The sequence below is a fragment of the Chionomys nivalis genome, chromosome 13 (genome assembly GCF_950005125.1).
Source record: "Chionomys nivalis chromosome 13, mChiNiv1.1, whole genome shotgun sequence".
Lineage (NCBI taxonomy): Eukaryota > Metazoa > Chordata > Mammalia > Rodentia > Cricetidae > Chionomys > Chionomys nivalis.
The window spans coordinates 52,205,641-52,493,998 of NC_080098.1; the positions used below are offsets into that span (position 1 = coordinate 52,205,641).

The 288,358-nt window shown below is 44.2% G+C and overlaps 5 protein-coding genes and 1 pseudogene across 7 annotated transcripts in view; 4 read left to right on the plus strand and 2 right to left on the minus strand.

Annotated features, from left to right (window-relative positions):
* The first annotated feature begins 29,743 nt into the window (after window positions 1–29,743).
* Window positions 29,744–30,174, plus strand: LOC130885890 (60S ribosomal protein L22-like 1). The gene has a single exon (XM_057787726.1). It carries the CDS (start codon window positions 29,755–29,757, stop codon window positions 30,121–30,123), a length of 369 nt encoding a protein of 122 aa, XP_057643709.1. The 5' UTR covers window positions 29,744–29,754; the 3' UTR covers window positions 30,124–30,174.
* An 18,098-nt stretch (window positions 30,175–48,272) lies between these two features.
* On the plus strand, window positions 48,273–178,892 carry Cdyl (chromodomain Y like). 3 transcript variants are annotated; one of them, XM_057787723.1, is made up of 7 exons: window positions 48,273–48,781; window positions 120,686–121,352; window positions 160,273–160,529; window positions 161,712–161,884; window positions 166,847–167,057; window positions 176,138–176,281; window positions 177,368–178,892. In XM_057787723.1, the coding sequence occupies exons 1-7, from the start codon at window positions 48,758–48,760 to the stop codon at window positions 177,524–177,526; spliced, it is 1,635 nt and encodes a 544-aa protein (XP_057643706.1). In that variant the 5' UTR covers window positions 48,273–48,757; the 3' UTR covers window positions 177,527–178,892. The 3 variants fall into 3 exon arrangements, with proteins under 3 accessions (XP_057643706.1, XP_057643708.1, XP_057643707.1); XM_057787725.1 differs by lacking the exon at window positions 120,686–121,352 and having other exon boundaries at window positions 48,278–48,781; XM_057787724.1 differs by lacking the exons at window positions 48,273–48,781; window positions 120,686–121,352 and adding an exon at window positions 135,467–135,587.
* On the plus strand, window positions 66,454–68,659 carry LOC130886070 (pre-mRNA-splicing factor CWC22 homolog; annotated as a pseudogene).
* A 12,079-nt stretch (window positions 178,893–190,971) lies between the features above and the next one.
* On the minus strand, window positions 190,972–201,222 carry Rpp40 (ribonuclease P/MRP subunit p40). Its single transcript, XM_057788087.1, has 8 exons — window positions 201,087–201,222; window positions 199,396–199,540; window positions 198,677–198,745; window positions 196,965–197,060; window positions 196,239–196,364; window positions 193,941–194,139; window positions 193,702–193,836; window positions 190,972–192,391 (listed from the first exon to the last, which is right to left on the minus strand). Exons 1-8 carry the CDS (start codon window positions 201,207–201,209, stop codon window positions 192,193–192,195), a joined length of 1,092 nt encoding a protein of 363 aa, XP_057644070.1. The 5' UTR covers window positions 201,210–201,222; the 3' UTR covers window positions 190,972–192,192.
* A 49,876-nt stretch (window positions 201,223–251,098) lies between these two features.
* Ppp1r3g (protein phosphatase 1 regulatory subunit 3G) lies at window positions 251,099–255,297 on the plus strand. Its single transcript, XM_057787584.1, has one exon. It carries the CDS (start codon window positions 251,796–251,798, stop codon window positions 252,840–252,842), a length of 1,047 nt encoding a protein of 348 aa, XP_057643567.1. The 5' UTR covers window positions 251,099–251,795; the 3' UTR covers window positions 252,843–255,297.
* Window positions 255,298–267,581: 12,284 nt separating this feature from the next.
* Lyrm4 (LYR motif containing 4) overlaps window positions 267,582–288,358 on the minus strand; it is a 91,893-nt gene continuing 71,116 nt past the window's right edge. Inside the window, exon 3 of the mRNA XM_057788171.1 lies at window positions 267,582–268,058. Within this exon, the coding sequence (XP_057644154.1) occupies window positions 267,990–268,058 (69 nt within the window). The 3' untranslated portion in view covers window positions 267,582–267,989. The remainder of the gene's footprint in view (window positions 268,059–288,358) is intronic.

Consider the following 288,358-nt stretch of genomic DNA (forward strand, 5'->3'; position numbering starts at 1 on the left):
AGTAGGTGGTCATTACATTACACGCAGGGGAAAAACCTCCAGATAGATCCAAGCATGGTGACTCACTCCTGCAATTCTGGGACTAGAAAAGTGGGGCAATTGTGATTTCCAGGCAAGCCTGAAAGAAAGAATAAGAGCCCACTAAGAAAAACAAGAAAGGGGACTTCTGTAGGATTAAAAACAAATATTCCAGTAAAATATCAAAGCTTATAAACATGCAGGGTACTGTGTTTACGTCCTTAGTGTAGGAGATGCTTTCTTAAAGAATGCCCCAAAAGGATTAAATATGCATACACATAAATTGTACTGTACCAAAGTTAAACATTTCCACACAAGGAAAGACATAGAAAGAAGTAAGGCAGAGTGGGGCTATTGGTAACATAATGTCCTAATTTCATCTCTCTTGCTCTGATAAAAGCACTCTGACAAAGAATAACTTAAGGGAGAAAGGGTTTAGTTAGTACATAATTGTATGATTTCAGGGGAGCCAGGGTGGCAGGAACTTCCAGCAGCTGGACACCTCATATCTGTAGCCAAGAGCAGAGAGAAAAGAGCACATATACTTGCTAGTTGGCTTGCTTGCTTGCCTCCTTACACTCAGCTAATTTCTTCTGCTCTTATACAATTCAGGGCCAGCCCATAAAATGGTGTCACCCACATTCAGGTTCAATTAACTCAGGCCAGTCCCAAGTAGAAAGTCCCTCATACAGACTCTCTTCCCAAGTGACTCTAGGCTGTGTCAATTTGACAAAGTCATACACATCTACAAAAATGCACATATATATACATGAACATATGCACAGGCTGCACATATACACAAAGAGCATCATATTTGCATAGAACATACACACATCTTCCCATATACATCCAATCTCTAGATTGCTTATAAGGCCTAATATATTGGAAATGCTATATAAATAGTTTCTATGCTAGACTGTTAAGAGAATAATGACACAGACATGTTTGGTTCAGATGTAGGTTCTCTAGCATCATTTGTCTACATTGGTTGAAGCTGCAAATATAGATGGCCAAATAACAGTGGTTTAAACTTAGAACAAGGCGCTAACACAGAGATGTGACCTATCAGATGTGCAATCTTATTGCAGCAGTATTATCAGAAATACATTTTGTTGGCCAGCTTACCATTACTATAACAAATACCTGAGATGATCAACTATGCTAAACATAGCTTGTGCATTGATTTTAACAGTTTCTTAATTTGAGACTTTGTTACTTGGACTGAATGCCCCATGTAATAACAAGCTTCTCTTCCTATTGCTTAAGGAGTGTTCCATAGATATCATGACAGTGTCCACTAATTCTTCACCAAGAAGTTTAGCAGAGTTGGGCTGGTGACAGAGGGATTGGGGACTTAATCACCAGTGAGCAGAACAAAGGCCCAATGAAACCAGGAAGAAGGATGTGGAGGCCTGTCAACCCAAAATCTGACTATAAAATTGCTGAGTTAAGAGAAACAGTGAGAGAGCTGTCTCTAGAAATCAACGAGAAACCCAGAGTGTTCTGCACTCACTACCATAGCCAACACTGTTAGCACCCTGTGCCAAGCAGTGGCCTAGGTTCTTTGTACACACTAACAAGCTTCCAAAGTCCTTATGAGACATGAACTACTCTCATCACTGCTTTGCAAATAAAGAAACTAAGCCTTAGCGCCCAGGACATGATTCATTGGTTAAGTGTTTGCCTTGAAAACAGTAAGGACCTGAGTCCTTAAAAATTTCATGTGTGAGCTGAGCACGGTAGCATAAACCTTTAGTCCCATCCAGCACTTGGGATGGGAGGCAAGCAGATCACTGTGGGCTCAAGACCAGTCTGGCAGGAACTCATACAGCTGATATGCACCTTCAGTAATGCAGCAGGATACAAGATTAACTCAAAAAAGTCAGTATGTGTGTGAGTGTGTGTGTGTGTATAGATGATAAACGGACTGAAAAAGAAATCAGAAAAACATCACCCTTTACAATAGCTACAAACAACATAAAATTCTTGGGATAACTCTAACCAAACAAGTGAAAGACCTGTATGACAAGAAATTGAAGTCTTTAAAGAACAAAACTGAAGAGCATATCAGAAGATGGAAAGATCTCCCATGCTCATGGAGAGGTAGAATTAACATAGTAAAAATGTCAGTCTTACCAAAAGCAATCTACAGATTCAATGCAATACCCATTAAAATCCCAGCACAATTCTTCAGACCTCAAAAGAACAATACTAAATTTCATATGGAGAAACTAAAAACCCAGAATGACCAAAACAACACTGTACAATAAGGAAACATCTGGAGGCATCACCATCCCTGACTTTAAGCTCTATTATAGAACCACAGTGATGAAAACAGCATGACATTGGCATAAAAACAAGTGGACCATCTGAACAAATGGTGCTGGTATAACCGGATGTTGACATGTAGAAGAATGCAAAGAATAAAAACAGACCGGAGGACCAATGGAATCAAAACAAAGACCCTGATATTAATCCACACACCTTTGAACACCTGATTTTTGACAAAGAAGCAAAAAAAATATATAAAATGGAAAAAAAGAAAGCATATTTAAGAAATGGTGATGGCATAACTGGATATCAACATGTAGAAGGATAAAAATAGACCCATATCTATCACCATGCACAAAACTCAAGTCCAAATGGATCGAAAACCACAACATGAAGCCAACAACACTGAGCCTCAGAGAAGAGAAAGTGGGAAGTACACTTGAACGCATTGGCACAGGAGACCACGTCCTAAATATAACCCCAGCAGCACAGACACTGAGAGAAACAATTAACACATGGTACCTCCTGAAACTGAGAAGCTTCTGTAAAGCAAAGGACATGGTCAACAAGACAAAATGGCAGCGTACAGAATGGGAAAAGATCTTTACCAACCCCACATCAGACAGAGGACTGATCTCCAAAATATACAAAGAACTCAAGAAATTGGTTAGCAAAAAAATAAATAAATAAAACCCAAATAATCCAATAAAAAATGGAGTAGAGACCTAAACAAAGAACTCTCAACAGAGGAATCTAAAATGACTGAAAGACACTTAAGGAAATGCTCAACATCCTTAGCATCAGAGAAATGCAAATCAAAACAACTCAGAGATTCCATCTTACACCTGTGAGAATGACCAAGTTTAAAACCACTCATGAAAACTTATGCTGGAGAGGTTGTGAGGAAAAGGGAACACTTCTGTATTGCTGGTGAGAGTGAAAATTAGTACAGCTGCTTTGGATATTGGTATGGTGATTTTTCAGAAAATTAGGAAACAACCCTCCTCAAGACCCAGCAATACCACTTTTGGGTATATACCTAAAGAATACTCAATCATACTACAAGGACATATGCTCAACTATGTTCATAGCAGCATTGTTTGTCATACTCAGAACCTGGAAACAACCTAAAAGCCCCTCAACCAAAGAATGGACAAGGAAAATGTGGTACATTTAAACAATGGAGTACTACACAGCAGAAAAAAATGATGACATCTTGAAATTTGCAGGTAAATGGATGGATCTAAAAAACATCATACTGAGTGAGGTAACCCAGTTCCAGAAAGACAAATATCATATTACTCACTCATAAGTGGCTTTTGGACATAAAGCAAATAAAATCAGCCTACAATTCACAATCCCAGAGAACCTAGATAACAATGAGGACCATAAGAGAGATATACATGGATCTGATCTACATAGAAAGTAGAAAAAGACAAGATCTCCTGAGTAAATTGGGAGCATGGGGACCATGGGAGAAGGTTGAAGGGGAGGGAAGAGGCAAGTAGGGGAGCAGAGAAAATCGTATAGCTCAATAAAATCAATAAAAAAATATATCCCCCCAAAAAGATCAGCATGGTTTACATTATCAAATTCCAGTCTAGTCGAGGTTACACAGTAAAACACTGTGTTAAAAAATATACACTATATTAAATATTATATTAAAACTCTATTAAACACTATATTAAAAATTCAGGTTCTGGAAAAATGGCTTAGTGGTTAAAAGCACTGGTTGCCCATTCAGGGGACCCAGGTTCAATTCCCAGCACCCACATGGTGGTTGATGACCACTTGTAACTCCAGTTCCAGGAAATCCTCTACCTTCTCTGGCCTTCACAGGCATTGCGTATGTGTAGTATGCAGACATACATGCAGGCAAAACACTCATACACATAAAAAGTTGTTAATTTAAAATGAAAAGTCCTGGGTGTTATGGAAAGTGTTTATAATCCCAGTGTTGGGGCAATGGAGCAGGAGGATTCCTGGGACTTATTGGTTAGCCAGTCTAGCCAAGTGGTGAGCTTCCCAGGCCAGTCTCAAAGGAGGTTGCTCGTGTTCCTGAGGATGCCACCAGAGGTTGTCCTCTGGCCTCCACATGCACAGATGTGTGTGCAAACTATTGCATGGAGGAACCTAAGGTTTAAGGAGGTTAAACAGTTTACCAGAGGTCAAAACAAGTGGTAGGTAGCATCAAGACAGGAACTCGGGTCTCCCAGAAACTCAAGCTAACATCAGTCGTTTGGAGTTTTTGTTTCTTCCTCTGAGAAATGTCTCTTGTGATAATCATTCAGGGCCACACAATCACTAATCATCTGCATAATCAGCCTCATTTCTTCAGGAGGAAAGTCACTCTAGCTGCACATTCATAATTGGTGTTTTTAAGCATGTATTATGGTCTCCATGCAGAGAGAGGAAGGGAAAGGAGAAGCTATTGTTTAGAGAAATGGGAAAAAATAGATCAAGTTTGATGGGTAGCATTTTCATCCTTCTCTTGAAAACCCCTTTCCTTGCCATCTTCCTTTCTTCTTTAGCCAAACATAGTGCCCCCTCATGCTTAGCCTCTCTGATCTTAAACACCAAGAAACCCAGCCCTACCCAACTCTGTATTCACAGAACAGGGTGGCGGGTACTAGCACCAGGGAGCTTGAGTACCATGCGTGCACACCATGCTGTGCTCCAGTCTGTGAAGAAATGGAGATAGAACATGTTTCTATAGACGATGCCGAAGCTCAGACCTACAAGGATAACAGAAGCAAGCCAAGTGTATTGGAGGTTGTAGGGGCAGAGGATAGCAGACCCAGCACATGGGGTGACGTGTGCAAATGTCTGAAGTGAGAAATTGCAAGGTACAGCTAGACCTTAGACACCATGACAAGGGTCAGCGTGAAGGATGAATCCCAAAGGTCTTTATATGCCACGTGAGTCAAATTAGACTTGGTCTTAAGGAGACTGGAATGCTAAATGCAGGGGGGGGGAAACTTGGTGTTCATTCCAGCAGCAAGATGGGATGATTGCAAAACAATTTAAGGAACAGTACCACTGAGAAATCTGTCAAGGACAGAAGTAGGGCAGACACAGAGAGGAGAGACGGCGATGCTAGAGTGAGGTGAGCAGAGACTGCTGCACGGGTAGGTGTGGCACATGGGGGGAACACGGATGGCCTGGAGACACAGTTCAGTGGTTAAGAATATGCACTGCTCTGTAGAATACCTGAGTTCAGGTCTCAGTACCCATATGTGTGGTTCACACCTACTTACATAAGTAAGCTTGTAAGTATAGCTCTGGGGGACCTGGTGCTCTCTTGGACTTTGAGGGCACTTCCATTCGTGCGTGTGTGTGTGTGTGTGTACCCAGGCTCCCTCCCTCCTGCTCTCTCTCTCTCTCTCTCTCTCTCTCTCTCTCACACACACACACACACACACACACACAATTTAAAAATTAAAAATAGAGCATTGTTTTGAAGGAGAGACGAGTCAAGTCCAACACTCAGACTTCTCACTTCTAAGTTTACATGGGTGAGTGGAATCATAAACCAGGAAAAGAGCAGATCTGGGAACTGGTTCATGTCAAACAGTGGTGTGAGAGTCCAGGGTTCACAGATGAAATGCTGCTGCCTGGAGGTTTTCACACAAAGTAACTACAGCAAGGGATGGAAGAGCTTGGGCCTGAAAGAGCTAGGCTGCTCTCCTTCCCGCCTTCACCCACACCTGGGCAGCTTCCTGTTCTACTGGCCCCTCACCCAGCCTTCTCTTTAAGCCTTGCCTCAAGCTTCGGAAGTTGCACTGATCCCCATCCAAAACTGTTTGTTATCTGTTTCTCTCTGGCTGTCTCTTCTAACCATCCTGATACATGATCTAACGCTAAAAGTTTGTGGTTATAAATAGGCTATTATCTCAATCAGGTCTGATTATTTTGAGATAGGATCTCATATAGAGCAGGCTAGCCTTAGGCTTGCTATGTTGATTGAGAATGTGGCTCAGTTGGTAGAATGTCTCATAGTGTACATGAGACCCATTGGGTTCAATGCCCAGCACTGTATAAACTGTGCATGATGACAAGCCCTGCATTTGGGAAGAGATGGCAGGACAATCAGAAGTTCAAGGCACACATAGGGAGTTTGAAGTCAGTCTAGGATATATGAGATCTTGTCTCGAAGATGAAAAAGAAAAAATACTTGCTACGTAATTGAGGCTGGTCTTGAGCTGCAATTCTCCTGACTCTACCTCCTGAGTGCTAGGATTACAGTTGTGTACCAGAGCTGGTTTTTATGAGGTACTGGGGAATGAACCAAGAGCTTTATACATACTAAGTAAGCAGTCTATGGACCGAGTTACATCCCAGCCCCATATCAGAATATTAATAGACGATAACCAATAGGATTTTAATCCATTACAAAAGGAGTTCCCTTTTTTTTCTTTTTTGTTTTGTTGGTCTGTTAGTTTTTTTGACATACGACCTCACTCTGTAGTCCTGACTGGCCCCTACCTCATAGAAATCCACCTGTCTCCATGCCCCAAGTGCTGGATTACAGGCATGAATCACCACACCTGGCAAACGTTTTACTTTCTTCTACCTGTTTATTTTTGAATAAGTGTTTTTTTTCTGCGAGTTGTCCCCAAGGCCCCACCCTTACCATCATAAGCCCTATCGCTGCTACCACGTGCTTTCTCCTAAAACCAGGCAGCTGTGGCTTTGCCTTAAAAGCACGGATACACAATGGTCTTTCCACCCTGACCCTGTTGCTCTAGAAACCCTGGTAATCACTGTGTGCCTTCATTCCTCTGTAGTAATGAGAAGTTCAGATTTGGGGCCGCTTTGGTGCCAGCCATAGACAAAACAGAACTAGACCGTGTGCCTGCTTCTCACCAAGGAAAGATCTCTGACTTCGAGCTGCCTGGCAGTGGGTGTCAGGAAGGAACAACTGTGCTGTGGAAGTCAAATGCCAGTACCTCAGGGAAGCTTCCCCATAGGAATCGCCAGCGGTTCCTTCACCTTGTTTCCATGGCAGTGTGGTGTTTGTCTTACTGTGTTGTAGTTCTTTTGTTTATAGATCTGTCTTTACTTCAAAACCCTAAGTTCCAAGAAGAGAAATACCATATTTTACCCATTCTTCTAGGCTTTATCCCTGTGCTTAACACAATACTGTGTACAGCAGGAGATTTAAAAACTGGTGATGAGCAGGTGAATGAATGGATGTGCAGGGATAGATGTCATCCACAGTATATGTGCATAGTAACTCTTCAACAAGTATCAGTTGTATGAATGAATGATTGAATGAATGAATGCATGACTCTAGATAATGCCATTCACAGAGTAAGTCACAGAGATTTTAGGTATTTTGCCTGTGTGTATGTCTGTGTACCACCTCTGCTCAGTTCCCACAGAGGTCAGAGGATGGTGTTGGATCCCCTGGAACTAGGAATGTTTTTTAGCCACCATGTGGGTCCTAGGAATTAAACTTGAATCCTCTGGAAGAACAGATGATGCTCTTAACCACCGAGATCTCTCTACAGCCCCAACGCAGGGTTATAAAGACATGCAACCATCCTGCTGATCACCTAAGAAAGACATAAGTAGTATGTGGCAATTGTGCAATTGGCTTCTGGAGAGAGACACAGCAGAAATAAACATGGAAACTGATACTGAGAACTGGGGCATATATGAGTCCAGTGAACTTGAGGGGTTTCAGTGAGGTCCCAGCAGCCGTGAGGGTGAATGGGGATGAGGATCAGAAAGGAAGGCATGTGTGCTTAGTGAGAAAGATGTACACTTTAATAAAAAGTAAAGGGCAGCCAGACAGATGTCTCAGTAGCTAAAAGTAGTTACTGTTCTTGCTCAGTTTAGCTCCCAGCCCACATAGAATGGCTCACAACCACCTGTAACTCTAGCCCCAGGATAATCCTATGCCTCTGACCTCCATGCACAAATACACACAAACACACACCTTTTTTCCTATTAGAGCATCACTTTCTTTTTTTAATATTGATTTTTATTGGGCTCTACATTTTTCTCTGCTCCCCTCCCCTTCAACCCTCCCCCAAAATCCCCATGCTCCCAATTTACTCAGGAGATCTTGTCTTTTTCTACTTCCCATGTAGATTAGATCTATATATTTCTCTTTTAGGGTCCCCATTGTTGTCTAGGTTCTTTGGAATTGTGATTTGTGGGCTGGTTTTCTATGCTTTATGTTTAAAAAACCATTTATGAGTGAGTACATGTGATAATTGTCTTTCTGCACACACTTCCTTTTAATTTTAAAGAAAAAGTAAAGATGGAATACCATGACTGAAAACTGAAAATAAAAGAGATCTGAAAGCAAAATATGCCAGGCATGGTGGCACATTCCTTTAAGCCCAGCACTTTGGGGCTCAGAAATAGGCAGACATTTATGAGTTCGTGGCCAGTTCGAAGCCAACCAAAGTTACATGATGAGACTCTACATTTAAAAGAAGAAGCTGAGCATGGTGGTATATGCCTTTAATACCAGCACTCAGGATGCAGAGGTAGGTAGATCTCTGTGAGTCCAGGGTCAACCTGGTCTACAGAGCGAGTTCCAAGTAAGCCAAGGCTACACAGAAAAAATCTGTCTGAAAAAAAAAATCAAAAACACAAAAGAAAGAAATAGAAGTAAATGTACAAAAGGTAAAGAAGCCTATTTTACAACTAAGTACGCCAAATGCTTCTGTAATATTAATCCCTTTGCAAGTCAAAGATTTTCTAAAATTCTTCTCTTCTAGAAGCTTTTAGCCCCAGAAAGGGAGGTGCCACTCCTCCCTACTCCCTCTTCTGATTTTTAGCCCTGAGAATAGAGTCCAGGTTCTCCACATGTTAGACAAGTACTGTATCGCTGCAAGTGCCTTATTACTGAGCCACCTCCCCAGGCCAGAAGAAAACACCTTAATTTCTACAGCAGATCTAAAGCACTACAAAGAACCATAGCTATCGCAAGTGCCTGTGTTTCACACACAGAGAATCTGAAGGCCAGAAGACAGGGTCACTTTCCAGAGCCCAAATCAGTCTCCTTTCCTGTCCCCATCTCTCCAATAGATTACTACCAACACTGAAATAAAAGATCAATGATAGATGATAGACAGACAAACAGACAGATGATAGGTAAATAGATGACAGGTGGATAGATGATAGGTAGATAAGTAGATAGGTAGGTAGATAGGTAGATAGATAGATAGATAGATAGATAGATAGATAGATAGATAGATAGAATGATAAGTAGATGATATATTAATGATAGGTAGATAGAGGGTAGGAAGATAGATAGACTGACTGACAGATAGATAATAAGTAGGTAGATAGATACATGATAGGTAAGTAGATAGATAAACTTTTCTATAAGATTAGGCCTAGGGGCAGGGGCTGTCGTTTGACAGTTTGTCCTAGGAACCAGCTCGGGCCTGGCACAAAGTGGTCTTCAGTAGAGTTTTATTTGATGGCTGGATGAATGGATGGGTAGATAAATGGACAGATGAACTGTATTAGGAATGTGAGCACTATCAGGTTTTATAATGTTTTCTGACATTGAGTTATCTCCATCCAACTTGCATCTGAATGTGGGCAATGATCCCAGGTTTTTATAAAGAACACTCAGGAAATATTGATCTAGTGAATAGATGAGGCTGGTGATGTTCTCAAGTAAGTTGTAATCCCATCATATAGGTGAGACATAGGCTTGAGTTAGGAGAGATTAATGATACGGGAAAATTATGTGCTGAATGATATATAACTTAAACTCTGCGTTGCTATGATTAGTGTGTTCTAGTTTATTTTCTAGACTGAGTCCCCTTTGATGGTAAGAAGTACCCTACTGGCAAGAGAGCATGAGAGTCAGCGGGGTCACATGGTCACAGTAAGGAATGAACCCAAATGAAAGAGCAAATGTTTATATGCTCTGGTAGCTGCTGGATCCTTGCGCATGCTGTTCCCATAACCTGAACACTATTCTTAATTACTATTTAGTCTTCTTAAGATTAATTAATATGCTGGGTGGTGGTGATACTTGCCTTAATCCCAGCACTCAGGAGACAGAGGCAGGCGGACCTCTGCGAGTTCAAGGCTAACCCAGTCTACAGAGCAAATGCCAGGACAGACTCCAAAGCTACACAGAGAAAGCTTGTCTTGAAAAAAATTAATTAATATGATATGTTAAAAGGATGGAAGCATATATGAAAAATAATAAAGGCCAATAAAATAATAAAAAGAGGTTCTGTAGATGTAGTTTGTACACATGAGTTTATCTCGTGCAAAAAAAAAAGTCAAACATATCTTTGCAGAATTCTTAATCCCAGATGTTCAGTTTTAAGAAAATGCCTTTGTGAGGGCTAGAGAGATGGCTCCATAGTTAAGAACACTTATTTTTCTAACAGAGGACCAGGTTCAGTTCCCAGCACTCACATGGCATCTCAAAACCATCTGTAACTTCAGTTCTAGGTGATCAGATATTGTCATCTGGCTTTTGAAGGTATCAGGCACTCAGATGGCACACACACATGCATGCAGGGAAAATATACTCATATACATAAAATAAAATAGTTTTAAAAGGGTATTCTTGCCGGGCGATGGTGGCGCATGCCTTTAATCCCAGCACTCGGGAGGCAGAGGCAGGCGGATCTCTGTGAGTTCGAGACCAGCCTGGTCTACAGAGCTAGTTCCAGGACAGGCTCCAAAGCTACAGAGAAACTCTGTCTCGAAAAACCAAAAAAAAAAAAAAAAAAAAAAAAGGGTATTCTTTTTTATGATTAATCACGATTATTTCAGAATTCTTTTGGTGATGGAAATGTTGCTAGGAAATATATGTCTCTATGCATCTAGTGTATGAATGAGCAGTGACGGCATTGTCTGGATTCTGTCAAATATGCAAATTATCAGCCCCCTTTACCCTAACATTCTTTAAATGAGAGTGAATTGTAGACACATTGACATTTGAAAAGCAACATTATATACCATATTAATTCTTCCCCCAAAGTACATTTTACTTTAACATTTGAATATGTCCTCCTGACTTTTGTCCTGATCTCCTTTTTAATGGATTCCAAGTACAATCCTTTGTGCTTCAAAGTGTCCAGAGCTTTAGTGATGATAATGATGATGACTTTCGTCTACACAGAACAGTCAAGAAGGCAGGAGTACCCTGTATTTTCCAAATGGACTCTATAGTCAGGAATAAACTCATGGAAATAAATAAATAAATAAATAAATAAATAAATAAAGTCATGGAAAATAAACTCAAACCCAGGTGACAATGACTCCATTCTGGACCTGGCCAGCTTTTCACTTTATCTGACTTCATTCTATTTTGAAAACTTTTAGGGGACAGGGGTTAGTTACCCAACCACTTAAAAATGCAAAACATTGCAAGAAATCTTCATTTTTGCTCTTTGCTGAGCAAGAATTGAGTTGAAGGGATACCGGCTAGCTCTGGAGAGCCCTGTTCGTCTTTCCTATGCCTGTTCAGCTGGCTCTGAGGCTTCCAGGAACTTGGTAAAAACCAGGCAATGCCATAGCTGCATGCCAGCATGAGTTGCCACTTGATTTTTTTTCAGCCATTAAATAGCTTCTTCAAGTCTCCAACATGTGTTGCTGCACATGTGACCCAATGAATCAATCCCCTGAAGAAAGCGGCAACGACAATGACTTTGGGCAATTAGCAGAGAGACAGTGGAGTTTCCCAGCGGGCTTTTGCCTGTGTTAATATGCACAGTGTATCCTGGGCGGGGGCTCCTGAGGATTCCACTGTTAACCATCACTGGAGCTGGGGGGAGAAAGGAGGAGTTACAGCTTCCAGCAACACTCAACAAGATGAGCGTTGTGGATGGCAAAAAGGAGCAGTTAGCACCTCCAAATAAAGGTTGTATGTGATTACTTAAAGCTGCAAGTCATCCAGTGGCAAGGCAGCCTTTTGAAATTTACATTCTGACCTTAGCACTTTTATCACTTTAGGGAAGATTTTACCACGTAATCTGGGCCAAAATCTAGCACTCTCTCTGGGATGCTCTAACGTAGCCGATTTCCCTGTCTCCTAGAAGTTCATATTCATCAAAGGATTGGTAAGGGCATGCTAAAACAACCGCAGCTGTCATCCTGAAAGGCCAGAGGCAAGGTAGTTATGTCAGGGCAAAAGTTGTACAATATTAGTCCCAGATATGGGTTAGAGCCCACTCTGCTTGTCTTGGCTTCTGTGTATTGAATGAGGACTTTACCTGCCCTGCCTGATCACAATGAAATAGACAAAATAGGAGCCTATTATATAACTGTTTGGAACTGGGCAGGGAGTGGAGATCAGTGGGCACTTACTTAGCCAGCATGCCTGCTGCCTTGAGTTCTCTAAACACATCAAAATGCCTTTTCACATCTGCAAACCAAAATAATGCATGTGTTATTAATGATTTTTATTAGCATCTTAAGCTGAGAAAAATAATTCAGACAAGTCCAGGAGTGATGAGACAGGTTTGCCAAAGAGGTGTTCACCTACCTAGGTGAGAAACTGGAAGATTGTCTCTGGCTTTCTTCACTGTGACAAATGTGTCACATTGCCAACTTGAAAAGAGTCAAGGTTTGTTTGAGCTCAGGATTTTGGAGGTTTCAGTCCGTGTTTGATTGTCTTCCTTGCCTTTGGACCTGTGATAAGATGATACATCATGGTGGGATTACTTTATGCATGAAGTTGTTCGCGTCTTAGTTGCCAGAAGACAAATAAAGGAAGGAAAGGGTCAACGGTCCCTATGTCACCTTCGAGGGTACCCAACGATCATATCACTAGGTCCCACTTCTTACAAGTTTTGCCAACTCCCAGTAGCGTCAAGGCTAGCAACTAAATCTTTAGCACATGGGTCTTTGGGGGATGCTTACCCAAACCACAAAAGTCATTTTGAGAACACTTTGTCCTTTTTCCCACAAGCCATCAGTGGTCAAGACACAACACCCGCACCCCAGCTCTTACCAGACAATCCAATCTTGAACTCCTTGCTCTCTAATTCTTTAGCAAAATGTTATTTTTTTTTTTTGAGAAATAGTGTTGATGGAAGGGATTACAAATTCTCCCTTCTGCTGGTTATCCTAAAATTTACCTTTGGATCAAACTGGATCAGCAGAGTTGTGTGTATTTAGACTGCAGGTGTTTGCTTCACGTTGACCTGATTTGGCTAAATTGTGCTTATGAGAAGGGGCTTTAATCATACTCCACTCAAAGGGATGCCTTCCTGTTCTAAACACTGCTAAGGTGTCAGCTTCCTCCCCGTGAGGACACCCTAGAGCTATACCCTCGGGGTTGCAGCTTCAGGAGAACATGGGCTTCTTTACATAACTTTTTCTCTTACAAGCAGCGTTAATCTCTGTTACTTCCACAGAATACACAAGGCAATCAATTTAAAGAGTTAAGGTTCATTTGGACTTCTGTTTCATTTCTTGGACAGCTGGCCCCTTTGTTTTTGAGTTTGAGATGAGGCTGTCCAACGTGGCAAAGAGCATATGCTCGGAAAGCTGTTCCCCCCCATCATAGCCAGGAAATGAAAGAGAATGAGGAACTGCGGACCCAACTCTGGGTCCCACCTCTTAAAGTTTCCACCCCATTGCTCTAACAGTAAGCTGGAGAGCCGTAAGTGTGTAGCACATCAGCCTTTGGAGACACAGAGGGTACTTTCTCATTTGCTGCAGCCAGTAGGAAACACAGAAGCAATTTTATCTGAATTCTACCAGCCTATGAGAATCTTATCCTTAGCTTTAACTTATGTCTTAGTCACTCTTCTCCTTGCTGTGACAAAATACATGGCAAAAGCAACTTAAAGAAGGAACGATTCTCTCCGAGTTCAAGGTCAACCTGCTCTACAAAGTGAGTGCCTGGACAGTCAGGGCTACACAGAGAAGCCCTGTCTCAGAAAACAAAAGAGAGTATTTTGTTTCACAGTTTGAGGGTGGTGGGGTAAGTAGTTCGGCAGCAGGAATGTGAAGCAGCTGGTCACATTGTATCCACAGTCAGGAAGCAGGAAGAGAAATGTTACTGTTTAAATAGTGTTCTCCTTGCCGCCAGTATCCCAGCTGGGGACATTAAGGTGGTTCTTCCCACCTCAGTTAACGTGATCCAGACAATCCAGGGGCTTGTCTCCGAGGTGACACCAGATCCTGTCAAGTCGACAATATTAATAACCGCAACGACACACAGTAGTAATCCCAGAGCTTTGGAGATTAAAGTAAGGAATCACAAGTTCAAGACCAGCCTGAGCTACACAATGAAATTCTGTTTAAAGAATATATAGGTATAGATATAGACATAGAGATAGAAATAAGGATATACATTTATGAATTTCAACCTTTACGCAAAATCCTTAAGCCAGTCAGACCTGATGGCACAGGGATACAATGATCCCAGCTACTCAGGAAACTGACATGGGAAGATGGCAAGTTCAAGTCAGCCTGCACTACAAAGTAAGTTCAAGGATAGCCTGCATAACTTAGAAGACTCAAAATTAAAGGACTGATGTTGTATCTCAGTGGTGGAGTGCTGGGCCAAAAGTGCAAGGCCCTAGGTTTAATCCCCAGCACCAGAAAAAGAGAAACCTTCAAGCTGAGTACTTCTGGTGCTAGGCCTAATGATGCTCAGTTATGCCTATTAGGTCATGATTTTAAAGCAATCATATAGCTGCTCCATAAAGGAAATTTTTCATTTCAGAAGATCTACCTAGTTCCCTAGGTATGCTTTCCTTCCTTCCTTTCCTCCCTCCCTTCTTTCTTTTTCTTTCTTTCTTTACTTCCTTCCTTTTTTCTTTTTTCTCTATTTTTTAACAGAACTTGCCTCAAGTTTATTTGTAAAAACAGCATAAGGTCCTGAACATCTGCAAATACAGTGTAGGTGTTCACACCAGTCCATCTGTCTTCACATTGGCAGACTGAGACCTTTTTTATGGGACCTTCACAGGGGCCTGGGCACCTTTGGGAGCCTGAGCTGCAGCTGAGGCCTCTGCCTTGGCTTGAACCTTGGGCTTTGTTTTTTGGAGCCTACGACCCCTGGCCATGTAGCTTCTAATCCGCTTCCCAAGCTTGGGGTGAGCAATTAAAGCCAGGCGGGTGAGTTTGCGGCTGGGGCCCTTTGGCACCTTGGGCTTCACCACCTGGGGCTTTACCAGGGCCTTGATGGCCTCGGCACGTGCGCTCATGGCCTTTGCATTATTTGCCTGCATCTTCTTCAGGCCTCTTGTGCTTCTTGGCAAAGCGCATGTTCCTCAGGAACTTGGGGTCAACCCCCTTGAGAGATTCGTATCTTTGTGACCAGGGTTTCTTGGTGCCGTTTCTGTGCCATTTCCGGGACTGATTGTGTGTCGTGTGGTTCTTGGACTTGGCCATGGCTGGACTGTAATCGGCGGCTCCCGAAGCGCCTGTGACCGGAAGAGAAAAAGAAAGGCCGCGGTACAACACAGGAAATAGGGCCATCACCAGACCGACGGAAAAACTTCCCTTAGAGTTGGTGGGGTAGAAAGGTCTCTCTCTCTCTTTTTTTTTTTTTATTGAGGGGTATGTCTTACTTATTCCAATGACCTGAAGCATTTCCCCTGATGCATTTTACTGTTTTCATAGACCGGGGTTGAAATGATTCTTTATCGTTAATGTTATCAAATAAAGAGCCTGAAATTGATTAGATGTCATGTATACATGAGCAATTATAAACACTGCAAATTATTACTTTTGGTCTTGAAGCAAATACATGGGTAGATTTAATTTCTATTTTCTTTTCTGACTTACAGTTTCTGGTTTATACTACTCAAATATCACACAGGAATAGATACAAAAATACAATTTAAAAAGAAACAGGGAGCCAGGCAGTGGTGGCTCATGCCTTTATCCCAGCAATTGGGAGGCATTGTCAGGCAGATCTCTATGAGTTTAAGGCCAGCCTGGTCTACAGAGTGAGTTCCAGGACAGCCAGGACTATATAGCAAAAACTCTGTCTTGAAAACCCAAAAAGAGAAACAAAGAATTTCCTAATTTTCTTAAACTCACAGTCAGACATTAGCATTTGACCTTTTGGGTTTTATTTTTTGGTGCCATCACAATGCAAAACAGTAACATTCAGGCAGGAGACTTACATCATTTAGAGTTTTGTGACATTTTGGACACAATGTTGAAACTTACTCTTTCACTCTGAGCATAATAAACAGCTTAGATTGTAAGAAAAAAATAGTTGGTTACTAAAATCCAACTTCCCAAAACCTCTTTATATTGCACAATGTCTTCTTTTTCTTTTGCTATGAGAAAGACGATGACCAAAATCAACCTGGGAAGAAAAGGATTCACTGTACAGCTTGCAGTCCCTCATGAAGGGACCTCGGCAGAATTCTAGGCAAGGAACCTTGAGGCAGGAATTGAAACAGAAACCAAGGAGGAGTACTGCTTTCTGGCTTGCTCAACTAGCTTTCTTATACCGCCTACGACCTCCTGCCCAGGGAAGACACTACCTGCAGCAGACTGAGTTATAAGTGGAGAGTTCTCTATCCCACCCTGGCCCACAACTACTTCTAAATAACCATTCAGAGGCTTAATATTAATTACAAAACGTTTGGCCTACAGTTCAGGTGTATTACTAACTAGGTCTTACATTTAAATTAACCCATTTCTATTAATCTAAGTATTGGCTTTTACCAGTTTGCTGGCATCTTGTTTCTTGGGCAGCTGGTTTAAGTCTCTCTGGACTCTGCCCTTCTTTTATTTGTTTGTTTGTTTGTTTTAAAAATTTACTTTTTGCCGGGCAGTGGTGGCACAGCCTTTAATCCCAGCACTCAGGAGGCAGAGGCAGGCAGATCTCTGTAAGTTCGAGGCCAGCCTGGTCTACAAGAGCTAGTTCCAGGACAGGCTCCAAAAGCTATAGAGAAACCCTGTCTTGAAAAAAAAATTATTTTACATATCAACCCCAGTTCCCTCCTCTTCCCTTCTTCCACTCTCCCGCCTCCCCCTACTTCTTAGGGAGTCAACAGGTCAGGCTTACCAACTTGAGGCAGGACCAAGCCCCTTCCCTGTATCAAGACTGAGCAAGTTATCCCAACTTAGGGAAGGGGTTCCAGAAAGCCAGTTCACATACCTGGGATAGGCCCTGGTAGCACAACCAGGGACTACCCACTATATCAAGTCACAGAACTGTCACTCATATTCAGAGGGTTAATTCAATCTCATGCAGGTTCCCCAGCTATCAGCCCACTAGCTCAGGTCAACTGTCTCTGTGGTTTCTCTCCCATCATGCTTTTGACCCCCTCCTTTGTTCATATGATCCCTGCTCCCTCTCTCCAACTAAACTCCAGGAGCTCAGCCCAGTGTTTGGCAGTGGATCCCTGCGTCTGCTTCCATCTTTTTGTATTTAAGACTTTGTGGGGATAAAGATGGCTCAGAGGTTAGGAGCACTGGCTACTCTTCCAGAGGTCCTGAGTTCAATTCACAGCACCCACATGGTGGCTCACAAACGTCTACAATGAGATCTGGTGCTCAGTTCTGGCCTGTATGCAAAATGTTGTATACATAATAAATAAATCAGTCTTTAAAAAAAAAGACTTTGTGACCTAGAATGTAGTCTATTTTAGAAAAGGCTCCATGGAATATTCTATAGATATCTACTAAATCCATCTAATCTTTGAAGCAGTTTCAAGAGTTTTACTTTGGACAACCTGTCTAAAGATGTGAGTAGGGTATTGAAGTCAACACCATTACTGTGTCAGGAGCTATGTGAACTGTTGTGCCTGCTGCTGTGTCTTATAAAACCTGGTACCCAAACACTCAATACATATATATCTACAACTGCTGAGTCTTTCTTGATGAATTACTTATTGGTGTGTAGTACCTTCTTTATCTCCTCAGACTACTTTATCAGATGGATACCTGGATGTGTTGACTGCAAACTACATTTTTTCACATTTGATTACTCTGATTTGTTTCTAAGGAGGTCAGTCTTTGATGGTGAAAAATATGTACACCTGGAAAATATCCTATTAATTAAATCATTTACTCACATGTCTTGAAAATCATTCCAAATTCTTTAAACTTCTCTGAAATTTAAGCAATTCCTGATGTGTCTTTTCTGCAACATTCTAAAATACTGTCTACTTACTTCCTACCTGAAATCATCTCTCTCTTGAATTCTGTACTGTTGCACTTTTTCTTTCATATTTTTTTTGCCTACCTCAAACACACAAAATAAACAAATGTTGCAAGCCATTGAGTTGACTCAGTAGGCAGAAGAACTTGCTACCAAGTCTAAGCACTTGGTCTTCTTAAATGTCTTCTTTCCTCTCCCTCTCCCTTTCCCTAACTTGGGGACTGTGACAAATTCAGCACCAGGCCTAGCCACTTCTCCCTTCATCCTTTCTGTATTGTTTCTTTTCATCAATGATAGCTTTTGACATCTGACTCTACTGTCCTGAATATTCATCTGAATTCCAACCTTCAGTCTCAGATCACCAGATAATTCCAACTGACACCTCAAATGTGTCCTGTTAGGTATTAACATAAGACTTAGCACTAACAAGAAAGATGCCTCATTTGTGATATTTGTGATGGTTTGTGTGTGTGGTGTGTGTTTGCATGTGTGTTACACCAGATGCCTTTATGGTAGCACATGCCGTTTGATCCCAGAACTTGAGAGGCAGAGACAAACAGATCTCTATGAATTAGAGGTCAGGCTGGTCTACATAATGAGTTCCAGGTCAGCCAGAACTGCACAGCACAGAGCTGTCCCAAACAAACAAACAACCCCCCCCCAATTAGCTTTCCAACTAGTGGGACAGTTTAGCAGATAACAGTGCTTGCCACCAACGTTATTACTGACCTGTCTTAGCTTCCCAGACCCCACATGACAGAAGGAGAAAATGAACTCCTGAAAGCTGTCCTCTGACCTTAACATGTGCTCAACGACATGCATGCACCACCCATACAAAAAAAGTAAATATTAAAAGCCAATGAGCAGACTCAGCAGATAAAGGCACTTGCTACCAAGTCCCAGCACTTGAGTTCAATCTCTAGGACCCACATGATAGAAGAGCATGGACTCTTACAAGTAGTCCTATGACCACCACACATGCACCATAACATGTGCCCATGAGTATGCACATGTGTCCACACACACGCTGAACAAAATGTAGCAAAAATGGTTTAAGTGTTCCTTAAAAGTATGGAAAACAAATCTCAAGACAGTCATGGTGGTGCATTTGTAATCTTGGCACTTGGAAGACTGAGGCACAGGGATCACGAGTCAAGAGTAGCCTAGATTAGAGTGAGACACTGTCTTAAGAAAACAAAAATCTCATTTAATCCTCTAATAGATGGGCTCCACCACTTTGAGTTTACTTATTAGGAAAGTGAGAATAAGAGAGTAAGGAAAACGTTGTCCTAATCCCCCAGTGAATAGATCACAAAAGCAAAATATGAATGTATATATTATCTGCCTTCAAGACACAGGTAAAATTAAACTCGTTTTATTTTCTCTATAACAAATGTTTTCATCTTACTTCCCTACTTTTTGCCTATGGTACTTCAACTAAGTATAGGAGCTTGAAACAGTGAATATTTCTCTTCTAAAAAGACAAAAAGGTAGAACTAGCTGGGAAGAGGATTAGCAGGAGTGGGAGGGACAGAAGGAGAGGGTGATGGGCAGATAGGACCAAGATGCACTATATACATGTATGCAAGTGTCAGACAAAACCCATATGAATAGTTATTATATGCTAATTAAAAACTGACACAGTTCTTTGGCTTTTCCCTCCTCCCTACTTCCCTTCATATCAGATCCATCACTAAATCCTGTAATGTTGCTCCTTCTTAATTTTTCTTTTGCACACAAGGCACCTGATGAGCCTCTGTTGTCTTTCTGCCTCAACTCCTGTGCACAGCCTCCTTCCCAGAGGACCAGAGGGTAGCACTTGCCCTCAGAGTGAAGACATCAGATGCCTCTCCTCACCAGTCTCAGGTTCTTCGCCTGTATTGGCTTCCAACCTCCCGTATAAGTATGATCAGCTACTGTAGCCCATGTGCCTCGCTCACTTTTATTTCCTGACTTCTAAATTTCTGTTCATACCGTCTTACCTTTCCCCCCACACTTAAAATGTCCAACTAAAGCCTTTGAGTTGATTCTTTGCTCTCTACTTTCTTCCGAAGTTCATCTCTTGTGTTCTCTGTTGGCATTATTCACTCAAAACAATCACACTTTGCTCTGTGTTGTAATTAAAACTCTAGGGTGGGAGACCATAGCTCAGGGGCAGAGCGCTTGCACAGTTTGTAGCTTGTGCACAGTCCTTGGTTACACACCCAGTACTTACTCCCAACTTTGTGTGTGTGTGTGTTGTGCATATGTACATGTGTGTATAACTCTGCCCTTGTAGAAGCTAGAGGACGAGGCAGGTGTCCTGTTTTGTCACTGTCCATTTGTATTCCTTTGAGACAGGGCCTTTTTATTTTTAACAAGACCTAGCGATCCTCTTGACTCTGTCCCCAGCAGCACTGGGGTCACATGGGGCAGCCACCCCTGACTATTGACATGAGTGCTGGGATCCAAATCCACATCCTCATGCTTGTATAGAAAGGACTCATACCATGGAACCTCCTTTCCTGCCCTTGATCAGATTTTAAATTCCTACAGAGCAAGAACAGATTTCCAACACCTCCTATAGCCCTCCAATTTCTTTCTTTTCGTCCCCTCCTCACCTCCTCCTCCTCCTCACCTCTCTTTCAGATAGACTCTCCTGTATCTCATGCTGGCTTCAAGCTCACTATGTAGCCCAGGCTGGCCTTAAATTTCTGTTTCATGCTTCCACCACCCCTAGATTTATGAACGGAACCCAGGCCTAGAACAACTAAAGTCAAGTCCCCTCACTGTGTGAATTCAGAGACCTTTACATAATACGTGGATATTTTTGTCATTTCATGGTTTATTGTGAGGTTCACGAGTTGTTAAGAAAACATTTGGCCCCTCCCTGGCTCCCATGACTACTGAAAACTGCAACTATTAGCAGTGCTATGATTATTTCAAAGCAGAAGGGTGTTATTCTCTTTTTAGACTCAGTACAAGTACAAATGATGGCCTGTGCCAACATTATATCTGCAACTGATAGATATAAAAAAATGTGTAGATTATAAATTCATATATATGGGATTGCAACTGGGCATGGGGGCACCAGCCTATAATTCTAGCCCTCAGTAGGCTGAAGCAGGAATATCACAAATTTGAGGCCAGCGTAGGCCATATAGTGAGACCTTATCTCAAGAAGATACCTAGATATATATTTATATATATATATATATATATTTAATATTGAAGTGATATCATCTAAACTAATGATTCCCAAACACATATCTACACAAAAATAAAATCTCTAGTTGGGTGGTAGAGTCACACACCTTTTATCCCAGCACTCAGAGTCCTGGAACTCGCTCTCCGCCTCCGCCTCCGCCTCCGCCTCCGCCTCCGCCTCCGCCTCCGCCTCCGCCTCCGCCTCCGCCTCTGCCTCCCAAGTGCTGGGATTAAAGGTGTGTGCCACCATCACATGGTAATAATTTTTTAAAAAATAGAACTAAATAGTAAAATTTAAAGGATTGGCCTGTATTTTGGGATCATTCTCCTACTTTTTCTCATGGGTTGGAACCTCCTTGCTTGTGAAACAGTAGTGAAGACAATAGGTAGCTGTGTTATTTTGTTGTAACTGAAGAGTTTCTTTAATAAAGCAGAAAATCTTTTAGGGTGTTGATTGCCATGATAGCTTTGAAAATGTCATAAGTCCACGTCACTAGAGATGCTTGGAAACCTAGCTCAAGCTCTCTGCTTTGGAGTTGAGAATGATTTGATATTTAGAAGTTAAATGACTTTCCAAGACCACATAACTCATTCCCAATTGGCTCTCTTAGTTTTCTATACCTGTTTTAAAGAGAATCTATCCTTACTATGAAAAGGAGAAAGAGTTTATTCTCCATGTGACCTTTGAAGAAAGATTTTATAAATTTTATTTATTAATAACATTAAAATCCTCCCGAAGGATGGCTTTATCACTGAATGAGAGAAATTGTAACACAAGTTTTGATGGTCAGTGTTCTGAATTTGACAGAATCTAGCATGGCCTGGAAGGGCTCTGAGCATTCCTCGGGGGGATTATCTTGATTGCGTTTATTGAGGTGGGGAAGCCAGGTCACTGGGAGTGGCTCCATTTCCCTGGGCTGGGATCCTGGACTGCACAGACAGAGAAGATATACTGAGCAGCAGACCGACAAGCTGCTGTCTTGTCCATTGCTCTCTCCCGACGGTCTGAGGTCGTGTAACCAGATGCTTCAAGTTCTGGCTTTGACTTGCCCACCATGGTGGACTTTTCCTGAAGTGGAAGCTGGAACAGGCCCTTCCTTCAGCTGCTTTTGTCAATGTAGTTTGCCACAGCAACGGGAACAGAAAGTAAGAGACAAACTATGTATCTGTAAAGGTTTCTAAAATTATGCCTTCTAAATTCTTCACCACTTTCATTTTCTACTCGTTTTTCAATGTATTTTATTACAAATAACGTTGGGGTCCAGGGATGTGGCTCAGTTGGTAGAGTGTGTGTCTAGCACCCACAAGGTCCAAGACTGACCCTCAGCACCATACAAACTGAGTGTGTTAGTACAAGAGACTCGTGAGCTCAAGGTCACCCTCAACTACACAGGAAGTTGGAAGCCTGTCTGAGCTAAAGACCTTGGACCCAGTTTTTAACAATGAGGAAATGGGGAGAAGCTTTGAATATATAAAACCTTTGGAAAATACAGCAATTCCAAAAGGAATAAAGACCCAGTATCTCCAGAGAAAACAGCTACTGATACTTTAAGTTCATTCTTGCTGGGTATATGTTTGCATAGTTGAAATTATATGAATATGCCTTTGTATTTCCTTATTTTTCCTTATGTACCTGAGCACTAAATAAGAAGTTAAATTTAAGTATGTGAAAGCTCAGAAAGGATTAACAGGTACAGCAGGACAGCCACTTCTGACCTTTGCCTCCAGGCGTCAACATTCATCCATAATGAGACCGATCGTTTCCAATTTAAAGTGTTTTGTCATATTATATGCTTCTATAGATATTTTACACATTGTGTCAGGCTTTGTGGCTTATTATGCAAAACACATGCATTTCTCTATCTTTTAAAAAAACTCTTAAAACCACCTATCTAAGGGTTCCCCTGTATTTTATCATATAGGCACACCATTGTTCAGTCATATATCATATAGGCACACCATTGTTCAGTCACATATATCATATAGGCACACCATTGTTCAGTCATATATCATATAGGCACACCATTGTTCAGTCATATATATCATATAGGCACACCATTGTTTAGTCATATATATAATATAGGCACACCATTGTTCAGTCACATATCATGTAGGCACACCATTGTTCAGTCATATATATCATATAGGCACACCATTGTTCGGTCACATATGTCAATCAGATCTTTAAACTATTTATGTATGTTTTCTTTTATCTTTGGTAACATCACATATTCTGTGCTCTGACTAAAAGAGCACCTTCATTTTTTTTTTATTTGGGGACATTCTCAATAACTGTCTTTGAACAGATTGCATTGCTTCATTTTATGCCTGTTCCCAAAGCAAGTCCATTGTTCTGCTGATGCTAGGCAGCCAACCTAGGGTTGAAACAATCTTTCCTCCCATGAACTGACCTCAATTGGATACAATCACATTCTCTTATCCACAAGAAAGAACATCCCTGCTCCGTGTTCCATAAGCACTTATTGTGGGAATGTGGGGCAGGGAAGCTGGCTTTTGGCCTTCTAATCGTTGAGGACTCTCCAGTGTCCTGGGAGCTGGTGGCTTCAAAGTATTATGGTATAAGACTCGCCAGGAAGCCACTCTCTGTAGCTTTCAAACACATACAAGGACAGAAAAGGAATGACAATCAAAGTGAAAAACGTGCCCCAGAATAAATAAATGTATATGTTGCTGAGGGCTGTGCAGTGCTGGCTGAGTGTAGAGTGCCGAAGGCTTCAGTTCTCTGCAGATTGCTGGGGGAAAGTTTGCCTCGCTGACAAGAATATTCACGGGGTTGGCAGGAAACGGAGAGTAGCAAAAACTTCAACAAAGTAGGAGAGAGCCTATTTCTGACTCAGAAGAAGGTAGATGTGAAACTGAGCTATTCCAAGGGAGAACTCTGGGCCGAAGCTCTGAGAAAGTCAGCATAAAGGGACAAAGAAGAATCCCAATGCGAAAGGACGCTACTTGGTTGAAAGATCTGTGGGAAAAAGAGTGAGAAATACTGTAGATGGAACTGTGGGGAGACAGAAGAGCCTTAACTTTCAGAAATCAGATGAGTGAGACATAGCCGAACCCAACTCCCAGCCCCATCCTGCCCCTTAGGACCTCTGCTGACTTTCCTTCATTCCTGGCTATGGAAATTCAGCATGTTCTCTGTTTGAGAGCCATTGTTACTGTTACATAACCCAGCGCAGCCTCTCACTGTCTTTCCAGCTACATTATCATCTTAAGTGAAGACTCTTTCATAGAAATGTTCAAAGTAACTGTGAGAAAATTAGTGTTTGCTCCCAGCTATTTCATGCATGTCCTTAAACTGTTTCTATGACTTCACAGCTAATTTGAGATGTGCTCTTAAGGGCAGATAACAACCCAGACTGAGCACTACTCAGTTACACTTACTAGATAGGCTTTTTTTTTCCAAAGTTGTAACTCAAGAAATAATCCGATGCATGAGCTTGAAAGTTCCCTGAGTGGCTCTGCTGCAGCCCTGGCTCTGAAGCAAATGCACTTCCCTTGTGGTTTTAAAGAGGACGGCTTATATAGCAGCATCTGAGACTCTCCAGGCTACCTACTCCGTATACACAGTAAGCAGTATTTTTATAGTATCTATGGCTAGCCTCATTCTCCAGTCACCTGTTACCTGTTTCCTCTCTGTAATATGGGAATAATAATCCCTATTCTACAGAGGGGTGGTCACGGTTAGATATGGCTTCTGGGAATGGCAGATAAAACAAGCCAGGCTAGCTTTCCTCCTGAGGATGAATAGAAAAGCTTGTGGGGAAACATTTATAAGAATCTGGTTCACAGGAAAACCAACCAAATAATGAAAAGAGCTTAACTAGAAGGGGAAAGGTGTGGGGGCCCTAGGAGGTGAGCCTTGGATTTTGATATGCTTTTCCTTCATAAGAAACCCAAAGAGCCAGAAATCAAAAAGCCAAGTGTGGTTCTGAAGACCATAAAGGACTAAGGTGTCAGAGATTAGTGTCCAAGACCCATCCCAGGGTGAGAGTCCTGGCAAATAAACTTCTCTCACACAGCTTAAAATCAGAAGGAAGTATTTCTAGAGCCTGCAGTGAGCTCTGAATAGTTCAACCCATTGATGGAGGAAGGTCATTGGTTAAATAATAAAGAAACTGCCTAGGCCCATTTATAGGCCAGCCCTTAGGTGGGTGGAGTAAACAGACAGGATGCTTGGAAAAAGAAGCCGAGTAAGGAGTCGCCATGATTCTCCCATTCCAGACAGACGCAGGTTAAGATCTTTCCTGGTAAGCCAGCTCGTGGTACTACACAGAATATTAGAAATGGGTTAATCTATATATGAGAGCTAGCCAGTAAGAGGCTGGAGCTAATGGGCCAAGCAGTGTTTAAAAGAATACAGTTTCCGTGTAATTATTTCTGGGGCATAAGCCATGCGGGCGGCCGGGTCCCGGGGACGCAGCCCCGCCGCTCTTGTATTACAACAAACCCATGACCTTAGTCTTAGATGACCTTTGAATATATGAGCACCTCACAAGCTAACAGAAGGAAATGTAATCCTCTGTAGAGAAAGATATCATCTCAGAACCCAAATATTTCTATAATGTCACAAATACAGTGCCAGGTACATAATATAAAATAATCGGATACATAGGAATAAGAGGATATAATACACAAGTTTAAATAATTTGAATGAAATTAAAGCAAATAGCAGACATTAGAAACAGATCCACAAAACTCCAGATGCTTGAGCTTGAAAGACCAACTTCAAAATCACCAAGAAGAGTAATCAGAAAACAAGTGATAAATAGAATAATCTTAGAACAAGAGAAGGCAAACTGGGCTGGTGAGACTGCTCAGTGGGTAAAGGAGCCTTCCACCAAACTTAATGACTTTAGGCCAGTTGGTGGGCCCCATGTGGTGGAGAGAAGAGACTCCCACAGTTGTTCTCTGGTCTGCGCATGCACACACACATACACACACACACACACACCATCACCACCACCACCACCACCACCACCATGAGAGACAGGGATAGAGAGAAGACAAACCTTCAAAGGAGCCAAAGTTTAATATTACTCAGAAGAAACAACGAAAAGAATTTAGAATGCAATAAACTTTGCTGAATGTATCTAAAGAAAATTGCTAACTTGGAATTCTATACCGAGTGGCATAACCATATATAAAAAGGTAAAACAAAGACCTTTGCACACAAACATTATCATCAATCTACGCTAAAGGAAATGCTAGTTGTCCAACAAGCAGATGGAAAATGATTTCAGAGAGAGGTATGTCGAAAAATTGCAAGTCAATATAAGCCAATAAATGACGTTAGGTATACAGGGAATTAATATACAAAACAGCAGGGCTAACAAGATGGCTCAGCTTGGCTCATACCTTAGTTTCTGTTGCTGGGATAAAATATCCTGACAAAAACAGTTTATGGGGAAAAGCTCACAGTTCCAGGTCACAGTTCATCATGGGAAGGAAGTCACAGTAGCAGAACAGCTGATCACACATGCACAGTCAGAAGAAGGGAAGCTGCATAATGACTGCATATTGGATTCATCCACTCTTACGCAGTCCAGGAACCCGTGCCTAGGGAATGGTGCCATCCAACCAGTGGACGGGTTTTCCAACCCCAATTCACTTAAAGAAGATAATCTCTCCCATGGGCATGCCCATGATTTTAACTTCTGTCAAACTGGCAACACTAACCAGTATAACTAGCAAGCCTAAGGCCCCAAGTTTGATCCCTGGAACCTATACAAAGATAGAAGAAGAGAATCAACTCTACAGAGTTGGCCTCTGGCCTCCAAACACATGCCATGGTATATGATGTACACACACACACACGCACAAACACACACAATAATTTAATTAATTAAAAAAGAAATAGAAATAAGGATGAGTCATAAAATAAATGACATCAAGTAGTGTGTCTCATGTTGCTCAGGAAAAAGATAAAAGCACTAATGTACTTAGTAAAAACAAAAGATTATCACCATATATTGAATAGAAACATGGCTTTTAATGTAATAAGGTAGAAAAACAATTTTTAAACTTCTTAATCAACCTGAAACTAATCAATGATGAAAAGAAATAAAAATACAGAAGGGGTAGATAAATATAAAACCACAAAATAGCATAGCATGGTGGAATCAGGGCTAGTGAGATGACTTAATGAATAAAGGTCCTTGCCTTGTAATCCTGATGCCGAGTGTAATTCCAGAACCCACATGGTCAAAGGACTTTCACAAGTTGTCTTCTGACCTCCACATGCTTGTGCAATGAAAAAATAAAGGGGGAAAAAAGATGGTGTCCTGGCTTGTTTTATGTCATCTTGACACAAGCTAGAGAGAACCTCAATTGTGGAAATGCCTCCATAAGATCCAACTGTAAGGCATTTTCTTCATGATTGATGGGGGAAGGCGGGCCCAACCCATAATGGGTGGTGCTATCCCTGGGCTGGTAGTCCTGGGCTCTACAAGATAACAGGCTGAGCAGGCCATGAGAAACAAACCAGTAAACAGCACTCATGCATGGCTTCTGTTATCACCCTGGCACCAGGTCCCTGCACTGCTTGAGTTATTGTTTTGCCTTCATTTGATGATGAACTGCCATGTAGAAACACAAGCTTAAAACATAAACCCTTTCCTTCCCAGGTATCTTTGGTCATGATGTCTCATTATAACTATAATGACCCGAACTAAGACAGATGGAAACAAAACTGCATAGATCAGTAATTCCCTTAGTGTAAATAAACCAATAAACGAGCAAAGTTTGTCAAGGTGAATTAAAAAATGAAATGCTCAGTGGTAAAGAACATATATAAAATATCAGAATCCAGAAAACTAAGAATGCAAAGATGGAGACATTTTCACCATATTAACACAAATCAAAAGAAATTTAGTTGATGATATTTTTCACAATTTTAATTTTATTCTATTATTTATTGATTTTTAGTTTTGTTTGGTTTGGGGTTTTTGTTTTTGTTTTGTTTTTTGAGAGAAGGTCTGATTATGTATCCCTGATGGGTCTGGAACTTGCTAGATTGGGTTGGCATTGAATTCACAGAGATCCACCATTGCTACCACCGTATCTAACACCTTTATATTTTCAAGGTACTTTATTTGTGTGTATGTATTGTATGCATGTGACATGGGACATATGTGGTGGTCAGAGAATAGTTTGCAGGAGCTGGTTTTCTTTTTACAGCACACTGATCCTGGGAATTAAATTCAGATTGTTAGGCTTGGAGGCATGTGCTTTTACTCACTAAGTCATCTTGCTGGCTCTGGTTGTATCTTGATTTCAAAATTTAGACTTAAAGTCAAAAGCTTTACTGGTGTTGTTACAAAAAAAAAAAACAAAAAACAAAAAAAAAAAACTTCCTTTTCCAGTCAAATATGACAATTGTAAATGAGTGTGCCAAACAACATAGCTTAAATATATAAAGCAAAACCTGAACCAAAGACAGACAAATTCACAAACATAATGGCAAGTTTTAATATAATTGTCCCAGTATTGAAAGACTTGAACAACATAAATAGTGAAGCTGTATACATATCTACCTAGACAGACAGACAGATAGGGAACAACCATCTATAATGTCAGTTCTAAAGGATCTAATCTCTACTTCTGGCCAGCTTGGGCATCAAGAATACATGTGGTGCACACACAGACATTCAGGTTTGACACTAATGCACATTAAAAGAAAATACTGAATTAGAATAAGACATTACAACAGATCCTACAGTACTAGATTTTGGTGAGAATTCTTGTTACTGAACTTGAAATTTTACAGAAAATGGATTCCACACAGGAATAAACAGGAAATTTGAGTCTTAAATAATTTGAGGATTAGGGGTCTGGAGAGCAGTAGTTCAGAGCACTGGCTATTCTTTTAAAGGACCCAAATTCAATTCCAAGCACACACATAATGACTCACAATTGTAATTCCAGTTTCAGTGGATCTGATGCCCTTCTCTGGTCTCTTCAGGCACTGCATGCAGATGGTATACAAACATACTTTCAGCCAAAATGGAATATATTAGTATAAATTAAAATTACATAAATAATAAAACAATTTTATATAAATAAATAATTTTATATAAAAATATAAAAAATAAATTTATTTTTAAATAAAATCTTTTAAAAAAAGAAAATCTTTTAATTTAAAAAAATTTTAATTTGCTTTCCCACGGCCGCGGGACAATATGGCGCCGCAGAAAGACAAGAAGCCTAAGAAGTCGACCTGGAGGTTCCATTTGGACCTCACTCATCCGGTGGAAGATGGAATTTTTGATTCTGGAAACTTCGAACAGTTTCTCCGGGAGAAGGTTAAAGTCAATGGGAAAACTGGAAATCTTGGAAATGTTGTTCACATTGAACGCTTGAAGAATAAAATCACAGTTGTTTCTGAGAAACAGTTCTCTAAAAGGTATTTGAAGTATCTTACCAAGAAATACCTTAAGAAGAATAATCTCCGTAACTGGCTTCGTGTGGTTGCATCTGACAAGGAGACCTATGAACTTCGCTATTTCCAGATTAGTCAGGATGAAGATGGCTCAGAGTCTGAAGATTAGATGGCCTTTGTATGCTTTAAAGAAAAATTAAAATTGGACTTTTTCAGCAAATAAAAAAAAAAATTTTAATTTTACAAATGGGTCCCAGTCCCCCTCCCTTCTCCTCCAGTCCCCATATTTCCCTCCATCCCTCCCCCATCCACTCTTCAGAGGAGGTAAGGCCTCCCTTGGGGAATCAATGAAATCTGGTCTACTAAGCTGAGGCAGGACCAACCCCCTCACTCCTATATCAAGGCTGAGCAAGGTATCCCACCATAAGGAATGCAGCCAGGATGAGTCCCTGGTCTTATTGCCAGGCCCTTCCCCAACAGATCAAAGCACATAACTGTAATCCTTCTTCAGAGGGCTTAGATCAGTAACATACAGGAGCCCCAGCTGTCAGTCCAGAGTCTATCAGCTCCCACTAGCTCAGGTCGGCTGTCTTTGTGGTTTTCTGAATCATGATTTTGACCCACCTTGCTCATATGATTCCTTCTTCCTTTCTTAAACTAAGCTACAGGAGTTCAGTTCAGTGTTTGGCTGTGGATCACTACATTTGCTTTTATCAGCTACTAGGTGGAGGTTCTGTGATGACAATTAGGGTAGTTACTAATCTGATTATAGGGGGTGCCTAGATTAGGCACTCTCTCCACTATTGCTAGGAGTCTAAGATGGGGTCATTGTGGATTCCTGGGAATTTTCCTAGCACCTGGTTTCTCCCTAACCCCATAATGGCTCCCTCTATCAAAATATCTCATTCATTGCTCAACTCAGCCATCCCCTCCCTTCAATTACCCTCCCTAGTTTACCCAGGAAATCTTAACTATTTCCCTTTCCTGGAACCCTCCCTATGTGTCTCTCTTAGAGTCCTCCTTTTTACCTAGCTTCTCTGGGTTTAGATTATAACTTGTGTTTGTCTTTCTGGATCTGAGTTACTTCACTCAGGATGGATTTTTCTAGTTCCATTTATTTGCCTACAAATTTCATGATGTCATTTTTTTTTTACCATTGAGTAATACTCCATTGTGTAAGTATACCACATTCTCTTTATCTATTCTTCAGTTGATAGACATCTAGGTTGTTCCAGGTTCTGAACAAATAATACTGCTATGAACATAGTTGAGCAAATGTCTTTGTGGTATCATTATGCATCCTATGGGTATTGCTGGATCTTGAGGTAGATTGACACCCAGTTTTCTGCAAAATCATCATACTGATTTCCAAAGTGACGGTACAAGTTTATAATCCCACCAGCAGTGAAGCAGTGTTCCCTTTACTCCATATCCTCTCCAGCATAAAGTTGTCACCAGTATTTTGATATTAGCCATTCTAACAGGTGTAAGATAGTGTCTCAGAGTCATTTTGACCTGCATTTCCCTGATGACTAAGGATATTTAGGAATTCTTTGCATGCCTCTTGGCTATTTGAGATTCTTTTGTTGAGAAGTCTCTGTTTAGATCTGTACCCCATTTTAAAATTGAATTATTTGGTATTTTGATGTCTAGTTTATTGAGTTCTTTATAAATATTGGAGGTCATCCCTCTATCAGATGTGAGTTGGTGAAGATCTTTTCCCATCCTATAAGCTGCCATTTTGTCTTGTTGACATTGTCCTTTGCCTTACAGAAGCGTCTCAGTTTTAGGAGATCCCATTTATTAATTGTTACTCTCCATGTCAGTGCTACTAGTGTTTTTATTAGAATGTAGTCTACTGTTTCCATGTATTTAAGGCTACTTCCCATTTTCTCTTCTATCAGGTTCACAGTAACTGGATTTGTGTTGATGTCTTTGGTTCATTTGGAATTAAGTTTTGTGCATGGGAAAAGATATGAATCTATTTCCATTCTTCATGTTGACATCCAGTTATGCCAGCACCATTTGTTGAAGAGGCTTTCTTTTTCCCATTGTACAATTCTGGCTTCTTTGTGAAAAATCAGTTGTTTATAGGTGTGTGGATTAATATCAGGGCCTCAATTCAATTCCAATGGTCCACATGTCTGTTTTCATGCCAATATCTGTTTTATTACTATAAAAACATGTAAGTTGTTTTTAATTACTATAGCTCTATAGTAGAACTTGAAGTCAGGCATGGTGATGACTCCAGAAGTTCCTTTATTGTACAGGATTGTTTTATCTATCCTGGATTTTTTTGTTTTTCCATGTGAAGCCGAGTATTGTTCTTTTGAGGACTCTGAAGAATTGTACTGGGAATTTGATGGGGATTGCTTTGAATCTGTAGATTTCTTTTCATAAAACTGACATTTTTACTATGTTAGTTCTACCTATCCATGAGTGTGGGAGAACTCTCCATTTTCTGATATCCTCTTCAATTTTGTTCTTTAAAGACTTAAATTTCTTGTCATATAGGTCTTTTGCTTGTTTGGCTAGACTTACTACAAGATATTTTTTGTTATTTGTGGCTATTATAAAGGGTGATGTTTTCTGATTTCTATCTCAGCCTATGTATAATTTTTATATAGGAGGGCTACTAATTTTTTTGAGTTAATTTTGCATCCTGCCACATTACTGAAGGTGTTTATCAGCTGTAGGAGTTCTCTGGTAAAGTTTTCGGTTCACTTATGTATACTATCATATCATCTGCAAATACTGAAAGTTTGACTTCTTCCTTTCCAATTTGTGTCCCCTTAATTTCCTTTTGTTGTCGTATTGCTGTAGTTAGAACTTCCAGTATTATATTGAATAGATATGGAAAGAATGGACAGCCTTGTCTTGTTCTTGATTTTAGTGGAATCACTTTCTCTCCATGTAGTTTGATGTTGGCTGTTGGCTATTGGCTTGCTGTTTATTGCCTTTATTATGTTTAGGTATGTTCCTTGTACCCCTGACCCCTCCAAGACCTTTATCATGAAGGGATTTTGGATTTTGTTGAAGACTTTTTCAGCATGTAATGAGATGATCATTTGTTTTTTTCTTTCAGTTTATTTATATGGTGGATTACGTTGACTGATTTTCATATGTTAAATCAACCCTGCATCTGTAGGATAAAGTCTTCTTGATCATGGTGAATGATTTTTCTGATGTGTTTTTTTAATTCACTTTGCCAATATTTTATGGAGTATCTCTGAGATATTCATGAGGGAGAATGGTATGTAATTCTCTTTCTTGGTTGCGTCTTTGTGAGTTTGGGTATCAGGGTAATTGTAGCCTTATAAAAAGAATTCAGTAATGTTCCTTCTGTTTCTATTGTGTGGAACAATTTGAGGAGTATTAGTATTAGATCTTCCTTGAAATTCTGGTAGAATTGTGTGATGAAAGCATATAGGCTATTTTCTGGTTGGGAGACTTTTGATGACTGCTTCTATTTCCTTAGGGACTGTAGGTATATTTAAATTCTTTATCTGGTCTTGATTTAATTTTTAGGTATGTGATACCTATCCAGAAAATTGTCCATTTCTTTTACATTTTCTAATTTTGTGAGTACTGGTTTTTGAAATATGACCTAATGATTCTCTGAATTTCCTCAGTGTTTGTGTTATATCCCCCTTTCATTTCTGATTTTATTAATTTGTATATCCTATCTCTGCTTTTTAGTTAGCTTGGATAAGGGTTTGTATGTCTTGTTGATTTTCTTGAAGAACCAACTCTTTGTTTCATTGATTCTTCGTGTTGTTCTCTTTGTTTCTATTTTATTGATTTCAGCCCTCAATTTGATATTTTCCTGGCATTACCCTTCCTGGGTGAGGTTACTTCTTTTTATTCTAGAGCTTTCAGATGTGCTAATAAGTCACTAGTGTGGATTTTCTCCACACTCTTTATGCAGGCGCTTAGTGTTATGAACTTTCCTCTTAGCTCTGCTTTCAAAGTGTCTCATAAGTTTGGTATGTTGTGCTTTCATTTTCATTGTATTCTTAGAAGTCTTTCTTTCTTTTCTTTCTTTCTTCCTTCCTTCCTTCCTTCCTTCCTTCCTTTCTTTCTTTCTTTCTTTCTTTCTTTCTTTCTTTCTTTCTTTTTTCCTTGACCCAATGATGATTCAGTTGAGCACTGTTAAATTTCCATGGGTTTGTAGGTTTTCTGCAATTAGTGTTGTTGAATTCTAACTTTAAGCCATGATGATCTGATAAGATAAAGGGGGTTACTCCAATTTTTTCGATTTCTTCTACTGTATCTTCAATGCTTGAGATTCTTTCTTCCATCTCTTGCATTCTGTTGGTTATGCTTGCATCTGTTTGGTTCCTCAGATTTTCCATTTCCATAATTCTCTTGATTTATGTTTTCTTTGTTGTTTTTACTTCTGTTTTCTAGTCTTGAACCATTTCCTTCACATGTTTATTTTTTTTCTTGGCTTTCTTTAAGGATTTTGATTTCTTCCAATTTTTTGTCTTTCCTCAACTTCAAGGGAATTTTTTATTTTCTCTGTAAGAGTCTCTATCATCTTCATAAGATAATTTTTAAGTTCATTTTCTAGTGTTTCAGCTGCATTGGAATGTTCAGGTTTTGCTGTTCTAGGATCACTGGGTTCTGATGGTGCCATATGCCTCTTTCTGTTGTTGCATGTATTCTTACACCGGCATTTACTCATCTTTTCTTCCAAATGGTGTGGCTTGTTCTTGTACCTGTTCTCCCAACTGTTGTGGTTCGCACCTGTGTCTATGTAGTATGCTGGGGATGCTGATGAGGACTAACCATGGGGGAGGATGTTCAGGTGTGTGGGTTGGGAGGCAGCATGGGTCTTGGTGGGACAGAGTCCAGTGGGGGGAAGGGGAAGGGAGTGCAGCCTGGAAGCAGCTCTCTTGCCTGCCTGCTGGTTGGTGGGTACCACAACGGAGCAGTGGAATTCCACCAGGTGTGGGGGCAGGATTCCGGTGCTTTGCTGGTGCTGGGATGAGAGGGGGAGGGGTACAGTCTGTGCCCTGGGAGTCAGTTAGGGTCTGAACTTTCAGGCAGTCACCTGAGTGGCCTGTCACCTGATTTTCCAACTGCTATGATTTAAAAAAAGGAGTTTGAATTTGTTTTGTTTATTTGTTTGTTTTTCAAGACAGGGTTTCTCTGTAGCTCTGGAGCCTAGCCTGTCCTGGAACTCGCTAGACCAGGCTGGCTTTGAACTCAAAGAGATCTGCCTGTCTCTGCTGGGATTAAGGGTGTCCATCATCATCACCTGGCATATTTTTTTTTTAATCTTGGAAATTTACAACAAAAATGCTCTAACACCTGAGAATTTGAAAAAGCAAATGCATACAACCACTGAAGAAAGAAATAGCGGCAATCATACAAGGCTAAAAATTGGAAAAGGAAGCATCCATCACCTTCTATGAGATCTGTACAGTCACGGTGACCAGCAGCCTAATGGATAAGACCAGCCACTGAGGACCTATGCAACTGTGGGTTTAGAGCCTGTCAAGGGCATAAGAAAGAAAAGTTTCAGGGCAACTTTCCTCAGAAACATAGATTCGAAATCCTAGACACATTATTAACACACAAAATAAAGTAACTAATAAAAATGGTAAATATGCCAAATCCTTATTTAACAAATCCCAGAAAAGTAAAATTTGTTTAAAGAAAAAAGAAAGAGAAGAAAGAAAGAAGAAAAAGCAAGCAAGCCCTGGTGATGTTCTCATTACCCCACACCAAATATTGACATTTGTTGTATGTTAATACAATTTAAAAAATGAAAATAAGATGATCAGTGGTTGTGCACGCCTTTAATCCCAGCACTCAAGAGGCAGCGGCTGGTAGATCTTTGTGAGCTCAAGGCCATCCTGGTCTACAGAGTGAGTTCTAGGACAGTCAGAGCTGTTACACAGAGAAACCCTGTCCCGAACAAAACAAAACAGAACAAAAAACAAACAAATAAATAAAAAATAAAATATCATGATCCTAATAGAAGATGCCAAAATTTGATATACATTCATGATTTGGTTTCTAAAATTTCTGTATTTGTTTTGTTTGTTTTTGAGACAGGGTCTCACTCTGTAGCCCTGGCTGACCTTTAAATCACTACAGACTAGCCTTGACCTCAGAGATCTGCTGGCTTCAGCCTCCCTCGTGCTGGTACTAAAGTTGTGGAGCGCTATTTCCTGCAAAATTTTCTTCAAACTAGGTTTAGAAAGCAACTGTGGGGCTGGAGCGATGGCTCAGTGGTTGCTGAGCTCACTGGTTGCTCTTCCAGAGGACCTGAGTTCAATTCCCAGTACCCACATGGTGGCTTACAACCATCTATAGTAGGATCTGATGCCCTCTTCTGCCATGCAAGCATATGTGCAAGTGGAACACTATTACACATAAAACAAATAAATCTGAAAAAGAAAGAAGGAAAAAGAAGCAAGCAAGCCACTACGTTGCAAGGACTGAAGATGACTACAAAATCTCCTCAGCAGCTGCCATTCCTAGTGATGAAAGTTTTCCCTTTGTAATAAAAAATTGAAGCTGGATGTCCAGTGTTGCCAATTTTATTTAGTGTCTCATGGGATGACCTCAGTGTGATGCTTGGTTACTGTCAGCATCAGCAAATGAGAGGCATCAAAAATATATGTTGAAATAATTAGATATTTTAAATAGACAATCACAATCTCTTACAACCACCCCCCCACTAAAACACATATAACACATTAAATTTAGTGGAATAATCATAATGAACTATTTTGTCCCAATTGCCTACTCTTCATAGGGCCATTTTTGATTTTTTTCATTTTTTACTTACTTGAATTTTTTAATATTAGCATACAGAACGGGTTTTATTACATCATCTTCACATATGCATATTCATCCCGTTACCCTCTCTTGTTGTCCACCTCCCCACCAGTCCCTCCCTCCCTTCCAGCAGTCCCTCTTTCTCTTCCATGTCACGTATTAGCTAGAGTCTGTATCGGAGACAACTTGTGTGGTCCTTGTCTTTCTTAGTCTGTCTTGGTTCACTTAACATGATGATCTTCAGTTCCATCCATTTTCCTGCAAATGACATAACTCTTTTGGTTTTTAAAAGGATCATTTTATTTTTAATTAGGCATATATGAATGTGTGGAGGGATGTATCCATGTGAGCGCAGGTCCAGAAGACAGTGTCAGACCCCTGGAACTGGACCTACAGAGTTAGGAGCTGAGTTGGTGCTAGGGCTTGGATCCTCTGCAAGAGCAGTGTGCACGCTGTGGGCCAGGATGGCCTTGAGTTCACAGCAGTCTTCCTGCCTTAACCTCCTACATGCTGGGATTAAAGGCTCATGCCATCATGTCCAGACAATTTTGTTCTTTATCAATAAAGTTCCATGATGTATATATGTCACAGTTTTTTATCCATTAAGTTATTTATTGATCTAAACACTGATTCTATATCTTAGAGTCAAGCTTTCATTTGTTTGGGTGGTGGTTTACTTGTTTGAGACTGGGTCTCACTGGTTGGTCTGGAACGCCTTGTGTAGACCAAGCTGACCTTGAACTCACAGATAACAGTCTACTTGTCTTATCCCAGCCTGTTTTGTGCAGACCAAGCTGGCCTTGAACTCACAGATAACAGTCTTCTTGTCTTCTTGCCTGTTTGTTGACACAGGGTGTCACGTAGGCTAACCTCAAACTCAATACATCGCCGAGGATAACTAAATTGCATTTTTTTTTTCTCATCTCCCCCCTCCTATTTGCTGGCATTACAAACATGAGTCCCCATACCCTGTAAGAGTCAAACTTTTTAAGAATGTGGATTAGTGGGTTAGAACAATGGCTCTACAGTTAAAAGCACTCGCTGCTCTTTAAGAGGACCATAGTTAAGTTCCCTGCACTCACATAGGGCAGCTCACAACTCTCTATAACTCCAGCTTTAAGGGATCCAACACCCTCTTCTGTTCTCCATGGGAACCCACATATGAATGGCATATACACACAAATATATATGCACACATAAAGACTAACAAATCTTTTTTAAAAAGTAATACTTAGCAAATTATTGTTTAAGAGACCAGGGCATTGCTATGACCACTAGGTTAATCTGCCTTTCATTCCATCTTAGGTCTCTATTCCTGATCTCTGTATTCCAGCTTCTTTAGATCTTCAGAGGAGTCACGTCTCACATCTAAGCCTTTACACTGGGTCGTCTCTGAACCTCGAACCATCTCTAGTGCCCTCTGAATTTGTTGTTCTTCTAGTTTTTAAGCTTGCCAGTTTAGCAGGTATGACCTAATGGAAGCCCTCAAAAGCCCCACTAGCAGTTGTGCGCACTCAGCACTCAGATTGTGCCTCCTAGAATGCTTCTCTAGTGGAAAGGGCCAGAGCGCCTTGTGGAAATGCTTGACTCTAGGAAAATATTCAAGACGATCTTGGAACATCTTACAGTTCCAGAAAGAATGGAAATGTTCAGAACTCACACTCCCTGTGCTGATGAGTGAGTCAAAAGAGCCACCAGAAAACCCCTCTGCCCTCCAAAGATAAAGCAGTGTGGACTACTGTCCAAAGTAAACAACCAACATCCCGGAGGCCGGACTGTTGGAAATTAATGATTAATGTATTAATAAGTGGAGGAGGAGAGGCAAATTCTTATTCGCATGAATTCCAAACACTTTCTTAAATACCCTGCTCCCCATAAAGGGCCGCATTTATTGGTTCCCTTTCAAAGAGAACAGCATAGAACAGAGAAAGGAGGGCAAGACAGGGTAAGTAACCTAACAAGCACTGTGGTCAAGTGAGGATCAACATCAACGAGCAATGTTGGCTGTACATGCCCCAAGTAGGAGGAGATGTGATAAGAATGGCACTTGACCCCCATGGTCACACTCCCCAAACACAAACCCTAGTCTAAGGAAGCCACCATCAGACACATTCTAGCTTAGGGCATTCTGCAAATGGTCTCCTGAAGCAACCGAGCAATGAGCTTCAAAACTGTCAAGGTCATTAAATAGAAGGGAAGTAAAAGAAATTGTCACAGGCAAGATCAGCCAAAGAAGGCAGGTAGTACCTACCTGGCATGCTGGCACAGGAAAAAGAAGTAGGTAAAAACTTAAGGGTTGGGCTGGAGAGATGGCTCAGTGGTTAAGAGCATTGCCTGCTCCTCCAAAGGTCCTGAGTTCAATTACCAGCAACCACATGGTGGCTCACAACCATCTGTAATGAGATCTGATGGCCTCTTCAGGCATACATATAGATAGAATATTGTATACATAATAAATAAATTAAAAAAAAAAAACTTAAGGGTTTCAGTCGGGTGGTGGTGGCGCACACTTTTAATCCCAGCACTTGGGAGGTAGAGGCAGGCAGATCTCTGTGAGTTCAAGGCTAGCATGGTCTACACAGCAAGTTCTAGGACAGCCAGGCCTGTTACACAGAGGAAATCCCCCAAGGAACCAAACCAAAACAAAAAACAAAACAAACAACCACCCAAGCCCCAAAAGAAACAAAGAAACCATAACCACCACCCCCCAAAAGAAGTCCAAACAAAAAATCAAAAAACAAAGCAAACACTAAGGGTTTCTGAATAAAACACAGATATTTTATTAATGTGATGGGCCAGAGTGTGCATCTTGCAGGTGAGTGGCATTCGGCTGAATCCCTATCACCACACACACAAAAAAGTGTCAGTCTTTCTTCATTAATTGTGATAAATCCACAGACTAGCAGAAGACAGTAATCATGGAGGAGCTTGGGTACAGAGCATGTGGGGACTCTGTGTTAAATGCACAAGTTTTCTAAATCTGTTAAATAAGAAAAGGTTTGCCGGGCAGTGGTGGCACATGCATGCCTTTAATCCCAGCACTAGGGAGGCAGAGGCAGGCAGACCTATGAGTCTGAGGCCAGCCTGGTCTTCATAGTGAGTTCCAGGTCAGTCAGATCTATGGAGAGATTCTATCTCACAAAACAAAACAAACAAAAAAAAAGTTTATGAAAAACATAAACTAACTATTCCCTAAATACTGAACACAATAGGGGCTGTTTGTTACTTTCCACGAGTTATTTAAAAGTCTTCCATGTTCTGGCTTGAGTGTAGAATATTATTCCTCTTAAGCTAGGAAGCTGGTCACAGACCTTGTGCTCTTTATATCTTTTTGAAGGTCCAGTATTTCATTTCCTTTTCATTTTATTTTATGTATTGTGTGTGTATGTGTGCCCATGTGTATGTATGTCCTATGAGTGCAAGTGTGCACACACTACAGCGCGCACGTGAAGGGCAAAAAACAGCTTGCACTCCATCTTCCACCATGGGTTTTAGGGACTGAACTCACATCAGGCTTGAGCATCAAATTCTTATCCACTCAGCCATATTTTACCAGCCCCAGTATTTAAAGCTTGAAGAACACTATCAAACAAGTGTACAGAAGTAAATGTGTTTCTTTCTCCAGGGATGTCGGGTTGAGGTGACAAATGACTTATGGATGCAGTTGTCCTTCTCCGCTGGTTCCCAAGTAGAGCTGCGTGCTCAAGGGCGATGAGCTCTTTTCTCTAGGAAAGTGACAGAACTCAGTCATCTTAGGTGGCTCAGGCTTCCAGCTTCCGGCTATTTTTCCTGATTGGTACCCGACAGTGTTCTTGTTTTAACAGCTTAGTGTCTGTTTATCCCAATAAATTATTAGCTGCCAGGGAGCAGGAAGAATTGTGTGTGTGTGTGTGTGTGTGTGTGTTGCTCATCATGCACATGTATGTCTAATTAATTTTGATTAGCAAAAGGCCTGCTCAGGAAGGGTCAATAAACATCCATTGAATGAGTGAATGACTTAGTGATTCAGCTTTCAGGCCTTCAGGCTGCCTGGACCTGAGCATGGATTGACTTTGTTCACTAACTGACATATAAGCAATAGCAGTATGGGTCCCTAAAGGTGTTTGGTGGATGAATGTGCTTGCTAAGAGATCTCTGTAAATGTTAGCTATAATTTTATTAGGTGTTTGTTGAATTAAATATTTGTAAGGATTTTAGAACTGTTCCTGATACAGGGCAAGGGCTTTTGCTTGTGTTCGTCTTCTTCTTCTTCTTCTTCTTCTTCTTCTTCTTCTTCTTCTTCTTCTTCTTCTTCTTCTTCTTCTTCTTCTTCTTCTTCTTCTTCTTCTTCTTCCTTCTCTTCCTCCCCTCCCCCTCTTCTTCTTCCTCTTGCTCTTGCTCTTCCTCTTCCTCTTCCTCTTCCTCTTCCTCTTCCTCTTCCTCTTCTTCTTCTTCTTCTTCTTCTTCTTCTTCTTCTTCTTCTTCTTCTTCTTCTCTCTCTCTCTAAAAGTATTTCTATTGACCAAATCATATTTCATCCATTTGGTTTAATTTGCTAGATTCTAGAAATTTTGGGCTAGGGAAATGGCTCAGTTAGTAAAACGCTTGCAAGCAAACACAAGGGTCTGAGTTTAGATCCCCAGGACCAATATAAAGAGTCAGGTGTGGCAGTGCACATCTGTAAACCCAGTGCTTGGGAGGGTGGTGAGGGGAGATAGGAGGAGGATACCCTGAAAGCTCACTGGATAGCCAGCCTAGCTAAATGAATGAACTCCAGGTTTGGGAGGAGAGCATGCCTTGAATAAATAAACAAACAAACAAATAAGGTGGAACCTGATTGAAGATACTGATGTCCGCTTCCAGCATATGTGCACACATGTTCATACTCACCCATATGGATGTACTTGTTATGTTCTACATGTAATACATGCTCATTAGTTCAATGAGGTATGATGGGGTATGGGATAATTCAGAAGGGAAACTAATCTGATCATTAAAAAAAAAGTTAAAAAAAAAATCCCTTAAGACTACTGAATCTGATGGCCTGGGTTTGGTTCCCGGATCCCGTGTGGTAGAAGGAGAGAACCAATTCCCACATATTTCCTCTGACCTCCATGCATGCCCTGTGATATGAGTGGATGCATACACACAATAAGTAAATACATGTTACGAGCAAAAAGAAGAAAGAATTTAACTTAATAAACGCAGGGCAGGAAGGTGGTAGTGAGATGGTACAATGGGTAAAGGCACTTGCCACTCGAGTCTAATGGCCTGAATTTTGCTTTTGGAATCTATGTAAAGGTAGAAGGAGGAACTGACTTCACAAAGTTGTTCTCTGATCTCCACATATGTGCTCTGGCATGTATGCCCACACATATACCCCATGCTCACCTGCATAACAAATAAATAAATGTATTGAGACAGGGTTTCACTATATATTCCTGGTTGGCCTGGAGCTTTCTGTGTAGGCTAGGCTGGCCTTGAACTCACAGAGATCTACCTGCTTTGGTGGTGTCTGAGTGCTAGAGCTAAACGCATGTTCCACCACGCAGACAAAACACCTTACTCATTCCATCATTTACGAAAATGATTTTTGCTCTCTCTGCACACCAATTCCCCAGGCCTGTACATGCCCCCTCTAATAAACTCCTAAGGTGGGGGGTGGAGAAAATAATTTTAAAAGCACTTCAACAATACAATTTATACATAATTGATCACCTAATTTTGAAAGTGTTACTGATCTTTTCGAATATCATTTTTCAAAACTTTTGACATAGCTCAAAATGTAAAAATATATTTTTGTAGCTAGGTGTTGTGGTTCATCCCAGCACTCAGAAAGCAGAGACAGGCAGATCTCTATTAATTTGAAGGCAGACAGGTCTACATAGTGAGTTCCTGTCTCAAAACCAAAAATAAAACCAAACCAAACAAAACACACACACACACACACACACAATGATTTAGTACATGTGAATACATATGTACATTGGTATGTGTATATATATATATGTATGTATATATATATATACACACACACATATATATAGCATGATTAAATATATATGTGTATTATAGAAACAGAATTTTATTACATAGTAGCAGCTCTTGGGAAAGTGAAAGATGCTCTTGGTCCATTTTTCAGGTGTATTCCAGTCTGTGCATTCCATTTTGCCATTTAGAAGATGCTACTCAAGATCTGAAATGCTTTAATGATCCACTAATGACTTGAAGACTGTAATATGATTTTAAATATACACATATATTTTACATTGGCCTAAACCATTGCTTCTCACACATTATTTCCTCTGAGCTTTCTGAGCTGAACAGATTGCTGGGTAAATGCATTTATACTTTTCTCTCAGTAAGAGGATCAAGGAATTGAACCCATGGCCCTGCATTTACTAGGCAAGTGTTTTATTATAGAACTGAAGCTCCAGTTCAGAGAATGTATACTTCTAACAAGTTCAATGGTGCTTCTGTTGCTGCTGGTGCTGGTGGTCTTCGGGACACACTTTGAGAACAAAAGTGATATGAAACAAAGTACCCCTTGTGTCTTCACACTCCTGTCTGGCCCCAGCTTCACTCCCAACTCACTTGCTCTTTTCATTAGATTCATTCTCACTTGATTCTTGCCCAGGTCCTGGGCTAAGTCTGGGTTCTGGTTGCTTTTGGCCACCTTGATGTTCTTAATCTCCTTATTAGCTAAAATGTCCTCTGGCATCTCTGCTCTGAGGGTTAAAGATTGCTGGGTGGTATCAGTTGAGTGATGAATGTAATTAATTATCCCAGTTATTCACGGGAAAGTTACTTGCTGCTTTTTCAAGGATCTAAAATGAGTCAGCTCTGGCCGAAAGTCAACCAAAGATGCACAGAGCTACCTGTCGCTGTCTGCTTGCTCTAATTTTTGGTCTTTTTTAATTTTTATTTTATTTTATTACTTTAAAAAATACCAATCCAAATTCCCACTCCCTCCCCTTCTCCCACTCCCCTCCCATTCCTTCCACACATCCTCCCACCACACCCTAATTTTTGGTCTTTTCTCAGAAGGTGGGATACTAAATACTGCTATTAACTAAACAAAAACAAAACAAACAAAAAAAACCCCAAAACTTCCCTTGCTCCTGTTGGATTAGAATAATTTAATAAAATATAAAGGTTATTACAGTGAATCACCATAAGCTAAATAAAAAGGGGAGAAAGCAGTAAACTGGTGGTTCACACCTTTAATCCCAGCACTTGGGAGGCAGAGGCAGGAGGATCTCTGTAAATTTGAGCTCAACTTGGTCTACAGAGTGAGTTCCAGGACAAGGCTACAAAGAGAAACCCTGTCTCGAAATACCACCCCCCCCCAAAAAAAAAACAGGGAAAAGCAGTGTCAAAAGCACCGTATTAGTTGAAAAAGAAAATGACCTTTGATGGGGCTGTAACTTAGTTGTCCAACGTTTCCCTAGTGTTTCAATCCCTAGTACCACAACAAAAAAGGAAAGAAAGTGAGGAAGGAAGGAAGGGAGGGAGGGAGGGAGGGAGGGAAGGAGGGAGGGAGGGAAGGAAGGAAGGAAGGGAGGAAGGGAGGGAAAGGAAGGAAGGAAGGGAGGGAGGGAGGGAAAGGAAACCCTTAATTGCAAATTCCCCAGCTGAGCAGTGGTGGTTCCTCGGTTTGAGAGGGAAATTGGTGAAGTCAAATACAAAGAAAACTCAGAGCTGACCTCTCTAGAGCTTAAAAAAATAAACGATGGTACTTGGACAGGAAGCAGTAGCATGGCGGCTTGGGAGAGAAGTCAACCAGAGATGATGTCCTGGCTAGAGAGGCAAGGGAGGCTGAAGTGGAAAAGGGAGACTGACTGTTCAGCCAGGGAAGGAACTGGGGGTGAAACCAGAAATCAGAGACTGGTTGGCTTGAAAGAGGCATTAGTATATACAATGTAAACTTTCAGGAAGGAATGGTTGGTTCCAAGGGCAGAGAATCCAGCACCTGACTTCCGTTTCTCCTGCCCTGGCTTTCTTCTTAGTTTTGAGCTTTCCCTCTTTGCCTGCAGGTGATAGAGATGGGATTTCCACTTAGTTTTGTGGAATGGATAACTTATAGCAAGAATGGTATTTCATTTCCTTTTAGCCTCATTATGTTTAAACAAACCAACTCTAGGTCCCTTCTTCATAAAATCCATAATTAAATTCTGAGCTTTAGAGGCAGTAGCCAAGATGGAGTATGCTTTTGGGGTACAGAATTGCTATAGGCAATCTTGATCTGCAGACTTTCTCAGCTACCCGTCCCGAAAATGCCTTTGGCTCAGAAAACCTTTGGTGCTTGATTTTGGCTTCTTTTGTCTTTAAAGTCCCATCCCCCCCCCCCATCTCCTCCAGAATGCCTTGGGATTCAAATGTAGATGGCATGCAGATTATTGGGAGAATAGGGCCAGCAGTTGGCTGCGTTGGCTGTTGAGGGCGAAAGAAGGGAGAAAGAGGAGACGTCGAATTTTGTCTTCAGCCATTGTTCTCCAGAGGTGGAAAGTTGCCACGGTACCTGATCTGAAGAGTTGTTCTTGAGTAGTATTGGCTTGTATGTTTTTGGAGAAGGGGTAAAATGGACGGTGGGAATCTCCTCCACTGCTCCAAGTCAGGTAAGAGCTGAAGCTTATTGTTTCAGATGTGTGTTGTAATCATGTGTGTCCATTGTCTCGTGTTGATCGCTTCCATAGCCTTTTAAGATTTGTGCTGTGTGCACACGTATACTGTGCACCTTGGAAGACACCACTGTGTGGTATGTATTTTTGGTACAGTCTTCCTGAGGCGTTTCAGAAATTGATTTCTTAATTGAAAAAGTACTTCCACACCCACACACGTGGTCTTGGTAACTGGTTAGAAACTGCATTATTTCATAAAGATGGTATAAATTCAAAGCCACAAAGTGATCTTGAGCATATTTACCTTTGTTATAAGCACTGATAAATGTTTATATTAAAAAGTGAAGGTGGAAAGAAGCATTTGAAAGGTAAATGTTCATTTGATGATGTAAAAAATATATATGCAAAGTAACACTTAATAATCCAGTGGTTGTTTTAAATGAAGGGAAGCAAGGAGGTCAGGGAAGAGGGGGTAAATGGACAGCTGAAAATGTGGTCCGATTTTCGGTCACTAGTTGAGAACCTGAGTACAGGTCTCCTGCTGTGGAAGCCAGCTCATTGGAGGAGAAGTAATTGGCGCTGAGTTTCAGAGGATGGCTTGCTCCTGCTTTGGCAGAGTCTACCAGGGGTTACACCTTCAACATAGGGGGTTAATTGTGGCAAGTCGTAATTTAGATCTTCGATGTTGTAAAACGTGAACTTTTCTATTAAGGCTCTTATCCCTCACCCCACCCCACCCCTCTCAATCTCCAGCCTTTTCCACCACGTGGAAGGATTATTTTCTATGTACTAGCACAGCGTCTGATTATGGTTGCTGTGTCTATCTCCATTCTCTTCTCTCCTTTTGGGGCAACAGGGGTAGGGCTGAAAGCTCTTTAGAGATAATATACCTTAAAATCAATACATTCTGTCCCGAAGTAGCAGTGATTAGTGTGAGCGAAGCGGGAGTAGAAATGCTTATTCCGATTTTGGTGTCCACTCTTGTACATGGGTTTGAATGTGAGATGTTAATCTGATCACTGTCTACCTAGGATCCCTTTTTTGGTTGTTTTTTGTTTTTCTCAATTTGTTTGTATGGCGTTTGGTCATCACTAGAGCACTTGACATGGTGTTAGGGAGCCAACGGCTTTGAGACGCCCTTGTAGAAAGTCCTAATTCTTTGCTTCGAGGAGCTGATGAATTAGTAGGACTTGAAGTGACTCCAGGGTAGCAAACAAAGAAACCGTGAAGTGAGGAGGCCTTTTTGGAGGTGGGACAGCATTGGCTGAGCCACCTGGGAAAGGCGGGGCTTGGGGCGGTTTAAATAGTTGACGAGTAGGACTCCTTAACGTGTGGTTCTGTTTAGGAATTTGTTCGTGCTTTCTTTGGCCACCGGAATTCCTGCTCATTGAGTATCAGCTTATTTCATATGTACAGGGTAGTGTCTTGGGCAGAAAATTCAAATTTGAAGATGAGTGGATAAACACTAAACCATACTGAGATAGCGCTGCCATGGAGCAGGCACTGAGTGCTTTTGGAGTCCCCGGAGAGAAGTCCGGAAGACCAGGCTTTCGATGTGATGGCGCTAGCAGTCTAAGATGGCTTTGCAGGCACGGCGGTCACAAGCACGGGCACCGTCTCGAAGACCCCGGGATTGTAATGCTAGGTATTCAAGGAGCTGGCGTACTGTTTTTTTTTTTTTTTAAACCTGGGTATGGGGAAGGCAGGGAACTTCTCGACGTCTGTGGCTGTTCGAAGGCTGTTGTAGTACACAAACAAGTTGGGTTTCAGGAAGAAAACTGGTATGATGAGCCCAATGTCTGGGAGATCTGTTAAGATGGAGCTTTGAGGGCTGGGGTAGCACGGGAGAAGGAAGTATTGGGAGCATAGAAAAGTGACACTAACGTCCAGTAGACTCGGAGGGAGAAAGTATCGGTAGTGCCCCGAGGGGACGTTCCATTGTGTTGCTAGCTGTTTTGGGAAGCTGGTCCCGTAGCCTTTTCCCAACGACGGAGAAACGTCCAGTTTCCCGGGAGATGAGCCGTGCGGGCTGGGCTCACTCTACCCATCTCACCTATAACGTGTGGAAAGGCCAGCTCAATGCAGCAGATTCAGAGGGAGTGTTGTCTAGCCGGTCCCCACAAGACGCGTCACCATTGACAGCTTCGGTCCTTTAAAACGCAGACCTCCCGGAGTCTACAATCGGAACACTCCCCTTCGCTCCCCTTAAGGGGAGGTGGACATTTCAGGAGGAACCCGAGGCCTGGTGTGGGGAAGCTGCGGGCAAAGCTAGACGGCCGCGCCCTCGCGCCGCCCTCCCCCGCGCCCAGATCCCACCCCGGCAGGAGGCCCAGCTGGCGACACGCGGCGGGGCGTGTAGTCCCGGCTCCGGGTCTTGGCTGCGGCCGCGGGGGCGGCGGGCACGTGGCAGGGCGGGAGATTCCACCTGGCCACACCGCTGGCCCCTAGCTTGCTGCCGCTGTCCCGGCCGGCGCCCGCTGCGGGCACACGGAGGCAGCCACTGCGCTCTCCCGGTCACAGGCGCTAACAGCACGGCCACCGCCGTCGGGTCGCGACTCTAGACGCGAGCCCACCGGCCCGTCATGTCCTTTCTGGCTTAACTTTGGGTTTGGTTACCTGCCCCAGTCGGCACAGTAACCCTCCTCCACGACCCTCATGCGCCGCCCGGTCCCGCCCTCTGCCGGGCTACTAGCGCCCACGTCCAGGCAGGGCCGGTGGGCGGTGCCGTGGCCAAGCCGACCCCTGGGAGCGGGACTTGGGCAACTCGGAGCCCCGCCCACAACCACTGGCCCCGCCTACTACCCTCAACGGCCCCGCCCACCCCACTCGACTCCTCCCCTTCCTGCCGGCTTGCTCCCTGCAGCCCGCCGCCCGCGCCCAGGCCCGGAACGGAGTCCGTGCTCCCCTCGGCTGCCCCGCCCCGCCGCCTCCCGCCCCTCCCGCGAGGGCGGCCCGAAAACCCGGAGCGCGGGAGTACTGTTCCGCCGGGCCGGGCGGCAGCACTGGGCATGCTCAGTAGCCAGGGCAGGTTTTTCGGTCGCAAGTAGGAAGCTTTTTGCACTACACCGGAGACCGGGAGCCGCGGATCCCGCCGCACCTCCCGCACCGCCGCCGCGCCCTCCCCATCCCGTCTGGCCCCTTGCGGGCGCGATGAGCCCGCGCCTGAGCCTCAGCCAGCCCGCCGGGCACTGAGCGCGGGCGCCCAGGGCGCGTTGCGCAGCTGCTCCTGCGCACAACCCCGCTGCTGCCGGCCCGCACCGGCCGCCCGGAGAGCGAAGCTGGTCCGTGCACTGCGCCCGGCGCCGGCCGCGGAGCAGGAAGCGCAGGCCACGCAGGGACCCAACTGGAACAAAGTGTCTGCCGCCGGGTGCCGCGCCCCGACCCCGCCGCGCCCCTGCGCCGCCCACCATGGCCTCCGAGGAGCTGTACGAGGTACTCCCCTCCCCCCGGCGGCGCCCCCGACCCACGGGCCTCGGTGCCCCGCTTGCTGGACGGGAAGCGTGCGCCAGCCCCCCGAGCGAGCGGCGGGCGGGGGCGCCGGAGTTGCCGGGCCGGGGGGAAGTGGCGCTGACACGAGCGACTTGCTCAGACTCAGCCCAAAGTGCTGCTGGCGAGGGGAGCCCGTGCCCGCGCGCGGTAGGGTCCGTGGGCGGCGCGGGGGTGCTTTTCCTGCCCGTTTGCTAGAGCCTGGTGGACAGGGTGTCGCCTCGCGGGGGGCCCGTGTGGCTGTCTCCACTCGGGTACTAGCCAGAAGGATGCAAAATATCGCACCGAAAATGCTGAACGTTGACCACATGCTTTAATTAGGTTAACATTGTGGCCGGAGCCAGGAAATTGAACTTAAACGCCGATGCGCTGTCGTCGCAGCCTTGGGAGTAGGAGAGGGTACTTAAGAGTCGAGACGATGAGTTATGGGTGATGGGTCTGCCAGCTTTAACTTCAAGTTTGAGAGTTATCGGTCTGGATCTTGGACGAATTCTGAATGTCTCCACGTAACTTCTTGACGTATTTCAAAGTAGACTTCCTGGGAGTACAGAATGGTAAAGGCTGGCTGTGCCTTTGGACTAAGTGGTTCTCTGATTTCACATATTTATAAATACATCTTTTTAAGAGACTTAAAACTTTCCGGATTCTATCCAGACTCAACCTTTATGATGCCTTTGGGACTTGGGTGTTTAGAGATTGAAATAAGCATCTGTAACTGCAGCCTTATGTGAGCCTTCCAAGGTGTGCCTCCTGTGTGTATTACTGCTTTTGGCATGGACTGAAGCTTTGTTGACAACAATGAGAGCCTTGTAGCAAGTTTTTTTGTTTGTTTTGTTGCTTTTAAAAAACAAATGTTTACAAAAGTCCTTAGAAGGAGGCTACCTTCTGTAGACCTAAGGGGAAGATTGTTGCCTACCCTTGGTTTGTGCTTCTTCAGTATGTACCTGTCTGTACCTATCATTGAATATCGCCTCCCCCTTTCAACCATTTTACACATTAGCAGTGCCCTAGTGTATTCAAGATGCTCTTAGGTCACTGGGGGATATAAAGAGAGAACTCCCCGTTCCCAAGAAGCTTTATTTCCAGGAATGGACATGTCTTAGTGGGAACCCGCACAGTAGAGGTGAGAAGGGGTAGGCAAGATGTCTTACGGGCCGAGTCGTGGAAAGTACTGAGTGTGCGCGAGGTGGGGGTTTCCTTTCCACATTAAATCATTGCTTTGGTGTCTTAGTCTGTGTGCTCACTGTTGAGTGTTTGGGGGGTTCTAAATATCAGCCACGTTGGTATTTGGGCAAGAGGTTCACATTATACATAAGTTGCATCCTTCTCGAGTAAAGGAGATGACACGCTGGTCACTGTTGCCTTATGAGTAAAGTTACTTTCTGTGTTTCTCCTATAGCTTCCTGTTTTGTACTCACCATTTTTCTGTCACACATCATTTATAAATAGCATTTTATAGTAAGGCTTGTGGTCATTCAGGGTGTTTTTGATGTCTGGTAGAGCTGGAGGTATGTGATGGGCGGTGCTCTCAGAGAGCACTTCTTGGGCTTGGGGAACGGATGGGTTCACTGTGCAACCGAAGTTTTGAGTCTGGGTTTTTTTGTTAGTTTGTTGTTAGGGAAAAGGTAACATCGAGATATGATTTGAATTGGTGAAAGTCAATGTAGGTGTGTCCCGTTTAGTATCATTTAGCTTTCCTTCTAACTTCTTTAGTTGGTGGAAACATTGTGGCTGTATTACAATGAGAAGTTGATGTTGAAGCAGTGCACCTCTAATCTCAGGACTCAGGAGACTGAGGCGGGAGGATCAGGACAATCTGACCTGCATAGTCAGTCCGTGAGGGAGGTCAGCAGGTGAAGGCTCATGCTACCAAACCTCACTACCAGAGTGTGGTCAGTGTTGTGTGTGAGAGATTGTCACTTGGTGCTCACACATAAAATAAGTACATTTAAAGAAAAAAAAGGGGGAAAGAAAATTGATATTTGAAAGTTTTGCATAGTGGCTGAGAGTCTGGATGTGGAGTCAAATAGCTTGTTACTGAGTTCCAGCTGTCATGTTGAGTAAATTAACCTTGAAAACTGTTTCCTCATCTGTGACGTTGGGATCAATGCTTCCCTTGTACAGCTGTGAGGGTTTATGTGAGAAGACCGAGCACACCCCTACAGCAGGCATGTACAGAGGGGTACTCAGAACTGTCCTGTAACTGATCTAAAACGCCCAAGTCCCGTTTTTGCTTAAAAAGATGCAGAGTTTGCTCACGGAGGGAGGCATTATTGTGTGGTGGCTGGAGTGATGTCCAGCTGTAGAGGAGCGCTACGGTATGACTGACTGGACAGAACACCATGTGCTTCAGAGGCCAGGTCAAGGGATAATAGTTTTGTCCTGTTTTTTCTGGTTGTCCCTAATTTGAAATGTTCTGCTTTTGGCCTGAGGCTCTACAGATACAGAGCGCGCTGAAAAGTCTTGCCCTTAAGTACCTGCCTTGATAGGAGGGAGGGAGGCTCTTAGAGTTTCATGGCTGTTGTGAGTTGTCTAACCGCTCACTAAGCTTGAGTTTTTTTTCATTTATATCTCTAACACTTAACATGCAACCTTGTATGCAGCAGTAGGTCCTTAGTATGACTAAGTGACTCTTGGATTTATGTTTTGTGAATGAAAAACGAGAATAATCTGCAAAAGGATAGCACATTAGTCTGCCAGAATCCAAAGAGCTTCTGTTAGTTGAAGGATAGAATAGACTTTCTCTCTGAATCTCGTGCTGCTAGGGCTGAGTGAAAGCATGTTTGTGTGTGCACGGCATGCGTGCACCCCTTATGGTGCATGTGCAGAAGTTAGAAAACAACTTTGGAGTCTCCAGGTTCCTGACATCAAACTCAGACGGGTCTTTTCCCACCGAGCCATCTTGCTGGCTCAAAGCATGTTTTTGACTAAGCATAAAAAAGAGCAGAGGTTTCACAAAGGCCAAACAACTTTTGTTTTAAAGACTTTAAAAATTCATTTTACAAATCGTTACACAGTTGCATATATTTATCACACACAGCCTATTGTGTTAAAGTTTGTGTGTTGTACAATCCCTTAAGTGTGGCTAGTTGACACAGTGTCTCACATCACTGTCTTTGTGATGGAAACACTACATCTTGAGCATTTTCAGTAACACAGTCAACATTGCTATACAGAAGACTTGAGTGTGTTCCTTCTCTTGCAGTGTACAGAAGACTCTGGAAGATCTCATTCTCATTTTGAGGACCCTGTATAGGTTTATTACAGTGCTTGTACTAATTCACATTCCCACCATCAGTAGGAAGAATTTGCTTTTTCTCTGCCCTTACTAGTGGTTATCGTTTGTGTTTTTTATAGTCGTTCTAACAGAAGGTACTTGGGTGTAGAAGACTTTATTATTTTGTGCATGATATATATGTGTGTGTAGAGGTCAGAGAACAACTTTGCAACATTGACCCTCTTCCTTCCAGGGATTGAATTCATATCACCATGTTTTTGTGGTAGCGTATTTGCCCACTGAGTCATTTTTCTGGTCCTGATTGATTTCACTTCACATTTTTTTTTTATTGATGTGGAATATTTTTAATGTACCCATTGGCCATTTGTTTGTCTTTTGGGTTTTATTCAAGATAATGTATCTGTGTAATCCTGGCTGTCTTGAAACTCCCTCTGCAGACCAGACTGACTTGGAACTCAGGTCTGCCTGCCTGTCACTCCAAGTGCTGGGATTAAAGATGTGTGCCATCACTACCCGTCGTCTCTTATGCTAGACTGTGCACTTCTATTTATGATAACTTGTGGTATATTTTGAAGTCAGTATGATGCCTCTAGATTTTTTGCTGTTTCTCAGAGTTGCTTTATCCGTTCAGGAACCTTTTATTTTTGTGTATGGATTTTGGACTTTATTCTGATTTTGTAAGGATGAATATCATTGATATTTTGATGGCAATCACATTGATCTTCAGATCACTCTTTGTATTATGGACATTTTAACTGTATTGTTGATTCTAATCCATGAACATAGTATAGCTTTATATTTGTTTGAAGTCAACTATTTGTGAGTGTGCGTGTGTGTGTGTGTGTGTGTGTGTGGCTCTAGGAACCAGTGGAGGATCTTGTGCGTGATAGACAGGTGTAACAGTGAGCTATCCCTCCTACCCTGATATTGCGAAGTTCATTCCTTATCTTTCACTTTCTTTTGCTACAGCTGTGAGTTATGAATGTGATGACTTACTTGATTTTTTTTTTTTCCAGATACTTTGACTTTGCTCTTAGTGTAGAAACAATGCTGACTTTTATATGTTGGTTTTGTATTTCACAAAAGGTTTTTGGTGTAATCATTGGGGTTTTCTGTATATGAAATGTTATTGTATGCAAACAGGGATAGCTGAATTTCCTTTCAACGGTCTCTGCTCTGCCTAGGACATTCAGTATGTTGAATAGAAGGGATGAGAATATCTTGTCTTGCTCCAGGTCTTAGAGGAAAACTGTGTGACTTTTACCTGTCCAATACAATGCTACCCTATCCATAGTGTTGTCATCAGTACCCTTTTATTGGGATCACTGCCTCGTTTGTGAGGGTCTTTTTCCTGAAGGAATGCTGAGTTTTATCAAATGCTTTTTAGCATCTGTTGAAATGATCATATGGTTTCTGTTCTCTATTCTGTTAATGTGAGGTATTTGTGTTGTTCAACCACCCTTGCATTGTAGCGTGAATCACAGTTTATTCTGGTAGGTTAGTTTTTCTTCTTTTTTTTGATTTTTTTGAGACAGGGTTTCTTTGTTTAACAGTCCTAGCTGGCAACTAGCTCTTGTAGACCACGCTGGCCTTGAATTCACAGAGATCTGCCTGCTTCTGCCTTGGGTCCCAAGTGCTGGGATTAAAAGCTTGTGCCACCATCCCCCCCCACTAGTTTTTCTTTTTTATGTGCTGTTGAATTTTGTTGAGGATTGTATTCATTCACTTGTATTCATTCATCCGGTGTATGAGCTGATAGCATTCTTTAGTAGTGATTTTGATTGTTTTCTTTTTGTTTCTGGAGACAGGGCCAACTTTGGAGCCTGTCCTGAAATTTGTTCTCTGTACCAGGCTGGCCTTGAACTCACAGAGATCTGCCTGCCTCTGCCTCCTGAATGCTGGGATTAAAGGTGTGTACCACCACTGCCCAGCATGCTTTTCAGTAGTGAAGCTGTCGGATTTTGCTTTCATGGAAGACATTTTATTACGCTCCTTGGTCATTACTGGTTTGTTCAGATTTTCTGTTTCTTTATATCATTCAGTCTTGATTGCGTAGGAGCCTTCAAATTTGATTTCTTTTGTGTTATCAACTTGATTAGCAAACATTTGTTCATAAGTCTCATGAGCCTTGTATTTTTGCTGTTTTTATTTTTTATTATTATTTTTTTTTTTTGGTTTTTCGAGACAGAATTTCTCTGTGATTTTGGAGCCTGTCCTGGAACTAGCTCTTGTAGACCAGGCTGGTCTTGAACTCCCAGAGATCTGCCTGCCTCTGCCTCCCAAGTGCTGGGATTAAAGGCGTGCGCCACCACCGCCCAGCAGTATTATTAATTCTTTTAAGAATTTCATGCAATGTATTTTGAATACATTTACTCCCTTTCTCCCCCTAACTCCTTCTAGATTCACTCCCTACTTTCTTACCCATTCCTCTGTTTTATTTTAAATAACCCACTAAGTCCAGTTTTGCTGCCTGCCTGCCTGCCTATCTATCTATCTATCTATCTATCTATCTATCTATCTATCTATCTATCTATCTATACATCTATCTATCTATCTATACATCTATACATCTATACATCTATACATCTATATATGTGGGTATACACAAACACACACACACAGACACACACTCATGAGTGTAGGGCCACTTGTGGGAGCATAGTTGACCTTTCAGGGACCATACCCTAAAAAAAAAACACAGCCATCCCATCTGCAGAAGTGATCACCTGTCCATAACTTCAGCTGTGGGTGGGGCCTCTTGACCCTCTGGACACTCCCTGCTAGAAGGTTGGTAGGCATGTTCTTGCGCAGGTCCTGTGTAGGCACAGCTCTGTGGGTTGAGTACATCCGTCCTGTCATGGCCAGAGGATGCTGTTTGAGTCTGATTCTCCTGATAGTTTTCAGCATCTCTTTGGCCATGTTATGGTCCCTGGACCCTGGGTGAGGTGAGAGGTGGTGATTTAAAAGAAAACCAGCTCATTGGCTCCTTTTCTCCTTATTTTAAAATTGGTTGTTTCTTGCAGCATTTCTAAGCTGTGATTCCATCATCTGCTTTCTCAGCATTCTTGAGGAGCTGGTTTGTGACTGGCTCCATTATAGGAAACCGGTCTCTTTATGGTTGCCTTGGAGATCATTCCTTTGACTTTGCTGTTTTGGAGTTCTACTCCCGCGTATGCTGTATGACCTTTTATGTGTTATACTGCTTTTGTGAGTTTGTGCCTTATCAGGCTATTCTGTCTGCAAATATTGTTTCTTCTCTAGATCCACATCCACTCTTCCTCTTCCTTTGTTTCTCTTTGGACTGGTATCCCTTTGCCCTCAGCTTCCAGTGCTGGGGCGCACCAGCACTCTCTTCCACTCTCCTGGGATTCCACATAGTTACCTATTTTGTCACCTTAGTGTCTCTTTATTATTAGTCTCTCTTTTCCATCTCCTTGATTTTGTTTTCTTTTTAACTTCCTTTTTCTATTTACATATGAAAGTTGTTGTTTGTTTTCTCTTTATGTGAGATAACCTTGTATCTCCTTGATTTGAACTGAGTTTTATTTGATAATTCCAGTTCAGTGGGTCACCTAACTGAAGGCGGCGTGTCATGAAACATTGGGCAACAGTAAAAGACTTCTGAATGCAGAAATCAAAAGCAAATACGTAAGGCACCCAAGGTGTTGCTGGCAGTGCACCCCGTGTTGCTCTGGTGAATTCACTGTACGTCACAGCAGTTCGCTTCGCCACCACCCGCCACTGCCTATTGCTGCCTGAAACACTGGTTCCCATCTAAGACCTGTCTGTCATGGAGTGCAGTGACATTAGCCTTGCAGTCTTAGAAGTCTACATACAAGTTTCCTGCTCTTTTAGAAGCACAATGGTTTAATTATGGAAAAAGAAGACTTAATAGTTGTCTATCCCCATTCTTTATCATGTGAATACCAAATTAGTATGTCTTTGGATTGTATGTGTTAGAATATTTGATTTTGAAATTGTTTTAAGTTGACTCGAGTTTCATAAAAATGCTAAATTTTGCTTGGGTTTAGGACAGAATTTCCAGTACTTTGCTAAATAGCTGTAAACACTCTTCTTTCGTCATGTACTGTATGCATTTAGGTGAAGTGGTGTACTCAGCATTGATAGTTAAACCATCAAAATGATCGCTTAACTCTGGCAAACATCGAGGATTCTGTGTTATTCTTTATGTAAAAAAGAGTGCTAAATTTGCTCTCATCTTTAATAAACGATTAAATTATATGTATACCAAATAATTGTTTTACATTAAGATTTATATCAACAAATGTCTGAGTTTTATACTCATTTTCTATACTTGTGTGCTTGGAGTTAAGAATTTTTTTGCATGGAAAGGTTTTGAATGGAAAAGTTTGAATTCGCCCGTTTCGTATTTTGACTGTTTCTGCTTCGGAATATTCTGAATGACCATGTTATTGTTGCCCTTGTGCCCCTCCCTTCATCCCTCCTTGCCTTTTGTCTTCGGTGTCACACTAGTTATTTAGTCCTTGCTGTCACAAATGCCTGGCAGAGGTAATTTATAGAAGGCATTACTTTGGCTCGCAGTCTATCTATTAAGGGATTTGGTTTATCATAGTGTGGTGGCATGGTAGACGTGGCAGCAGGAGTCACTCAGGAGTGAGACAACTGTCACATGGTGTCTGTAAACAGGACTAGAGAGGAATGAGCACTGGTGCCCAGTTGGCTTTCTCCTTTTCGTTCATCCAGACTTTCAGCCCAAGGAATAGTGCCGCCAACAGCTAGGGTCCTCTTCTAGAGCTAACCTAGTTTATAAACTCCCTCGCTCAGAGGTGTCTTCTTGTGGATTTCTGTCAGTTTGGATCACTATTAGCTGCCACGTGTTGATCTATTTTTACGATTTACTCATTCTCCGGAATTGGAATTGGAGGTGTGCCTGAGGTTTTTCTTGCTTCCTGCAAGCCCAGTAAAGCCTGAAGAATTACATCTTATTAAAGGTCTGGTTATTTGTGGTTGGGGGCGGGAAGTCCTCAGAACTTTAGTTTGCTGTGGCTCCTGCATCTGAAGAAGCCCCGCTCCCCATATTTGGAACTTGTAGTTACCATGACTAAGTGAAGGGTTTGGAGGGTTTGAGCCAAGGCTGTATTTGTCTGATGATATTGAAATGCAGATAAGGGGTGAACTGGATTTCATATGACTGTTTATGGAATTGGGGTTAGTTGTTGCTCTGCCTAATTTGTCTTATGAGCATATCTTCTCAAACTTTTCTTTGGCTAAGACTGACTTGTTCTTAGCATGCCAGCCGCAATGTCTGTATTCGTTCAGCCTGCCTAGTAGGTAAGGTTCTTATTCCACAGGACCTTGAAACAAAGAACAAAGAAGCCACACGTCATTAGCACCCCTCTCTTGAAAGTGTGGGGCCATTTTGCTCCTCACTGTAGTTACCCCTTTTCACCTCCTTGTCCATTGTTTTGTTCTGGTGTATTGTGCAGTTTCTTCTGGAATGGTTGAATACATATGTTGTTGGGGATACCGTGGTGTGATTTCTGGGGACATGAATGTGGCAGACAATCAACGGTTGCTGATACTACTAGTGATTGGAGTTTGAAATCGTAGCTTATGTGATAATGGGACATGAGGTGTCTGGTTTGGGACAAATCTTGCCAGGCATTTTGGAGGTAAACTAGAAAGAACCTGAAGTTTGCACAAATTATTTGAGGAGAGGAAGATTTTTTCCTAGAAAGATAGATTGCATTGTTGTTATTAAAATGAATATGGGATGGGAAAGATGGCTCAAAAGGTTGTTACTGCTTTTGCAGAGGGTCCAAGTTTGGTTGTCGGTACCCACAGCAGGTGGCTCACAACTGCCTGAAATTGTATTTCCAGGTAATCCCATGCCCTCTTGTGGCTTTCATAGGTTCCTGCACACATGTAGTACACATACATACATTCAGGCACATACAATTGAAAAAAAAACTTTTAAAATGGATTTTATGTTTTTATTTGTGAAAGTGGCATGTGTGGGAGGGGAGGCTTTTATCTACCCCTGATGTCAAATAGCTGGTGAGCTCCAGTGTCTGCAGAGTGTCTTTGGTGTATGCTTTCTGTCCATAAGCTTGTGATTTTCTAGAAGGTGGTGCTGCTGTCCCACTGTTTGGTAGAACCCAGCACTGTTGATTGCAGGTTACAGATATTCTTTTTTTTTATAATTATGGTGGCATTTTATTTTATTTTTTTTTAAATTTTTTTATTGAAAAAAAATTTTCCGCCTCCTCCCTGCCTCCCATTTCCCTCCCTCTCCTCCCGCCCCTCTCCCCCTCCCCCCACAGATATTCTTTAGTTAAAGTTTACCTTTCTTTTTGTCATTCATTTGCGGTTAGAATTTCAGGACATCAGGTAGATGCACACAGGCATTTCCTGATTTACCATGTAACTAATCTCCAGTTCAGCTATTTAGCACCCGAGAGAATTTGGGTATAGCCCTTCCCGTTTTTTGTTTATGAAAGTAGCGACATACGTGCATCAGTCAGCTCTGGGGCTCCATGGTACTGCTTACGTTGATATTAGACATGGTGTACTTAGATTTCACTGGTGTCCATAGCATGACACACAAGTGCAGCCGGGAAGGAACGCAGATCTGCTAAGGCAGGTCAATGACGTGACAGCTCATGAAATGAGTTGAACATGGGGAAGTTCTTGGTCTTGGGATGATAGTTTTGGAGATCGTGAGCCCTGGAGAGAAAATAAAGTATGAGTTGTGTTTATGCAAATGTGTGTGTTAGAAAGAACTATCTAGAAGCCCCTTTAAAAAAAACTATGGTACATAAGTGGTAAAGTCAAGGTCATTTTTATGGTATGTGTTTTACAGTTTTCACCTATGCTGTTCATTCTAACCACGGCAAAATAAGCATTCTCCTAGGAAGTTGAGATGGAGGGGGGTTGAGTGGCTTTAGAAGGTGTGACCTGTTCATGTCTGATGTTACTCTAGAACTCGGAAGAGATAAGTACTGTGTACTCCACAGGACAAGGGAGTGAGTATTGTTGCGAGATGCTTTAAAAAGTTTCAGGGATATGAGCCATGATAGTGACTTCCTGTAGCCTATGGGCTCCTGGTGTGTGTATGTGTCTCCAAGCTTGTTTTAAGAAGCAGGAATTTGTATGTTATCTTCTAGAAGAATCATTAAGTGAAGTATAGGTTGATTTGGTGATGGGTTAATGAGATTTGTGATGGTTAAGGCGTCATCTTTTTTCAGCTTGTTTTTTAGTGAAGTTTAGAGGTCCTGCTTTCAGCTGGGTCATTTTCCTGCTGGCCACTCAGAAGGTGCACGGCTTGTCTCAGCCAAGCCTCCTGTTTAAAGAGTGGCGGTGTTGCTCTGCCGTCCAGAGTGCTGTAGCTTGAGTGAGGAGTGTCCTTCAGAGACCTGCTGTTAAAGGCTTGATAGATCATGAACCTGTGGGTTATTTGAAAGTGTCAGACCCTTTAGGGTCCGGGATTGGGGAGGGGCAGGCGTTGTTGGAGGAAACTCTTATCGCTGGGGAGCTGCCTTTGAAGGAACTACTGGGGTCTGGCCACCCTCTTCTCTCTGCTTTCTAGCCACCATGAAATGAGCAGCTAGTTGAACTTGAGTCTCATTGCCATGACATGCTTTCTCGCCACAGGCCCCAGATGCAGCCCCAAACATTGCCGTTCACCTTAGTTGTCTGCCTTGGGTATTGACAGGCGTGTTCTCCCTAGTTTTCTTGATCCCATGTCCAGTCTTGAACTTGTCTTTATTCCCCACCAGGCTTTCTGCTCTAACTCTTGGCTTTGGCCATGTGCTTGTTGCCTTGCAGAGCTCTGGACCAGGGCACAGGAGCCTGAGTGCCTATTTAATTTAGCTAATAAGTTTTCATCTGTACACTCTAGGAGACTGCTTTTCTTATCTTATACTTCAGGCACCTAGAGTAGAGTGTAAGCAACTCTAGTTCAAACCGCCTTAGTCTTTCAACTGTCTGGTATATACTCATCTCTGATATGCAGATATACAGATGATCTTTTGAGCTTCGAGAAGAGGTGGGTGTGTGTACGCACTACACACGAGCCTGTGCTGAGCTTGTGCGAATGCCCAGAAGATGTTCATTAGCATATGGTTTGTTGTGTTCTTCCTCAGATTGTAATAGAATGAAATTTGAATTGAAGTTTATGCCCTGGCAATGCTGAAGCATACATAGGCAGTCTGTATATGACGGTTCTGTTGAATTTGTCCATATTGGGTTTCATAGTCTGAGGATGGCTGGCACCAGATCTCATTACAGATGGTTGTGAGCCACCCTGTCGTTGCTGGGAATTGAACTCAGGACCTTTGGAAGAGAAGGCAATGCTCTTAACCGCTGAGCCATCTCTCCAGCCCAATAGTAGGAAATATGTACCAGTAACATCTGCAGTTTGATACCTAAAATGGTGGATAATTTTGATCCCTCTCTCTGCTATGGTTTTTCCTATCCATGCTCTTTGGCTCTTCAGTGACTCCTGTGTTAAATGTCCTTGGTGCTGTTCGGAGGTGTTAAAACCTCTAAGAAGTGGGGCCTAATGGGAAGTCTTCAGGTCACTGGGGGCATGTCCTTCACAGAATAGTGAGAACCTGTGTTCTCTTGCTTCCCTAACCATGAGGTGAGCAGTTGGCTTCCAGCACACGCTCCCTGACACGGCCTGAAGCAAGTGAGCTGTGAGCTGAAATAACCTTCTGTGTGCGATTATCTCAGGCATTTGTTGCAGGAATGGAAAGCTGACTAACACACACACACACACACACACACACACCTGTGGTACCGTAGTTTATAAATTAGGCATTGTGGGAGATTATTCTCTAACCAGTTTCCTCACTGTACTCACTTGCTTATACACCTTCTCAGAGTTTCTATCTGTAGTTGCCTGTCTCACTTGAAGTACTTTATATCTCCTGTTTGGCATGTTCTAATTCTTAACCTCTGGGGCCATTAGGTAAAATAAGAGATTAACTGTGAGCGCCAAGATAGCCGGTACTTTTGTAGCCCAGAATGGCTATCAGGTGGCTATTGTAGGTAGTGTATACAGTCCGGATATGCTCCGCAGGGCCTGATGCGCACACACAGGGTTTCATCATGCAGCTAACAGCATGCCTGGTTTACTTTTTCTTTGTTGTCTTGAGACAGGGTCACATGTAGCCCATACTGACCTCAGACTTGCTGTGCATTGAACTGCCAAAGCCTGTCTGCACCTCCCAAGTGCTGACATTGCAGGCATACACCACCATACCCAGTTGTGATGCCAATTTAAAAAAATAAAAATCTGTGAATTGCTTTTTGAATTTTCTGTGTGATAATTTCAGAACATAGTTGACTGTGAGTAACTGAGGTCATAGACAGTCTACAGTCTGTCCACTCACCTATCAGGCTGAATAAGCTCTCCTTCAGAATGACTATCCTGTCACTAAGTGCTACTCATAAATATCTTCTGAGTGTGTCTTGATTAAATAGATGGACACACGTCTGCCAATTCCTCAGGAGACGTTCCTTCCTAAATAGCTTCAATTTGTAGTGGTTATGCAGAATAAATTTTAAAATACCATGGAATGTATTTTTTTTTCTTTTAAATTGCATGTGCGCTTGATATGTGTGCTTGGTTGCATGTGCATGGTGTTGGTTCAGAGGTTAGAGAACAGCGTGGAGTAGTCTGTTCTCTCCTTCAGCAATAGAGTTGATGGGAGTTTCTTCTCCATCACTTCCAGTTTGACATGGGTTCCAGACCTCAAGCCCAGGCCCACCAGGCTTGTGTCGCAAGCCCCTTTACCTACTGTGTGTGCTCATGTTGGTAGGAGGAAATCAAGTATTATGACCAGAAACCTTCAGAGCTGGGTAGCTGTAGGACCTAATAGGTACTCTTCCCTTTGTGAGAAAGATGGCCCTAGGGGGAAAAGAACACGTGCCAAGGTGGAGATAGGAAGGGGTTGTTCTAAAATTCTAATTTTTCAGTCTCAGTTCTACTAAAGAGGAAACTGAAACCTTGGGAGCTTCATCTTGGGGTTCCTGTGGCTAGTTCTACAGCAGTAAAGGGATGTGGGTGAACTGGGGAGCTGCTTCAGTAGTGGGGCAGGGCTCTCCCTTTGAGAGAAGAACCTGCTTTTAAGGAAATATTAGGACAAGCAAGGATATTGTTCTGAAGGTGGGTCAGGTAATCCTAATGAAAGATTGGACCGCCCCACCATGTTCCTCAGCTGTTGCTCTGGGTAATGGGCTGCAAGTGAAGGCAGGATGGAAATACTCATCCTTTCCGGGCTTTGTGACTGCCGTTTTTCCACTCAGATGTGGGGAGGTTATGTCATTTGCTTGTGCACGCCAGCTTCCTTCCCTGCACTGCCAGTTATCAGCTCTGCTTTTCAAGGCTACCGAGTCTAGTCTGGTGCCTTGGTGATGTGTGATGAGCTGAAGTCTCACCTGCCTTGTAGCTGGAGCTTCTATTCCAGCACAGTCTCGGGATGCTTCTTCTGCCTCGTACTTTGTTCCAGAGATAGCCCAGTGATACTACTTCATCTAGGCCAGTGGTTCTCAACCTGTGGGTCATGACCCCTTGGGTGGTTCCATATATCAGCCATCCTGCCTGTCAGATATTTACCTTATGTTTCATAGTAGTAGGAAAATTACAGTTATGAAGTAGCAATGGAAATAATTTTGTGGTCGGGGGTTACTGCAACTTGAAAAACTGTATTAAGGGATCGCAGCATTAGGAAGGCTGAGAACCACTGGTCTAGATCTGGAAGCTTTTTCGTTTGGGTAGGGCCCTTTAAACATCCCCTAGAAAGGTGGGAAGATCCAGGAGACAGACATCATCCATGTGTTCCCACTTGTAAATCATAGCATCTTGGAGCTGGAGGCAGGCTCTGGCTATCCTGGGCTACATAGGAAGATCAGTTTCAAAAGAAAAGAGGTGTGGATGCTTCATGAGCTTTAGAGGGCCAGTGGACCAGTGTGTGTGAAGACTCTGCTGTCCTTGAAGAATCAGCTGTGGAACCTAGAGTTGTTTGCAAAGTTCTGTAAAGTACCCCTAGCACACTGACATCATTCTTAGAAGGTAGCTGGTGATTGGCATCTCCAGACCCTGGCACCAGTGTCACTCTTGGAAGAAAGCTGACATATCCCCACCCCCTTCCCATCGATCAGGTGCAGATAGTTTCTTGGTTAGGGATAGGACTTTGTACCTACTTTGCCTTCTTCAGCTAGGGATTTGTCTGGTTTGAAAGTTTTCTGTGATGACCTTGAACTTTTGTTTCTCATGCTTCTGTCTCCCAATTACTGCTGAGAGGTTTGTGCCATCATATCAGGCCTGTGTGGTATTGGGAGTTCATCCCCAGGGTGGTGTTACTTCCTCAAATTACATCCCCAGTCTCATTCAGGCCCTTATTGTCTGTGGACATCCATAGTGTTTGCAAAGAGTAACAAATACATGGGAAGATTGAGTTTTCTCCCTAGCTATCTGATTTGGATATTAATGACAAGAAACTGTTTACTCTTTAAGCATCCTACGTTTATTAAAGGTGATGCTTGAATGGTTTGCCCAGCTGAGGTTTTGAAATGTTAATGAAGTATCTTCTTTAAAGAGACCGTGTCTTACTCTGTCGTTCAGACTGACCCTATTCTTCTGCTTTCAATTTTTTGCTCTCTTAGCTCTTCACACTACAGGGTCACAGCTTCTAATGAATTCCTTGGGTCTCATTATGTAGCCCTCGCTGGCCTGGAACTCAGAAACCTGCCTGCCTCAGCCATAATGAAAGACATTTCTTTGTGTAGGCCTGAACTCATTCTGTAGACCAGGCTGACCTTAAACTCACTGAGTTCTACCTGCCTCTTAAGTGTGAGATTAAAGGCACATGCCACCACCTTTTGGTAATCATAATGAAATCTTTTAATTTGACAACTAATAACTTGAGATCTTGTAACTTAAAACCATAGTTTCATATGTATATCGGTGTCTGCTGAGGGCTAAGGTAGCTATGTAGAGTCCAGGAGGGGCGTGTTCCCTCTGTGGTTGAGGTTATTTTGTTGTGTCTGAGATGCCATTGTCCTCTAAGATGCGTGCTCATACTTCAATGGCATAAAACACGTTGTTTTCTTGGAGTAAGCATTAGATAGAGACTCACGGATTTCCCAAATTGTTCGTAGTGTCAGTTGACAAATGGTAGTTCCTTTATAAAAGGTGAAGTCATTTAGAAAAGAAGATTTATTCTACTTTTTGTGCGTGCATGTCTATCTGTCTACAGAGGTGCCTTGTGGAGGCCAGAGGAGGGCATTGGATTCCCTGAAGCTAGAGTTATAAGTGGTTGTAAGGTACCAAGTATGAAGATAGAAGGTAGAAGAATAGCAAGTAATCTTTACTTTTGAACCATCACTTCAATGGGGGGGGGGGGGGAAGGGGACTGTGTACACAAACACTCATGCCATGTTGTACTTAACGGAGATCAGAATATAAGCATTGGTTCTTTCCTACCAGGTGGGTCCTGGGAATTGAACTCAGGTTGTCAGGCTTGGCAGCAACTTCTTTACCTGTTGGGCCTGAGAATCTGAGTCACTATCTCTATCTTCCTTTTCTTTCATTGTGACCGTCTCTGGGCGTTTCTAAGTAAAATGCACAACAGGCCTGACTAAAGTAAGACATTTTTTAACACTGCTGTGAAACTAAATAAGGCTTGACTAATTCCCAGTTATTTCAGAGACAGCCAGTCATGGAAATCTTTGTGTGGACAAAAAGGAGTGACTAATGATGGGGTAGAAAATTAATAAACTTTATATAAGATGAAGGCAATCTGCAAGGAAAATGAACTCAATGAATCATCTCGGAGAACAGTTTTTGACTGACTTAAATTTAAGATGTCTAGAAAGATGCCTAAAGCATCATTGAATACAAAAAAAATCAGAGATTGGATTTGTTCAGGCAAGTTGATTGAAAATTTTGTCTAAGAGGAATCACCATGTTTCTTTTAAATAAAATTTAAGTGTCTACAAAGATAATGAATGTAAGTAAGCCATGGTTTGACATGTGTGATGACATTTAATCTTTTTATATGTAAATGGGGGCTTTGCACTGTGCTTGGGTGGGTGAGTCTTGCCGATGAAGACAGTCTTCCCCGTGCTCCACATTACTCACTGAGGCATGGTCTCTTGTTGAACCCGAGCTTGGTAACGCCCTAGACTAGCTGGCCAACTCACTCTGCAGATTCCCTGTCCCTGTCTGGCTTCTGAGGGTTGGGATTCCTGGTGAATCACAGCATCCAGTTTTATGACCTTCATGGGTTCTGGATATCTCAGCTCTGGTCCTTGTGCTTGCTGTTGTGTGATGCTTCTTCAACCACTGAACCATTTCTCCTGGCCACGAGGTGGGGTGTGTGTGTTGGGGTGTTGTTTGCTTTTGTTTCGTTAGACTTTAGTTCAGCCCTTTATGAGATGTTTTTTAAAGAACTGGAGCAACAAGTGTTTGGAAACTTACAGAAGGCTTGTTCAGTACCAGCATTACAGATTCATTTATGAGGCTAGAGCAGTGGCTGAGCCGGTTGGAGCACTTGCTGTTCTTTAGAGAATCGAGTTCAGTTCCCAGCACCCATGTGGGTGCCTTACAACTGTCTTCAGCTTCAGCTTCCAGGGGTCCAGTGCCCTCTTCTGGCCTTCATGGGCACATGAACACATGAGAGTATGCACACACATATACATAAATATTTTAATTTATTTAAAAGTTTTTTTGTTGTTGTGCTTTTTGGTGTGTGTGCCTTTTTGCCTGTGTGTGCATATGAGTATAGCTGCCATAACAGGAAGCCAGATCAGGGATACAGGCAGGTGTTTGTAAGACTTTTAAACGGTTCTCTGCAAGAGCAGTAAATGCTTTTAACCACTGAACTGTCTTTATAGCCCATAAAAATTAGTCATTTCTTTCTTTCTTTTTGTTTTTTTGGAGAAAAAATAAAAGAAGACTAGGGGTATTGTTCATTGTAAAATGGTTCTGTAGGTCCTATCTTTAGTGTGTGGCAATCAGGGAACTTAGGCAGTCATGGAGATGCAGAGGAACACATCTGAGGTCTAGTGATGACGTCCCTCGTCAGTGTTGTAGGAAAACTACTTTGGATTTGCACAGTCATCAGCCTCACTCATGACACATTTAATTTATTGCTTTTGTTTATTCCAAAGTCCATTTCTCATTTATGGAGAGAAGATTGGGCACTACGGAGGGCGTTCATTCCGTTGACGATTTGTAGGGACGGGATCGTTTATTTGGTCTGAGGATTTAGTGGAGGTGGTGGGTGGAGACAGAAAAAGAAAGCTGTTGAGGAACTCAGACCATTGAGTACCTGTTTCTTGAAGCAACTTGAGGAATCTAGTTTATTGGGTCACCTGACACCAGAAAATGAAAAGAGGCACACATGAGACACTCCTGATTGTGACAGAAGAGAGAGCCACAGTTCACATCACTGGAATTCCTCCCCAGAAGACAGAGTACACTGGTTACAGCCAGTCTGACAGAAGAGGATATTCTTACGACTTCAGCATGGAATCACGAAGTAGGGACTGAGAAAAACGCAGAGAAAGATGTGGATTAGAAAGTCCCAGATGACCATCTCCAGGAAAAGCACCCAGAACGAGCCGTAGCCCAGAGTTCTACGTACCTGCTAAGAAGACAAAGAAGGACGAACAAGATCCACTGCTCCTTTGAAGTTGGCGGGGGTGGGGAGGTGGGGGGGGGTGGATGGGGATGGGATGGGACATATGTTCCTCCCCTAAAACGCAGGATTATGCAGTAACAGATTACAGATAAAAACAGCCTAGCCTACCAGAGAATAAGCTGGAAGCCCCTGAAGAAATCGATCAGTGGTCTCATTAAAAAGGTCAACATTTCCAATATAAGTATTATTATCCAAGATCTCCTTCAAGAAAACCTAGTCAGAGGGAGAGGACTGCTGTTCAGGTCTGTCCTGCAGGTGCAGAGTGTTTCTCCAGTCCTCACTCACGTTCACACAACTTTGGTGGCAGTAATCAACTCAGAATTCCCACAGATTGGAGAATTAATCCTCTAGAGACTATTTCTTAATTTCTGAAAAGGATATCAAAGGAATGATTACCTGACTGCTCCAAAATTTGTGGTACTTTTTACTAACCAAAATGTGGCACATGAGGTTCTGTGCCTGAGATGCTCTCTTTGCTGCTAGAGAGACCAACAGGTGACAACGTTGAGGTGGCTGTTGGCATCATTGAGGTGTGTGGCTTCAGATTAACCCAGCCGTCACCAGAAGGAATCAGTGCTATCCTTGAATGCCTGTGGAACATTCTACATGGGTCTGAGATCAACCAAAGAGCTTAGGACACTATTATAGTGGTGTTTGCTATACGGAAGGACAGATTCAAGGATCATCCTGTTATTCGGGAAGGACTTGATTTAGTTGAAGAGGACTATCAGGGTACCTGTATGCTCTCCTTGGAGGATGACTACAATCTAGAAGATGGTCTTAATGTTTTCAATATGGATTCTAATTTTATGAGAATGAAGAGAAGTTCAAAGCTATTAAAAAGGAAACAATTGAAGGAGACAGTGATTCACAGATCGTCAAGATGAGGAGGAAGAAGGAGAAGAGGAGGAAGAAATTGTTGATGAAGGAGACAGTGATTCAATCACAGACCACGAAGCTGGAAGGAGTGAAGATGAGGAGGAGCAAGAAGAGGACGGAGGACACAAAGTAAGTATTGATGACAAAACAAAAATCAACCTGGTCTCATTTCACCATACAAGGTATCTCGCTATCCAGTCAGGTTTAGATTTTGAAGAATGTGCCTACAAGTTGCTGAAGATGGAGTTTGCTGAGAGCTAAACAGAAGAACTCTACAACACGGTACTTGATTGCTGTGCCCAACAAAGGGTCTCTGAAAAGTTTTTGCCTTGTTACTGGGCCGTTTTGCACGCTGAAAAAAGAATACATGCAATCATTGAGAGTCTATTCAAAGAACGCTATGATAGCATCCATTGCTTAGAAACACACCGTTGAGGAATGCTGCTGAGGTGTTTGCTCACCTTCTCTACACAGATTCACTTGCATGGAGTGTTCTGGATATATCAAGCTTAGTGAAGAAACCACTACATCATCTAGTAGAATTTTTGTCACAATATTTTTCCAGGAACTGGGTGAATACATGGGTCTTCCTCAGCTGAATGCGAGGTTAAAGGATGAAACTCTCCAGTCATTCTTTAAGGACTTGAGAGAACCCACGGAATACCTGGTTTGCCATCAACGTTTTCACTTCCATTGGTCTCAGAGTTTCATGGATGAACGAACTGTAAGAGCACCTGAAAGTACACCCCAGAAACCAGAAGCTGAGCAAAAGAACCCCCCCCTCCCGACTTCGTCATCTTTGGCATCCTCCTCAGACAGAGTCTGATTCCTCTGACTCAGATTCTGACAGCAGCAGCTCAGACTCTTCCAGACTCCTTATCCTCCAGCAGTCAGAGCTCTGCCTCCGAACCTTCATCCAATAACCGGCGGAAGCTGAAGCAGAGACCCACAGCTAAGTACTGGACACAGCTTCTGGAGTTCAATTGGCGAGAGGGAGGAGCAATATTATAAGCAACGGGGTCAAGACCATGACAAAACCCACAGAAACAGCTGACTTGATCTAGTGGTAACTCGCCGACCCTGAACTGACAGCTCGGGAACCCGCATGGGACCAAACTAGGCTCTCTGAATGCAGGTGACAGTGTGGCATAGGCCACTGGCAGTGGGACCAGGATTGATCACTAGTGCTTGAACTGACTTGGAGCCCATTCTTTCTGGAGGGATATCTTCTTCAGCCTAGATATAGGGGGGAGATCCTTCTTTGGTTCTGTGTCAAAGTGATGTGCCAGACTTTGTTGACTCCCCATGGAAGCCTTACCCTCTCAGAGGAGTGGATTGGTGGGGGAGTTGGGTGAAGGTGGGGGAAACAGGAAATGGGGAGGAAGTGGGAACTGGGATTGGTATGTAAAATTAGTAATAAAAATAGATAAATAATATGTATGGATCTAGAAAAAAAAAGGTAGGTGTGTGAAGGTAGATGTGGGAGAGGAGAAGGTGTTTTGTTATCCAGAACCTCTCTGAAACATGATTTGTCTGTCTTCAGTCACTGTGTAAGCCAGCTGACACTCAGCCGACATGCAGAGTCGAATCTCATCCCCTTAGTTGTGGTTTGTGGTGAAGGCTCTATGTACAACTGTTGAAGAAAGGCTGGATGAGAACTCTGTCTATTTAGTAATGAGCACTAGCCGCCGCACACCATTCTGCATTATTGTGTGGTTATTATTCCACATTCCCTGCATAACTGCTCTGTGGAGTAGGTTACATCATAAAAGCAGCCCTGGCTATCGGCCTGCCTCTGCCTTTTGGGTCCTAGGATTAAGGATGTGGACCACCAGTTTCTGTCCTTAATTTTGTTTAGGAAATCCTTTAATCCCTTTAATCCCAACATGTGGGAGGCAGACGCGGTGATCTGCGAGTTCAAGGCCAGCATGGGCCAGTGTGTCTTGAGATGGGCAGAGGACTACAGATGGGGTTAGAGTCTAAAAGGTGTCACACTTAGGACCCTATAGATAGCTGTGCTGAGGACCTTGGGTTTTAGTGGTGCAGCATGGGAAGCCATGGGAGAATGATGCACTGACACTACATTTTATGAGGTTCCTTCGGATGCTGTATGGAACCAACTGCGAGGAGCCCAAGAAGAGCCACAGAGGTAGATCAGGAAGCAGGCACAGCAAGCAGCACAGATAAGGTACCTGGAGAGGATGTAGCAAACTGCCTGTCATGTGGGATGCGAAACTGAGTGCTTGGTTTAGCCTTGTAAGGGGGTTGGAGGATTGGGAAGAAGTCACGTTTTTGTGAGTAGGGTGTATTGGTCACTTACTGAGGTAGGGCCACTGCTTAGAGACCAGTCTGGTCTTACTCCTAGGGAAGGCTGTGAGAGCAGGGAATATGAGGAACTGGGTTTTGGGTGTCAAGTTTGAGGAACCTGTGTCCAGAGAGTTGTATTGAGCAATAGTGAGCCACATGGGTTACCGATTAAGACAGGTGGTGACTTAGAGTTCTCTTGGGTATGGACTTGGTCAAAGCTTTGAACAAGGTCAGCTGCACAACAGGAGATCAAATGGAGAGGGGACTGGGTACTTGGGGTGTTCTGGCCACACTCGCTGTATAGAGCTCAGGGGAGATGGCCATAAAGGTGAAAGAGGCTAAGAAGTAGGAGAGCCAATACTTAGGCTGCATCTCCCTTTCTGAGCTCTCTCTAGGTTTTTGTGACTCTTGGTAACTTGATGGTTGGTTACTGGTATGTTGAAAGGGTATTTGTATCTTCTCATGTCTGTTTAGCTTTTCAAATTATCATGTCACTTGGAAAATCTGCAGGTTCCTTTTTTTTATATGTAGACTGTCTTATTAAAGTGGACACACTTGTTTATGAACGCTTTCGTCTTTTGTATTGGCAGCATTGAATATGCGTTGTAGCAAGTATTCCTGCTTTGTCTCTGATCCTGAAAGGGACTGGTTCTGCCATAGTAGGGGAAACCATGGGAATCTAGATACTCTTTTAATCTGGAATTGTTTAATCATGGTTATTGAATTATATTGGATATTTTCTGCATTTATCGGAGATGATTCTCTTAGCCCCGGCTGTTTTAGTTTTCTAGTGTAGCAAGCATGTTGTGTGTTTTCTGATGGGAAGCCATCCTTGCATTGCTACAGTCTTTTCCTAAAAGTTACTTGTGGAGGTTTCTTGTGATCTTGTAAAGCATTTTATTTGGGAAGTAGAGTTTGCATTTGTTTTGATCAGGGTTCAGCTATTATATAGTAGTTGATGTGGATTGTGAGTTGGCCAGTATCTGGGACCTCCCCCCATACACACTAAGCAATAGTCTGGGTGTGTCTGAGGGAGTGTCTAGATTAGGCTAATTGAGGAGGGAAGAGCACCTTAACTGGACTGTACTGTTCCAGGTCCCCAGCTGAGTAAAAGGGCACACGCCAGAATAACATTGGCATTTATTCATCTCTATGTGCGTTTCTTGACTGTGAGTGACTGGAGTCAATCACCAATTGCCTGGACAATTCTGCCTCCAAGGCCTCCCCTCTCTGATGGACTGTATCCCTTCAAACTGGACCAATAGAGAGCAGCTTATGCACCTTTGGTCAGGTCTTTGTCATAGCAACAAGAATATGCATGGCAGGGATGAAATATCTCTACAGTCCTGGTCACCTCAGAGGTTCAGGCCAAGAAGCAGAACAGTGTAGTGAGATCATGTCTCAAAGTGAAAGACATGGGTGGGATGGGAAAGAAAGCCTGATTACCCGTGTTTTGTTTGAAACTGCAAGCAACATACAGCCACAGTTTAAACAAACAAAACCCTCACTCTGTGACAACAAATCAAGGCTAAACCATTTCAGAGTTTGATGCTGAGGAAAGGACGCTGGTCTAGAGTTTAAAAATGGTGGTGTATCGATTTGGTGCTAGATAGTATTTTCCCCCCAAGATTTATTTTTTATGTGTATGCCCTTCAGGCCCCTGAAGAGAGGGCATCAGATACCCCGAAACTGGAGGTTACTGATAGATGTGAGCCGCCATGTGGGTGCAGAGACTAGAACCCAGGTCTTCTCCGAGAGCAACCTTGCTAGGCCCAAACTGTAGGTTTAAAGTTCCCAATTATGAGAAATTCCCACCTTCTCTTTCCATTGGCTGGTACTCTAAGAGTTGCAAACTTTGCCCTCTTGTAGCATGGTCCCTTCCCCAAGTCCCCGATCCTATTTGTTGCAAAGCCATGTCTTATGAATTGCTGGGACTTGAGACTGTTGCACAGACTGCAGGCACCTTTCCAGCTCCCCTTCCTGGACAAGCCACTGTCAGGGAAGAGAACGGCCCAGCACCTCCTGCTTATTTTTCTGTGATTTTTTTTTTTGTTGTTGTTGTGCTCTGTGTACTTCCTAGTGAAAATGAACTGTAATTTATTTCTTATGAGTACATCATTTCTGGATTTAATATTTATTATAGTTCTTGATACGGTTCTTTGTGTTTCTTGTTACTACCTTTGCTGGTTTTTCTTTGGGGAATTTTTTTCTAAGGGCATTGGGAACCCAATCCTGGACCCTGTACATGGTATACCTACACTAGTGCTGAATGGTACTACCCCTTCAGCTTTCTTTAGTCTAAGGTATTTTAATACGGACTTGCTTTGGAAGATAAAACTATATATCTGGCCCCGTGGTTGTCTTTAGTTTCTTTACATTCTGCATCCTTACTCAGTGATGATTAGGTCATTCATTGGTGTCTTTTGGAATCTGAGCTCATGTCAGAATTATTCACCATTGGCATGCATCATTTCTCTTTTATATTTATTCATCTGGAGTTATGTATTTCAACATACCAACAATTAAGTGTGCGTTTTGTAAGTTTTGTGTCTTTGTAGAAAGGATGACATTGCTTGTTCGTTGCTCTCCATCTCTCACTTCTCCCCGGCCAGATGGAGATCCTCTTAAACCTCTGTGTAGCTTCGGTGTTTAGAGACAGGGTCTAGCCTGGCTAGACAAGCTCTGTTTGTAGCTGAGGGTTTCCTTGGTCTGGATTCGCCTGCCTTCCAGTTCCTGATTGTGTGTCACCAAGCTTCATGCTACATCTGTGCCATTTTCAAAGATACGTTTGATTTGGTACATTTTTGCTGGATTAGATTATTTTTTCCAGCATTACCTTTGAGTGTTTATTGTGTTCTTACTACTTTTCTTCCTTGTATGCTAATGTATTTTTTTTCTTCTTCAGCTACATCTTTCTTTCCTGAGATAGAATTTAAGTAGCATAACAATGGCACTGGGTTTTGATCCTACTGCACGTACTGGCTTTGTGGGAGCCTAGGCTGTTTGGATGCTCACCTTACTAGACCTGGAAGGAGGTGGGAGGTCCTTGGACTTCCCACAGGGCAGGGAACCCTGACTGCTCTTAGGGCTGCTGAGGGAGGGGGAGCTGATTGGGGGAGGGGAAGGGAAATGGGAGGTGGTGGCGGGGAGGAGGCAGAAATCTTTAATAAATAAATTAATTAATTAAAAAAGAATTTAAATAGCATAAAGTGTACAGTTGACTAATTTGTCACACTTCAAAGTACTAAAGCCATCACTCCTGTCTAATTCCAGGACATTGTCACTACTCGGAGTGAACCCCATAGCTCATCCTTCCCCCAACACTGGCAACCGTTAGTCCATGTTTTATCTCCATGGGTTTGTCTGTCCTGGGTATTTCATATAATAGAGCCATAAATACCTAGCGCTTGGTCTCCAGCTTCTTTTACTTAGTGTGATGTTGTCAAGGTCTAGTCATGCTGTGAAATGCATCAGTGCTGCATTCTTTATTACTTTTTTGGGCAGATAGCTGTTTATCAGTTCTTCAGTTTTGTATATTTGAGTTGTTTATTGTAATTAGTGCTATTTTGAATATTCAAGCTATAAGATTTGTATGAATATGTGAGTTTATACTTAGGATCTTATAGAGGACAAGAGGATTATGGGCAGTGAATTATTGCTATTGCTTGGCAACTGATAACTTTACTATGAGCAATACTGGTGACTTCCAGTTTTTGTTAGTCTTACAGCTAGAGACAGCTACTGCCTCTCCCTACTTTAGTTTCTCATTTGAGTTTCTGTCAAATTTTCTTTCTGCGCTCAATAGTTGTGTCCTTTTATTATGGTGTCTGGATATGATCCTTTGATCTGAATCTAGGTGACCCCTATGTTTGGTCCTTTTGGTACACGTTGATGCCTTGGAGGATGTCTTTCCCTTGGTTCATAGCAGAGTGAATAGTGACCTCATGAAATGTGGCCTTCTCTCCCTGTTTCTTACCTGAAATTTGTGTGTTAAAATTTATCTTTGGTTCTCCTACATACGTTTATTGGAACTCATTAGTGAAACCTGAGAATTTCTTTGTGTTAGTTTTTATATTGTAGATTGATTTAAAATACGTAAGGCTATGTAGACTTTCTACTTTGATCAGAGTTGTGTTTTTAAGGAATTTACTTCATCTAAAGCTAAATTTTGTTTAATCAATTTAGACAGTTGATATATTTCCTGGCTGGTATTGTACTGCTGAACTTATGCTGTTCTGTTTACTTCAGCTTTCCAAGTAGCCAGGACTGCAGCAAACCTCACACTTTGCTTGTGCTGTCTTTCCTCAGACTTGGGTTAGTTTTAGATACTCGAGTATCTTCCACTCATATATGGTCTTCCTTTGTGAATTTTCTGTGTATATTTAGAAAGATTGTAGATTCTTTCATTCTTGGTTGAGTGTCTCCTAGATCTGGTGACTTGAGGTTGATGCTGTCATTTAGATCTCCCTTGTCTGCTCTCGTTTTTGTCCATTTTTAGTATTGTACAGTGTTAGAATCTTCAACATTAGCTTCTGCCTTTGTTTTTGTTTCATGTAATTTGAAGCTGTTATTAGACGAATATGCATTTTTAACACTGATATATTGTCCTAGACTGACTCTAAAATCACCATGGATCCCCTTTCTAATAAACCCTGAGAAGTTGACCTCATTTTGTGAAACCTGTTCTAGCCTTGGTGCTTCATTGGCCATTGTGGTGTTTTTAGTTTGTTTCATATTTGCATTTAAAGTACCTCTTTAAAATAAATTATATGTGAATTTTTTGTGTGTTTTGACCTTTAAAAAATTTTAACCTATTTTTTCCTTTTGAATAGACTTTGTACCATTTACATTTATTTTTGTTTTTAGAGTTATGTGTATGTATGGGGAGGGGTAAGGTGCATGTGAGTGCAAATACTGGCAGAGACCAATGGTATCACATCCCCTAGGAGCTGGAGTTACTTAGGTAAGCTCTTCAGTGTGGGTGCTGGGAATTGCAGTGTGTGTTTTTAGGCTGAACAGTCTTTCCGACCTCTGATTTACATTTAAAACATTGTTTTACTCCTTGCCCACCCCCAACCCCACCCCGCTTTGCTTTTGATTAAACCAAGGTGTCTTGCATGCCTGGTAAGTTTTCTGTTCACCAAGCCACATTTCCCATCCTATCATTTACATTTAAAATCATTATTAATCTGATTATGTCTCGATCTCTCATATTTTGCTTTATTAGGAAGAGGTTTTGTTTGCTTTTTGTATTAATTTTTAATTATCCCACCATTTCTTTTGTTTTCTAGCTGTACATTGGTTTATTAAGGAAGAGGGTAGTTGATTTAAGGATTACAGTATGTATTATAGCTCTATCTTAATCTGCTTAGTATGGATATTCAACCTGGAGGGAACCGTTTTGCTGTGGTGTGTTCTCGTGCTCTTCTCGCCTCTCATGGTCATGAGTTAGAACCTCTATGCTTTCTGTACTTTATCAGTGCCTTATAGAATTTGCTTTGAACTCATCTTTTATAGAAACCAAGATAGAAACTGCTTATTAATAGGTCCACACAAATACTGTTTCTGACTCTCTTCCTGCATATCCGAGTTGTCATCTTCTGTGGTTTCTGTTTAGGCTGTAGGACCTAGTATTTTTTATAGCAGAGATCTTCTTTTTGAAGTGACGGTTTTGCTAGGCGCCAGAATTCTTTGCTGAAAAGCTGGCTGTTTTGTCTTGCCTTTTAATCATTTGACTGTGGTGCTCACGTATGAATATGCCAGTTGTTTCTAGGGCGAGGCTATCCCATGTTCTTACGTTGCCGTTGGTTTTCTGCCCACATCATCCGTTTTCTCTGGCTTTATCCAAGGTGTGCTTCCCTGACTTTGAGTTGTTCAGTTAATCTCTATCTGGGGGATGTTTGAGGTTCCATGAGCTGTGGTGGTGGAGGTTTTCAGATGTTACATCTCAAAGCCTTTCCCCTCTTGTTCCCTCCTGTGTTTCTCCATTAGTGTATGGTTTCCTGTTGTCACAAAAATCTTTGAATTCTCATTTTTCAACCTATCTCTTTGCTCTTCGTTATCGTCGTTGTTTTATACTTATTTTGTTTGCTTGCTTGTTGGTTTGTTTTACTATATTTCAACTGATGGGAGAAAGGAAGCACCCCTCGCTTGCTAAGAAGGTATAGTGTTGATAAATGTTTTGTTCGGGGCTGAGATGTCTCAGTAGGTGTGAGAACCACCCATTTGTAGTCCCTGAACTCACATACAAAGTCAGGTGCAAAAGAGCCTGGGAGTGAGCTGTGGCCATGTGCGCCTTTCACAGCAGCCCTCGGGAGGAGACGAGGGCCCCTGTCTGCTCCAAGTCAGCCTTATCTGCTTGCTCATTGGTAGAATGTTTTCCATTCATTTTTTTGAACATGTTTTTAAAAGTATTTGAAATCCTTATTACTTAGAAATCCCTTTGGCATCAGGTTTTGCAGTTTTGCTAGTGTTATACACTTCGATGTCTTTCTTCTGCTGAAATGGGGACATGTGTCATAGGACTCCGTTTCTTTATGCTCCTAGGAGAATTGCTGGGCTCCTATTGCAGCAGAAAGTAGAGTTACCTGGACTCCAAGGACTGTTCTCCCAGTGCTTTGAAGCTGATTATCCTCTGCTGTTGTGGCCTGGGGTCCACTCCCCGGGGCTTGTGTTCCTGGAGTGCTGGACATGTGCTGGGGATCTGAGATCCTCTTTACCTTTGGTTTCCTTCTTGGGACTTTTCTGCCCTGCCAGCTGTGGGCTCTGCACTTGGCATTTGTACTTTCTGCTGCCCTAGCTGGGCATACTTGGGAAAGTGGGTTCGTAGATTTGGCTCTGTGCTGCCCTTGGGTTTCCTTCCGGTCCTGATTTCCTTCTTGCCCTGCTGCTTGTGGTCTACCCGGTGCACATGAGGCTAAGCTGTGGCATTTCATGTTCAGTCCTTGTGCCTGCAGCCTGGTGATGTCAGAATGCCCTGCATTTCTAGCTTACCTCCAACTCGTGTGCTGTGATATGTGAAACCATTACCACAGCAGTTCTCAACCTGTGGGTCACGACCCCTTTTGGTTGTATGACCCTTTTACAGGGGTCGCCTAAGGCCGTTAGAAAGCACAGATAGCAAAATTACAGTTATGATTTTATGGTTGAGGTCCACCACAACATGAGGAGCTGTATTGAAGGGTCACTGAGGAAGGCTGCGAAGCACTGTATTGGCAGGAAAGACTGGCTCTTACTGCCCCGGGTTACAGCCACAGCTGTAAACTCCATCGTTTTTTTACTTATTCTGTCTTTGTTTTGTGTAGTTTTAACTCTTTCTTGGGCTTTTGTGATAGTCTTTATGTTTCTTTATTTTTAGTTTGGTTTTCACACATGATGCCTGTGGGTGTTGGATTAGCCTCTTCAATATTCTGCGTTAGAAAAAGTGGACAGTTAATTTTTTTTCCTCCCTTTTTCTGGAAATAACAGGGTAGTTTGTTTCATGAGCATGGCTTCCTGTAGAGCTGTCTGTCATTGCTTCTTTGGTCATTATTCTCTTCATGTTTAGAACACGATGATTTTGTATGAGACTCAACTGCTGGTTCCTTTCTGAACATTTCTTCTTGCATTTCTCCAGGGGAGGGGTCAGTGAGGGTTTCTGAAGCCACAGCTCTAGAGCGCCCTCTTCTGTCCTCAGAAGCTACTTGAAAAGGTGCCCTGGTATTGTTGAACCCAGCTTCTGTCTTTCGTTCTCCTTCCCCACTTCCTTTGGATGGTCCCTGTCATTTCCTTGCCTCTGCTCTGGCTGCTTGCTGTCCCCAGCAGTGTTCCATACTGGCCAGTTCTCCAAGAGCCCGTAAGCCGCAGACTGCTGTAGCTTGTCTGCCTGCATTGTACAAGCAGGTATAAGCTTACCTGCAGGTGGCTAGTGCCCAGAAACCCCGAGGTCTAGACTGCTGTCCGATGCAGTCTCCGTTTGCTATGCAGTTACCCATCCATCATGCCTGGGTACTTCTGTCCCGTCTGTCAGATAGCTGTGACCCTCTCTGCCTGTCCAGACCCGCTGCGCTGCGTTTGTGCCTTTGCTTTGCTCATTTTTCCTGCCCCTGGAGCGCTGTAGCTTGTGGGTTCGCGGGTTGTTGTCTGAAGATTTTGACTTTTATTAGGGAGGGCAGGGAGATAAAAGGTGTCTTTGCTCTCACCTGTCCCTCACATTTCTGCCTCCTGGAGGTCAGCAGGTTGGACCCTACTTTGAAGGCTGGAATGAGGGCAAGATCTGCCATATCACCAAGAGTGGGAGGTCCATGCTTCCTGTCATTCCCCATTTGCCCTTTGACCTGGGACCTTGCCTGCCCAAGGAGACTTTGATCTGGCCTCCCACCTTGCCAGGCTCACAGTCCTCTGTCCTGGTCTACATCACAGGCACCAGCAGTTTTGGGGGGACTAATTGCCTTGGTTTTTTTTTTTTTTAAAGTTTTTCATCTTTATCTTTCTGAAAATACCCCTTCTTGCCAGCTTGAATGATGGTTGTTTTGCAGTATTCAAAAGCTTTTCTTGCTTGTCTGTCTGAGAAGGGTCTCACTATGTAACCCTAGTGGTCTTGGAACTTGCTATTATAAGCCAGACTGGCCTCAGACTCACAGAGATCCCCCTGTTCTGCCTCTCAGTGCTGGAATTAAATGTGTGCGCCACCACACCCGGCTTTATTATTCAACTATGGGTGCATTTATTGTTCTAAAAAGGATGTCTTGTTTGCCACATTGGAGGAGATGAAAATGTCATTTTTCATTCTTTAAAGTTGCTCCTCTCACTGCACGCCATGACTTAACCTTTCTCAAGACACACTGCACTTGCTCTGCTTCCTGCGCCTTCTTTTTGCTCTGCATACATCCTTAAGCTACCTGCCCCTTAGGGCTCCCATGCGAGGCCACTCATTGTGCTAGACTTGGGCTCTTAAGTCGCTTATGGGTTTGGCCAGTGTAGATGGTAGGGAGAGAAAAGGTGTGATACCTGTGTTACCAGACTTCCAGAGTCCAGGGTCTGTCCACACTGCACAGACTGGAGGGAGGGCACAGAAGAAAGGCCCTCAGCAGCACCTCTGCTGAATCCCCACCCTCCAGCTCCATACAGCCAAGGATGCTAGGACCAGGAGAGAGCAAGAGAGTGGAATTACCACACAGGAACTAGCCCCTTATCCCTGGTGAGTGAGGCAGGTGTTAGTTCCTCTTTCAGAACTGAAGAGGAGCCTTCAGCTCTGTCTAAAAGCACCCCAGAGTCCTCTTGTCCCCACTTTTCCACCTGCTTGTGACACCAGGGTCTGTCCTGTCCTCCCTTGTCCGAACTGCTCTAAACAATAAACTGTAGCCTTCCCTGGTTTTCTAGAATTGCACAGCTTCTCATACCTGACTAGTATGCAAACTGCTGAATCTAATGTGCGCCCCGCTCCATATACTCTATTTCAGGACTGATGATAGACACCTGAAGGTCTTTGAGAAAATCTTTCCCTGGTACACTGCCAGAGGAGTTGTTAAACTTGTGTAAACTCATCTCTTAAAATGAAGACACAAAATTGGTTAATTGTGTGGAACCATTGGCTCCATTTAGCACCGGTATCTGTCCCATTTTTATATCTGTTGGTCTGTGTTCAAGGTTACATTTGTTTCAAATACAGGAAAATTTAGAGTTAACAATGAGTTTTGTTACATAGAGGTGTGAGTCAAAATTCAAATCACTCCCCCCAAGAACTAGACATTAGATCCGAATAATAATGCTCTATTTGAACTGCTATGATCTGAAGGACACTTAAGATGTGCTAGCCAATAGTTAGTTTCTTCCTACTAAATATAAATTTGCTTTATTTTTAGAAACTTTAAAAAACAGATAACACTAATGTTAATCATTTTAAATATCTGGATGTTATTACATTATAATTTATCTTGTTTGCATGTGCATACTGAGATTGAAAGATCATATTTAAATGTAGTTTTAAGCTACATGGCAGAAGGATACAGAGATGGGGGCCATGTACCATCAGGAAGGACCCGTGTGAAAGAGAACCTGGGGGAAGAAAGTCCTCCCACAAAGTCACTTGTGCATTGGACATCTGTCTTGGTGCTGGGAGAAAGCACATGCTTGTTACTCAGGCCTGTGTGTTCTGTTATGGCATCCCTAGCAAACTCGTGTATGATGTCAATTCTTTCTAAAATGTAGTAGACCCAAACTAAGGGGACAGTTTGTAAGGTAAATGGCAAACATTTCTCAGAACTATGGAGGTCATGATAAAAAGACAGGACACTCACAACCAGAGGGAAAGGCATGAAAGAAGCACACAATACAGATCCCAGAACAGAAGAGGGGCATTGAGGGGAACGTGCTGAAAATTAAAGTCTACAGACTGAACAGAAGATCCAGGTTTGGGTGACCGCCATGACCATGGGTGATGTTAGGCTTCAGGAAGTTGGTTTAGGGGAGAAAAAAATGACTTTATTTAGTTGCAAGTTGGTTTTTGTTGGTTTTGTATGTTTTTTTTGTTTTTTTGTTTGTTTGTTAAGACAGGGTTTCTCTATGCGGCCCTTGCTGTCCTGGAACTCACTCTGTAGACCAGGCTGACCATGAACTCAGAGATCTGTTTTTCTCTGCCTCCCAAGTGCTGGGATTAAAGGCATGTGCCACCACCGCCCGGCTATTTACAAGTTTTTTTTTTTAATATAAAGCTTATAAAAAAATTTAAAAATAAAATTAGGTACTAAAATTTAAAAAGCAAGATTGTGTTTTAATTTTATATATATGAGTTTTTTGCATGTGTGCTTGTATGTATGTGTGTGTATGTATGTATATCACATACATGCCTGGTATGCCCATGTTCCCAAGAGGGCATTGGGTCCTCTAGAACTAAATGATGAGCAGTTGTGAGCTGCCTGGTAGGTGCTGGAACAGAATCTGCATTCTCTGCAAAAAAAAGCAAGTGCTGACCTCTTGTGCTCTCTCTCAGTCCATGAAAAGTTTGTATTGTTTTTAAATATTCAGGAAATGCAGAGATCACTTTTCTTTATTCTCAGTTGAGAAACATACTTGGGCACAGCATGAAGGAGATGGGCCTACTTTTTCTCTGTTCCATTTTTGCCCAGTCCTGTGACGCTTCTACATTGACAGCTCTCTTGACTCTACACTAGGTCAACAGGTGCTGCTAGAGGGCACCACACACAAGTGTCCCTTTTCCTTCGCTGCATGGTAGTCCAGGTGCCGGCAAGCAGCTAGCAGGTCTCTGCACAGCTGCTGTTCATTTCAGGGCTTGGTTTTCTTGGAATACCCACCCTCTCCTTCAAGGCTGCAGTCAGAGCTTTGGGCTGCCCTCCATCAACCTGCTTTTCCTCTTCATCGCTTGCCTCCTGCCACAGCCACCCATGGATACATGAAGACTTCTCTTGCCCATGGTGATAGCTCATCTTGGCCATTAACTTGATTGGGCCACGGGATGCCCAGACAGCTGGGAAGGGATATTTGTGGGGATACCTTTAAAATTGTCCGTCCCGGAAAGAGATTAGTGGTAGAGGTGAGTAGCTGATGGGCAAGAGCGTTCCCACAGTTGTGGGTAGCATTGATCTGTCTGCGGGTTCATTTAGTGCAGAACAGGGTAAATTCTTGTTCCTTGAATATGTGGGGTTCATAAGAGATAGTGGATCCCAGAGCCACCAGCGTTGGGCTCTTGGTCTTCCTAAAGTGTCACACACCGTTTCTCCTTAAGCTTTTTGGGCAGTAACTTTAGTGCTCCATTGGCTGATTTTTGCCTGCTGCAGTCATTTCTGTTGAGTATCTATTCTCTTTGACTCTTCTACACTTGTATGACTCTCCACTCTGACCTCTATTTACAGTCCTTTGGACTTGGTTCTGAAGCCCTGCCTTGGAGAAAGCAGTTCTCTGAGGATGCTGTGTTATTGGGGAATGGTATTTAGAACCCTAGATCAGGGCACAGGATATGCTTGATGGTACTGGGTGTCTCGTGTGTGTGTGTGTGTGTGTGTGTGTGTGTGTGTGTACAGAGGCTTTGATACAGGGTCCTTTTCATATGCCCTCCACAACTCATATCGATCTATTCCAGTCCAACAGCCAGTTCATTCTAACTTTTCTTAACTTGGTTGGAATGTCTTTCTTTCGTGGTGAACTACCTATAGCCCCCCCCCCCCCCCCCCGTAGCCCACACTCCATTTTCTCATCTACCCAATTCTTGTTTCAAGTTTGTCAATCCATTTTCTTATGAGGGGCAACCTTATCAAGTAGATCAACTTTGAATGAACGATAGCCCATGGAGCAAATCCAGCCTGCTTCCTGGTTTTGTAGACAGTGTTTTGGAATCGAGCCTGCCCTTCTGTTTATGTTTTGTCTGTGATGGTTTAGTACAGTGATCGAGTCAAGTTCTTGCAGAGAGTGGATGGCCTGTAAAACCGGAAACACTGCATCTTGTCACAGAGCAAGCTTGCTGACAACTCTGCTGAGGAGAGATTTTATGTGAAATTCTGTCTGTAGCTTTCCTGACTCAGATAATGTTTTCCAGTTTACCTTTTCTTCTCCTTCCATCAGTGGTAATTTTATTCATTTGTATGTGCCCATTATACAATTGGGCACACTCCCTGTTCCTTGAATTCCATTGTAGGGCTTCCCCACAGTGGATCCTAGTTGATTGGAATTAAGTATTTTGGGGTCTGTGGAACCAGGTAAAAAGGCATGCCGGATTCAGCGTCCCCTGCTCCTGCCCCTTCCTCTTCCCATTCCACTCCTCCCACCCGTCCCGTGTCCCGTCTCCTCCGCCCCCCCCCCCCCCCCCCCCGTATATCTTGTACAGATCAGGCACATGGGTGTGTACATAGCTGGTGAGTGTCACTGTAAGGAGCTTTGCTTCTGTCCTGTAGCAGTCTGTCTCGGAAGTCACTCAGCTCTTACTGATCCTCCCTGCCACACTCTCCATGGTCATTTGTCTTCCCTCCTAGACCCGGCCTTTAGAAGGTCTGTCGCTCTAAACAGTGCTGGTTGTAAACAGTGCTGCAGTGAAAAACCTTGTGTGCGGACTGTTGGGGGTGTGTCTCCAGGATTTGTCTTTAGTGGGAGAGAAACGTAACTGCAAATGTAATTGTGTGCTGTTGTATCTGTCTCCAGTGGGCCACTGGAGTTTACTTTATCACCAGGTGCTTGGGAGTCTGTTTCTTTAGTCTTAGGAACACATCCCACCTCAACTTTTCCTCCATGTCCTTAACTTGTAATATTTTTAGAAGTGAGATTCAACAGGTTTTTATGTAGTTGGTATTTTATAATTTTTATTATTTCTTTTGGATTTGAATTGTTTGCTTCAGGTTTTATCTTTTTCCTATTCACTATCAATCTTTACATCCTTCAGCCTCTTGGTGATATTTCTTGCACATATTTTTTCCATGATGATTTCTTTTAAAGTTTTGTTTTGTTTTGTCTGTTTTGTTTTCTGATAGGGTCTCATGTAGCCCAGGCTAGCTTTCACCTTGCTAGGTCGTAGTAGCTACCTGATCCTGGTTCTCCCGCCTCTGCCTCTTGAGTGCTCTGATTGCAGGTTACCACTCCCGTTCTTTGTGTTGACGTTGAGATTGATTATGTCTGTTAGTTTTGTTGTGCTGCAGCTCCCCTTGTCTCCTCCACGAGCACAGCCCAAGCTGTATTTCCTTCACTGTGGCCTGCTTACACACTCTTCCTACGTGCATTGTGCCTTCTAACTCCCTAGTAAGACTCAGCTCTAAGGGCAGTTCCCAAATGATTTCCCAACTAGAAAGAAGTCAATGCCTCTAATTAACTTCTTAGAAGGTGCTCCTCTTAAAAGTTTTTTGATATGCATGTGCCCTGTAATGACTGCCTCCGATAATATGGCTTGTACCGTTTAATAATGAGTTTCAGATTTCGTCAGTTCCTGTGTCCTAATGCACAGATGCATCCTTGGGTCTGAAACTTGGATTTCATGAATCCATTTCACCTAGCATACCGATGAAGCCTGTAAGATCTGGTACTAACCTGAGTGATATCCTGGTCCATGTGGGCTAATGGCATCAGCTGTGTGGTGTGTAAATAGTGAGGTTTATTGCCTTGTGGAACTAGGGGCTAGAGTTCTAAGTTCTTGGCACCAGTGGGCTTGGTGTCTTTGAGTGCCTCCCCTGGTTCATAGATGGTGCCTTTTTACCGTGTTCTCTAACAGGGACAGCCAACTCTCAGGGGCCTCCATAATGGCGGCAGGAGTCTCTTTAACGGGGGTGGAGGGTGGAGCATCCTGACCTAATTACTTTTGAAAGGCCTCACCTTCTAATGCTATCCTATTCGCGATTAAGTTTCATTGTGTGAAATTTGGTAGGCAACATTCCCACCACAGTAGGTGGCCATTCGTGCCCACTCTGTTACTGCCATGGATAGCCTCTTTGTGCTTAGTGAAATAGAAGGAAGCAAGTGCATTCTGTTATGGCTGGTCACCCTTAGCGAGACCTGCACCATGGAGGCTGATAACTTCAGGTTCAGGTGCCCCACTCTAGGGCCAACCCCGGAGACTTTTTGGAATTGTCGTTATCCAAGAGACATTCCTGAAAGCTCATGAGGCCTGGACCACTTCTAGGAAGAGTCATTAAAGAGTATGAAGGGGGTAAAACAGAGGATATGTAATAAAACAAAAAAAAAAACCAGTCTGATACAAAATGTGTTACTTTTCTCCTTGTTATGATCAAGTTCACGACAAGCAACGAAAGGGAGGGAGGGTGTATTTTTACACGCAGTTCCACGGGTGTAGAGTCCATGGTGAGGAAGGCATGGTGGCAGGAGCCCTCGGTCAGGAAGTGGAGAGAGATGTGTGCTGGTGCTCGGCTTACATGTGTACATGCTCTCTCATTCTCTCAGATATATTCTGGTTTGTTGTTTGTGTGTGTTTGCATGTTTGTATGTGCACAATCATGCAGATACCCACGGAGGCTAGAAGAGGGTGTTGGATCTGGAGTTGGATTTACAGGTAGTTGTGAGCCAACCTGACTGGTTGCTAAGAACCAAACTCCGGATTCTTTGATAGAGCAAGTGCTCTCAATGACTGAGCTGTCTCTGCTGCCCCTACTTCTGCCTTTTTATTTAGCTCTGAATCCCAGCCCCATGGATGGTGCCACCCACATTCAGAGTGAGTCTTTCTCTTTGGTGGTTTCTGGAACCACCCTCAGGCACCCTCTGGGGTGTGGGTGTGTTTCCTTGGTCTTTTCTAAATTCCATCAAACTGACAATCAAGATTGACTGTTACATATCTACTATGGTAGAAATAATAGGTAAAGCAAATCTAAAAATTTGGTGGACTCAGCGAGTTTGAATAAAACTAGGGCGTTTGACTTAAGTTGGTGGTTTTGTTTGTTCTTATTTGTAAGCATCTCTGCAATGGCCACGGTTGTTTCCACGAGGAGAAAGATTGCTTTCCCTCCAGCACTTCTTTTCTGGTCTGGTGGCTGATTCTTGATTGAGGAACAGAGCGGACAGCAGTCATTGACCCTCTCTTTGTACTTTTCAGTACTATGAGAGTCTTAGATTTTACTAACTATTCTTAAGGTTTCTCAGTTTAAAGACTATCTTTCCACTATACAAGTCCTCAATTACATTATTCTTGGGAAGAGGAAAAAAAAACCCTGACACCATTTTTTGCTTCTGCCTGGGACTTCACTTTCCTACCAGACTGTTCCCACTTAAACCCTTTGCTATTGGTCTCCTATGGAGCTTTCAAGAACAGGTATAGCATGTGTAGGGTGACCCATGGGAGGTGACAGGGTGCTGTGTTAGAGTCTCGGCATTACCCAGATCTATTGATTTAGGATGTGTGTGTTAGAAAGATGTGTTAGCATGCTTAGTAGACACATTCTTTATACATCAAAAGTGCTCAGTCGGTCAAGTACGGAGACCTGTGGGTCCTTCATAACAAAAAGGACTTGTGTATGCTACACCCCAAGAACCCTTCTTTTAAAAAATAGACAAAGTATGACATGGTGCATGCATGCCTGTAATTGTTTCTGGGGTCCTTGGGGTTCAGTATGAGCCAGCCTAGCCTGCTGAGTTCAGGGTCATTGGGACATCCTGTCTCCAAAAAAGGAAGAATATATAGACCCTTAAACTGTTAGAAATAAGCAATGAACCTTTTTGGTGTTGAACTAAAGAAACCCAAGCAAGGCAAAAAGTATCTTGGCAAGGTAATTTTTTATAAAAACAGTGTCCTAGATTTCAGACCAGTCTAACAGCACACCAGAGCCAACATGGCTTCCTTCTTTCATTGCTGATGTATTTGATGACTTTGTCTCATCCTATTGGTGGGATCTTTACAATGTGATGTGGTTGCTTAGTTGGGGAAGGGGAATGTCCAGAAAGTATGAGGAGGAAGTGGGGTAGGGGGTGTTTCACAACCAATAGCCTAGGTTGTTCTCTGGCTACAGCAGTGCTTGAATATGACTGTGTTTAAAATTCACATGAAGGGTCTAATACTGCAACTTTTCCCATCAGCCAGGACTCTTCATGTTGTTGTAAGTAGATATGCCTCATCCTTCTTGTTCCCTGGCTTCCCTTCAGTGCCCCACCCCCTTCCCCTCTTAGAAGTCCTGTGTGGCATTAAACTCCCAGGTGTATCTGAGTACCGGGAAGTAGTCAGATGGAAGGGTGTGCATTAAAGGGCCTGCCTTTTTTCCAGTATGGAAATCAGTTTGAGTTTGTTTCTGGACTCTGATTATATGTTTTTTATTGTGTATAACCTTGGTTTAGTTTAATTAGTGCAGCTTTATAAGTTTTCATCTCAACTTGTCGAATTCTCTCCCTGCTATAAAAGTTCTTTTGGCATTTTAGGGAATGTGTTCTCGTGTAGGAATGCTAAAGTTTACCCTGCTGGGGTCTGTGGAACCTTCTGGGGGTTTTCCTAGCAGGAGATTGCGTCTAATTTCTGTATCACTTTGAGTGAACAGTCTTGTTTGACTACTGAGCCCCTTCGTACTCATTCCCAAACACAGATGGTGTGTCTCTGAACTTGTTTTAAAGCCCTTGGTGACATTTTGTAGCTAGGTCCATGTGTACATGATGTTTACACGGGTCTATGCTATGTTGTACTTTAATCCACTTTCTCTTGTCACCTCTTTTGGAATTTTATATTCCCTGAATTTTGTTGTCTGTGAGGCTGGGGATTTCCAGGAAGGACTGTTCAGATAACATTGCAGACTTCACGGAGGCACTGGGAGTGTTCCAATGTTTCCCAATTCAGTGTGAGTGTCCTCCAAACGCCTGGCAGATACTCTTCTGTCCATATTTGCTGGTGAAGAGGTCGTTGCTGTCTGGAGAGGGATGAGTGATTTTGCTTCTGATGGTATGCATTTGCAGCTCCCTGCTGTGTTAGCTCATCTACCGTCTGATATTAAGATGGTGATGGATTTCCTAGAACTCCCTCTCCCAGGTATGCCTGGGATGCTTTCTATTGCTGAGGCACCATTCACTTTTTGGGACACCAAAGGATTCAGCTTCCTACACTATTTAGGAAGTTCAGCTTTCTGCTGTAATGAGATTGACCCATGTGTTTGTGTGCATGTATCTCTGCACCCTTCTGGTTTTCTTTTGTTGGTGGTTATTAGAGTCTTATTGCTTGTTTTTGGTAGAATTTTCCCAGAGTTTCTCAGACTCATAGTAAACAGATTTGTTGACATATTTTGTGTTTCAAATAAAACTGTACATTCCATTCTCGCAAACTATAGAGAAAAAATGTTCCCTAAAAATATTGGAATGACTTTTATGGAACATTTTTATAACAACTCTTTATATTTAGTTGATTTAAAAAAAAAAGACTATTCTCTCTCTCTCTCTCTCTCTCTCTCTCTCTCTCTCTCTCTCTCTCTCTCTCCCTGTGTGTGTACCTGGTACCCTTGAAGGTCAGGCAGAAAAGGGTGTTGGATCCATTGGAACTAGAGTTATAGGTGTTTGTGACGGACTGTGTGGATACTAGGAACCAAATCCCAGTCTTCTTCCAGAACACCAAGTGCTTTCACCACTGAGCCATTTCTCCAGCCTGGAAAGACTCTGTAACTCCCTGACCTACACCTCCTAGAAGCTGAAGTTGAGTAAGGTTTACTGTCATGGGAGGGACTTCACTGCAGTGATTCCCTTAGCCAAGTCTAGGACTGGGGATTGCTCTGGCAGATACACCAGATGTCATTCCTGTGAGCTTGCCAAGGAGCTAATGCTTAAGAAGTGGGATCCTTGGTGATGTTTTTTGTTTTTTTTTTTCCCTAATCCAGGTAGAGTGAGGTAGTAGTGACTATCCTTTGGTAGCATCTGTTGGGCCATGGATCACAGCATCGTTCTCAGTTTCCTGCCTGTGACTTGGCATTTGCTTTCTCCTCAGCTCCAAAGTCAGTGTGTGTGTATGTATTAAATCATCCTAGAATGGTGATGTGGATCATAGGCTGATCCCACACCTCTCCTTTCTGGGCTGCCTACGGTCCTTAGGCCACACAGATCAACAGATCTTGAACTGCAGCTAACCGTGGACAGGTCTGGATCTTCCTGAGAGAACAAACATTAAGAGCTCCTGTAGGCAGATGGAGGTTCGTGGTCTCGGCGGCTGTGTCATATCTTTGTGGCGGTTTTCTGTCTCAGGGCTCTGACTGCGGTTCTGCGACCTGAAAGTGCTTAGAGAATACACCTGTATACCCTAGATGCTCTTGTGGGGCCAGACAAAAGATGTTAAAAATAAAGCCTACTAAATAAAAGTAAAGTTTCACCAAAAGTGGGTGTCTTGTTTGGTTTTAACTTGTGCACTTTGGTGCTGTTCATCAGGCTTAGGTATTAGTGACCAACTGAAACAGGCTGTGCCATGAGTTCCCCTGGTAGCGGGATTCTATTCTTGGTGCATCACCAAGTTCTTCAGGATTCCAGTTCAGTAAATAAAGTAACCCCATACTCACCACACTGGGCGCCACACTGGGCACTCCCTCGAGCAGTGTTGTGTTCTTCTCTCTGCCCAGATTGAAGTTGTGGGCGGTCAAGGAGAATCTTCAGTGCTGTCTTCAGCAGCTTTGTATGCCTGAACTTTTGACAGCAGGCAGGCAGAAGCAGCAGGTGGCACCCTCTAGTGGTACAGATTTAAATATCAGCCCTTAAGGTCTTCTCTACCACTGTCCTCATTGCCCCTGCTGTCACCACGGTCTGTTGGAGCAGTTCCACCTCTTACCACTGTCAAGGCTGCAGGGTTTCCATAGCTCTGCATCTGCTGCGTCTGCCGTCTGTCAAAGCTGCTAGCAGGACCCCTAACTCATTCTCGGGAACACCACCACTGTCCCCAGCTCTGCCTTGTTCAACTTTCAATAACTGGCTGTTGCTCAGCTCTGCTCAGCTGCTTCGTTAGAATAAGAAGCCATTGGAGAGAATCCTTTGTATTGGTCCTGATGTTGAAACAGCAAAAGCACAGGAGGGTGTCTCCCCTCCAGCTATTTCATGGTGAGAACAGCCTGTTTGCAGAGCCAGAGAAGGGATGCTCGCACCAGTTGCAGGAAACCCCTCATGTAAATGAATGCTTGTTTTTACACCAGTCATGTCATTGTCCTTTCTGCACCAGTCACAGCAGTCTGCCAGGCCAGCAGGAGAATGCTCCCCCTCCATCTTGGATAGACATAGTTGAAGGGTTAGAGCACAAAGGCTGGTACCAACTGTTGGAAACAGTTGTGGCCGGAGCTGCACCTTAAGGAGTTAGAGCAAGTGGCTGCATTCACCCTGCAGTTTCCCCGAGGTGTCTTTGCGATAGTCAAAATAGAAGGTGCTGCCTGACTGGCAGTCCTGTGCTCAGGGAAGCCAGAACATCATGCAAGTGGCTCACAGCTGCCAATTAGAGTACAGTTGGAAGTAATCATCACAAGGAGTGCTTACACTAAGAATTTGTTAATACGAATACTGATTTTTAACAGAATGCAACACCAGCCACTTTTCTGGGTCCCTGTCTATTTTGGTTTCTCATGGGTCTAAGAAGAAACATAACAGACATGGACACTTTAAGGAGCTGTGTGAAAGGAGACGGGGCCAGTGCGTTGGGTGAGTGCATTGGGAAGTGATTGAAGACGATGTGCACAGATGTCTCAGATATCCTGATTGTATGGGTAGAATCGGTCCTTCAACCTTATAAACACCATAGGCGGTGAGATCCAGTGGCACGCCCACAAATGGACTCAACGCTGTTATAAGAAGGCTTCTGGAATCTGTGACAAAACCAAGGCTTCCCCTCACGACCAGAATGAAATGTAGTCAGAGCTCATGTAAATCTTACACCATTCTTGGCCTAGGCCAAGTATTGGATGTTAATAGCAGTGGGGACAGTTTTTCGTATCTCCTAGTCTTGAATTAATCTCTATTGATCTTAATGATCTAAGGTGAACTCTGATCTCACCTCACCACTTCACTGTAGTGGCTGTCAAACTTCATGGTCCAAGCTACAGGTCGGAGACATGGAATGGAAACCACAGGGTGGGAATCACCGGTACCGGATGGGAATTCTTTAGAGAGCTCTAGCTTTCCATGTGGTCTTAGAAAGCTTAGCATATTCCTTTGTAATTAAAAGGGATTTACATTGTCCATTGCATAATCATAGTCATACCATGGTTTGACTTAATTTGATTGAGTCAAAACCCAAATTTCAGTTGCTGCAACATCTTGTTTCTCACTTGTATTCGTTACTTTTCTATTGCTGTGATGAAATACCGTGACCTAAAGCAATTGATGAAGGAAGTTTATTTTGGCTTATGGTTCCAGATGGAGAATCTGTATTAGTTACTGTTCTATTGCTGCAATAAAGCACCATGACCAAGGCAGTTTATAAAAGGAAGCATGTTATTCGGCTTATGGTTTTAGAGTATTGGAGCCCATGCTGGCGTGGTGACAGAAACACAGAGAGCTGACATCTACAAGCAGGAAGTCAAGAGCACACTGGGAATGGTGTGCAAAGTTCATCCCCAGTGACACACCTTCTTCAGTGAGGCCACAACTCCTAATCCTTCCCCAGCAGTTCCACCAACTAGGGACAAAGTATTCAAACAGGAGTGCTGGAGACCACAGAGTCCACAGTGGCAAGCAAGGCATGGCAGAGAGCACCTGGGGAAAGAAGCTAGCTGGTCACACCTCAACTGTACACAGAAAACAACCATCAGGAAGTTGTGTATTATATATATGTATATATAATAATGATGATGGCAATAATAATAGTAATACCTCAAAGCCTGTCCCCGGTGACATGCCTCTTCCAGCAAGTTTCCACTCCTGCCCAAACAATGCTGCCAACTGGAGATCAAGGATTCTGAAAGCCTATGCTGGACGTTTTCATTCAAACCCCACTACCTCCTGTATTGTCCTTACTTAAAAAGTAAATCGATTTCTTTTATTACCTCTCCCTTTAAAAGCTAACTCTAGAATTAGAGTGGAATAATGGAATATCACTCAGCAGAAACAGATGTATAAAAAACTTGAAGACATGAGGCTCATTTCATTGAGATATCAGTAGTGTTTATTGATTGATGACTAACTGTGTTAGTTAATGAACATATGCTCCCACCCCACAAAATACATAAGGTAACCAGCCATTTTTTTAAAAGTTTGGTTACCAAGAAATTTAATATTCAATAAAGATCACTTTGGTTTCGAGGAGTCCTTAGAAGCTGCCACCCAGAGTCACGGGTTAATCTCGGACAGTGCGATGAGAGATTGATCCTCTAGACCAGTGGTTCTTAGCTTTCCTAATGCTCTGATCCTTCAGTATAGTTCCTTATGTTGTGGTGAACTCGACCAAAGCATTATTTCATTGCTACTTTCATAGCTAATTTTGCTTCTGTTATTAACCATAATGTAAAGATATGATATTTAACCCCTGTGAAAGGGTCACTTCATCCCCAAGGGGTCCTGACCTACAAGTTGAGAACCTCTGGGCTAGTCACTTAACTGCTACCATTCAGTGTGGAATATGAGCCATTATAATCCGTCCATTAAGATTTCTTCTCATTTAGCAAAATGTTTCATAGTGATGTAGCCAACAGAGAGCCCTACATAGTTAGCAAGGTGCATATCCTTGTATGACTCCAGAGTTCTGCGTGTGCTTGCAAGGGGTCATCAGGCACCTGGAATCCCTCTTTGGCAGGTGCTTTGAACAAACACCATTGGAGAAGGCAGTGGCTACTGAAGACCGTCCAGGCAAATTAGATTCTGTCACTACACACTCGTACTCATATTTGCTGGAATACTTTGCCTTTATGTCATCCTTGTCATTAATCCTTTATCCATGGTAGGGTCAGCAGAAGTGATAGTTTTCCCACCACCTGGGGCAGTGGCTTCTGGTCGATCACTGAGGGCATGGACGTTCAGGCTAATTAGCAATTTTGGAGTCTTGATTGATCATCAGGCATGTTAGCCGCATGTTTTTATCTGTTGTACTTTTATCTGTTGGTACACTTTGGATAATAGAAAAAATTTTAAGCATACAATTCCATGACATTGACTACAGTGTTAATTCACAGTCTCGTAAACTTTAAAAAATTCCAAACAGAAGCTCTGAAACTGCCGTGTAAGAGTAGTAATTCCCAGTATCGTCTTCCCCAACCCTGCAAATCTCTAGCGTATGTGAGTTTGCTTATGGATGTTTGATGCCAGTGGGATTATGTGTGCGGGATCTGTTCATTGTTCAGTTTTCTTCACTCTGTATCATATTTTCAAGGTTCATCTATGTTGTATGTATTGGAATCTTATGTCTGAACATTCCATTGTACACATACATCTTAATCTATTTACGTTGATGGACTTGTTGGTTATTTTTGTGTTGTCTATTGCAGTACTGCTGTGGCCATTAACATACAAATATGCTTTCAATGGATTGGTCATTATTGGGTCATATGACAGGACTTTGCACAGAGCTATTTAACTATTTTACTTAATGGATACCATTCTGCATTTGCACTAGTAACAATCATCAACACTTATTTTCAGGGTTTTTATTACTATTATTATAGTTGTCCTAATCAGTGTAAAACGGTAACTCATTGTGGTATTGGTTTGCATTTGAGGACAGGCACTTTTATTTATGCAAAAAGACTGTTTCAATTTTAATACTTATTGCATCAAATTTGCATATATATCACTTTCAGTAGTATTCATGACCAGGTTAGAGAGGAACAGTCAGTTTTGTGTGTTAATTGTGTGTCCTATAACCTCACTGAAATCTTTAGCCCTAATTTAATGAATTAAATTATTCCTTTCCTGCGAATTATCTAGAATTTTGTATATATCAGATCTTGTCATTATGTGAATAAATAGTGATAACTTTACTTCCTTTGCAATTGGAATTCTTTTTGTTTATTTTTCTTGTCTAATTGCTTTGGCTATAGCTCCCAGTGCAGTGTTAACACCAATGCTGAAAGCAGGGTTGTTGAAAATTTCAGTTCCGGTAATTAAGATGTGAGTTATAGGTGGTTCACAAAGAATCCGTTGTGTACGTTCCTTTTTCTTTGTTTGAACAGGTGATATTTTGTTTGTTTGTTTAATATTGGATTATATCAGTGTTTTGGGGTGGAAGACAGTTGAGACTTACTGTGTAGCCTTGTCTGGGGTAGAACTTTCGGTCTAGATTAGGCTGGCCTTGAGACAGGGTTTGGCTGACCGTGGTTGCCTCAAACTCTTCAGATGATAGCTACCTGCTTCTGCCTCCCTAGTACTGAGATGAATAAAAATGGGTTAATTTATGTTGTAATAGCTAGTTAATAATAAGCCTGAGCTAATGGGCCAAACAGTTTGTAAGTAGTATTAAGTTCAGAGTAGTTATTCAGAAACTGGCAGGTGGGAAAGAAACCTCTAGTTATGAGTTGGTTTTAATTTTCCAGTTTGAATCAACATTCTTCATTGGCTGTTGAAACTACAAATAGTCTAACGAATGGCCTCATGATGGTATGGAAATGATTGCTGGTAGAAACTATACTTAAATATTGACTTTTGTTGTTTCTCTCTTCTCGCCCTAGGTTAGCGATAGGAAGCTGTGGTCATAGGGGTAACGAGCAGTACCGTGCATTCTTCTGTAGTCAGTACAGTAGTGAGATGGTCAGAGCTTTACAGAGCAGGCTTTGCGGTGGATGGTTCTGCTCAAGGACAGGTTCTTACCGCATTTCAAGCAGACAAAGCTAACTGTGAATAGATTAGAGGTGTTGCCTACAGATTGCAGTGGGTTTGTCTGTTAGGGTACAACCTCCTGGGCAAATGCACAGCTGTTAGTGTCCCTGTTCCTTTCTTTCTGGCCTTCACAATAGTACTGTATCCCCATAAGCCCACTGCAAGTTAAAAATCATTTAATAACTGAGAAATGTATCATAATACAGTGGGGTAAATTGTAGGCCAAACTGCTAGAAGCTGGGCGCTTAATTTATTAAATGGGAGCATTTGAGAGCAGGGGTACTAAGGGTGTTTACACGGACTCCCAGAATGCATCTGACCAGTGCTTGTTTGCTTTTGTCACATTGGTAGTCATAAACTGAGTCTGTTTGGAAATGTACTGTATAATAACCATGTAAACCTCTATGATTCTGGTTCTTGCTCCGTTCACTGCTTTCCTGTGCGTCTTCCAACACCATGTTGCTTGTAGAATGCGGCTTTGTGCCTGAAAGTCTCCTTAAGTTAGTTGTCTGCATGCTTCTTTAAAGTTCTTCCAATCAATAAATACATGGGAGGTTGTTGACATTTTGAGTTTCTTATCCACACCTCATACTTTCCTGTTGGAAAAAAAATACTTTCTTGATAAGTAGTACGTTCATAGTAATTTCTAAGAAGGGGAAGATATTTTCAGGGTTTTTTTTGTTTGTTTGTTTGTTTTAATTGGTAATATGGTCTGTTTCAGCACAAATATTTTCACAAGAACTTTTTTTAAAAAAACCCCTCTATTTAGAACACCTTTGTTCAACAGATAATTTAGCAAGACAAAACGTCAAATAAATTGTCTCTTTCATCCTTTGGAATGTTTAACTATATTTAGATGCTGTAAAATTTAGCCCTTCTCCAATTAAAAATAGGAGCTCAAAAACGGTTCTTTCCACAGCTTGCACCATTTGAAAGCACACGCTGGCTCTCAGGCTTTAAAATGCATTTTCAGTTTGTGGCTTGGTTTTCTGTTAATCTCACCGTTTACCTATAAACTTTAATTTCGGCAATTGTCCATTTGCCAAAAGCTTCAAAAAGTATTAGTGGGGTGCCTGTGTGCGTGTGTCTATGTGCGCGTGTGCATGTGTGCATTTTAGGAATAGTTGCCTTTTAAAACCTTTGTTGAAAATTTTGGTGGAATTCCCAGTGTTTTGAACAAAAAAACTGCCCAGGTTTTAAACATCTAATCTGAAAGGATTCAAGTCATTTTGTTATACTTGGATTGATTTTTCACAGTGGTCTTTTGACGGTCTACCTGGGTTTTCAGCATGAAGAGACTACATAATGTTAAGACCCCGATTTTTCAACTTAGAGAAATTTGTTATTCTCACTCGCATACACGTGCGCGCGCGCACACACACACACTCATATCTACCTTTCTATCTACATATGTGCATATGAGAAAATTTGTGTTTGTGTGAAAATCACAAAAAACAATAATGTTCTACGTTGAAACATTGAGCTTTTTGGGTTTTCAGGATAGGATTTCTCTGTGTAGCCTTGGCCATTCTGGAACTCGCTCTGTAGACCTCAAACTCACAGAGATCAGCCACCTGTGCCTCCATGAGTGCTGAGATTAAAGGCGAAGGCATGCATCACCACCACCTGGCAACATTGACCATTTAATACCTTGCAGGGCAGGATTCAACAAACCTCCTCTCAAGGGATAGTGATAGGTCGTGCTCTGTGTCACATGTCCTGGTCCTCTGTGCTAACCCAAAGGCAGTGTTGACAATGTGCATGTCAGCATGTGACTGTGCTCTGAGGAATGTTAAACATTCCTTCACTGACATCGAGCTGGGAATTGTTAAGTCATCTTTATGCATAACAAGTTATAATTTCTATTTTTGGTCTTTTTCCAGCCACTGTAAGCTGGTACAAAGCAGTCTCACCCAGTGGGCTGTGCCAGAGCGGGAGGCAGGTGAATTTGACTCACAGGTTATTGTCATTGACCCTTGTCCTATACACTCAACTATGCAGTTGTGCTTCTCTTAAAAAACTGCAACAATCTAACTCATGTCTTCCATGGCTGCAGGGGTCATCAATTAATAGCAGACCATTTCTGAAGAAAGCAGACACAATTAATTAGAACACTCACTGAAGTAAATAGAAAGTTGAACTTCACAAGATAACAACATGCTTTGGTTGTAAAGATGTAAACTTCCTGACTGTACTTGATATTATTTTTGAGTATTCCCTTCTTAAATGGTGGATGTTGATAGTAATTTAGAGTCTGGTTCTCTTGGATCCACCGTGGCACATGGGGACAGATGTGTAGATTACACGGTCATCATTAATTCGCTTGAGCAATGAAAGTGTAATTCTAATTCACTAAGCCTGTATTTAATTTTTTTTTAGTTCATTGCTACTATAGTAGCCCATTACAAAAGAACAGCAATCAAAACAGAATGGATATAGACCATAAACAAGAGAGTCCAGTCTCTGCCTGTGGTCCCTGAACAAGAGTCCGCTGTCACATGCTTCCTTTGTATTGGAAAGTGAGTGCACCATGTGCCCGAGCACATGGGGTCTGGAAAAGGCCCAGAAATGGTGGCTATTGCTGGTAGACTGCAGCAGCATGTTGGAGCTCTGCTCACTGCACAGGTGAAACACGCTACAGATGAGATTGCGACAGAAGCAAGACAAACCTGGCATGAGCTAAATCCACGCTTGTTTGTTTTAATGCAACAATGAATCATAATATGTAATTAAAAAGTGGAAAATAAGCTGGGCGGTGGTGGCACACGCCTTTAATCCCAGCACTTGGGAGGCAGAGGCAGGCGGATCTCTGTGAGTTCGAGACCAGCCTGGTCTACAAGAGCTAGTTCCAGGACAGGCTCCAAAACCACAGAGAAACCCTGTCTCAAAAAACCAAACAACAACAACAAAAAAAACAATGGAGCCCCTCTCCCTCTCTAAAGAGAGGGAAGAGCGCTTCATATCAATCCTCTAGCTCTTACGGTTCGACAGTCGGGAATTGTTTTTAAGGTTGTCGCTGTGAGACAGTGAGTCTTCGGTGGCGGGAGAGAGGGGAGTGTGTGTGGGGTGTCTGTTGTTTCCTATCCTGAACTCTGCAACGGTGCCTGGTAAATATGTCTGACAGTGTTCGTCAGAAGAACAACTGATAAAATATGGTAAAGCAATTCCGGTTTTAGTGATTTTAAATTGCTTTACATAACAGAGTTTCACAGGAGTGGAGGGTTCTGCTATGATGAGTTCCTGACTCCCCCCCTTCCCCTCACCCCGTCAGTTTGAAGATAACTGCTGGTACCGAGTCAGCCGTGCCTCTCTTCACAGAGCGGGAATGTCCTTTTTTGTCAAATGCACAAACAACAGTCATATGAGAGCAGCCACGGTTTATTTGGAGTGTCAGCAGCAAAGTTCTTCACAGGCAGGAGTCACATTGCAACGTGACCAGCTGCCCTGAGTGTCTAGTGCCGTGAAAGCCAGCTGGTTTGCCAGGAAAGGGACTTTTTCTAGGGACTGTTAGCACCCGACTGCTCTGCCTGTGCTCGCCTGAGTCGTGTGGAAAGCTCCACTTAGCTGTCCGTGGTCTTTCTGTGGCCGGCTGAGACTCTTGGCAGTGGCCACCTTGGGTTCTTGTGAAGAGTCCAGGTTGAAGGTCATTCATCGTATGTCCCAGATATTTGAAAATACTTGACCGATTTCCTTAAACATTCACCACTGAGGAACAGAGCAAACTTTAAGAGAGCTGTAACACGTCAGTTACCACTCGTCAACGCTAAAACTGTTATTATTGACCAAATGTAGGATTAATCCTGTTTGACTTTATGGTGGCCTGTCGCAGAGCATTCTGGTCTTCTGGGGGCATCATCAGTGAACCCCTTGTTACTCTGTCTTCTTGCCTTTTACACTCTCGAAGGCAAAGATTATAAAACAATGGCATTAAAAAGATTGTGAAGCACCATTCTATGGAACAGGGATTTCGTAATGTTGAAGCCTGTTGAAATCATGGAATGAAGAGCCAATTACAAAAACATAATACTGATTTGGCACAGTGTGTCTTTGTGGCAGCATACATCAGCAGCTACCTGCCAAGTACAAGTGCTTTTGAGGTTAAAAGAATTATAAGCAGGAAGCTGCAGACATGACTGACTGTCAATAGGAAACAATGTGTTTATATGGTGTGCTTTCTTCCATGATTCCTAATCATCTTAAGTATTCTGTTCTTTGTGCTTTGTTAGGAATTAATTGAGGATTGTTATTTAAAAGCCATTCTTAATTGTCTTTCCTTGGTGGTTTTGTGACCAAGCATCGCTGTTTGAAGAACATTGTTCTTTCGATTTTTATTTTTAACAACAATCGCTCAGACTGTAAAACTGATTTAGCCAGTATTCCTTTCCACAGTCCAGGTTAAGTAATTTAAGTCTTGCTACTCTGCCTCTCTTATCCGCTGGGCCCAGGTTCAGTGGGCGGGAAGAAAGCAGAGCCTGCACTCATGGGCCTCATGATGTATGTTCTCCCTGGACTCCTGGTGCCAGCCACATTTCAGGGTGGGTCATTTGTCCTCAGAAAAACCTCTGGAGACACACTCCTAGATGTCTTTCCTGGGTGATTGCAAATCCAGTCAAGTTGACCATGAAGCTTAACTGTCATACCCTGAAAGACTAGAGTCTAAACGAAGTAACCTTAGGCAAGGGATAGATGCGGCAAGCCCTGTGCTGCCGCTACACCAGGTATGTTGGCCGAATGACTTCAGGTCAGTGATTTAACATTAGGAGCCATTGTCTTCTGAATACATGTGTAAAAATAAAAATGGGCTGTGTAGGTGAGAGGCAGAGCCTTGGTAAAAGGTTGTTAGACATGCAGATAATGCTCATAGCTCATCTTTACTCTGAGTTAATTTGCTGAAGCTCCAAGTCAAGGGCCAGGTGTGCAGTTCATTCCTTGACAAACACAGCAAATATTTATTGAACACGGAGATGATAGTCTCCAGGGTTTTAGATAGACAGGGGCCTCCGTCTTCACTCTGATGGAGCTGTGATTTATATCATTCACATTTTTATGTATTTTATTAAATGGTTCGATTTTTGTGGCTTTTGGCGGTTAGCTGGGAAGGTTTATATTTTATTAAAGCTTCTAATAGGAGACTGTGTGGTTTTCCCAGTCCTTACTCTCAGAACTATTTAAAAGAGCAATCTTTTTCATTCCATAAGCATCTTAAATTTAAAACGGTGGCATTCCTTTCCTTCTAAGAATTGTACAATAGCCCTTACATTTATAATGGTGCTCACTAAGAACACCAAGTGTAATCAACTCTGTAATGTTAGTGTCCATTAGGAAACAGGAAGAAAATATGCCAGTGCAGCCATTGAGTACAATCGTAAAAACCACACACTAGAATTTAGCTAAATTAACAGCGATGCTGAATGAATGATGAGATATCGGTCTGTGCTTAGAGTAAGAGTTCCGAGGGCTCGCAAGATGGCCCAGTGTTTGTTTTGCAAACCTGAGTTCAATCCCTGGGACCCGTGTGAAAGTTGGAAGAGAACCAACTCCTCAGACTCGTCCTCTGACCCTCACACGGCAATGTGTACACATCTTTATTAGAAAATAAAGCATTTTCTAAAATGTTAAGGAATCAAAGTGTTGGGATGTGTGCTCTACATTATTAACTGACAAGTGGGAAACAATTCATTTTTCTATGAAGCTTCTGATTTGGAAGGGTGGGTGTCCAGGGGACCGCAATGACTGAGACTGAGCATTGAACATTAAGACTGCAGTTTGTCCTGTCCACCAATTGCCTCATCATTTAGTTTTGTGGTAACAGCTGTGCCTGCAACGTCAGCACCTACTTGGCGATATGGACTGGTTCTTACCTTTGGACCTTGCTGCTGCTTCAAAGCCAGAGACTCACTTGGTTAGAAAACCGTCTGAGCCGCATTTGAGTTGTCTTGCTCCTCCTGCAACCTTAGGCTAGTTACTTTTAGCTTTCTCTCTGTGATGTGAATGATAACCAAGGTGCTGAGAATCAGGCTGTGGTGTGTGTCAGACCTGACAGAGTTCATCAAGGGCTCTTCTCACAGAGGTGTGAACACCTTGCCGTAGTGGAGATCTTCATGTAGGGAATGTTCGGCTAGCTGTCCCTGGAGATGAGCAGGAAGTGGAGCCTGGGTGTTGTCTACAGTTAATGGTGCTTTCAGGAAATGAACCTGCCTCCATCTCTTTCCCTTTCGTGCGGGAGCTGTCAAATGCATCCAGGCAGAGGAGCTAGAAACAGAGCTCAGTGCTACCTTCCCTGTAGGCCTGCTGGTACGCTGCACGTTTATATTTCTAAGAATTGGGAGTTGAGTGTAAAGGCTTGATGAGACAGAACTTCTGTTGACCTTTCGGCAGGAGGTGACACTGCTGCCAGACCCAGAGGTAGATTATTTGGCTGGCAGGTGCAGTCTGGTGATGGGTTGGGTTCCCCTTGAGTGACTCTTAGGCACTGGGCAGAAATCCCCCCCCCCCCGCATGTGTGTCTCCAGTGGTTGTTGGGATGCGGACATCTTCTGTGTTTGTTCTTTATGTAGTTAGTAGGAAAATTATTTTGTAATGAAACTCTCTCAACAACTGAGGTCCTCTGCGGTTCTCCCTAAGCGTGTAGTGCTACTTTAAACCAGTTTTCAAAGCTCACGAGAAGTTAACTGATGAATAAGGATTGAAATAGCTCTGTATGCAACACTGTGAGCTTACACTGTTACGGGTATGAGTCCGCTCTTTGTTGTTGTTGAGCATTTAGCTGTGGGAGCTTTCCTTTGGGTTCTTTTTCTTCTGACACCACCTGTCATTCGTGATGGAGCTTCCCTGTGCAGCTGCTGAAGGTAGGCTCTGCCTAGTCACCCCTGAGCCCCTAAGCACGTCCATACCCGTTTACTTAATGAAGGCTGAAGGTCCACATACAATGTTTACCACATTTGATCCTTGTGCTGGTTAGGTTTTTTCAACTAGACACAAGCTAGAGTCCTCTGGACAAGGAGACTTCAGTCCAGGAGATGACAGTCAGACTGGCTGGTAGAGAAATCTACGGGGCATTTTCTTGATTGGGAATTAATGTGTAAGGGCCCAGCCCAGCCTCCTGTAAGCAGCGGCAGCCCTGGGCAGGTGGTCCTGGCTTTCGTAAAGAAGCAGGCTGAGTAAGACACAAGGAGCAAGCTGGTGAGAGCACTCCTCATGGAGTCTGCTTGAGTTCCCATCCCGACTGACTTCAGGGTGGACTGTAAACTGCGGCAAAAGAAGCCCTTCTTCTCCAAGTTGCTTTTGGTTGTGGTCTGCAACAGAAATGAACTAGACAGTCCTCACCCTAACCCTGAGAGTGGGAACTTCTGTTTTCCAGTGTAAAACAAGGCTGGCAAAAAGCTCAGAGAAATGGAGAAAACCGGGCTATTGGACTGAGTCAAAAGCTCCCAAGCTTCCTGAGGTACAGAGTATAGTCCACAGCAACTGTCTCCCTGCCCCACCCTCCATCTCTTGTTTAGTACCAAGGATAGCGCGAAAATCCTCTTACCCTAGCACCACCTCCTCGCCTAACCTGCTGGCCCCTCTTGTCCTCCTTCCCCTATGAGCATTATAGCCAAAGGGATCTTTTCCTTTTTACAAAGACCATTTCTGTGCCCAGGATGGAGCCAGCCCCCTGTGTGACACATTGTCTTCAATCCCACCCCAGAATAGCCTGCTTGTCCACTGTTAACATCACTCAGGCTTCCAGCATCTCTGGCTCCCCAGGCAAAAGTGTTCCCATTCATGGAGAGCCTGCTGAAGTGCAAATTCCATATGCACACGTCTCTTGGAGTACAGTACCTTGCGTATGTGGGCCTTGGCCTAGCTTTGCTGCAGGCCTTTCTGTTACACAGGTGTGGATTACTTGCCATCAGGGTGTACTGGGCAAGCCAGTGCCTGTTGCTTCCGTTCAGGGTTTAATGTCAAGTGAACATCTTACAAGGAAGCTCAGCTCATCTTCAGGACGTTCTTCAGCTCATGTTTCTGAAGAGCCAGCTCTCACAGTTAACTCTTTATAGGAGACAAAATACACTGACAAAAAAAATTGACATTTAGTCATGGATTTGTTCCCAGCGGGTCAGAGTTAGAATCTGGGATTCTTCCAATACCAAAAGCTCTAGTGAGTCGTTTTGGTGGGTCAAGTGGCATGATCTTTGGTCATCTGATAACACTCCTTCTCCCCCTCCCCTCCCCTCTATGTTTGTGTGTCTGTCTGTCTGTCTGTCTGTCTGCCTGCCTGCCTGCCTGCATCTGCACGTGTCCCTTTAGAAGTGTTCTGTACTGTGGATGAAATACTGAAATGACCCTCTTGTTCTATGATTGTGAGGTCAGGGAGCATTGTGCCTCACAGGTAAGTTTCAGCTGGCTGTATTGGTTTATGAGAGGCTTAGTTCTTCCTATCCCAGGGATGAGGCCGGGGGCCCTAAATCACCCCACATCATCTTTGGGTTGGCCAGCACACGTGACCACGTGCCTTAGAAGTGTACGAGCTGTTATATTAACTGAGATACAGTCTCCCTGGGGGCTTTCAGCTAAGACTGTAGTGAGAATCAGGGCTAAGGTTAGGCTCCATCAGATCCAGCTGCCCTTTGATAAGGTGTGTGTGTAAGGTACATGTGAGCTTAGTCATTGGTTGCTGCAGTTCTAGACCTGTCTGTGTCTGTCCGCAGCTGTACCTGTCCACGGAAAGAGCCGTTCCACAGAGAGTGACCATAGGATTTCATAATGATTGTCTAGGTCAAATGGTGGCTTACAGAAATTGACACATTTGTCATAAGACTCTTGAATGACAGCTCAGTGCTGATTGGTCCTCTTTAGCACCCCTGTTTGTACTATCAGTTTTAACCTGTGTTAAGCCATGAGCCCTTTGTGGGATCTGCTTTATAAAAGAAGAAAGTGAGTAGGGGGGCAGACTTTCAACACAGAAGCTGAATTGTAAATGTTCCCAGCACCATTAGTACACATCCACGTCCTGAAGAGTCCGCGGGCACCAGCCTTCCTGTGCAGAGTGTTCCTCCGCTCTGGTTCTTCTGTGAAAGGCGTCATTAAATGACTTGATAGCACTTAGGGGTCTGTACCTGCAGTTGGACAAGTGATTCTTGGTGTACAAAGGAGCCAGGTTTTGAACCTTGCCTTTATCATGGGCATGCCGTGTTTGATGTCCATACGTGGTGCTTAGGTTTGTTTTCTGTTTGTTGCTAAGAAGGACAGATGAGACCTGGTTGTATGCTCAACCTCCGGCCCTCAGGGAGGCTTGATTTAATTTCTGGTATATTAATTAAACTACTGAGGTTTTCCCAACATCGTTTGAGTGCTATAGAGGCCTGTCTTAGGGTTTCTATTGTGGTGAAGAGACACCATGGCCATGGCAACTTTAACAAAGGAAAACTTCCTAATTACAGTTCAGAGGTTCAGTCCGTTATCATCATGACGGGACATGGTGGCATGCAAGCAGACATGCTGGAGAAGGAGGCAACAGGAAGTGCACTGAGACAATAGGTGTGGCTTGAGCATATACTAGACCTCAAAGCCCACCCTCACAGTGATATACTTCCTCCAACACCACCTCCATAGGCCACTCCCTCTGAGCTTATTATGGAGACTCAGTTCATTCAAACTACCACAGGGGCTCTTACCAGCTTAGCAAACACACCACCTTCACGGTCCCAGTACAGGTGTGTAAAGCACTTTAGCATATAGCAGTGAGCTCATCACACAGGCGGAGAAGGCAGTAAACAGAATGACATGTGTGTGAGATGTCCCTCAGTGCTCAGAAGAAAAAATGGAAGGGACCTGGAAGGCCAGAATAATGCCCTGGGTGATGTCTAACTCCTACTGCAAACCGAAGGCCTTCAGAACAGGGTAGGTTGCCTGACTCTCTTAAGCAGTGGCTCCTGGGGTGACCTTTCTCTCGGTGTCACCTGTTTGCTGGTCCCTTTTATCTATGCCAGTAGACTCTCTTGTTGGACTGTAGAGTTTTTCTCTTTGCTCTCTGCTCTTGAAGTGTCCTACAGAACTGGGCCTAGTGGTGCACTTGGGAGGGAGAGGCAGGAGGCACAGGAATTCAAGGCCAGCCTTGGCTGTGTAGTTTGAAGTTTGCCTGGGCTACCTGACCAGGTAAAGCTTATGCTGAGGCCGCATCAGCTTTACAGGGAATTGCCCCACATTTGATGCTTCTCTTGAACTCTCCAAAGTTCCTTGTTTCCCATCATCCCCAGCTAGGAGAGAGCGCCCTCTCCTAAGAGCCCGATCCAAAGACAAGGTTGTGCCGTTCAGTCTCCAGTTTTTCTACCTCACAAATCTTCTCCCGCCACTTGTTCTTCCGTGTTTTTTTGCACTTGCTCCAGGCCCTTTTCTTCCTCACAATTCCCTCGCCCTTCAAATTGAGTTTATTTCTGAAGACAAGGGTTCCACATAGAAGCCTCATTGATACGCTTTCTCTTATCTATTATCTCTAAGTATGCTTCTTGTCCAAGTAAGTATTTTATCCCTCCTTCTTCCCGCAAGTGAAAATAGCTCTGTATTTAAGCAATACAATTGTACTTAGAAAAAAGAAATCAAACTGCTATAATATGAATTGCTCGAGGCTGTGGAAACACTCCTGTGAGGTCTAAGCGGACCTAAGCCCATTTTCTTAGTCATTCGTCCATGTGATCTCCTTCCTGTGCAGTAGTGGGGAACATAAATGCAGCCATACTGAGGGCCAGGGCCCCGGCTATTTGCCTGAAGCACATCTGGTCCCCAAGCATTTTAGTAAAGGGTGTTCACCTTGTACCAGTGTTGCCTGGTTACACAGATGAACAACCCAGACTCTGTGGAGCCGTGTCAGAGTCAGGCAGGCGTGAACTCAGGTGATGGCTAGCCCTCCTGCTCCCCAATCTCATCACATACAGTTTTATTACCTGCCTTTGTCTTTTGTTTTCCAACTCCAGCATATGCCATAGTTTTCCATGTGTATAATAGGCTGTCGATACAGAAGAGAGTGGACTTTTACGTTAGACTTGACTCCTTTGACAGAGACCTTAGTCTCCCTGTATCTGGCTTCCTCTGTAGAAAGGGAAAGACAGATAAGATTCGTCACCGAGGGTTTTGCAGGAATTGAGTTAATGCATAAAGAACTCAAAACAGTGATTGCCGAATAAGCTCTCAAAAATGTTAATCAAAAATGTTAAATGTCAGGTACCTGCTGTGTCCTTTGTTCGTGGACAAATCTATCCTTTGATTACAACAGCGGGGATTTTAATTCAAGGGGAGCTCCTGTTTGTGAGCTGTGTGTGTCTCCTTGGTCTCTTTACCTCAGCACTAGTCACTATATACACATCACTTCTACTTGCTCCTAGCTTTAGCAGAATCCTGTGCCCGGTTCGTTGTTTGATGTAGGCTTTTTCGTTCAACCTCTTTAGCTTTTCAGATGGGGAAATGGCTGTGTTTTTTCTTAGCAGACCCCTCCCTGGTTGGTCCCTGGAACTTTATACTACACATTTTCAAGTCTTGGTTGAAGGTGGCTACTCTCTGCAGCCATTTCCATAAAAGAAAAATCTTTACTGTGAGCTTCGGCATTAGATAATTATGTATACAAGTTATATTTACCGGGGAAATTTTTTGGCAAAGTCGGGTGTTAGTGGGTCAAGGAGCATCTGGTAGGTGCCCCTTTGTATCACCCGTACAGTGTGCCTGCGTGGTTGGGCTTATGGTTTGACTTTTATGGACACAACTCTCATAAGATCAGGTGTATGTTTTCAGCTTTTTTGAATTGTGATTTGAGTGTTGCATTCCACATGTATATGCTTAAAGTTATCATTACTGCTTGCCAACCACACCCTCCTCACGCCATCCGCTCACCAGCCCTGTCTTGGAGTTTATCCATTAGTGACCGTGGTTGTGTAACAACCACCATGTTAGCATTTGGGTGGTAATTCTCTGACTAGGAGTTTAGTACTGGTAAGAAGAATATAGAAGGTGATATTAATTAGAGATCACTTATCACTTATTTCTGTCGTGCAAGAAGGGTTAGAGATGTAAGACAGTCAATGTCAGCGAGGAGTATAGTACTGAGAACAAGTTATTGGGAGACACAAAGTGCTTTTTGTAGCCGTGTATATTTATGGTTTGTTTGGTGACACCTAGATTAGCTCTCTAGGATAGCCACCCGGGCCTGAAAGACAACAGAGTCCAGCCTGTGGTGGCCCACAGCATAGGTAAAGGTGTAGGCATGTAAATAGCTGGGATGGAGGAGACACAGCCTTGGCCGGGTTTGCACTCTGCTTCCGTCAGATCTTGTGCGATGTAAGAGATACCTGCATTTCTGTGGAAGAAGGGGAAACAGCACTTACCGTAATGATCCACCTTTAGAAGCACGTGTCAGGCGTGGTGGCCCAAACACTTGGGATGCTGAGGTCAGGGGATCGAGGTCCAAGACAGCCTGGGCATCTTAGAAAGTTGCTGCATCTCCCGATACAGCATATGACGTCTGAGGGTCTGTTTCCATAGTAAAGCTGTCACTCTGTCAACCATGTGAAGGTGTGTTACCTTTATGAGGTTGCTCTTTAGTGGAGTGAATTAGAGGGTACCCCTTGGAAACAAACTCCCCTCACCCTAGTTCTGTTCCAGCCAATGCCTTTAATTTAATACAGCTGGATAAAAATGATTTGTCTCTGTGCAGTTTTACTTGGTATACCTTGAATTCCTTGGTTGCATGGGTCTGATTTTGGCTAGGTTGTAAAGATCCATGGGCAACATCCTAAAAAGAAAAAAAACCAGCTTCCAGCACAAAATATCCATTCTGTATTAAGTCATGGTTGCCCATGTCATTGTTGCCCATCCATGTACATGGATAGCCCTGATCATGAATTTAAAGAGTTTCCCAACCCCACTCTCTAGGATCTAGAAGCAAGATAGCTGTCAAGAATATTGGTTCCCTTTTCTTGAGTTCCTGTGGATTCCTTTGTGGGCACTGGCTTTACTTAGTTTGTGTGGACAAACAGGACTCTCCAGGATGTAAAACCTGGCATCCAGCCTGAAGAATTTAGCTCTGAAAGGCGTGTGTCAGTTCTGCTGTTTTGGTTTTGTCGAGGAGGTCAGTGGGCTGTCTGTCTGGTTTGAGGCTATGAAATGGGCTTTAAGTCTGTGAACAAGATACCAGCTGGTAACAACTGACTCCTCCAGCTTTTATTTTCCAAAAAAAAGTCATCCTTGCCTGCACTTAGAACCCTTAGTGTTATGTGAAACAGCATATTTACAGCTGCCTTATGAAAAAGCTCTACACATGATCTAACAAGGAAACAAATTGAACTCACACTTCTAACTTTTGGGGAAGATTGTTTAACTAATGTAATGGCCTGCTGTGGATAATGGTGTGAGCAGCGTCTGTGATGATAGATAAAATATCATGATCGCTCTTTAATTTGTTCATCTTTGGTTTGTAACTCCAAAGCCATTTCCTTATAAACAGCCTAAAGAGGTGGCATTTATTCTCGGGTTTGTGTAGAAGAAGGTCTCATTAGTTTACCTTGGTTCCGAAGACCTGGCAGTTCCTTCCTGGCTCTGGCTGAGTCAAGCAAGACATGCCTTTGCAGGTGGAACATCTCCTGCCCCACTTTATGGTAAATAGAAAAGCAGTACACAGCTTCTTGTTCTTTGGAGCAAAAATGAGGTCCTTTGGGCTGGAGAGATGGCTCAGAGGTTAAGAGCATCTCCTGCTCTTCCGAAGGTCCTGAGTTCAATTCCCAGCAACCACATGGTGGCTCACAACCATCTGTAATGAGGTCTGGTGCCCTCTTATGGCCTGCAGGCATACAGACAGAATATTGTATACATAATAAATTAAAAAAAGAATGCTATTGTAAAAAAAAAAATGAGGTCCTTTTATGCTCAAACACAGGAATTCTTGCAGAGTTCCCCAGCTCACCAGGAGGCGTCCTTTTCTGTTGCTGTTACAAAGTACCCCACAAAAGCAACTTACTGATAAAAGGGCTTATTGTGGCTCAGTCTCAGGATGCAGGGACATCAAGGTAGTGGGTGCTGGAAGCAACTGTTCACGTTGTATCCATAACAAAAGCAAAGAACAGTGAATGCTTGTGCTCAGTTCACTTCCTCTTTTTCATACAGTTGAGTTCCCAGCCCAGGGAATGTTGCTACCCACAGTGGGCAGATCTTCCCACATCAGCGAACCTAATCAAGATACTCAGCTGCAAACATACCCAGAGGCCCACTTCCTAGATCATTGTCGATCTCATCAACTTGACAATTGAGATTAGCTGTCACAAGCATATTAGAAGATTTAAGAACCACCATTTAAAAGCATGCAAATTATGAAGAGGGAGAAAAAATACACAAAACAGTAGTAAATAGAATAAAATCATCAAAATAAATGCAGATAACTCAAAATCACGATAATTATTGCCAGAGTATCAGAAACATAAAATAGAATTTTAAAGGCAAAGAGACAAAAGGTGCTCATTGTTTAGTGGGCATAAGCACACTTCTTCATGAAGATGAGGTTACTTTTAAATTTGTTTGCCTCTGACAGCATTGCTTCAAAATACATAAAGCAAATTTGTCAAAAGTTCAATTCTATAGTTGGTGTGAAATATTTGAAGACATTTTAAGTATCTGGAAGATGTATTAGTGAGATATTACAGAATGAGACAGTTGGCATAACTACAGTTTGTCTGAGCTAGGGGCTGTGGAGAGCTTGAACAAGTAGGATTGCAAGAAGTCCTCCCCTCTCTTCTTTTTTCTTTTCCTTCCCTCCTCTTCTATCCCACCCCTCATTTTCTCTTTCCTGGGATGGGATCTCACTTTGTAGCCCTGGCTAGCCTTGAACTCACGAAGAAACACCCACCTCTTCCTCCTTAGTGCTGGAATTAAAGGTATATGGCACCATGCCTGACAAATGCATTCTTAATTTGTCCTTGTAATAAGTCACAAGGCAGCAAACGCCAAGAAAGACTAAAATCATACTGTGTTCTGTGGTTGGTAGTTCCGAGATTAGAAACTGAATGCTTAATTAAGCATTTTGGAAATTTAAACTCATTATTATTTTGTGAGCTGTTGAGGAACTCACAGGGAAATTAAGAGAACACCTAGAACCAAATCATTGTTAGCCTTGTGTTTGTATCGCAGATTACAGAAAGAACATCGGGAAAGCCCCCCCCCCCCAAAAAAAGGGATGCTAAAAATAAGAACAGAAAATAATAATAGAAAGTAAAAGCATGGATTCTGTTGAAGATACAAACTAAAACTTGCCCCTTAAAATAGAAGTTAAGGGTAGGTTGGGCTAAACATTGGGAATGAAAAGGAGTTCATGCCTGTCTCTATCAAAGTGAACATGTCAGTGCTTTCCTTTAAGAGGAAGGAGAGCGTCCTGGAGCCAGCTGCTGGGCAGCCCCCCTCACACCTGCACACCAGTACTCCAGACCCACAGAGTTCACTGATAATTTCTCCTCATTCAAAAGAGTGGATCACCCAGATTTCACCTTGCTTTGATTTCTCTTCAATTTTCAGATGAGTACAAAATTTGTATCGCAACTAGAACAGTAAATGGACTCTTATACCCACACACAGTCGTCTCATACTAACAATTGCATATTTTGTCATTTTTATTTCATCTGTGATCTCTTCGCTTTTCTCGGTAGTTTAATTTGTTGTTTGGTGTGCGTTTTAAAGCCCAATCTGTTCTTCAGATGTTTTTTCTCCTACAGTAGAACCGTGTTTGACTAACCTGCAGCTTCCACCCCTGGGTACCACCAAGCTCTGTAAAGGTGCAGTGGAGAGTCAGCCATTTACCTCCTGCTTGCTTCCCCTGCCACCTGGTTAGCTGGAAGCCATTGCTCTCCACCACGACAAAACAAAACCTGGTGAGAAGAGTGGAAGAATGGTTGTACCAAATTCACACATTTAAAGAGAGCAAGATGGAATGAGTGACAGTGGAAAACCAAGAGAGTGGCACCCACCAAACCAAGGGGCCAAGTGGGGACAATTAAAAGTACCAGACCACATTAGAACTGGAAGGGCAGGACTTCACGTATACAGAGGAGTACGCTGGCAAATGCTTTCTACTGAGTTGGGGAAAAATGGAGTCTTCCACTGAGTGAGTACATAGAGCAGATATTCAAGCCCAATAGAGGCAACATCACAGAAGTCGGCCTTGTGATGCTGATGCTGGGGGTGTTTTTGCTTCCCTGCCATTGTCTGAAACATTTGTGCAGAAGTTGTGGAAATTTGATTTCTGCCGGAGTAGTTGTTCTCGTCTCAATGGCCCTGTTGGTTATGGGTCTTCTGTGTGCGTGCAGTGTCCACTTGTGTTTTGAGGACTGTAGAACAACCTCGCTACATACATTTCACACGGGAGTGAGTTTTATTCCTCTGATGGATGTGCTTGGTTCTGTTAGCAGAAGATTGGGATTTTAACAACAAAGTAGCAGTTTATAATTGATGAGAATATTTTTCATTAAACCCAACAGGTGAGATCCACAAGATTTCTTTTGTGAGGTGCATGCCTTCTGCCTGGTGTACTCTGTACTTGGTTTAGCTTAGGTGTGTTTGGAGATTTGTAGTATAGTCTTGACTGGTTTTTGTTTATTTGTTGTTGTTTTTTTTGTTTTTTTTTTTTTACTTGCTGTAAAATACATGGCTGAAGCAATTTAGAGGAGATTTATTTGGCTCGCAGTTTAATAGAACACAGTCAGTTGTGGCAAGGAGGTGGAGTTGGGAGCTACTTCCTCTTGTGGCCCAGGGAGCCTGCTTACACTCTGCAGTTCAGGAAGAGGGGGCTCAGGTATCAGCCTCAAAGCTGACTCTCTCAGCTAGCAGCTGGTTCAAACACATGAGTCTCTGCCCAGGTGTTCAAGACATTATGGAGCTGGATGTTTCTCTTGTAAAACATGAGGTTTAAAGGTGAATATTTTGGTAAGAGTTTAACAGATTTAAGAAAATTCAGATAAACTGGAATTCCTAGCTTTTCTGTGGTCTTATGAAAATAGAACTAAACAGAAAATTCCCAGCCTCAGAATTCCTGCTTGTCTATTTTTAGCCCCCACAGTTCCGTCTTTGTCTCTAGGCATTGATAAAGTCAGGCTGTACAGCATAGTACCAGCCATTCGGTTTCACAACAGGGATTTCTTTATATGACTTCTCCAAGCTCCCCATTTAGCGGGTGGGTCTGTGTGGCCCGTGAGAAATAGCAAATGCTTTATTCTGCTCGGAGGCATCTGACGAGGAATACAGTTGTGAAATGAGTTTGCATCGTTGTCTCACAGTCGTGACGCTGTGTGGAGAAGTTGCCTCACCCTGCGTATATCATGCACACACACAGATTTGATTTAGTTGTGTTCTGTCAAGCATACAGCAGCAAGTACCTGTATTTGCACCATTCTACATGTATCCAGAACAGAAACCCCTGGAAAAGTAGCTTATTAGCAGCTTCTTTTCAGCAACATTGACATTAATTTTTTCATTTTAATTTAGGTAGATCTCTTAAGAAAAAAAATGAATAGGGGTGGCAAGATAGTTTAGTGGGTAAACTCTCTTGCTGCCAGCTCTTACTCCCCAAATTGGAGTTTGTTTTTTAAAATGTAACATAGCAACTGTGAGAACTTCAGCAAGAAAGATCCATTTCATTTTTTTATTCATAGAGAATTCCTGATCTTATTGAAGTGAGAGAATTACAGTATATAGCGTGTGCTCATACACCCTTTTATGTATGTTCCGAGTGTCTTTTTACTGCTGTGCATCGAGCATCTGCATGGCAAGGGGAGAAGTATGATGACTACAGCACTGTGATGTGCAGTTTTCGGGCGGATGGAAGTATGCTAATAACTTTTCTCCTTTTTTTCTGTGTTTTGAAAGCTAACTTAATATTTAACCCATTGGAAATATAGCTATTAAACTCCTGTTTTAGTCCTGCTGACTCGCTTTAAGAGTAAACTGAGTGTATTTGATAGTACAGAATTCTGTTATCAAAGGAAGTAACAGGTGAGGGATGTCATGCTGTGCTTGTAAGAGCCAGTCCGAGCACAGACACGGGATGCGGTAGCACAGCCAATTAGTCCTCTCACCTGCTCATGCACTCTACAGTTCCTCCACCTGTGTGAGTCTGTGTGCACCCCTCCAGTTACTTCCTTAGCTGAGTTCCCCCCACCCGCGTGCACACGCGCATGCATACAATTACACACACACACACACACAGACCAAGAAGGCTGCCTTACAGCCTTCCATGCTCACTGTAAGATTGCAGCGCTCTGTGAAACGTGCAGCTCAGGCAGCCTTCGCAGAGATGTTCCCACACACCCTAGTGAGCCTTACTCTGGGTGAGATTAAGTGGTATTCATGCTCACCTGGTGGTTTGCTTTCTTTTATAAATTGCTTAGACTTTGTCCCACACTGAGTTTGTAGCATTGGCCTTACTGATTTGGAACATACAGTCATGCGGTATGAATTACCTTGTGCTCACACAACATGTTCACTGTTGACTTTGGGATCAGCAGAGTCTCCATCTCCACCACATGGGCCTTCACAGCTATTATGCTGGCTTCCTCATGGGAAGCCCTGTTGCTTAGCTGTGGACTGTTGCGCACCCAACAGCCATTTTAAATGTGTTGGCCAGAAACTCTTCTCATACCAAGGAGCATGTGGTGATCTTCTGTTGTGTAGTAATTATGTCAGATACAGCTGAAAATGCATAGATCTGAGATGGATAGAGTGTCATAGATGTAGGCACTTGTATAGCTACCATCTGCTAGGCACAGAGACTGTTTTCACCCATAAAATTCACTCGTGCCCCTTTTTTTCCCTCTGCCACACACCAGCTTTGTCCGTATTCTTTGTTCATCTCAATCCTGCCATGTAGCATTTCACTGCTGAACATACAAGTTTTAGTTTCGTGTTGGCCACACGAATTAGTAGTAGTTTTTTTGCTCTAACACACACCCACAGTGAAGGCAGGCAAGCATATCATGGTAGGAGCAGGTCGTGGAGGGAGCTGCTTACCTCAAGGCATCCTGGAAGCAGAGATAAGGACAGGCTGGGGTTCCCAGTGTCCCCTTCAAGGATACACTCTCAGTGACTTAATCCTACCAGCTAGTGTTCACCTTGTACAGTTGCTACCACCTCCCTCTAGCAGGAGACCAAGCCTGCAAACATGTTAAGGGGCACAGTTGTTAAACTAAGTGTGACTTTTGAGTATAGGGGCGACTTTGAACACCGTAAAACCACAACATGTGAGTTTATTGGAATGACCTACAGACTGCAGTCCAACTAATCCAACAATGGCTAGCAGTAGCTGTGAGTGGATAGTCCAAGAATCTAATAGTTGCTCAGTCCTATGAGGCTGGATATCTCATCTGCTCTTCTGTATACAGTGGAGTCCAGTGCCAGTGAAGGAATGGATTTTCTGGCAAGCAGGCAAAGAATAAAACTTTCCTTCTTCCATGTTCTTATATAGTCGTCCAGCAAAAGGTATAGCCCAGATTAAAGGTGTGTCTTCCTGCGTCAAGATTTGGATCAAAGGTGTGGCCTCTATTTCTGGATTGTAGTTCATTCCAGATACTGTCAAGTTGACAAGAAGTAATAGCCACCCCATCCATTGAGTACAAATGGAACATGGCTATTCTGCTCTTGGGCAAAAGGCAAGAATGTTCACAGTTCTGCTGCTTAGAAAACCACAGGTGGCAAATGAAAGCCACCCTTCTTTCAGCTTGTAGAATTGTCGGGGCCACTCATGAATGCCTAGGTCAGTACCAAGATGCTTTGGGCCTCAGTGTTGAAGAGACTGGCAGAACAGCCAAGTGGCTCTGCTCCTGCCCCACTACACAGAACTGACTGTGGAGACCTGGAAATACCCTCCATTTGCAGATAGCATTTAGTCACCCCAGAGGAAGTATGGTGCCACCTGGCTAGTCAGATGGACAGCCGGAGAAGTGGCCTATTTCCTGACAGGCCCTCCAAAAAAAGGGACAAGCTTCCATAATTTGAACTGAACCGTTTATCTCAAACATAAGCCTACATAACAGCACTGTTGGGCAGTCAGCCTGGGCCTCAGTGACACACTGGGACACACTGCCTCTAGTGTGCACGGTTGGGACTGTATGTATCTGTTGGGGCAAGGCCAGGTGTTAGCTCATCTGCCTCCCAGAAATATGATGACTTACATCTTAGGGTTGAGAAAAGAGTCTCAGGTTCTCACAGAGAAGTTATCAGATGACCATTGTAGCCTTCATGATACAGTGGAAATCTCTCCAAAATGAAATTCCGTTGATTATTGGGTCAGCTCTGGAGGAATCATTGATGCGACTGTGCATCTGCCCCCTATGGGCTCTTACCCTGTGTGAGCCATGGACAGAGTGGCAGGATCTTCATCCTGTACTCCTTTTGAAATCACCTTGGTCCTGGAAGATACTCTGTCAGCCTTGACTCACTGGTTTTATGAATGACAGAACGCTCCATATTTCCTCATTCAGGCCACAGCAGGGTTCTTGTTGACACTAAAGTGGCCAGTTACACTTACGTTAATGGCCTCTGCAAAGAAAAAGTCAATGTCAGTTGAGTGAATGAATCCTGTTTCCCCACCATCCGACATCGCTGTGCAGCCCACCAGACAGATGAAGAGGCGAGTTTTTAAGGGGGATTTTCATTTGGGTCCTTCTGGTCTGGAGAAACTCCTCAGTATTTCTTGTAGAGAAGATCCACCTTAACAGAGTCTCACCTTATCTGGAAATAGCACCGTCTTATGTCCACAACATGAAGTTTTTTGAGGAGAGAGTAGAGATGTAGCATACAAGGCTTAGAAAGGGACCTACAGCCTCCTCCGTTGTCAGCAGAGTGCAGCAAAGGGGTATGTTGTTGGAGGTGATAGACGTGCATTCAGACAGCCCAGAGGAAGAACAGCATTCTGTCTGGCTGTGTAGTAGCAAGGCAACCCATTGTGGCATCAGACAGAGCAGTGTCTGAAGTTCATCTCCCCCCACTCCTACCCCCTTCCCAAGTGCTGATGCACATTGGCCTTTCTCCTATTTCTATAGCTCTGCCTATTGTAGAACTTTTTTATTTCTGGACTCATACAATAAGTATATAGTCTTTTATGTGTAATACTACACAGAAGTGTAGTATGTTACAGTTGAGTGTAGTATGTTACAGTTGGTATGCCCATAAATAGAGCAATATAGTGTGTGAATCCCACAGTGACGCCCCTAAAAACCAACAAAAAAGGCATGGCAGGAAAAATGACATCACCAATAACAGACTGGGCCTGATTAGGGTGTAGAGAGAAGATGTGTTGGTCACTCTCTGAAAGACTGACAGACTTACAGCTGGTCCCTTGAATGTGCTGTACCACTTTCTTCGGTTGTCCATTGTTCCTGATGAGAAGTCAGCTGTGAGTCTTACTGGACTTTTCTCTGCAGGAGCCGTTTCTTTGCCTTTATTTTCAGTGTTATGACTTGGATGTATCTGTAATTTGTAACGTTTTCTGCTTGCATATATTACTACTCATAAAGAAACTTGAATGGGGAGATGGTTCAGTGGACAGCACTTGCTACACAAGGGTGAGACCTTGGATTTGAATCTGTAAAACTGACAAATCTGGGTGTAATAGAACACACCCACAGCCCCAGTGTTGAGGTGGGAGGTGGGAGTGACAGCCCCCAGGCTTGTGGACCAGTGACAGTATTTTGAAAGCTGTCTCTTTCCTTGCTCTCTGCTAAGCTGTTGTTTCCGTTTGGTGTTAAACTGAGCTCATTCCATACTATTACGTACTATGTTCTGGCTGTCTACACCATTGCTTTGGACAGTGCCTGGTGTTGAATGGCTCACAAGTCTGATCCCATTAAACATAATGTAGGCAATTTGAAACCAGTCTGTAACATTTGTACTTGACCCATAAGGGCTCATTCATTTCCACCACTGTTCCGCTCTCTCTGCTGACCAAGGTATCCTCTGACTTAGCCTTTTGCTCTTGTTTTCAAGGGCACCTTTGGGTCTGGGGGACTCTTACGGATTGACCACTACTCAAGTGTAACTTCACAGCTCATTCCACCTGCCCCTATGCAGAAGTCCTAGCCCAGTACTGCCTGGGGCCCTGGAGAAGGGCCTCCTGTGGGCGGGCTGCGGGGAATCCCTTGATCTTTTGCTCCTTCTCATCAAGGAATTTATGTCTTTGCTTTTTTTTCCCCCCACAGAGACTTACAAACAGACAAAACCAGCTTTGCCTCTATAGAGGGGTGTCCTGGCCCTTTGCTCGCCTCCCCATAATGGAAGGGCCTGTTCTCAGATCCATGGTGGCTCTTTGCTTCAGGGTTATGCACGTGTATGTCCTGTGTGGCTCCACAGGGAGGGTATTTTTCAACCTTAGGCCTGCCCAGCACCATGCACACGCCACCCATGTATCTTTGTTTGGATTATTGTCACAGTTTCTTCCTCTGTAATGAGCCAGGGCTATCGGTGAGTTGCTGGCTGGTTTGGGGGCCCTGGACACAGTATTACTCAGAAATGTGCCTCGGGTTTGAAGGGGTTAATAAGTTGGAAGTTGGTTGGTCTTCCTCCTTCTGTGATGGGTCCTGTCTGCCACCTACCTAGATTTTTGCTTTCCTTTCAACCCAGATTTGTCCAAGCCCTGCCAGCTACAGCATGATGTGGCGTGCTTCCCTGTTCCAAGACTCTGATCCCCTGCTTTCTTTTGGGGTTTCTTTGTAGTATCTTCAGATAGTTGTGTTTAAATTCTTCCTCGTTTCAGTTGTGGAACACTCTATTTTTGTAATGTAGATGCTCCCCCTTCTGATGGGATTATCTCTCGGTAAACCTGTTGGAATTTGGAATTACCAAAAAATGTGTTTCACATAGAACCCAAGGAGCACTCAGCAGCTCCTCACCCCATAGAGAGCCAGCTGTTTCCCCTGGTGACAGACGCTGCAGCTGTGTATCACAGCAGGGTCCAGCTGTGTTCCCACTAGCCTACAAAGTCAGGATTCCAAGTTTGAAGTACAGTTTCTATGGGATCGATGTTGCTTTCATGCCAGGATAAAGACGGAAAGTGTCAGACCGTTACACAAAAACTATCCTAAAAACGTGAGGCAACTTTTCTTCTTCACGGTCATGGCAGCTTTTTTTCAGTGGCTGGTATGTCGTCTTTGTCTTTTGCATCTTTTAGGTTACCAAAGTTCTTTTTCTATAAGCAGGGTTTTAGTGTGCTATACTCTCCACTTGGCACTGGTTGTGGCTTCATATTGGTCCAAGGGACCTCTCATATTCCTGGTAAACGTGCTGCTCCGGGGATGGTGTGGACAATGATCTGATGTGTCAGATTTCTGCTGTCTTGACTTTGCAACTGGCAGTGGCATTTTGCATGCCTTGGGCTTTTTTTTGTTAAACTGCAGCAGAAACGGAGTTGACTTCTTTGCATCCCTGCTGAGCCTTTCTGCCAAGTGTTCCATTCTGTCTTCTGCGGCCCTGAGAACCTCGGTATACATTGCTGGACCTGGGCACTCTAGATTGCGGTCCAAAAGAGGTGGCTTGGCAATTAATTCCACTACTTTACGAGTCATCAGCAGGGGACTGAGATAGTACACAAGGTTGGATTTTACTTGTCTCACATTTTGGCTTTTTACTTTTAGAAGAAAATCATAGCTCAAAGAACTTGAGTTGATTTACTGTACAGACAAATAAGAGCATAGGGTTTGAATTTCATGTGTGACTCTGGGTGACATTATTAAGGAAAGTGATTTGGGTGGGATTTTCCTGCCGTTTTCCTTCTCTGAGTCGTGGCTTTCATCATCTTAAAGCTTTTCTGTGGGTGTACCTGCACGTCAGCACCTTCCACAGAGAATTACCTTGTATGAAATTCTTGGCATTGACCTCATGTCACTAGGGTCGTCCTTTATTCATACCACGAAGAGGGCACGTCCTAAGAGTTACCTGGGATGTAGAAGAAAGAAGGGTCTGTGCTCATCTGCATTTTCTCCCTCGGCACCGTGAAAGGACTCGTGAAATAGTTGTAGGTTTACTGTTACGTCATTGATGCACGTGATGCTCTTTGCAGATATTTCATGTCAGCTGCTTAGATACAGAGTCAAGCCTAACAGTTTCCTCTGTCAAAAGAGACAATGTCCCCTAGTGGGGGCGGGAACACACTCAGGTCTCCAATTATGTGAAGTTCGTATTTGTGCGCAGTCTATAAAGTGTCCTTGTATCTCCACCTCTCCAACCCCAGGTTGTCTCCTCGTCACTGTGTTGTGTCATTTTGCATGCTGAGTCCACCACAAGATTTAGTTGCACGTCTGACCTGAGTGTTGAATTGCTCCCCCACAGTCTGAGGTGCTAGCAACTACAGATTATGGTGGGCTCAAACAATGGGTTTTATATTTTAAATAACCTAATAAGTTAAAGAATTATAGCACAGGAAATGACAAGGCTCTCTGTTTTTAGAACTTTTAGACATCACTGATTTTGATTCTGCTTCCTTGCCCCTGAGAAGAGTTGAGTGGTTGGGAGAGCATCTAGTCCTAAAACTTAAAACTTCTGTTCTTTAGCAGTGCCCATAAGGTGCCCGCTAGCTTAGTATTGCCTTCTTTTGGCATCTCTGAACAATTCGGTCCTGAGCGTTTGAGAAGTCCACATGTGTATCCAGGTAACTGCTGAGACTGGTTCCCATACTGCCTCTCCTTTGGCAAAAGGGAGGGGGGCAGGGTCCTAGGGCCCAAAGGAGAAAAGCCAGCATTCAGAATAAAGGAGGGAAAGACCATTCTGTGGCCCCATGTCCTCACTTCAGCTTTAAGGACACGGAAGTGAGAAAAAGCGGGTGTTCTGGTTGAGTGCACACTTCTGAGGCAGAAATGAATTTAGGGGGACAAAACAGCATAAAACATAGTTTCCCTTTAAGGCACAATCTCTTTCCCATGCACCTTTAAAACTTTTAAACCACGGCTGCCATTAAATTGATTTTTGTGGAATTTTCCAGAAATATACCTTTTACTTCCACCCCAAGGCTTGCATATGTGAGCTCTCTTTCTGTGTTACCGTCTATGTGAACCAGCTCATGCCTTCCTGACAGCAATTCTTTACTCACGAGATCTGTTGGTGTGAAATCTTCCTCCCATGCAAACAGGTCTTTCTGTTCCTAATCCTCCTCACATTGAAGCAATAATGAATGTTTAAATTGTGGCTTTTCTACAGCTAAGGGGCTTTAATTCTATGTCTTATTGATGTGTTGGAGGATGTATCTTTTTAAGAATGAATATCTTTTAGGGCTATTTCCACTTGTATGTTTGGTTGCAGTCTAATTTGGAGTGTTAGAGAACTTGGTGTGCACTGGCTCTTCTAACCTGTAACTTTGAAAGAAACACACTGATGTTTGGAGACTTGATGAGCTTAGACCTTTGTGGCCTTAATTAAAGAACTGTTAGCTGATATGAGCTTCTGCCTGCCAGGCATGGCACGAAATCACACCTGACCATCTTGGAGCAGTCTGGTGGCTTTTATATTAAGTGTGGGTCTCGCAACAGATTATGGGTATTTCTGCAATAACATGTGGGCATTAATGTCAAATATTTTCCTTCATCTGACTTGTAAGTCTGCCTTATACACTCAGAATGTCCCAGTCACGGAATACATTACGATAATAGATGCATACAAAACAAGGGCTGTATGTAAATTTGGTTGCACAACGAATCAGCCATCACTAAACGATCAACATTACCTTTTAAATATGTTAGCATAAAAATTAGAACCAAGATTGAGAGAAAATCGCCATACTATTCTAGAGCATTTCATTGAGAGAAAGGGCCTTGTTGGTTGTCATTGAGCACCTTAAAGTCACATTTCCCAGACTCCTGTTTCTTTGGTTGAGTCAGCTGCATGCCACAGAAAGCCCTTGCTGTTCATAGCTCACTGCTTGCTGCTGCCCACCTAAGGATGGCCAGCACTGACTGCAGGTGGCTCCTGTGGCCCCCATTAGATCCAATGCAAAGGCCTCTTTGACTCATAAAGAAACTAGCTACCTCATGCACATCTGCGGATATATTTTTGTTTTTATAGCTACCAGTTTATTTCCAGTTTATACTTAAAATAAAGATACATTTCTGAAATTACCAGTAGTTCTTGTGGTCTAAACACAACTGGTGTTTTAAGACAGGGTTCTTCTGTGCAGCCCTAGCTGGCCTTGAAATGCCAACAACAATCCTGCCTTAGCCCCGAATTTTGGAAGGCTCTATCAGTTCTGTTTTAGTATTGTATGTGTGGTTTTTTAGAAAAATAATTTAACTGGTATTAACATCAAAGAACATTCACATGTTAATGGGGTGCCACATAACATTTTGATTTGTGTATAGTATTCCTACATTTTGAATGTAAAATACGAGTGTAGTTTGAGCTCATGGTAGAGACATTGACATTCTGTTGCCTTTGTATTTTGTAGTGATTGGGGCAGGAAAGGGAGGACTTTACGGCCTGTGATTGTGGTGTTTGTAGTGGTCATGCTCGTGGTGGTGATGGTGAATATTGTCGTTAAACTTGTAGCTTTCTCGAGTAATGAGGATTGTCTTTTAACCTTTCTCTCATATATAGGTGGAAAGGATTGTTGACAAAAGGAAAAACAAGAAAGGAAAGACAGAGTATCTGGTGCGTTGGAAAGGCTACGACAGTGAGGACGACACGTGGGAGCCGGAGCAGCACCTGGTGAACTGTGAGGAATACATCCTTGACTTCAACCGGCGCCACAGCGAGAGACAGAAGGAGGGGAGCTTGGCCCGTGCCAACAGAGCCTCCCCCAGCAACGCCCGGAAGCAGATCTCCAGGTCCACCCACAGCAACCTCTCCAAGACCACCCCCAAAGCACTTGTGGTAGGCAAAGATCATGAGTCCAAAAACAGCCAGCTATTGGCTACCAGCCAGAAGTTCAGGAAAAACACAGCCCCATCTCTTGCAAATCGCAAGAACATGGACCTTGCCAAGTCAGGGATCAAGATTCTCGTGCCTAAGAGCCCTGTGAAGGGCAGGACCTCCGTGGACGGCTTTCAGGGGGAGAGCCCTGAGAAGCTGGACCCTGTGGAGCAGGGTCCCGAGGACACCATAGCACCAGAGGTGACTGCAGAAAAGCCCATTGGAGCTTTGCTGGGTCCTGGTGCAGAACGAGCCAGGATGGGGAGCCGACCCCGAATACATCCACTAGTGCCTCAGGTTTCTGGCCCCGTGACTGCTGCCATGGCCACGGGCTTAGCTGTTAATGGAAAAGGTGAGTGTCTAGGTGGGCTGTGATAGACTGTGGCTCACGTGCTGGGCAGTGACCCTAGAGAGCACGTGTCCTTCTCTAGAAGAGTTCATCTCTCATTCTCTGGGGGAGGGGGGCACATTCACACAGCTATCTCCCAGGCCTTTGGGAGATCTTGATGACTTCTTTCTTTCCTCAAAGCCTTTGGCCTTCATCTCAAATCAGCACTGGCTCTCCCTTTGCCACCCATAACTGTGTCACCACAGATGTGTGCAGGATCTCCCCCTAAACCGCCTACGCTTGGTTTTGCTTTTTTGTTTTCTTTTGCTTTTGTAGCCAACTTTATGAAGCCAGCCGCCTTCCTACATCTCTTACACACAGCTCTGTTAAGGATCTGCCTGTGGTCTCTCATGGGACCGGCGTAGGTTTAGGGACCATACTCTCTGTTTGCCCACATGAATCACCAGAAATGCTTCCAGTTTCTTGATGTACATCTGGTCAGATCCTATCACATTTTGTTTGGAAGAGGAGCTCTCTCTGCACAGTACCAGTCTGTTAGCCTCTCTCCTTGCTTCCACGCAGCCATGACCTGCCCATTTCCTAAGTCAGCCTTCCAGGGGCTCCTGCCCCTCGCTAATCCACACATTAATGGCTGCCTGTTTTTGATCCCACTGGCCATTCTGGTCTTTGAAGTCTTAATCCTGTCTTCTTCTTGCCCCAACTTTCTCAGAATCAATCCTGTATAAGGGATTGCTAATGAAGCCCAGAGCCTCGGGCCTGCCTTGCAGGCGCTGTAGTATCGAGTCCCAGTCACACTCTGCCGAAGCTGTTCATAGCTCTCCTGCCTCTTGCCTCTTGACACCTATCCGTCTCACGTAATTGGATAGAGTGGTTACCCTCAGACCAAGCTAGTGAGTCTTCTCACCAAGTAGCAAGAACACTTCTGAATGCCCCTGGACCACTGTTCCACCTGTGCAGGCACCATGACAGCATACCCTGGCCTGTCTTTTTCATCTGCCTCCTGAACTCCACTTGAATTTCAGACTCTACTCCTGGGCCCCTTTTAGCCTTCTTACAGTGGTTGCTGTGTGTGCCCCCAGTCTCGTAGACTAATATACCACACTGGTGTGGGATTGCTGGGGGCGGGGGGAGCTGTTTAGATTCGGGTAAGAATCCCATGAGCATTGCTGTCAATCCTGTCATGGTCTATGCAGCAAGTTTTCCTCTTAGTTTTAGCCCTTGTATGGTACCTCAGCAGGCTATTAAGTAAAATTTGTTGTCTTGCCAACATTTTCCAGATACATATTAGACCCAAGGTCATGCTATCCTGGCTGCAAATCAAACTCATGTGGGATGAGTGCTCATTTATGATTATGATGACGTTCTGTAGCCAGGAAAATCATAAACATTTAGTGGTGGAGGAGATTATTAATTACCTGCTTCTGAGCTCTGTTTCTCATGTAGGGAATTCAGATCCAGAGAAAGTGAAGGTTCATAGAAAGAGCTGTAGACACAGAAGTAATTGAAACAAATGTCTCAGGTCATCTCCTGTGTTATCCCCAGAGTGTCTACTCGCCAGGGGGCATCTGTTCTGTACTGATGACTTCAGGCCAGGCACTGTGCTCAGTTCTGGACAAGGACTAGGACAATGGCATGCAAGCTAAGAGTGGGCTTCACTTTTCCTATGACATAGAAACCAAAACACGTGAAAATGTAACAGAGTGATGTATGTCTGTATGTAAAGCCTGTCTGGAACACAGTTGTGTTCATCTATGTATGGACTATCCATGGTTGTGTCTGCTATAGGAACAGCACTGAGTCCCCATAAGGCCATGTGGCGTCAAGTTTGCTGGTTCCTGCAACAAGGAAGTCATCCCCCCCCTTTTTTTGACCTTTACATTTAACTTTTGAGTAGAACATAAAGGCTTCAGTAGACCTGTGATCCTCTTATAATTCCTGAAGTTTCTTTGTATTGTTAATGGGAGGGAACTTAGGATAGTCAAACCTTAGCCTCAGCAACGCTGAGAACTAAGAAGTAGCCAGCGAGCTACTCTAAACCCAGGAGGCCAGCTTCGGTAGGTTTCCATGTTCAGGACTGTCTTTCTTTTGCTCCCTCGTGTGACCAACATGAACTGTGCCCCTCTCGTGTTTCCACAATCCGCAAAGAACTGTCCTTGGCCACAGCCTCTGGTCCTTGTGTACGGAGGGCACTGGCTCCAGTTTCAGGGTTTGATGGCTTCCCACTCTTCAAAAGTTCTCCCACTGCCTGCAAAGGTCCTGTGAACCTGAGATCTTCCTGCTGTGGACCTTGGTAGACTGGTGTGACGGTAACACAATGAGACTCCTTTCTTAGCCCCTATTCCCTCCACAGCCCATGCTCACCTTCCTGCTTGTTGATCAGGTGGAGCGTTGTGCTGCAGTCTTGCCATTCTAGAACAGTCTCCACTGAGGGGACAGATAGAAGGCACTCAGGTGGAAATGATTTTAGGACAATGGGGGCCGAGTTCTTCCAAACTTGTCAGGTCTAGACTTGCAGATTAATGAAGGTGAGTCCCTCCCTGCCTAGCATCTCCATATGCATGGCAAGTCCATTCCGAACAAAGGATACGCCAAAGCAGCTCGATAAGACTCAGGTGGCAGAGAGATTCCTTCCCTCCTCCGCACAAGCGTGAAGGCCAGTGGGGACAGGGCCAAGACAGGTCAGAGCGGTGTCTGCCACGGGACTAGTTCTTGAGACAAACTTGTATGGGGCTCCAGTAGAACACATGCTCACAGAAGGTAGCACTTTCAGCCTTCCTGGCTCAGGAGAGAATGGGACAAACCTCCCAGAGAGCCGTGCATTGTCTCTCCTCAGTGATGGGCCATGGAACTGAATCTCTGCTCAACTGTTGGTCCACATGCACAGATCTCTTAAGCAGTTGTTTGTTTTATTTTGCAGACTGATTTTAGAGCTGCATAGAAAACGGATTTGTTTTTCTAAAACTAATTGAAGCAGGTACTGGTTGAGTCATTGGGAAAGTAACCATCTTTCTGTTCAAAACATTAATCATGTGTTCAAGCGATGTATTTACCACTGAAAACAGCTTACAGTATAGAAATCAGAAGGGAGGGTTTGGGCCATTTTAATACACAAATACTTGTATAGATAACCATATGCACATTTGGTTTTTAACTATTTTAAATAGAAAACAAGGACTTAGAAGGTAGATTTATAGCTTCTCATTAATGTAGGTAAGGTGTTTACCTACTCCTCCACTAAGAGGTCAGAGATCATTCCTTGCTCTAATTACCTAGTGAATTAATTTTATAAAAGAAATAATTGCTTTTAAAAACTGTTGTAACTTTTTCTCTGCTCACAAATTCAAGTGTGTGATTGTTCCATCATTCCACAAGTAGGAAATATGAGACAATATTGTCAGGAGACTAATCCCTCCCCCCACCCCCACCCCAAAAAACAACAGAAATAGACCCTACAATTGTTAGGAGCTGGAGCTGGCTATTATTCAAGTCAAAGCCAACCACTGTCTGAGGAGAGTGACTGGAAGGCCTTGGCTTGCCTGCATTCATCTCCCCGAGGGTATGGATTCGTGGCCTGGTTAGATTTCCTCTTACTTTCAGGCAAGTGTTACGTTTCCATTTTAACAGCTCCTCTCTAGTCCCTTAGGGCTAAAGACACAGGGGCGATGCAGTCAGAAGACCAGCACCCAGCAGTAATGCTTGGGACCACAAGGAAATGTGTACCTGAAAAGAAGGGGCATTGAGCTGGATAGTGGAACATGTCCATAATCCTAACACCTGAGAGGCTGAGGCAGGAGGATTGCTGTGAACTTGAGGCTAGCTACATAATAAGTTCAGAGTGCTGCAGAGGAAAACCAGAAAGTTGAAAATGGAAAGGCGCCCAAGTGAAAGTGTGTGTAAATGTTTGAGTGACTGGAGAGCTAGAGACTGGGTAAAAGTATTTGCTGCTCTTCCAGAGGACCATGCAATTCCCAGCACCCACACTGGGTGGCTTACAGCTGTGTGAGTCCAGTTCCATGGGTTCAGACACCCTTTCTAGCTTGTGTGGACCCCTGTATGCACATGATAGCCATATAGACAAGCAGACAAACACATATATAAAACAGCAATAAGTTGGATTTTTAAGAAAAAAATTTTTGTAGGGACCGAAGAGATGACTTGGTCAGTAATTTGCTTCCTGACATGTGTGAAGACCTGATACTATATTCCAGCACCCACCTGCCTTAAATCTCAGTGCTGGGGAGGGAAAGACAAAAATCAGTGAGTGCCAGCTTTAGTGGAAACCTGCCTCATAAAATGAGGTTGAGGGCTGGGGAAGTAGTTTATTGGTTAAAAGAGTTTTGTAGGTTAAAGTGCCTGTCACGCAAGTGTGAGAATGTGCTTTTGAATCCCCAGATCCCACGTAAAAGCCAGGCACTATAGTGCAAGTGGATGTTACCCAAAGACCTACAGTATCCGTGGGCCAGCCAACCAACCCCACTTGGGCAGCAAGCAGACAACAGAGACCCTGTCTCGTCTGGAAGGCCAGGACCAACATATAAGATTGTCCTCTGACCTCCACACATGGCCATGTGCCCCCCAACACACATCGCACAAGCACACTCGTGTGTGCGTGTGTGCACCCAGTGGGCATCTGTTAGAGCCTTCCGTGTACCTTGTATGTCCTGATGCTTCCTCCTCACAAAAACAGCTACTTAACACGGAGACAGGTTGGAGAACTTAGAACCGAGTGAACAAACATTTGCGGCAAATACTTAAACAGCTCCCAAACCTCATAACTGACACCCTCAAGCAGGATATGTGATGCTCAGTAGCAGATGGGGTCCTTTGTTCCTTGTGAGGAGTTTAGTGTGCTTTAGAATTCTAGAACCAATTCTAGATAAAAAGTTAGTTATCCCCGAGAAGTCTTCAAAGTATGCAAATACAATCACTTTGCTTTAAAACTTACAAACATGCAGGTATTTGCCAATCAGTTATGTATAGCTAAGACTCTTAGAAAGAGGGTGCTTGGATATATCTCACAGGCAGGCATTTGCCTTACTTGAGCAAGCCACTGACTGGGCTTGGTCCTTACCATGCATGTGTGCATACACAGACAGAGAGGATAATTTCATTTCCTACTTGGAGGAGTGAAAACCCTTGAACATGAATGGAGGGCTGTTTCTTGAAAAGCATATATTGTATCACTATTTCATCTCATTTGGGTTTCTTTACAGTAGCCAAAAACATACACTAACATATTCCTAGGCATTGGATATGTATGTATTATGTATGAATATATACGGGTGTATGTTTATGTGTGTGTGTGTTCTCATTTCTTCATGTTTATTTGGACAGGTACATTTAGCCAGGTCTTCCCAAAACATGTGGTGTAGTTTTATTGGAGTGTTGAAGTTCCCTTTGAAATCCCATTCTTTTTCCCTGAAGTAGTTATGTTTCCCTATGCTCTTAGATTCTTTAGTTGAGCCTGAGACAAGTGAACTGAAGGAAAGGCATATAGACCATTTAACCAATCTTACGCACATGACACAGAAACAAGGAAGTAGCCCAAGAAAGAATTAGGTGTAAGATATGTGCTGTTTTAACAAAGGACAGTAAATTGTGGAAAAGGTGACACAGGAAAGATGAGCTTCTAGGGGTGTGGCAAAGGTGTGAGGAGATAGATGCGTGTGCAGAGTGACGCTGCTGTGGGTAGGTTGGTTTGTGCACAGAGCACAGTAGGAATACACCCTGCACGGATTCACTGAAGCCTTTCAGGCACCTGGGAAAGATCCTGCCCAGCCCAGGTGGCTTGCAAGGCCTGACTGCTTACCATTTTCTTCTCCTTGGGAAGCAGGCTCTGTGCTCCTAGATCGTGAGTGTCTTCTGGTATCTTCAGGGGTGCGTTCCCAACTTCAGTACTCCTCTAGGCAGTCTAGAGACTGACTGGATGTGAACTTTTTCCTTTTTAGTTTATTGTATTTGTGTGTATGGGTATTTGCCTGCACTGATGTCTGTGTACCACGTGTGTGCCTGCTGCCCTCCAAGGCCAAAGGACGAACTTTTTTTTTTTTCCTGAAACTGGAAATTTACAGAGTTGCAAGCTACCACATGGGTACTGTGAGTCAAACCTGGGTTCTCTCAGTGCTTTTCACTGCTGAGTCGCGGAAGTGTTCACCATAAGCATTATTAGCGTGTGTCAAACAACTGCCTTTGTTACTACTCCAAGTATCCCTTCTGAAGTGTTCAACTTCATATAGATTGGAGGTCATGGTGGTGGAAGTTACTAGACCAGTATAGGAATTGCCCAGTTCACATCTTGCCTTGTCTTATTCTCCTGCCAGTTATGTACATGTGTGTGCGGGCACATTTCTTCAGCTGTCTGTGAGTTGGCGACTTGCTCTTATAAACTGGGGCCATGATTGAAGAATTTGATGTTGCCAAAATGCCGTGAAAAAGCTGTCAAGATTGTGACTACTTGTTTACCTGGGTTTTTTGTTTGTTTATTTGTTTTTCAAGACAGTTTCACTGTAGCTGTGGAGCCTGTCCTGGAACTAGCTCTTGTAGATCAGGCTGACCTCAAACTCACAGAGATCCACCTGCCTCTGCCTCCCGAGTGCTGGAATTAAAGGCGTGTGCCCCCACTGCCTGAGCGGAACATGTGGGTTTGGCATGCACTACAGGCCCGGGTCATTTACCTGTTCTTAAGGAATACTTTAAGCCACTTCACAGTGTTTGCCAGAAGAGGCAGAAAACAGCATCTAGCGGTTTGAAGTTTAAGGCGGGAGAATTGACTCTCTGGGTGTTTTTATTTGTTCTTCGCCTTATATCCATCACTGTTGGAAAACAGGGAGTTGGTGGCTTCAGGCACGTGCACGCCCTTCCTCAGGAGCCACACTGTCTCTTCTGTGCACTTGAGCTGTCCTGCTCTGTACAGAGGTCATGCTTGTTCATGGGTCTTGCTACCCTCTTTGTGGGTGGGCCCTTCCTTACAGGGCAGAAAACCCTCAGATTCATTTGCACCAATGAGATAGTTCCTTCCCAGTTTTGAATATACCAAAGGGTCTTAGTTTAAAGGTTCACAAAAGGTAATTTAAAGGAAGCTTGGATTTCTTTCAATCAGATATAAAAAACATAGCTATATACTTTTCCCTTTTGAATTTTGGATGGCACGGGAAAGAGGACAGGGTGTGTTTTCAAGTTAACTCCCCTGTCTGTGGTACTTTCTTGATGTTTTATTATTTGCTCCTGGAACATGAGTACTCAACACCTGTCCTCAGTTCCATTTGAACCTCATGTCTTCTCATTTTTGCCTGCCGTCTGCAGCTTGAGTCTTGTCACAGCAGTCCTTCAATGGCATCCTGTCTCAGGTTTGGGGTGACTGTATCACCAGCTGTCCAACATGCTGTTCTGTTGCCATCGCTCTGCTTACGAATCCCAGCACTGTGCTTCCTAGCTCAAGACTGTCTGTTATAGGCGAGACTGGGTGTGAACAAGAACGTGACCTGATTAAGAGACTCCCCAGAGTTGGTAAGAAAGGAGGGTCTAAAGTAGACCCTACTCTGGCTTCTACTCTCTGTTCTGTCAAGAGAGTGACAGGCAAGATTTTAATAAGCCTAATTTATGCTACCAGTAGATATTATATTAGTCAAGACTTCGGTCTCTTCCCCCCCTTGCATGTCTCAAATGAGTGAAACTTCTCAAAACAAGGCAATAAAGATGACATGTGTTAGCCATGTAGTCAGATCTGCCACAGCTGGACACAGGTCAGAAGAGCTACTAGGCCTCTGCTGGCCTCTGGGCTCTGTTTGCTTCATTCGGACAAGCCCTGCCCTCCCACAAGGAAGGAGCCACAGTGGTTGGTGCCCTGACCTCGCAGTAGACAAGCCAAGAAAAACTTTTCTTCTCCCAGAGCTCCAAGGGGACAACTAGCTTCATCTAAATTGTCTGACCTAGCAGGGGACTAGGGTAGTTTCCAAGGGAGTCTGGATCCAGAATCAGGACAGACCTGAACTGTAGCAGTGAAGTCTTGACATAGTCACAATCAACAAGTACATTTAAATACGGTATTTTCAAGGGGCGAGATGATCGTGAGGTTAAAAATTAATCATTTGACATACTTTCAAGTTATGTCATATTTCGGTGTTTAGCCAGCTGACTCACACAGCTCAGTCCTCCCAGTGTAGCTGTGCTCTGGACTCTGTTCCTGGTAGACCAGGCTCTGTCCACTCATTGACTATATTTGAGTCCATCTTGGTGTTCTTGTCCCTTCTGTGGAGGCTATGACCTTGTGTATGCTGCCCTTAATCATAAATAAAGGGCATTTAAATATGTTCCAGGGTTCCCTGGAGGGCAGAGGCTAGAAAGTAAACCCCCAAGGTTATCTTTGGATAGCGACATCTTAGGGTTGAGGGCTTGGATGAGAGCCAGTTTCCAAGAGGAGTCTGGAAAAAATAAAATTGATGGGAAACTATCTTAGAAAGTCTGTTGTAATAGAACTGGATACTGCAGCAAAAGGCATATGAATCCCAAGAAGACCAGTAGATCAAGGTCAAGCCAAGGGCTGAGGTGTAAGAACTCTGGTATGTAGCAGTGATATCAAGAATAGAGGGTTCCTGCAAACTGAGTCAGAGGAGGGGGCTTTTATGCTGGTCAGGTCAAAAGTGGTTTTACTCATGCCAGTGTGTGCCTGGTTTATATTGATACCAAAGACATCAAGCACCTTCCGCATGTGCTTGGCACCAAAGTCCTTATACTTAAGACCTTACACACCACTCCTGAGGGTTTACTTCTGCTGTGCTGTATAGAAAGCAGACCAAAGTAAGTTAACTCTGGTTGGTTGGTTGGTTGGTTAACTAACCATTGGGCCAGTTAAACCTTAAGGTGGCTGCTGTCAAGATAAGCTGGATTGCTACAGAAAAGACTCAGAGAAAGACCTAGAAGCATGTATAAATTCATCAACACTGAAGGCTATGGGAATGCAACACAGTAAACAGTTAACAACCTGAGATTCTCCTACTTGGTTAGTCCAGTTGTTTACACATAATAATGGTGCTCAGCAGATGTTTCTGTGTGCCTGAATAAGCTATTGGAGGAATTTGATCACTATAGCTTCCGTCGTTACTGCTGGTCTCCTGAGAAGGTAGGTGGGAAATAATTTATCAGGTGGCTGGAGAAATCACAAGCCAGCGAGAGTCAGGGTGAGGTTCGTGCTCCTAGGCACCTGCCCGTCAGTGCCAGTGAGTCAGATTGCCTTCTGCAGCACACCTAGGTGGCAGCTTGGCTTGCTGGGTCATATGTAGACCCCACTAGAGTTGATCACCAGCAGAACTTTGCTTCCACAATGAGTTTCAGCCCTTGGGCTCTTGATGTTAGAAAAGGCTGTAATCCGTGGGTGTGCTCTGGCTTTTCTTTCTTGTTATCCCTCGATGCTTTCTTTCATTTTTCTCTTGCGCTGGCTTCCGTCCCTTTCTCATCTGCCTCTCAACTGAAGACACACCTGTTGTGATTTGTAAGCTTGCATCTAGTGTCCTAATGCTAATCCTCATGTCTCTCACACTTTGCTGTCCACCTCCAAATTTTCTAATTTCCTACCTGCTCCTCTCCTGGCCCTCTGGGGCAGAGTACAACTCCCACATTGCTCCAAGGGTGCCGCTTCCTCACCAAAGCCTGAGCTGTGGTTCCTGTGCCCTCCTCGAGACTGTTGGCTTGAGCCAGTTTTGGTCTTCTATTTCAACATTCAGGTTCTCATGTCACGGCCTTCTTGCTCATTCATCTCTACCTGTCACCTAAGATGTGGCCTTTAAGGGGAGTCGACCTCTTCTCCACTGGTACCTCTGTGCATGGCGCACTCGCAGCATGCTAGACTCCTGACAACACCACCTGCCATCACTGCACCGTTGGTGTTTGTCTGCCCTCTCACTGAGGAGAAGTCCCAGGCTTTAAGACAACAATGCTACAGCTGGAAGTCACACTGTTTGTGTCTGAATTCCCTTCCAAGGCTCTGACATCCACCCTAAAGGTGACACTGTCTGTTTGTTTGTTTTAAGAAATAAAACCCAGGTTTTAAGATGGATGTCCTTTAACTATTCCCTGCTCCTGTCCCCATTAACAAGCTTCTTGTTTGCTCAGCCTCCTTGCTTCATGTCAACCTGGAATTCTTCTCTCCATCTCTGGAAATACACCCACCATTGCTGGCTCCTCTTCTGTGTCATTTTTCAGTCTGGGTGTTGCCTCGGCTGCTCTGCAGAGGGTCAGCAGCAAGATGCCGACTCTTCAGCATAGGTCCCATCATTGCCCATCTCCTACCACTGATGCCCTTGAGGAGAGTCTTCTGTTTGCTCCCCAGGAGGCTGTGGTCCAAGTAGAACACAGACTTTCTTCTTGTTCCTGTTCATGGCCTTGTGCTTGGGCTCTATATGTTGACTTGGGTTTAACTCACCTTTAGGCTCCTGTTAGCCATCTTTTGTGGCTTTTAAATTTAAATTTGCTCATGTTATGTGTCAGACATTGACAGAAAAGTTTCCAGAAGTCCTAAGTCCCTCCAGTGCACACACCTGCCACCTTGTGTCCACTCTGTTGTGTGCTGAATTCATAGCTCAGAAGCCATGCCCCTGCTTCTAGGAGTTCCTGGTGTTCAGCACACAGGCAGTATCTTTTGAGCGCAGGTCCCCATTCAGTGGCTGTGTAGTTGACACATCCACACTGTGTTTATCATGTGACCAGAAGCCATTCCCTCAGCAGTACTGAAAGGAAAATTCTGCAGTTGTGGGCAGCGTTCCTTAAGGCAGAGCAGCATGTTGGACCATTGTTAAGGTAATTGTCATAAGTAAACCCTACACAGATGCGCGCTTGCCAGCACGGTGACATAATTGAGATAAACTAGCTGTGTAAAGTAACAACCCTAAGTAAGTGCCCATCCTCCCAGTGACACAGGTCTGACTTCCCCCTTTTTAGGCCATAAATAGGTTCTGTAGCACGAGACAGATATTAGGGTTCAACCCAAAAACTAAAAAAGCAAAGCAGCCAAGCCACTAGAGAAGTCTTACCTCCACCAAGGCTGGGCGACCATAAACTAAACTGGCAGCCTTTCTCTCCTCTCATTTTATATTCCCTCTAGTGCTGGGATTAAGGGCATGACTCCCTAGTGCTGGGATTAAAGTGTATGCCACCACCACCTGGATTTGTTTCTGCATTGATCTTGTGTAACCCAGGGTATCCTTGAACTCACAGAGACCCATCTGACTCTGTTGCCCAAATCCTGGAATTAAAAGGGTGTGTGACACCATTACCTGACCTCTAGTGGCTTTAGCTTTCTTTGCATCAGGTCTTCAGGCAAGATTTATTTATTAAAATACAAATAATATACCACTATAAGGCTCCATGTTGCATTCAGAATAGAAATGGTAAGAAACCTCCAAAGTATTTGTTGCCTTTAGTTTTTTGTTGTATACTGAGTTTACACATGGGGTTACTTCCCATCTTCCATTCATCATGTCTCCGCCTCTGCTCCCTCTGGTAAGGCAGTGCTGCATAATCAGGTTTATTTATTATTATCTGATCCATCCCCCACTGTGTTATTTAAGTTATTATATGTAATTTTTAAAAGGTAAATGCATATGTGCGCAAGATCATGCGCTCCATGTATTTGCATGACCAGAAGGAGATATTAAATCCCCTGGAGATGGATATAAGGTGGTTTGAGCCCCTCCTGTGGCCTCTATAAAAAGGCCAGCCTGGTTGTTCCCCCTTAACAAGCATGTTCTGAACTAAAAGATCCTGACTGATATGTAGGAGGCCCAGTAGCATGGGATTGAAATGATTATATATTGTAGACTTACTGAACCTGACAAACGACAGACTGCTGTCAAATAAGAAGCTCTTGACTGCCCCCAAACTAAAACTAAAAAGATTAGACAACCCCCCTCTCCCCCCGCCAAAGCAGACCATGCTGAACTAGAGGGACAACTCAGTTAACCCACCTGTCGGGTCAGGCGTGAACAACCCTGAACATTCAGATAGATGCATTCTTATGGAACTGGCCTCTGAGACACACCTGCACTGTAGTGCAGACTACTTCCAGTTTTAGAAAACATTCTGTCACCAGAGAGGCCACATTCTTTCTGAAGTGGTTGTGGTTAATCTTTAGAGCCTTGACTGGCATGTTTAGAAGAAATGTGTGAGGAGAAACTGTTATTTTGTAGTAATAAAAGGGGAGTCCACTGTAAAGTTTGCTTTTGAGTATTCTACTAGCTAAGCAGCCTATTCCGTGTGAGTTAGAATCAACACCAGGCAGGCCGTCTATTCTGTGTCAGCTGAGCTCTGCACTGGGGAGTTGGTCTCTTCCATCTGAGTTAGAATCAGGATCCCCTAGAAACTCCCCAGAACTGTATCAGATACCTTCCTGTGTCTTCGTGTTGTGGTTTAGGTACAACATGTCTGTGCCTTAGAGGCTTGGTCTGTTAGAAGCTTAGCTTTCAGAGTGGTGGAGTGGAAGGTGATTAGATATAGGGGCCACCCCGAAAGATGAGCATACTACTTGTGGGAAGACCATGGGGGGAGGGCTGGAGGGATGTCCCAGAGGTTAAGAGAACTGGCTCTTCTTCCAGAGGTGCTGAGTTCAATTCCCAGCAACCATATGGTGGCTCACCGACATCTGTAATGAGATCTGGTGCCCACTTCTGGTCTGCAGGCATATATGCTGACAGAAAACAAACAAATCTTTAAAAAAAAATAGAGACCATGGAGGGAGGGAATAAGTGTATCTCACTCTCCTTCATGCTCCTGCCATGGGGTCTTACCAGGTCGTCAGGTACTTGAACGTGCAGAACTTTGAACTAAGTGACTCTCATTACAAAGTTCTCTGCCCTCAAGCATTTGTTATAGTAACAGAAATTGGGCTGTTAGAGTCTCGTGTGTGTGTGTGTGTGTGTGTGTGTAAATTCATGTGTTTGTGTGAGGTTTCCTGAGGAAGCTACAAGAAGGTATTGGATTCCCTGGAAGCTGCTGGTTTTAAGTCGCCTAATGTGGGTGCAGGGGACCAATCTCACGTCTCTAGAAGGGCAGTAAGTGCTCCTCACCACTGAGCCATCTCTGCAACCCTTAGAGTCCATTTTTATAGTCCAATTCCATTGTTAGCTCCAGTCCAGTGGAAACTCCTGGGTTGCTATAGCAATTGGAGCCTTGAAAGAAAATGACTTAGTCCTAGTAAAATCTTAGAGTTATATAGTAAGGCGGTGTGGTTTATGAGGCAAGTTCCTATGGTTTTGATTAAGTATTGTATTAGTAATGAAGGAGTATGTTTTGTCTGGTAAGGACGTGCCTATCCCAAGGATGGGTGCTGTGACTTTTATTGGATGTAACACACCTTATTGCCTGAAACTCATAATGAACTAGATAGAAATTATTTTTTTGTCTTGCTGGAGCTTGAATGATGTATCCCTAGGTAGCACTGTAACCGGAGTGTTTGCGTCTTTGGATGGTACTTGAGCAAAGCGTGGTAGATTCTTCCGTACGTGGTATCACCTCTAGACATTAAATGCCATTTTGGTTTTATAGCAGTGCTATGAAAATATAATATGAACATGCTCCTCTTGATAATGAAGATCAAGCTGCTAGGCACCTGTGCCCCGTGGGCTGCCTCTTTGTGTTTGTCTTGTGGCAATGCGGTGTTGACAGCAATACAGTCTTGCCTGCTACAGCACAGCACTGGGTGTCTGGCTGTAGTTTCAGGGTGTGAGCCTGTGTCTTGTCCACCTAAAGGTGAAGTAGAAAACAGTTATTTTCCTTTTCCCTGTCTTAAAGTTGACTTTTTAAAGTTTAATTGGAACAAAGGCTTTGTAGTTAGAGGAAGCTATTCTCAGAGTTGCTTGCGTTGCCTCAGCCTTTTAACAAGCGAAGAGGAGGAATTTAAAATAGTCTTTGAGTTCCATTTTGGTTTTATCTAGGGGAAGGGATTTTCCATGCCAAATTTTGGTGATGCTTCCGCCAGGTGGTCTAAACATATTTCATAATAGAGTTTTTCAGAAGGCAGTTCTGGCCATTTGGGAGGACCATGCATGGCATGTGACCTAATTCTTGCATTCCCGACTTCTCACAAAGGGATTCTCAGATGCACTCCTAAGCAGTTCCACTTTGGGTTTTCCTGCTTATGTAGCCTCAGGGCTGCTGTGACAGCCTGGGGTGACCCTTTTCCACAGTCCTGAGAGCTTCGGTGTAACTGTCTCAAACAACCATGTTAGAACTACTTCTCTTTGAAGCCAGGTGAGTGCATTGGAGGGCTGGAGGACTGGGTTAGTGCAAGCACCCGGTGACATGGTGGGGTGTCACCATAGTGTCTTCTGCAGAGAGCCGGGGAGATGGGCGAACAGACGGCCATGCTGCTGCAGCTTAGCGTTTCCTTGGTTCGTGGAAGAAATGAAAGAAAAGCCGACGCGGCTCTGTGCATTCAGGGTGGTATGGGTGCATCGCCTTCTCTGTTGTGATAGACTGTTATCTGGAATTGTGAGCCAGATAAACTTTTCTCCTCTCTCTGGCTTTGCCGTGGATGTCTTGTGACTGAAAAAGAAACCAAGACAAGCACTGATTTTTGCAAGGGCTGGCATTTTAACATAAATGAAGGAACTGTCAGAAAGAAGAAAGGCAAGCTGACTGTCGGCACTTGGCGCTGGCACAGTTTTTAAGTGCTTAAAATTAATCTCAAAACTGTGTTTCTAAGTTGCCCCGTGCTTGGTTGTGTGTGGGATCTGGCGAGCGCGGCTTTCAGCTTTTATGTTCCGTGTCTGATGCGGGAGTCTGTTTTCCGTCTTGGTTTCTGAGTCTCTTTTGTCCTCCGTTGTGAGGCGCTCTGTTGATCCCCCCTCAGCAGTTGCCAGTGGCGCGGGACAAGGGTCACAGCTGCAGGTTCTTGGCAGCTCTCTCTTTGATGCTGAGCAAAGAGCCTGAGCGGCCTTGCAGTGCTGACCACGGTCCAGTTTAAACAGTGTAACTTTTTGGACTCCTGGCATGATTAGGGACCCTAAATGAGAAACATCAAATAGACTAAGCTAAGTGTGTGATTTTTAAAATGTTCACAAGAAGTATTTTGTTTTAGGCTTTAGCTTTGCAGAGTAAGCAGGCTCTTGGTGAGGGTAGCATCGTGAGGACCCGTCTGGCAGCTCTCAGCACTCGTCCTTTTCTGGAGGCCATTGTATAACTGCAAAGGTTTCTCTTGTAGACCAGGCTGGTCTCGAACTCACAGAGATTCACCTGCCTCTGCCTCCCAAGTGCTGGAATTAAAGGCATGCGCCACCACCGCCCGGCTTAACAGCACATTTTCATTGGGCCAACTTGTAGCCTGCATGTAGTTTTTCCCAGATTTTTGCATGTGTATATGTAGACAGAGCTCGAGAATCCATGCACTCTCACACAGAGTTAGATAAAGTCTGCACAAGCAGGTGGTCATACTCTTTACGACGTGTCCTCTTCGATATATGTGTGACTATTCAGTGACAGTGATAGTGCTGGGGAAGTGAGTGAATTGGGAAAAAAGTGTACTAACATCTAACTAATATATTTCACCATTAGCATCGTAAACAAAATAATTGAAAAAGCTAATTACTGACCCGTTCTGTCAGGTAGAAGGTAGATCCAGCCCTTCTGTTGCAGTGGGTGCTACTTCCATCTGTTTAGCTCAGGCTGAGAGCCATCCTTTCCTTCTCCCACACTCTTAACATCCAGTCTATCTCCTGACCTGTGCTGACATGGCCTCTCAGCGTTGTCACCACCTAGGCCAAGTTTTTGGCATCTTTGGTATTGCCTTTTCAAATGGTGTTTCATCTGGCCACTGGAAGGCGCTGCTGTTGATGTGAACCACGAGCCACTGTCTTGCTTTAGGCTCCCGAACTTTGTGAAGCACTGGCAACTTGACAGCATCTCTGTTTATTCGTCTAAGTTACAGGACACCAGGAATCTTATGTTAAAAATTCAACCCTGAGTAGGGTCAGCATTTGGACATTGACAGCCATGATTGCCTAAATAGGAACAATAAACTATAATGCTAATTTTCTTTACTTTTTCTTCCTACCACCTACATTCTCTGGGAGATGTCATGGTTTTATTTCTGTGTTCCTGACCAGTAGGTAATGAATAAGAGAGTGAAGGATGGATAGACGGGCTGCATGCAGTGAGCACTTTAGACTTAGGCTGTGTGTTGGGGCCTTTATGGAATGGCAATTTGATTGGGTCGTTGGGTAGTGTTTAGAGAACATTTCCAAAGCCATTTCATTACGTTTGTAGGGAGTGGGAAGGGCCTACATGGAACTCTTCTGATTATAAGGCTATTATTGGCAGCTACTCCCTAGAGCAGGACACTGCCTATAACTACTACACCCCCTAGATACACAAGGGGAGCGGGGAGCCATGTGTCTGCCTGCTTCCAGGTAAAGAGGGAGAAAGGCAGACCCATGGGAGGAAGAACCTTGGGGAAGGACTGACACTATCAGGTTATCATGGGACAAGTAAGATTGGGAGACCAGAGCCTAGGGCTTTCCAAGGTCACACTGCTGGAGTAGTCCTTGAAGTGTAGAAGCCAATGTGGGGGCGGGGACCCAAGGAAAAGAACCACATCATACTTACGACTAAGTAGATGCCCAGCAAAGGTCTGAAATAACATGTTTCCTTACAGCCAGGCGGCAATCCTGTATGAATAGGAAGTAGGGTGGGCACAGCCAAGCCTGATCTTTATTTCCTCATTTTCAGACCGTTCTGGTGTGTGTGCCCATGCATTCTAGTGTGTACCTGTGTGTGTGTGTGCGCGTCTCTAAAATTTGTTTTACAAGTGCAAAGTTAGTTTCATGATTCTATTTAAGTCCTATGCCCCACATTAGTTTTAGAAGAACAACATTATAGAAGTAAACAACTCTCTCTAGAGGTGTAGTGTAACATAAATGGGGGATTATCCTTTGGGAGGAGACACTGAGTGAGCTGTTGGAACCTAAATATATGTTTGCTGGTTGCTAGATCTGCTTTTATAGGCTTAAAGTAACTTGAATGTTGGGCTGACCAGAGTTCTTAAGTATTCAGATTGAGTGCTTTCAGTGAAAATACCTTCTATGAAAAGTTATAGCTTATGCTGGCTTTTTATATCTCACGGTCATGATAGAAACTCCTCAGAATTGTTGATTGAAAAACAAAAAACTTAATCAAAGGGATTATCACCCCGGTGAGTTATTTTGACATGTCTTTGTGGACATGCCTCCATTAGATCCCTGGCCACCGAACACATGGGGTTTTCTCGGGCGCTGGATCTACAGCTTCAACAGTGAGGGGCTGTTACTGTGGAGAGATGGCAAGGGCTGGTTTGGTTTGTCTTACGTCCCTCTCTGTGTGCACAGAAAGTACTTGAAGCAGTACTGTACATGAGAAGATTGTTGGATGGGGCACATATCTGGAGTGCTCTGAGGATAGATGCGTTGTGGAAAAAGGACAGGTTTATGGACACACTGGGGGTGGAGGTTATGGTCTTCCTTGTTCTCAAGTACAGGAATGTTCAGTTCCTAGCAAGCAGTGGGGTGGGTGGGAAGCTACAGAAGAATACATTCAGCTAGGAAAATTGCCCATGCAGCCCCACCCTGTGAATCATTGTTGTTATTTGTTTTAAGTTTGTAGAAAACAACCATATTCAACATTCATGTTAATGAAATCAGGGTCTAAATTACATAGTTTTCACAATGAATTTTTTTCAACCTAAAATTACCATTGTTTTCCCTCATACTCATTTTAAAGTATCAGATGCATTCGCGTGTATAGCAGCAGGGAGCCTGGGCCCAGGTGGTGGTGGTGGTTGTGTATAGTGATGAAAAATGGAACAGTTCAAAAAGGATTCCACTGTTGATTGAAAACCTAAAAATACTGAAGTATGTTTGTAGCAAGGACTCTATACCTAGCCACAGAGATGTGTACAAAGTGCACATAACAGTATCGTGTCAGCTTACGTCTGAGTGAGTTACCTGCTGAACTGGAAATGGTTCATCCCTGAACAACAGTAATTCAGTCAAGCATACTAATAGTGATGGAGGAAGGTCATTGGTTAAAAAATAAAGAAACTGCTTGGCCCTCATAGGTTAGAACATAGGTGGGTGGAGTAAACAGAACAGAATGCTGGGAGGAAGAGGAAGTGAGCTCAGACTCGATAGCTCTCCTCTCTGGGGCAGATGCGATGAAGCAAGCCACCAGGTCAGACATGCTGAATCTTTCCCGGTAAGACTAGTGCTACACAGATTATTAGAGACGAGTTGATCGGGATATGAGAATTAGCCAGTAAGGGCTAGAGTTAATGGGCCAAGCAGTGTTTAAAAGAATACAATTTGTGTGTTGTTATTTCGGGGCATAAGCTAGTCAGGCCGGGAGCTGGGTGGCAGGAACGCAGCCCGCAGCTCCTACAACATAACAGGCATGTCCTGAGAAATACGTTGGCAACTTACCATTATGTGAACACTCCAGGGTTTGTTCTCATAAACTTTGCTGTTCTCAGTTCCTCTATATTCATCTCAGTTCCTCTTGATGGCATCAGGAGATTCACTAAAAGCGAGGAGGATATTATGGCCTACATAACACTACAAAAACTATTAAAATGTGTGAAGCCTTGCGCAGAGGTGCCTACCTGGAGTCTCCACACTTGGGAAGCTGTGGAAGGAAAAGTGAACTACGTACCCAGACCCCGTCTTTAGAGCCCGTAGTATGGTTTTGGTCTTACACATCCTGCAGAGCGGGATAGGTGACTCAAGAGGTGAAAGCACTTGTTGCTCTTGCCCCGACTCAGGTTTGTTTCGCAGCATCCATGTGGTGGCTCACCTCTAGCCATAGCTCCAGGTGGAGGGCATCCTTTGCTCCCTCCTGACCAGTGTCTGCTGAGGTAGTGCAGGCTTTGGTACATTCCATCACTTTGTTGAGCATATTTCTCAGGTGTACTGGTTGTGTCAGGATACAGAAAATAAAGTAAACGAGACTGGTGCTAGAACTCTTTTTGTTGTTGTTGGTTTGTTTTCTTATACAAGTCTGTCTTTGGGAAATGCTTTGGCACTCCTTAATCCATCTACTAAGTAGGCCATTACTAGCTGTCAGATACAATCCTTTTGTCACATTGTCACAGTCTGACCAAGAAATGGTTCATTGTTTCTCATCCAATGAAAAGAAGACAATTCAGAATTATTTTCTTGATTTTTCTTCAGTCCTCTTAGGAGACACTCAGTTATCAAGTCTCTCACTTTTTAATTTGCTCACAAGTGCGGAGCGACTGTTGTCCTCCGCACTGAGTTCTTTGGCAGCTTCCAGTGTAGTCGTCAGAGGATTGGCCCTGATGATCGCTCCTCATCTTGAAGACTCTCCCCTTAATATAGCCTTTCACTGGCTCATCAGCAGTCCCTGGGCCAAATCCATTGTTCATGTCGCATGGCGTCTCTGTTGCTTTAGGACCCATTTTGAACTCAGATAAGAAAATATCTCCAATTTGTTTTTGTCTAACATCTCCATTGTGGAAACTAAAGAAGTAATAAGTCATTAGCAGAAAACAGAAAGCAGCAAGTGCGCATCAAATGAAGTATATACGCATATGTATTAGCAATGTAATCCAATCACAAATGGCAAATTTCAGCCATGTGAAAACCACAATTACTTTTGTACTAATTAATATTAGTGTAATTTTATAGTTTTAGTTGCTGGTCACAAACATTGCTGCATTTATTAGTGTATGTTAAGCCAGTCTTGCATTCCTAAGACAAATTAAGTTGTTGAAGGTATATAATTATTTCTACTTGCTCCTGCATTCAATTTGCTATGGTTTGTGGAGGATTTGGGGTGTGTGTTCATAATGAGTGATTTTTATAATGGACTGTGGTTTATGAAACATCTCGGATTTTGGTATCAAAGCAATATTGACCCCATGGGATGAATGTAGAAGTGCTTCCTTTTCTGTTTCTCCTAAGAGTGTTTAAGTGCTAGTGTTGTGTTTAATGTTTGGGAATTCATGTAATCCTGGTTCTTCTTGGTGGGAACTTTTTTGATTACTAATACAATCTTTTGTCATGGGTTGTTCATATTTGTTTGTTCTATACTCAGTGTTGTTGGTTTGTCTCTTCCTAGGAGTCTCTCATTGTGTCAAGTTGCTGAACTCAGAACAGTATTCTCAGAGTGGTTCTTTTATTCTGTGAGGTGGCTAATGGCCTCCCTCCCAACTGGAATACTTTTACAGCTGCTGCCATAAAAATTATATGCCTGGTCCAAATCTATAATTATTGCTTTATATGAGATGTCTTTTAAATCAGATCTGAGAAGAATTACAAACCAGAATACATTTTTCCTGCATTTTACAGTTTCCTGAGTGGGTCTGCTTTATCAGTGTTCCTCGTTTCTTTGTGCAGACTTGAGGTGCTATCTAGTGTCCTCATTTCAACCCCCAAACTGTCTCTTTACTTTTCGGTTGCAGAGCATTTTTTAGTTCGTGGTGAATTATCTTATTTATATCTTCCCCCATGTTGTTGAGATTTTTGGTCACCGTCCTCCTCCGGCACTTCACCCATCTTGCCCTTTGGCTTTGATTTCACTAGCACGGCACCCATCATGCAGTCTGTCCTGGTTTCTGTTGGGAAGTGAGTTGCTAATCTGTGGAGGAGCCTCGAACCCAGGAGTCACTGTTACCTCTTTCTCGCTGCTTTGAAGGTTCTGTCTTGGGCTTTTAACAAATCGACGTGTCTCCAGAGACTCCCCTTGGGTGTATTTTGTTGGGAGTTTTATGTTTCTTAGATATATAGATTAGTATGTTCCCATCTGATTTTAGAATTTTGGGCCATTTTCTTTCTAGATGTTACTTCTAGCTTTCTCCCTATTCTGGGATTTCCGTGATGCATGTGTTGGTGAGTTTGGTGGGTTTTTTTCCAGCCCTTTCTGGATCTCATCATGTTTCTTCATTCCCTTTTGGCTTTAGTAGTGTTCTCATCGACTATGTGAAAGGATTTTCAAAGGTCATTGCTGCTTTCAGTGATGTCACCCGTTCGCCAGTGGTAGTGGGGTTCCTAGGGACTCTTTTCAATTTCTGATTTGTTGGCCTTTGCAGGCTCTATTTTTCACATTCCCCTCTTTATCCGTCTTTTTCAAGGAGTTACCTTCTTGTCAGATTTTCCAAGACAATTTTCTGTAATGGATTTTACAGGTTCCTTAGTATCATTGTTACCTACATGTTTTTTTCTATATTTGATTTAGACTTAACTCTGTCTCTGATTGTCTTAGTCAGTGTTCTGTTGCTGTAAAGAGATACACAACCACGGCAACTCCTACAATGGAAAACATTTAATTGGGGACTTGCCTGCAATTTCAGGGTTTAGACATTTATCTTCATGGCAGGGAGTGTGATTGCACACGAGACCATGAAGCAGTAGCTGAGGCTGCATCCTGACCCACAGCCTCAAAAGAGAGTTTTGAAACCTCAAAACCCATTTCCAAAGACACACTTCTCCAGCAGGGCCACACCTCCAAACCCTTCCCAGATAGTGTCCACTCCTTGGTGACTAAGCTTTCAGATATAGGAATGAGGTCCTCTTCTTATTCAAACCACCCTACTAACTTATGATGACTGTTTATATTTCTGAGTTTTAGCAGTTTTTAGTTTTTGTTTTGAGGTAGGATGTCATCTAGCCCAGGCTGGCCTTAAATCACTGCATCCATCTCCCAAGTTTTGCGGCTCCATGTGGTAGCCCTGTTAAAGTAAGCATTTAATGCTGTGGATTTCCCCTGTAGCAAGACTTTGTTGAGTCCTCCATGTTTTTATCTGCACTTTTAGTATTACTCTGTGTGTTTTGGTTTCGATTATAATTTTTCCATAGGTATATTGCATTTCTGAACATTTAGCAGACTTGTTATGGCTATTCTTTCTATATTCAATACCTGTTTACTCAAATCCTTTGTGTCCTTACTAAGATGAGGGAATTTTCGCAGCCTTTCCCCTCTGAAGAGTCTTAGTTGTGTCTTCGTGTTTGAAAGCCATATTTGTTAGCTGCAGATTATTCAAATGACAGTTCTCATTATTTTAAGATGCCTCTCCATCTTCTGAGGAGAAAATTGGTATGCAGCCTTTGTGTAAAGTATGTCTTCTGTTTTAGTCTAGTCTGAATTTTTATAAATTTGAAATGGAGTCTTTTTTTAAATTCTTAGAGTTCCCCCAAGTTCTTTATATCCTCTATTCTGGTTTTCTTTTTGTGTTTGGTTTGGTTTTTTGCGGGTTTTGAGAGCAGAGAAGCTTTAGTTTTTACTCAGCTTGTGGAATTGTTTATTGATGAGCCTGTGGAAGCCTCCTTATCCTGGACACCATGATTTGTTGTTGTTGTTGTTGTTGTTTTCAGTGCACATACACAATGCCTTCTGATAGTGGCACCCTTCCCCTCCCTTACTCCTCTTCTGGCTCTGCTAACCTACACAGGTGCACATACCCAGGTCCCTTTCCACATCCATGTTATTTGGTTTTCTGACCTACTGAGTTTAACCAGTTTGACTGTGTGTCCAGTTGATTGCATTGGTGACGTGATACCCACAAGACAGCATTTCGCAGCTCTTCTGCCTTCCAACTCCTGCATTCTCTCCACCCTTCCTCCCTGTTCTTTGAACTTTGGCGGGGAAGGGGCATGAATGTCCTATTGAGGACTGAGTGGTCAGCCATCACGAATGCTCAGTATTTTGAGTGACCACAAGTCCCTACATTTACTTCATTTCACTGCAAAGTTTCTCTGAGACTGAGAGCAGCGTTTGTGGACACAAATACAATTTTTAGAAGCAGTTGCTGCACTGTCAGATTAGCTAAATAATGAATTATCTGCTAGCGTCAGACTCCTGTTCTCAGCCATGGGCTTTTTCCCAGATTTGTAGTATGAGGTGTGGACTCTTTTCTTGTAGAATACCCAGGAGCTCCTCCTTGTCCCATAATAGTTATGCCACTGTCGTACCAGTGGACACAATGGCGGGTTATGCAGTTTGTAGTGTTCTCAGCTGGGTAAGACCACTGATATATTTTCGCCCCATGGTTGTGGTTGTTGTTTTGTCTCACTCAGCCCTGAGAAAGGGTTTCTCTGTGTAACAGCCGTGGCTATTCTAGAACTAGCTTTGTAGACCAGGCTGGCCTTGATCTCACAGAGATCCACCTGCCTCTGCCTCCCAAGTGCCTAGCCCTGGATGGTTTTTATTTCTGCCTTGAGTATTTGGCCTTACATTTATTGTTGCTGGAATTCTCCATCTGCTCGTGCAAGTATCCTGATCCTGTTGTATTTTGTAGTTTATCCAGTGCTTGTGTCCTGGCAGCTCGTTCTGAGCTGTTCCTCTCTTTCCTTGCTGGCCCCCCTTTGCAGTAAGTAAGGCATCCGCAGATCAGGTCTGGACCTGGGGTTTCTCTTAGCAGAGTCCTGAATGGCATCACCTTAATGCCAGCTCTGGATCCAGGTAGGTTGGTACAATCTCATCCAGTGTCCTTCAGACTCCTTTGCGTAATACACTTCTGTCCAATGGCATGAGTTTCAGTACTGCAGGAAAAAGCCTGGCAGATACCCTAAGTTACCACAGCATGCAAGAAACCAAAGCAAATCTGATGACCTGAGCTTGATCTCCAGGGTGCATATGAAGGTAGAGAGAACCAGTCCCATACAGTTGTGCTCTGAGCTCCACACATACACCATAGTCTACACGCATGTGCAGACACAGAGATGGATGATAAGTGGATGATAGACAGACAGACATAGGCAGGAGGTAGACCCCACCACTGTGAGGTCAAGAATGGACCTGCAGGTGAGAATGGGTGAGAGAACATGACCACCAGCTGTAGGAAGAACCTCATCACACACTCGTGGCTCCTCAGCACAAGTGGCTGGCTCTGTTTCCTTAGGCACAACTGTGTAGTCTTTAATTACAGCAGATGCTCCTCTGCTCAGACCCTGCAGGGCACATCCTTCTGTTACATCTTTATGGAAGTATGCAGGATAAATCTGAGATGAGGAGGTTTGTGGTGTTGAATATCTGACACAGGGTCTTCAGCCACCCTCCAAAGCATTTGGCCTCTCTGCTTTTGGATGTGCACACTTTTAACTTGGTGTTAGCTTGGCCTAACGTATCAAAGGCTTACTAAACTTGTGTGTTCCTTTGAATATTGCAATGATTAGTTTATTTGCTTTACATTTTCAGTGTGCAGAAATGAACCATAAATCTTAATGAGCAAATCCAACGCAGATTTTTTGGATAGACTGTCTACACTTCTGCTCTTCTGGGGGGATAATACTTCATACCAATGTTTCCCCCCCCATTTCTGGGAATCAAGCCCAGGGCTAGGCAAGTGCTCTACCACTGAGCTACATCGCCAGGCCTTTTAAGTTTTGTTGTGAGTTAGGATCTAAGTGTAAGGCAGGCCTCAGACTTGCGAGTCTCCTGCCTGTTTCCCAGGAAGCTGGGATCATGGGTGTTTGTTATCGTTCCCAGTTTTCATACCCAGTTTTTTTTTATTTGAGCATATTCTTTGTATAAAATCTGTGTTTCTATGATCAAATTTCCTTTTAAATAGCCATGAGATGGAGAAATACTGACTAGAAACGCTAAAATTAAAGATGTACTGAATGCCACAAATGCAGTGAAACCGTTCTTTAAAAAGTTCCCTGTGGAGCGGATGGCCTGGGCCTGTGGTCCAGAAGCTGCCAAAAAAGGTCGTAGGCTATCTTCAAGGTGCCTGATAGAGCTGGCATTTCTGTCCTCCGGGCCTGACCCCTTCTGTGACTCTGGTGATTGACTGGGTTGAGTGAGGACTCTCTCCTGCCTTCATAGCCTGTTTCACCCTAAATGCAGGTCTTAGAGTATCTCACACATCTGAAGAGGTTGCATTTCTCCATTTTTTTTTTTTTTTTTTTTTGAGCAGACAGACTGGCTCAGCCACTATCACAGCTTAGTATTGCTTTCTAGCAGGCCAGCCCTGGAACTAGCAGGGACCCATCCTCAGCACTGTGTAGAGGGGGAACCGTCCCTGTGAGTTTGGGTAATGCTATGGAAACGTCTTGAGTTTGACCCATCATGTAAGGTGGAGACCTGTTTATGCCCTTGGACTTGAGTGAATGGCCAAGTATGTTGACTTTGTCTTTCAGAGACCTCGGGGAGAAGCTTCTCGTGGATTTTAGAAGTACCAGTTTATCTTAAGTCATCAGTTTCTTTTTATCTTAAGAGTTTTTTTTAAATGGAGTTGTTGTACATACCTCTGTGACTTTAATGGCGTCTTTCGCCCTTCAGAATCTACAGCGTGGTACTACAGAACCAAGAAGGACAGCATTTGAGATTAATGCAGGCACCATTCCAGTTTAAATATTTCTGATTTAGAGAGGCGATGAGTTGGAGGGAAAGGTTAATGGTGTCCTGTGGTGTGCTCCGTTGGACTACTAAAGAAGTTGCCAAAATGGCCTCGCTCAGAAAAGATGACAGATTTCACTCAGCCTGCTACCGTTGCCATTGTAGGGAGAAGGCTGATAAGCTTCAGTGTGAATGTCAGCAAACAGCATGGCCAGCGCAGCCCTGGATAATCACATGCTTTCCAAAGGTGTTTGAAGTTTTCGCTCTGTGAGGCTGTCTTTGCACTAGAGGTGAATAAAGAGTTCTGAACATGTTAGCCTAGAATATACCAAATGCAGTAAATGTATATTGAAAATTAACTGTCTTTGAAGAAGCTTGGGTGTAACTGAGATGGTGCCTCCCTGTAGTAGGCAGGGTTTGAAATTAATGGCCATGTGCTACAATGAACTAGGGAAATTGGATTGCTGTTCGTTGGTTATCTTACTAAAATTGTAGTTGCAAAAGCTGGTTAATTCTAAAAGTCAAAATAAGCGTAAAGTGTTAGTGGATCTGATGGGCAAGTACAGGATATGGCCCAAAAGACCCCACCGCTGCGGAACTACACTGTACCATTCCTCCTGTTGGCACCCACCGCCCAAGCACCTGACACGTCTTAGGGTTTTGTTTCTGTGAAGAGACACCATGACGATAGCAACTCTTGTAAAGGAAAGCATTTAATTGGGGCTGGCTTACAAGTTCAGAAGTTTAGTCTGTTATCAGCCTGACAGGTAGCACGGTAGGAGCTGGAGAGGTAGCTGAGAGTTCTACGTCTGGTTTGGCAGGCAACAGGCGAGAGACACGCCCGCCTAGCCTGAGCATTTGTAAACCCAAACCCCAGTAATATACTTCTTCCAACAGGAACCGCCTCCTAATTCCTGTCAAGTAGCACCACTTGCTAATGACCAAGCATTCAAGTACATGAGCCTGTGGGGGCCATTCCTATTCAAGCCACCACATTGCTGCACTGCACCTCTCCCTCTCAGCCACCATTCCTATATTTTCCTTCATTTCTCTCTGTTCTCCACACTAAAGGGAATGGTGGGTCTTCCGATGTTCTGCTCATTTTACAGTACTCTAAGATGACCTTTCCACACTTCCAATATGGAACTGTTTTGTTTTGTTTTGTTTTGTTTTTAAACTGTCAGAGTGAAATAAAATACACCTGCAGTTGCACCTATCCTACTGGATTTACTTAGAAACCAGCCCGGCCACTGGGACTGGCAGATCTGTGTTACTAATAATTGTCCATCTTCTTGTTTCCATTTTCTGAGAGCAAAACTGAACTTCCTCTGTGGGATTTGAATTTGTCATTAAAGACCATTCTGACTTGAATAGTTTTTTTTTTTTTTTTTTTTTTTTTGACTTTGAAATAGGATTCACATTTAAGGGTCCTAGTTTCCTTAATGTTCTACACTTTGGCTCTAAAGTGTTGATTATAGCCCACAGCTTTGTACTTACTTCATGGGGTGTCTGTTGTGAAGGACTCAGTAAATGTATGATTTCAGACTCCTTTGTGCTACTAAAGGCTCCCTTTCTAGATTTAGGGATCTAAATCCCCTTAGGGATTAGTGCGCTCTGAGGAGCTCAGCAAACTCCCAGTGAAGACGGGGGCTGGCAGAGGGTTCTTAGCACAGGATAATCCACACAGCACTGACCTGTGTGCCACAAAACCTGAGCACAGGCAAGGGCTGTTGGCTGTGCCCTTGTGCTAAGAAGTTTGCATGGTGAAATCATGTGGTTAATGACCATTCAGCAAACTTTGAAACTGGCTCAGAACCAGAGGCAGAATGCTGATGTGTGGATGCTGCCTGTGGGTGTTAGCAGTCCAGGATGGCTCAGGAGACGGCAGCACCTGGCTATAAACGGATAAACAAAGACCTTCCTTGTCTCTGGACTAGGACGGCCTCCGAAGTGCATGCCTTCTTCTATATTTTAGTCCGTTGACTTTTACAGCCTTGTCTCCCCTGCTTGCCTATCCCAAGGATACTAAATTGAAGATGGTTAGCAAGGAAATGGAAGTGAGCACAGTCCATACTTCCCAAGAACTTGACTATAGCTGCTCATTAAATACATTCTGGGATAATATAGGAAAATAAATATTAAGTGTAACTTTAACATAGAATTACTGTAAGATGCAGTAATTCCATTTTTAGGGGTGGGTTCAGAGGATGAAAAGCAGCCTGGAAGAGAGAAAAGAGAGAGTGCTAATGAAAGTCGGAAGGTGAAAACCGCCCGCGGTCCGTTGGCTGGTGGACAGATGTGCGGCTATGATCTGGCCAGACAGCAGGATCATCGGGCCTTAAAAAAACCAAGTCCTTTCTGTGCTACATCAGGACTGTGCCTTAAGGACATTGTTCTGAGTAAGCAGGCCAGTCACACAAGGCAGACGTGTGGTTCTCCTTACAGGAGGAGCCCCCAAAGTAGCCAGATCCTCGAACACGAAGGAGCTGGAACAAAGAAGTCAGTGTTTATCGGGGATGTCACATGCCTCTGTAAAATGTGCTCGATGGCACTGAACTACTGTACACTTAGAAACACCCAACAAACTGTAACACTGCAATATAACCCATTTGTTTGCTAATCTTTGTTGGGGGCCCTGGAGAGATACCTGGCTGTCATTGCTCCAAGAATAGAGTCTATAGATCGTTGAGCGAGAGTGCCACGGCTTGATCCTGGTGTCCCTGCAAACACTGGTGTACACTGCAGGGAAGCTTTTCAAGCATAGGAGAAGCTCGTGCAGTGAGTGTGAGGGACAGAGGTAGACCTCAGAACAGCATTTTGATCTTGTGAATGAGGCTTTTTAAGTGTGTGCGTGTTTGCACTTGTATAGGCAGTCATATCTGTGCAGGTGTTCGTGCAGGTGTGAAGGCCAGAGGTTGACCTCATGTCTTCCTCGGTCACTTACACTTGCAGTATTATTAAGGTATTAATTGAGCTTACCAGCTAGCTAGTTCAACTAGCCTGCTTGCCTCGGAATCCTGTCTCTCCCTTTTGAAGTGCTGTGATTACAGTTAGGCCACCATACCTGTCTGGCATTTAAGTGGGTACCAGGGATTCAAATGGAGGTTCTCGTGCTTGCCTGGCCATCACTTTACCCACTGAGCCATTTCCCTAACTCCTATTAGAATTCTGTGTGTGTGTTTGTATTTTCTAATAATCTCCTAGCATGAACTGTTGCCTGAATAGCAGTGGTCCTGGGTGTTGTGTTCAGGCCCTGCTGATGAATAATAGTCCTTTATTTAGGACAAGTGAGACTGGGAGGTGCGTGTTTTAAGCCCAAGGAGAGGATGCTGCCGTGTGGCCTTAGTTTGTTTCCTCTCAAATTGTCATCCACGGAAGGGAAATCGGAGCATGCCTGAGAAACAGCCATTCCTTCCCAGCCCAACAGTGGCTTTCCCCCCCATTTGTAAAAAGCAGCCCCTTTGGCTCTTCACTCAGGTCAATGCCAGAAGTAATAAAAACAACCCTGGTATGGAGCCCTTAAATTTTAATAAGCTATGAGACATGTGTTGGGAGCTACATCAGCCCTCGGGGTTTTTCCTAACTGGCTAGAACGTATTTACCGTTCCCCGGATGAGCTCAAGCATTCCTCTCTCCCTGGGCTCGGCTGTCAGTTGTTGCTGGCAGGTGGGTGAGTTGTTGATCATTTAATCCCTCCACTGTTATTCCTATAATTATTTAATGTGCTGTTTAACCCTCAGAAGGCTGGTTCCAATCTGTTCTTTTCCATCCTGGCTATTTGTGGTCCCCTGAATCTGGCATATCCGGACATTCCATTTCTTTGCTAATTTGGCATAGTATCCTAATGTGCCAGTGTCTGGTAACAGTTGCATTCAGCAGATACCCTTTGAGAACCCACAATATGCAAAGCACTTGGGAGCCGCCGAAATCTCAATCCCATCAAGTCTTAACCCAGAAGTCTTTGGAGATATTCCTAACTTTGAAGATTTCCCATCAATTAATTCTTTTCCCAACATGTACCTTTTGCTGGTTTGCTTTTCTTGTGCCTGTGTGTTTGCCGCTGTGGGGCTGCTGGGTGTAATGGGATCTTAACGCCTACTGGTGAGCTCAGGCGACAGTAGACCTTGGGTTTCCTCTTGTGAAGAGATTTAGTGAGGTCCTGGTACCCCGCAGTGAGCATTGGCAAGGCCATCAATCAGTGTTAGGAGCCAGCCTTTGCCCCGACCAGCCACCTGTCTTCATTACTCCAAGAAACCACACTTTCCCTTGGATTTGGTGTCAGATAAGTTGGAAAGAGTTATAGTTATGACTGAATGACTAGTCTATTATGAGGGAACGTGGTTGATCAAAATATGGACATTTCATTTGCCTGACCTTGAAGCTATGCCACAAACAACCAATCCGCTATCTCTGCCTTGAGAGCCCTCACAGAACCAGTCACTCGTCTCCTGGGGTTGACCAGTACTGCACAGCTCTCTGCTGGATTCTAAGATCCTGGCCAGCTGTCTTCCTGGTTCCTCTGTTACTTAAGTTTAATTGTTGGGTCTGTAGGTTTCTTCGGTGTGAAGGAAATGTCATGACTCCTGTAACCTCCCTTCTGCCCTATTTTACATTTGGGGCTATTTCAGACCTTGAGTATGGTCCATCGCTGGTAGGTATCAAATGCATCAGCCCTTGAGTTGTGCTGTTCACATCAGGTGACTGGCAGTGTGGACCAAAGGCACTCTCAGGAGTTCTCTGGGAATCTGGTGACTCAGAGTGAGAAGCCCTGCTGCTGGTAGCAGCACATCACTCTTGGCATGTCAAATACGTCATTATTGTGTCTCCCTTGATTGAATTAGACTGGTCTTATTTAGGTTCAGGAAGGTATAATTAACTGTTTAGAGTTGATTTAAAGTTACATAGTCTCTCTCATTAATTGGTAGTTCTTTTTTGTCTAAACATAGTGTTTTTCAACTTAGCTCTCCTTACTGCTTTGCACACTTAATATTTTTAGATTAGCTCTCGCTGGAAAGTTAGCTGTTACAGAAAGTCACTTTAACTGAAGAACCCACAGCTTTGCTTCCTAAGCTATGTGCTCTTGAGTTTTTAATGTTTCCCTCCAGTTTTCCATTCATCTACTTTTTGTCTGTTTCTGATACTCCTGAGTTATTTTGCAGTTTTAATGAAGTATTCGTGTGCTTTGTGGACTAAGGTGGAGCTTATATCTTTGCCACTTGTAGGTTGCCTTTGTTCTGTAAAGAAGGAATCTTGTGCGATCTTGTGGCAACTGCTAACGCTGTACCATAATTGAGTGGTCCGGGGTGTCATCCCTGACCTTTGGACAGCCCCAGATCTCCTTGGAGAGCTGGATACACGTGTGTGCTCAGGGCTGGAAACTGAGTCATTAACACAAGTGCCTCAGGTCTGAAACCTCTGACCCATATGGTAATCCTGTACACTTCAACTAAGTTTATGCTTAATGTTGACATATTGGTTCTTAATTTGTATGGAAAATTGTTGAATGAAAAGTTCAAGGAGGTGGCCAGACAGATGGCCCAGTAGTTAAGAGTGCATATTGTTCTTGCAGAGGACCCAAATTTGACCCCCAGAACCCACTTAGACAGCCTGTAACTCCAGCTCCAGGGAATCTACACACTTCTAAATTTTTCAGACAGAAGCAAATGCATACACACACACTAGCACGTAAATAAGTAATAATATTTTAAGAAAGAAGAATTTGAGAAAAGTTTCAGTGGCCAAGGGAGTCATGTCATTGTGCAGTCAGATAAAAGTGGTTCAAAGAGTGAAAGGCTTGAGAATCAAGCCAATCAGAACAGTGAGGGCAGGCAGAGGAGGGGACCAGGGTTGCATGTGTGAAGAGCAGGGGCAGACCAGACTGGTGCTGAGCCCATCCCTCCCCACATCCAAAGGCCTGTGACCTCTCCCCTCTGGTTAGTGTAGTCAGGACAGAGACCTGGCATTCTGCCCAGTCAACCACCTGTCTTCCAGGATGGCAATGCGCCAGTGGGGAGAGGGCCGGGGAGGCTGCCTTAGTCACTGTTCTGTTGCTGCGAAAACACATCATGACCAAGGCAACTCTTATGAAACATGGCGTTTAATTGGAGGCTTTAAGAGGGTCAGTCCCTTGTCATCATGATGGGGTGCACATCGCAGCAGGGAGGTGTGGTGCTAAGAAGGAGCTGAGAACTACATCCAGATCCACGGGTAGCAGGCAAAAGCACATTCAAGCCCGTAGTGACACGCTTCCTCCAACAAGTTTACACCTACTCCAGTAAGGCCACACCCTTAATCCTTCTAACCCTTCTCAAACAGTTCACCAGCTAAGGACTGAACATTCACAAATATGAGCCTATGGGAGCCATCCTCATTCAAACCACCACTATTCAGGAACCAGGCACAGAGGTTGAATTGGTAAGCTTGAAACTCAGGTGTGTGGATCTGTCAAGAGGATCAGAGAAGTGGTTCTCAGCCTTCCTAACACTGTCACCCTGTAATACAATCCCTCATGTTGTGGTCACCCCAACCATAGCTACTTCATACCTGTGATTTTGCTACTGTTATGAATTGCAATGTAAATAACCTGATATGCGACACCTGAGGGGATAGCAGCCTATAGGTTGAAAGCCCTTGAGGTAGAAGCACTTCCCTCAGGGCCCAGGTGATTTGGGTGGTGCTTTCTAGGGACACAGCTGGAGCCTCTCATGAGGTAAACTTAGCATGGAGATGCTGGCATGGAAGTTGCATGCTCAGACCTTCCCAGCATGACCCACCTTGAAGGACTGGGCACTATATGGATACACTGTGATCTCTAGTTTCTAAGAGTCCTGTCTGAAACAAGTACTAACTGGTAACCATGAAACTACCTTTGTATCCCAGAGCTTTAAAGTACTCATGTGTGGGGCAGGGGGTGGCCTCCCAGTAGAGAATACAGTATCTATCTCTCACCTGTTGCCCAATATCTCCAGGGCCAAGGTCAGATTTTAACCACCTTGCAGTGATGGCTAAAAGAACTCCTAACCTTATCCAAGGATGAAAACTTGCAACTGTACCAGCTAGAGCAGGAAGGGTATTCCAGTCTGGAGTATCTAGCCTGGCAGCTGTGTGGTGATATCAGCTCACCACAGTCAGTCTGGTCCTCCTGTTCTCTGTGCTGCCCCTGTGTTGTTGGCCTGCATCTAGAACCCCGAGCCACTAGAATGTTTGGCTGGGGTAGAGGGCGTTGCCTATACCTACAGCTCTGGAATAGGCAGTGACAGGGAGTGAGTTTATTCAGCCGAGTTTGGACATGCTGCCTCCCAAGGAGCTAAGTTCAGCCGGGGGCTCAGGGGGCTGTTCATTCATGAGCGCTCTCCACACAGTTGTACTAGGTACCTTGCAGAGGACTGCGGAGCATCTATCACTGGGAAACTCAGACCCCTGTAGTTGGACCCCTGTAGTTGGAGCGAGGGGCCTTTTGTACTCTTTGTATCGTTATAAAAAAGATGCTACTGTTTCAAGGCTGCCTTCACTTACTAATGTGTTCAAATGAAAACATCCCTCTTGAGAAGTAGTATGGTTCCAAACACTACACCTTTTAGATACTGTTTCCACTCTATTCTAACCGATTTTACCCATTTTTGCTGTTGATACAAAAGTAGGGGAAAGGTAGACTTTTTTTCCCCTGGGGATGAGCCAGGTGGTTACTGTTTTCTGCTTTAGTTAAAGGCACCATTCCGTTGTCTCGCTCCTAGGCTTCTAAAGACAAGTAGAGTTGTTCTGTCTGCGGTGTCTCCCCACCCTCAGATTTACGATTTGCCTGTGTCTGCATGCAGGGGGAATGCACGTGCATCCTGACTAATCTTTGTTAAACGTCCTGGCTCCATAGGCTTCTTCCTGGCTTTCTTGAAATACGGAAACCATGAGCTGTTCTTTCTAAAGTATCTTAAACTTACCTCTGTCCCGAGCCTCAGGCATATGATTTTTTTTTTAACAAATTTCCAGTCTTAAAACTCATTCTTTGGAAAATAAACTTCCTTTTTCTTTTAGATCTATACCTCTGTAAGAAATAGGCATAATAAGAAACAGTTTCGACAGCTTCATTATTCTAGTTTGGTTTCTGTCATTGTGATGAGCACCATAACCAAAAGCAACTTGGAGAAGAAAGGGTGTGTTTTATTTACAGCTCCCATCATCAGGGAAAGCAATGCCAGCATCCAAGGCAAGACTCCAGAGGCAGGAGCTGAAGCAGAGGCCACAGAGAAATGCAGCTTACTGGCCTCCTCCTCCTGGGTTTGCTTAACCATCTTTCTTATACAGCCTGAGCCCTCGTACAAAACCCAGCAATAAAGAAAATCCACTTCCCCACCTCACCCCCTGATATATTAATAGGCCCGACCACTGTAGGCAATGAATGTCTCCAGTGAGGTTCCCTCTTGCCAGGTGTATCAAATTGACAGCTGAAGCTAACTGTGACACGTCTCGGATTTTAAAACAAAAACATTTTAACTTGTTTCTATGTGGACCGTTGTTGCACAGCCCAGGAGTAGTGCGCTGAGCAAGACGTTGCTGCGTCTTTCCCCTCTGGGGGTAATTACCTTGTAGTCTATTAGTATTATCTGTCTTGGCTGCTTGGGGCCTGACTAGCACCCCATGGGCTATCAACCTGGCATGTCTGAATTTCCCCCCTCATAGGTCATTGTTCCACTCTTGGTCTTTATATATGGATGATAATTAGTTTTGAAATGTCTTTTTCTGTTAATCTCATCAGTTTGGGGATCTCTTCCTATTCAGTGATTTAATCTTGGACTTCAGTTCTGGTTTTCTCCTGTCAGCCTTGGGTTGCTTGCTGGATATCAATTCTTTTACAATTTAAGGTGTTGGGTTTTTATTATATACTTAAAATCTGTGTTTGTTTTTAAATTATGTGTTTGTCTGTGAGTATGTGCATGGGAATGCAGGTGCCATGGAGGCCAGAGACATCGGGTCACCTAGAATTGGAGTTCTAGGCAGAAGTGTTAGCTTGTTCTGTCTCACTGTAAGTTTGGTGTAATTCCATACATCTTTCATCTTAGACCAGCATAGGTTTATGGTCAATGTGTGTCTGTGCCTTGCTCTGCATGTAACACCTCTCACCAGGGCTTCTGAGGACTCCCAGCCCTGTGTAAACTCTGAAGATTACTCAGTTTAGGTCTCTAGGAGCTGAGCTGATCTAGCCTCAAAAGTCGGTCTCTACCAGACTTAATACAATTTTTCCCTGTATATATCCAGACTGGTATTGGAATCCCGAACAAGCCCTGCACACCAGTGTTTTCCTCTACCCTTGGGTAGAGTGCTGTTACACCTTTACGCTGCCCTCCCTGCCCGCCATCCAGCGTCTGGAGATAGATAACTTGCGTGTTCTAGTTGCCTTTGTGTAGCTGTGGGCCATACAACTTAAGGAAGTAGGGGCAGGGCTTGGCTCCCAGTTTCAGAGGGATTTCAGTCATCACAATAGAAAGGCATGGTGGGACCAGCTCAGTTCATGGTGGCAGGAAGAGCCTAATTACATCTGGGCAAGCAAAAAAAGAAAGAAAAAAAAACTGAGAAAACTTCCCAGAACACAGGGGTAGGTACAACCTAATAAGGTCTGCCCAGGTACCCTACCACCCAGTTCTGGTGCATGGCCTTACCTCCTGGAGAGTCACAGTCTCCCAGTGCTCAAAAATACGTCTGGTGTGGGACATTGTTTAATTCAGACCACAACAGTAGCCACTAGCAGAGACCAGAAAGCACAGCACCTTTCTAGTTTGGAAGCAGATTCCAGTCATTCTTGGAAACCTGCCCCCAGGCTATGTGTATGCACCAGGGTTTGAAAGTATCTTTAATTACTCTTCAGTCGGTAAAAGAAAAACAAGTGTTCGAAGAGAAGTGATTCTTTCCTTGAGAAATGTTAAGATTTTCACTCAAGGGACGACACTGATGGTCAGGGGTGTCAGCGGTTTATTCTCTGTGGAGGAACTTTGGCTCCTATGTTTTCATGAGAGCTATCCATTGAGTCCCTGGATTTTTGTTTATGGTGTAAAGAACAGTTCTTCCCAGGCCTTCGATACAGTAGTTTACAGCTGTGTGCTTTTACTGGGAGCTGTGAAAAAAGGCCAACAGCTGGAGGCTTGCGCCCACCCTACTGCGGAAGCCCAGGGGTTTATTGGAGTTATTAGAGGAGCCACTGCAGCACCAGAAAGTTCGCCCTAAATGTCCTCAGGAAAGCCATGTTTCTGGGCCTCACTACCCTGCTTGAGGCAGCTCCACAGCTCAGTGTCCCTCCTCAGCCATTGGCCCTGCTTGTTTCACGTGGGGGTAGGGGGTGGGCTTGTGAAGCTTCAAAGGTTGGAGGAGCTTTCTGAGACTGGGAGTTTGCTTTGCTTCCTGATTTCCAAGGCACACCCTTCTGAAAGGGAGTGTTGACAATATGGAGGATCTCATTACAGCTCTGTTCTGCTCCAGTGTTGAACCGGCTGCCTCTGGCTTAGCTTTGTGACATCTAGACTTCGTAAATAACTCTTGAATGTTGTGAGCACTAGGGCTAGGAGGGTAGATGGTACAACAGCGGCCCTGCCTTCACAGGCCTTCATGGGGTATTCCGAAGTAAATATTATATATGAGAGTGCAATGAGAGCTACTTTTAGGGGGGTACTTTATAAAGAGGTTGAAGACAAGAGGGCGGCATGGGCTGAGTAGGTGCGGAAACACTTGCTAGTGATGTCTAGGCGAGCAAAAGAAGCTAGCCGTTTGAGTTCAAGGACAAGATATTCTAGGCAGAGGAATAGTGTGTTCAGAGGTCCTGAAGTGGGCACACACCTGGATGGGTATAAGAACATGTGGCTTGACTGTCTAGAGCGAGCACAGACAGGCACAGATGCTATAGGCAGGGACTTAATTTCATGTCGATGCTATGTAATGTCAAGGTCAGTCTTACGTGAGCACTTCCTATCTAAGTCGTGCCTCATGCTATTCACAGGTGGATAACAAACAGGGTCCTCTAGCACAGTGAGCCAGAAGTTACTGGTTGGTTGGTTGGTTGGTTGGTTGGTTGGTTGGTTGGTTGGTTGGTTGTTAAAACAAGGTCTCACTGTGTAGCCCTGGGTGGCTTGAACTCACAAAAATACTCCCACCTCTACTACCTAAGTGCTGGGATTAAAGGCATGCTCCACCATGTCTAGCAAATTGATTGTATTTTCACAGCCTTTGGTAATTTTTACATTTTAAGCTTTAACAATTACACTTTAAATGAGTAGCGTGTACCAATTGTAGAAACTAGTGGGTTTTATTATGGCATTGCTATGCATGCATGCATGCATATAGTCATATTAACCCACTGCATTTTTCTCAGCCTTGCAACTGACTTCCTCTTTCCCATGGAGGGACTGCCTGCTGTCTCAGTATCATCTCTGGTCATCAGTTCCCATATACTCATCTCCAACCCTGGATGTCCCAGCCTCTCTTCTGAGCTATGCACCCTATCCCCATGACTATGCTCGCCCTGGGTAAAGCCAGTGTCTCTAACTCTCAGTTCCCCATGTGCATGCCCCTATCTTGGTCAGTTGAGTTCAGTACTTCAAAATCATACATGGTTCGTTTCTCTGTACTAAATGAATTAATTACCTGGCAGTGTTGACTCTGAATTGAAGTGAGTCAGGAAATGGAGCAGCAAGGAAGAAGTGGTGCTGAAAAGAACGGCGGAGAGCGCTTTGGGCAGAAGTACAGGTTTTGAGCGCCAGTTGGGGAGGATCTGGCAGAAAAGAAAGTGAAGCTTAAAAGTTTTCAGAGCGATTCAACAGCATCCTGCCTGACAGGTGCCATTGGGTGTTCTAGTCAGGAAGGAAAACTTGAGGTCACAAATTCTCTAGAATCATGCAGTCTGGATTTGCCTGCAGAGGAGTGATGTAGACCGCTGTTAGTAGAATTAACCCCTGAACATTAGTGGTTATTCCAGTATGAATTGGGAAAATAAATTCTAATGTGGCTCATGGTGATTCCTGTGAACAATAATGTCCTGATAGTGAGTGAATGCCAGGGTACCATTTTATACAAGTAAAAACAAAGGTAACAGTGTGTGTAAGACCCTGCGTATGTAGTCATCCAGCACCTGTTCTTTAACAGGGGGAATGGAAAAATGTTTATACTTCTTTCCCTATAAAACATCAGGAAGGACACCTTAGAAAGCCTGACCTGAAGTGGGGTGGAAGGCTTTTTAGCACATATGCTATACCGTTAGTTTAGGGGAGACGTAATTGACACAGGCTCTCATCCTGTAACCTAGACTGACCTCAGATCTGTGGTACCACTACATGGGCTTATCTTTAGATTTAAAAAATTCTTCATGTGTATGGGTGTTTTTATCGGCACGTATGTCTGTGTTCCGTGTATACACAGTGCCTGAAGAGTTGAGAATAGGATCGTCTGGAATTGGAGTCCCAAGTGGTTGTTAGCTGCCGTGTGGGTACTAGGAACTGAGCTCAGGCTCTCTGGGAAAGCAACGCGTGCTCTTAACCACTAAGCCATCTCCTCGGCCTCTATTTTTAGAGTCTTAAAACGTGTGCATTTATATCCTGCTTAGATCCATCAAAAGATTAAATTTGAAGGGTTTTTATTGCAAAGATTAAAACAGACGGTGTTGTTTCCTCCTGTTGTGACAGTCAGGGTACTTGACTGTCCACTTTATTATAATAAAAATATTTTAGGTCAGACAGTAGCTTAACGGCAGAGCATGTACCCAACATGCATAATGAGGCTGATCTCTCACACTGAGTAAGAAAAGTTGAGGAATCCTGTACCAAGACTGGTTGAAAATTAGTATCCAGTTTGATGCTGAAGAGCAGTGATGCATGATGGGACACTGCTGGGGAAAAGGAGAGCTGTCTTCAACAGATCCTCCCCAGGCTGTGCTCAAAACCCGTGCTAATTTAAAGAATGTCATGGAAACTGACCAAAGTGGCACACGCCATTAATTCCAGTACTTGGGAGCCAGAGGCAGGGGTATCTCTGTGAGTTCAAGGCCAGCCTGGTCTACATAGTGAGTTCCAAGACAGTCAGGGCTACTTAGTGAGACCTTGTCTCACAAACAAACAAACAAACACTGGTAAAATTGTGGGTCCAGTAGACAGACCTCATAGGCATCTTCTGGGACATGAAGAACTCCTTGCTTTCTGTGATATCCACAGGGAGCAGCGGCCACTTCGCCTAGGCCTGCCAGGACAGGTGCATGGCTTCACCTCTGTGTCTCTCTTGGTCCCTCTTGAACTTAGATGGAGATAGCTCTTCAGATCTCCACCAGTCAGCCTCGTTCTCCTTTTTAAATCCTCAGACTTTGAATGCATTCTCCTTGAGAACCAGTCCCATTCTTTACAAGGCTCAGACTTTTCACTTCCTTTCAGTGGGTGCACGGCCAGCATTTTTCTCTTTGGACACTAGTTAGGCAAGAAGCTGGTTTCTTTAAAAGTAAAAATAAACTTGGGCAAGCTTCTAATTTGTGATGTCCTTTAATAGCCAAGTCCTGGGTTTGCTATGGGCATCTTTGTCTAATTCAGAGGCACCACACTGGGAACGGATTGGTAGGACATCACAGACCACTGTGGTTTCAAACTCTTGGCAGGTACATCTCCGTTCATGGATGCGCTAACAGCCAACGGAACAGCTACCATCCAGACGTCTGTTACAGGAGTGACAGCTGGGAAAAGGAAATTTATTGACGACAGAAGAGACCAGCCTTTTGACAAGCGGTTGCGTTTCAGTGTGAGGCAGACAGAGAGTGCCTACAGATACAGAGACATTGTCGTCAGGAAGCAGGATGGCTTCACCCACATCTTGTTATCCACAAAATCTTCAGAGAATAACTCACTAAACCCAGAGGTGAGAGACACACCCCAGGCTATGGCTTCGTGCTTCTCCGTGCCCTTGGTGTCCTGGCCTGCTTTGCTGGGTGGCACTCTTGGTGATCTTTCTAAACTTCTGGGGAGCTTAACTTCTCGTCACACTTGTGGCCACAGTGACACTTCACAGGAGGAGGGCGCTAAGCAGCTGCTCCATTCTCTGTTGTGGGGACCGTGGCTTTGAAGTGGGGATGGTAGCTGCATCCTTCCCTCTTCATCTCCCCCTCCCCCTAAGTCATCTGCAGATCATAGGGCTCGGTGACCCTGTGACCTTCCTGAAATCACGTGGAAATGTGTATACACCGGCTTTGCTTCAGCATTCATCAGAATCTTGATGGGTCTTAGTCCCTTCAAAGAATCTGTCATCCTGCAGTACGGATGCCATTAGCATTGTAGCAGACACATATCCTTGTCAGTAGTACGTAGTAGAAGAGACCTTTCAGTGATCCGAGGTAATGTGTGTGCAAAGTTAGGAGACCAATTCCAGGACAGCTCTAGAATCCAGTGTGTTTGAACTTGTGCCTCATCAGAGTTTGGAGTTCTAGTGGTTGCTTGTCTGCCATTGCACACATCTTGGGCAAGTGGGTATCTGGCCAGAGTCACAAAATAGGGCAGGTCCTTGGTCCACCTTTAGACTGCAGGGTTCCTTGTTAGTTACTTTCATATGCTTCACGGAGGTCATTCCAAGAGTTGTGTGCTCTCCCACGCTGCATCCCTACTCAGTGCACTCAGACAGCAGATGATTTAGAGATCTTTCCCTATTGTGTTAGGTTGCTCTAGCCAAAAGCCCTAGAACTTAACTCATTCTTGAAACTGGCTGAATATGCCACCTGCTGTCCAAACTAGAATTTCCCGTAGATTTCTTGTGTGTCTTGCCTAGTATGCTGAGAGCCACAGAGACTGTACAAGAGCCAGGTCATGCAGATTTGCGTGCCTTTCCACCGATGTTTGTAATTCCCCGCGCAGTTGTATTCCTGTTCCACCCCAGCGCTCTGATCTCTGGCTATAGAAACTAGAAACCACGCAGAATATTTAGAGTAATGGTGGGTGGAGTGAGCCTCATAGACCTCTTTTATAGACCTAAATTGTCCCGTTAAAAAGTGCTTTGTAGGATTCTATACCCAAAGTGCTCTTGACCACTTGAACTCATGGTGACTTCCAGGTGATGAAAGAAGTTCAGAGTGCCCTGAGCACAGCTGCGGCCGACGACAGCAAGCTAGTGCTGCTCAGCGCGGTGGGCAGTGTCTTCTGTTGTGGTCTGGACTTTATTTATTTTATACGGCGTCTCACGGACGACAGAAAGAGAGAAAGCACTAAGATGGCAGATGCTATCAGGTAAGTACCAACGGGGGTTTTCAGCCGCGCCTTTGGGCTTTTGCACGGTACCCGTCTTTCAGAGAATAAGCCTGTATAAGCCTCAGGAATAACATGTACATCTTCTTCTGAAATGCACTGGTAACAAGATTAATTAAATCCTCTGCCTTATCTATGGCCCCAGCATAAATTACTACTTGCCTTGGGCAGATCACTGATTTCAGGGTTGGCTTAAGCGCAGGGCATTCTGGGAGCATTGTGGTGCAGTAGTCTACCGTGTATTCTCTTCCCTCTGAGTTGTTCAGGCTTTGCAACAGTTCCATAAGGTCACATAATGGGTGTGGTTCTTTGTTTATTTGTTTTTTTTAAATGTAAGTGCATATTCTTGTTTGTTTGCCCCAACTTCATTCTAACTACTCAGAGAAATAAATAATGCTGTTAAAAGTTCATTTTTCTTATACACCCCAGAAAATATACTGCCTATTTGTATGTCTTTCCAGTCTTTTCTGGATATAATTTTAAATTTTTGAAATGATTAAAGCTGTGTTTTGAGACATGTACATTGTAAAGCGACTAAATCACTTAAGTTGGCCCTCACACTTCTGTGGTGAGAATATTGAAAACATTTTTCTTTCTTTTTTTTTTTTTTTCTTTCTTTTTTTTGGAGATAGGGTCTTGCTATATAGGCAAACTGACCTTAGACGACTCCCCCGTCGGCTTTCCAAGTTCTGGGAAGTCCAGACCACTATCATGCCCAGCTTGAAATCTACTTTCTTAGCAGGTTTCAAGTCTACAATATGTTTTTAGTTATAGTCAACATGCCCTTCCCAATATAAGCATTTTAGTATATGTATGTAATAAAAATGTAGTTTGGGCAGAGGCAGGCGGATTTCTGTGAGTTCAAGACCAGCCTGGTCTACAAGAGCTAGTTCCAGGACAGGCTCCAAAACCACAGAGAAACCCTGTCTCGAAAAATCCAAAAAAAAAAAAAAAATGTAGTTTGGGTTCTGTTAAGCACATAAATTATACTATTACTTGGCAGCTTGCCATCTCTGTGTAACATGACCAACCTGGAGACTCATCCATTTCCCCTCTGGTTGGTTTTTTTCCACTGGTTTGTCCTAATGGTTGAGGCGCCTCCCCTAGAACCTCCAGGTCCCACTGTAAGCACATCTCCTTTACTGTGATAATCCCGGCTGCTCTAATTTAAAGTGTCTTAATTTTTCAGAGGTTACTTTTAGTTAAAGTGAATAAAGCCCCTCACCTACCAGGAAGGTCTGTATTTCCCTGCCCACCTCTCTTAGAAGTACATTGTCCTCACGTGACCCCTTTGGACCCTTTTGTGTTTTTCTTTTTAATTTATAGCCGATTAGAAACTCAAAGACTTATAGGCTTGCAAATGAATAAAGTAGTTTCGCTCTTCTCCCAAACTGCCAGGTCCCTGTAGAGCTAGCAATGAGACTCTGAGAGTTAGTGGGCTCCAAGTTGCCGGGACTAAGTATTGTCACTGCGCACTGGGCTTACTGGCCCCTATAAACTTGGAGACACACAGCAGGTTACGAATGGGTTTATGTTGTTTTTCTGTGTTGGTGGGTCTGAGGTTTGGCATATCCTGACTCTGATAGATCCCCCAAGTGGCTGTTATGGATGCTGTCTACTGGCCCTGGAACTCCACACCTTGGAGTGGTGAGGCATTGCCTTGGTTTTACACAACGTATTTCATCATTTTCAAAATTAATAGACAGTTGGATTTAGGAGGTTATCCACCATCTGTTCCAAGAGTGTCCAACCATGGGCCACACACAACCAAGATAACTAGCTATAAATGCAACCCAATACAAAATCATAAAATTTAAAATTTTTAAACAATTAATTGTTTCACTTAAAACTTAATCGTTTTGATTTTTTTATATAACTTAAATTGCATAGTTCTGGGGCATGAAACTTGTACATGGCACCATCATGTTCAAAAGATGAACTGTGCCCTCTTTCTGAGTATGATCATAACTTGATCTTTTTTTCCCCAGAATTTTGAAGTTGTATAATTTTACTAAATAGTAGATGGCACAATCTTTCTCGGCTGAAAAATTAAATGTGCCTAAGTCCCTGGCAGATTGTCAGTACCATGAAACAACTTAATAGTAGTATTGCACAGTTAACCCATGGTGCTGCTGGGGCTCCAATCCAAGACAACCTTAGACGTTCCTCATACTCTGCCTACATTCGGGATCAGTGGGTGGAAACTTGAGATTCCTTTTTATCCCAGTCATCCTGCCCCTTGTGACACCTTTAAATTTTTTTCCATGTGTTCACTGGATCCACATAGAAAAGTGTGTGTTGTGACAGCCCTGGCCTAGAGATTAGATAGATAGATAGATAGATAGATAGATAGATAGATAGATAGATAGATAGATAGATAGATAGATAGATAGATATAGATAAAAATGAATTTAAAAATAGGGCTCACTAGCCACTTTGGCTCCTTTTTCCAAGTCTGCTTTCCTTGAGCTCCGTTTGAATCTTCCTGAGACTCACCCTTTCCCTCCAGTGCTGAGTTACTCTGACAGCAGCAGAGACTAGTGGTGTTGGGATTAGGAAAACAGAAAAGACACCCTCCCCCCAAAATCAAGACAGACTCAAATAGTCTCATTTATTGAACTTTGTAATTTTAAATGTATGTTTTCTTCATTTCTTTTCCCAACCTCCCCACATGTATCATAAAGCTGGCTTAGTATTCTAGCAAACAACAAACCCTGCTTCACCGAAACCTACCCGTTTCTGTAAGCAAATACATTCCCATTGGTAGGAATTTTTCCTGATACACTTTAGCAGGTCATATAAATAGCAGGTCACATCAGACTCACTTAGCCTTCCTCTTGCTCATTTGTGTTTGTTTCTGTGGTGTCCCTCATCCCAAATCCCTTAAAACAAAGAGTCAAACTCATTGTCTTGAGTTTCTGAAAGTCAGAAAGGAAGATTGAGTTAAACACTAGGCTGTTCCATTGTCAGACACACTGGGGATAGCCACTTTGAAGATTCATGATTATAAAATATCCAGGACATTGACGGTAAAGACAGAAGGACCAGTGATCTACTCATTTGGCTTCTGGAGTCTGTGGACCAGGACTAGAGCAGCTGCCTAAACTGTGTGGGAGGTGCTGCTCTTTCCAGCTGCCCCTGAAGCCTGACCTCCTCTTCCGCTCCATCCTGTTTAACTCGGCTGAGAAAGAGCAGTCAGCTGGCTGCGAACAGCTCTGGATCCTCATTGCTTCATTTTCCCCAACAATCCCTAGCATTTTGATATCTAAGCTAGTAAATGTTCTTCCAAAATGAATTTTGCTTTAATACAAAGCCTTTCTCAACAAAAGTAATAGGCAGCTCCCTCCCCTGATGCTGACTGGCTAGTCGGGGCTCCAACCTAAGGCCAGGGACAGTCACTAGCTTCACAGCAGGGAGCCTTGTGTCTGGACAGGATGCTGTGAAGGTTTGGGGATTTTCTGTGTGGCCCTTTATCTGGGTTCACACATCAGAGTGATCAGTTCCTGCATAAAGGGGGAGCTCTTTCTTTCAGACTGGATTTCTGACCCTTTTACAAAGAGCCAGCTGAAAAGGCACTACAAGCAACAATAAAGTCCAACTTTTGATTTTCCCCTAAGATTTTAGAAACAGATTTTTGGTTTTTACAAGCATGTAAACTGGTATAGTGTGTTACACAAATGGTAAATCCGTTTGTTATTTCTCTGTACTATTATTTTAGCATTGTGATCACTCTTGTGTTAATTTACCATCCCATTGTGGTTTCTTAATCTTAGCACTGTGGCAGCCACTCTGGGTAACTGGAGTGCATATTTTGGGAATATCTACTCTGTGCCGTGGAGACCACCAGTTTAGCAGTCATCTTTCCAAAAGGTGTCAGGAACAGCATAGGATATGTCATCCATCCCAGGTTATTGATCCTTAGTTCTCAGAAGGCAGTAAGACTGCTTGCTTCCAAAATCTGTTCCAAAGGTTGCCTGGCCTGTTCTACAGGTGTTCAGGGCTAGGGACAACCTAAACTGCTGCATTAGGATTTTCAGAGGTGCAAGCTTATCACTGCAGCATTTTAAATTGGTGAGTTATGGAAAACTTTTCAGTGCTAAGAAGAGGCCCAGATTTAGGAGCCAGTCATAAAAAGCTCTGGTTGCTCCCCATTCTGACCTGTGGCTCATTCTGCCTGTGAGGGACTCTAGTTTGTACATTTTGGTTCTTTCTCTTTGTTCCACCCTGTTAAAATTCATAACACGGAGCTATCTTTGAATAAATAGCTGCCTTCCGTATGTGGGAGAGGGATCCCCAACCTTCCCCATCCCCAAAAGTGACATTTTTCAGTCTGACCCCAGAGCCAGCTCCCAGATAGTATAGTCTGGGTTTGCTAAGAATGCACATCCCTGTGATGGCCGCCCCACTCCTTGCCTTAATGTCCTTTGAGCTCCTGTGCAGTGGAATCTCGGAGTGCTTACTGGCCTTGTTTGCCATCTTTATCTCTTGGAAGTCATTTGGTCTAGTTGAGTATAATTTCAGGCTATCTCCAGATGACAGCCGTCAGAAGTCACATGCAGAGTTAGAGCTGTGCTTTCTGACACCTCATCTGCTGTTGTTCACTCACCTTTCGAACACTCTTGGTTTGTCCTAGACCAAACTTCATCAGGACCACTCCTTGGTTGGTCGTGAGTCCTATAATGTGAGTGGGCTCCTGGGTCGTCAGGGGCTAAGGGCTAAGATAACACTGGCCATGTCATGGCCAGGCTGTCTTTAAGCCTTACACACCACATACAGCAAATAAACCCATGGTCCACAGCTTCAGAGACAACCTTAAGCAAATCTCATCTCTTAATAATTTCCATAGCGTTTACATCTTGGTAAATTGAATTCCATGTTAGATTTTTTTTCATCTGCTCAAATATGCAATGTTTTCAGTAATTCCCCATTTATTTTTCATTTTAGAAACTTCGTGAATACTTTCATTCAGTTTAAGAAGCCTATTATTGTAGCAGTTAATGGCCCAGCCATTGGACTAGGAGCATCCATATTGCCTCTTTGTGATGTGGTTTGGGCTAACGAAAAGGCTTGGTTTCAAACACCCTATACCACCTTCGGACAGAGTCCAGATGGCTGCTCTACTGTTATGTTTCCCAAGATTATGGGAGGAGCGTCTGTGAGTACCATTTAAAACAAAATCATTCTAGAAGACATCCTGAGGAGTTCTGCCTTGTTATTGTTATACTCCGTGTATATAGTGTGCCATTCTGTGGGGACTTCCATCCCAGCTATACAGACAGTTTGGTTTTTGTTCATGTTACAGCTTTGCATAGTTAACGCTGATATCCACTATCCATATTGGCACTTGAAAATCCTTTATTAAAAAGGGGCAGTGTGCATAGGGAAAGAAAGGCTCTCCCCACTTCTGTGCTCTTGGTTTTTTTTTTTAAATGTTTTTTTTTTTTTTTTAAATCCGTCTGTAATAGTTCGTGCTTATATTGTAGCTTATGTTGTGACAAGCAGCTATAGACACCTTGTTCCTTAGTCCTTGAACTGAGACAAGAAGTCATGACATGGGGTTCTCCAGAGGCAGAACTCAAGAGACTTCGGCAGGAAGAGTCCCAGTCACTGAGCACCTGTTGAAGAGCTGGTGAGACAGAGGACCATTGGGCTGTGATGTCACACACACACACACACACACACACACACACGGCTCTGAAGCATCTCCCCCGTGGATTTGCATGACTGCTTCATTTCCGTCATCACCGTGTGTGGACCTCACAAGAAGAATGTTGCCCATTAACATGGCGATGGAACCTTGTCTTCCCTGTGGAGCTGATAGCCATCTGCCAACAGCGCGGCTCCCACATGGGGTAACAGACTTCTCTTGGAAAAACCACTTATCTCTGTCCACCATAGTCCATTCCCGTACCATGAAGATGCACCTTTTGCACATTTGAAGGAGATTCGGCAGTAAGTTTCTATCAAAACCGCCCAAGAATTACAAAGAAGGGGAAGGATATTTGCCTTCTCTTGTTGGTTGTGGTGGAAAGCGTGGTGGATACTCCCTTACTGCAATCAACCTGTAAATGGACCTCAAAACACCTCCAGAAGATGCAGAGACACCGCAGCCTTCACACTGAGGACCCTCTTCCAAGGAACACCGTTCAGTCTAGTCAACAAGAAAACCAAACTGTACTTGTTGAATAACGTTCCTCAGAAGCAGCCGGATGTGGGAGATGGTGAAGGATGTGACAGGACCCCGAGTGGGCTCCTGAGTCACAGGAAAAAAATCAGTGAGGAAGCTGGCAAGATCAGTACCGTTTATAGTCTAGTAATAATGGGAAATCTGTGGTAATTTGGTGGGGTTTATCATTTTAAGATGCAGCCTGTCGAATGCAACCTAGGAAGATAATAGGGGATTGGGAACTCTTATCTAAACTTTCAATACTTTTCTGTAAGTCTAAAATCATTTCAAGTACTAAATGTGAAAAAGAAAGCTAGTAGAACAAACGAGTCTCCACAGCCAGGCTGGCTCCAGGGCCACACATGCCCTCCTGCAGCTCCCCTTTCGCTAGCCTTTATGTTCAGTCTGTTGGGATATTTGTACCCAAGGGCTTCAGCCCCCATCACTACCCTACTTAGAACATAATGGCTGTCATCAAAGAGGAGAAAACCAAAAACCTCCTGCTTCTCTCAAGTCCCTGTTAAAGATAGGTGCAACTGAAAGGTCTTTGGGGTACTTACTGTGTGTGCTACCAGTGAACAACACCCACTCACTGGGTCACAGACACACATTCTACACCCAACAGATGCCCCATGGTCTTATCACCTCTGTGTATCTTCTGCTGTGAAGGGTCTCCTGGCCAGTGCCCTACCCTGGTACTCCAGACTCCCAAACCCAATAAAACCACAGTACCTGTGGGCTGGGACAGGCTGAGAGCATCCGTTCTTACTGGAACAGTCAGGCCACCACCAGGAACTAACAGACTGGTGTCCTTGGGAATGATTCCACACAAGTATCTCAGCTTTGATGTCTTCTGTTGGCAGGACAGTCAAGCAAAAATAGCAAAGTCACATGGTATTTTGGAGTCTCTGGCGAGATGCTCCACCCCTCAGATTGTGTGACTATATAGTGCCAGGTCCACCCTGGTCAAGCAACCAAGACTAGCCAGTGTTGGAGTTGCACCCAATTCAGTGTCATGTCCAAGGTTGGATTCCCTGTTGAATGTGGACACGATACAGCAGGTGGCATTCTTTCTTATCCATCCCTCCCTCCTTTCCTCTACACACCTCTCCCCTACAAGCCCTTGTCCCCGATCTTCAGGTTCCTGGCCGTTCATCAAAGGCCACATGTCTGCTACACGTCTGTATTGACCTAAGCTAGACTTGGTTTTTCTATGCCACTTACATGACTAGACATGCCTCACTTTGTAGGCCTTTCATATGAGGGCCTGGGGGACATTTCCAGTGTAATCATTTGACGCTAGATGCATCCTTTGCTGCTAAGAATGGCCCATTCTTGTCCAGAACACCAGGGCTAAAGTATAACCTTTCTGGCGTTCACTGTAAGCCTACATGGCATCTTGTTCCTTCTTCCATGCTCACCAATAGCAGTCTTGGTCTGCCACCTTCGTTCGGCTGGGGCCCACTTTCCTCTCCTTAGAGGCATGAAAAGAGCAAGAGAAGACTTTTCCCTGAGGAACTTGCCAGGGATTTGACTCACAGTTGGATGGTGGTGGCACCAGGGTTTTGAGCCTGCCAGTCGCTGCATCTCTAGACACCCCCACACCCTACCCCAGGAAATGGGATGAGGCAGCCCACACTTAAGGTGGTATTTGGCCTTGGTTGACCTAATCTGGAATATCCCTTACAGACTTAACCAGGAGTTTTTTCGTGGTCATTCTAAGCCCCATTGACAATCAGCATTAGCCATCATAAGCCCACTCCTTACCAACTTGACAAGCAAACATCCATTTTAACCTTATAACCATGGCTCCATGGCTTATGGCCATCTCATAATGCATAATATAGGTCTTTGTAGCTTTTTAATAGTCCCAGTACTTAAAAAGTCCAAGTCTAATGTGGAATTCTAATTAATCTTATACTATTATGTCAAAAACACATACTTCAATACACAGTAGTATATAATAAATATTCACATCCAAAGAGAATGATAGAGGCGTATGATTGAACCAAATTTAGTAGACCAAGCACCAAATCCTACATCTATTACTTATCTCTCATCTGGGACTGGTTATAGAATTGTTTGGACTTCAAAAGGACTGGGGGATTTCCTGAACCCCAAACTCTGCTATCTGCATTACATAGAGTTCCAAGATCCTTCCATCTCCAACACCCCAAAATCACTATTACAGTTTAGACTTCACATTCATGTAGTAATCTTTCGGGGACTTGAGTCTTGCCAACCATTGTCTCGGAAACCCGGGAAGAGATTCCGTGACCCTGTCAGTCTTGCATCTTTACGCCTGCACCCTACATCTTTACACATGTACATCTTTACATTTAAGTACCGCATGGCCAATGCTTCCAAGTGATGCTACCAGCCCTGGGTGGGTGGAGACTGATCCCCAGGAACCAAAGCACAGTAGCAGTGGTTCCCAACCTTCCTGATGTGTTGACTGAAGTTTCTGTCCCTCCAGGTCCCACAGTCATTCAGTCCCCCAAAAAAATACACAGAGGTCTACATCAATCATAAACTGGTTCTTATTATTATTTAATTCTTACATCTTAACCCATAATTTTTGTCTGTGTTAGCCACGTGGCTTGGTACCTTTCATCAGCAAGGCGTTCTCATCTGTGTCCTCTGTGTCTGGGTGATAACTGCAGACTGACTCTTTCCTCTTCCCAGAATTCTCCTGTTCTTGTCACCCCACCTCTACTTCCTGCCTGGCTACTGGCCAATCACCGTTTGATTAAAAAATAATGCAAGTGACAGGATACAAGACCATTGTCCCACAGCACTAATGTTGCAACCCTTTAATCCAGTTCCTCATATTGTGGTGACTGCCAGCCATAAAATTATGTTTGTCACTATTTCATAACTCTGAAATAGTGTGTGGTGGGTAAAGTGCACACACACACAAAGGGCCCATGTGGAGGGGATGAACAGTCTTGATCCTGTGTATACCTCTGAGCAGGTACATTTTTAGAATTTGATCCCAGTTCACTAATGGTATGAATATAACGTAAATATTTTTGGGGGACACAGGTTTGCCAAAGGGGCCATGAGCCACCGTTTGAGAACCACTGCTCTGTACCTTGGCTATATGGTGTACACAAAAGTACTTTCCGAGGCACTCGTTGTTGAGCAGGGAAGCCGTTCTTCAGCATTCTCCCTGCAGCTTCTCCTCTTCAACGACTCTCCCTTCTTAGAAGTTTCTCCTTCCAAGTGGAGTCTTTCCTTCAGGGCACCATCCCCGATGTCTCAGGGCAGAGTGCCAAGTTTTCATAACAATTACATTTGCCTTGTCTGTTAACTTTAAACTCATTGGTGTCTTTCCCACGTTAAACTACGTATTTTTCGTGAAGATCCTGCTCCGCTTGCTGCTGTCTCACTGTGGGCCTGGGTGAGAGCAGTAAGCAGTGTGATGATGGCCACCCAACCGAGTGCTCTCCTGTCTTGGTTTTTTTCCTCCACCAAAAATGAGTGCATTCTGTATTCAGCCTCAGTCACGTTTTTAGCCATGAGTGGAGTGCGTCCAGATTACTGGCCAGAATATTACGTGAATGGCCTTTGACCCAGTTCCCTATAGAGTTCTTGTTGCTCAAGGGAGCATTAAGAGCCAGGGCTCCCTATCCCTGTGTTCCCTCCAAGGTCTACCAGAATGACTAATCAAGCCCTTTTTACAGCATTCTAGGGATTTTCTATCCCCAGAGTCCAACCACATGATCAGGGTTATCTCAGTAACTAACCCACTCCTGATCCCAACGGTTAATTTTCTGTATCACTGGAACAAAATAATTTGAGAGAACAACTTGAACGGTTGTTTCAGGGGACAAATGGAGTACAGTCCATCGTGGGCAGGGACCTTACAGCTCCAGTCACTCTGCGTCTGCAGTCAGGGAGTGCTGCTATTCAGCTCCTCACCTCGGTTCACCACACAACCCCACCCCAGGGTGTAGTATCACCCACATTTAAGGTGGGTCATAGATATTTGTTTCCTTGGTGATTCTAAATCCCATCAAGTTGACAACCAAGATTAATAATCATAGTTCATTCATTACCAATAAAATCAGCTTTAGGTTCATTGTGAGCTATTGCTAAAGTAGATCATTTAACAACAGCTGTTTTTAATTCTGGCAATAAAGAATCCTCATCACCTACTAATCTGGAGGTTCTCGGCCTTTGAGTCTTGACCCCTTGAGGGTCAAATGACTCTTTCACAGGTAAGACCTCTGACCATTGGAAAACACAAAATATCTATATTTTGGGTCATCACAGCAGCAAAGTTACAGTTATCAGAAGCAATGAAAATAATTGTATGGTTTCGGGGCATTACAACAAGAGGAACTATATTAAAGGGTCACAGCATTAGGGAGGTTGAGAACCATTGTTATAACTAAATTTGAACATCTGGTAGTGTGTTCTTCCTATGTTGTAGGCGCTTTGTAGGTATGTAGTGGGTAAAGTGCACACAAAGGGCCCATGTGGAGGGGATGAACAGTCTTGAACCTGTGTATACCGCTGAGCAGGTACACTTTTAGAATTGGATCCCATGAACCAAATGCTGACAGTGTGAAGACATCAAGAGCTCACTAGCTTTAGGTCAATGAGATCGCTTGGCAGGCATGCTTGTGTTTGATGCTTGGGATCCACATGATGGAAAGAGAATGCTAATTCCTGCAAGTTGTCTTCTGCTTTCCACAAGTGTGTTGCAGCTAGTGCTCTCTCTCTCTCTCTCTCGCTCTCTCTCTCTCTCTCTCTCTCTCTTACGCACACACACAGACATACTCGCTAAATAAGTATAATTTTAAAATTTAAAGAATTCACTAGCCAGGCGGTGGTGGCGCACGCCTTTAATCCCAGCACTCGGGAGGCAGAGGCAGATGGATCTCTGCAAGTTCGAGGCCAGCCTGGTCTACAAGAGCTTGTTCCAGGACAGGAACCAAAAGCTACGGAGAAACCCTGTCTCGAAAAATCCAAAAAAAAAAAAAAAAAAAAAAAAAAAAAAAAAAAAGAATTCACTAGCCTTGGAAAGTTTCCCAGAGAATAACTTGAAATCAGTCCACATGAATGCCTCCTCCTTCTCTGGTCGTTTCCTTGGTAGTCCTGGCCAATAATTGTTTTTTTGTCTCAACTTAGAATCAGGTGGTATTGCTATACGCTGTGATTACAGAGCTTATAGCCATGGTTAGAGATGTTTCAGGATTCCACAATAGTGGCCATGAGAAGTCAGTGGTACTACTCTGCATCCTCCAAAACAGGACCCCATCCACTTCCTCAAGCCCAGGATACCCTTAGAGCTTGCTCTGGAGCAACTGAGTGCCTGCCCCACACACAGTTTAAATTCCCACCTCGTGAATGGCGTCTTTAACTAAAACCTATGCAACAAGTAACTGAATGCTGTTGAGGTGACTTGTGTTGGTGGCAGCTCTTGTTAAAATGACTCCTAAAAAGATAATCTCTTTTGTGACACATTGGTGAAGCCAAAGTGAGCCTGGGACAGTGTAGCTTTCCCTACCAGGTGTGTACAAGTTCTGCCAGGAAGGTTGAACTGAAGAAATGCTCTTGTCAGAAGAAAATGACCTACAATGAGACTAGCTGTGTGAGCCTTCCTCAGCGTGTCACTTGCTTGCCTAACTGCTGGTGGATGTGGCTTTAGCCTGGGAGTCTGTTGATCTGCATTCTGCCACCACCACCCTTAAGGCACCCCTAGAGTACCTACTGTGCACCGTGCTCCTTTTACAGTCCCGTCTTAAGAATCCCCACCCGTGTGCTCAGGAACCGTCCAGGGCAAGCACTTTGGGTAGTCTTTGCTAAGGAGACCAGGAAGGATGGTCCAGGCTCAGACATAGGCCCAATCTGTGAACCTTTCACTACCAAATCCTGCTCGTGTGTGTAGTCGATGTAGCAATGTAAGGACTGGTTTCCTAACCCCTAGTTCACACACAAGAGCGTTCTTGGTTATCCTCTTACATCTTGAAACAGAAATGTCATCCTCCCCACACCTCTGACTTTCTATTTTAAGACTGCAGAGTGACAGGGTGGGGCTCAGCCTATTTAGTCTGACCAAGGAAATGGTTTTTTTCTTCATGGGTCTTTGTTTGCTGGTGGTGGTTGGATTTGGGTTGTAGGTTATTGTGATTTGTTGGTTCTTCGTGCCTCTATTTTAAACTCACTGCCTGTTTACATGGAATGCATTCACAGCTTTGAATCAGTCCTGTCTTACCCTCGTGGGTAAAATTTAAAATTCCTTTCATTGTCCTGCACCTCTTAACCATGTAAAATAGGGGGTGAGGTGGGGAAACCACAGACCATAAAAGATTGTCTAGTCACATATGGATGTAGAGCCAGATCAGCCAAGAGAAGGGGGTGAGATGCCAAGACAATGTGTAGGCCGGAGCAAGGGCAGTTGTGATTGGCCCAAACAGACCATCTGATTAACAGATATGGACATGGGAAACGAGCACCGCCCCCCAGGGCTGTGAGTTGTCTCCCAGAGGCAGCAAGTGGCATGTATGAAGTGAAGTGGGGTATGGTGGGATGCTGGAGCCAGACCATGAGTTCCCGGTGGTCTGGTCTGTGTCTCAAAGGTGGGGAAGAGGGAATAACTAGACAGGTGGGTCCGAAGGGACAGCATGGGAAGAAATAGTCAAGACTGGCTTCCTGGGCCTGGCACATTCATTAGTATCCACTGTGTTGAGGACACACAGAGCTTACATGACTGGTGGTGTCATCTCCAAAGAAAGAATATTCCCGGTGCTCGAGAGCTCTCGCTACTGCATATGGCATCAGGGCCCTCTCCCTTTCTCACCTCCCTGGAGTATTCCTGCGGGAAACTCAACTTCCGAAATAAGGTCAAATCGGAGTCTTATAGATGTATATAGATTATCTCTGCATTGAGAGGGCTGTTCATTCAGAGATCATTCCAGGCTTGTGAGCTTGTTCACGACTGAGCTCAAGTGGCTGTCTACACTTTGGATGATGCCCTTAAAACCTTGCAAACCCTTGTGAGGAGGCCGCACATACGTCACGCACACCCGTTTACACTGTCTGCCCTGTTGGAAGTGCAGTGGATCGGCTGCACACTTGACCTCCATGGTGTGTGTGCTCTGTGCTTTACAAGACTCAAATATTCCCTGTCATTCGAGGGTTGCATGTGGTTACTATAGGACCTCTGTAATTTTTGCCTCTGAAGAAAGGAGCATCTAGAGGGTGTTTACCTGGGCCTCTTCGGGACCTCTGGAGTCTTGGCAAGGACAAAGCACAGGTGGGCCATGGTCACATCGGCTGCTGGGCAGTCTGCTGGGCAAACCTCCTTAGCCGGTCACAGCAACTTTGATCCTAACATTAGTGAGTGAGGTCCACACACCTTCTGCCAGGATGTGAACAGCGACCTCGAATCTCGTTGTCAAAAGTAAAGTTGCATTAGTTTTCTCTAGTCCATCTTGTAGAGTAACTCAGAACCTCTCAAGATGGACGACAGTAGCTGAGGTACACTCACTTCCTCCTGGATAGGTAGTATCCGTATGACAGAAGCGCGACTCCTCAGGTGTGCCCCCCCCCAGCAGTGACATTAGAACATTGTCTGTCAAGAGGGAAAGTGTAGTTTCATGTTGCGTTCAGTCCCTTAGAGCAAGAATTACGGACTCATGTACCCACGTTGCATTTTTAATGAGTTGACTTGCGTGGGAAGAGCCGGTGTTAAGAGGAGAAACCCGAATTATAGGGGAAGTTCCACCAGCAACCTCATTTACCACAAAATAGCCTCTAATTTGGATTTCATCCAAGTCTGTGTGACTCCGAATTACATCATGAAGCAAGCCTTTTTCTCTCTCTCTTTTTTTTTTTTTTTTTTTTTGACTGGCTCAGGGTATTACTACGTTTCTGTTCACCCACTTGGTCATGCTTTGTCCGTGGTCTGTTCTTAGTGGCCACTAGAGTATATGAAGCAGATTCTGACGTCTTCAAAAGTCCACCCTCAGCTTGGATTTCTGAGGGTTGAATTTCCAAGAGATCTTCTCCACCCACTTCCCCTCACGTCTCACATCGTGTCTACTCTTTCATTTCAGGCCAACGAAATGCTGCTCAGTGGGCGCAAGCTGACCGCGCAGGAGGCATGTGGCAAGGGCCTGGTCTCCCAGGTGTTTTGGCCAGGGACCTTCACCCAGGAAGTCATGGTTCGCATCAAGGAGCTGGCTTCATGTAATCCAGTTGTACGTCAAAGTGGTTTTTTATATGTATATACTGTTTTTGTTTTCTTTTGTGCTTGTTTTTAAATGAGGAGAGAAAGCCTCTTCCTCCACAGAGATTAAATCGGACTTGTACCATGTTCCAGATCTGTGCCTAGCCTTGATATAGCAATGGACCCCAGTGTGAAACATAGTTCTCATATACCCCATCCAGTGCTAACCGTTTCTTACTGGGGTTTTTGGTTAGGAAATGTGCTGAGTCATGGTCTCCTAACAACGCTAATTTAGCGGTGCTGTGTGAGACATGTCCCAAGTGATCGATCCAGCGTCGTCTAAGCTCATGCAGATACACGAGCAACTCTCATAGATGAAATTAAACAGTTTTGTTTAGAAAATTCCACCCGCAGTCTCTCTGGGAAATTTCGTTGAACCTCAGTAGAGTAGAAAACCACTCAGGGCTCCACATGATCCCACAGCAATAGTGCTGTGGCCACGCTTGGTCAGTGTGGATCCATGTCACAAACCACCTCTCTTGAGCCATGTCAAGTTTCAGTATCCAATGTTAAATATCCCGGCATCCTTCTATTTGCATGATATGTCCCTCCACCATAGGTACCAGAATCCACAAGTGTTGAAATCCCTTACACAGCATGTTCCTCTGTGTATACTTCCAATCATCTCTGGAGATGACGTGCATTGCTTTGTGAGGAAGGGCTCTGCTGGATCTTGAAATACCAAAGCCTGCATATTCCATCAAACATTTTTTTATCTTCTTGCATATTTTCAGTCCAAGATTGATTGAGTCCCAGGGATGTGGAATTCACAAGTATGCAGGGCTAACGGTACTAAGTTGCGAGTGAATTGACATGTAAAGATTTTTGGTTTTTCAAGGCAGGGTTTCTCTGTAGCTTTGGAGCCTGTCCTGGAACTAGCTTGAACTCACAGAGATCCGCCTGCCTCTGCCTCCCTGGTGCTGGGAATAAAGGCGTGCGCCACCACAGCTTGGCAGCATATAAAGCATGTAAATATGTATTGGTTGCTATCATGCGTGTAAGAAAAGGTTTGGTATCTATAAATGAGCAGCCTCCTTTCTCGTTCTCACTGCCGCAGGTCCTGGAAGAGTCCAAAGCCCTGGTCCGCTGTAACATGAAGATGGAGCTGGAGCAGGCGAACGAGAGAGAATGTGAAGTGCTGAAGAAGATCTGGGGCTCCGCCCAGGGCATGGACTCCATGTTGAAGTACTTACAGAGGAAAATCGATGAGTTTTGATTGGCAGACTGAGCAGGACATCGGTGGCTCCCAGTCATCCTCAACAGTAGCTCACGCTTGGAAGCAGGACTGGAAACATCCAAGCTATTTATTACCGAGGAGTTTTTAAGTACTGTAACTTTAAAAATAGCTACAAAGTTTCTTTGTCCAAATGTCCTTATTTTATACTCAAGTATACACAGTATAAAAATGTAATTGAGCACCAGACTGCTCTTAGAAGCTCTAATTTTCTTGTAAGCTAGTTGTGTTTTTTAAAGGAATTATGTTTTCATTTAGGGTGGCAGAAGAGTTTGCAATAATGTTATTTTACTCATTTTGGTGGGTTGTCTTTTTTTTTTTTAAATCTAGATCACAGACCCTAAAGAGTGCTAGCCAGCCTCACCCCCCTCCCTCTACCTAAACAGAGGCAGAAATCTCTGAAACATCTCCCGCATCTAGGGGGCCGGGGGGGAGGTACAAGTACCTCAATGCTGAAAAAAATTCTAATCAAAATTAAAACCAACTTGGGAAAAGCATCAAGGATGGAAAATCTCTCCTGAACTACGGGCTCATGCTGAGATGCCCGCTGGTTCTCCGTTCTCACCGCACCTCGTTCTTACCCAGCTATCACGAAGAAGCATCATCTGGAGGAAAGCGGGTGATGGCACAGAGTGAATCACTCCCTAGCTTGAGTGCTACTTGCTAAGTTATAAATTAGCGTTAGTGGGTTTAAATAGTTTTTTCTGACCCTTTTGAAAAATAACTACATAAGTGCTTCTTGTGGCTGGGTGAGATATACTACTTTGCAGTTTTGTCTGTCTGCAGATGATGTATTACACCAAAAAAAGTATTTTTATGTTTATAAAGTGTAATTTTTAGGTTCACTTAGAATATATTTTATTTAATTTAAAATTCTCTCGGCACACTATTAAATACAGGAACTCCTTTGAAAACAGAGAAGAACTACCTTATATTTGACATTTAATGTTTGCGGTCTCTGCATTTACGTCTGCCGTATACTGTGCACAGTATCGTGTTCACGAGTACCCCGTGGAGTGGGGACTGATTCCTGACTACAGGCGCCTATTACGACTTAGGCTTCTGGGCTAGCAATCATATTGAATGTATGAAGATGGAAATAAAATCGAAAACCTTATTTTTGTACAGTTTTGAAGTTTATACTCAGAACTGACTGACGCCTCCTCAGCCGTGTGGAGCGCTGTGCAGTGTGTAAATCTGCCTTTACCGTGGATGGGTTGGTACAGTATTTTTGCATCTGTGGGACCTGCTCTTTGTTCCGTAGTTTGAACTATATATAAACTGTACAATCTGTAAAGTTTTTATAGAATAAATATTCAGCTGTGAAAACTGGTTAAATAAAACTAATATTTCTTAACACATGGGAGTGTTTCTCGATGAATTCTTCCCTTGCCAGGTTTCCTGTGGGGGCATTTTCCTCTGGGATTTTTCACGAGGTTCACAAACGTGAGTAAACAAACCAAAGGGAGGTAGGTGTGTTTCACCAAATTGGCACCTACGAAATAGTGATGCTTTAAGGGGCCCTCAGCCCCGTGGCTGTCACTGCCTTTCCTGGTGGCTTCTCTTACTGTATTCTTTCATAGCCAACCTGATCTAGCCTGTGACTTTGCTGTCCCAAGGTGTAAGTCACCCGAAGCTTGTGAGTGCCCTATGTAAATGTGTGGGAAAGTGTGCCTGAGCAGAGACTTGTCACAAAAGATGAAGAAGAGGCCTGGGAAAGCTGGACACTGCCATCCTGGGCAGTGCTACCAGGACTTGAGAGAACAAACAAAGCAGACATTATCCACACATACTGGTTTGTTATCCAAGTCATTGTAAGAACACGGGACCCAGGCCCATTGGGCAGCATCATCTCTCAGCCTGTTGGTGGCCAGACCCTAGGGAAAGTGCACTCCACAGCTACCTGATGACCTCCTCTTGCCTAAGGAGCTTCTGTCAAGATGGAAATAGCTTCTGTTCAGATTATATTTTTGAATAGTCTGAGTGGCTTTAAAAAGCAAAAATGGGAGCCTGGCAGTGGTGGCCCATTCTTTTAATCCCGGCACTTGGGAGGCAGAAGCAGGTGGCTCTCTGTGGGTTTGAGAGCAGTCTGGTTTACAAGAGTTAGTTCCAGGACAGGCTCCGAAACTACAGAGAAACCCTGTCTCAAGAAAACCAAAAAAGGGGGGCTGGAGAGATGGCTTAGTGGTTAAGAGCTTTGCCTGTTCTTCCAAAGGTCCTGAGTTCAATTCCCAGGAACTATATGGTGGCTCGCAGCCATCTGTAATGATTCTTGGTACCCTCTTCTGGCCTGCACTGTATACATAATAAATAAATATTTAAAAAAATAGAAAAGAAATTTTATACCCTACTCACATAAGGCTTGCTAACTAGACATGTGGGAAGAATGGTCCAGTACAGTCAACCTATCTATACTCTTAACATGGAAGAACAACCCTTCTTGGCACCCTTTGAGCATAAAAATCTGGTTAGACGAGATGGTTCAGGTTGAGTGGGGTGAGGCCTACTTGGATTCAAATTAAAAACTAGGAAAAGCATTGAGCTGAATAAGAAAATTATTGAGGTCTGTCAACATCACTGGGAGCTAAACCATTCATGCATTTAAAAGTGACCCTCACTGAGTTACTTAGCCAACTCCACCCCAGGAGGCCTGTTGCTGTCCATCTAGACAGTGTTTCTAGACTGTCTGTGAAAGACTTAACCGAGCAAGTGTTTCTGCTTTTGTGAACAGAGCGCTGGATGATTTTAATATGGACTTAAAACTTCTTGGCCAGTCTGTGTGATTCAGCGTTCCAACCTAAGAGAAGAAAAGCCTAAATAACAAGAAAATAGTGGTGATTCTTGTTTCTGAGATACACCTGCTCCTGCCTCCAGCACTTGGAAGCTACTCCCAGGTCACCAAAGAAAGCCCCCAGCAGTCAGGGATGGGGCTGTGCTCAGCTGAGTCTTACATGCCCCGCACCCTTCATTTACTAGGCACTTTATATTGTCTTCAGTTTTAGCCCAGAGCAAATAGATACAAGTTCCAAATGTTATAAGAGCCACTCTACAAACTCAAGCAAGCCAGGTATGATGGAGGTATGTTCCCAGAGGAGGGTCATATCTAGATTCAAGGTCTCTTGATCTACAAGTCCAGGCCAGCAAGAACTACATAGTTATTTTGGGTGGGCTAGAAATAAAATCAGAGATTTAGTAGATTTTAACATCCCTGTTTTTGTACTGTTTTGTTTATACTACATTCTAGAACTGGGCAAAAATATATACATCTCCTGTATTAAACATGTTAGATAGGGCAGGAGATAACAAGGGCAGAGACTTCCACATTCTAAAACAGACCTAGAACATTTGCGCAATCCCCAACCAAAGGCAATGCCATGATCATGTGTCCTTCGCAATAGGAAGAAAGGAGATCAAGTACCAAAACACTGCAAATTCAACAATACACTCCTAACTTACTCAGCTGTCAAAGAAGCCACGGAGTAGTTAGAAATAGCACGAATGGGGTGATCTTGTGCAAATGTTAACCCACAAGACCCAGAGTGCTTGGGCTATTAACAGAATGCAAGAATTCCTCCTGAGTTCTTTAGAAGGACATTGAAACTGTCTTCACCTGCACGAGATCTAATTACTTAAACTGAAAATATATACAAAATCTATAGCTCTGTTTAAAAAAAATCTGTGCAAAAACATAATGGAACTCTGGACACATGTCAGTAAGTGGCAAAACTGGCGCCCATATTCCTCCCAGGAGGACAAGGTAGCCGGGTCGGGCCTGAATGGAGCAGGCTGCAGCTGTCTCACAACTCTACTGGACAAGAATTCTGGCCTCAGCTTCTGCGAGCTCTGGCAGGATTGGGCGCCTGTGGACCATTGGACTGAGGGCCACTGGTTATGGGCAGGAGGTCACCCCTCCGTTTTGGGCTCCTGGACCTCTCTGTAGGAGCTGCCCAGAACCGCAGCTGCATCCTCTAGGTCTGTGACCCAAAAGTGGTATCCCACTGCTTTCGTTGAGCTCAAGCTTGGAAACAAGCCACCAGTTCCAGCCTTGGTTAAGGGAGAGTGACGCTCCTGGGGGAGGTCTAGACTTGGAGGTGGGGCTGCTGGGACCAGGAGCAGAGGTGGCCACCACACTCAGGAACTCTACTATGCCCCAAACAGGCCTTGTCCTCATGGAAGAAATATGAGGGTTAACACCTGTCACTCGCTGACACATGTCCAAAGTTCCCATTATTTTTTGTACACATCTTTCCTTTTAGCATCAATATCAATTTTTGTTTATATTTTTGGGTTTGTTAAGTAGGTAAATCACACACAGGAGCAGTTCTGTTTTCACTGATCTTCAATGAAGGTTATTCTATGTATCATGGTTAACCCAACTTAAAACAACCCCTTTATTTGTTTATTAGTGTGACAACCCATGTGTGTGTGTGTGTGTGTGTGATCGTGATGGGGAACATGCTTTCCATGGCTTGTGTGCTTGTGTGTGTTGATCAGAGGACAATCTTATGGAGTCGAATCTCTTCCACCTTATGTGGGTTCCAGGAACTGAACTTAGGTTGCCAGGCTCATGCTGCAAGCTCCCTCCCTTGCTAAGCCCTCTCACTCGTCCACAAGCCCCGACTTTTACAACCAAGTTCCAGGCTCCAGTACAATGAAATTGCTTTTGTCATTTTCACGAACTCTTACCTCTCACTGTCTTAAGCTGAGGAATGGAAGACACCTGAGGCGCATGCCTCCTCTGAACTGACTTCCAGCATCCAAAGCAGAAGCCAACAGCTGGCTGGGTAGTGATGGGTCATTATGTACAGAGAATACACACCAAGTCCTGGTCTTCATTTTCACTGCTTATCTCTAGTGAGTGTGATAGACTACAAGAAAACTTTACTCTCCAAATAAACCACTGTAGTGTTTAAACTTCACAGCCTGTTTAATTAGCTAGTTATCACACGGATCTATTGATGGGGCATCTCTGGTCCCTTCTTACCTCAGGAAGCATAAATCAGATTCTCAAAGAACAACTTGAATGAGTGGAGACTGAGGCCACCACTTGCAGTCTGATTCCATGGAAACATTCACAGCTTCACGTTGTCATTTCTTGGGGTGGCCTGTGATTAAAGGGACACCAGGCTCATGCTAAATATATTAGGCTGCCCTGGAACTCTCTGACCTCCTGCTGCCCCCTCCTGTGTGCTGGAATTATAGGCGTGTGCCCGCACAGCATGTACCACGTGAACCTTTTAGGTTTTACCATGAAGCCCCTGGCTTCCAAGGGGAGGAAGCGTGCAATATTCTGCTTCAAGCTCAGCTGAGCTTTCCTTATCTGGACAGACCGGTGGTTCTAATGGCTGAAGTGCTGAGCCAAGGAGGCGTGGTGCTGCCATGAGGACCTGTTTACGGCCTCTGATCCCTCACCAAAAAACCCCAGCAGCCAACTGACTCCAACAACACAGCAGAGAATTAGAAAGAGGTCACTTGTGCAACAGGCTCCAGTTACCTCCCAGAAAGGCTGGGCACACCCTGCCAAGGGCTGGTCATTCTTAGACTACCGCCTGAATGGTGCTTCCCTAACCAGACATCATTCGGGTATTAATGAAAGGAAAAAATAGAAGACCATTGGCCCTCATATCTCATTGTAAGTTTTGTTAACAGCAACGTGTGACAGTCACCACTAACTTTTTCCTTTTTATTACTAGAGATATTCTATGAGACTTTCAAGGAGACTGGCAGCTCCCTCCCTCTCCTGTGCCCCGCAGGCCTGCAGCAGCACCGTGTAAGAGCTCTGCATGCCCATTGGTAAGAAAATGTGCAAGCACACTGTGTGACATGTATATTGTTTTGTTGTCAAGACGGGGTCTCACTATGTATTCCTTACTGCCCTGTGACTTGCCATATAAACCAAGCTGTCCTGGAACTCACACAGGGCCTCCAAGTGCTGAGATGAAAGCCCTGAGCCACCAGATCCAGTTTACTTCAGTGTTTCAGGTGGATTTGTTTATTTACTTATTTATTTAATGTGCTGTGTTTCCTTGTGTATATATGCACCACATGCATGCAGGAGCCCACGCAGGCCAGAAGAGGGAGTCAAATCTCCTGGAGCTCTAGGTGGTTGTGAGGCACACAGGTGCTGGCAACCAAGCCAGGGTCAGCTGCAAGAGCATCAAGTGCTCTTAACCGTCTCTCCCCATCACTTCAGCTTTTTTCCAGCAAGTTTTGGACCCTTCTACTGATGAAGAAGCTGAACAGTTGGTGCTCTGATTTGTGAGGGTTTGAACTTGCTACAGTGGGAAAGGCATGTGCATCCAGCAGAAACCTTACTTGTGTAAGTTCTTTCCCTTGGACTAGGAAAGCCAGGAAACAGCACGCACAGGGTTTGCTGCTAAGCCAGAGCGTTGGGAGGTCAGGTGTCTCAAACTTGTCATTGGTTAGTTGGCTATAACTCCAGCCTAATTCAAGCAATGCCAGTGTTTTATTTATAACAATCCCCTGCTATCGTCCTCAGTGGCCCTTGCTATCATCCTCAGTGTCCCTTTTTGCTTCATGAAAAACTCCTAAGCCGGGCGGTGGTGGCGCACGCCTTTAATCCCAGCACTCGGGAGGCAGAGGCAGGCGGATCTCTGTGAGTTCGAGACCAGCCTGGTCTACAAGAGCTAGTTCCAGGACAGGCTCCAAAGCCACAGAGAAACCCTGTCTCGGAAAACCAAAAAAAAAAAAAAAAAAAAAAGAAAGAAAAACTCCTAGCAGTCAGGCTTCCGTGCAATAAATAAACTCTTGTGTACTTCTTAGTGGCACTTGTGTTATGACCATAAAAACTCAACGAGCTCTATGAATCCTAAATTAAAGAGTGTTCTGGTCTTAAATCAACAACTGGCCTGTAGATTGTATTACAGAGAGGTAAAGAGAGGGAGAGAGGAGAAAGGCAGGCTGGGTGACAGGCAGGAGCTAGGTGGAGAAGACGCCTCCAGACACCAGAGAGAGTTGAACAAGTCAAAAGCTAGAAACAAAGAAAAGTTCTCGGTTTCACACAAAAGAACAGGAGAACAAAGTGAAGTAGCTTGGCATGGCCTTTTTTTTTTTTTTTTTTTTTTGAAAAAAAAAAAAAAAAGGGTGTACCAAGAGCCAAACCTGGCCAGCAAGCACACTTGGCCAAGACAGCTTTCTTTTTTCACCCCTGATGTAGGTGGTGACTACATCTCATCCCACTGGTGGGAACTCAGATTCACAATCTGATGTATTTGGCTAACTGGTGCAAAGGGGAAGAATCAGAAAATATGGTTCCTCACCAGATTAGCTTGATAGAAACCAAAAAAGTTTCTCACAGGTGAGAAAAACAAAGCTTGAGAAACAGCCAAAGGGGAGACTCTGTTGACCAAAATCTACCCTGCGTCCAAATGCTTGCTTCACACCGCTCCTCAGGAATGGTGACCAGCTCAGAATACCCTCCCACAAAAAGATGACCATGGTAATGAGGGGTAGGAGCTTTTGTGAATCCATTAACCAAAATGTCAATTCTATGAGTTAAAAATTATTGTCTCTTTAGTCATAAAATATTTTCTAAAAAAAAAAAGAAAAACAAAACAAAACAAAGCAACTTTTCCTTCCACTTAAGCGAGGCACTTAAGAGTCATGTTTACAGAGAACAGGCTGGTCATTGCCAGAATTTGGGGGTTGGGGGTTGGGGACCTGGTGCCAACGTTAATAGATACAGAGATTAGGTTGGGAAGACCAGAAAGTTCTAGAGGTGGTGGCAATGTCTGTACAACCTTGGAAATGTGCACACACATATATACATACATCACTCACACACACACACACATATACACACACACATTTGTTTGGTTTCTTTGTATTTCACAGGCTTCTCTGTGCAGGTTTGTGGTCTTAAGGATGAACCCAGGGCCCTGCACACGACAAGCAATTGCTCCATTCCTGAGCTACCCCTCTAGTCCTGTGCATATACCTAAGCCTGTGGAACTACATACTTAAAGCTAATAAGATCACAAATTTTATGCTGTGTGTTTTACCGTGATTTAACATATTCAAATAGTTTTTAAAAGATGATGCACACCTTTAATCCCAGTACTCAAAGGCAAAAGTGGGTGGATCTCTGTGAGATTGAGGTTACCCTGATCTAAACAGTGAGTTCCAGGACAACCAAAGCTATGTAATAGAAAGATCGTATCTCAATAAATAAATAATAAAAAATAAAAGGTTCCACAGAGTTTGTTTACTTCCTTGATGTAAGTTTTTGAATACTGGAGGTAAAATGTTTCTAATGTTCTTGATCAACAAAACGGTGTATGGTGTGTGTGTGTGTGTGTGTGTGTGTGTGTGTGTGTGTGTGTGTAACCCACCAAGAGGAGTCCTGCCCAGAGCAAGCTCTGCAGTACAAGGAACTTAACCTTTGCAAAGCAGAACAAAGCGAAGGAGTTTGCACATCAGTGAGCGATGATTTCAACCAGCAATTCTATTCAGCTGACACAGAACCCACAGTGTGCCAGGCATGCGGGTAGGATTTGTTTGTGCCACTGTTTTGCATATGTTCCTACTTGAACTTTTCATAGATGACGTCTTGTGCCACAGACACACAGGTAATGGTAGGGCAGTCTATAATCCTGGGTGTGCCCTTCTCCTGAAGGAGCCACCAACACTCCATCTTCCACCGTCAGGTTCCCCCTATCTTGTCTATGTGGGGAAGCCTAAAGACATCCCCACATGCTTGCCTCAGAGGTCCAAAAGCCTAGCAAAGACCACTGACTGGGGAGATGTGAAAGGTAACTAAGCGTCTAGAAAATTCTTAATGAAAACAACAGTTGCAAGCCGGGATGGATTCACTCGCAGCAGCTTATTGTTTTGTGGCTGTCTCGGATTTTGGCAGGAACGCTACAGATCTGCCACTGAAGGAACAAAAAGAGCAGCAGATAGCCAGGAGGGGGACAGGGAGGATGACAGGGTGGGAGGAAGTGTGGATGAGCCAGGAGGCTGGATCCCAGTTCTCCCAGCGTGCCCAGCTCCAGCCCAGTTCGTAGCCTCTGGCCCCATCTGGCTGTGACTGAGGAAGTGCAGGCGGAGAGCCAACAGAAAGCGGCCTTGGGGCAGCTCCAGTTTCAGCAGAACTGGGCCACGTGTTATCCTGGGACCGGTAACCTGACACCCAACGCTCAGAGCCAATTATGGCTTTTGGCTTTGGTGGCATGGGAAGTTGAGGCCACTTTACAGGCACACCAGAAATGCCTGTGCTGTTCCTCCAGCGGGTTGGCAAACTCTTGTGCAAGTCAGGTCTTTGATGGAATGAATTTGGATACAAATCAGATATTTAAACGAATACTTTCTCTCTCTGCCAGGGCCCCATTCAGCCTAGCCACCCGTTTTATTTTCATACAAGAGCTGGACTTCTTTTAAAGTGGGATCTCCCGAATGATACCGTTGACCAAGTGGCTGTGCCCGAGAGTTCACAGATTACTGCCAGGTTCTAGAGAGGGAACAGGTCATCCCAGCTCACCTTTCTGGCTGCAGTGTGGATATGAGGAAACCAATTCCTTTGTCTGCCAGCTGCACATGGTCTTATTTAATCACTAGGTTTGCAGCTCACACCAAGCAGCAACTTGCATCTGCTATCCTTCAGAAAGAAGACACGGTAAAATCGCTCACTTTTCAGCTCCTGGGCTAAATGGAAAAAAGAAGTTCTCTGAGATATTCATTGTGGTGCAAGCAATCTTGCTTCCTTTTGAGAAGTAAAATTTCGTGAAACGCTTTTCTCTCTCCCTCTCTTCCTTTCTTTCCCATAAATTAAACTGAGACATTTATAGATATTTTACAAGGCTCCTATTCCTCCAATCATTTGTTTTATTTCATTTATTTTGAGACAAGGTCTCATGTAACCTAGACTGTCCTGGAACTTGCTGTGTATCCGAGAATGACCTTGAACTCCTGATCCTCCTGCTTCTGCCTCCCAAACACGGAGATCTTGTCTGTGCACCATCCCATCCAGCATCCTCCCTGCACTTCTAAAGCAAGCCTGCAGAAACGTAAAGCTCTTTTCTCACATACTGTCCTGGACCCTGGCCAAGAGCTGAGCCTACACCCCGGGCTGCTGGTTGCTAAGGCCAGCATTCAGTGACATTTGGAACAGCCTTTGTAGGAAGTACAGAGATCCAGCAATCTACTCTCGTGGGATTCCAGGAAACCCCAGAGCTGACACCTCCCCATGTCCCTTGGCAAAGCTGGTGAGATATTTTTCCAACAGGATGCGATCCAGGAAAAGCCCTTGCTTCTCTCTGCCCACCATGCCATGTGGTTCTGCTACTGCCTTGCAGAGGGTGCATGTCGCAGCCCAGCTTGCCCTCAGCATGCTTTTACCCAGGTATGGATCTCCTGTAAGCTCCTTTCTCCTCCCATCTTCCCACCCCTGCATCAGTCAGTGACATGGAACAGGGTCAGGAAAAGACCCAAGCACTTTTAACCAGTTGACTCTTCACAGTGATACTGAGACACACAGAAGGGAACGGGATCCCCAGCAAACCATTCCGGGCAAAACTGGATAGCCACATGAAAAAGGGTGAGTTTCGAACTCTACCATACCATACAGAAAATCAGTTCAAGTGGATTGAAGGCATTGATATGAGGCCCAAGCTTACAAAACCATAGAAAACAGAGGGGCAAATTCAGTGACTGGGGTCCTGTGAACTCTCAAAGTACAGGCAGAAGTTAAAATACCAAACTCAAAAGCTGTGCAGCAAAGAGGAGACAACCTACAAAACCAGAGAGGCTATCCATGGACGTCTCAACTGATGAGTGGATAGTATAAAGGACGGAAGAAACTCAAGCCTAAACAGAGAAACGAATAGCAATACCTGTTATGCTAGGAATGATGAGCTCAAGACCCCAAATCAGAAAGGAGGTTTCCATAAAGAGTAGATACTGTGTGTGCTGGAGAGATGGCTCAGTGGTCAAGAGTACTGGCTGCTCTTCCAGAGGTCCTGAGTTCGATTCCCAGCAACAACATGATGGCTCACAACCAGCTGTAATGGGATCTGACGCCCTCCTCTGGCGTGCAGGCACACATGGAGGCAGAATGAGTATACATAATAAATAATAAATCCTTAAAAAAAAAGAATAGATACTGTGGACAGAAGCACAGTAAGCGAATTCTCAGACAGAGAAGCGTACCCCTAAGAGGGAAAGAAGGCTTTAATAGCAGTTAAGAGAAGGCTCCTGGCCTTGCTTCCTAAAACATCTGTGTTGGGTCAGGAAGTAGATTTTAGGCACCACTTACCCCTCCTAAGAATGGCCACTGGAGACACCAGGGATCATAAAGTTAGGGTTTAATACCCTCTATAGGACAGCACAGGTTCTTGGGTTAGGCTCTCCACAGTGAGGGGCCTGATGGTTAAAGAGTGGGTGAGGCTGTGAGTACATAGAAACACAGAAAAACACATTTACGTCTTTCCACAATGTCCATACTCACTGAGTAACGGTAAAATTCACAGGGCCCATCAGCTTCAGCAGCAGCAATGTGCCAGACAATCCCACCTACCCTGGTTGTCTGGCTGAGGTATACTCAGGTTCTTTCATTCCAGTCTCTATTAACTATCACACAGCACACAGATAAATATATCTCTGTGCATACATGTGGTTTACAGGACACATGCAAGCTAGAGATGATCAGAGTTGAAAAGGTTTCAGAGTGGGCTGGAAGAATCTGTCCTGGAAAGATAACAAGGAGACTTGGGGGCTGGAGAGATGGCCCAGCGGTTAAGAGCATTGCCTGCTCTGCCAAAGGTCCTGAGTTAAATTCCCAGCAACCACATGGTGGCTCATAGCCATCTGTAATGAGGTCTGGTGCCCTCTTCCGGCCTTCAGGCATACACACAGACAGAACATTGTATACATAATAAATAAATATTAAAAACAAAAACAAAAAAAAAACAAGGAGATTAACGTCAGGAAACAGCCGCTGCAGAAGCTGCTGGAGTCAAGAGTTTGGGGCGCAGCTGTGAAGTAAAGTGAAACTTCAAGGTTGAACCGGGGTCCAAGAGCAGGAAATGGCGAGTTCAGGTCTGGATCTGGATGGGTAAAGTTAGGCGAGCAGGTAGTCAGTCCTAAACTGCATCAACGGTTTTGAGAAACCATGTTGCTTTTCAAAGGAAACAGCATGTGTTTCTTTAAGGAAAATTTACAATTCTACTAACAAAGCTTAATAAGGGTAAGATTACTGGAGGCTTCAGGGACAGTTAGTCCTCTGCTCGCCAATCTCTGGTCACATGTACCAGGTATCACATGATAGCTTGGTGGGGGCATCACCACCAGAGTTAGGTGTCCATCACCCTTCCTGTCTGGTGTGTCTGTTAAGTTCTTGGGCCTGGTGTCTCTGATATGCTTTTGAAACACCCATGTGCCCCTATGATCTCAGTTCACCCTGACAAATGTATGCCCCCTTTCTCCTTCCAGGAGGGTCATTCCTCAGTCTGGGCTAAACGAGTGTAGTTTGGGGCTCTACCTAGAACTGATGCTCACTCCTTTTCCTCTTATAGTCTCTTCAAAGTAAAGCACAGCCTGAAAAAAACACTATTTCATTCACAGCAGAGAAGCTTAGAGCAGGACCCAGCTTGTTCTCAACGCTGATTTTGATTTTTACTTTGAGCCCTTTATTCTTGGCCTGTCTCTACAATAAACTGTTCGCAACATTGGCAAAAAACCTAAAGAGACATTTGTAAAACAAAACAAAACAAAACAACATAACAAAAACATACAAATGGCCAACAAATTTGTGTGTGTGGGAAAGTCCAGTCTCACCAACCATCAAAGAAATACAAATTAAGTCCACTAAGGAAGACATGCGGCATTACTGTAGACGAGGAACATCTGCTCAGTTCCCAGAGTGGACTGAAGCGCAGTCATTGGGGGGAAATGCAGGCATTTTGTTTTTGTTTTGAGATCATATTCCAAGTTGGGGAATTTGTTTATGCTTCTGGTAACATCGGAGAAGTGCTGATTTTCTCACTTGTGAAAAACGAAACCTGAACATGGGTCACTGAGTATTTATGTTGGTAACGTGGGCAGCTGGGTAGACCAGGCTCTCTCAGCTTCTCCACAATCACCCACTCATTCCTTCACCCGTCGGATTAACTTTTCTCTTTGTGTGACTAAAGACGTGACAAGAAACGATTTAAGGGAGGAGAGGGTTCCTCTGGCTTATAGTTCTAGGGGATACATTCTACCATGATGGGGAAGGCACTGGGGAAGGAGTAGGAGTCTGGCTGGTCACACCACATCTGCAGTGAAGAAGCCAAGAGTGAACAGAACTCATGATGAAACCATGAAGGAACACTGCTTACTGGCTCACTCATAACTTCATGCTCAGCTAGCTCTCTTACACTGTCTGCCTTAGGGTTTCTATTGCTGTGAAGAGACACCATGACCACAGCAACTCTTATAAGGAAAACATTTAATTGGGGCTGGTGTACAGTTTCAGAAGTTTAATTCATTATCATCTTTGTGGGAATTATGGCAGAATGCAGGCAGACACCATGCTGGAGAAGGAGCTAAGAGTTCTACATCTTAACATACAAGCAGCAGGAAGTGAACTGAGTACCACACTGGGCATAGCTTGAGCATATGAGTCCTCAAAGAATGCCTACACAGTGACACACTTCTTCCAACAAGGTCATACCTTCTAATAGTGGCATTCCCTATGTGCCAAACATGGTTTTCTCCACAGGGGAAAAGGTCTTTCACTTCACATTCCAGTCCTCCCTACACTCTTTCGGTGCCTTCAGCCACAACAGTCAGATCAGCGTGACCTAATGAGACTGGAGCGGGGGTAACTGCCCTCCGAAATGCCCTCCCCTCAGAGAGCAGCCCATGCCCTCTGTGTCACCAGCCCCACAGGTATACATATATATCAGGTAGAAGCCAGGTGTTTATACCTGAAGAACTGCCTCAATCGGCCTGGCCCATGAGCATGTCTGCGGGACACCTTCTCGATTGCTGGTTAATGGAAGAGGGCCTGCCCCACAGTGGGAAGTGCCACTCCTAAGCAGGTGGTCCTGGGCTATGTAAGAAAGCTAGGCGAGCAAGTCAGAAAGAGACCAGTCTGGTCTACAAGAGCTAGTTCCAGGACAGGCTCCAAAGCTACAGAGAAACCCTGTCTCGAAAAACCAAAAAAAAAAAAAAAAAAAAAAAAGAAAGTAGCATTCCTCTATGGTTTCTGCTTCAGTTCCTGTCTCTAAGTTCCTGCCTCAACTTCCCTTGATGAAGGACTATAACTGTTCTTTCCTTCCAGAAGTTGCCTCTGGTCAACAGAAAATCAAACTAGAACAGTTACTATGAGAATAGCACCCATGACTGGGCCGACCAAGGATAAGGATTCCTTTTTCACCTAAAAACCTCACCAAGCGGCCCAATCCTGCTGGTCCCCATCTTCCAGCTTATCCTACTCTGTAGTAAGCAATGCCCTGTCATCAACAGAAAAATCAGCTCAGAGCTATTCGGTGGACGAGCAGCCCGTGCCCAGGGGCCACCGCAGAGCAGACAGCAAGCAGAGGCCGGTCTAAGAAGTCAATCCTTATGACAAGGCTGGGTGACACATAACTCTTTCACAATGAGGAAATATGACGACAAACACACACAGTTTTACATTCTGCATTTTCTTATGGTGGACAGTCATCATTGGCCCCAACGGCCATCTGAAGCCAATAGTCCTGATTCCTAAAAACCACGAAGTTGTACAAGTGCTCTCCTCCTTTCTGAAAGCCATGTTCGTTCTCTCTCCAGGAAACAGGGCTGTCTGCAAAGCCTTGAACTGACAAGGTGACCCACGGTGCTAACTTTGGTTCATCAAAGTAGTGACTGAAAAAGAAAGAAAATTCTTATAAATAGGAGGTCAGGAACATCCACATTAGAGAAATTATCCTGGATTAGAGGTATTTCTGATGTTCTAATTAAGCTGGGGCTCTATTTTGATTCATAAAAACTAGGCTATGTGAATAAAATACTTGGTGCTATATTATGAAGTCCATAAAGATTAATTAACATTAACACTCAGAAAACAAAATCAGCAGCTGTTACAGCCTGGAAAAAAACTCAGTTAAGACCAAGAGAATAACCTCCACCCCACCCAAATTACATAACAGTTTCCCTCCTATTAAGGAGGGTTTTTGTTTGTTTCTACATGTGTGTATGCCTGTGTGGGGGTCAGAAGACAACTTTGAGGTCCTCTGTGGATCCTGAGAATCAAACTCAGGTTGTCAGTTCTGGCTCATGTGTCTTTACCCACTGAGCTGTCTCGCTGGCCTCTCTCCCATGAATAGTAAACATTCTTGCTGGAGTGGGGACTTAGTGCTTAACACTTGCTTGCCATCCTTAAGGCCCTGAGTCTGACTTCCAGCATGGAAGGAAAAAAACAAAAACAACAACAACAACAAAAATCTAGGGTCTCTCTATATAGCCCTAGGTGTCCTAGAACTCACAACGTAGACCAGGCTGGCCTCGGACTCAGATCCTCCTGCCTCTGTGTCCCAAGTGCTGGGATTAAAGGCGTGCTCCCACCATGCAGGGTTCCTACCTAATTCTAAATGAAAGATTTGCAGAATTCTTTAACATAACATAGGTCATAATTTGTCTCACAGAATACAGAAGTGTTTTCAAGTAGTAGTATAATTTTTAAAACAAAACGGCTCAAAACATAACCGGGAAAATGAGCAGCTTTATTTCAAGAAGCCTACTGAGGTTCTACTTTCTCTTTCCACAAGGGTTAAGTACTCCCAAATAGCATTTGTCTGTCAGCAAGAATTAGATGCCAGGGCTGGACAGAAAGCACGGCAGTTAAAAGCACTTCCTTCCAGAGGACTCAAGTTTGCTTCCCAGCACCTATAGGTAGACTCAAAACTGTAACTCCAGCCTCAGAGAATCTGAAGCCCTCTTCTGGCCTCCAATGGCACTCACACACAAGTACATATAAACAAAATAAATCTTTAAAAGGACAAAGCTAATTTTTTGTTGTTGTTGTTTTTAATGAACACCTACAACATTTAAAATGTTATTATACTTTGGGTCCCAGTAACTTGTGGAGGGTCCTGCCTTGTACCACACTAACAAAAGTCCTTAACGCCCCACTGTAGTACCAACAAGTGAGAGACACAGCCAAGAAGGGTTCTCACCGCAGCTGTTCCAGAAGCACCTGTATCTTCTCTGGCAGTATGAAACCCGTGATTGTGCACAGACAAGCTTGGGCTATGACTGTGCTCGGCTGGGGACAGCAGTAGGTTGATATGAAATTATAAGGCTGGTTATTCCTGCCATAAAAAGGAAAGAAAACGTTCTTTACAACCACTACATCACCACATGCAAAGTACTCAACTCTTATTGAAGACAAGCAACCAAGAGCTCATATACCCACAGGTCCGCATTGCAGAAGACAGCGCCAAGCCAGTCAAGGAGCTCCAGGGCACTGCAGGCTTCCTCCGGCTCTCCTGTAAGTGAGCTGCTCTTCAGCACCGGGCACTGCAGCTCTCTCACTGTGCTCAAGGCCACTTTTGGCTGATGCTCCTGAATTTGGTATTTGGAAAAGTATGACCTCACTGTTGATTCTTCTGCACCTTAGAACACACCAAATAAGGCTGAGTCAACACTGTTACAACTTGGATGAGTCTGGACCCAAATCCAACATCCTTTTTCTTCTTCTGTGTGTTTCTGAGATAGGGTCTCAGTATGTCGCTGGCTTCAAATGCGTGATCCTCCTGCATGCCTCCCTTCCCTTTATAGGTTAAGTACCACCATGCCCAAGATGTTTTCATTCCCTTTTGAGTTGTGCAGAACAGGTAAGATAAGGTAAAATGGAAGCGAGGCAAAGCTGTATCCTAATTACAACCTCTTAAAGCTGCTTTCAGCTGCGTACGCTAAAGCATCACAAACAACCTCCCTCTTCACTTTCCCTGGAAAACACAGGACGCCTTCAGCTCAGCCCGTATTTGTTTTACTTGCTCTAACAAGAAAATTTCACCTTCCTATATAAACCCCAACTATTTCTTATATAGGGATGCTAGTGAACTCTACAGAAAGGAGTGTGTTTGTACAATCTAATTGGAAACAGCAGAGGAACTGAATGATAATAGACGCTCTTGCTAACTATCCCTTTGAAGACCCAGGAAAATCCACTGTATCTTTTCAGAGAAGTTTGTGCACCTAACAGCCTTGGAAGGCAGAACAGACATTCACTCCAAAGCACAGGGCAGGCTGGCTTACTGTCCAGTAAGATAGAAGTAATGGCCCCACCCCCATCTGTGAGCAGAGCAGGCAGGCTGACTCCCACTACTATCCACTCCAAAATGACTGAGTTCCTTGGGTTCTATGCTTCTTCTCTGTCCTGTAACCCACTGCATATGCTGGCATTACTATACCAACTCCGTGCCACTCCATGCCAAGTGGAATTTGGTGAACTTTACAAATGCCGATTCTCTTATGTGTTGATTAATTCCAGGTGTCAAACTGGATTAGTGGTAAAGCTCACTTCTAGGTGTGTCTGTGAGGATGTTTCAAAAGGAGAGTGGCATGTGAGTTCACGGACTGCTTAGGAGAGCCCCACTCTGAGGGTGGTAGACATGTGAGTTATTCCAACAGCCAGGGCCCAGACAGAACAAGGGCAGAGGCAAGGTAAATTCTCTCTATCTCCTGGAGCTGAGACACCCAGCTTCTCCTGCTCCTGGGTATCAGACCCTTGACTCATCCTAAGTTTGCCAGTAGGGCTTCTAGACCGGTAAACTGCTCCCACTGTGATCAATCAAATCCTCTGTCTTTGACCCATGACACTTGTGGCTGACTTTGCTGGCTGGAAGATAGTAAAAGTCTCAGGCCATTCTTAGTTTCTCTGGAGAATCTATAGCACGAACAGTCCTCCGAGAAGTTGCCAACTGGACAGAAACATCAGTTAATATCTCCCCCCTCTTGTATATTTACCATATGTAGAAGGAAGAGAGGCATTAAACTTTAGAAAATTTGGACAGACAGGAGCCATCTGGGGCCGGCAGAATCCAAGAATTTTCCATGAGAAGCAGACAGATGGATAGAGTTCCAAAATGGACTAGGTCTCCCTGTCCTCCAAAGGAGATACTACACCAGCATAACTCCCAACAATCTGGTTTGTTGCAATCTGGTAATGGGCCAAAGAACACTTCTAAAGGGAGCAATACATGTGGGAGTTGTAAGCAGATTAATATACTTGATGACCATTAAGGCTGGTACTAAATTCAGTATTCTAATCAATTAAAGTCACAACAAAAGCTATCTGACATTTAACAGTCCGTCTGGGGTGCTATCCTGCAATAATGATAAACAGATCACACACACATAATTCTAACTGATGCTGCTTTAAAGTACGCTAGCCAAGGCTGTCTGGTGTATGTGGAAGAGAGAGAAGGGAGTGGATACAGGTTGCCGTTCTGATGCTACAGTGAAGCTCTCTGCTTCTGCAGGAAACCCAAGAAGACTGGGGCAGATTGCTTCAGAACCGGGCTACCCTGACCTAAGGTGCTGCGGACATCTGGAAAGTCAGAGCAGCTCCTTCTCAACGCCACACCCCTAGGTAAACAGTATCCCTTGACCACAGTGATACATCACAACTCGACCCTCCCCTCCATCACACCTCGCCAACAGGAAGATTTCAAAACCACTGTATCATTATAAAGTTTATACTCCATACCTGTAGGATGCCACGCCAAAAGAAAATCAAACTTCAAAGGCTTCTTTTCTTTGAAGGACCAAGATATTCTTTCATACTTCTTAGAATCCAGGTTAAGGGATAAATCCATTAAATCAATGGAGATAACTTAAAGTAGAAAAAGCAATAACCATGTTTTGTTTAAATTACACAGAGCTAACCCTGAGAAACACCTGAAGTTTTAGTAAGCTTACATATAGCACAGATTATTTTGTTCTTCACTTCTTTTCCTTTATCAAAAACACATTCCTCAGGGGGTTATTTCTACTACAGTTGTTTTAAATATTTTAAATCTTCCAAGCTCAAAGATCAAGGGCAGAGGTCTTCAGGAGGTCAACTCCAATCTACTGTGTATGTTACTTGGTTACTGTAGTCCACACCACAGTGTCCTCAGAACCACCTCTTCACTTGAGAGTAAATTCCTACTAGGACTCATAAAGAAACTGTGTGCCAAGACACTAGTTGCTGCTCTCCTAGTCCAGTTCTACAACCCTTATTCAAGGCCGTGTACAGTGAAGAGAAACAGTAGAACAGCACCAACTAAGCCCCTGGGAAACACAACCAACAGCTAGCTCCTTGAGTCAGGATTTCAGAGGCTAGAAAGAGCCCTATTTTTCCTGAACAGAGACCAGAGGTGTGGCCAACATTTACATTTTATTACAAGAAAGCTGACTGGCTAGACTCCAGTGGAGCACACATAGTACTTACCAAACCTCATAGGTTTTCTGACAGAACACCGAGATGGATGACCTTGAAGCCCAGTTTCTTCGTAAGTATCTTTATCTAATGATAAAATTAATTTTCCTATAAATCAAAAAATAGTTCCCATAAGAGAGATGTTAAAATAAGGCCAATATTCTCTAAGGAAGGTAGACAACTGGGCAGCGAAACAGCAGTGTAAGTACATATGAAGAACTTATTTAAAACACATTAATGTTGGGGCTGGAGAGATGGCTCAGTGGTTAAGAGCATTGCCTACTCTTCCAAAGGTCCTGAGTTCAATTCTCAGCAACCACATGGTGGCTCACAACCATCTGTAATGAGGTCTGGTGTCCTCTTCTGGCCTGCAGACATACACACAGACAGAATATTGTATACAAATAAATAAATAAATAAATATTAAAAAAAAAACACATTAGTGTTATCTAGTCATGTACTTTACTGACCTGGGACTTGCTGAGGCTGGCCTCAAACTGGTGGCAATCATCCTGCCTCAGCCTTCCAAATACAGGGATTATAGATGTAAGACACCATGCTTGGCGATATTATCTATCACATATACATATGTAGATATTACAGTAGTAAAACTAGAAATAATTATATTAAGAAACCAACAAACTCTGGTTGCACATCACTTCAAATACCTTCTTCTTTAAATTTAAATATGATTTAATTTTATGTGTATTTATGTGCCTGGGCGTATGCAAATACACCAAAAAGGTCAGAAGAGGGTATCAGATCTCCTGGAACTTGAGCTGTGAGCTGCCATGTGAATACTGGGAACTGAAGCTGGGTCTTCTGCAATGGCAGTAAGCACTCTTAGCTGCTGAATCATTTCTCCAGTTCCTACTTCAAGTATCTTCAAGATATTTAAAAACTAAGTTAGAGCCAGGTAGGAATGTGCTGGTTCATGTTTGGATTCCCAGCGCTTGGGAAGTTAAGGCAGGGGGAACGAAAACTCGAGCCCAATCTGGGCTAAATGGCAAGATTCTAACTCACAACTGTACAGACGAACACATCTATGCCATACAGCTCAACTACTGAGAAACAATGTAATACAACCAATGTTAAAATTCAATGCTTATAAATTCATAGAAAATTATGTAAAACGTCAAACTGCTCCATCTAAGAAGGAAGTCTAAAGCTCAAGGAGGAGCTTCATTTCACTCTGTTTCGAGCTGTATGATTTGACCTTTTAAAAATTTTACTTTATATTTTTATGTGTACAGGTGTTTCGCCTATATGTATATCTGTGCATCATATGTGTGCCTGTGGAGGCCAGACAAGGGCACTGAATTCCCTGGAACAGGAGCTACAGACAGACAGTTGTGAGCTACCAAGTGGGTGCTGGGAACCGAACCCTGGTCTTTGGAAGACCAGCCAGTGCTCTTAACTGCTAAGCCATCTCTCTACACCCTAGAGTTTTTTGTTTTATTTTCTTTTTTTTTTTTTTAAATTTATTTGTTTATTATATTTACAATATTCTGTCTGTGTATATGCCTGCAGGCCAGAAGAGGGCACCACACCCCATTACAGATGGTTGTGAGCCACCATGTGGTTGCTGGGAATTGAACTCAGGACCTTTGGAAGAGCAGGCAATGCTCTTAACCTCTGAGCCATCTCTCCAGCCCTATTTTCTTTTAACTATATAGATTTCTTTTATAATTGAAAAAAGACAGAAAAAAAGTGAATGTTGTCACCATTCGGTAGGAGGGCAACAGCATTGTCTTCATCGATACTTGCATTATATGTTAATGCAGAGAATGAACCTGTAAAAGAAATTCGAGAAAAAGAATTAACCCTTCACAATGTTTGCTTATGAATTATTTTCACATGACAACAAATTTTCCAGGTAGGTAACAGTCAGTGTTTAGCACTACTCTAAGTCACTCAATAAGCCCAATGCCCGCCAGGGATAAGTCGGAACATACAGTTCCTGCTCTGGACCCATTCAGGGTCTTTTTGTGCAAGTTTACCAGCAACAGGCTGAGAACAGACTGAGACTAGAACCTGTAAGCTTAGGCATCCAAGCAGAAAGAAAGCTGCACAGCAGAAGATTCAAGAGGACAAACCTTTGAGACAAAGTTCTAAGTTAATAGTCAGAAATTACTTAACCAAGCTAATAATCGGAAGCTACTTAATCTTCCTCATCTGCTAAGTAGGGATTCGACCTACTTCACTGAGTAGCTGCGAGGGTTAATTAAATCTGGTCAGATATCTAGCCATCACCTAAAGAGGCCACAGGAAGGAGGAGAATGAACAATACCGATAGACAGAGAAGTGATGCATGCAGCTAACCACATGGTCTATCCTCTACAGGCCCTTCTAAAAGCAAGTGAAGAACCCCAGTATCTGCTATGATCTTCCTAGAGCTCTTCATTTTGCCTTTTCATATGAGACGCTAGACGCCTTTTTTTACCTTTCTTTACAAAGGTCTGGATGAATTCATGTGTAATTAATTCATGAAGAGGTAAGCTCTTCACAGAGTAATAGGGCCCAATTTCCATAACCAGGCTTTTCAGTTCTTTTGACAGCATCCCACATTCAGGAATAAGAAATGAAACCTATTGGAAAGTAGAAATACAAAGTTATATTCTATGAAGATCAACACCATGTCTTCAGAAGTGAAATATTAAAATTGCTAGCTATTCCTTCACAGGTTTTACTGGGACATACAAACACTGGCAACAAATTGTTTTAAAGTTTGTTTTTTTTTTCTGAGACAAGGTTTTTTTCTTGAAAAGAAACTGTCAGGTTGACCTCGAACTCAGAGATCTAGCCATCTCTGCCTGGGATTAAAGGTGTGTACTACCACTGTTCTGCTAGACAACACATTTTTTTAAAGATTTATTTATTATGTATAGTGTTCTGCCTGCAAAACACTATTATGTATTATTATTATGTATAGTGTTCTTCACACCAAAAGAGGGCACCAAAATTCATTATGGATGGTTGTGAGCCATCATGTGGTTGCTGGGAATTGAACTCAGGCCCTCTGGAAGAGCAGTCAATACTCTCAACCGCTGAGCCATTCCTCCAGCCCAAGCAACAAATCTTTTAATCTATCAAATCTCAGGCAAACAGATTTGATTACTCAAGCTTTTCATTTCTGCACTGCCATGCGAGGCACAAGACCAAGCAGAAATGCAATGGAAGTCTTGCTTAAATTTTATCTTTTGCACACGAACAATACATGCTATGTCGTACAAACTTTATATTCAAGGAAGTAGAGTATAATTCAACATCCCTGGATTTGTTTACTCTGAAGTCACTGAAATCAAAGGAACTGCTCCTGGGAGCATAGGGAGTTTAGGGACATTCTATAAACGGATGTGTAATAGAAACAGATGCGCTCCTGGTGCTTCCATTTCCTAGACCAACGTAACAGGTAAGGCCAGACAAAATAGGCGATACATTCCTGACCGCAGGGAGGGATGAGATTTCAACTGAAGCGGAGACTTAAAACCCGCGCGGATTTTAAATGATCCCCACAGCTAAAGTCCATTCCGCAAAGCTCCAACAATCAGCCTGTGCCTGAGACACAGGGACAAGGACGTCAGTTAATGTCTCTGAGAAACATACCAAGCAGATATTTAAGATGTAAAATGCTTAGGCCCTTATCGTATTAAGGTAGGCTTTTTGTTTTGTTTTTAATTCCTTATTTGTCAAACACGGTGGTGCTTTGGAAAGAGGCATACGTTGAGTTACAGAGAGACCAGAACAAATTTAGGGCGAAGGGCAGCTACACGTTGTTCAGGTCACACTCCTAACTCCTCCGTGCCTACCTAACTCTTCACCTAGCTACCGTGGGCCTTGGGAGACTCAATCTTGAACCCGGCATTAAACAACCAAACTCAGAAAACGAACACCCCAAAACTCCACTCTTCCTGAAGGGCGGAGTACCGCCCTGTGTCCGGTGCATGCTGGGAGTTGTAGTCCTACACACTTCAAAGAAAGGTGATCGGTAAACTGAAGAGAATACAGCTCCCAGAATGCTTGGCGACAGACTCTGCCCGCCCCCGCAAGACGAAAAGGTCCCGCCGAGGAAAGCCCAGAAAGGCTCTACCCTAAACCTCCACGGCCAAAGGAGGCCGGGTGGATCTGACTCACCCTGTAGTTATGATAGTGCGTCTCCACGAGATGTTTATGGCGAGACTTGTTGTGGCCGAAGTTGGATTTCTCACAGACCAGTAAGTGCCGGGGAGTCTCTTGCAGTCTGCGCAGCGTGGCCATGTTAAGCACGAGTCGAGGTGCGCCCCGCCTCTCCGACCGCCTCGCCTCCCGGGCCGCCCCGCCTCCCCGACCGCCCCGCCTCCCGGGCCGCCCCTCATTCCTCCATTTGTCCTTTTCTGATGCTCGTTCCTCCCCCGCCACGCCCCGAATTCTTTCCTTCCCTTCTGTCAATTTCTAGGCGCTTTGGGAGGAATGAAAGAAGCATTTCCTATACTTGTAAAGAACTCAGGAACTTCTCCGAAGGTTCTCGAGGTCCTGACATAGCCATTCCATCCCACATCCTCCAGGGAGGAACAGTGGATACCTGAGCCAGACTCACAGAAAGCCTGCTCTCCGTCACGTTATAAATAGGAGGAAGATAAGACATAGGAAAGGTCCAGTACAGTAAGGAAACTCGCCTGCCTTGTGGCACGCACTCTATGATCCTGACATGGTCTAGTTCCTAATGCACACTCACCTACAGAGCCCTAAGTTCCCATGGAGTCTTCCCAAAAGATATAGGAAATTGTGAAGGGAGATAATGTGGTATTCAGCATTTTTTTTTGTTTTGTTTAGTTTTTGGTTTTTTCGAGACAGGGTTTCTCTGTGGTTTTGGAGCCTGTCCTGGGACTAGCTCTTGTAGACCAGGCTGGTCTTGAACTCACAGAGATCCGCCTGCCTCTGCCTCTCGAGTGCTGGGATTAAAGGCGTGCGCCACCACCGCCCGGCTGGTATTCAGCATTTTTATATCCACTGGACTCCATTGCTTTGATTTTTAGATTTTTATTTGATTTATTTTTTCATTTACAATTTTTTTTTTTTTTTTTTTTTGGTTTTTCGAGATAAGGTTTCTCTGTAGCTTTGGAGCCTGTCCTGGAACTAGCTCCTGTAGACCAGGTTGGCCTCGAACTCACAGAGATTCACCTGCCTGTGCCTCCAAAGTGCTGGGATTAAAGGCGTGTGCCACCACCGCTGGGCTTCATTTACGATATTTCTATTTGTGCGATTTTCCCAAGATCTCAGTTTCTTTGCTGAATTTTACTTCCATGTGTTGGACTCTAGTGTCCAAACACCGAGGAGGAGTCGCCCCCAGAGACCACTTCATACACCACAGCCGATGTAAAAGCATGAGGATTTATTAATTCTGTCATGACAGGGTCCCCCAGCATTCGGGAAGCCAAGGGACCCCGAATAGATGGCACAGGCTACTTTTAAAGGGGCCACAGAAGCAAGGGGAGTTGTTCTTTGACTATTTTGATTGGCTTATTCGAAAGGCTATTACCAATAATTGACTGGAGAGCTGTTGCCAGATCAGGTGAGGTAAGAGGTAATTTTGACCCCGTTTCCCAGGGGACTGAACCAAAACATACGTATATGGGTAATTGTTCAGGAACTGAGTACATGCAAGTGTAGCTGTTAGGTCCTTGGTTCCCAGGGGAGGAGGGGAAGCACTATGGCACGGAGGCTGAGAGGATTCAGAGTTGTCAGAAATGGCTTCAGGATTGTCTTAAAGTCTTACACATGTAGCTGATTTTAAAAGCCACATGATTGATTTTTCTTATCTATTTTGCTAAGCATATGTGTGCAGCTGACTTTTCTCTCCAGGCCCTTGGCTGAATTAATCTTTTTGTTTGTATCTCTTTTTGAAGTGTAAAAGTATTTTTACTAGTAAATTTCTGAAGTCACTCAGTATTTTACCTATTTCAGTATCTTTGAATCCAGTTGTTTTCTTCTGAGACAGGGTCTCATTAAATAACCTGACTGCCTGGGACTTGATATGTAAGACAGGCTGGTCTCACACACAAAGAGCTCCACCTGCCTCTGCCTTCTGAGTGCTGGGATTAAAGGTGTGTGCCACCACGCCCAGATAGTTGCTTTGTTATTGTTGTTGTTTGGAGGAGTCGCGTTGTGGTGTGTTTTCATTCTTGTTCTTTTCATTCATTCTTGCATTTCTGTGTGTGGTTTTGGTGTCTGCTGATTTGGAGATGTCTCGCTGGCTTATTTGTTGTTATTCTTCCCAAGCACTCTGATCTCCAAGGCTCAGTCCCCAGCAATGAGAAAACAAGTTGCTGTGATAGGAACAAAATGGAAGGTGTGGAAATGCACTCAAAATTACAGAGTTCAGCAATATAGTACCAATAACCAGGAAACGGAAATGTGTAATACTAATGTAGAGTGTGCTATGGAACTGAAGATTATGTGGGATAAATGTGAAAATAGCAAGAATATAAAGTACAGAAAGGAGAAAAAAGAAAAGCAAGCTTAAATAAAAGAAAGAAAGAGTCAGGCGATGGTGACACACACCTTTAATCCCAGCACTTGGGGAACAGAGGCAGGCAGATCTTTGTGAGTTCGAGGCCAGCCTGATCTACAAAGTGGATTCCAGGACAGCCAGAGCTGTCTCAAAAACCAAAACCAAACAAACAAAACAGAGAGAGAGAAAGAAAAAAAGAAAAAGAGTAATGGGAAAGTATGTCATGGATGGGGAAGTGAAAAGAAAAAGGGTTTAGAAAAAAATAAAAACAAAAAGAAGGGGGGAATCCCACTAATAAAACAGCTTGAATAATGAATTACATGAACATAAGAGAAATAAAATATTTAAAAATACAATTTTTAAAAAGGTACAAAAGGAAGAAAAAGAGTGCCAAATAATAAAAATGTAAATAATAGAAGATAAACTTATTATGAAATGTAAAACGTATGAAGATATATGAGAGGGAATTAAAGAGCTTTAAAGAATGCAATAAACTGGAAACGCTAACAGTGTACTAGAAGAAAAAGGGTAAAAATAAAAAGTAAGAAAGGAAAGAGATGAAAGGTTGAAGCAGTCTCTTTCAGGGTGTCTGGAATTCCCCAGGAGAGGGGTGTCAGTGAACTTGTACGCTGTCTTGAACCTGTATTGAAGAAGTGGTTGCATGTGCCCTCCAGAGCTGTTTTTACTTTATGTTTTTTATGTGTGTGTGTTTGACATCTTTTTAAAAAAACTTTCATTTTTCTCTCACCCTGACCACAGTTTCCCCTCCCTCTACTCCTCCCAGTCCTTCCCCTTCCCTCTTTGATCTGTCCAGATCAACTCCCCTGTTTTCCTTCAAAAAATAAAAATAAAAAATAAAAAGAGCAGACCTCTCAGGGATATCCGCTGAACATGGCATAACACGGTAATATGACTGGGCACAAATCCTCATATCGGGGCTAGCTGTGGCAACCCAGTAGGAGGAAAAGGGTCCCGAGCACAGGCAAAAGAGATGGAGACACCCCCCCACACACACTCCTATTGGTGGGAGTCTCACAAGAACATCAAGCTACACATCCATAATGTATGTGCATAGGACCTAGCTCAGGCCCATTCAGGGCCCACGTTTGTCTATTCAGATTCTGTGAGTTCCTATGAGTTCTGCTTAGTTAAATCTGAGGCTCACATTTTTGGGGTGTCCTTGACCCCTCGGACTCCTACCGTCCTTCCTCCCCTCTTCTGTGGGGGTTCCCCTTGCTCTGCCTGGTGTTTGGCTGAATCTGCTCCCATTCCACCTCATATCTGTCAAAACAACTGTCGTCAAGAAAACAAACAGCGATTCTGGTTCAGGGAAAATGGACCCTCATGCACTGCTGTTGGAGATGTAAATTAGTGCAGCCACTATGGAAATCAGTGCCGCAAAACAACTAAAACAGAGCTACTGTGTGAACCAGCTCCACTCCCAGATATGTGCATAGCTGAAGATTCTAACTCAGTACGGCACAGAGATGATCACACACCCATGATCATTACTGTACTGGAACCTGCTTGCTCGTCTGTCACTATGAATTCAGAAAGAAAGCGTACTGATCTGATGGCACTTGGGAGGCTGAGGCGGGAGGTTTGCTGAGAGTTTAAGGCCTTCCTGGTTTAGCTAGGCAGCTGCAGGCCTGCCTGGATTACAGAGTGAGCTGGGTGGTGGTGGCGGCAGCAGAGGTGCACGCCTTTAATCCCGCACTTGGGAGGCAGAGGCAGGTGGATGTCTGTGAGTTCGAGGCAGCCTGGTCTACATGAGCTAGTTCCAGGACAGGCACCAAAGCTACAGAGAAACCCTGTCTTGGAAAACCAAAGGAAAAAAAAAAGAGAGAGAGAAAAATTTTGTCTCGAAAGAACAAAACAAAACAAAATACTGGCTCAAAAAAAAAAAAAAAAGTATAGAGAAAGATAACGATTTATTACGCAGTAGGTTTTCTTTTCTTTTTCTTTCTTCCTTTCTTTCTTTTTTTTTTTTTTTTTTTGCCATGACATTTCCAAGAGACTAGATGGAACCGGAGATCATTATTTTAAGTGAAATAACTCAGACTCAGAAAAACAGCATGTTTTGTTTTCTCTCATTCATGGAATCTGGATTTGAATATGTGTTCATTCAAATGTATAAAGGTCAGGAAACCAGAAAGAGGAACGCAAGACTTAAGGAGCCGATCCTGAGGTGAAGGTGGAATAAGAAAGGAAATGGAATACGTGCAACATGATTGGAGAAGGGGGAGACCATGGGGTGGGGGCTAGGAGGGGACCGACAAGAAGGGGAGGGGGAAATGGGGCTGTGCTGTCAGGGAGGGTATGAACAAAGACAGTTCAACAACAGATGCTGTAGAAATGCCACGATGAAACCCATTACTTTGTATGCTAACTTTAAAAATGACTTTCAAGATTATTGTTTTAAAACTAAGAAAACAAATATTAAAAACAATCAGGCACAGTGGCTCATGTCTATAATCCCAGCATTTGGTAGGCTGTGGCAGGGGGATTACTGTGAATTCAGGGCCAACCTGCGTTACAACCTGGCTGGCTAAGTTCCAGCCCAGCTTGGCTAAAGAATAAAATGCTATCTCAATCCTCCACCCCCAAATAAATAATAATAATATATAATTAAACCAAAATTTAAAAGCATACAAATACATGAAAGTATACTTGTTTCTGTGTTTGTATTCCCCAGAGAATGTGACCATAAACTAGTAAACCCAGGTCGAGGGGTTTGCAGAGAAATTGAAATACCTTTGATCATATTCCCAAAACAAAAGTGTATAGCTAGAGCTGGGCGGTGGTGGCGCACGCCTTTAATCCCAGCACTCGGGAGGCAGAGGCAGGTGAATCTCTGTGAGTTCGAGACCAGCCTGGTCTACAAGAACTAGTTCCAGGACAGGCTCCAAAACCACAGAGAAACCCTGTCTCGAAAAAAAAAAAAAAAAACAAAAACAAACAAAAAAAAGTGTATAGCTAGTAAATATAGAATACTAAACAATTTGCACATTTTGAGCCATGGTGCAATAAAATTGCTAACAACCAAAACAGAATTGAAAGATACTCAGCTTCCGGAAAGTACTAAAAATATTGTTTTAAATATATTAATCCTGGGTCAAAGTTAAAATCAGAAACACAAAATCATAATGTTTGAATATACATACTGCCATATATTTCCACAGACGTGTGGTGCTTGTTAAAGAGCTGAAAGTGACCAGGTTATGGTAATTAGAAGCCAGCACTGCCCTGGAGTCATTCAACACCATCTTACAACAAGTAGACCCAGCGGTGCAGGGCAGGGATTTGTAATTCCTGCAGACACCGGTGTGAAATCAGAGGCTGCCTCCTGCCGAGCATGAAGGCCACATCGCACACCTTTTCAGACTCCAGGTCCTGCTGCAAACCACCTTGGGGATGAGAACCAGACTGCTCTCCTGCTGCAGAGTGGACTCAGCCTGACGGCAGCAGTGGGAACCAATCTCTGCTGTGACTGATCTGGGTGTTTCATGTCCCCAGTGTGATGGTATGGAGATGAGACCTTTGGGAAGTGATAAGTGGGATTAGTAGCCTTCCACCCTGCAAGAACACAGAATACACCATGATAAGAAAGAGACTTCACCGGACATAACACCTTCCACTTCTTGGCTTTCAGAACCATCAGGAATAAATTTCTGTTGTTTGTGAGGTCCCCAGTCTGTAGTGTTCTGCTATAACCCAGATGAATATGGACCAGTAAGATGGCTTGCTTGCCTGCACATCTGATGACTTGAACTTGATCTCTAGATCCTACAGTGAGAAAAGAAAATTGACTCCCAAAAGTTGCCCTCTAACATCCACATTGATGCCATGGCATGCACATATCCACACACAACACACACACACAGAGTAAATACAACTTGAAAAAAGAGAAAAATATCAAAGATATATAAGGTAAACAACATATTATGAATGATTAACAATTTTAGTTAGTGTTAATTAATAAAAGTATTATGTGAGTCAAATATTTTTTAAAAAAAAGCCTCAAGTGAATTATTCTTCTGTGGGAGGAGGCAAAAGTCTAGATTTGGCAAAGACCACTTATTTATTTAATTTTTAAATTTATCTTCTCTCATATATTACATCCCAATACTAGTTTCCCCTCCATAGGCAGAAGTTTTTGTCCCATAGCTGCTCCCAAATAACCACTCAGAAATTTAATATTAATTGTAAATGCTCAGCCGGTAGCTCAGGCTTGTTACTAGCTAACTCTTGCATTTAAATTAACCCATATTTCTTATCTATGCTTTGCTATGTGACTTGATACCTTTTCCTGGTACAGCATGCCCATCTTGCTTTTCCCTGCATTTACTGGTGACTCCAGACTCCTCCCTTCTTTTTCCCATCATTCTCAGGTTGGCTCTCCCACCTAACTTGATCCTGTTCAGTTATTGGTCAGTCAGTTTCTTTACTAAACCAATCACAGCAACATATATTCACATAGTATAAAGGAATATTCCACACCCCTCCCTCCTCTCCTCCCAGCACCCCCATCCATTTCTCCTTTTCTCTTCAGAAATGGGCAGCCTCCCAGGGATATCAACCAAACATGTCATGTCAAATTGTAATAAGACTGGGCACATCCCTTCATATTAAGGCTAGGCAAGACAACCCAGTGGGAGGAAAAGAGTCCCAGAAGCAGGCAAAAGAGTCAGAGATAGACCCTACTTCCTCTGTTATAAGTTCCAGAAGAAGACCAAGCCACACAATCCTAACATATATGCAGAGGGCCTAGGTTAGGCCCATGCAGGCTCCCTGATTGTCAGTTCAGTCTCTGTGAGCTCCAATAAGCCCATGTTAGTTGATTCTGTGGGGTGTTTGTTTGTTTGTTTTGTATGTGTCCTTAACCCCTCTGGTTCCCACGGCCCTTCCTCTCACTTTTCTACAAAATTCTCCAAGTTCTGTCTAATGTTTGGCTGTGGGTCTCTATCTTTTTCCATCCATTGCTGGTTTGTAGTGAAATTTTGTTTATGCTTTAACAAATAAAGCTTGGAGGGCTGGAGAGATGGCTCAGTGGTTAAGAGCATTGCCTGCTCTTCCAAAGGTCCTGAGTTCAATTCCCAGCAACCACATGGTGGCTCACAACCATCTGTAAAGAGGTCTGGCGCCCTCTTCTGGCCTGCAGGCATACACACAGACAGAATATTGTATACATAATAAATAAATAAATAAATATTTATAAAAAAAAAACAAATAAAGCTTGCCTAAAGATCAGAGTGCAGAGCTAAGCCACTAGAGGCCAAGGAGTGGTGGCACACATCTTTAATCTCAAGACTTGGGAGACAGAGGCAGATGGACATCTATGAATTCAAGGCCACCCTAGGCTACACAAGACTGAATCTGTATAAAAGAGAAACAGAGCTCACACAAAGGTGATCCCAGCGCTTGGGATCCCATGCCTTTAATCCCAACGCTAGGGAGGTGGAGACAGGAGTAATATGACTGGGCAGAGAGAGGAATGTAAGGCGGGAGGAGACAAGAGCTCATTGAAGTCTGAGGTTTGGTGGAGACAGTTGCAGTCTGAGTATGAAGTCTGAGGAGACAGTATGAGGACAAGATTCTAGACAGAAGTTTCTATCCCTCCCGGTCTCACAGTTATTCAGTCCCAAAGAAACCCACAGAGGCTTATATTAATTATTAATTATAACCTGTTTGGCCAGTGGCTCAGGCATATTTCTAGCTATCTCTTACATCTTAAACTAACACATTTCTATTGATCTATTTATTGCCATGAGGCTGTGGCTTAACAGTAATGCTCTGGAATCTTTCAGATTTCCTGCCTGGCTTTACTCTGCTAAGCCATTGGCCAAAACAGCTTTATTTATCAACCAATAAAAGCAACAGGACATCCCGCATCACAGGACCATGCATGCCTTCAGTCTGAGCATTGATAGAGGTAAAAGAACTCTCTAGTAGCTGGCCACTCTGCTTCTCTTATCTTTAGCAGTAACCCCTATATCTGATTCTGGGTTTTTACTATTAATCCAATTAGAATTCATGCTACATTGGTTGAAGCCTCCCTGATGACGATTATGCTAGGCTCCTGTCTGTGAGTATGGCAGAATATTATTAGGAATCATTTTATTGACTTTTTTTTTTTTTTGCCAGTCATGTTTAGTTCTATCTAGGTCTCTGGGCAATCCAGCTTCTGGTTCCTGGTCCTCCAGGCAGTGTTGGGGTAGGTTCCCCCTTGGGGCATGGGTTTCAAGTTGCATCAGTCACAGGTTGGTCACTCCCACAATTTCTGCGTCCTGTAGGCAGGACAAATTGTAGGTTGGAGGTTTGGGGCTGATGTCACAGTTTCTCCACTGGGAGTGGCAGGGACTATTTCTGAAGACTTCCAGTCTCATGGCAAAGTTTTATTTATTAAGCAGGTGATAGATTTATTTTTACCATATATATTTCGTAGACATAACTTTGTATGTATGGAATGGTTCATGATTTTAAAAGATAAGATGATGGGGTGGCTTACTTCCTCCTTTGCAAGTGTGACACTTTTAGTATAGTCACAACCTCGAGGACATTGTTGTCACCTCAGAGGAGGTCCATACCCTTTAGTTACCACCTCCACACGTTTCCCAGCAGTAAACAAGCACTAATCTCCTTTGAAGATTTGTCTTTTCTGAACATTTCACGTAGCGCAAGGATTCTTGTGACTCTTTCTCTTAGCTGTGCCTTCGAGGTTATCAGCTTATCATTAGCGTGCGTCAGTACTTTACTTCTTGCTATGACTGCCGCAGTGTGTGTGTGTGTGTGCACGTGTGTGTGTGTGTGTGTGTGAATTTTTGTCTGAATATTGTATTTGAATAAAAATAGGAGGTGAGAAAGACAAAGCTTTCTTCCAAGATCCTAAAGGGACTTTAGTGACTTCCCAAACTGGGGATGCTAAGCTATAGGTTGGATTTTTGGTTTCTAGTGACATTAAGTGTGGCAGAAGTGGGGACATACTTATTTTACTGGGGAAGAGGCACAAAAATGACCAAAGAGCTACAGAAGAAAATGGAGGAATAGAGGGGAGGCAGCTCCTGAGGCAGACCAAGCAGAGAAAGGCAGCTGGAAAGGGGCAAGGATAGCTTGGTGCAGGCTTGAGGGGGAGGATGGGATGGAAGAACAGAAACAGGAGCTGAGGCCGGGAAGAGTCAGAGGGTATGTCTCAGGAGGAAGTCAGTGGACAGGTGTATCTGCAGATGCCTGCAAGCCCTCAGCTCCAGGATGTAAATCTCATGCCCTTCATGTCTACTAGAAGTATTCATTTTGTTTTAACCAACAACCTCTCCCCCAGGAGCTTGCTGCGGGATAGACACTATATAAAGCATCAAGATGTAATATCCCTGTTCCCGTTTCAGAGAGCTTACCATCTCATGAGAACAATTTTTGTTATTTCTTCTCCATCTCACTGCAGTTCCAGGAAGTATAGTCTGTATAGAGTGGGCAAATTACAATCATTGTTGGTGAATAATTGAAGAAATGAAGCATTTTATATTCAGATTTCCTTTACAAAAATGCAGCCTCTAAGTGGCTAATTTCAGCTTTGCTGCATGAAAAGGTTTGGGGAGCTCAAACTATAGAAATCTTTTAACTGCTAAATTCTATGCTTTAAAAGGGCTAAGATGGTAAACTTCTGTACTATGTGCATTTCATTACAATGAAAAAATTAAATGCGATATCAGAGATGTTGGCTTTTTAAAGTTAACAATACAAACCAAATAGAAAATGAAAAAACTAATTTTCTAATATTGATGCTCACACTGATGTTCACGGCAGGTGTATTGTTTGGGGACTTTGATCCTTTATTCCTCTGGAGTTCAGTCATATTCTGGAGCAGCCATCAAAGCATTCCAATATTTGGACTGGGACTCACTCTCTGAAAATGTTTTCCTTTTTCTTTTTTATTGGAGAAGCAAAGCAGGAAGTTCCCTTGAGTAAGCTAACTTTGGCTATCATTCTTGCTCTCCCGAAAGACTGTGATTTGTTCAGTGTGCAGTAGAGTTTTGCTTGCTTTCTTACCTCTCAGCCGGTCTGGTCTGAATCCAGCACACAATCCCCTCAGTGGTACATGGGCATAATCTAAGACTCAGTGTGGACCGGAACTTGCTGAATTTTTGGGAATTATGCCTGCTTTTAGTTACGAGTGTACGGGTGAGCATAATATATCCTTTCACTCCAGCCTCAACTCAACAAGTTCTTTCTCTCAATTGTGTTCTGAAATTGGTATTTTAGAAGTGAGAAAATAAAAATTCTGATATGCCAAGGAAAGAAAAATCCTGTGGGTTTTTAGTGCTGCGGACATAATGTTGGCCTTTTTCCTGGTCACAAGGAGGAGAATCTATGGAAAAGAAAACTACAGAGACCCACAGCCAAGCCTTGAAATACTTGCTAAATTAACTGCTTTGGACAAGACTCTCATTGGATCTTACATGTTTATAAGGTGGCATTTATAATGGACATGAGGGTATTATATGTACTTATTGATTTAATTGTGCAATATCTTTTAATGTAAGACAGATGATTTTATTTTCTACAAATTACCATAATTTCCATTTTGGTCCTCCATCCTGAAAAGTGGTTCTAGCCATTGAGGTTTGCTCCCTCTGTCCTGATTTCATCATGGTGCCAGGGACAGACCATGCAGGTCCTCGGGGACGGACTGAAGTCATCCACTCACACTGACTGGTCTTTGGTAAGCCGACCTCTTTTGTCTGGTTTGGCTCATTAGAATTTACAGGAATTCCGATTGAATGATGAGCTCTGGGTATTCTGACCATAGCTGTCTCACACTGGAGGGCCAGTAACACAGTTTCTCAGTGCATGAGGCTGGATAGCTCAGTGATTCCAATCTGGTACTGTAGGAGACTTGTCGGTCTCAGTCTACGTGGGAGGTTTGAAGAAACTCGTTCTAATATCAGCAAAGCAGTGCCGGAGTGGTAGCAACAGGACAGAGGAACTTGCCAACCAGAGTGAGGACAAGCAGGCAAAACGAAAAGCTTCCTTCTTCCATCTCCCTTTTAGCTGGGTTGTTACAGAAGGTGATCTGAGGGGATCTGACCTGCACCCATGTCAGGGAGATAACCTCTCCATCCTTCCCATCTTTCCTTGGGCCCACAGGGAACTGAGTAGGAGGCTCCAAAGGTGGGCCGTTCTTTCTCTCTTGCTGCTGGTCATAGTCTATTCTCTTTGCCCAGGGGCCTGAAGAACAGTGGCACTATCAAGAGGGGACCCCATCTTTATTTCTATCTAGTCTTTACCACTAGAATTTTGGTGTGATGGGAACAGATAAAAAACTGACTTTGCAGTTTGGCCTTGGAGCCCTGCTGGATAGAGAGAGGTTGTCTGTTTCCTCCCACAGGGTGCTGTATAGTTGAAACTCCAGTCACAAACACACATGCCTGCATGTGTTTCTTTATTATTCAAGAAACTGAACTTTAAAAAAGAAAAGGAAGTCAGTAATTGTAGGATACTCATTGCCTGCCAGGGAACTTGTAATCAACATGCCATCAAATACTGGGATCCCATCCTGCATGTATTAGTTGGTTATTGCTGTATAACAAACTAGTCTGAAATTTATTTAGCTCATGGTTGGCCCTGTGAGTCATTTAACTGGAGGCTTGGCTGGGGCATTCTTTTCACTGGGAGTCTCTCTCTCTCTCTCTCTCTCTCTCTCTCTCTCTCTCTCTCTCTCTCTCTCTCGCTGTGTGTGTATGTGTGTGTCTCTCTGTGAGCATGTATCTGTGTGATCAAACTATTGATTGTCTAGGTAATTCTACTTCTAGGAAATCCTGATTCTCCTCTCCAAAATATTTCACCCTTCAGCAGGCTCCAGTGGGTTTCTTCCCATGGAGATGAGATGGCAAAACTTCTGGAAAGAAAAAGCAAGGAGCATTCAAGGCCTCTTCTCACAGTCATATCTGCTTCATTCTCTTGCCCAGCGAAGGGTCAGCTCAGATCCAATGTGTGGGAAACACATGCTACCCAGAAATGGAAACAACCGTAAAACCACATCACAGATAGCCTAGGAACAGGTGAGGAAGGAGACACACTGGTTTGGGATTTGATGTCACCAAACCCCCTTGGCAGATGAAGCTTAAATAATATTCCAAGTGAAGTCGGAAACTTCACAGCTAGGAAGTGACTGGGCTGGGCCTTAGTTCTATCAGATGTGCCTGGCTTCAAAGTATGCAGCCCTATACTCCACCACGCTGCTAACGCAGGGTTCCCTGTGGGTCTGGAGGGAGCCCCTTCTATAAGAGAAACGTGAGTCATGTACTCCTCACCACTGGGATAATCTTGCCAAGAGAATGCTGCTGAAATATCTTGCAAAAACTTGGAATAATTTAAGGAAATAGCTGAGGATGAAGTTTAGAAATTAAGGACCAAGCAATACACCTTTCATTTCTAATCATAGGGTCAATCTGCAAACACGTATAATGCGTTCCACGTGTTTTCAAAGTCTTCTCGCCTCCCTCTGGCATGTCACAAGCCAAACCAAATGGTGCCTGAATCAACCTCATATTCTGAGAGCAAGTCACAAAAATCACACCGCTGAGAAGACATCTCCTCCTGAAGCAGTTAGCCAGTGGCTGAGGGCGACTTGACTGAGGCTTGGGGTTAACAGGGCAAAACTGGTTCCCAAGACCCGGAACTGAGGAATTCAATGTATTGAATTGTGGCTACGAACAGACAGATTTTTTTCACGCATCATTAGGTTTTGGATATGCACTCTTCACACACTGGTAAATGAAAACTCATTTTCCAAAATGGCAGAACTGTCCCTTCGCCATGTTGAGAGCACTTGAAGGAAGCAGAGCAGGAGCTGAGAAAGAGGGCTGGGAAATAGTTCTGATCTGAGTTTAAATTCCCAACCCTCATGTGAGAAAGCCAGTTATGACTGGTGCAATTAGTGGAACACAGGTTACAAGGCGACTTTTGAGTTGGATTGAGGCCTGCTCCACAGGAGAGAATTCACGCCAGTTACTGTGAACAGTCAAAAGCCCATGGCTGGGGATGTCATAGGCTTCGTCTTGCTGTTGCCTTGCTAAGTGAATAGGTTATCAAACTGCCTTCTGTTATGCCCAAATCCGTGGGTCCCCACAAAAGCCAACAAAGGAGACCCAGTCCCATATGTAAAAGCAAAGAGCCTTTATTTTAATCAAGCTTGCAAACTCGATCTCTCTGCATGTTCAACGTATTGGAATATCCGAAGAGCCCCAAGCTCAATTAGAATTGAGTTTTTATAGTAGTAAAGGTGGGAGTGAGGGGTCTCTGACGTTCAGTACCCCTGATTGGCTGACATTTGTCTAGGGTGTCCTGGTGAGGTGCACTGGCAGGTGATCCTATCTACAGTGGTTGGAATGTTGGGCATTTCCTTTGAATGGTCTGCTCTTAGGTGGGTGGGGGTCGGGTAATCTCAGTTTGTGGTGTTTTCCTGCTATCAGGTATTGCTTCAGGGTAAACTACTGAGACTCAGGCCTCTTATTTAAATTTATCGATGGCCAGAGTCATCGATAGGTGATAATGGTTGGAAGTAAAGAACTTCCTCTGGGTGACCTGCCCAGACTTAGCTTTCATGGCTGGCCCCCACACCTTCTAAATCTCTGGGTTTCTGCTGCCTCCACTTTGGCCAGAGATAGCTCTCTCTCTGCAGACTTCAGCAGTTAGCGCAGACTTATACCTGGTCACAGCTCTGACAGTAATGGCTTGGAGTGCCCAGCCCTAAACAGGACATCTGTATCAATCCCCACTGAGGCTCAAGAAATGTCAGGAAAGAGGGGACGGAAAGAATGTCAGAGCTGGAGGACGGGGAAAAGCGGTGTCTCTTGGACACGACATGGCTGTAACACTTCCATCTCCCAGCCGCTGGAGTCACCTACACAAAACCAACATGCTCGGTCAACATTCCCGCAGGCCCCACCAGCTGGACTCAGTGGGTTAAAAAAATAAAAAGAAGAAGAGAGGCAAGGGCATGAAATGTGTGAGGGGAGCACATGTGGGGGGCACTAGGGGAGTATGAGGGGAAAGTGGGGGCGGGTATGATCAAGATACTTCTTTACATGTATGAAATTAACAATGAATAAATAAGAGTTACTCTCTTTATAAAAAAAAAAATTCAGGTGTTAATGCACATGCCTGTAACCCCAGCATTCAGGATCGGGGCAGTAGGATCCTGGGAGCTCAGTAGCAAGCCTAGCTGAAGGGGCCAGCTCTAAGCTCAGTGAGAGATCCTGACTCAAGGGAGTATTGTGGAAACAGTAGCGCAAGACACCCAAAGTCCTCCCCCCGGCCTCTGGATGCACCCATGTACGTGCACACAGGTGTGCATATACACACACACTGCATATAATACAGACCACAGGGAAAGATTTTTTAAAGGACTTAGAAAGGAAAGGGATGGTTGGAGAGAAGCAAGAGGGTCCACGCAGCCGTATCAACAGTAGGAAGGAACTTTAGCAAGCATTTGATAGAAAATCAGTCTTTTCTCTTGAAGGAGCCCCTATAAAGAGCAGTGATGGGCAGGCAAGGAGAACAGGGGTGACTTAACCAATAAAGCAATCAGGAAAGAGAAAAGAAGTCTCGGAAACTGTTGCCAAATGGTTCCACACAGGTAAAGGATGGGAATAATCCCTGCTCCTCTGAATAATGTCCCGGTCCTCAGCAGGAGGAACTGTCCTCTCTTCCTGCAGGTGGAACAGTGACAAGCCCAGTCACTGCTCCAGCCTCTCTGCAGGCCCACAGGAAACCCTGGGACAGTCCGGGTGGCTGCTGATGCTCCGCCAAGAATCTGCATTTTAACAGAAACTCGGAGTCTTCAAGAGTTTTGAGAGACACTAGGTTAGGAAGGATCTTTTCAGCATTGCTCAAATCCTAACAAAAAGCAGCCCTGCCTTCCCAAGGTCAAAGGTCAGCCTTGACCAGCTCTTTGCACAGAGGTAAATAAACCCCAAGTCCTTCACCATTTCTTTGAGTCCAGTAGAACAGCCTCACCTCAAATGGCCCAGTGGGTCTTCAAAATAGAGAACAGAAAGAAAACACAGAGCATAAAGAAAGACATATGCTGTATAATTAAAGTGTGGAGAATACAGAAAAGAATTCCCCTAAGAGAAAAAAAAAGTGTATTTATAAAAACAAAAATAAGCCAACCAGAATTTTCACATTTGTTAACAAATAGATTCCCTTTTGTATCCTGGCATACTCTAAAAAAAAAAAAAAAAAAAAAAAGCCTTTGTAACAAATACTTCTGATTTTCAGTTAAGGATGTGTATCTGCTCAAAACAAAAAGCCTGGAAACAGATGAATTTTAAGATATCTATTTAACTTTATGTGTCTATGTGTGTCTGATAGTATGTATGTTAGTCGTGTGTGCAGTACTCACAGAGGCCAGAAGAGGCATCAAATCCCCAGAGCTGGAGTCAAAGGGTTGTGAGCTGCCCTCTGGGTGCTGGGAAATAAACCCAGCTCTTCCTCAAGAGCAGTAAGCACTGATAACCACTAAACCACCTCTCAGTCCTTGGAAACAGAATTTTTTAAAAGTTGATATAGTGACACACTGGCCAAGTTGAGTGGCAGACTGGAGTCCCAGCTACTTGGGTAGCTAAGGTAGGAAGATTTTTTGAGCCTGGAAGTTTGATGCCAGAGAGGGCAACATATCAAGACTCCATCTCTCAAATTAATTGGTTAATTAATTGGGAAACACCTTCAGAGTGATCACTTTTTGACAGAAATTGTGGAAGACCGGAGCAACTCATGGCCCAGAGAGGGAACTGATCTAGAACAATATCCACAACTTTCAGTAACAAAGGGATGGGCAGTCAGGAACACTCATGATAAGAGAATAGTTCCAGGACATCCTAAATCTACTTGTGAAGTTATACAAGGTAGAAGAGAGGAGGGCAGTTAAGCAGGTCCAGATATAGTTAGAAGTTGACAGGACAACATTCCTGAATGTTCAGATCCAGATGCAAGCACCCAGCTAGTGCACCATGCAAACACAAATAAAGCTGTGCAAAAAATATATTTGTTTGCAAAATACTTTGGTACAGGTGGGGAGAAAGACCAGGGGGTAAAGCACTTGTTGAGCAGGCATGAGGACCAGAGTTTGGATCTCCAGCACCCTGCATCTGCCTGTAATACCACGATTCAGGAGGCAGAGACCCTGCCTCAGTATATAATGGCAAGAGTCATCAAAGACACATATAATCCACATACCAGTAAGCACACATGCAGAAAGACAAAATATATTTCTTACATACATTATAGATCCAACAAGTTGTAACATGTCCTTAGTCAAAATATGAACCACAGTTCTGTGTCACTTAACGATAAGTCATTCTGGAAACACACCTCTATTTCATCACTGTGGGGTCAGATTTTTCCGTATTAGAGATTTGCCCTAGAAAGCAACTGTCCTCCAAAAGTTGACTAAAATATGTGAAAATCCTTCAGCCGTCTGCATGTTAGCCCTAGCAGGCTTGCCGCTCATTCTCACGTGTGTATCCAGCCACGATTCTTGAGGCATTCAGCTCACCCAGAGCTGGCCTGAAATTCAACAGTAGATCTGGCATTTACTTTCAATATCACAATTGGTTTTTTTTTTTTTTTTTGCACAGCTTATAATCATTATGGTGCTGAAAGGTGTGTCCGTTATAGTTAGGAGCACGTGTGTCCATCACGGTGCTGAGAAGTGTGTCCATTGTGGTTAGGAGCATGTGTGTCCGTCATGGTTAGGAGCATGTGTGTCCGTCATGGTTGGGAGCATGTGTGTCTATTGTGGTGCTGAGAAGTGTGTCCGTCATGGTTAGGAGCATGTGTCTCCATCATGGTTAGGAGCATGTGTGTCCGTCATGGTTAGGAGCATGTGTGTCTATCGTGGTGCTGAGAAGTGTGTCCGTCATGGTTAGGAGCATGTGTGTCTATCGTGGTGCTGAGAAGTGTGTCCATCATGGTTAGGAGCATGTGTGTCCATCATGGTGTTGATGAGTGTGTGTCCGCCGTGGTGCTGATAAGCTTGCATGTCTGGATCTGGCCTTTAGTCCTCACAACTGAACATTTATACGCAACATGGTCCTTGAATTGTGTTCATCTTATTGGCCTCAGTGAAGCAGATCCTCCGTTTCTTTGATTATTCTTTATGTTATCAGAGTACAGTGATCATAATTCACCCTGAAGCAATACCTTCCTAGTTCTGTCATTTCATTCCCAGTCAAGGTCGTAGCCAGGGTGGAATGGACAGTGTTTGCCTGACAAACAATACCCAAGGCCGACACTGTCTTCATGGTCCTTAACACTTTTTATTTTGTTTGCAGTCAACGTGGTCTCTTTGTGCCAACTCTGACAGGAGGTAGAATATGCTTAGAGGCCACAGGGCACAAAACCCACATCAGCCGAAATGAAGTACAAGAGAAAAGGATGCGGTCAAGAGACACAATAAACACAAGGCGGATGAGGCAGCTTCTGGTGTGGCACAGCAGACTGTGTGACAGAGAGATTTAAGAGAGCATTTGTTTTATGTGTAGGAGGCGCACACTGTAAATTAATGGTCAGAAGTGCTGTGCAGTAAACACGTGACTAGCACATTCACGTGTGATACATTGCACGTCTGGAGGCACAGGAGGTGTTTTCACACACGTCATCACATGAATAATATGACATCATGACAATGGCTATGACATCGCTAGGTGATGGGAATTTTTCAGCTGCATTGCAGTCTTATGGACCCGCCATCATAGATACAGTGTTTACGTATTCATAGAAAGGAATTTGGTTATGGATTTTATTTATTTATGTAAACATGTGGAAGACCAGGGGAAAACCTGCCTCAGGAGCTTTCCAGCTTTGTTTCCTTGAGACAAAGTCTCTTCCTGAACTGGAACTCGCCAGTGAAACCAGGCCGACTGGCCAGCAAGCCCCAGGGATCCGCCTGTTTCCACCTCCCCTGGGCTGGAATTACAATCAGATGCCATCGTGCCCAGATTTTCTTTAACTTGGGTTCTGAGGTCTTCACACTTGCAATCAAAAGCATTTTCACAAGCGATCTATCTCCCCCACCTGTAAGTGAATTTTAAATACACAAAAAATGTTCCTTAAGGCCAGAGAGAGGGTGTCTTGGGGAATGAGGTGGAAGGTAAATACAGTCAAGTCATGAGTATATGAAAACTCACAGTGAAACCTCTTATTTTGTTCAATTAATAACTTTTTTTGAGATAAGGTCCCACCATGTAGCCCTGGTTGGTCTGCTGTATAACACCAGGCTGGCCCCTGCCTCTGTGAGTACTTGTATTAAAGGTATAGGCTGCCATATCTGTCACTAATAGAATGCTTAAAAGCAAACCGCCCGTGTCCCTCCTTAGGGTATCTCCAATTCCTCTCCCTACCTCATCAGACTGAGAGGAGGCAGGGATATAGGGAGACCACCCTGCCAATCACCACCCTCCACTGTGGCACTCTGGGCCAAGCCCCTCCCGAGGCTGTAACATCAGAGGCTGCACATCTACCAGAGACTTGGTACCATCCCTCAGGCTAGGTAAGGTCTACACCGGTAGCGCATCTGCACCAATCACGGCTTAATTGATCTTCAGCATTTCCAAGGCAGAATCTGGGCTTTAGGACCTCATATCTGCTACATCCTCAGGCGCCTGTTTTTAAAAATTTGAGGAACTAATCTACCGTACTGCCGTCCATGGTGGCTATACTATTTGATGTTACCACCAACGGTGAATAAGGACTCTTTGATTCACATGTTCCCAACACTTGCTGTGAGCGTGTGTGTGTGTGCATGCGTGTGTGTGTGTCTCCTTATGGGTGTGAGGTAGGATATTTTTGTGGCTTTAGCTTGCATTTTCTTCACGATTAGTATTGTTGAGTATGTTTTCATATGTTTACTGACCGCTTGTGTATCTTCTCCGGAAAAAGCTTCGTAGAGTTTCTGCACATTTTTGAATCACACTGGGGTTTGACTGCTGTTTCCTTGTTCCTGTTGTTTTGGGGATCAGATCCAATGAATCAAGTTCTCTACCACTGAGTCACACCCAGTAAAGGTTAATAATTTCACTGGGTACAAAACTCCAGGATGTGGAATATTTTTGTTTTCCTTCTTTGGTTTTGTTTTGGAGACAGGGTCTCACTGTGTAGCTCAGGCTGGGCTGGAGCTCATCGTGTAGAACAGGCTGTTCTCCAATTCACGGAAATCCGCTTGCCTCCGTCTTGAATCTGGGATTAAAGGTGTGCACCACCAAACCCAACACTACTTTTTTTTCTTTGTTTGCATGGCCTAAGAAGTCTGATGTAACTCTCTTTTTTAAAAAACATCTGTACTATTTTACAGTTTTTTACGTACATGGTACTCTTTAATCAGCTCCTCCACATTATCGTCTCCCAACAAACCCTGCCTTCCCAGAGAGTCTCCCTCCTATCTTCAGGTCAGTATATATGTGTGTGCCCACTGCATTTAAGTGGGGTTACTTTCATGAGTATTGATGGCAGCTTATTGGCCTGAGCAAGGGCAACTTATCAGTGGCTACAACACTAAGGAATCTGACCCCTCACCCCCTAGCAACTAGTAACTACTTATAGCTTCTCCAGGAGGAGTGGGCTGCTGAGCTCCCGCTCCATCCATGATGGAATACAGCCCCCGCTCCATACATGGCAGAACACTGAAGGGCCCAGTCATGGAACCTCTGCCATTGCGAGTGCATGGGTGTCACAGCCATGCCATGTCCAGAAGACAGTGTGTCACAACACCCCTCCCCATCCTCTGGCTTTTTATATATTCTTTCTACCCCCTCTCCCATGGTGTTCATCAAGCCTTAGAAAGGTTGACATTGATGCTCCATTTAGGGGTGAGCTCTCAACAGCACATTGACCTTCAATGAGTTTCTGCATTAACTGTTACCTACTACAAACAAACGTTTATCTAAGTGATGCTGAGACCAGCACTGATCTACACATATAAACATTAAATGATTAGAAGGCAGTTTGAGAACATGTCCATTTAGCAAAACAACAGTACTGAATTCCCCAGAAGGGCCTATGACCTTCCCAACCTTACACATTTGTCTAGGTTTCCAGTAGCAGGCATGACTTTTCTCCTGTGAAGCAGGCCTCAATCAAACCCAAAGATGGTTTAGGGCTACCCTACAACATTCATGCTGCTATTGCACCAACAGACCCATCCTGCTTGGTGGGTTGGCATTACAGCTTGCAGGGTTCATAGCTGGCTAAAACCACTGAAGGCTTCTCTTCTCTAGTAGCCTGGTTAGTTGAAGGTGTAAGTCACAAACAATCCCACACCAGTTTGGAATTATGATTAATAGAATGATTATTTATTTAAAGGGGAAAAACAATAGGGTCTTGTCACCTTGTTCTGGTGACCACCAAGAGCAATGCCAGGCCTGGGTTGTTTTGGGGCCTAACCTGACAACACTTGATAAGAGGTGCTCTATTTTGGCACTGGGATTTTTGTTTGTTTGATTTATGGCTTCTAGAGGTAGCATTATCCACCATGAAAGACACCTTCCTTAAAACTTCTTTTCAAGTCATCGTATTTTTTCTTTTTTTTTTGTTTTTTTGTTTTTGTTTTTTTCGAGACAAGGTTTCTTTGTGGCTTTGGAGCCTGTCCTGCAACTAGCTCTTGTAGACCAGGCTGGCCTTGAACTCACAGAGATCCGCCTGCCTCTGCCTCCCCAGTGCTGGGATTAAAGGCATGCGCCACCACCGCCAGGCTTCAAGTCGTATTTTTCAAGTGGCTTACAAAAAACAGTTTCTGTTCTAGTTTGGTTTCTGTTTCTGTGATTAAAAATCATGACCAAAAGCAACTCGGAGAGGGAAGGGTTGATTTTATCTTACAGCCTGTAATCCATCACGGAGGGAAATCGAGGCAAGAACTCCAGACAGGAACCCGGAAGCACGAGCTGAAGCAGAGACTACGGAGGAATGCAGCTTATCGACTTCCTCTCCGTGGACTGCTCAATCTATTTTCTCGTTTAACCTCGGTCCATCTGCTCAGGAGCACAGTGCCTGCAGTGGGCTGGCTCTCCCAGATCAATAGTTAATCAACAAAATGTCTCACAGACATGCCCAAATGTCAGTCTGATGGAGGCAATTATGCATCTGAGGTTTCCTCTGCCAAGATTGTGTCAAGTTGACAGGAACTAACCACCATAATTTCCAGATGGCTTTCTCATACGTCTTTAGTTTATGGTAACACTCCCCCTACCCTTTCCTCTCCTCACTCCCCATCCCTATCCACACTTAAACCTTTCCACTCCAATAGTCCTTCCGCTTTCACATCACGTGTTCTGCGTCCTCCCTTCCCCAAGGCCCCTTTCACCAATACTGCTCTTCTAATGGACCCTACCAGCTTCCTGGAGCCTGCAGGAACACCAGGATTTGTCTTTCTGGGCTTGGGTTACCTCACTTAGTACAGTATTTTCTAGTTCTATGAATTCCCAGTAAGCATCATAACCTCATTTTTTACAGATGACTAAAATCACATGGTGCATATGGACCACATTGTCATTTCTCATTCATCAATTGATGACCGTCTGTGATGGTCCCATTTCCTAGCTGTCCTGAATAGAGCAGCAAGGAACATGGATGTGAAAATATCTGTGTAGTAGGATAAAGGGTCTTTGGGTGTATGCAAGAATACATTAGCTGGATCACATGATGGTGCTTTTTGAGAAACCTCCCAATGGACTTCTACAGTAGCTGCACCAGTTTATGCTCCCATAAACATCAACAGTGAGTAAGGGGTCCTCTTCCCTGCCCTCACCAGCACTTGTCGGTCATTTTCTTGCTGGTGTAGCCCTCACCCTTGTTCCTTTACACTAAGTTTATGGAAACTGGGGGCAGGCTTTCCTCTTGATCTCCTCGTTTCTTCTTGGACTCTCTTTGGTTTTGGATTCCTGTAGTTTTACCCAATGTCCAAATGTATAGTTTATTTTCCCAGTATTTATCTGCTTATTCTTCCCTGAGTTTTTAGAATCGGTAAGGCTTGTTGTCTGTTACTAATTCTGGAAAATTCCCTGCCATGTTTACTTCCCATGCTTCCTTGCTTTCCTCGTTGTTGGCATTCCTTTTAACATATGCTCTCCTTATGAAATTACTCCCCAATGGGATATTTATATTCTGCTTTTAAATTGTTTTTAGGCTTGTTTGTTTTGCTTTTGTGTGTCCATGAGTGCTTTGTCTTCATGTATGTATATGCAGTGTGTAGAGTTCTCAGAGGTCAGAAGGGGGCATCAGATCCCTTGCTACTAGAATTACAGATGGTTATGAGTCACCATGTAGGCGAGAACTGAATCCAGCTCCTCTGAGAGAGCAGCAAATACTTTTAGCCTTTGAGCCATCTCTCCAGCCTTATCCTGCTTTTATGTATTCACTATTATTATTATTATTACTATTAATATTATTATTATTATGCTCTTCTGGTCAAAGTTGTAGGCTACCATGGCCTGGCAGCTTTCTCCAAGCTTAGCATCATGGAAGACTATAGTCCAACTAACAATGGACCAAAATCCAGCTTGATAATGGTGGGCTATGAACAGAAAGTCCAAGAATCCCAAACTTGCTCAGTCCACAAGGATGGATATCTCAGCAGCTCTTCAGTAGATGCTGGAATTTCAAAGAAGTATGCCAGTAAAGGAATGGACTTGTTAGCAAAGGGAAGGCAAGTAGGCACAAAGCCAACGCTTCCTTCTTCTATGTCCTTATATAGGCTTCCAGCAGAAGATATGGACCATATAAAAGGTATGTATTTCCACCTCAAAATCCAAATTAAAGGTCCAGACTAGAAATAGATTCACCCACTTCAAACCAAGCACAAAATAAAATCTCACAGTTGACCCCTCCACTTCTGGATTGTAGTTCATTCCAGATGTAGTCAAGTTGCCAACTAAGAATAGTCATCACAGAGGCTCACAATAGCTGAAGTTGAACAAAACCATCTAAACTCCAAAACAGAGTCTGCTTTATAATACAATGTTATTTCCTCATGTAATTTATTGACTACCCATATTCCTAAATGCTGGCAGCGTGGTAACCTCCACTTCAGGTGTTTTCCCACATCTTCATGTGACTGACTGAGGTCCGAAACACCCCGCCACAGCCCAGAATCATAAGACTCATACTACATATCCCAGCCCAGAAAATGGCTAAAATTTAAAAATCAAGGCATAGTTTTTAGAGAAGATATATTAGTTTTACATAATCATAAATACTTTTGGAAATAAAAAGTCAAGCCATCACGAATGGGCACTATCTGGGTAACTCTATGATTAGTGAAAAAGATAAATACATAGATACATAGATATTCATGCTATGCAAACCAGGCTGGCCTCAACTTTGTGATCTCCTGCTTCTACCCACAAATACTGGCATCTTAGCTGGTTTGTTGTTGTTGTTGTTGTTGCTTGTGTGCCTGAGTCCTTACACGTGCTTCTCAGCCTCTAACCCCACATGGGAAAGACAGGAAATTTAAGGGTGACTAAAGTTGGGTGTTTCCTATCTTTTACTTTCTTTAGGCTCTGGGAAACCCAAAGTGGTCAGTCTCTTGGGAAAGACATTCCCTTGAGGGAATTCTCTTTTGGTAAGAACACATTGTTTTGTGGATTTATATATTTTTGTGACAGAGCTCACTATGTACCACTCGCTAGAATCACAGAGATCCGCCTGCCTCAGTCTAGAGTGCTGGGATTAAAGGTGTGCACCACCATGCCAGCAGCAGAGATTTTTCTCTGATGCAGCTAGGGTGACGGTTGGGCCTTCTGAAAATGAGATTTCCTCCCTCCCCTATTCTCCACCTCATGCCTTTGAGCCAGTCACTCTCTGTGAACCTGGAGCTCCAGTTGTTCTGGTTAGGCTGGAAGCCACTAAGCCCAGGTCCTCCTGTCTTTGCCCTGTCCCCTTAGTGCCATGGATACAGGCATGATCAGATCACACCTGGCTTGTTTCATAGATGGGATCCAAATACAAGTGCCCTTAACTGATGAGCCCTCTCTCCAGCCCCTTGATTTTTTAGGAGGCCATGCGTTATCCATTAATAAATCGTGACTTAATCTCTAAATCTCAGGCTTGTACACGTTGAGTGGATCTTAAGATCCGCTGGATCCTAGGCAGTGCTCCTCTAGTGTGTGGCCCCCAGCAACACCAGATTCCCTCTGTTTACCTTGCCTGTGTGCCTCTGGTTTGGAGCATCATTGTTCCTTGACCTCTGACTTCCTGATGAACCAAGCGAACAGTTGTTGATTTTTTTCCCCACTTGTTTGGTTTTGGCCTTTGTGGAGACAGGAGTAAAAACATCCTGGATAGAAGGATTTGTCATGATTGCGGGGCTTTTTCTGGGTGTAAGTCTACGTACAGCACCTTCAATTTAAACTTTCAAATAAAGTTCTCAAAAACACCCCACACTTCACACCTCTTTAGTACTCTTTTTGCATGGATGGGTGGACACATGCTATCGCATGCAGAGGCTTGATGACAACTTTGTGGGGTTCTCCCCCTCCACGTTCACATGGGTTCCAGGAATACAATTCAGCTCGTCATGCCAAACTTGCAAGCACCATTACCTGCCAAGCCATCCCTCTAGCCCTTAAAATCCACGCATTAGGAACTAGTGAGATGACTTCACAGTTAAAAGGCTTACAGCCAAATCCAATGACCTGAGTTCAACCCCAAGACCCACACAATAGATGGAGAGGACTGAGTCCTGAAAGTTGTTCTCTGACCTCCACGCTCATACACTTGTATGGGAGGACCTGGCATGTACACATGTGCATCAACACACACACACATAAATAAATAAATAAAACTTTTTTATATTTAGGAAGTAGAGCTTGGATAGTTGCAAGATTACAAAAGTTCTGAAAAAAAACATAGATGAAAAAAATTAAGCCAGGTCACAGGAAGGTTTTAGAGGTCACTGACAGCCAAGGGACAGACCTGTGGTGTCCAACACTGCAGTGAAAGAGGCCTGGGGAAAGAGAATGGGAGGGGCTAGGAGAGCGAAGTCTCTCTCCCTTCCTCCTCCCTTCAGTTTGAATACAGCTTTGAGTATCTCTCGTATTGAAAAAAAAAATCAGCCCTCAGCAGCACCTCAAATCTGCCACAGCTTTGCAGTGCAGCAGCAGGAATGTCTTAATACATAGTAGATAAAAATCTCACCCCAAAATAAAACCTCATGCACCTCCTCCCTGTAGCACCGGTTCCCGTTCTTCCTGTTCTGAAGTTAGCCCGTAGCTTGTGCTGTTGATAACTTGACGATACTTGTCACCAGAAACCTAGATCTTCACCCCAAAATAAAATCGATAACTTAAGGTTTATGGCTAGGTCAGCACATGTACGAGAAGGAACGGGAAGAAGACGTGGAGGTGTCCAAAGCAAAGCTGAGTGATGGAGCATGCTTAGTAGGGTAGAGGCCTGCACAGAGTGGGCTGGAACATCAGGAAAGGCTCTGCATGGGCCTATGTGTGCATGTACAGAGATGAGAGCCTCCATGGTAGATTCATGTGCAAGGAGCTAATGGAAGAGGACATTTAGAAGTTCCACTTTGAAGTCAAGTGGGGTGCTGTGGGATGGCCCTCCTTGGGTGCTCAGTGTCCCTGTAGGCATAGCTAGAGAGATCATCTTTGTGACCCTCTGACACAGCCTCGTCTAAGCTACCCCTTCTTCCCATCCTCTGATCACCTCCTGCAATGCCTAGCATAAACGTGAAAAGCTTGTTTCGGTCTGGGGAGAAATCACATTTCTTTCCATCTTCAAGCATTCTGGTATAATTCTGGAAGGCCTGGTCCTACTTTGGGCATCTGCCCTGGTCTCTGGGTCACCCACACATCCATGTGGACACAAAGTAGATCTGGTGGAGTCTGAGTCGCTTGGACAGTTCCCTTGCCTCTTTGTTAATAATTTTAACTGGATTTTTACTTCTCTTCACACTGATTCTTTTCTCTGTTTTTGATTTCTTGTAATATGGTTGCAACATTTTGTAGAGAAGGACCGCCAGTTGTTAACTGTGAGAAGGTGAGGACGACGTGTTCCATAATCTTTTACATGTTAAACATGTTCTACAAAAATTAGGCTCCTTCACTTGAGGTTTGTCACTAGTAATTACAACAGATTTGCTAGTATAACCATGCCATGGAGGCTGGTGTATCAATCTGGCGTTTTTGTGGGACTTTCCAAGACCTGAGAGGAACAGATGGAGTTCTGAATTGTTTCTGCAGAAACAAACTGTGTCAGGCTTCTCAGAACTCTCAGGGGTTTATAGACATGTCCCCAGTGAGCCTAGATTTCTTGAAAATATTTTTAAATGTTGTATTTTAGATGTTAAGCCTATTCAAAACCTTCTAAATCACCTTATTAAAAAAAAAAACAATTAAGTCAGAACTGGAAAGATGGTTCAGTTGTTCAGAGCACTGGCTGTCTTCCAGAGGACTCAGTTTCATTTCCAGCACCCAGTTGTGGTGGCTCACAGCTGTCTGTAACTCCAGATCCTGGGAATCTGATGCTTCCTCTGGCCTCCGCAGGGTGCACGCACATACACAGAGGCAAAACACTCATACACTGAAACTAGAATTTAAAAATAAATAACTAAAATTTAAAATTAAAATAAAAACAGCTCATGACTAGATGTTATGGTCTTGTGTCTTTGGTCCCAGAGCTCGGGAGGCAGAGCCAGGTGGATCTTTGTGAGTTTGAGGTCAACCTGGTCTACACAGTGCATTCCAGGGCAGCTGGCACCACATAGTGAGATTGTCTCAAAGAAACAAAGAAACAAACTATCAGAAATAACTTCATATGATTTCTATGTTCAGAGTCACAGTCAGGAGGAAAAGTGACTGAGGGTTACTGGGGATCCCAAGCCAGGCAGCAGATTCCTCCCAAAGCAGTGGCCTCATTTCCCCTGTTCCCTCTGAAATATTGTGTGGACAAGGGCTTTGAGCTCTTGTGCCTTCTTACCAGCAAACCTACAAATCACCTGTCAGCCTTGAACGATAATTGACATTGTTATCCCTTTTAAATATGAAAATTGTCACAATAAAAGTAAGCATAACTTTCTAAATATCTATTCCAATCTATACATTGACCAATATGGTCAATATTTTAATCTCATTTGATGAAATAGTATTATCCCGAAACTGAATTCAGCAACCATCCTTCCAAAGCCAGGAGGAAGCTGCCCACGATATTGAGTACATACCTGTGCTCCAGTCATTGTCAAGACTGAGCTGTCTGTCATTCTAGCACCTAATGGTAGTGGTCTGGTGACTGCCAGGTGACTCTGACTGTGGGTCCAGCTTCCAGCGACACAGAGTTCAGAAGCACCTAGGTGGGGAGCTCGAACTCACTGTTAGAGATTATGATACTGTCTCAATTGGGAGCAGCCTGGAGGAGGAGGCTGTGTGTCTATTAATCACATACAGACATATGACCCTGGGGGCCAGGGTGGTCATAAACCATTTCAAAATACAAAAGCAGAATTGGGTGACCTTCAAAGATGTAAACCCATAAGCTGGGGGTGGCAGCACACACTTGCAGTCCCAGCAGGTGGGAGTCAAGAGGCAGGGGGATAGTTGTGAATTAAATAGGCCTGCTCAGGCTGTACAGTGAGTCTCAGACCAGGGGGTTTACACAGTAAAGCCTCATCTGCAGAGTCAAACAGAGCAGGCAAGATGGCAGAGCAGGTAAAAGCACTTGTTGCACATGCTTGATGACCCGGCTGTGATCCCCAGAATCACGGCGGGGAGAACCATCTCCCAAAAGTTGTCCTCTAACTCTGACAATAATAATACAACAAATAAAACCATTTTTAAAAAGAAGCAAAACAATGAAATGTCGTGGAATATTATTTTAAGGATATAAAAGTGTGTTACATTTGTTTAATGATGCACAGATGTGTTGCTTGCCTGCTTAAGGCACCCGATTGGTCTAATAAAAAGCTGCACAGTCGGGAGCTGGAGAGATGGCTCAGTGGTTAAGAGCCCTGGCTGCTCTTCCAGAGGTCCTGAGTTCAATTCCCAGCAACCACATGGTGGCTCACAACCATCTGTAATGAGATCTGGCTCCCTCTTCTGGCATTCAGGCATACATGGAGACAGAATGTTGTATACATAATAAATAAATAAAATCTTAAAAAAAAAAGCTGCACAGTCAATAGTCAGGGAGTAGAGGGATAGGCGGGGCTGGCGGACGGAGAGAAGAAGTAGGAGAAGAAATCTAGGCTTGAGAACAAGAGGAGGAGAGAACCATGGAGAAAGAGAGGGAGGTGTCCAGAGCCAACCAGTCAGGCAGTCCCCAGTTAGCCAGACATGGAGTAGGACATACAGAAGGAAAGAAAGGTCAAAAGTCCTGAGGCAAAAGGTAGATGAAGAAAAACAGGTTAAGTTATAAGAGCTATTGGAACAGCGTAAGATACATCCAAGCATTCTTTTTTTTGTAATTTTTTTTAAAGTTTTTTAAAGACAGGGTTTCTCTGTAGCTTTTGGGGTCTGCCCTGGAACTTGCTCTTTAGACTAGTCTGAAGGCTGAGCATTTTAAACTAATAATAAATCTCCCTGTAATGACTTGGGAGCTGGCTGGTGACCCAAAAGAAAGCCTGCTGCATGGAAACAGCAGTAACAGTGAAGTTGTAACTATCACTGGGGGCTGGCTCAGGAAAATGCTTGCTGCACAAGTATGAGGGGTGTGTGTGCACCCCTGCACACAAAGCACAAGTATGGGGGGTGTGCACCCCTGCACACAAAGATGCAAGCTCATGTCCCACTTCTACTGATGTTAATATGGGTGGACTTTTTCCAGCAAAGGCTGTGCTGGACTTTTCGGCTCAGTCTCTTCATGGTTTGGAGATGCTCTTCACCTGTTGACCTGGAGGCTGATGCTCGGGGCCACTGCTATCCAGGAGAGACAGATATCAAGCTGTATTTGACCCAAATTCCAGAGGTTGATCGGCGCTCTGTAATGGGCAATGTGCCCTCCCAGATGCTGAGAGTAGCTGGAGGGAGCCCCCTCCTCTCCTCCTGCCTGAGGTTTGGGTCTTAACAGAGTTGATATAAAGGATGTCTCTGTGAGGAGCCTCAGTGAATCTGCTGAGGGAAGTCTGACCAGCAGGAGGGCCATTTTCTTTTTCTTTCTTTCTTTCTTTCTTTCTTTCTTTCTTTCTTTCTTTCTTTCATCATTCTTTCTTTCTGGAGTTGTTTGGGAAAATGGAAAAGGAGAGCAAGATAAAGGAACCATGAAGCACCTTTGCTGATGATTTAAAAACTTTGGGCCGGGCGATGGTGGCGCACGCCTTTAATCCCAGCACTCGGGAGGCAGAGGCAGGCGGATGTCTGTGAGTTCTAGACCAGCCTGGTCTACAAGAGCTAGTTCCAGGACAGGCTCCAAAACCACAGAGAAACCCTGTCTCAAAAAAAACAAAAACAAACAAAAAAAACAACAACAACAACAAAAACAAAACAAAGAAAAAAACTTCTTTGGGCAGTCTGACCCACAGCTGGCTGAAAGCCAGGGTTAAGGGCCACTTGGAATTGTCCAATTGCTGATATCGCCGAGTGGGTTCCCGCACACTGTAATTAGACGACCTTCAGCAGGCCTCTGAGCCTTAATTGTCATTCCGCCTGTCATCTTACACTTCCTTGTTTGAAAACATGAAGAGGACAAATGGTTGATTAAATACCTGTTGATTAAAGCTCAAGAATGTGGAGGACAGCTGTCACTCTGCTTCTGGGATGTCCGGCAAAGGCTCATGTGTCAAGAACTTGCTGCTCAGTTGTGAACAAAAAAACAGAATTAAAAAAAAAAGAAAGGAACACGAAATATGACTGCTCTTAAGGATGGTGGGGAAGAGAGTTTATTATAGATATGTGGGAGAGCATAGCCAGAGGCAGGGATGTCTGGGAGAGTCCAGAGTGAAGAGAACCAGGCTGAGCTGGGCCATGAGGGGAAGGGGTGAGGGAAGGGGTGAGGGAAGGGAGAGGGGAGAGGGGGGACCAGGTGCAGCAGACAGGAAGCCAAAGGTACAAAATGGGTGGGTAACCAAAATGGTTTGATTATGTAGGGAAGAGTAGCCCAGTCCCCAGGGCTGGAGAGAGCAGCACAGAGGGCAGGATAAGCCAGCTAGGAGAGCCTCAGGTTGGGGCTGAGGGATACTGGGAGAACCCAGGCAGCCAGGTCTGCTTTGATGTGTTAAATTAGGCACCTCAGTCACTGAAACCTAACAAGTTGGGGCTATTGGGAGGTGGTAGAACCTGGTGGGAGGAAGTCACAGGGCCAAGTGACTATGGATGACACTGAAACTGTTGGGAGGGGAGGCAGATTGGAGCTTTCTGACCGCTAACAGGCTCATGCAGGACGCAAAGGAGTTGATAGTTGGTAGGGCAGCAGCAGAAAAGAATGAAAAGAAGCAAAACCCTGGTTCGTGAGCTCCCTGGCTAAGGAGGGAAGGAGGGAAGCAGTTGGCAGCCTTTAAAGGTCCCTGTAGCAATGGCAACAGACAGAACCTTTCTTTCTACTTTCTCTTCTGATGCTGAAACAGAGACCTGGAGATCTCATCATGGAACTTTCAGAAACTTGGCAGACTCAAAGTTCTTCCCCTTCCCCACCAAGTTTGCCAGCTCTTTCTCTGACTGGTCCTACCTTTCACCTTATTTGCATACTTACTGCATCAGTCACTTTTCTTCTGCTGTGGTGAAACACCATGACCAAGGCAACTTACGGGAGAGTTTATTTGGGCTTATGATTCCAGGGGTTAGAGTCCATGATGGTGGAGTGAAGGCATGATGGTAGGAGCAAGAAGCTGAGGGCTCGCATCTTGGACCTCATAAAGGAGAGAGAGAGAGAGAGAGAGAGAGAGAGAGAGAGAGAGAGAGAGAGAGAGAGAGAGAGAGAGATCACTTGGAATGGCATGAGACTTGAGATCTCAAAGCTCAACCCCAGTGACACACTTCCTTTAGCAAGGCCACACCTAAAACGAGAGGTAATGGGAGAATTACAAATTGTCTTTATTATGGGGATACAAAAGGAAATGGGATTCACAGGGAATCGCAGACTCACTGAATACTCAAAAGGTGGAAGGTGGAAGCGGTAGTGTCCTGCTGCTCTGCCCTGGGGAGATGTGAAGAACAGCAAAGACTTGCTTCTGCTCCAGCCTCCTGAGAAAGCAAGGGAGAAGTGAGATTCCCTCCTCTCTTTTATAAGAGATAAAGTCTACACACTGAAACCATGCCCTAAGCCTGGTACCCAAAAAACATACCTCTTAAAGCTACTGGAACAGCTCCACCCATTGGGGGCAAGATATTTAAGTATCTACCTATGAGATCGTTCTCATTCAAACCACATCACATCTGTCTTCAGCCAGTTAAGGCCCAACTGGCAACTGGCATGTCTGTAAACAAAGACACCCTGCATCTTCACTAACAGAATAGCCACAGGAGCTGATGGGGAACAAGAGAAGACTCCAGAGCCTCTGGAGCCCAGCCTCCAACATTCCCGCTTTCTTCAGAGGTATACAGTAGGTCCGGCTCCCAGCCATCTTGCCCATCAGAAAAGGAGGACTCGCCAGGGACAGACATATCAGCTCTGTGCCTGAGGCTTCTGCCCTAGATAGGGAGCTCTCCTGAGCAGCTGCCAGTACCTACTAGAGGCTGCAGGCAGAGGGACTTATTCTGGCTCCGCCTCCAAGACCCTGACCACAGCTACAGACGGAAATGCATTCCTGCATCAGCTTCCACCTCCAAAACCCTCCTCCAGATCTGCAGTCCCAGCTCTTAAGATCTGTTGGAGATGGGAGACCTGTTGTTGCCACTCCCTGGGTGATCTGCAAGGGTCTGCTCTTGGTTGGCATCTCAAAGCTCCGGCAAGCGAGCGTCTGAGCTAGCCAGTTCCCAGTGCTGCTCAAGCTCCTTTCAGAGCTCTAAGGACTCTTGATTAGCGTCTCACTGCTAGCCAACAGTTCAAATCCGCTTCACTGAAATGGCACGTGGCGATCTGACATAAGCCGCGTGATCCCACTTAAGGGTCTTCACCCTGAACTGACAATAGAGTTCCTGCTGGCTGTACTATTTCTGTCTGCCCGCTCCATTCTTGGAGGAGAGCAGGTCAGGAACCCACTGATTGTTTCAAAACCAGGAGCCCAATTAACCTTTTCTCCTTTTTAACGGATTATCTCAGGAAGTTTGTCTGACCATTGCCATGTCTTTCTTCTTCACGGCTGTATTCTTGGGGTTTTATATGCCCATAGTTAGTTCTCAGTGTCAATTAAATGAACACATTATATCACGTTGCTTTGACCTTCTAAGATAAAGCAATATAAAACATTGGATACAGAGTACACAAGTGTAATCTCAGCACTTGGGAAGTGGAGGCAGGAGAATTGGAAGTTTAAGGTCAACCTCGAGGCCAGCCTGGATTACATAAGAGCTTGTAACAACAACACTAATAACTTCTAAATAACATCAACTTCTATAGCTTTATACCCCAAAATTTGTCAGTTAGTTGTAAACGTTAAGGAGAAAAAAGCAGTATGTTGTAGGTTCAGGAATATCCAACAACCTTAAACTTTAAAATGATGTTAAAGACAAAGGTAGGGCTGGAAATGGGGCTGAGTGGAAAAGTGCTTGCCTACTGTGCGCAAGCCCCAGATTGAGCCAGAGTTCTGGGGAGGCATGGAGGCAGGACGCGGTATGCCGTTTTACCTTCTATAATCCAGGTTGTCTGGGAATCAAGTGACCTTCCTTCCATCCCCACACAGCCTGTGAGATGCTTTATTTCCCCTCCTACCTCCTTAGCTAACCTAGAGGAGCTTAATTAACATGTGCACAAATTGAGATCTCCCGACTCTAAAATTCTCTAATTACTCTGAACAGAGTAGGAACTGATTAACTCCAACTGCTTCCTCCAAATCGCTAATTATTCCGTTTGGTCTAAGCTAACGCTTATTTTGTTCAGCAGAATTTTATTGCAGATAGGTCAAATTTAAAGAAAGAGAGAGAAAACGAGGTTGGATAAGCGTTTACAATATTTAATGGAACACAATGTTAATGTGTTCATTTGAAACTGATAGTCTATTATCAAGGTTATGACCCAAGGGACTTCGATTATGTTAAACAGGATGAATGGTGATAACTTTACTGTTGCTTTTTAAAGGAATATTTACTGACCCTTTGCCTAGACCAGGCTCTGTCTCAGTACCAGGACAGAGCAGAGTCAAGTCGGGTGGACACGCCACTGTGTGGGTGTTTCCTTGGCATTGAGACACTCCTTCCTGGAGGAAGTGGGGTGGCTCAGAGGCTCATGGAATTTTCAAGAAACCCACAGGGGTTGTAAAGATTCCTTCTCAAGGTTCTATAGCATTGGGGAGAGATGAGCCCATGGCAGGGCTGCCTGCATGCTGTGTCGGGAAGTTCAGTGATGCGGTTTTCGGGCGTGGTTGCCAGCGCTAGGGCAACAAATCAGTGATGTTGCCCCTGGACTCTCTCATGCTGCCGTGAAAACCCCAGAACACAACGGGTAACACCAAGCTGAACCTAAATGGGATCATTTCTTTGTTACTTTGCTGTTCCCCCTATCTGGGGTGACTGGAAATAGACTCCCTAGCTGGTCAGGGCGCGCACCTTTAATCCCCAGTTCAGGAGGCAGAGGCAGATGGAGGCAGATCTTGGAGTGTTTGAGGCCTGTCCTACACAGGGATTTCCAGGCCAGCTGAGAAAAGAGCAGTGGGGGGGGGGGGAGAGAAGAAAAGAAATAAACTCCCCAAATAAAGTAACTACTATGTGTTAAGAGTGGGAAGTTTCTTCTAAAGTAAAATAAAGTACAGAATTATTTTACATACAGCATAGTGGATGGAACTCTGTTTCCCCTTCATCCCCTCAGTACCAGCCTTTGTGCTGAGTCAGAAGGCGTGATTGCTGTACTTGTCAGACCTGCCCCTCCTCCCATCTCCTCCTGTCCTTCATCCTTCCGGTTAATCAGAATCCTCCCAGCACGTCAGAGATTTCCTTGCAGACTCTCTAGGGCAGTGGTCTCAACCTTGCTAACACTGCAGCCCTTTAATACTGTTCCTCCTGTTGTGGTGACCGCCGCCATAAAATTATTTCATTGCTACTTCATAACAGTAATTTTGCTACGGTTACGAATCACGCTGTATGTATCTGATCTGCAACCCAGGGGGGTCGCGACCCACAGGTTGAGAACCACTGCTCTAGTGGCTCTCTGCTGAGGGATGGTGGCCCTCAGTGTTGCTTCCTTCACAGCTTTCAGGCACTCTGTCCCTTGCCTTCACCAGCTCAGGCTGGGGGTCAGACATCTAGGTCATTCCCATCGTGGACACGCCCACCCCAGTTTACACGTTCCTTCCCCCAGGGACCACAAAGAAAGCTCTGTCCGCAGCTCTTTGGTCCCTCTGCCTCCTGGTGACACTGAAGTTTCCCCTTGGTGTGCCTTGGGAATGGTGATCAGGAAAGGTTTTGATGTTTGTTTGTTAGATTGGTTTATTTTATGTGCATGAGTGTTTTGCTTGCATGTAGCCCTGTGTGCCCTGTACCTGCCTAGTGCCAGAGGTCAGGAGAGGCCTCTGACCCCTGCAACTGGTGTTACAGACCTTAGTGAGCTTCCTTGTGGGGGTGGGAATCAGATCCAAGTCCTCTGCAAGAGCATTAAGTGCTCTTAAGCACTGAGCCATTGCTGTAACCACAGGGTTCTGTGGATAGTAAACTTGCTGTAATCATCTCTTTGGGGAGACTGGTAGAGGAGGATCACCATGAGTGGGAGGACAGCCTGGGTTATTTAGTGAGACCCTGCTTTGAGAGAGAGAGAGAGAGAGAGAGAGAGAGAGAGGAAGAGAGAGAGAGAAAGAGAGAGGGGGAGGGAGGGAGGGAGGGAGGGAGGGAGGGAGGGAGGGAGGGAGGGAGAGAGAGAGAGAGAGAGAGAGAGAGAGAGAGAGAGAGAGAGAGAGAGAGAGAGAGAGAGAGAGAGAGAGAGAGAGAGAGAGAGAGAGAGAGAGAGAGAGAAATCTATTTTATTTTGTAAGACTGATACAGTGAGCAGGCTAGTTTAATCTAGGGGTCTAAAGTGCCACTAGTTGGCGCTTTAATCCTCAGAGATAGACTAGGAATGGGGTGCCACCTGCTGGTGGTTATATTGCACTGCAGTTCCAAAGTTGTTCCTTCTGCCGTGTGTAGCATGGAATTGAATAGTGGTGCTCAAAAACCAAGTCCGAGAGTTATTTCCGGTGTGGCCACGCTGGCAGAGTCGAGAACGGTGAACTGTGGAGACGAAACGCACAAAGGCGAGGCCAGTGAACTCACAGCAAAAGTCTGGGTTCACTGAGTGATGGGCAGTGGCGTGAGACTCATTTCCTCACCAAGAAAAAGCTCAGCTCACGGTTGATCAGAAGCCCCAGCATTCAGAGTCAATGCTCTTCAAGTGGGAAATCTTTGGAGGATTTCTGGACCAGATGAGTAAGGACAGTTTCTGTTCTCCGTCCTCATTCCAGGCTTGTGTCTGCTCACTCGGGTGTGCAATCAACTGTACACTTATAGGAGGTGGCACAGGAGAAGCCTGGAGATTTTGTTGTTATGGGTGTTTTACTCTTTTTGATTTTGGGGGCCCGCCACCCAGCTCTCAAATAAATCACACACTGAGGCTTATTCTTAGTTATGAATGCCTGGCCTTAGCTTGGCTTGTTGCTAGCCAGCTTTTCTTAACTCATCCCGACTACCTTTTGCCTCTGGGCTTTTATCTTTCTTTATTTCTAGGTACCTTTCTTTCCTTCTTACTCTGTGACTGACTGGGTGTCTGACCTCTGGTGTCCTCCTTTCCTTGTTCTCTTGCTCCTTGTTCTATTTATACTCCCTCTCTGCTGGCCCCACCTGTCCTTGCTTCTGCCTCACTATTGGCTGTTCATCACTTTATTAGGACCAGAAAGTGTTTTAGACAGGCAAAGAATCACAGCTTCACAGTTAATCAAATGCATCACAAACAAAAGTCACACACCTGGAGATAATATTCCCCAACATTTTGTGGTTGTCAGCATTGGTGTGCGCAACACCGCAGATAGCCTGCGTGCCCAAATAATATGAGAGTGGTGTAGAGTGCTCAAAAAATGGGGCAGCTTAGATACGCTTGTAAAGAAGGATACAACTGGGGAGGGGGTGCTGATTTATTATTTTTGTTTTTTCGAGACAAGGTTTCTCTGTAGCTTTGGTGCCTGTCTTGGAACTAACTCTTGTAGACCAGGTTGGCCTCGAATTCACAGAGATCCACCTGCCTCTGCCTCCTGAGTGCTGGGATTAAAGGCACGCACCACCACTGCCCGGCCCAAGACAGGGTTTCTTTGTGTAGCCCCGGAACTTGCTCTGTCGACCAGGCTGGCCTTGAACTCAGAGATCCGCTGAGATTAAAGGCACGCGCCACCACAGCCGGCACAGTTTATCTCATTTGGTCTCACCTCGGGGTTCAGACTCTCTTTACTTTTCTTCCCACAATGGCCTGATGGAGCCTAACGCTCTTGCCAAAGTTTGTCATGTTTTAAAGAACTGAGTAAAAAATATCTTACATAAACCAAAGGGACAAATAAGTTTACAGGTGTGATTACAAAACACCCCCAATTCAGGGATTGTTAACAGTCAGGCGGGAAAACACCCAAATGAGCACTGTGTGCTAAGGTTCGGGCTTTCCCACCCTGTTAGATGGACATGAAGGAACTAATAAATGGCTTAGGAGCCCTGGCCAGCCTCGAGAAATCCTTGGCAGTTGCTCTGTCCTTAACCCTGCACAGATCGCTGTATCTCACACCAATCCTCCAGGCTGGAGGTCTCTTCCATATCGTGCTGTCCTCAGCCACCAAGTGACCCAAGCCATATGGACCAAAGCCTGAAGTCAACATAATGCATGGGGTATTATGCATGCACCAAAGGAACAGCTAACTTGAACACAAAGTCAAAACTCAGCAACAAGTCCCGTGACCCGGTGCTGATAGGAGATAAAAGCTTCAAGGGGACATTTCCTTTCAGAGGCTGTTCCAGTTTTGTGAGGCTAGCAGGTGGTGTATACATTTGCCAGAACAAATTGAAATTTCAGAATCCGCTCATGCAGCAAAGACTGGCACCTGCTCAGTCTGCTGTGGGATGTCTTTCTCTATGCTATGAATGTGTTATTCTTATTGGTTGATAAATAAAGCTGCTTTGGCCTATGGCAAGGCAGGACAGAGCCAGTGGGAAGTCCAAGCAGAGACACAGGAGAAGAAGGGTGGAATCTGGGAGACACCAGCCAGCCGCCCAAAGAACAACATGCCAGCAGATCAGTAATGCCACGGCCCTGTGGCAATACTTAGATTAATATAAATGGGTTCATTTACATGTAAGAGCTAACTAGTAATAATCCTGAGCTATTGGACAAACATTTATAAGTAATATTAAGTCTCTGCGTGGTTTCTTCTTCTTCTTCTTCTTCTTCTTCTTCTTCTTCTTCTTCTTCTTTTTTTTTTTTGTTTTGTTTTGTTTTGTTTTTTCGAGACAGGGTTTCTCTGTGGTTTTGGAGCCTGTCCTGGAACTAGCTCTTGTAGACCAGGCTGGTCTCGAACTCACAGAGATCCGCCTGCCTCTGCCTCCCAAGTGCTGGGATTAAAGGCGTGTGCCACCACCACCCAGCCTTCTGCGTGGTTATTTTAAAAGTGTCTGCAGAACTGGGTGGGATGAAAAGTCTCTGTTCACATCAGTCCATCTAAACGCAGGCAGCAGATGATGGAGGGGCCCAACTCTTCGCACTCCTGTCTGCTGATTCACCTGTGGAAGGTGGACAGTGAGGCCAGGATGGAGACTGAGTACTTGCCCTCATTGGAAGCAGCGACCTTGATCTATGGATGAGTGGTAAATATTCTTCTATTGTAAATTTTGCTGTGTTCTCTTCAGTGAGTATTTCAACACTCTCCCATTCACTCTGTGAGTTTGGCACCTCCAAAGGAACAAGTACACCTTTCTGGGCAGACTGTTAAAAAAAAAATACCAACAACTTTGATGGTGCATGCAACCTTTACTGCAGCTACCTTCCCACAGAGTGCCCCAGACCCACATCTAAGAGGACATCATCTTGGAGCTCACAGCTGGAAAAGATATTGCTTCCGTCAGGATTATCCCAGCCCATGGCTACTATTGGGGATGACACTGCCCCTGCCACATTAAGACCCTCACCCAGGGACGCCAAAGGTGTTATCCTCCTGAAGCATCCAATGATCCTGACCTCTTCTTGTTTTTTAGAATTCAAGATGCAGCCATATCTTCCCCCACTGGGAGAGACATTAGTGCCAGCCAAAATGATGGGAGGTTATTGCTCTATGCGCGCGCGCGCGCACACACACACACACACACACACACACACACATCCCCCCCAGCTGCTGTCTCTTTATCTTGTGCATGGAGCCGTGCAAAGTACAAGCTGTATTTTGATTATGTATGCTATAAAAACAGCAAGCGATTTCTCTTGAGTTTGGTTCTCAGACAGTGCTGGCTGTTTTGAATATGACGTGGTCAAGCCATCACCCACAGGGTCGGCTGCACATGATAGGAATGGATAGGAAGTGTTGTGATGACCAGTTTCTGACAGAAGGGTTCTTTGAATGCTGGTGTTCCAGGTGTGAGCCCACATGGAAGCAGTTTCTTTCTTTCTTTCTTTCTTTCTTTCTTTCTTTCTTTCTTTCTTTCTTTCTTTCTTTCTTTCTTTCTTTCTTTCTTTCTTTTTTCGAGACAGGGTTTCTCTGTGGCTTTGGAGCCTGTCCTGGAACTAGCTCTGTAGACCAGGCTGGTCTCGAACTCCCAGAGATCTGCCTGCCTCCGCCTCCCGAGTGCTGGGATTAAAGGCGTGCGCCACCATCGCCCGGCTCGGAAGCAGTTTCTTTAAGGTAGTTCCAGTGTGGAATCTGATACCGTATGGGTTTTGCACATCCGGTTACAACTGGCTTATCTCGCACTGACCAGTCACCATGCTGTAACATCACCCATCCATCATTTGAAAACGGGGTTCACTGAAAAACACTGACCTTACAAAAGTCGACGCCGACCATTATAGAACACATTTCCCATTCCTTTCCTGTCGACATCAGGGTGAACTCTTTAAAGTCATGAAGCTGTCAAACTGTGGTGGTGCACAAAGTAGTCCCGAATTGCCGCTTCCCCGCAAAGTTCAGATTTGAACATCAGCAACACGTGTTCCAGTTGCTTTCATCCAAGTCAGAGGCTCACGTGGATCACTTAAGAAAATACCAATCAACACTCAAGCTAGAATGCTCTGAGCTTATCTGCCATTCATTGCAACAAAGAGGAAGCAGCCAGCTCAAGTCAGACTTGGTAGCCAAGCCCTGTCTTCCAAGATGACCATCGAGCTTTTGGAGAAGTGGCTCATGGGTGCCTCCTCTTCCCACAGAGTGCTCAAGGCTTGCACACACGGTTGATGCTTGTACATAAATCATTTCCATTGCTTCAGCCGGCTGATCTTATATAACCTTAGCGAGGTTTTACCATGCCGTTCCAGTATGCTACACCAGCAGCACAAACATCCAGAAGTCCACAGTGCACACGCTGAATGGGAAAACAGCTTCTATCTCACCCCCGCCTGACATCACAATGAGAAAGGCTTGTCCTAGCTTGCAAGGATTGCAGGAGCTGCATATTTTTCCCAATAGGGGGCGCTCAAGGCCTTTTTCCTTCCTGCCCTGCCTCCTTTGGGTCCGGAAGAGGGCCAAGTGGGAGACTGAAGGGCTGGCCTTTGCATTGGAGGTCTGAAGCTGTAGTACAAATGAAAACCAGAGACAGAAATTGGGATTCAAACTGAAGATCAGAAAAGCAAACAACCCAGCTACTGGCTCTTACCTCTACCTCAGACCAAAATGGGCGATCCTGCCTCCATGAATCCTCAGACTGGCACTGAGACCCTGAGCTCCTGTCTCCTCACATGGTATATTTCTCTCTAGTGCTGGGATTAAAGGCGTGCACCACTGCCGCCTGGCCTCTATGGCTAACTAGTGTGGCTGCTGGGATGAAAGGTGTGTGCCACCACTCGCTGGCCTGTATAGCTGACTAACATGGCATGGCTAGCTTTTCACTCTGATCTTCATGCAAGCTTTATTTACTAAAACACAAATAAATACTTGGTAGCAACACCTCTTTATTCAATCGTTTACGATTTAAATTTATTCAGTTGCCTAAAAAATGCTTTTTCCACATTAAGTCCTGATGTGACCACTGAAGGGGAAGCCATGGGAGAACCCTGCTACCTGGCTTGCTTCTCATGGCTTGTTCAGCCAGCTTTCTTACGGCACCCAGAACCACCTGCCCAGGAATGACACCACCCACAGCAAGCTGGGCCCTCCCACACCAATCATCATGATAAAAGACAAATTTGTAAATATTATAAGTGTAATTCTTGCTTGATACCTGTTTTGTTATCTGTAATTTTACTGTGTTAACGTTAGAAGTTTCCTTTTTAATTAGACAGAAAATGAGAAATGATGTGGGATGTCCTTCTGTATATGTGCTGCTTTTGTTAGTTGATGAATAAAGCTGTTTGGACCAATGGCTTAGCAGATTAAAGCCAGGCTGGAAAACCAAACAGAAATATATATAGAGAGAGAGTAGGTGGAGCCAGAGTAATACCATGTAGCTGCTGGGGGGCTGGAGAGATGGCTCAGCGGTTAAGAGCGTTGCCTGCTCTTCCAAAGGTCCTGAGTTCAATCCCCAGCAACCACATGGTGGCTCACAACCCTCTGTAATGGGGTCTGGTGCCGTCTTCTAGATTGCAGGCATACACACAGACAGAATATTGTATACATAATAAATAAATAAATATTTAAAAAAAAAGAAAGAAAACCATGTAGCTGCTGAAGGAGACAGACGCCAGAACCTTACCTGGTAAACCACAGCTTCGTGGTGATACATAGAATAATAAAAATGGGCTAATTTAAGATGTAAGAGCTAGCTAGAAATACACCTGAGTCATTGGCCAAGTAGGGTTTTAATTAATATAGTTTCTGTATGATTATTTGGGTCTGGAAATGAATGAGCAGTCTCACAGGAATAGAAGACGGGGAATTTCATGTGGAATGAAGCTGAAATAGGAGCTATCTGGGGGAAGGAAGGGGAGCAGCTAGAAGGTGCAAGGAGAACAGGGAAAAGTTTAATCCAAGTGAGATTTAACTACTACACACAGCATCAAAAGAGATCTCGGCAAGTCGTAGCAATTTGTGTTGAGAAATTTTAATCATTATAATAATAAAAAGTAAAATTATTAAATGTCAGTATAAATTGAATATTAATATAATATAATATGTGAGAATTTACATTTTGGGAGAACTAACTTGTTGATACTTGGATGTGGGAACTGCCGTGGCCAATTAACTTTTACTTAGTACAAACCTTCCATAAGGAGCCTGCACTTATCACAGTGCTGGATGTGGGATGGAAAACACGCTTAAAAGAAGCCTGACATTTTATTTTGCCTTCGGACAGCTTGGCCACATGCCCACACACAGAGTTATTTGAGTCTTGGGTCCACTTATTTCTGAACCAGGGATTTGGGGCTGGTGGTGCTGGATGCTTTATTTACAGTACTGCGGTCTTTTGCACCCTCATACCACAGGAGGGCAAAGTTGAAGCTCTGGTCTGTTTTGGACTATGATGAAAACATGGTCCCTGCAGAGCCAAGAAAGGTAAATACGGTGAAAGGTTCCCATAGAAGCAAAAGTGCAGAAACATCTGGGACAGGAAGGAGATAGGACTGGAACCATAAACAGTATGAGTGCCACTGTTTACTGTCCTGACTTCAGAGTGCACAACTATTGATCACCGGCAAGTGTAAACTTTAGAGTACAAAAGTGTGATTAGTCAGGAGAAAACACACGTCAAAATACTTGTTTATGTTTCTGATCCAGATGTCCCATGACTTCTGGGCTCCCTGTCCTGGTGTCTCAGTTCTAGTCTGAGGTGTCCAGAGCCTGTGACTGTTATTTAACCATTCTAGAAAGAGAACTTTGACCCAGAGGTCAGAGAGGTGAAGATGAGGGGAACTAACAGTCAACCCTAGCTTAACGAGTACCTACTATGTGCAAAGTTTCATGTATGTTATCAACTATGTCAACTATGTATTCTTTCTTTTCCTTCCTTCCTTCCTTCCTTCCTTCCTTCCTTCCTTCCTTCCTTCCTTCCTTCCTTCCTTCCTTCCTTTCCTCCTCCTCCTCCTCCTCCTCCTCCTCCTCCTCCTCCTCCTCCTCCTTCTTCTTCTTCTTCTTTTTGAGACAGGGTTTCTCTGTGTAGCCCTGGCTGTCCTGGAACTCTCTATAGACCAGGCTGGTCTTGAACTCACAGAGATCTGCTTGCTTCTGCCTTCTGAGTGCTGGGATTAAAGAGGTGTGCCACCGTCCAGCTTCAGCTCCATATTTTATGCGTTTGTTTATGTATTGTTTCTATCTCATTCCCAGACACCAGGATGTGAACTCACCAAGGGCAGGGAGCTGAGCCTATTTTATTGACAGCTCAGTATCAAACCCTAGGGGAGTGTCTTTAGCTGGGTTTGTAATCTAGCAATCAGGAGTATTATTGCAAATTCAAGTCCAAGGCTTGATGTGAAAAAGGAGGAGAAAGGGCTGTGTGTGGCTTTTGTGTGTGTGTGTGTGTGTGTGTGTGTGTGATTATTGCTTTACACAGTTGGCATGCAATGTGTTAAATTAATGAAGGCCTTATGCTAAAAAGTAATAGTAGCAAACAGTTACTGTTCATCAACGCACACTGGTTCCATAAGAAGCAATCTGCCCACATTTCGTTTCTGTGTTCATGGCACTATCATTCCAATTTGCTGCTAGGAGACCACAGCTCAGGGAGTGTGTGAAACTTGCAAACCTGTTGCACGTGGTATAAACTCTGGCCTCCTGCCTCCCAGATTTTTAGTTCAGAGAAAACCTCCTGTATTACACACTGGGGAATCACAAAGGCCAATGCCAGCAGTGGTGGTGGTAAAGGCAGCATGGTGATATTGCTGTGATTTTGCTGAGGTCATGGTGTGGTAGTGATGGTGACAACGGTCATGGGGATTTGGTTGTTTTGTGGTGGAGTTCTCTGCCCAAGCAAAATCTTAGGAAATTCCAATCAGTAAAAATTTCAAATTCTCAGCTAGGGTTGCTCTCAGCTTACATCCACCCAGGAGTTCGTAGGGCGCTTTTCAGAAAATGACTTAAGGCAGCAGGAGGGTAGTGCGTTTGATATCAGGCATGAGTGGTTAGGAGTTTGCCTCATACCTGGTACATATATGTGATTAACATCAAAGCAGGGGTGGGCAAAACTCCTTCATCAGGTAACCAAAGGGTTGGAGAAGGGGCATGCTGGATGTCAACAGTGATCTAGAAAGGAAAGAATGGACATGAAAGACACTATGACAGCAGAAAGGACCAACGCAGACATGAGACTGTGTGGCCGAAGGCAGTCAACAAAAGAAACAAAGCATCATAATGAAGCCAGGAGTAGGAATGATGAATCCTGCACCAGCCTTTCATTTTCAACATGAAATTAGATCATGATGAAATATACAAGACATAATATTTTTACCTGATTTGCTTTTTGCATTTTCTGGAGCTTCCAGGAGCATTTTGAAAATTGAGGTTACAAATGTTACAGGTCTTAGAATGTTTAGGACATTCTATCACAACCAAGACATTCTTCTTGATACCAATGGCTGTCTCATCAAGTCGTAGTGGGTAGAGAGTTTGCTGTGAATTCATGAAGACCTGATTTCAGATCCCCAGTGACACATAAAAACCAGGCACAGTGGCGTGTGTCTGTAATCTAAGCACTAGGAGACAGAATTAGGAGGGTCCCAGGGTTTTCAGGCCAGTCAGTCAAGGCAAACTGGCCAAGTTTCAGGTTCAATGAGAGATTCTACCGCGCCCCACGCCCCAGCCAAACCCACCAGAAACTACTCTCCTGCCATCAGGAACTCCTGAAGGTCTCGTGCTCAGAGCAGCTGTAGGCACTCAGATCAGGGGATTACAAGAAATTCAGGATCTGGGGTCTCACTGCTCCCAACAAGATCCTGCCTCAAAAAATAATGTAGAAGGCAATTAAGAAAGGTGTTGAGCTCTGGTCTCTGCACATGCATGCATACAAAGGTACACACACACTCATATAACACAAATACAGACACACAGAGAGACAGAGACAGAGAGAGAGCTAAAGCTAAAAAAAAAATAAAAACCAGGATAATAAATTTGGGGATTCAACACATGACAACACATGAGTTCTGGAGGACTGGGCATCTAGAACAATCCAGTCTCCCTCTCCATGCCTTTAATACCCATTACTGCTTCTTATGATGTTCTCAGTCCCACAAGGCTATGCAAGAGGGAAAGAAATGAGCATTTAGGGGCTGGGAGATGCCTCAGTGGGTAAAGTGCTGAGAATAAAGTGTGTGTGTGTGTTAACCAGCACATGGTAACCAGCAGGCATTAGTTGTACTAGATATCATCCAGATCCTAGCTCTTTGGGTTGAATGTCTTTGGTTAGATAAACCATTCGAATCTCTCTTGGCATTATTTTCTGAGGTCCTAACCAGTCCCTTGGTTCTCTCGGGAGGCATGTATGTGAGTGAAAAATGATTCAGACAAGCAAGGTCATGCTTTATCAAATTCCTTGCAAGTTTACTATTTTGTTTGACCTCAGTTGTGTTGATAAATGAAGCCTAAAAAGGTATCGAATTTGACCACCTCAGGTCATAAGACATTCCCACTCCCAGAAGTTGACTTTACTGCATTTAAAACTCTTGAAAATTCACTGTTACTTTAATCTAAGCAAGTTAATCTGTTTCAAAAAGCTTAAGAAAAGCTATAAAATATTTCTAAAATGTTCCTGTCCTTTAAAAAATAAAAAATTTACATTATTAAAGAAATACTTAGCCAGACAATGGTGGTGTACTACTTTTTTAATCCCAGCATTTGGAAGGCAGAGGCCAGCTGCGAGTTCGAGAGCAGCTTGGTCTACAGAGTGAGGTCCAGGACAGCCATGGCTGCAAATGGAGGTTTGTCTCCCACTTACCAGTTCTCAAATAACCACTCTGAGGCTTAGTATCAACTATAAACTGTTTCATTTATTAGCTCGGGTTTATTATTAACTAGCTCTTACAAGTTAAATGAACTCATTTAAAATATATTAGTCTATATTTTACCACAAGGCTTGTGGCTTTTACCTCACATCTTGCTTCCCTGGTGCCTGCTAGTATCTCTCTGACTCTGCCTTCTTTCTACCTGTCTCTCTGCTTGGATTTGCCACATAGCTCTTTTCTGCCTGCTGTTGGCCAAATCAGCTTCATTACTAACCAATGGTAATAAGACATATTCATAGCATACAGAAGGGCATCTCACATCACAAGGCTACACAAAGAATTCCTGTCTTTAAAAAATAAATAAATAAATAAAACAAAGCAAAAAAAACTTGTGCTAGGCATGGTGGTACAGGCCTTTTATCCCAGCACTCTCAGAAGGCAGAGCAGGCAGATCATAGTGAGTTCCAGGATAGCCAGGGCTTTGCAGAGAGACCTTGTCTCAAACAAAAACAAAACAAACATTTCTGAGTGTGGTGGCACACACCTTTAATCCCAGCCCTTGGGAGGCAGAGGCAGGCGAATCTCTGTGAGTTCAAGACCAGTCTGTTCTACAGAGTGAGTTCCAAGACAGCCAGGGCCACGTAGATAGACACTGTCTCAAAAACAAGCAAGCAAAAAAACCAAACCAAAACAAAAATACTTTGACATATTATGGATAGTGTAGGGTAGGAAAGATTTTACTCTCTTAGGAGTTTTGATTCAGTCTGAGAAATGTACAAAAGACAGTTTAAAAGACAGAAAAGCATATGCAACTTTTAAATGTTTTTTATCTATGTATTTTATGTGTGGAAAATTTTCTTACATGAATTTTTGTATACCTCATGTATGGAAGAATATAGCAGAAGGGGATGCTGGCCTCCTGGGATGAGTTACAAGCTATTGTGAGTTGCCATGTAAGTGTCGGGCCCCGGGCATGGATCCTTTCCAAGGGGGCTTTATTTAATATGAATATGTTTATGTGCATGTATAAGAAATGGAGGCCTAGAGAAGTTGATGGGTCTGGGAGCTTACATGCCTTCTGTGCATGTGTGTGGTATATACATGTTCAAATGTGTGTGGATGCATGTGTGTACACATGTGTGGAGATCTGCCTGTCTCTGCCTCCTCAATGCTGGGATTAAAGGCATTTGGCGTACCACCACCAGGTGATATTCACCTATTTGAGACAGGGTTTTACTATGTAGCCCTGACTGTCCTAGAACTCACTAGTGTAGACCAGACTGGCCTCAGCCTTCCTGCCTCTGCCTTCTGAGTGCTGGGGTTAAAGGTGTGTGCTGCCACACCTGGACTTCCGTGTTAAATATTGAAGCAAGTTCTCTCTGTGTACGTGGGGTTCACAGTTTATAGCTAGACTAGCTAGCCAGCTTGCCCTGGGGATCCCCTGCTGAGATGACAGCAACAGCCACAAACTGCCAGGCTTACTCCAGAGGTTTCTTCACTGGGCCATCCCCCAGCCCTCTGGAGTACCATTTAACAAAGAAAAGAGCATGCCAACCACACCCTCATTGCCTTGACTGTTTAGGTTGAGTTCTTTTTACCTTGAAGTCACACACACTAAATGACAAGTGCAGCTTAAGGACAAAGAGTGACAACTGCAGTTCTCCAAGCTGAAGTTGCTCTAAGGCTGTTGTTATTGGTCGCATTGCCCTCGGCGGCAGTAACAAGCCCGTCCAGTTTTCACTGAGTTTACTCACTGGTAATTTCTGGTGTGAGGCAGTATAATCAGGTGAGCAGCTGACTTTCCCGCTTGCATAAGGGTGACCTGTGACCCAGCTGAAGCACTTGGTGGTTTGGTTTGAGAATGTCAGCCTTGGCTTCAGACCATAGCGTGGGACTGTAACCTTGCCTCGTCATTTTTGTTTTTAATGCGAAGGGTAGTTTTCTTTTCCACTGACTTTCTTGGCATCATTTGAGACTTTCCAGGCTCTAGACTTGGGGATCAGATGACCCCAGCTCCAGCCTTTTAGGTAGAAGCAGGAGGATCAAAAGTTTGAGGCCGGCCTGGACTATGCAGCAAGCATTCCTTAATCTCTGCAAAACAACAAAACAAAACAAAAAACGAGGAATGCCTGGAGTAAATACTTTAGCAATTGAGACATGTGGTCATGTGATGTTCATGACTGACCTAAACACATATCTATCGACTAGGGGCTCTAAATTCAAAAAGCTATTTTTCGCTTAACCACAGCTGCTCTCCAGTTTACACCAGGGGTTGGTTCCTTATGCTGGAATGGCGTAAGTGGAAAATGATTGAGGGCACCTCATCAACTGCATGCTTTAACTCAGCAGTGTTGTCTACGCAGGGCATCTGTTGTGTTCCCTCACAGTCTTGGAGTTACCCAAATTCAAAATCTGAAGTACAATTTCTACGAAAGCATGTCACTTCCGTGCCATTGTTAACCCTAAAGAACCAAAAGTTGAACCATGTCTATGTCGGAGACCATCTCTCTAACTTCTGGGAGCCAACTTTAAATGCAGATCACCTGGCCCTGTCTCAGAGAGGAAGACAGAAGGAAATGTCCTTTGTCCCCCCAGCTCTGCCAGAGGACAGACGTGCAGTGGAAGCCAGAGACAGACTGAGCCTTTCAGATATTCCCAGCTTCCCTTGATGGAGGAGGAGGTGCTTACTGCCCTTGCTTCTCAGGTCTTTTCTTGGTTTTGAGGGAACAGCTCCTTCCTGTTCCCTGCACATCTTCCTTCCCTCCACGGGTTACAGCCTTCTGCTTACTCTTATAGAGTTTCTCAAAGCTTAAGCCGAGCTGTAGACCTACAGCAGTGTAATGAAACACACAAAGCTGAGGAGAGACCCACCCTCTTGCCTGCCTTGCTTTTAGTTGACTTCAAATGTCACACATTTTGGAGGTCAGGTATCTAAGCAATCCATCAGCCTCCGGCTAGCTTTGCTATGGATAACGCCTCTGATATGTGCGTCATGGTGATAATGTTGCCTAGGTTATCTTTCAGGGGCTATGAGGGCATTTTTGTTGAAACCATTAACTTGTCATGTGGGCTTGCTTGATGGGCCATTTCACAGGACCAAAATTTCTGTTTGCACATCTGATATTCTGAACACGTCTGTGTCCCGTGAGGATCAACCATGCACTACATCACCTCCAATTACCTTTGCCCAAATCTTAAATCACTCTGCCATAGCCAAAACTGCCCTCCACCCTGTCCTCTGGGACGAACTAGGAAAACACTCTCTTTTTCAAAGCTCATCATTTCAGTGACCTGCATCCTGCACCAGGGCAAAGGGTCCTGGCTGAGTAGCAGGTACATTTGGTCTTTGACCCTAGTTGCTGGTATAGCCTAAGACTCAGTTCTAAGTGAGGGGGGATTGGTCATTGATTATGCATTTGTTATAACTAAATATTTATAAAAATCTCCTTTTGGTAACAACTAAGTTTATGCTAATAGGTGACTTAAACTGGGTCCCCTAGGACAGCTGGACTAGTTGACTACCAGAAAGAAACAGTGATTAGAAGCTGACCTCCAGGAAGGGGAGGGAGGCTGGAGTTTCTAAACTTGAGCCTTTAACCTGCGGGTCCCACACGGAACTCCAGGTAGACAGTGTCTTGAACTTTAAATACTCAGTTTAGACAAGGCACTGTTTGGTGTGAGCAAGGGTCCAAGTTTAATCTGTCCCAGTGAGGGGACACAATTCACTCCAACCTCAAAACCTCCTTGAAGTTCCTAGTCCACCTTTAAACTCGTCTGTGAATACCGTACTCACTACCACAACAGAGCAATGTCTATCTACGTGTGAAAACAACCTCTGAAATAGACCTCGGAAATGCCTTTGGGGGGAGGGGCACTCCAGCTGGCTTTCTCTGTGAAGCCTTGGTTGTCCTGGAACTTCTGTAAAACAGGTTGGCTTTGAACTCAGAAATCTGCCTGCTTCTGCCTCCCAAGTGCTGGGATTAAAGACATGCGCCACCACTACTGGGCCCATCTTTTCTGTAACTGTATACACAACCATGTCAAGTAGTTAGTCATTCCTAAATGGTGCTCTCCAGAGTCCAGTCTCAGCATCTTCTTGTTAGAAATCCTCTCAGGCACTACCTGGGACCCTCTGAATTAGATATAGGGAAGAAGGGGGGGGGTGACTTTTGGTCAAGTTTGATGGAGGCAAATTGTCCTGAAGGCAAAAGAACAATACAACACTTTAGGAAGTCTCCCCCGCCAGAGTAGCGTGGAATGCTCTCCTATAGATCTTCCAGTGACTGGGCTTTGTCCCCACTCCCCACCAGACCTGAACTATGTAAGACTGGTCTGGGATCCTGGCGGGGGCGGGGGGGCGGGGAGGGAGGAAGAGGAAATCGGTATGCGCAGGCTGAGGAGGAGGACGCGTTGCCTACCGTGGTAAGGCGCCCAGCCTGGGAGGGAGGTGCCAGCCCTCTTCTTCCCCATCCAGATCTGTGGACGGGACAAGGGGGGGGGGGGGGGCGGGATCGGGGACGTGCTCTAGTGCCAGGCGCGAATGGCCTCCGGCTGCTCTGGACTGGCCGCTGTGTCCGCTCTCTGTGGGTCCTCTTTCTGTCCGGTTGCAAGCCCACAGGCAAGGTCACCGGATAGGTAGGTGGAAGCTGCAGCTCAATCCTCCCAGCTTTCGGGAGCATTGAGGGACAAATGCACTGATGAGACCCGGGTATGTCTGAGATTTGGGGGAGAAAGGACGAAAGAGAAGGGCTAGCTTCAATGACGTGCTTGTTCCCCGAACTCCCTAGGCTGGTGGCAGCAGGGATGTCACTGCGGGGCGACAGTACTTCTCCGGAAGACTAACTTCACTGGCAGCAAAACTTTGTTCACGCTCTAGGCTCTGAAAGTTGCGAGCTGCCCCGGAGGTGGGGCAGAAGCCGCTCTGCTGTCGGGAGAATCAAGGCTCTCAGCCAGCCCACGAACTTCAGAAAATCTTAGTTTCTGTTCGGGACCTGGTTCTCAGGTGTTCTGGAGGCCGCGCCTCCCGCCCCTGGCCCTCCCCTTGGGATCTAGCCCCAGGCCATCCTCCTCCTCCCTCTCGTTCTTGGGCAGTCGCAGCTAAAAACTGGAGGCCCCAGGCTGAATCTGCTCTCTGCTCTCCAACCTGTCTAGACTGAGCCAGGGAAGGCGAGCCCAGCGGGCGCTATGCGCTCCTTCTGTTGCGGGAGTAGATAAGTTTCCATCGGAGTCTCTAGCACCGAGTCCCGGGGCTAGATGGTGTCATGGAGCCATCCGGGGAGCAGCTGCAACGTTCCGGGGCCCCCAGCTCTACGCCTTCCGGAGAGCCCCCGCCCGTGGAGGGGCTGTCGGTCTCCGAGGTCCTCTGCGTGGAAGGTGGCACCTCGGAGACCCCGATTGCTGACGCTCAACTCCAGGACACGTCTCTATCGCCGCAGGAAGAGGCGGCTCTCTCGGAGCAGGAGGAGCTGCAGGAATATCGCCGCCCTCGTACACGCTCCTTCTCTTTGCCGGCCGACCCCATCCTGCAGGCCGCCAAGCTCCTGCAGCAGCGGCAGCAGACCGGACAGCCAGGTCGGGAGGGTGTCGAGTTCCCGGCCGGGGACTGCTGCGCCAAGTGCAAGAAGCGCGTGCAGTTCGCAGACTCCCTGGGGTTGAGTTTGGCCAGCGTGAAGCACTTCAGTGAGGCGGAGGACCCGCAGGTGCCGCCCGCAGTGCTCTCACGTCTCCGCAGCTTCCCGCTGAGCGCCGAGGACCTGAAGCAGGTCGGGGGGTTTCTGGCGACGGCAAAGGTGCCCGCGTCCCTGTGGGTTCCTTGCGCCCAGCTCCGACCCCTCTTCCAGCTCCCGGGGCTGAGTGCTGTGGAGGAGCGCCTGCGGCGACAGCGAGTGTGTCTGGAGTCCGTGCAATGCTCCCAACCGCCCGGTGCGGAGGTGACCGGCTCGGGTCGAGTGATCAGCTGCCCCGGACCCAGGGCAGTGGTGGTGCGCTATACCTTTACCGAGTGGCGCACCTTTCTGGACGTGCCGGCTGAGCTGCATCCTGAGTCCCTGGAGCAGCCGCCTCCTGTACCTTCGGGACTCTCTGGACCAGGGGCTGAGGATAGTGAGGAGGAGCCAGTCACAGAGCGTTTCTGCTTCTCGCTGGGTCTGCCACCAGGTCTGCAGCCCAAAGAAGGGGACGATGCTGACGCTTGCGACGTCGCTATCCATTTTGCCATCTGCTATCGCTGCGAACAGGGCGAATACTGGGATAACAACGAGGGGGCCAACTACACCTTGCGCTATGTGTGCTCCTCAGACCCGCTCTGAGTCCCGGAGCTTTGAGACATGGAGAGAGGCTGACCAGCATGCGAAGTTCAGCAAGGGCTCTCTGGGAACCTTGGCTGAGTGGCGCAGATTTGGCATTTAAACCATAAACTCGCAGCACAGATACACACACCAGCAAGCACAGTGGGTCTGGCAATACTCTTTGGACTGACCTTTCTACTTGCGTTCTAGAACTCTCAGCCTGTAATGGAATAAGAAACACCCTAGTCCCCCAAGCAAACACTCTTTCCGAGAAAGGGGCTTTGGAACCCTGAACCAGGACCTGTGACCTTGGGATTTGTTTCTAGTGAGATGCCATCCTTACAGCTTGATGAAGACCTGCAGGGTAAGACAGGGCACCCCAACTCCCCGTGGGAAAGGAAAAACTTCGCTCGTGGAACCTTCACACCCAGGCTTGATTCTCAGAAGGCTCTGTGGGTGCCGTTCAGCCTTTCCTTTTAACTGGGATCTGGAGACATCTTCCCAGACACAACACTATTTTCTTCTGTGACTGGATACAAATGTGCTTTTAAAAAGTAAAGGCCACGTGTGCATAATTTCACTCTGTGCTTCCTGTTTTACCTTCTGAGGGCTTGGGTTTGGGGAGGCCTTGGCAATCAGGGGATGCTCAGCTGACGACATGGACACGGGGACAAGCGTGAAACAACAGCATTGATACGTTTTCTCCCTGACGTGGAAGAGTCCAAGGTCCCCACACTGGGAAAAGGGGTCTTCAAGATGCGCAAAAAGTGTCCTGTCCCTTGCCATAGTAAAATGTTGGATGAATTAAAATGCCAAAGGCCTTGGCTGTGAGCTGCAAGAACCCATCACATTCGTCCCAAACCCTTTTGTACAGTAGAATTCCTAATAGCTCTGCCACTCTCTGGGCCATTAGTATTCAGAGAAGCTCAGCTCTTTCAGGCTGCACTCCAAGTACAGAGGCCGGGGACTGGACAGGTGGCTTCTTTCTCCTCCCAGAGGCACAAGGATGAGTGGAAACTTGATGGTAACAAAGCACACTTGCAAGTGCTGCTCAGAAACAAATGGGGCACTCGGCATAGCAGAGCCCTAGGCACGGGTGAGGGGACCTTCACTCACTGTAGATGGCTCCCTGCGCTGAGACCTGTCCATGTCTGAGTGAGATTGCACTCTGAGTGAAGGCTCAGCTCCTTTCTTCCCACTTTTCCCGAGTAACTCATTTTCTTTTAAAAAAACGTATTCAAAGTGTCCTATTTTCTAGCACGTGACTAGTATAATTAGTTTGGGCATAGCAGAGTAAAGTTAAGGGGAAGATGTTTTCATAGTTCTACAGATGGGTCAGCACAATCACCAAAGACCAAACATGGTCCAAAGTCTGTTTTCATGGAACCAGAAACCTTATACATGACTTTCACAGGCTTAAAGTTTTATTTTAATTTTAAAGTATTATTTTGTGACATGAAAATTATATTAAAGCCAGATATAGTGGAACATGCCAGTAACCCCTTGCATCTGGAGGCTAAAGCATGATTGTCAAGAGTTTGAGGCCAGCTTTGAAGACCTAGAAAAACTATATCAAGCAAAAACCAAGGCTGAGTATGGTGACCCATCCCTGAAATCCCAGGACTCTGGAAGCCTGAATAGGATGACCATAGCTTGTTGGAGGCCAGCAGAATGAGATCTGGATTAAAAACAAAACCACCCCAACAAACAAAGGATCATATGGAATTCAAACCTCACCGTGGTCCACAGGTATTTATTGGATAGAGCCATGAACTCACCCTGTGGATGCTCTTCTGCACCTGCAGTGGAGTTAAGTAGATGACAGTGTCAAACACTTCTTCTCTGGCCCTCTCTAGACAGCATGCCAACCCTGCTTACTATGTTTAAAGCTACACGCCGAGAATTATAATTCACAAAACAGTTAACCTTTTAGTGACGATTGCCATTTAAAATAGCAAGCATGGTCTGAGTGTGGTGTTACACACCTATAATCCTTGCACTTGGGAGGCAGGTGGATCTCTGTGAGTTCCAGAAAACCCAGGGAGTCACCACAGAGAGATCCTGTCTCAAACACAAAACAATACAAAAAAACCAAAAATTTTTGTTGTTGTGGGGATGAAACCAGGGTATGTATGTATGTATGTATGTATTTATATTTTATTTTATTTTGCATCCCAGGCTTTCATATATTAGGTTTATAAATTAGCAGGTCAGTATCTCTAACACTGTGCTATTTTTTAGCCCATAAGAAACACTTTAATATATTTACTTATTATTATGAGCACGGATGGTTTGCTGGCAGGTGTGTCTGTGCTCCACCTGTGTGCCTGGTACCCTTGGAAGCCAGAAGAGGTCATGGGATCCCCTGGAGCCAGAGTTACAGATGGTTGTGAGCCACCATGTGGGTGTTGGAGATCAGCCCTGGATCCTATGGAAGAAAAGTCAGGGATCTTAACTGCTGAACCATCTCTTCAATCTCCAGGAAACATTTTATAAATACAAATGAAGTTAAAATACCTTTTTGTTTGATGTTAGAATTTTTGTTTATTAAAATTTGTGATTTGTGTGTTTTTTTTTTTTTTTAAGAATTTATGTTTGTTATTTAGTCTCTGTGTGTAATAGCTGACTACTGAAATCTCAGTACAAAGAAGGTGAGGAAAGAGGGTAAGGAGTTCAAAGTTATTCTTGGCCACACAGAAGCTTCAAGACCAGTCTGGACTAAATGAGAAAAAAAATTCATATTTATTTTGAAGAAAAGGTTAATACTAACAAAGTCATTAAGTATTTCAAAGCGTGTTTGTAGGGTCTGGATGCTGTCTAGTGGTAGAAGACTTGCCTCCATATCAGTTACTTTTCTCTTTTCGGGGGGGGGGGGGGCGCTGCTCACATTACGTCACATTGGGCCTCTAATCAGGAAGCAGAAAAAGGGCAAATGCTGGTCTCGGCTTACTGGCTCCTTTGCTTGTGCACGTGTGTGTGGTGTATGCTATAGCGAGTGTGTCCGTGTTCGTACATGCACGTGTGGAAGCCAGAGGTTGACATCGGGTGTCATCTTCTATTGCTCTCTACTTTAGCCTTTTTTTTTTGTTGTTTGTTTGTTTTTCGAGACAGGGTTTCTCTGTGGCTTTGGAGCCTGTCCTAGAACTAGCTCTGTAGACCAGGCTGGTCTCGAACTCACAGAGATCCACCTGCCTCTGCCTCCCAAGTGCTGGGATTAAAGGCGTGCGCCACCATCGCCCGGCTACTTTAGCCTTTTTTGAGACAAGATCTCTCACTGAAGCTCATCACTGGGGCAGACTGGCTGGCTAGTCAGTCCCCAGCATCTTCCTGCTTGCACCCTCCAGTGCTGGGGTGACAGGTGCTCCCCACCACACAGTTCTTTCACAGAGCCCTCGCTCCCGCATGGAAGGCACCTTACTCAGAGTGCCATCTCCCAGCCTCACTGTCTCCTTTTTTCTTCAGTGTGAGACCCCAGTCCATTCACAATGCCACCCACATTCATGGTGTGTCTTCCACCCCCAGGTAAACCTTTCTGGAGACATGCTCACAGACACCCCTAGAGATGTGTATCCTGTGGTATTTCTAAACCTAGTCCAGGTGGATAATGTAGGTTAACCATTTCATCTAGTACACATGGAAGGCCTGAGTTTGATCCCCAGCCCCACAAATCAAAAGCACAGGAGAGGAGGGAGGAGAACATGGAGGAAGGGGTGGGAGGAGTAGGAGTTGACTTTCCAAAGGAAGGAAGCAATGCCCTTATCACAAAATAAAGCTGGTGCCCCTTTGCAGGAATATTCACCTTTATTTGATGCATGTGGTCATTTTTCTTGAAGGTGGAACAACTTTAAAACTATTATCTATCTCTAGTCATTAAAGACTATGTCTTCCCAGTCATTCAATGACCCTGCCCTACATTAAAGAGAGATTCCAGAAGCTTCCTGGTGGCAAAAATCTCTCCTTCAGGGAATGTTGGATAGAAAGCGTCTTCCCATCTAAAGAGTTTTCAAAGCAGTGAGAGAAAGGCTGAACAAAATATTTCCCTAGGAAACTCCATGCTCATGAAGTAAGACAGGCAGTCGAGGGCGCAAGGTTTGCAGACCTTGGGAGGCCAGGCTCCAGCTCAGGAATGAGCACTGCACTCTGGGAATCCCAGGAGCAGCAGGAGCCTTCCCTGAGCACCTGGGAGTGGGACTGCCTTAATTACCCACAAACCTCCACAAATTCCTCACATAATTGTGAAGTTTCTCATACCCTTGTGCGTGCGAGCGGACGTGGGCACGTGCAGAAGGTTTCCACTCCGATGTCTCTCAATCTGCCCCACCCTTCCTTCTCTCCTCAGCTGTAGGATTTTCATAAACCATTTCATGGGTTTCACGAATTTCAGCTCTTGCCACACAGCTTTTGTCTAATTTACCAGGCTAAGAGTTTTCATTTCCTGACTTAGCCGTGTGTCTCTTTTGAGTCTTGTGCCTTGAAGCCTGTGGCTTAGCGTGCCTGCTTTATATCTTCTGTATCAGGAATGGGGGGAAAGCAAGAGGGGGGAACTTCTATGTTCTGATTTCTGTGGCGTCATGGAACTGAATCAAATGTGCTTTTCTGGCACACGCTACAGGGTCCAGGTATGTAGGGCAGAGAGAGCACTTTGGCTATAATAAGCTAAGACACGCTGATGAAATATTGGTAGCCCCAGCCTTTGCCTGGGCAGTCCCCACGATGTAGGGGGTCTGCCAGATTCATAGGATCAGGGGCATGTAGCTTTTTGAAGTCAATGAAGATAGAGGTTTGAGCAGGGACGTGACAAGCTGAGCTCACTTTAGTGACTTGGCTTTCTCCATCTAAGCAACCCGGGAAATGTAAGCACCAGTAACAGTTACAGCTGGGAGGACACCAGCTCGGTAGAGTCCTACACTTTGCGTTTGGGTTATATATTTGAGGAATGTTGTAATTTAAAGGGCAGCACGAGAGAGAAAGATGCTATGCGACAGAGTTCACGCGAAGGGGCTTTTTATTAGGGGAAAGGGAACATAGAAAGAGGGAGGGGAGGGGGAGACTGACCTCTGGAGACAGGAGCAGCAGAAGAGAGAGGCAGAGAGAGAGAGGTGGGAGAGAGACAGGGAGACAGCCAGAGAAGGGGGGAGGGCAGATAGAGAAGAAAGGAAAGAGAAGGGAGGTGGGCAAGGCCCACCTTTAAAAAGGGAACGCAGTGAATGTGCACAGGAGATGCTCCTAGTGGCTGCAGCTGAGGATGCATCCTGTCAGGACCCCAAGGGCAAGCCAGTACAGATGCCTAACATTCCTCCCTTTTGCTCATTATAAAAAGGTGAGGCATTAGAAAGGGACAGCAGGTGAGCGGGGATGAGGACACCATGTTCTCGAGACTACTTCCTGCTGACCTGGCAGCGGGGCATTGTTCATCTTTTGGGAATCGGAGAAAGCTGGGGTGCTGACCATGTCCTGGTGTATCTGGCTGCTTCACTTCACTGTCCAGGCTCTATGGAACCGGCAGGCGCTGCTTGGACCTGGCAAAATGCTCTGGGGCGCTGCTGGTTCTCACCACCTGCATGTGTCTGGTAGTCTTGCACCTTCAGCTCTGTGGCCAACAGCTGGTAGTCCTGCAACGTAGCTGATCATGATAGTCAGCGGCTCCCCTAAAAACATCCCAGTGGGAGCAAGGAGGTACGAAAGATGACCCAGTTCTCATGAGTAAGGCAGAGGAGCAAGACCCAAGGGTCTGCCGTTCCCAGCTTGCAATCCCACCAGCAATGCAGGAGTGTTCCCTTTACCCCACAACCTTTCCAGCATAAGTTGTCATCAGTGTTTTTGATCTTGGCCATTCTTACAGGTGTAAGATGGAATCTCAGAGTTGTTTTGATTTGCATTTCTCTGATGGCTAAGGATGTTGAGCATTTCCTTAAATGTCTTTCAGCCATTTTAGATTCCTCTGTTGAGAGTTCTCTGTTTAGGTCTGTACTCCATTTTTTTTTTTTTTTTTTTTTGTTCTTTTGATGACCAATTTCTTGAGTTCTTTGTATATTTTGGAGATCGGTCCTCTGTCTGATGTGGGGTTGGTGATCTTTTCCCATTCTGTAGACTGTCATTTTGTCTTGTTGACCATGTCCTTTGCTTTACAGAAGCTTTTCAGTTTCAGGAGGTCCCATTTATTGTTTCTCTGTGTCCTGTCCCCAATACCTAAGATGTCCTTTAATCTAGAAGGCAATAGCAGTTGGTATGAAGTACAACTGTCCCTTGGTATCTGCAGGGAACTGATTCTAGGAGCTCCAATAGGGAGCAGAATCTATAACGTCATTTTTTACATAAAAAGCATTGTATTTGCATAGAACTTACATACTCAACTGGGCAATTGTGGCACATACCTTTAGTCCCAGCACTCACAAGGCAGAGGCAGGTGGATCTCTATGAGTTCAAGGCCAGCCTGGTCTACAGAGCAAGTTTCAGGACAGGCTCCAAAGCTACGCAGAGAAACTCTGTCTCAAAAACACTCCTGAAAACAAAATCAAAATAAAAAGCCCCACAAAACCATACGGTGTTTTGGTTCTGTGGTCAGTAGACCCATGGGTGTGAAACCTTGGACGAATGGAGAGCAGACTGTGTGCTCCTCAGAGATAGGAGGCCGACATGTAGTTCAATCTTCCACAGCCATTGAAAAAAAAAACTACCCTCTTTTGTTAAATATAGAAAACATCTCTCTCCAAGCAGTGGTGGCATATGCCTTTAATCCTAGCATTTGGAGGCAGAGGCAGCTGGATCTCCATGAGTTCGAGGCCAGCCTGGTCTACAAAGGGAGTTCCAGGACAGCTGGGGCTACACAGAGAAACCCTGTCTTGAAGAAAAACAAAAACAAACCAAAACCAAACCCAAACAACCAACCAAAAAGAAAACATTCTCTGTAGGCAGCTCTCCCTACAGGTGCATATCTGTTCTACAGAACTACAGCTAAATTGTCTCTATGGTCTTTCAAACTGTTTTATTGCATGATACAAACACTACAGCTCCATGACAGAGCACTTCCCTAGCATGCAGAGGGTTACTTGCAGCACTGGAAAAAATAAGAGCAATGTTTCCAATCCTTGGAATTAATAGGCTTTGAGTGTTGCATGTGGCTAAGGAGGGAAGGGCTGAAAGTGACTGCTGCAGGACAGCATGTATGCAAATCAATCTATGTCACAGCCCAAGGACACTCTCTTGCTCCACCTTCTAGACCACAAGGGCCATCAGAACAACATAGCTTCACACCTATCTACATATCGTTCCTCTAGAACCAGAGTTAAAGAACCAGATAGGCCCACCCAATGCCACCTGCAGGTCTAGGAAATGGCTGCTTTGCAAGTGGTTTTTGCCTCTGGAGAGGTAAACTTTTGGTGGCATTTTTCATCTGCAGCTGCTGACACTGAGAGACCCCTGGCACCTTGAGAGAAGTCATACTCTGGGAAAGTTGAGATGGCCTGGGCAAGTGGTACAACTTCTCCATCACATTGCCTGACCCAAGCTCTACAGTTGGGGCTACCAGGAAGGCAGATGGCTGCATTACATAAACATCAGTTAAATGCTACTTTTTTTGAAGCCCGAGAATCAAGTTGAAGTCCTGTGTATTGTGGGACACCCAACGTGAGGCTCTGCTCAGCCGACTCCTGTTTGTGGGCTTTTCTATCTCAATTCTCCTGTTTTCTGTGCAGATCCCCAAATATGGAGTTAATTTGATCTAAGTTACAAGAATTAGTTCTGTATTATCAAGCCGTGGGCATGTCCAAACCCATTTAGGAGGTTTAATTAACACAAAAGCAGCCAGCTGTGAACGGTTTGCAGCACAAGCCAGTTTATTCCATGACTGTCTGTGGAAGCGATCCTGTGGGGAGTCTCCTGTCGCGGCCCCCCTTGTCCAGCAAGGATGACGCGACCACCAGAGCTCTTCTCACTGCAGTTTATTCCAGGACTTTATTCACAGCAATCTTTTCCCTTCTCTCTCCCTCCTTCTCTCTTCCTCTCTCTCCTGGGCCCACCTCTCCCAGCCCTTAAGTAGGCCTGGGCCGCCAACCTCAGATTGCCAGGTGGGCACTGCCCATAGGTTCACGCATATGCAAGCAGCTGACAGTCATTGCATGATAATAGCATAAGTCAGGCTTTAGCCATAGGAGTTGATTATCACAGAGAGCACTCGCTTTCGGGATCGCGGAGGGCGGGAGCCAGCACCATCAGGTGCGACTCCACGCAGCTCTCTACATTGCCATCAGGTGTGGCTTCATGCAGCTCGCTACAGTTCCCCCTTTTTGTTTTGTAAAGCTACAGGCAAGAGTAGAGGTCTGATCTCTGTTAAAAATGGAACATGTGCTAGTGTCTGTCCAGGTGTCATCCACCCAGAGAACACTACACCTGTCCGGTGTCTTTTTACAGAGGTGGGAGTTTGACACCAACCCACATGCAATCAGACTTGCTCTTCTTGAGGCTGATGTATGCTTACCTCAAGTGCAGTGCGCAAGCCTCGCATCCTGTGCTCGCTTACATCTCTAGCCAAACTTGGGGAGACTGTCCTGCTTCAATGACTGTGAAGGCCTGAATGACCATAACTGCATTGCATTGCTGTGAAACCCTTATGTGACAGACGCACCACAGGCATACCAGGAAGGCAAGCACCATTAAGCCTCCTAGGGCTCCTATTCCCACCCACTCCTTCAGATGATTCATGGCTATGATAATCCAGGTCATGGCGAACTGGCATCAGCTTGGGAAAGGCTGACAGAATCCCCCACTTCAGCTCCGCCATCACTTTCTTCGTTGAGCGGGTGAGGAACAGGCACAGGATCCTTTTCTGCCTCTGTCTGCACTTGCACCTTCCTCACCAGGCGTTCTGGCACCCAAATACGGTCCAAATGATCCTGTGGAAAAACACAAACAGCTCCTCGTGCCCATGCCAGCACGGGATCGGGTCCATGCCAGACCCCTGTTAAAGCATCCTTCCAGGTCACCATTCCTTTTGAAGGACTGGACGGACACGAATGCCTGTCTGCAGCAGACTGAATGGCTAGTCTTAGGGGTTTGCTCATGGCCTATTCCCCCTTTTTGTTTTTGAAGTATCATAATAAGCCAGGAGGCAGGCAAAGAGGATAGTAATGGCAACCCGTGTTGCACTGGTCCCATGACTTGCATTTGATTGTTAACAGCTCGCAAATCATGTAATAGGCGCCACTTTCCCGATTTTTTCCTGATTACAAAGATAGGTGTGTTCCAGGGGGAAATGGATGGTTTAATATGGCCTAGAGTTAACTGTTCCATTATTAAATCATTGACAGCTATGAGCTTCTCAGAGGAAAGAGGCCACTGAGGAACCCACACTGACTCCTCTGTTTTCAAAGTAATGGGAATTCCTTCCCCAGCGGCCCCTAAGAAAAACCCATCCCTTGTCTGGGTTTTCTTAGTTCTGCTATTATCGGATCTTTCTGTTCTTGTCCAAAATTCAGATGGCAGCCCATATTTTTCATAATGGTTTGAGCTTTTTCTGAATATTCGTTACTTAATTTAAATCCCATAGATTTCATGAGATCTCTTCCCCATAATGATACTGGAAGTTCAAGAACGTAAGGTTGAATTACTCCGGAATGACCCTCTGTATCTTGCCAATTTAACAAATTTGCACTAACATTAGGAGCACCTGCATATCCTAATCCTTGTAAGGTGTGTGATGAGGTCTGTATAGGCCATCCTCGTGGCCAATCTTTACTAGCTATGATACTTTTATCTGCTCCTGTATCCAAAAGGCCTGTGATCTTGACTCCATTAACAGTTAATTGTAAAATAGGCCTTTGGTCCAAATCCAAGGATAAAAATGTTAAATCTGTACCTGATGAACCAAATCCTTTATCTCCTCTTTCAATGTTTTTAGCTGGATGTTTATCATGTAGACTAGGCAAAATAACAATTTGAGCTATCCTATCACCTGGAGATATTGCGGTAATGCCTTTAGGCGACTCAACCATGATTTTAACAATGCCTGTATAGTCTGGATCAATTATCCCTGGGTGAACTCGTAAGCCTCTTAAGGTGGTAGATGATCTCCCTATCAATAGACCCACTGTGCCAGGCTGAAGGGGGCCCTGAAAGTCAGAATCTACAGTTTGGACCCCCATTTGAGGTGTCAATACAAGTCTGGTAGTGGCACGGAGGTCCAATCCTGCTGAACCTGTAGTAGCTCTCCGCGGTCCTTGGGATGTCTGAAGGTTGGCCACTGCTCGAGACTCCCTTCTCTGCTCTGATCTTCCATTGCCCCATATATTTGGGGGCCCTGAGGCTGGGGGCCCCGCTGTCCGTTTTTTGGCACAGTAACATTTACTAAGGGTTGTCCATTAATATCTTTTACTGACCTACACCCAATTGCCCAATGCCTTCCTTTTCTACATCTGGGGCATAGTCCTGGAATTGGGCATTGACCATTTCCAGCTTCCTGGGCATGTCCCTGCTGAGTGCTTCTTCCCTGAGGGCAGTTACGCCTTATATGGCCTGCCTTGCCACAACGAAAGCAAGTTCCCGTATTGTTCCCGTTTTTACTTAGCCGGAGTACAGCAGCAGCTAGCCCAGAATTGGTTAACGGACCTCCTAGCTCTCTACATGCTCTCATCCAATATTCCAACCCTCTGTTCTTATAAGGAGTGATAGCTGCCCTGCATTCTTTAGTACATTGTTCATATGCTAACTGCTTGACTAATGGCATAGCCGTGTCAGGATCACCAAATATCTTTCCTGCCGCTTCTACCAGTCTAGCCACAAAATCAGAAAAAGGCTCTGTAGGTCCTTGGATAATCTTTGTCAAATTACCTCTTACTTCCCCTCTATTGGGTAAAGACTTCCAGGCTCGAGCAGCAAGATTGTTAATTTGCTCATACACCTGAGGTGGATATCCATTTTGCTGATTGGCAAATCTACCTTGTCCGAGTAGCATATCCGTATCCCATTCTGCTTGAGCTCCTCCAGCTGCCAAATTTATCGCAGCTTGGCCATTGGCAAATTCAATTAAAGAAGCTTTCCAATCCAAATATTGACCAGGGGATAAGCAAGCCTTTGCAAGATTCATCCAATCAGCTGGAGTCATAGCATACCTATGCAAAGCCTCCACCTGAGCCACCGTAAAGGAGGCTGAAACGCCATAGGTCCGGACAGACTCTGCCAACGTTTTAATAACTTTGAAATCTAAGGGCTCATGATATCTGTTGCCTTGCTGATCTTGAAACACTGGGAAAGCAGTCATCATTCTATCTCCTTTCTGGGTTATCATTTCTGCTCTGACTTCCTTCCATACTCCAGGACTGAAAGAAGTCCCTCCTTCTGCTCCCATGACCTCAGGATACTGAGGGGGGGCTGAAGGAGTTACACTCCTTCTTGTACTTTCAAGTTGTTTTTTCTTCTGTTCCTCCCTTTCTTTCCTCTTGATCTTACGGATAGATTCTAGAGGGACTACATAAAAGCCCTCCTCTTCCTCTTCCTCATCAGACTCTGAATGAGTGGAAATATCCGACTCCTCCAGTTCTGACAGATTAGTATGTAAACCTGTTTTTCCTTTTCCTGGGTCCTTTTTCCTCGTTCCTTTACCTGACCCAGCATCAAACATAACCTTTTTAGAGGCTGCTCTCTCAGATTTCTCCTCCTGTTGAATCTCTAAGGCAGCCTGGCTATTCTCTATTGCTTCATTGTACCTTTGATCTTTCAAACAACGCCACACTAGCCTCCAAACTGTTTTGACACCTTTAATAGCTAAAAAAATTGGATGTGAAAATGAAGCGCCCATTTTGAACAAATGTTAGATTTGTACTTTTTCACTTTTAACCTGTCCGCTTCTTGTCGCGGCTCTACTTTTATCCTGCTCTCCCTATTTCTACCGGTGAGAGTAGAAAACCCGCTTTTCGCGGTCCTCTTACCTGAGGATATCGGTGCACCCCCTGACTGCAGCAAGTTCTGGGCTCCACGGAGGGAGGTTTGGATGTTCCCCGTACGGGCCACCAACTGTCGCGGCCCCCCTTGTCCAGCAAGGATGACGCGACCACCAGAGCTCTTCTCACTGCAGTTTATTCCAGGACTTTATTCACAGCAATCTTTTCCCTTCTCTCTCCCTCCTTCTCTCTTCCTCTCTCTCCTGGGCCCACCTCTCCCAGCCCTTAAGTAGGCCTGGGCCGCCAACCTCAGATTGCCAGGTGGGCACTGCCCATAGGTTCACGCATATGCAAGCAGCTGACAGTCATTGCATGATAATAGCATAAGTCAGGCTTTAGCCATAGGAGTTGATTATCACAGAGAGCACTCGCTTTCGGGATCGCGGAGGGCGGGAGCCAGCACCATCAGGTGCGACTCCACGCAGCTCTCTACATTGCCATCAGGTGTGGCTTCATGCAGCTCGCTACAGTCTCCCACGGAGCTGCCATTCTGCTTGCAACGTGACACTTTCAGGGGGACGAAAGCTACATAAATCGAGAGCACTGCCCACAGCATTGCTGTTAGATGGTGAGTGACCATTTTATCGATGTTCGGTGTAAACAGCAAGTGCCATCTCCACCAGGGCCGGATGACACTGCTCCACAGCGGATCAGCTGAAAGGTGAGAACACACTTCTCATATCACGTTCGCTCACCAAGGCTGCATGCCCTGCTTTCTGAACACCTCCGCTCCTAGGAGTGGACCCAGTGCTATGAGATTCAAGACTTCCAATGAACTTTACTACTTACAGGTGTGCAAGACTTAATTCCGAGACCAAGAATTACAGAGCTGGATGGATGAGAACAAAGTATGACACACAGGTATGAAACCTGTGGTGGTTTGAGTAAGAATGGCCCCAGAGGCTCATCTATTTGAGTCCCTGGTCGTGAGTGGCACTACTAGAGAGGAGTAGGTGTGGCCTTGTTGGAGGAAGTGTGTCACTGGGAGTGGGCTTTGAGGTTTCAAATGCCTGCGCCAGTACCAGTTTCTGTCTCTTCTTCTGTTGCCTGCAGATCCAGATGGAGAAATCTTAATTACTCTCCAGCACTATGCCTGTCCATGTGCCACTATGCTCCCCACCATGGTAACCATGGACAAAACCTCTGAAACTGTAAGCAAGCCCCATTTAAATGCTTTCTTCGTTAAGAGTTCCGTGTAGTTGGGTGGTGTTGGCACACACCTTTAATCCCAGCACTCAGGAAGCAGAGGCAGGTGGATCTCTTGAGTTTGAGGCCAGCTTGATCCACAGAGTAAGTTCTATGACAGCCAGGGTTACACCGAGAAACCCTGTTTTGGGGAAAGAAAAAAAAGAGAAAAAGAGTTGCTGCGATCATGATGTGTCTTCACAGCAAGAACACTAAGACGAAACTTTTTGCACACTAGTTTTAAAAAAGCAAAGTTGTATTGCAAAATAGAATGTCTATGGATATCATATTACCATGACATAATATATACTGCACAGATACCAGGGTGAACACCTGTGACAGGCTATTTGTAGTCTGTGCTTACTTAGAATTTTTATGTAAAACTACTCCAAACTCAGTGCTCCTCTTTCAGCCTTCAAGTGCAAGGATTACAGATGTGCAGCCTTACACCTGGCTCACCCACGACTTCATGTGTGGTGCATGCATGTGTATATGTTCATGTGGGTACATATACAAGTGTGCATGCATGTGGAGGCCAGAGGTCGATGTCACTGGGTGTCTTCCTCAATCACTCTTCACATCAATGTTTGATGAACTGAATCTAGAGTTGACCACTTTGGCTACACTGACTGGCCTGTGAGCTCCCAGGATTTGCCTGTCTGCCCCTCCTCCTGCAGGGTTACCATACTGGTGTGCCCAGCTTTTTACATGGGTGCTGGGAATATTAACTCAGGTCCTCAGGCTTGCGTGGCAAGCACTACACTGCAGATGGAATCACATCCCTAACCCAACTTCCATGACTTTTAAGGTAGGGTGATATTTAGATTGCCTGTACTCAATCCACAAGAATTAGTGACCTTCACTACTCTCATGCCTGCTCCAACTCTGATGTGAATCCAGAGTCTACTCAGATCTGAGAAGAAATTCTTCCAGTGGGATAGGTCCCTAGAAACTCCCCAGAAGTTAAGAAAGTTATGTAGTATGTGCCTTGTGTTTGGAAGGAATGGATTTCTATAACATATGACATCTTTAGTACCTGGTTGCTGCTGGACAGCTGATCGTCACATCACCCAGAAAATGGTATTTTATTTTTATTATTTTTAAAAAGTAATTTTAAGGTTTATTTTTTATGAGTATTTTGCCTGCACGTGTGTATATCTGGTGACTGCAGTAGTCTGAACAGGGCATCAGATCCCTGGAACTGGAGTTATAGACGGTTGGCAGCCACCATGCCCAGTACTGGGACTAGAACCTGGGTCCTCTATAAGATCAAAATGTACTCGTAAGCACTGAGCCATCTCCCCTTAAAACACTTTGATTCCCTGATAACTCTAAGGTGCTAAGCAGAGTAGGTAATGTACATTCATAAGGCACTCCCGGTGTCCCCAGTGTCCATCGAACCTGGGCTGCACAACTACACATGGCCTCCCCTGGGGACTGCCAGAGCTAGGAGTCCAGTGTGCACAGGTTGTGGAGAGGCTTGGTATTCTGAACTTGTAGATCTGAGTGATGGGGCTGTACCTGTGCTCATCTCGATCTGCGTCCTTATTGCCTGTGTCTGAACTGGTGCCTGGACTTGCCTTCACTAAGGCAATCTTCAGCCAATGGTGGGGCCTTCCTTTTGGGTTCCCACTTCTACAGTCCCAATCTGGTCAGGAAATAAACACACATTCATTATAATGGGTTTATTTGGTACAAAAGAACAGGGAGATAATTCTGTTTATTTTTAAGGACTAAGACACAAAGTCTGCAAAAGCTCTACACATGGGTGATCTATAAGATGGGGGGATGGAGAGGAGGCACGACAACACATGGCATTATTCTGAGTGGCCTCCAGCTCTTCATTCTAATGCCTGGATTGAGGAGTCACAGCCATTTCTTCCCATTACGGCTGTGACAGGATGCAAATGTGACCCAGTTTATCAGCTCCTACAAGGCAGGCAGAGCAAGAGGCTGTGTTCAGCCAGCGCTGGGAGTTTCCACACCGCACAGAATGGATGCTGAAGGTGGTCAGTTCTGCTGCTGGAGGCCGTTTCCAAGAGTGCGGCTCCTATGTCCTAGGCTTCTCTTGATTTTCAATGATGAGTTTGTCAGTCGAATACAGCTGGCCAATATGGACCTGCAAGCAAAGACGAGATACAGGTCAAGAACTGTTGGACTCTGTTAGCTAATTTGGCTTGAGAGAGAGTCTTGCTATGTAATTTAGGCTAGCCTTAGTTGGGCCATGCTTCTGACTTAGCCTCCCAGGTTCTGGGATTACAGATGTGTGCCATCACCCTGGCTTCATTCTAACAACTACGTGCAGGTGCTTGCCATGGCAGGTTGGTGCCTCTGGAAACTGTGCTACAGGACAAAGTTCATCCCCATGTGCTGCTGCTAGTTCCCTTAATATCCGCCCCCTACGCTCCTTGCAATGGGAGGTTAGTGAGACCCTCACATTTCTCTCACATGTCACCATGGCCAGTTTTGGTATTTGGAGCTGGCAAGGCTATCAACCAGGCTCCCTGGCTGCCAGCTGCAGAGCCATTCACGTGTAGAGCTCTTATCCCATGGGAATTCGTTCCTGTACAGGGAGCAAGCAGCCTGTGCTGTCTATGCTGGGGTTGTCAGTTTGTGTTCGCTGCTCCTGCTCCATCTGTCCTGCCTCTTTTCTTCGGTTGTGTCCTTTTTAATTGTCTCTGTTGGTATCCCAATGCCTCCACTTCCTCAGATGCTGGAGCAGCAATGCAGGGCCGTCCCTTTTCTAAAACAAGGAGTCGTTGTCATGGTTTCCCACTAAAGACACTTCCTGGGCAACACTTTAAGGAACAAAGAGAACCAGGGAAGAAAGTGCTGAGCATTAGGCCGTCTGTCTGGATCTCCGCACTGGGACACTCTCTATGGACCATCTGGGGCGAGAAATTGCTCTTTACAAAGACAAATGAGAACACACTCCCAAAGGCCAGGGCTGCTACCCAGAGTGGTCATGTGTCAGAATCCAGACTCTTTCAAGGCTTCTTCTCTCCACCCTCCCCATGAGACAGGATTTCTCTGTGTAGCCCTGGCTGTCCTGAAACTTGCTTTGTAGACCAGGCTAGCCACAAACTCAGAGATCTGCCTGCCCCTGGCCTCGGTGCTGGGATTAAAGGTGTGCACCATCCACCACACAGGTCCTTTTCCTGCCTTAATGCTCTAACTTAAAGAGGGGGTGCAGGGGAAGGGAGTATGTTGTTAGCGAGGAACACAGTGTGGTTTGCTCCCACCAATGGTGGCAGCTGCAGAGGGTGTCCTGAATTCCTGTTTTTCCACACATTTGTCTTATCCTTGGTCTGGACTGATCAAACACCCACATAGGTAACTTAATGGATACATTAGCTAAGCACAGAGTGTGGAAATGAATATCAATGCAGGTGGCTTCAGTTGCCAGCAATGAGTGCTTTAGAATCATTTTGAATTAAATCACAGTGGTAAGTTTACTTCTTTGTCTGTGGTCTTGTCATCAGCACAGAGAATGCCAGGTGGATGAGACCGGGACAGCACATTGCTCAGAAGCAGGACTGTGAGCACTGTTCATGGCTGGGACCTTTGCAGTCTGAGATTAGCTGGGTAGGGTTTTTCTTTATTTATTTGCTTTTGTTCATCTGAGTAATCATATCATAATCCTAGTGAGTGGAGCCAAGGAGTAGACTGGGGGTTCCCACCTTGACACCTGAAATAACTGCTGGTGTCCTGAACCATATGTCTTAAGAGAAAAACCAGTGCTTTTCTCGACCCTGAATATTTGTGATACATATTATTAAGTTGGAAAAAAAGTACATACTAATAAATTTGTAAAATCTATTAGTAAAATGTTTGGTGCTGTTTAACTCACTGACAAGCTGGCTCTGGAGGCTGGGTTGCCCCTGTCCAATTTCAGACCAAAGCATGTTTATGTCAGTGTGTCCTCAAAAGACCCCTTGTCTACCGAGCCCTATGAGAAACACAAAGGAGAACAGAAAAGTCCTCGGGAATAGGAGAGCAGCTTGTGAGAATAAAAGCTGCATGTCCTTGAACACAGCTGGGAGGAAAATCATTTCCAGGCACCTTCCCAAAGCAACTCTGCTGCTGTTTGCCCCATGACACAAACATAAAAATGCCTATGGCCGATGGTTTTGTAAGGCAGGCCTGGCCATCCTGGAACTCACTATTGTAGACCAGGTTGGCCTTCACCTCACAGAGGTATTAAAGGTATTTGCTACCACATCCGGCTTAACAGGTGCCCTTCTTAATGGGTGCTCAGCTTCTGCTGTGAAAGCATTGTCATCTATCTCTCAGTCCTTTGTGGATGTCTCTGGTAAAAGCTCTGTGATCTCAGAATGGCCCTGGTTTGGGTGAGGGTTGGGGCACTGGGCCATAATCCTGTCTCTATTTGTAGGGTAACATTCTCCTTGTTCTCCCTCTGGTCTCAACCTCTGTAGTGTGAGGTCTCTGAGCCAGCGTGTACCTGTGCTGTGACGGCAATGAGCTAGTGAGGCTCCTCTATAGTGTAATGGCTCTAAGACAATATACCTCTATACACTGGGAGGTTTCTGAGGTACTGGGGTACCTCTGTGATTTTAAGGTTCTGAAGCTAGGTGTTTTTGTGTAGTGTGAGGTTCCCCAGCCAGTGAGGAACTGTAACTTGCTCATTCTAATAAACTTCATGTTATGATCACCATTTTTCTGAGCTAATATCTCTTTCAAAAAGATTTATTTTAATTATGTATATTTATGATGTGTGTTTGTGTGTGCGCGCGCACGCATGAGTGCAGATGCCAAAGATGTCAGATCTCCCAAGTGTGGGTTTTGGGTCCTCCGCAAGAGCAGATAGCATTTTTTTTTTTTTTGGTTTTTCGAGACAGGGTTTCTCTGTGGCTTTGGAGCCTGTCCTGGAACTAGTTCTGTAGACCAGGCTGGCCTCGAACTCACAGAGATCCGCCTGCCTCTGCCTCCCAAGTGCTGGGATTAAAGGCGTGCGCCACCACCACCCGGCAGCAGACAGCATTCTTAACTGCTGAGCCATCTCTCCAGCCCCTGAACGAAAAGCTTTAATAGCTGTATAATGATGTGTCATTATAAAGATATGTGTTTAGTTGTTTCACATTATGAACATATAGACTACTTCTGGTTAACACAAGGATGAATACTTAACTCTTTTGTGTGTGTCTGATCTTTTTTATTAATGAAAGTTTCTAGAAGAAGAGTTACTGGGAGTAAGTATGACATTCTCAGGGATCCCAAAGAGCTTCTAAATGTCTTTCAAAAGAGGTGTGCTTGGTTTTCCTACTGATGCTCCCTCTGGTGGTCTGACGACTTCAGTGACACAAGACTGAATTCACGTTTACCTAATTATCAGGTTTTTAAAGTCCAGTTAAAATTTGAGTGCTGGGATAGAACCTAGGGCCACGTGCATGACAAATGTTCTACCCTTGAGCCACACCCCCAACTCTTAAATAAATTCATTCAGATGTGTAATCTTATGGCTTGGGCTGTGGTTTATGCAACTGGATCTTTACAACATAAGTAGTGTTAAGTAAGCACAATGATGAATGAGATCTGCCTGTCTAGAATCTTGTCTGCACATAGCCCTCCCCAGCTGCTCACTACCTCTGTCTGTAAATGTTTCACACACTGCAATCAGACTGTGAGTCTCTGACTTCTATACCCTTCTGCCTAGTATTCTCTTTCAAGAGAGACTCCATTGATGTCCACTCCAGCAAAAGGCAGCAAAGCCTGCCCATCATTTGGGTTTCCCCGGTTGAGGCTTCCCTGGTCTCTTCTGTAGATGGGCTCTCTTCCTGAGAGAGCGTGACAGAGATGGTACCACTCATATGTTCACATGCCCTGCACTGACTTCAGACGAGCCCACGTCAATGACTGATGGAAGGAGAAGGCAAGAGGGAATGGAACTATTGAACTGTGTTGCTTTCATACCCACAGCTCACGACAGAATAGGCAAGTGGGTAGTGTCCAGTCAGTACCGCCACCTGCTACATGTCCTACATGACGGTGGCTCGTTAATATCACATTGCCTAGTGGCACTGTAGCCATATTAGTTTGTACAAACACTCTATGATGCTCTCACAGTAATAACATAGGCTAATGACACATTACTCAGAACACATCTGTCTCATCAGTATGATGCACAGCTGTTACTTGGTACTGAAAATGGTGTCTTGCAGCCCGTGACCATAAGATTCTATGCTGTTACTGTGAAGCCTAGATCTGCTGAGACTAAGTGTAGAAATACAGCCCCAGTGAAGGCGAGCTGATGAAACAGCAATAGGGTGATTACTTCCTGAAACAAGAACGTCCACTGACTGTCGAACAGAACCAAACAGTTCAAAAATGGCTGAGCAGAGGGTTTTATGCCATAATCTAGGACTATAGGGATTAAGCCAGAGCAATTACAGAAGAAGAAAGTGAAGCACTGAGTTCACACAGGGAGGGAATTCCCAACAGCGATCTGAACGAGTACTACAGAGTGCACAAATGTACATCTAACTGCCCTTTTGCATTTTTCGGGCCTGTTCAAGCCATCAGCACACGCAGGAGACTGGTGGGATTAAGGCTGCAGCACTGAAGACACAGCATGCCGCCATTGGGCTGCAGGTTAAGGGAAGTAAGGAAGTGCAATTAACAGCCTCAATTTACAGCCCCCTCAGAACCACAACTGACTTCCACAGCCAGGCCAGACAATTACTGTGCATAAAATGGCCATTAAAATGGATCACACTTTTTTTTTTCCTATAAGGTTTGGGAGTTGGCAAAATCAGAAAAATACAGATTATTCAACTCCAAGTAGGTGGGTGAATTGAAACATAGACAAAAAAAACTGCTGAAGATGAAGCAAAGGATCCAAGAAAACAGAATAGATCTTAGTCTTGGAGGTCTTTCCTGTTAACTCATCAAAAGTGATGTGCAATCACCCTCCATCGCATCTGAGACTCAAGGGCAGAGGAGCTGGGCTCAACAGCTGGAGGCTGGGGAGTGTAGAGAGACCTGCCCTGCCAGGAATCCTAAACCTGCTCCTGCTACTTCTTCCATGTTTCATGGAGTAACAAGGACTCAAAGTAGATGACAGGTATGGGGAGCATTTAGCAACCATTCTAGCTGTTCCCAGAGCCCAAACACAGGGAAGTACATGGCAAGTTTGTGTTAAGCGCTATTGTGTGAACGACTCATCTCAGTCATGATGTGCGTCATAGGGTCCTAAGCCCTAACTTTAGGACTCTTGAAGGCCTCTCTCTCCCTGTTAGAGCCTATCATAGCTCTGTACTGATTAAACTGAGGCCACGTGGCTTTGAATGTGAGGCTTCTTTTTTGGGGGGAGGGAGCTGAACTTGAGGAATGACTGCTGGGTTGGTTCTTGTCTTCTCTAGGGCTGTGGTTTCTTGCTGGTGTGGGCTTGGTGAGAAGGCAGTGCGTAGACACTGAAGTTAGGGGGAAGCTCAGGGTGGAGTGCTGCTGCTCACTTCCTGGAGGCTAGGAAAGCCAGCCAGGCAGGACATTTCCTGGGCAAGTGGCAAATGTGCCTCCAAAGCACATGATGATAGCATTACTGTCCGTGGTGAGGAGAGTCACAGCGCATCTAAAGAGCACTCGCTGGGTGTCAGGCGCTGCTCTACGCATTTCACGTAAGAGAAGATAACTTGTTCTGCTTTACTTTTCATTTTCTGGAAGGCATATCCTTGCTCTGACGAGCATGTCCTTTCATCTCACACACTGAAGCCAGTACCGACTGCAGCGATCTACCCTGCTCACACGATAAAAGTTAGCATTGTACCAACTGTCACAGTAACCAAAACTACCCCAGGATGTAATCTTAATAAGAAATGTGTGGTGTTGCGGAGGCGGCTCTATGTGCAAAGGCCAAGCCTGGCAACCTGAGTTTACTCCTTTAGAGTTACAGGGTTGGAGGGAAGAAGAGATCTTGCATGCTGCCCTCTGATCTTTAAATGCATGCTTGTAGCGTGAGTCTGTGTGACACACACAAATATAATCATATTTTAAGAAACAGAAAGAAATATGAGTGATCTTTAGGAAGAACTCAGAAAACTTAAATCTAGGCTGGATGTGGTGATGCATACCTGTCATTCCAGAAGGCCAAGGAAGCAGAAAAACCGACCAGTCTGCCAGTCTAGGATACACAGCATTTCAGGGTGGCCACACCATATACAGCAAGCTTGTCATAGAAAGGCAAAATAACAAAATTACCCCCCTCCCGCCCAAACTTAGAAATTTAGAATGTTTCCTCTCTGGCAAGGTTTCTCATTACAGCCTCAGACTAATCTATAACTTGTTATGTTGTAGGCTGACCTCAAACTCTTGGGAATCCTGCTTCAGCCTCCCAAATACTTGGATTAAAGTGTGAGCAATTTTGCTCAATGTCTAAAACAGATTTGAATGAGATACGAGACGAGTCATGCTCCCCGAAGGCATAACTTATTTGACTAACAAGAAAGAGACCAGGCTGTGTGTACAGTACATGTTCACAACCCCAGTATTAGGCCAAGGTAGGGCATCTGCGAATGTGAAGCCAGTCTGGGCTCTACAGCAAGACCTGATTCAGAGACAAAACGAAGTACCAAACAAACGAAACACCAGAGACAATGATTCAAAACAGAGATCAATTTGAAAATTAAAATCTGAATTTTATTTGGATTGCAACCAAAATAGCATGGTGCTCACAAGAGCTAAGGCTGACAGAGTAGAGCCTGCCACACTGGACCCTGTTATAAATTAGCTCATACACAATCCTCCTCTTGGGGATTTGAGGCTAGACTTGAAGGTGCTACTAAAAATATTTCTCTGAAGTGTCCTAAATATATGGCATATATTGCTCTAAATATATTTCTGTTTATTTTAATCTAAAAATGTTTTTCCCAAGGTGATCACGAATTTCTAGGAAGACACACAGAATTTGTCCTGTGCTTCCACACACTCAGTTTCAGAAGCACATTTTAAAGATTTCTCACTTTCTCAATGTGTCTACATTCAACAGGGGATTTGAAAGGCAATAAACACAACAAAACACCTTTCAGCTATCAATTAATGAATCTCCTATGGAATTCCAGCCCGAGGCCTCTTCTCAGAGGGCAAATGATCAGCTATCTATTCTCACTGTCCTGCACTGTAGAGGGCAAGAAGAGCATCAGGGCCTCTGGGTATGCCAATGTGCAAGGCACTCAGCCATTCTCTGTGCCACACTGCAGCCTTGCTGTAGCTGTCCATTCTGTCTCTAAGCCCTGAGTTAGACACTGGGACACTCTTAATGAGGACAGAGGTGCTGAAACAAAACTTGTCCCTCTGTTGCTCCTGGCAAGAGTAATGAACAGGGTTGGGGATGGAGCTCACTGGTAGAACTCATTGCTTGTCAATCTTCAGGTACATTTATCAGCAACAACAAAGAAAAAAGAACAAATATACTCCCTTCCTCACATCCCACATCACAGCTTGTAATTAATGCTGTTATCTTTGCTCTTAGGGACAGAGAAAGCAGATTCAAGAGTGTGTGCTCTCGTTAGCATATCCATGCATCCTGTTTATACTGGCTGTCCCTGCAGGATTAGTGATACACAGTTATCTTTCTCCCAGGTGTCCCTGTTTGGACAAGAAATGACATGGTTCTCACTTGCTGTCACCAGCTTTCTGGGCCATCTCACTGTTTGCCTGCATGTTTGATGTTTAGTTACATGAGGGTCATTCTTTGTATTCTAGTAGGGGAAATGAAATTATTTTAAGGGACCTCCAAAGAACTGTGGCCTCTAAGGAGCCTGAAGTCATCGGCTGCCAGAGGCTTACCATTTCTTGCCACAGGGATGGATCTGTTTCGAATGGATGTGTGTGTGCAGAGGCTCCTAACAAGGCCCATATCCCTAACCTGTGGGTTAGCTTTTCCAGGCAGTCATTGTCTGGATAACACTCGAGTTGCTTATCATGGGATGAGGGGAAGGTCATGCCATCTACTTCTCTTTCTTCTGATTTACATCCTAGGTTCATAAATGACAGGGAGTGTAATTTAAAGAGATTCTGGACCAAACATTTACTCTTCTTTTTATTATTGAACGAATACGCTTTAAAACAAACAAACAAAAACCCAGAGTAGAGTATTTCCCCACCAGTCCTTCCAGAAGACAAGGCCACACACAGCAAATGAGGTGGAGTAAGACATTAGTGCCTGTGTACTGCTCTCCTGCGCTGGGGCTTGTGGATGCTTCGAGCTGCTGGTCTAGCCCACTGCTCGAGGTGGGGAGGGGGTTGAAAAACAGGAGACAGGCATTTGTTCTTCTACCATGCTCTTCCCATCTCTGCTGGGGTGCAGTAGAACTGGTAAGGCAAGGACAGTGGACACAAACATGCCCAGCTGGAGTTTCTGGGAGCTTCGTGGAACATTACATAATAGGTCCTGTGGCATGAAAGCGTTTGAACAGCGGACAAACTCAGGCACCCTGCCCTTCTTGGAACTGAGCAAAACCTGAGACCCAAACAACGCGTCAGAGTAAAACTTGGTACTTTGCCATTCACGGTGACAAGAGTCTGGGCAAGCTGTCAGCGACAATGTTCCACTGGAGGTCATGCTCCTGCCCTGTGGGTGAGACCCAAGCTTGGTACACGTCAGTTCCTGAACTCACTCCTTCAGGTCACCAGCACCTCAGCAACAGGCCACGCCCTGATATATTAGTAGCATTGCTGTGCAAATGCCCACCATTCCTCCTAGGTTACAGGCCAGAATGAGCAAACGCCTAACTATATGTCTGTTCTCTGCTCTGGGGAGCATCTCTGACAAACACTGGGGGCACCATGCTGCCTCTTGATATTTACTCCTTCAGGACCACCGGTATTAGGGAAAATGAGAAGGTAGGTTTATAGCAGCTGCTCAGGACAAAGGCCAGCTGTGCTTAGCTCATACAACTGCAGATGCTTTGGCCTGCCTCTGCTTCAGCTGCTTTTGTTCTGTTATCTTTGCCAGTTGATAACTGTCCAGAAACTTACCTGGCTAGACACTGGACAGTTCTGATGTCTGCACTGCTGTGTGTGATTCTCTAAGTTTTGGATTTTGTGGGTTTCCAGAATTGAGAGGTCATTACATGGTTTTCTTAGTTCTGAACACAGCAGAACCCAAGTTAAGGCTAAAGTCTCACAGAAGAGTTGGTGCAGGAAGACTCTGGGTAGGAGCCAGAGTCACACTTACTTTCAAATTCATGTCTATGAAATGCACTCATTTACCGGCCCCTTCCAAAATTCACCTGGGGAAGTTTGATGAGAAAGTTCCCTATGATTCACAAAGAGTATCTTCTTTTTAGGTTGTGCTCTATCATTTATTTGTATACCCAGTGCTTTCTGGAAGTTTCTCTGGGTGCATTCTATCTCAAACTATTCCCAACAGGATGCTACAGCTGGCAGCAGATACCCTTCCTGTGTCCTGAGCTGACGTCAATGAGGCACATGCTAGAGAGGCTTGGAAACAGCATAAATAAATGAGCAGGAAGTCTCAGTGGGCAGTTTCCTACAGCTACTCTCCAGCTGGACGTTTAGAACAGGGTCCCTTGTCCTTAGGGCCCACAGGGCATTGTGAGTGACACCCAAGGACTTTAAGGTATGCAGTCAGCAGTACTCACTTTCCAGGTTTTTGCGATGGCAAGAATGACTTTACAATTCAGGGTCACTTCTGACTAATTTGGCTCAATTTATCTCCCCCACTAGCAGTCAGGCTGTAGAACACACTGTGACAGTCACTGGGAGAAAAATATCAGTATAATCCAGACTGCCTGGCAGGTCTTAGAGGGGTCCTAGTCTTACATGGGATCTCACTGTTTTCCAATGGTGAGGAGACAGCAGCTGTTCTGGAAGCATTCAGCAAACTGGCCAGGGAAGTGCAGGGAACCAGGGCCCTCAGCAGCAAGGCAGGCAAGGAGCAGAACAGGCAGAGACACACGGGCATGCCCACAGTGCTACTTCCTGAATACTCCTCCCCCAGAAGCCCCGGGTTACAGGGTCAAGGAGACATTTCGGTTCATATGTAGGATTCTTGCCTTTCCTGAAAGAAGACCCTTGGCTGGGGGCTAGAGCAAGGCTATATGTATGAGACTTGTGAAAACGTCAAACTGTACCATCTCTAGGTAAATACCTGATTCTTATGCCTCTCCCCCGCCATGGATGCCTGGCCCTCACATTGGGAACCTTTCTTCTGTCTCCCTCCTCCTGGATGCCACACATTTAAAGTTCTCACTTGTCAGTGCCCCCTTACTCTGTTTTCCAGCTTGGCCATCTTTCATTCAAAGTGATCAAGTACAGGACTCAAAGACAATGCCGTGTCCTGTACCTCACCCATAGGGAAGGGTCTCAGTTACTATTGTGAAGGGGTCTAGTTTGTGAAGACAGGCTGCTGTTCACAATGTTCAGACTTCCTTTTCAAGAAAAGCAAGAACCATGCGTCCCTTAGTTTGCTGTGAGAAGTTATTCTGGTTGGGGCAGGGAGAGAAGGAGAAAGCAGAGCCTAAAATGCCAGTAACCCTCTGATGAGACCAGGGCTTCTGCTGACTTGGGTCAGTCTACTGGTGGTGGCTCTCTGGGACTCATCAACTCTTCTCCCAAACCCAGTCCTAGGTCTTGGAGCTAACTTAGTATATGAGAAATTCACTGTAGACTTTGGAGTTCAACACCCTTACCAAGATCCCTAAAGCTGTTACTGAGTATCCCTTTCAATTAGACATAATTGTGCTTTGAATAGGACTGGTCCCCATAGGCTTATCTATTTGAATGTTTGGTCATTAGGGATTGGTGCTACTTGACAGGGATTAAAAGGTGTGGCCTTGTTGGAGGAAGTGTGTCAGTGGGAGTGGGCTTTGGGGTTTCAAAAGCTCAAGCCAGGCCCAGTGTCTCTCTCCTGCTGCCTGCAGATTTGGTTGTAGAACTCTCAGCTCCTCCAGCACCACGTCTGCCTGTCTGCGGCCATGTTTCCCACCATGCTGATCATGGATTAAACTTCTGAAACTGCAGCAAGTCCCAGTTAAATGCTTTCCTCATTAAGAGTTAATCAAGGCAGAGTGTCTCTTCACAGTAACAGAACACTGAATAAGAATACCAAGTAAGAGAAGCATCAGTACTAAACCTCCTGGGCCCTGCAGCAGAAGTGTCAACCTCAGTATCAGAGCGTCTCCCTTCCACCCGCTTCAGCGAGCCACAAGTCCTGAGACATGCACAAGAGGGCCACTACCTTTTGTGGATGAAATGAAAGCTGACCTGCAGAAGGAATGAGCCAGGCCTCGAGTCACAAACCCACAGTGGCTGCACTTTACCAATGCTCTGCAATGGCTGGGGACACAGGGCCTTCTGCTTTCACTTCCCCAGAGCAGCTCAGGCTGATGACAGGACCCTGGCCAGCCTTGCCTGGGAAAGTGGTCCTGGCTCACAACCCTCTGACCTACTGAGGTAGGAGTTAGTTCATGGCAGGCAGTAAGGGAGAGGAGGAAAACTATAAGTTGCTCCCATATTAGAGTGAGAATACACATTAGGGTTAAAAAATGTTTAAGTTAAAACTTTATGGGCAGGAACACTCTCTGATGACTAAGCATTCAAATATATGAGTCGGTGGGACCATTCTTATTCAAACCACTGCAGTGATGAAACATGGTATTTGGGGCAATGTGAGCTCACATTCCTGGGCAATAGTCACTCATGTGACTACAGGATAAACTACTTGTTGTTTTTGAGGTAAAAGCTTTGTTTTGTCTTAACAGCACACAGCAAACACTGTATCTCTGCAGCTGGAGTCCCAGCCTCAGCTAAACATGAATGATTCTAGGACTGGTTGGTTTGGTAACTCAGGCTTGTAATCCCAGCACATAAGAGGAAGAGGCAGAAGGGTTCTAGCTTTGAGACTAATGTGGGCTATACATGGATTTCTAGGTCAGCCTGGGCTTCAGTGTGAGGCCATCTCAACAAAGTCAAATACAAAACAACAACAACAAAATACTTTCACCATTCATTCCTGTGTCCTGTGCCTCTTGTTTCACTTTTCTTTTTTCCTCCTGACCCAGGTATGGTGGTTTGAATGAGAAATCTCCCACATAGGCTCATGTATTTGAGCACCTGATCCTCATTTAGCAGCACCATTTGAGAAGATTTTGGAACCTTAGGAGGTCGGGTCTTGCTGGAGGAAGTCTGTCACTGACTTTGAGGTTTTAGAGCTTTGCCTTACTTCTGTATGTGGAAGATAATGTTTGATCAGCCAGCATTCAGTACCGCTGCCTCTCCAGCTATATGGACCTCACCTCTGCTTCCTTAAGATGTTTTTAGTTCTGGTATTTGATCACAGCCACAGCAAAATAACTTACACATCAGGCTTCTTCTGGGTGAAAAGAATGGCCTCAAGGAGATTAGGGAAAGGGCCAAGTTTAACCTCAAATGCACCAAGAATCCCAGGGTGCTGACTTCCTGCTGGCACGGACAGCACCTGTGGAGGAAACCTTCCCCTACTCACTTCTGGCTTACTCCCTGCAGTGCTGTGTGAGGTCCCTGAATTCCTGCAGCAACTAATGTAGAGACTATGCTATTGGCCTCTGGTGCTGTTTGTCACCGCTGGTACCATCCGCAGAGAGACTCCAGCTCCATCAATTCTGGGCGCACACACCTGCGGTGCTTCTACGGTTTACTTGCCTTATTTCAATACAGCTCCATGCCCTGAACCAACTCTTTTCAAGCCTAGAAGTAAAGGATGGTCTGGGTTTGAACTGGACCCAGGTGATAAACAAGCACCTTGTGATGGTTGGAACCTTAACATCCCCAAAGGCCCACAGACATGAGAAATGCCATCAATCTGGAGCACTGCTGGAGGTTTTGGAATCTTTAGAAGGTGGGATCTAGAAGAAGACAATAGGATTCTAAAAGTGTGGCCATGAAAGGGATATTGAATCCTCCTCTTTCCCCCTCTTCCTTTGCTTCCTGGCTTGCTATGAGGTATACAGCCCTTTTCCAGCTTATGTTGTCTGCAGTGAGATGTGGCCTCACCACTGCCCTAAAAGCAAGGGAGCTAACCAGCGAAGGGCCGAAGTGTCTGAAAGGTTTATCCCACACAAACCTTTCTTCCTTATAAGCTAAAACTAACACACACACCTCTCCTGCCAGTTTCACAGACAGCTCCCACAGTGAAGGGGCCACAACCTGTTCCCAGTGCTCGACACAGTCCTCACTCTCTCTGATGAATTCTAAGAACTCTAAGAAGAGACCTTGTCCAAGATCCCAGGTAGACCCTGGGAGAGTAAGACCCAGAAGGTGGCCTGGGTCCAGCAACAGGTTAATCTGGAAAGAAAGAGCTCTCCCCAAGCTGCTCCTCCAGGCATTTCTCACAGACGTAGGGACCCAACAGCTTCACGACACTCATGAACCAAGGAGCTCTGGATCTGAAAGACTACTCCAGACTGCACATGAACTCAGTGACAAAGGCTGTGCGCAGGGCTTGTTTTGTCTTGTCAGTCTCAAATACAATCTGCTATATACACAGTGGTCCTTAGGGCCAGTTTCTGGTGTGTCTTGGTTCACACAGGGTAAGGTATCCACTGTTCTCAGAAGCAAGAGGAAGAAAACCCTGACCCTGGATCTAACTCTGACAATAATGCCTGCCAGTGTGACAAGTCCCCATTCCAGGGTAATTTGTAGAGATGTCAAAGCCTTTGCTGTACTCAGTTTCTTCACTGCAGTGACATGTTCCTATCACTACAGAAGATACAGGCCAAAGAAAGATATGTAAAAATGACTATGGAACAGTATAAGAACAGTGTAAGGATGCTTTTGTGAGATTCTACTTCAGAGAAATGGAAGTGGACACAGATACTCACATAGAAAGTGTCCCAGGATGTTGACAGCAGCACAATTCACAACCACAAAGCAGCAGTGAGAATCCAAGAGCATATTAGTCATAAGATGAACAAATGGCAGTAGAGGTGGCATCCACATATGGACTAATTTACTCAGTCCTAAAAGGAAGGAAATTTAGACATATGCTACAACATAGATGACCCGGATAAACTAAGTTAAGTGAAAGAAGCCAGACACAGAAGTCACACATTGGATGAATTTATTCATCTGAATTAACTAGAAGATGCAGTCTGTAAAGACAGGATACAGATTATTTGGTTGGGGATGGATACATAAGAGGAGAGAATGAGGAATAACTGAATGATTGTAGGGTTCTTGTATGGTATCCTGAAAATGTTTAAAAAATGATTTTGGTGATTGCTGTATACAGATAACCCTAAAACTAGGAATATACTTCAAACAGATAGATTTTATGACATGATGAATCTCAGTAAAGATGTGAAACATACTAAATGATTTTGCAGTTATTGCTCCAAAGTCATCTGGACTGTGTTGTCTTATGTCACATGGGGTCACTGCATACTTGACATATGACTGATTAAAGTTGAGACGCTCTGTGAGTGTAAAACACACACGGAGTTTCTAAGACTTGTTTTGGATACATGAGTTAAAAATAATAGAATCCTAGAACTAAGTTTGCCTTATTTTAAGTAAAATATTGTTACTAAGTAATTTAAGATTCCATGGCTGGCTTGAATTTATACCATACGTTATATTTCTCTTGGATAGTTCAGGTGATATCTTTTTAATTTGTAATTTTCAAATTTAAATATAATATGTAAACTACACATTGTATTATTTTGTAATTTACCATATTCCTCTTGGCTTTTGTTTCTGAAAAACATACACATGTGAACTGAAAGTTGACACATGTAGTACGGAGAGGGCCTTTGTGCTCCCTGCTCTGTTTCTATTTTCCTGGTGGCCACACTTACAGAAACTACAGTACAGTATGCAGACCAGGGAAGTGACATTTACACCATTTACGTTTTTCTGTGTATCTCCAACCAGCACTTGGTGAGGGATGTCTGGGGATGTACTGGGAAGCAGTGTCTGGAGGTTGTTGCTTCTCAGTAAGATAAATGGGGTTCCTCTAGGAATAATAAAAATTAAGTAGAACCCAAATGTGGGCTTCTCACTGCATGCAAAGTGGTATTTTATGGAATCTGTCAAGTTTGAGGAACTGCACCTTAGAGACAGTACAGCCACCATCTCACATACCTATGCTCCTAGCTCAAATTGGGGGTGTCATGGACTTGCAGAATCAGGACACCCAGGGGCCTCGTAGACACGAGCCCTGTCTCTAGCTCACCAATCACTATAGGCTAAATGAAGCTGTCAGGTTTGACAGTAGCTGCACACACTCCCTTTGAGAAAAGTTAAAGTGACAAGGTTGCGGGGCTGACTGACAGCCAATAAAAATGACTACCCTTAACTTTTTTGCCTTTGTAGGGAGAGAAATCATGTGTGAAGACTTTATGGTCCACCTTGAATGAGCTGACAGTCACAAAAAATGATTTTAAGATGATGCCCCCATCCCCTTTTTATCTCCACAGCTATCCCAAGAACGTGTCTTCCGAACCCTCTCTGTTCACATGCCATGCTCGGAGTCCTTGGACTATAAAGCACTGTGTGGGAGAGGACCACACTCACTGACTCTGCTTCCCTCCACACTTACTATGGGGTTACATACATGCCTGTAACTTACCATGTATGAACACTTGTAGAAATACTATCTAATTGGTGAAAATTCTAAAACTTTTGTGAGGATTCATCAGGAAAACTTAAAATTCTTGTCAAACTAAAAGTCAATCATGTCATGATGAGTGATCATTTTTTATCTCAGGCTTTCTACAATTTTACTTAAAAAATTTAAGAAAATGAACATGGTGGACAGCAGATTTCAGATCGTCTTTGTTGTCTTATAGTTGCTGAACAGACAAGGATGGAATCCTCTAGAAGCAGACAGACTGGCATGGGTTTAAACACGGTACAGCACTACCACGACTTATGATGTCTCAGAAGAAGCCCTCCTGCGGCTGGACCTGTGTCTCAGTGGTGAGTACTTGCCTAATATTTGTAATGTCCTTGCTTCCATCCCTAGCATTGAAAAGAAGAAAAAAGAAGACGAAAAATAATTTCTCATTCATCCTGCCTCCGTGAGTGATCCCAAGCCTTCCATTCCATGCAGGAAGAAGTTCAGACTGCTCTGATGCATGGGTCATACAAGAGACTATAATTCATTTGATCTGGGGCACTGCTTACACATCAGATTTTTAAAAATGCACATAACCAATAACCTACTTTATGTCTCTATGGATTCCCCCATTTTCAACATTTCAAATGAATGGAATCATTCATGTGTTACATTGATTTAGAATGTGGTAAGTATCAGCTGTTCATAACTCTGAGATTATGGTATGGACACTTGGGTTGTTTCCATCTTTAGACCATTGTAAATAGCACTGCTCTGAACATTTACACACAAGTTTTTGTTTACACACCTGTTTCAATCTGTTCTGGAGTATGCCTGCTGGTCAGACAGCAGTTCCATGGTAATTTGTTCAGGAAGTGACAATCTGTTTCCCACTCATCAGGACAGTGAATTCTCCCCAGGTGAATCTACTGCTTGACCAGGACTCAGACCCAAGTTGGTTAATTAAGATCAACCATCAAATTTTATATAACCCAAAACACCACCACTACCACCACCACCACCACCACACCAAAAACACCAAATCAACAAAATCCAGACACTAAAGCTAACTACTACATTAAACTAATTATAAAGGAAAGGATAGAAAAATATGTAAGTAGAGCCTACAGATTCCTTTTAAAGACATTTGAAAGACATTATCATCTGGACCTCTATTTTAATCCTAATCAAAAACACGATTGGGGAAATTATATTTGTGATACAATAAAAAATGTAAATATTTGCATATATTACATTAATACGGTGATACTCTTTGAAGTTATGCTTTATAAGAATATTTTTCCAGATATATACTAATTTTCAATGGAATGATAAAACCGTCCTCAAAATGATAAAGGAAAATGTGGGCAGATATATAGGTTAAAAAAAAAGACCTATTCATGTAACTGTCAAAAGGTGCTGGACGGGAAACACGGCTTATTAGAGTATTGTCTACTCAAACACTCCAGTAACAGAAAGTTAAGAAAACAAATTCTCAGCTATTGGAGAGGAGTGAAATGGAAACCCTCGCCTCCTTCTCTGTGATACCAGGACACTGCAGAGTATAGATTCCTTACAGCTAAGATTTTTATGGTAATCAATCGAATTGGCTCCCCAGGAGGGGCTCACTCTATATACTCAGGCCTTGTTTCCTTCAAAGACAAGGCTTTTCTTTTAAGTTTTCCTGCTGAATCCACTTAAAAGCATTTTCTACCCTTAGAATTTGAAATAAACCCAATACTACTTTTTGGATGTGTCTCTATGTGGTAAGATGTGTATGCATAACTATATAGTTCTTGGGCACTAAGAGTTCCACACTGTTGTGTGGCAAATGTAGCATGTCCCCACAAGCTCAACTGTTAAACTCCTTGGTCCCCAGCTGGAAGCTCTTTTAGGAAGGTTGTGGAGCTTCTAAAGTGGAGCCTCACTGGCTGAAGTGTGTCCCCGGGGGCAGGGCAGTCCTAGGCTTTACAGCTCAGCCTGTTTCTTGTCCCCTCTCTGCAGTGTGGCCACTGCACCTCCTGCTTTCCCTGCCATGATGGACTCCATCTCTCTGGAACTGCAAGCCACTTTCTCTCTTAAATTGCATAAGTCAGGGCATCTGTGATTGCAGCAACAGGAAAGTAACAGGACAGTTCTCGGCACTACGCTCTAGAACATCTCACCCTCACTAACTCAAACTGCAACCCTTCAACACTACGCTCACTTCGTACCTCCAGGTCCTTGTGGCCCCCATCCTACTTTTGGTTTCCAAGCCTGACTACTCTGGAAACTTCAGGTATAGGTGGACTCACACAGAATGTGTTCTTTGTGACTGGTGTATTTTACTTGGCATAGTATTTTCAGGTTCACTCATCTTGTAGTTTGTATCAGAATCCTTTCCCTCTGAAGACATTTTACTGTGTTGCCAGACCACTGTTCTCCATCCACCCACTGATGGACTGTTGAGAATGATGTTGCTCTGAATACCTGTTCAGTTCTCTGAGGTGTACATAGTGTGTGTGTGTGTGTGTGTGTGTGTGTGAGAGAGAGAGAGAGAGAGAGAGAGAGAGAGAGAGAGAGAGAGAGAGAGAGAGAGGATTATATAGTAATTCTATTACATGTTCTTATATTTAACTTGCTCAAAGTTTCTTGTTGCCATCTGGAATAGGACTGGACTGGAGGAGAAGCTCATATAATATCACAGAGAAGAGTTTGGGCTTTGTCTGAAGCAAAGATGATGATAATGCTTTTCTGTCAATCTCTGGGTATATCACTTAACACTGAAGCCTCAGAATACAGAATGAGATAAAACTGGTCGTGTAGAAGTAAGATGGTGTTTATATATCAGTGGCTGGAAGGTGGAATTCGATGAGTGGCACCCCTGAACATAGTCCTTTCTCTGCAACAGCCCTAGGTGTTGGTGAGGGAGTGACTGCCACAGGTCCTTGCTACAGCCTCTCCTAATGGAGAGCTACATGGCTCTGAGGTCCTGTGCTGTGGGGAGACTGGGCCAACTGTCCATTTCTCATTTTAAAGGATCTTCAAAGAAAGACCTTTTCTATCCACTTAAAGCACAATGGTAAATTCACACTTGTGCATATATTACCCTAAGAACATTTTCATTACCTCTGACAGACTCATAACATTTGTTACCTGGCATCTTACTACAGGTCTACACATATGTTTCCTCAAATATTTAATGGAAGATTTTAATCCCTAAATTTTTCACTGAATGGTGGCAAAAGGCTGGAAATCTAATCTAACTACCAGCAGTGCACAAGGTCTTGGGCATGACTGGATGTCACTGGGTGAAGGTCCTGTGACTATATACACACTTCCTGATGATGCTATCCTGGCCAGGTACTGTTTTGTCAGTGTCTGGGCCATGCTGTTTATTTCCAGAACCATGAGCCAAAATGTACCTTTTTTATCATTTCTATAAAGCAGCCTGACTCAGGAATTTAGTTGTATTATTAAAAAGCTGACTAATACTTAACTCCTCAGACTTCCCAAATGTTCTCAGTCTCTGTCAATGACTAATCTTTCTGATTCTTGTCTATTCTGCTCATAAAAACAAAACTATGCAGTACATAGTCCTTTATGGTTTTCTCACACAGCATCATGTTTTCAAAGGTCATCTTTGTAATTCTTTTCATCACCAAATACTATTTCATTGTATGAAAAATGATCCTAAATTATTTTTACTAATTTAATACTCAGTTATCTGAAGGAATGATGACTCTAAAATATATAATTTCTAAATTGCCACAAAACCTTATATAGAATATGGTAATGGTTGTATATTATATAAGGAACCCTACTGTATATCCCATTTAACTCCAGAGAAAATATCAAGGTGTGATAGAAAGCAAGCCTGTGCTAGATATGACCATGGGTTTTAAGATGGAGATGGAGTAAGAAGAACAAATACAAGCCAACAAAAGTTCAGAGTTAAGAGAAGTGAGATTTTGGGACACCACATAGGAGCAAGTGCTAGAGGAGTCAGAGGAAAGCTGAAAGCTAGAAGCATCCTTCCTTTGGACCTACACGTGCTGCTCTCCGCAATCATGCTAGAACTCTAAAGTGGTAATGAGAGTCACTACATTCCAGACACTTAAGGTAGGCACTTGAAGTACAGAAATTAATGTCTTTAACATTTAACAATAGGAACTAGCTATTAATCCCTATATATATGCATATCTCCATTTTGTATTAGTTATTTTTCTGTTGCTATGATAAAATACCATAACCCAAGGCAACTCATAGTTTATTTTGGCTCACAGTTCCAGAGGGGGATCCACAATGGTGAGGACTGTATGACAGCAGCTGGTCAGAACAGGACTCTGGTCACATTTTAATTGCACACAGAAAGCAGGAAGAAAGAAACAAGTCAGGGGGAGGGGAGCTAGTTATAAACCCTCAAAGCTGCCCACTCCCAGTGATGTACTTCCTCTAGCAAAGTTGCACCTCCTAGAAGTTACATAGCCCTCCAAATAGCACGACCACCACAACCAAATCCATAAACCTGTGGAGGATATTTCCCACTCAAACCCATAAAGCTGTGGAGGATATTTCCCATCCAAATCCATAAACCTGTGGAGGATATTTCCCATTCAAACCCATAAACCTGTGGAGGATATTTCCCATTCAAACCCATAAACCTGTGAAGGATATTTCCCATTCAAACCCATAAACCTGTGGAGGATATTTCCCATTCAAACCCATAAACCTGTGGAGGATATTTCCCATTCAAACCCATAAACCTGTGGAGGATATATCCCATTCAAACCCATAAACCTGTGGAGGATATTTCCCATTCAAACCCCAGAGCATTCATACACTGTGGGTGGGCACCTTGGCTGGCC

Excerpts from the sequence above, each read along its gene's own strand:
- LOC130885890 (XM_057787726.1), top strand. The coding sequence starts at position 29,755 with ATGGCGCCGCAGAAAGACAAGAAGCCTAAGAAGTCGACCTGGAGGTTC.
- Cdyl (XM_057787723.1), top strand. The coding sequence starts at position 48,758 with ATGGCCTCCGAGGAGCTGTACGAG. Across the intron at positions 121,353-160,272 it reads CTTAGCTGTTAATGGAAAAG|GTACATCTCCGTTCATGGAT; the intron begins GTGAGTGTCTAG and ends AACTCTTGGCAG. Across the intron at positions 176,282-177,367 it reads TGGCTTCATGTAATCCAGTT|GTCCTGGAAGAGTCCAAAGC; the intron begins GTACGTCAAAGT and ends TCACTGCCGCAG.
- Rpp40 (XM_057788087.1), bottom strand. The coding sequence starts at position 201,209 with ATGGCCACGCTGCGCAGACTGCAAGAGACTCCCCGGCACTTACTGGTC. Across the intron at positions 199,541-201,086 it reads CGCACTATCATAACTACAGG|GTTTCATTTCTTATTCCTGA; the intron begins GTGAGTCAGATC and ends ACTTTCCAATAG. Across the intron at positions 192,392-193,701 it reads GTGCTTCTGGAACAGCTGCG|TCACTACTTTGATGAACCAA; the intron begins GTGAGAACCCTT and ends TTTCTTTTTCAG.
- Ppp1r3g (XM_057787584.1), top strand. The coding sequence starts at position 251,796 with ATGGAGCCATCCGGGGAGCAGCTGCAACGTTCCGGGGCCCCCAGCTCT.